The sequence below is a fragment of the Lutjanus erythropterus genome, chromosome 6, assembly GCF_056507025.1.
Source record: "Lutjanus erythropterus isolate fLutEry1 chromosome 6, fLutEry1.hap2, whole genome shotgun sequence".
In the NCBI taxonomy this organism is placed as follows: Eukaryota; Metazoa; Chordata; class Actinopteri; order Lutjaniformes; family Lutjanidae; genus Lutjanus; species Lutjanus erythropterus.
In genome coordinates this window covers 5,653,371-5,901,665 of record NC_139322.1, presented here as the reverse complement: position 1 = coordinate 5,901,665, position 248,295 = coordinate 5,653,371, and the positions used below count along the sequence as shown (strand labels likewise).

At 39.5% G+C, this 248,295-nt stretch overlaps 7 protein-coding genes across 9 annotated transcripts; 2 read left to right on the top strand and 5 right to left on the bottom strand.

Moving 5' to 3' along the window:
- Positions 1 to 9,486: 9,486 nt before the first annotated feature.
- LOC146324726 (PHD and RING finger domain-containing protein 1-like) lies at positions 9,487 to 16,376 on the bottom strand. The gene is made up of 7 exons (XM_084719921.1): positions 15,728 to 16,376; positions 14,905 to 14,988; positions 14,670 to 14,806; positions 14,306 to 14,397; positions 13,183 to 13,391; positions 9,857 to 9,953; positions 9,487 to 9,760 (listed from the first exon to the last, which is right to left on the bottom strand). Exons 1-7 carry the CDS (start codon positions 15,893 to 15,895, stop codon positions 9,723 to 9,725), a joined length of 825 nt encoding a protein of 274 aa, XP_084576047.1. The 5' UTR covers positions 15,896 to 16,376; the 3' UTR covers positions 9,487 to 9,722.
- A 1,114-nt stretch (positions 16,377 to 17,490) lies between these two features.
- LOC146324725 (lysophosphatidic acid receptor 6) lies at positions 17,491 to 20,371 on the top strand. The gene is made up of 2 exons (XM_084720337.1): positions 17,491 to 17,985; positions 19,169 to 20,371. The coding sequence occupies exon 2, from the start codon at positions 19,254 to 19,256 to the stop codon at positions 20,217 to 20,219; it is 966 nt and encodes a 321-aa protein (XP_084576463.1). The 5' UTR covers positions 17,491 to 17,985; positions 19,169 to 19,253; the 3' UTR covers positions 20,220 to 20,371.
- On the bottom strand, positions 20,304 to 36,617 carry ints11 (integrator complex subunit 11). Its single transcript, XM_084720336.1, has 17 exons — positions 36,402 to 36,617; positions 36,034 to 36,131; positions 33,618 to 33,691; positions 33,303 to 33,531; positions 33,088 to 33,186; positions 32,970 to 33,004; positions 32,472 to 32,610; positions 31,164 to 31,228; positions 30,465 to 30,654; positions 30,296 to 30,379; positions 30,126 to 30,215; positions 29,311 to 29,473; positions 29,057 to 29,167; positions 27,865 to 27,926; positions 27,629 to 27,771; positions 26,569 to 26,698; positions 20,304 to 20,908 (listed from the first exon to the last, which is right to left on the bottom strand). The coding sequence occupies exons 1-17, from the start codon at positions 36,427 to 36,429 to the stop codon at positions 20,843 to 20,845; spliced, it is 1,806 nt and encodes a 601-aa protein (XP_084576462.1). The 5' UTR covers positions 36,430 to 36,617; the 3' UTR covers positions 20,304 to 20,842.
- Positions 36,618 to 43,705: 7,088 nt separating this feature from the next.
- On the bottom strand, positions 43,706 to 69,672 carry LOC146324723 (dnaJ homolog subfamily C member 5-like). Its single transcript, XM_084720333.1, has 5 exons — positions 69,500 to 69,672; positions 46,572 to 46,746; positions 45,447 to 45,660; positions 45,151 to 45,322; positions 43,706 to 44,240 (listed from the first exon to the last, which is right to left on the bottom strand). Exons 2-5 carry the CDS (start codon positions 46,676 to 46,678, stop codon positions 44,143 to 44,145), a joined length of 591 nt encoding a protein of 196 aa, XP_084576459.1. The 5' UTR covers positions 46,679 to 46,746; positions 69,500 to 69,672; the 3' UTR covers positions 43,706 to 44,142.
- Positions 69,673 to 69,719: 47 nt separating this feature from the next.
- On the top strand, positions 69,720 to 80,277 carry adrm1 (ADRM1 26S proteasome ubiquitin receptor). Of its 2 annotated transcripts, none has more exons than XM_084720331.1 (10): positions 69,720 to 69,859; positions 71,339 to 71,579; positions 72,878 to 72,994; positions 73,772 to 73,982; positions 75,054 to 75,135; positions 75,283 to 75,419; positions 77,735 to 77,866; positions 78,001 to 78,158; positions 78,670 to 78,772; positions 79,779 to 80,277. In XM_084720331.1, exons 2-10 carry the CDS (start codon positions 71,370 to 71,372, stop codon positions 79,865 to 79,867), a joined length of 1,239 nt encoding a protein of 412 aa, XP_084576457.1. In that variant the 5' UTR covers positions 69,720 to 69,859; positions 71,339 to 71,369; the 3' UTR covers positions 79,868 to 80,277. The 2 variants fall into 2 exon arrangements, with proteins under 2 accessions (XP_084576457.1, XP_084576458.1); XM_084720332.1 differs by having other exon boundaries at positions 69,721 to 69,859; positions 75,057 to 75,135.
- Positions 80,278 to 80,325: 48 nt separating this feature from the next.
- On the bottom strand, positions 80,326 to 194,882 carry lama5 (laminin, alpha 5). Its single transcript, XM_084720334.1, has 80 exons — positions 194,489 to 194,882; positions 186,479 to 186,631; positions 149,164 to 149,281; positions 145,865 to 145,983; positions 144,785 to 144,955; positions 144,317 to 144,414; positions 132,431 to 132,546; positions 128,034 to 128,152; positions 127,791 to 127,881; positions 127,534 to 127,668; positions 127,320 to 127,382; positions 125,851 to 125,991; positions 124,734 to 124,871; positions 123,725 to 123,859; positions 122,622 to 122,756; positions 122,288 to 122,425; positions 121,325 to 121,377; positions 120,880 to 120,979; positions 120,729 to 120,781; positions 120,336 to 120,441; positions 120,111 to 120,210; positions 119,841 to 119,997; positions 118,991 to 119,129; positions 116,868 to 117,010; positions 116,569 to 116,672; positions 116,248 to 116,401; positions 115,950 to 116,113; positions 114,652 to 114,760; positions 114,277 to 114,374; positions 113,974 to 114,190; positions 112,612 to 112,738; positions 112,348 to 112,487; positions 111,499 to 111,614; positions 111,046 to 111,257; positions 110,090 to 110,291; positions 107,399 to 107,543; positions 106,806 to 106,946; positions 106,027 to 106,188; positions 103,122 to 103,229; positions 102,887 to 102,970; positions 100,834 to 101,064; positions 100,472 to 100,585; positions 100,254 to 100,384; positions 100,049 to 100,129; positions 99,681 to 99,895; positions 99,255 to 99,355; positions 98,868 to 99,051; positions 97,986 to 98,126; positions 97,675 to 97,826; positions 97,368 to 97,478; positions 96,466 to 96,577; positions 96,060 to 96,233; positions 95,682 to 95,878; positions 95,474 to 95,590; positions 94,371 to 94,525; positions 94,044 to 94,173; positions 93,818 to 93,920; positions 93,583 to 93,696; positions 93,074 to 93,256; positions 92,088 to 92,230; positions 91,798 to 91,977; positions 91,309 to 91,448; positions 90,399 to 90,558; positions 90,111 to 90,244; positions 89,718 to 89,880; positions 89,132 to 89,269; positions 88,808 to 88,959; positions 88,531 to 88,663; positions 87,404 to 87,547; positions 87,077 to 87,210; positions 86,815 to 86,979; positions 86,234 to 86,366; positions 85,918 to 86,072; positions 85,546 to 85,738; positions 85,204 to 85,341; positions 83,865 to 84,024; positions 83,639 to 83,769; positions 83,097 to 83,190; positions 82,413 to 82,532; positions 80,326 to 81,604 (listed from the first exon to the last, which is right to left on the bottom strand). Exons 1-80 carry the CDS (start codon positions 194,768 to 194,770, stop codon positions 81,456 to 81,458), a joined length of 11,091 nt encoding a protein of 3,696 aa, XP_084576460.1. The 5' UTR covers positions 194,771 to 194,882; the 3' UTR covers positions 80,326 to 81,455.
- A 16,558-nt stretch (positions 194,883 to 211,440) lies between these two features.
- On the bottom strand, positions 211,441 to 219,206 carry rps21 (ribosomal protein S21). Of its 2 annotated transcripts, XM_084720328.1 has the most exons (6): positions 219,132 to 219,206; positions 218,580 to 218,662; positions 216,562 to 216,625; positions 213,653 to 213,724; positions 212,748 to 212,803; positions 211,441 to 211,541 (listed from the first exon to the last, which is right to left on the bottom strand). In XM_084720328.1, the coding sequence occupies exons 2-6, from the start codon at positions 218,627 to 218,629 to the stop codon at positions 211,532 to 211,534; spliced, it is 252 nt and encodes an 83-aa protein (XP_084576454.1). In that variant the 5' UTR covers positions 218,630 to 218,662; positions 219,132 to 219,206; the 3' UTR covers positions 211,441 to 211,531. The 2 variants fall into 2 exon arrangements, with proteins under 2 accessions (XP_084576454.1, XP_084576455.1); XM_084720329.1 differs by lacking the exon at positions 211,441 to 211,541 and having other exon boundaries at positions 212,744 to 212,803.
- Positions 219,207 to 248,295: the final 29,089 nt, after the last annotated feature.

The window sequence follows — 248,295 nt, the reverse complement described above, 5'->3', positions numbered from 1 at the left end:
CAGCTCATGAAAAAAGTTTTATACCTCAAAAACAAGCTGTTTTTTTTTTTTTCAGATGTTTAACATGTCTTCAATCCTTTACAATATTATATATCACTTCACTCCATTTATTTGACATCTGTTGCTCCTTGTTACTTTGATAATTAAGATTTTACATACAAAACAGATATCATAAATGAAAGCAATGTAATGCGATTTTAACAATTAGGCATGTTAACATTTACTCCACTACATTTATTTAACAGTCAGTGGTGGGAAAAGTACTTTAGTGAATCTTTTATGTGAAACATAGAACTACTCTGCTGCAAGTAAAACTATGCATTAAAAAAATGCATAATTTGTATAAAAGCCCAGAATTAAAACATCAAAGTAAACTTGTGAACATTGTGCAGACTGGCCCCTTTTGAATGTATGACTTTGGCTTCTAATGGAGTATTTTTACTGTGTAGTATTGACACTTTTACTTAAAGATAGGATCTCATCTTCGACCACTGGAACCAAGCAGCTGCTGAACCACATACTTTGTTTTCACATTGTCAAACACATTGATTTTAGTTAGTTTTATAAACTTTGTAATACTTTAAATAAGTAACATTTCATCTTGAATGACGTCTGTACAGCCGGTTCAGCTCCGTTTTGATACTACAAATGAACTGAATGTGATGCCACAATATAAAAACATATTTTGAATGTAAAGTCTTAATCATAACTACAGATGTCAAATGTAATGATGTAAAAAGTATGATGTTTCCCTCTGATAGTACTGGTACAGTATAAAGTAGCAGGAAATTAAGGTTTTCAAATAAAGTGCAAGTACCTAAAAATGTACTTAAATACTGTAGTTGAGTAAATATACTTTATTTAATTCCTCCACAGAGCAAAACCAATTGCACGACTGTGCTGATTTGCACACAACTCTAACATTTCCGACGGCGCGTGAAAGCAACACGTGCTCCAGCCGCTCTGCATGAGAACGAGTGGAACGCTGACGTCACGTTCCATCTCATTTGAATGAATACAGCATGATTGTTCTGCGCAATAATCTCAAACAGTCAGTCAGTCAGTCAACTTATGAAAAATATTCAGCCATTTTCATTGTTTTCTGTCAAAACATCAAAACGAATTTCAGTTTCAGTCATTTCAGATAAGATAGAAAATAACTACAGTTGGTTCTTCTTTGCATTTCCAATAACTAGAGAGAAAACTTCATTGCACACATTTATCAGAGAAGTGTGGTGTGTTTTTATTTCCTCTGGTGTGTTAACTCATGCAGTGAATAAGCAAACGCCCACGATGGCTTCAGTTACTGCTCCTGGTTCAGAGATGCTCCCTACAGTCACGTTCTCTCATCTTTTTTCACACCTCTGACGCAGCATGTTATGTTCTCCATGTCAGATCAGCATGTTTTACTGCTCTGTAACCCCTGAAATCTATTTAATGTGAACGCCTGACACTAATTGCTCGATTCTAAGACACTCAAAAGAAAACTTCACACCTTTAACACAGTGTCCCGGGTTGTTATATCTGTCTACTTTCCCATGCAGCTGTTAAATGAGGGAATCTTAAGTGAATCCATTTCCCGGCAAGGCTATTATTAATTCACAGGAAATGGGAAAGCTTGGAGAAAAGAGCGCCTGCCTGGGATTTCACTGCAGGTTTTCATAGAGCGCCATTGTTCCTTCCTATCCCGGCTTTAAAAAGGCTGCAGCTCGGGCCATGAATGGAGATGATCTCATCCAGTCTCCACAGAGGTGTCTTGACTAAATACCACCATCAGTCACTGAATCTCACAGGAACAATGAGACTTTATCAGCTGTTGCACTGTTGTTGTGTTTGAATTGTTTGCTTTTTTTAGCCACTCTTGTGGGGATGGTTGGTTCACCGCTCAGTGTGGTCCAGACCAAAATATCTCAAAATCTATTGAATGAGTTTCCATGAAATGTTCTACGGACATTTATGTCCACTAGTTTGATCCAAACAAAACTAACATTCCCATCAGCTTCAGCTAATTAGCAAATATTAGCATGCTAACATGCTAAACTGAAATGGTGAACATGGTAAACAGTATAACTGCTAATTATCGGGATGCACCGGTGGTTTCTGAGGTGCAGAAGATGTCAGAGTCTCCGCTTATGAAGTTACAAACTGATCCACTGTGTGTGTTTGTATACTTGGGATGAGTTAATCAGCCAATATGTTTAAATAATACGTAGCTAACTGGCTCATCATCAAGGATAGGTGCTGCATAATTTAAATGTAAATGTACTGAAGACCCAAGATGTACACGATTTGCATGTTTTGGGTCTTCTCGAAGAAAACTCAATTCCACCACAACCTAAATATTATAAAACCAGTCCTGTCGCCTGGGGAGGACTGAAGCATTAAAAGCAGGTGCTTCACCACCGTGGCAGCTCAGTTTTCTTCTTGCATAAGTGTCCTTCACTGCTTTGGGGACTAAAACAGCAGTTTCTCAGTCTTTTGACCCCACCCCCTCCTTTGGCTCATCCCCAGTTCGTTTTACTAATCTGACATCAAAGCACCTACTGCTCCTTTATGAACCTGCTGAGTCAGCAGTCGGCTGATCTGAAGGTGCACACTGCCAGAGAAACTAAGAGCAAACTTAGCAGCATGCACATAATCTATATCTTTATCAATTTTATTACAGCAGTAGCAGCATTAGCCTACATAATCATAGGTACAGACTTTTTGGTAATCCTCTAACTTTCTATTTCCATCGTCAGTTGTCAGGTCAAAATATATCAGTAATTGTTGCAGCCAAACACTGTCATTCCCATCATCCTCTGCTGTATTTATTGTTTTATGCTATTGAAGTAATTTTAGCATGTTAAGTCGCTAAACCTGTGGTTCCCCAACTTTTTTTGGAAGAAGCCAAAAAAAGCTACCCCGGCGTCCTCCTCACCTCACACCAGATTTATTAACATTAAGAGGGGAAGCAGATAATAAAAAAGTGGATCCAGGTTGAATTTTAGTGATATAAAGGTCGACATGATATCATCAGCAAACTCGTTTATTTATTTCCCCTGTATAAATCATATTAATTTAACTTTGTGAATTGAGTTGCAGAGTTTTGGAGTTTTGCTCAAAGCATAAAAAATAGACTGGAAAATTCAAATTCAGTGCCTCTTTCCAAAAAACATCACCTGGTTATTTAAAATAATCCACAAACCTTGTGTGAGCAGTTTCACGTAGGAACTACTTTCTTTCTATTAGCAGGAAAGTAGCTCCAGTAGATTAAATTGGTTCTGTTAGATTCTGGTGCAGAAAGAAAGTAATTCATGAAACTGCTCACGACAAGGTCTGTGGATTATTTTGAGCAACCAGGACAGGATTCCCGGAAAGAGACGTTGCTGTTTAGTTTTTCAAATATATTTTCTTTGACCACCACAAGCCGAGTGCCATCAAGTTCCATTATACTGGAGAGAAGGCAGACATGTCTATGATTGATACCTCCAAAACTCAGGAACCCACACCAGAAAAAATAAATGGATAAATAGCTCTACAGACCAGGGGGGAAATTATGTATGTTTGATTTTGGGGGTGAAATGTCCCTTTCAGATTTGTGAGGGCTTTGAAGGCAGATTGTGAGTCACATGCTGGACAGAATGGGGCGCTTCACAGCAAGATAATTCACAGTGGAGACTGTCTAGCTGTCATATCAGTAATGGGACCGTTCACGACCCATCTCCTGCTGCTTTTGTTTCCTGTGTGGCATCCAGCAGGAGCAGGGACGAGGCTGCCTTTGTGCGGGAAGAATGAGTGGAAGGGAGCTGTCGACTCCCATTTCTGCTCCCATCAGAGGCCCTCTCACGGCAGACACAAGCACTGCTGCAGTGTGGAATCACTGGGAGAGATGTGCGGGTCTCAGGGAGGGTGACCTACTTTTGCTCCCCTCTTTGGTCTGCTGGAGAGAGCTGCGAGTTGCGCTGCTGAGCACACAGCTTGTAATGTTATCCCCCGACTGCAGGTGCAAGGCTCTACAAGTCACTACCAATGAGGCGTGTGCAGAGGCTGCGTGAATGTTCTGTATTATGCATGCATATGTCTATTTTAAATTCATTTTAATCTTGGAATAGGACTGCTGAGCTCACTCTACTGGCAATATGTATGTGTGCACAATGTGCTTAAAATGTAGGTTGAAGTATAGATACATACGGGTATGATTATAGTGTATGTTGTGTTTCATTTGTTTAATCTGAACAAAAAGTGCAAAAACAACAATTTCACAATATTAAGGGAGTTATGTGCTAAACTATTTCCTGGCCAGGGAACCATTGAAGACAAGTTAGTTGTCCCAGCCAAGAAATTGTCCAGCATCTTACTCCCTAAAAAACTAAAAAAAAATGTTATCTGTATGGCTCAGTCTTGTATGGATTAGACAAAATAAATGTGTGTTAAATGTGATAAAGGTCCGGTGTGTGAGATTTACAGGGATTTATTGGGAGAATATGGCAGGAATTAAATGTAATGTTATGTTTTCATTAGTGAATAATCACCTGAAAATATGAATTGCTGTCTTTTTCTGGGAATGGACAAACCAAACGCTGACTTTGGACGGTGCCTTTAGTGTTTTTTTGCGAGTTTCATGGCCATCAAAGTTTCTCTTCCATGCTTGGAAGGGCATGGTGAGACGGATGAGAGTGATGAGAGGTCACAGATCAACATCGCTTCATTTTAAATTGTCCTAAGAAAACATTTGGGACCAATGAACTAAAGATACTGCTTGTTTAGTAATAATACTTAATTTAATAAATTATGTTCTGCATTCTGGGTCACATCCAAAAGCCCTTGACACACGACCTCTCTGAGTTTGAAACCTCATCGCCAGAAGCTGTTTGCAGTCATTCTAACATCACGTTGACTTATTTAGCAGCCACAGAAATGCACATTAGCCTGTGTAGCTAAATGTCTCAGTCGAAGTGCCTGTCTGCAGCTCTAAGCATCGCTCCTGGGGGTGATACTCCCCTCAGCATCAGTTCCACTGCATCACTGCTGCTGCAGCAAAATAAACTGAGGTGTGGGGGATTTAGCGATGTGTGTTCATGGTCCTCTATAAGTTGATATAACATAAATGTAGAACCAAGGAAACCCCCTCAAAACTCTAGAACCTGTACGCCTCTAAGAACCCGAGGAACCTGACCCGCACCGACGAAGTCTACACACCTGACTCGATGCATTACATTAACACACATCTCTGTCTTACATATTGTAAATATTCTCTAAATTGAAAAGGATCTTTGCACATTCCCTGCCCGTACTTTTTTGCACAATCCTGCAGAAAGCTGTCCAGCTCCTTCATCTAAATAACAGTTGCAGAGCCAGCGGTTAGCTTAGCTTGGCATAAAGACTGGAAGCAGAGGGAAACAGACGGCCTCGTGAGACTACAGCCATGCTAGTGGTTCTGTTACACTGTAATACTATGAGAAAAAAAGAACAGTTAAATAGATAAATGAAGGAATTTGAAAAATTGAATGTTTTTCACTTTTGGGCAGAACCATAGTTGTTTCCCCATATTTCCAACACGTCCTCCTCGCTCTGGTTTTCTTCAGTATTTAGTGAACAGACATGAGAGTGGTATTAAACTTCACATCTGACTACTGGCGAGACAAGGGCTGGAAGTAACTAACCACAAGTACTCAAATTACTGTAATTAAGTAGTTTTTTGGGGGGGTACTTGGGTACTTTTATGATTAGATTTTTAAGATTTTTAAATACTTAGGTATGCATGTAATCTACTTAGTTACTTTTGAAATCATAATTGAGTACTGAGTACAACCTGAATTAATATCCAAATCTTAATTAAAAATGTAATCATGGCTATTTAATCAGTAGTCACGGCAGTAGTTGCACCTCATTTGACATTTTGTCTGGCAGAGCCATTTGTTGAAGGAAATTTAAGCTTAAAATGAGAAATAAAATGACAAAAATCCCACAAAATTTAAAAAAATAACTTCTAAATTACAAATGATTAATTGATTATCAGCACTTTAAACTACTGGTTGAGGAAAATGTACAAAATTTCCACCATAGTTTGGAGAGGTGACTGATTCTGAGCTTTGGAGAAACAGAAACCCCGACTGATAATTCATGAAACATCAGCGGTTAAAAAGTAACTAATACTCTGAGTAGTTTTTGAGACAAATATTTGTACTTTTAAGGATTTAAGGATATTTCTAACACTCTAACCTGTACTTTTACTTGTAATTGAGTCATGTTTAAACTATGTAACAGTACTTGTACTTGAGTACAGATTTTCAAACTATTCTTTTAAAGTCTCATAAAGTCTCAAATATCCTGAGGTCCTTCACCTGTTCAGGAGAATTAATGCACTACAAATTCTGTATTTCTGAATGGAACACGGTTTAGAGTCACTCATTAGCACCTTATCATCACTCAGCAGGTCACTTGTTAAGAACATACCGTACTAATAAACAGCCTCTCTGTGGAGCAGCGAGTCATTAGAAGTTTTGACCTTGCCTCCATTGTGTGTTAATCGCGTTAGGGTAAGTCTAATTGCTTAAGGAGTCACAGACTTTACAGCCCAGAGCCCCTCGGCGCTGGCCCGGCTCCTTATCCGCTGGAAGGCTCTTCAAACGGCTGCAGCGTGTTGTTCCTGTCAGTGATTCCTGAGAGGGAGAAAGTGACAGGATCCCATGAAGAAAGAGCGGATCGGGGTGAGGACGGGGCCAAAGCTGAAACAGCTGGAACAGAAACAATGGAAAGTACTTTTCAGGAAGTCTGTTTCACTGCGTCAGCTTGACTAGTATCAAATATTCAGATGCCCGAAAGCACTCAGAATCCTTACCACCTGGTGTGAGGATGAGTTCAGTGAGCGGTGAAACCAAGGGTCATGTGGGGTCATAGCGATGATTTACACTTACATCATTATGATAGGAAAACAGCCGACCTCTTTGGGAAAAAAATAAATGAAGAACAATGCGGCCTGTTCATCCAGGTCTAGCCTGAAAGGGACAGTTTGCCTCTTGCTGAGTTTTGGAGAGTTCTCAGATTTAATGGAAGCTCAGTCAGGACGCCATTGATGTTTCGTCCATCAGTAGATGCACACTTCTTACTAACAACTGTATGCTTGATTTCTCAGCAACTCACACCAAAACAATCTAGCAGCATGGAGACATTTTATGTTTTTTTTTCCAATTGCTTTTTCCGTTTGGAAACTCATCACAATTCACTTAGACTGTTTGGGAGATTCTGCAGCGCTGTTTTCCTGTGAAACTCCAGCAGTGTTTTGTGGACTAAAAAACTAAACCCAACCTTCAATCGGTATTAGGGTTAGTAGATAATGGCTGAATTTTCGTTTTTAGGTTAACTATCCCTTTAAGGAAGAGTCAGGGAGCCACCAAAGTCGGTATGATTGATCAACGAATGTACAAAATCTCATGGCATCGAAAAGATGTTGACCAAAAAAGGTGGACAAACCCACATTGCCATACTGCTAACATAGCTTAAAATAAAAAATGACAACATCACTTCATGAATTTTTGAATTACAACATGACTTCTAAAGCTTTATGAAGCCTTGGACACATTCCCGGATCAAAAGTATATATCATATAATCATTACCCTCGAGGCCACAGTGCTTTAGATCAGCCAAAGGGTTCATTCATTCTTAAAATGCCCATTAAAAATGGAGAACTGACAATAAAGAAAAAAGTGCAGACAGTAGGAATTCGAGTGACGGCTCTCCGGTGATCCTAACATGATTGTCTTGGTAAGACCAAACCAACAAACACGGAACTGAGAGCTTTCTTGTGTACACTTGGTTTTACGGCGTCTCGGGCTGAACATTTTGTTCATTTCAACAATTCCGCTCAGCAAACATGTCTGGCCAATGAAGGTGAACATTTATTTTTCTGTCGTGTTGTTTTGGGGGGAAAGTAGGGCAAGATGAGCTGCAGGCTGGTTAAGTGCCCGCCCACTGAATCACAACACACACACACAGACACACACACACTGTTTGACATGGATACAACAGAGCTATAACTCAAGTGTGACGCGAGCAGACATGAGGTCACACGTTATTTTAGTGAAATTCCTTGACCTCATGTTTGTTTTTTGTTTTTTTTCTTGCATCTATCAGAAACTAATTTCAAGGCGTCTGTTCAAACACATGACGCTTTTCAACATCAAAGGATGGTTTTTAATATCAGATGACCAGAAACAACGGATCTGAGTGTGTCTGACTGAGGCAGGCTCCTCTCGGGTACGGCTGGTCTAGATCCTGTGAAACCACTGAGGCTGGCGTTGCTAGGCGATGGGGCTCAGAGAGGCGGGATGAGACGATCCTGCAGACGAGCAGAGGAGCTGCTCCCCATTGAAGTGCCTTTGATTCTCAGACACCCCAGTTGCCTCACATACTTTTTTTTTTGGCCACGGTTCACCTACCTTCACTGTGCACTCACACCAAGTTACCTGTGCCTGTTAACACTGATTTTTCCGAGGTACTCTGGATTAAGATAAAAGGTGCAAGGGCATTTTTTTAATAAGAAAGGAGACATTGCATTGTCTACACTGAAAAAGAGGCAAAATACTAGGAAAACGGAGCTCCTGTATGCCAAGTCTCCAAAGCAGCATTTCTGCTCCAACCCCTCCTTCCCGCTCACAACTGCTCAACACTTGGTCGTCAAGTTGATTTGTGAGGCTTTGGACACTGATATGAAACCGACAGTGGACGACGTCTCCCCTCCTGTCTTTCATTAGACTCATAATTACAACAATAGCAAATGAATGACTGCAAGTTTGAAGATAAAAATATTTGTGAGTAATTCTCACTGAAGCTTTGAGGCGGCAAAAGTTATATTGAGGGTGGCCCTGAACATTTGTGATTTTGAGTCATATATCTTGACTATAGTTGGATGTTTTGCCATGAAATGTGGTAGAGATATTCACATTCCCGTCAGAATGCAGTGCAGTTACTTTACTGGTCCTTACTTCTCGTCAGCGTCAGCTGCACTGCTTAGCACTAATTAATATTATTATGCTAAAATGTTACATTAAGATGGTGAACATGGTAAATATGATTTACCTTTAATTTGACGAAACCGTTTCTCCTCACATGGCAGAGGTGGATTACTTTGAGGGAACTCATCTTACAAAGAAGTTGATTAAGATTCAATTTAATTGTTAAAACTTTTATCTAATAATGAAGATTAATTAGAGTGTCTGTGGCTGAGGAGGAAAAGAGGTTGTTCATTACTTCCCTACTCTCTATAGCACCAAATGAGTTATTAATCCAAAATAAATGCACTATGTCAGTGGTTCCCAAAACTTGCAGTGCACCACTGTTTTTCAAAATGAAACTTGACATTTGAGAGCAGTTTAAAGATCTGTGTCTTCAGTTGGAGCCAGTAGACGCTGAGCTTAATGCTACAGACAATGTAGGAAGTCACACAGTATTGAGAGACGGACTGACGCATTGTTAGTTTTTTAAGTTTAAGGTTTTTTTTTTTGTTTTTGTTTTTTAACAAAGGATGGTGAACAACATCACTGTAAAAAGATTCAAAAAAGCACCAGCAGACAGGCTCTGCTCAGTTACCTCACACAAACTTTATGGCTGGAGCTCAGCACACAACTGCTGCACGATGCTGCCACCATGTGTTCATTTCTGACCGGAGCAGCTTAATCTGCTGTGACTTTTTATCAGTCAGCACCATCTTTGCATGTCTGCTCCTCTTGGTTTCAGGTCCTCAAGTTGCACGCTTCCTTTTTTTTCTTGTCTTTAACTCTGAAAAACAAAAAACACATAATGTTAACATCACAATATAAAATGAACCGACTCTTTAAGTTACAGAGATGTGAACTAACGGTTGAGTCAACTTACTGACTGAAGCACTGCTGGTGTCACTGTGATGAGATGCAGCTGCTTCATCTGTTGTCACAGCAGGCTTTGATGCCCGTAACAGATATTTAGGTACATGCTGAGAAACGAGAACAAAAATATATTTAGAAATTAACTCCATTATTGTAGAAAGTTTTTAATAGATCAAAGGCAAAATGTACAAAGCATCACATGCTGAGGTTGCTGGATGCTTCCTTATTTACTTGTATATTCACATGAATATGTGCGGTTTTGAAAAACAGTCATCAGCTTAACTTTGTCTTAGTGTGTAGTAAAATACACACTACTCAAGTACTTGCTGGACAGACACAGCTTTTCATCATATATGTTTTGTTAAAAGTAAGACAAAAATTATCTCTGGAAAGTTTGAACTCTAATATGCTGATCATGTTTCTTTAGAAACTTAAGTTATGGACTTGATTGAACTCGGTCTTTCCAGGTCTGACAGCTTTTGGTCACTTGGTCGATTGATTCATTGTTAAGCTGTTGTCCAACCAAATTCTCACTGGTCAGACAGTGTTACTTTAATGGAGACATAAGTGCTTCTTTATTGTCCAGGGTGGGACATATGTAGACCTAAAGTATTTTCATTTTGTACAAACTGTTACATCAAACCCCCAGCCTCAGAGGACAGAAGAGCTGACTGGATTAAAAAGTTTATTTCTGTTGACAACGTGTGTGGATTATTAATTCTGTAACTCTTCAAGATCAGTGATGGATAAATACCAACTGCTCATGACCCAATTTCAGAATGGAAAGGTGTAAGTTTTTCCATGTTTTATGTTGGTTTAACGTTTATTTTGCAGGTTATCCTGTTGAATTTAGCGGTAGCATGTTGATAATGTAGCTACTAATATTAAGGGACAGTTAAGAGAACCGTGTTGATGTAAAGCCTCAGTTGAAGCCTCCCATCCTCCAACCTCTGACTCTTTTGTAAAACATGAACAAATACATAGAGGAAATGAATGCCATTAAACCTTACTTCTCCATCCTGGGAAAAAATCCAGTATGAGACACTGCTGGGTCGTCTTTCAGGGTTAACAGATTGGTGCACAGACTTGTATACTTGCTGATACCGATACCAACATTTTAGGCACTATTTGAGGCATTTTCTGATACTGACACTCAAGGTTTCTATCAATCCATGATCCTATATAATTTCTCTCTTCATCCATTAGCATAATTTTTAAGTATGGTAACATGCGGGCAGGGATTGTTGTGGAGTCGGAGGAATACTGTGACTAAACACAGAGTGCTGTCTCTACTACAAGTGTTCACCGATGCCTAGTCGGGTGAAGACTGTTATTCACTGTGAGTCACCTGAAGCCGGTATTCAAACAGATTAGAAACAACACTTCAGAGGTCAGAGGAAGATGATACACATCTCTAAAAAGCAGTAAAAACAGGAAACCAAGGTTTGACACCTAATTCACAACCACATACATCAGAAGTCACGATAAATGTCAGAGTTTCCATGAGCAGCAGCAGCAGCAGCAGCAGAAACCCACCCGGGAGAACCCAAAGAGGGCCAAGACGCTTGTTTCAGACCTTAACCACAAACACCAGCACCTGCCCTAGTATTTGTGCTTCACTTTTAACTGTACACAGTCAGAGGCAGAAAGGTGGTTATACATCACAGCGAAGCGTACAGTGATGGGTTTATCTGGCACACACAACGAATGAAACCACAGTCTCTGATAATGGATTCAAGAATTTTCCTCTGCCCTACTTACTTAAACAAGTTAGCAGCATGCTTGACTTGAGTTTACTTAAATGAATAACATGCATGAGAAAGTTAATGGCACACATTAAATTTTTATGTCGAGCATTTTCTGTATTTTACTTTTTGATGGGATACGCAGGGTTCACATACTTCTCATATTGTCTAATTCTTACATTTCCTACAATTCACAATTGAAATGATGAATTTCACCGTGTATATGACTGATCTTAGTTTATTTACAAAAGTAGTTCTCAGCCTTTTTCCATAAGGGATCCTTTTTCTATCGTTGAGTAAAGTGATGATCCGAGACTAATTGACATTTTATGGATATTTCATATTAAATTTAATGCATAACAATAACAGCACATGACAACAGATAAACTGTACTGTATTAACCAAATTGTGAATGCAATGAATGTAGGAAGTTTGTGTAAAACTAGCAATTTGGATGAATTTTGAACAGATTCTATCCTGTGAATATTGCACCAGAAATTAGTTTTTATAAAATGTCTGCACTATATATTTTTTAACATCATCATTTTTAATTGTCTTCTTTTTGTGACAAACTCAGTGTGTTAATGCATACTTTGTTTTATTTCTTTTATGGAAAAGTCAACAATCTGAACTGAAGAAACCTGAATCCATTGGTTGCTGTTTTAAGTGACAGAGTTAAGCACATGTTCTGATAATCTTGGAAAGGTAAGGGGTAATTAGAAAGAAGTTTAATAGCTCTTACTGTTGTTCTGAAGGGATTTCCAGACTGCTGAAAGATTCTTCACACAATTTGGATGAGAAAATATTCCATGAAATAAGACTTTTTAACCTTTTTCCCCCAGCTGCTTTTTAGAATACTGTATAAACTTCACTGTTGTGAAAGGGACAAAGTGCTTGTGCTGTGAGAGAAAAAAAAAACACAGCACATTGGTTTTGTTTCTATGACAAAATGTTGGCTGTTTCTGTCAATTCACTATTAATTTAACAAGCTTGCTGTGGCCCTGTGTGTTGATGAACAAAGCTTTGAACTATCTGGTACAGGCCTGTTAATTTCTATCATTTTATATAAGAGAATAATATGTTTATATTTTCCTTGTGTCGTGCAAAACAAACCAGCAGATGTCATTTTTGGCAGGAAACAAAGTCACAACCTGTGAAACTTTTTTTTCATGAAGCGAAAATATTTTCTTCTAGGAGTCTAGAAACACCTTCAGAACAACAGGAAGCATCTCCGGGTTTTAAAAAAAACATTATTCGGAAAAAGAGATGCTTACCTCTGTGACCTGAATGTAATGATAATACATGACAGGAACAAACTGGGGTTGGATTCACTTATAGTTTATATTAGAATCATACTGCCAAGTATGTTAAAATGTTGCAGTGTTTTGGTCATATTGCTGAGCCCCCAGACTCTACTTCTTGTCCACATAAACTCCAGTATTGTGTATGTGCACATTTTGTAAAGCCAAAATGAGCATCTCACCTGAAACGCACACATTAATAACAAATTATATATACATACAGAATACTGTTATTTCACCTGCTGCCTGGTAGATAAACAACAGATGATACTCGTTCTGTGTGAACTGACCCAGGAGGTTTGGGGGCGAGGATCGGGATCAGGATCTCCGCTGGCTCTGCTCTGGATCCGCTGGCTGCAGCGTCGTTCGATGGAGCTGCTGGGACGATTCATTGTGGAGGGCCGAAGGCGACTGCTGGTAGATGCAGTTTCGTCTCCTTCAGCTAGAAGGTCCATCAGTTCTCCATCACTGATCTCCTCCTCCACCATCATGGAGGCGTCTGTGCGTGGACACAATTCACAAAAAGAAAAATACAAAGTTTTTTAGCAGGTGATCCAAACTTAGATCGCAGTACAATCTACTAATGACCCGATGCTCTTATTTTCTCTTATGGCACCTATATCCATTACATCCTCTTTATCACTCAGTCAGAAACTTTAAGTGATCCAGAAGTCTGCTGACTTCTAATTACCACAACCTTGTCTAAAACCTTCTGTTCATGCGCACTAAACCTGAGACCAGACCAGATGACATGAGCAATATATTTTACCACTTTACACTGAATAGAAATAGAGGCATAAACTTAGCAGAGCACACTGCTTGAACTGTACATGAACTACTGTGCAACCTCAAATGATATGAGAACATAAATAACTTAATATAACAACAATTTTACCAAAATGTGATATGTACATAACAGTGTTCATACAGATATTACAAAATTAAATTCAAAGACTTTCAAGTACGTTCATAAGTACTATTCTTTCATTTTCAAGGACTTCATTCAAAGCATATAATTCATTTTCAAATATAAATAGTAGAAGGCGAGATTAGCTGTGGACAGATACATGCATGGACACACACACACACACACACACACACACACACACACACACACACACACACACTACACTGACCGATATACTTTATTTACATGAATTAAAACCAGTGGCTATCTGAAAGACCCAAGAGACACATTCACCAGGTGCCACACGATTTGGAAACTTACTGGCAGTACGAAATGTTCATGATTTGTATTAAATGGGATCAGATATGCAAAAATGCCAGTGTGTGTTCCTTAAACAAAGGCTACAAATTCCACAATCTCTTCTTGTGCAAAATAATAACATGACTAAATAGAAACAAATAGAATAATGTGTTACCACGACTACTTATTTAATTAGAAAGCTTTACCTGTATGCTGAGGAACGACCACACACTCAGGACAGATCCAGTCACCTTCAGGAGCTGTGCTCAGTGATGGTGTTAAGCAGTCCATATGATACCTGGAACAATAAGTACAACCACAGTTCTGTAATTAAGTACCTTTAATTTGTTTACAGGTGTTTTTAGTGATATTAAACAAAAGTGATAAATACGTGAAGGTCAGTCGAGTACAACTCACTACTGTACTCGATAAAATGCAACTCTTTTAACTAAAATAAACACTTGTGTGTCTTGACGAGCAGATTAAGAATATCTGAGGGTGGAATCTTATGCTTAAATAAAAACACCAGACAAAAACTTTATAAAGCGCACTTCTTTCTTAATGCCATACCCTGAATCACAGTGCGTGCACACTAGCAGCCGGTGCCTGCGGTCGCTGCGCCCACATTCTTCACAGACAACAGCACTGCTTTCCTCCTCTTCATCATCATCATCATCAACATCCTTCTTCTGCACTTTCACTTTGATCTGCAGCAGCACAAACAGTTCAGCCTCCAACACCGTCCACATACAGTATAAGCAAAAGCTTAGCAGAAAGCTTCTTTCAGCATAGTGCAAATAATCACCTTCTTCTGAATGTCCCCTCCAAGACACCGTCTGTGGTAGATGAAAGCAAAACTGATCCAATCCACGGGGCAAGTGTTCGATGTCTGAAATAATAAGTGCTTTACTATTTTATTCACATTCAGGTCATAGAAAAGAGATTCTGAGCTTGTGAAACACTCCATTTACAATTGCCCTGAGCCCACTTGGATGCTGACATTAGTTACAAGAACATTTGTTATGTCCAATCAGTAGTCTTTAAAACTCAAATATATTCCATTTACAACTATATAAAACATAGAAAAGCAGCAGATCTTCACATTTTAGGGGCAGGAAGCAGGAGATGTTTAGCTGTTTTGCTTTCTAACTGACTTAAGTGTTAATAGGTTGACAAAAATTCACTGAACAATTTTCATCATTCAGTTCTAATCTCAAATGCATTTTGAAAGATATTTTCTTACATTTGTAAGTTTGAATTATTATTGCACTGTTATATTTTCACTTCTGTACTTGCACTGTTTAATCACCTTAATATTCTATCAAAGTGGTATCTCCCTGTAGTGGTTATATATAATTTGACTGATGTGTTTTCATTATTCTTATGTGTATTGGTGTATTTTAATGTCAATATTTTAATGCATCGTAGAGCTACTACTTTCTTTAAATCCATTTCTTAAGACAGTGACTCATTTATGTAGGGGAATTACACCAACTTCTTTCAAGTTATTGATATCTTGCAAATGTCTGACACTGCCCAGGGATTGTTAGTGGCATAATCAGGAGAAATATAATTCTGATACAACTGGTTAATTTGAGTGACATATTCTGAGTGCAGTGTATGTTTACCTGAGACCACTGGAGAATACATTCAAGACAAAAGACATGCTGACAGTTGTCCAGAGAGGCCACAGCTTGTTCTTCAAACGGGTTCAGACAGATATAACATTTATCTGAATCCGGTGTTGAATCTGTACCATCTCCACTTGCTGTTTTCAAAACACTGGACTTTTCCATATTTAGATATTACTGTGTGTATAGAGGATTTTTAGACAGCTTTTGTGACAGAACCATATAGACTGTCAACAATGACGACTATAAAACTACTTTTAACTACGACACGGACGTAAACTAACACACTAACGACACTAACATACACACTCGACCTCAGTTTGGTGTGTCGGAGCTTCCTGTAAAGCTGTACAGTTACATGCTGATATTGACACTAGCTAGCTAGCTTGACGTTATTCCATTACTTCGCAAGCTAACGTTAGCTAAGACTGTCGTACAGCCGAGAGAACGGCCTAAAATTATGTCAATGTAGTCATAATGTAAACCGTTTGTGGACTTTTATCCAGCTAGTGTTACAGCATATATACATACATTAATTATGATTCAGAATATGGCTGAAATACCCAAATAGCGAACTACGATTTTCAATTTCGCTCCATGTTCCGCGCTACACTATCAACTTCCGGTCCTGTTCTTTCAGAATAAAAGCATCAACTCAAATCGCTTAAGGCAAGGCAAGTTAATTTGTATAGAATATTTCAACAACCAGGCAATTTTAACTGCTTTAAATAAAACAACAGACACATCAAGACAAAATGTAAAAGGAACATAAAACAATATAAAAAGACATTTCAACACAATTAAGAGTTAAGCTGAAAAATAGAAAATAAGCTACAAAAGGAAAGTAAAAATTACAGTGCTGTTTAAGATAACACTACCAACCCAAACCACATCCTACATAGGAACTACGGGTTAATGCCTTCAGGTTACCAAACTGAAAGCTGAACAAGTATACATTTTTGTTAGTCCCACTATCAGTCAAACTACTTAACAGTAGGAGATGAAATATGAATATGTATGTGTGGGTATGAGGGGTGAGGGAAGGGACGTGCAATAATTTGGTGTAGGGCATTTGTGAAATAATTGGTTTTGCTGGGAAATAACCATGCATCTGGCATTTGTGCAATTTTTTTTGTATAGGTCTACTTGGATTTAGGGTTTACAATACTCTTGGGTGTATGCTTTTTTGGGGGTGTATGGATCTAGTGGTGATATTCTTTGTTAACTGTAGTTTGTCTGTACATGTGTGTGAACCTGTGTTCTCTCGAATGTCCAAGACAAATGTCTCCTAAGGGAGACCATGAAAGCTTATCTTATCTTATAAAAAATAACAATAAAAATAAAATACTAACAATTTATATATGCATTCATATAGGCAACAGCTTGGCATGTGACATCACTGGATGAATGAAGAACAACAGATTTGCAGCAGGAGAACTCAGCTTTCTTGGTCAATATAGCACACACTTCACCGATGACATTTACCATGGACATCGACAGGACATCCACATGATGCATCCACATGAAACATGATAGGGTCCTGCTTTATTACCTGGTCCAGAGACTCTGTCTTGAGGTGGGTCCTGGACACCTGCATCAAAACAAAAGTTTTAAGACCTGCACTGAATGTGTTTACATGTGCAGTGGTATCCTGGTTTTTCATCATCCATGTGAATGTCATATCCTGCATATAATCAATAACAGGAGGAGGCTCAAAACCAGGATACTGATGCACATGTAAACACATTATTTCAGCTCATACATGATGAATATTCCAAAATATTAAAAAAAATGTTTAAGTTACCACACAGCAGTACTCCAGCTTTTTGTGATTTGCTTGACTGCTTTTATTCTTGCATTTGGGTGGTGTGGGAACATGTTTGTTTCTAGATTTAAAGAACTGATGTATTTCAAAATAAATACTGCAGGTTAAAAAATAAATACACTCATCACATATCTAATTATATACTGCAGTGGGTGGGTGGGTGATAAAATCAAGACTGTGTGCATGGTCTAGTGTAACGCTATGGTTTCCTGCCACTCTTTTGCCGCTACACCTACAGTACACTGAAACAGGAAATTAAGAGGCTTGAGCAAAGAGCAGCATGGTTCAGACTCATTCTATCATGAGAGGAGCTGCACTGCGAGGAGCTGCACAAACAGTGTGACAAAACAGCGTTTATCTCATGAGCTTTCAGCATGCAGTGTAGCCTTCTGCATTCAGAGATCAAGGGAAGGAGTGCCTAAGCAGCCTGGTAAGTGTTTTTCTCCCAAAATACTTGTTTTTTTTAGTTGTTTTACTATATACAGTACTGTCTAGGTTTAATTTGTATTAAGATTTTACAAATATAAATGTAATGTCTCTGAAAACCTGCAATTCTTAGTGGTCATCGATTGTTTGTTTGCCTTTTCTGTTTCACTTCACCCTTTTTTGGTAGATAAATGTTAAGTAGTAATATGTGAGTTCGATAGAGCTGCAACTAATGATTATTTTCATTTGATTCATCTGACAGTTATTTTCATGATGAACTGTTTAGTCCATAAAATGTAAAAAAAAATGTGAAAAATGTGCATAGCACGTCCAGACTGACATCTTCAAATTGCTTCTTTTGTCTAACCAACAATCTAAAACCCAAAACCCCTTCATTTACTGTCATGACGAAGAAAACCAGCAAATCCACACATTCAAGAAGCTGGAAACAGCAAAAGTTTTACTTTTTAGCTCGTTTTCAGAAACCCGAGCAATACAGAAAAGTGTAGTCAGCTTCTGGAACAAAAACACTGTATTGCAAGCAGAAAAAACGACAGTGTTTTTGATCGAGTAAAAGGTTTGTTTACTGGGTTGTGTGAAAGTAGACGTGGAAAAACTCTGAAAGGAAACATGGTTGTGTAGCTACAGTTACAAAAAACCTGATGCCTGCCATGCAGCAGCGTTCATAAGGATTAACCAAATTAATTTATTGTTTAGTCCATAAAATGTAAAAAAAAAATTGGTTCTTTTATCCAACTAACAATCCAAAACCCAAAGACCCTTGATTTACTGCCATAAATGATAAAGAAAAACAGCAAATCTTCACATTTAAGAAGCTGAAACCAGCAAATGTTTGATATTTTTGCTTGAAAAATTACAGAAAAGATTAGAAAGATGATCAGAATAGCCGATAATTCATTTTCTTTTGATCAACTAATTGTTGCAGCTCTAAAGTACACAAGTGTCAAGAGTAAAAATGTCCACCCTTGCTTTTTCTCTGTTTCCAGAAACTTGAGCAATTCAGGAGAGTGTAGTCAGCTTCTGGAACAAAAACAATGTGTTACAAGCAGAATCAAAAAATGACTGAAAGTGTTTGTGACTGTGTGAGAGATTTGTTTCCAGCGTTGTGTGAAAGTAGAAGTGGAAAAATTCTGAATGGAAACATGTTTGTGTTGCTCCCCTCACAGAAAACCCTGACGCCTGCCATACAGCAGCGTTCATGAGGATCAACCTACACCATCTGACTCGCATTTTACTACAAAGTCTGCAACAATGAATGGTGCTAACAGCAACTGCAGTGGTCCCTCAGAAGAGTACCAGTACTACTTCTTCCCAGCTGTCTACATCCTGGCTTTAGTGGTAGGTCTGCCGGGAAATCTGGCTGCGCTCATCGTCTTCACCTTCAGGACTTCTCCCCGCACGGCCTTCAGCGTCTACATCAGCAATCTGGCTCTGGCGGACATCATCATCCTCTGCATTCTCCCCTTCAGGATCCACTACCACCTCAAAAGCAATGACTGGGCGTTCGGGGACATCACCTGCCGGGTCACCGGGATCCTGTTCTACACCAACATCTACATGAGCATCTGTTTCATGACTTGTATCTGCGTGGATCGCTACATAGCCACCGTGCATCCACACATCTATCTGAGGCTGCGGAGCCCCTGGTGCTCTCTGGTCGTCAGCACGGCGCTCTGGTGCGTGGCTGGGGTGGCTATGCTGGTCTTTATCCTCTTGGGACCTCTGGAAACCAGGAAGCAGGAAGCAGGAAGCCGCAATTGCTTTGAGAATTTCAACAAGAAGGAGTGGAACTCGCGTCTGGGGGCCTACAGCTACCTGAGTCTGACCTTTGGCTCCCTGCTGCCGTCCGTCATCATCCTGGTGTGTTACCCGCTGGCTGCAAGGCGCATTTCCACGATCAGGACTAAAACAGCCCAAAAAGCCGTGAGGGTCATTTACACTATCCTGGCTATCACGCTGCTCTGCTTCCTGCCCAACCATGTGGTGTACCTGCTGCACCTCCTCAGTCGCATGGACGTCATCCAGAGCTGCACCGCTGTCAACGCCATCTACCACGCCAGGCGGGTGACCATGGCGCTCGTCGTCCTCAACACGTGCCTGGACCCCATACTTTACTACGTCACCACCAGCCACTGCAAATGGAAGAGCTTAAAGATGTCATGGCTGTGTGGAAGAATCAGGAAGCGCAAGGGTATTTACGTCATCACAGTGACCTAAACGAACCGGTGACACAGCACGTGTGTCGTGTAAATACAGCTCTGTATACGCTTCATTTAATATGTGACTTCAGTATTGCAAAACTTTGACTTTTCTACGAAAGTGTTTATTCAAATTTGCTTTGTACATCAAAATAAAGGGACAAATCAGAATTTGAGTATCGTCTTTTTCTTGTGCTGTTCAGTCCATAAATGAGTCTATGGGAGAGTCTGCAGCATCACTGAGTGTCAGTCAGGGCAGCAGCCTGGATACAGTTAGGAAAATGTTTTCATTTAAGGGACCAGTGTGCAGGATTTAGTGGCATCTCGTGGTAAGCCTGAAAATTGCAAACACCTTGTTTCACTCCAACCAAGCAAGCCGGAGAGCTCACAGTGACTGAAAAACTCACAAAACTGCGTTTAGAGCCGTCGTTTGCTTTGGATACTGTAAAAACACGGCAGCCTTGACTGTAACAAAAATAACAATTCTTATTTTCAAGTGATTATACAAATATTATATTCAATTTCTGACAATATATCCCCATAAATCCAACATCTCTGTACTGGGAAGTTGTTTTCATCCTCCACAAATCCAGGTTCAAAACATGACGGTTTTTTAGTGTGAGGTTTCGTTCAAAAGACATTTCAGCACAGTCCAGATGGAAGCCCTTTTTTCAGCAGAGTTGAAAGGAAGCTCCCGAGGTCCTCGTCCTGAAAAAGAAAACCAGAACATGACGTTCAAACAGAAACACTGTAGAAAGGACCGTATTTTTTCTTTAACATGTTAACATCATCATTTATTTAGTTAAATCTTCAGAGAACACATTGACAGAGAACCCCTGTTTACAATGGGGCAAAGTTACAAGCATACAATGAGAGATGATGCAACTAAAGTCATTAAAAAAAGCTCAGACGTAGCAGTAATGGAAGAATTCATGGCTAAAAACCAGGTAAAATTAACACTGGTAAAAGGTAAAGGTGCATTGATTGACAACAAGACGAATAAATAGATAAATAAACCATAAGAGCAATTAAAAATGAAAGAAATAACAATTATAACCAATTAAATGAGCAATTAAACTCTGAAGTTTTATTTGAATGTGGGGCACAGTAGCGTAAAGCAGATTTTCCTAACTCTGTATAAAATTTTGGCACCTGCAGGGTCAGCCATGTCTGACCGGGTAAAATGACTGCCAGCATAAAAGCAGGACTGAAAACTTCCGTAAAAACATGGATTTACAAATAAATAAATAAATAAATAAATACATGTGCTGATCTCTCCTCGCTGATTGAGAAGGCAAGCCAGTTTTTTGGTCAAGTAGACTATGGTGTGTCCTATAACTGTGTCCAGTAATAAATCTTAGAAACACAGATGCCCTGAAGTGGTACAAAGAAGCATTTCAGAGAACTGAAACCAGTATTAAGAAATGACTGTTTGTTACAGGTTACAGAAGTTCCTCAATTAAATAAAAAAATGAAGCAGCTGCTACTTTCGACCCTTGGTTTTTGTTTATGTGAGAGTGATTATCTCACTTGAATAACTTTCATACGCCCAAAGAGATTAAATTATCTGATATTTCATTAGACGAAAAATGCAAATATAAGTGAAAAGTCAGAAAAAAAAACTGAACGCAATATTGGGTGGAGTTTTAAAGCTGGCAACTGCAGACCCTCAGATTATGTAACTGGTTAAGTATGTGGTCTTTGTTATGTCAGAAAACTGTGAAATCCAAAGGTGGCATCTTCAGACTGCTTGTTTTGTTTGATCAACAGTCCATGCAAAAGTATTACATTTCAGAAACTGACTTAATGGATAATGAATAATTAATGATGATGATAATTAATGATGATTAAATGATTAAAATTTACACTTGTGACAGGCCTACGCCATGTTTCAGTTTGTTTGTTTTTTAATATATGTAGTTTTATCCTAGATACATATTTATTTATTCTATTCCTTGCAGCATTTTGCAATGCATTTCACTGCACCAGGGTTATTATAGCTTTGTATTTTCCATTAGCATTTATTTGTACTTCATTTTTCTTTTACTTTAGTTTCAGTTCCAGGGTGAGTTTGCTCTTTTCAGTTTAGTTATTACTGGTTATAAGGTTTAGTTTTAGCTTAGTTAGTTTCAGTTATAGTTATAGTCTATTTTTTAATTCTAATTTATTAATGTTGTTTTATTTGTCAGGGGTAAGATTTAAAAAGTTCACAATAGGTGTTACAATGCAAATACAACAATTTGTGAAGGGAATGAGCATATATATAGCATTTATGACCGACCTGAAGTGTGTGCTGGTGGCAGTTTTTGCAGAGACCCTGACCTCTGCCTGCATATCCTTATTTTCTCCTCATTTCTGCTGTGCTAGCAGAACGTCACCAACCCAAAACGCTGGCATTTGACGTCTTGAGAAAGAGACTCAACAATCAACTATTGTTCTAGTCCTACTGATTCTACCTTTAACTAAGATGCTTTTTCACACGTAATTTTAGTTTTTAGTTTAAGGGTAGAGTTAGTGAGATTCAGGACATCAAATATTAACATTCTTCGTTGGTACAACGTCCTGAGCGCAGCAAAATAATGAGAAAAATAAAGAAACACTTCTGCATTTCTAGTGGGTCATAAGAGATGATGAAAAGGAATTATGTTTATGAGTCTATATGTTGCAGATTATACCTTTAAAGTAATAGTTCACCCCAAAAATGAAAATTCATCAGTCATCATCTACTCACCATCAGGCCAGTTGAAGGTCAGGTTTAGTTTTTCAGTCCACAAAACACTGGTAGAGTTTCACAGGAAAACAGCGTTGCAAAATCTCCCAAACAGTTTAAGTGAACGGTGACCGGTTTTTGGCTGTTTGTTCCGTTTGAAAACTGGTCACCATTCACTTATATTATTTGGGAGATTCAGCAACAGTGTCATCCTGTGAAAATCCAGCAGTGTTTTGTGCGCTATAAAAACTAAACCCCACCTTCAATTGGCATGAGGGTGAGTAGATAATGACTAAGTTTTCATCTGTGTGAGAACTATCTCTTTAATTTTAACTATAATAACCAATGCACATTATTAATAAACTCACTTTTTGGAGGGAATTTCAGATAGAAACAATGTGACAGGAGGCACAGACAGACATCATATCTGTTGTTTTGTCACCTTTTGTGTTTTGCACGGAACACATGAAGCCACATAAACCACTCACCTTCCATTATGCGTACGTGACTTAGTTCAACAGGCAGGTTTCCCTACCCTCTACTGTCATCTTCCTCTTAATGTCAAAGCCCCTACTTTCACAGTCTGCCCCACAGACTGTTTTCACTTCTGTCTGACCAAACCTCTGCTCAGGACTGTGTAGGAGTGTAAAAACTGTTTAACTGATATCAGATACTGACAGTGGTGCGGTCAGGGAGGATTTCACCGAACAAAAATGTAGTCATGTGCTGTGGTGGAAAGGATCTGGAACAGGAAACAGTGTGGGCCTGTTTAATTGAGTGATGGGGGGTTCATATAAGGTTTTAAGCATTCCACAAGTTGTAAGTTGAACCATTTTTTATTAGTTAACGCTTTATCATATAGTGCAGTTTAGTTATAGTTTAGTTCGTGCACTCATTGTAGCCGAGATGCATCCCTACTTCTCTGCTCCTTGTTTTACTGAATCATGCAGTTTTGATGAAAACTGACTAATTTTTATGTCGACTTTGTGCTGCATGCAGAGGACACAAGCAGTCTCTGCAGAAACTTTGGTCCTCAACACTTTAAACACTTTAAATGCAGTTTTGCATCATGACTGTGTGAGCAGAAACAATTTCTGCAGTAATAAATAAAACTTGATCACTTTCACAGCACCTCATAAAGATAACAGGTCTATGGGTATAAACAATTTAGATTTAAGACTTTTAATACCAAGTTAATTAAATTTAAGACCAAATTTAAAGAGGAAATACTCACCAAAAGTGAAACTATAGCTTACTCTAAGTAAAGACCTTGAGGTCAGTTCAAAATAAACAAGAAGATAAAATGTTTAAAGGTAGAAGAGGAAGAATTTGTCAGTTGCTGCTTGTAAATACACCTGAAAAATCGCTTACTGTCGAGTCTCATTCTCAGGACAGGAAATGTCAATGTTTTGCATTGCTGAGCTGCACTGAGCACAGAACAAAAAGAGAAAATAAGAGGGCACGGGTGGAGGTTGGGTCTCTGTGGATGCGGGCACCACTACACACTTCTAGTGGATTGTGGGTGACGATTGAGAGGTTACATTTTGTTTTGTGAGACCACACATTGTTTTTTGGATAAATCCTGCATACTTTTCCCTGAAGAAAAATGTGTTTATTAATATGAAAAAAAAAAAACTGTTATAAGCTCTTATTGATCCTATCTATTCTTTATTTGTTTCAAATTATAGCAGAGCTGTAATATTTGAAAGCAATAATACATTTAGCAATAATGCAAAAATACATTTTCCTTCACCTGCAGGTGATATGAAGTAAAAGATTTCATGCTCTTCATGAAGAGGTAACCACAGGTTTTTGCTTTGGGTGTAATACTGCTTAACACATGCAGGATGCAGCATGTTTTTATGTATTGGAAAACAATGTCATTGTATGGAGCTCATAGAATCAATTTGACCTTATGTGAATTCTTTAAGCCACTTAAGTACCTTGATGATGCTAAGTTTAACAAAAGTTTAACAATGCTACTACTTTTTTGCCTTTGCAAAAATCTTACATGAATATGAGTCAAGGACTCACCAGGGTCTCCTCGACCCCTTGCAAACTGCTTACTGTGGGGTTGTTGATGCAAACCCTACGTTGCTCAGCTGTCCTAATAAGCACCATGAGGGCACAAAAACAACAGGGTTGTGTCCTGTCCCCGCTACCAGGGCAGGAACTTCACACGGGCAGCCACGCCTCTCAGTCTGGCTTCATCCCCCTACAAAAATTATATGTGCAGCGGGCACAGTGGCCTTAATACCCTACCCGCACTGGCCCAACTGATTTCACCATTTTCTCCTCTGCCTGTTTCCTGTTAATACAGTTTTTAGACACCAGTGTCTTTTGTTGAGAATCTGACTGGGCAACAACAACTTCATGACAATTTTGAGAAAGTTTCTAATTATTTTCAGACACTAAATTACTATTTCGAGATATTAAGTCATCATATGTCGCACACTATTTAGTACGATTTCATTTTTTAGGGTCTCCAAAATAAAGCCCTCAAATGCATAAATAAGTACAATCTCCAGAGGACACAGCGGTTGTCGGCTCAGTGGAAATTAGTCATCAGATGGGCCTGCGGTCGGCGGCTTTACAGAACAGTGTGATGATCACTTTCTGAGCCCGACATGCTTCTGGACCTCAGAAGAACATCAGAAGTGTTAAAGGGGTGAGAAATAGAAACCGTGAAGAGCTGTAAGTAGCTTGGTGTTTGTTTCGATTGAATCTACAATTATCTTACTGCTTGTTCCGGGCTCAGACCACACCATAGTAATAAACCAGCTCTGGTCAGAGTTATCTCCATAAAAATAAACACGAGAAAGTAAAAAGGTTTCCATTATTATGCTTCTAGATCTTCTAGTGCTTCATTCAACACAGTAGACCACACATTTCTTATTCAAAACACTGCCTGCCAGAGTGCTACATTGGTTTAAGTCATACTGCCATTATAGAAGCTACTATTTGTTCATACAAGTTTGTCTCCAAAGTCATCACTTATGGAGTTCCACATGGATCAATTCAAACCCTTCTTTTGTTTTACCTTTATATGTCTAATACCAAAATACTGAAGATGATACCCAACTACAGATTTCTTGTTCATGAATGATCTCAATGATATCAGCATACTTATACAGTATACTGATGACAAAACACCAGCAGATGACTCACATATTTTCACTCCTACACAAAGATATAACAGAAGTGCTAAGCCGCCGCCGTGCAATTTTTTTTCAGTGAAACAGCGTCAAAGAAAAAAAGGTCTGAATCAAGAGCGTGGGATGAAATACTTCCTATATGCGTAAATTATACATTTCTTATCAGAAAGACTATGGCAAAGTGCCACATTGGTTTAAGTCTATTTTCATTATAGTAACTACTGTGTGTGTGTCCATACAACTCATTAAACTTTTGTGGGATGGATTAAGTGTGCAGGTGTTATGTTTTTTTCTTCCCTCTAGTCTGTGACAGAAAACTATGGGACTGTTCAATCGTCTTTGTGTGTGTTAATGTGCTGTGATTCTAAATTAATTTCCTCTTGTGGGTCAAAAAATATCTAAACTGAACTCAAAACCACAGTAATGTGCAGGACATTCGCAAGACCATGTAGACGCCACTGTAAAATTAAATCAGTAAAGCGCAGACAATGAAAATGTTTCACCTGATAACTCCAGGAAAGCAGTAGGACCTTGGTGTTGGTGTCTTCAGCGGAGGAGGAGACTTTGATGACGATAGATTCCACCATGACGGTGCCATCAGGGAGGTGCTGGATGGTATAACCTTTTAACACGCTGACGCACAGAAATGCAAAAGCAAAAGGTCATAACGGATGTTATTTCACTTGTCACAAAATGCAGTATTAATAAAAATGTGTCACAGAAATATGATAAATAAGCTTAGAGCTGCAAGAATTAGTTGAAGTCAGAGTGAAAAGAAAATTGGTTGGCAACCATTTTGACTATCTATTAATCATTCTAGACATTTTTCAACCAAAAATGTCAAACTTTTGCTGGCTCCAGCTTCTGAAAAGGGAGGATTTGCTGCTTTTCCTTTTTTATTTATGACAGTAAATGAAGAGTCTTTGGGTTTTGGACTGCTGGTTGCACAACAGGAGAAATCTGAAGACGTCACTCTTGGCTCTGGGAAACTGTGATGAGCATGTTTCACAATCTTTTGAGACTTATCACGATCTGCAGATTAGTTGATAATGGAAATAATCTCTACATATGATCTACATAAGTTTCAATTCTCACATCATAAGCATCCAGGAATTGATAAGGTCTAAAATCTTAAAGGAACAGTTCACCTCAAAAGCAAAAATACATTTTTCCTCTGGTCCATGGTGCTACATATCTGTCCAGATTTTTTTTGCTGCAAGTTGCTGAGTTGTGAAGATATCGGCCGTAGATAGATAGCACCATGAGCCAGAGTAAAAACGTATTTTTGCTTTTAGGGTGAACTGTCCCCTTAATTCTCAAACAGAAATGACACAGACTGTATCTGCTCAAGTTTTTCACAAATGCACTAAAAGAAATTGAACAAAAATACTTTTTTTCCTGAATAAATGTGTACAAGTAAAAAAGAAGGCAGAAAAACAGTGGTGTGGTTTACAGGTGGAAGGTAGAGGAAGTAGATCGCGTAGGTTAATTGTGGTTAATAATGTAGGTTAAACAGATGCAGGAGGTGCAGTGACCCTCCTCCTCCTGCAGTGTTACTCTCACCTCTTGAGGTGCGTGTAGATTCTGTGAAGTGTGTCGGTGTCACTGTGCGGGTCCTGGAGCTGCACGCGGCAGGTGAAGCGTAACTGATGTTCGTTGAGGCCGAGCTCCTTCAGGGCCTGCTCCGACGACACCAGCTTCAGACTCTGTGTTCAGGGAGAGACGAGGAGGAGGTAAATCATCACACGCTGACCCGTCAATAACCAAGCAAATTCTATTAGTATGTGATAATGACTTACATTTTCTTTCATGATCAGGGTTCCATGCATGGTGCGAGGTTTTTTAGGATCAGGAAGAGGTCCTTCGATGAAAAGAACGGTTTAGAAGACTAATAAATAAACATGAGTACACATCACATAAAGGCACAGATTTGGCTAGTGGTTTTCCAAAGTTAGTAGCTACTATAAATCATGATATTTCTTTCCATACTGATCAATAGATATTTATCAAGATATATAATTTGATTAAACTGCCAGTTTGAAGAATATCTGATGACTAAAGCCTAAACTCTGGAATATAGTATATTATAATGAAAACTAGAATAACATAAACTTTATCTACCTTCACAAAATGATTCAAGTTAGATTGTAACTTATTAAAATACTGCTGTGGTTGCCGAGATTGGAACAGATGATGTAAAAGAACTGTGTGTTTCCTGTTTTGGTTGACACCGACCAACAAAATTAATGTGGGCTTTGTCACATCTGAGAAATCCAAATCACTTCCATATAACTGATGTGTGTGTTTTCCTAAGCTTTCACTTTCAGCACTTTATCATAATGAGCTTTGTGTGGCTAAGTAAAACATTTGGGAGCGGATTAAGTGGCCAAGTTTGCATAGTGCTTGTTCGACCGGCGTTTGATAAATTGATCATACAGTTTCCCTTTTGTTGCACTTATGAATAATGAGAAATGTCTGCACTGACAGCAAAATGTATCCTGAAGCCTGTTTTTTTTTCTCCCACTGTGAGCTGGGCTCTGAAGCAGACTGACTGGCTGTTTGATGGGCTGTTAGATCTATCCACATCAAATTTAAAAAAAAAATCGCTGTCCTGTACCGAGGTTGTTTTAGTGCCCAGCCCTGATGGTACCTGCCAGAGTGGCTAGAAAGAGTCTGACTGTTTTCACACGCCTCTGCCAAATTCTACCAGTATTTGGCGGGTAGGCGGGTGCTAATGTCAAGCACTGGTCATGACATTTAGGTGGCACGGGGGAAGATTGGGAGTTGCGTAAAAGTGCGCAAACAAACTTCAATCAAATCGACTGAAATCAAAATGTCATGCAAAACAAACTGGACAGAAAATGAAAATGTGTAGGCACACCGTACCTAAATTGTCGTTACGAAAAACACTTCTGCCTCCTCATTACTCCTTTGAGTGTGAATTAAACAAAAAAAATCCTAAGGTCGGCAAAACAATGAACTTGAACGCACCTCCGAGTGCCATCTCCCTCTTGAGCAGGTTGAGTGAGATATCTACCGGCACACTGGGGTTTGTCGTAACAGTCGTTGTCTCTCCGTTGGCTGGCATGTAGCAATCTATACCTGCCATTTAAAATCACAAACATTCACAAAACTGATAACGCATTCACCTCCTACTGTGCATATATACATTTAACACTTCCTTACAGTGAGCCTCATATTAATCATGGTAATCTATTTAAATCTGTGGACGGAGATGCACTTACTGAACTCCTGCTCAATCTTGCCCTTGAGGAACTCCATTTTTACGGCCTCCCCGTGTACCAACAGCATGTTTCGAGGCTCTGCCATACGGATGAGCTGCATGATGCCCTTAGCGTCTGCGTGGGCACTAAAGGACATGTACTCCACCTGTAGCTTCACATCCAACTGTAAGAAAAAAATTAAAAAGAAAAAATAGTCAATCACTGTGACAGTGTTGCTTTTCACGTGGACTACACTTCCATGTTTTTTGTTATTTTTAAAGGATTTTTTTTTTTATATATTTGGGGAAACATTCTTATTGGATATTGTTGAGTTATGAACTAAGACCAAGAAATAGTCCCACACATAACCATGTTAGATAGCAAACTTTAGAGCAGGGTCCATATGACTTTTTAACAGTAAAATTTAAGCACTTTTAAGGTACTTAAATTAAAAACTTCCAGACTCTTAACGCCTTCATCATCATCATCACAGCTAAATTGGTACAATTCAAGTAATCATAAATTCATAATTCCTAATAAATTGTAATTTAATCCTAATTGTAAAATTCTGGTCTTTGATTTCATAGAAAATAGCCTGAAATTTTCCAAAATTTCAAGACTTTGTACGAGCTCTTTTAGAGACATTAGTAGGCAGATTTTGATGCCACTGGACAGAGCCAGGTTAGCTGTTTCAGTGGTATTAATTCTGACATTTAACTCCTGCCAAGAAAGTGAATATGCATATTCCCCAAACGCACAAAGAGGAGGATGACACACATGCAGGGTAACATGATGGAGGTCATGAGTTTCTCTAAAGGAATTTAAAATAGTCTTACTGTTGCTCTTCCTTCCATCTCCAGTTTCCTCTGCCCATTTAGGATCTTGTGACCGATTGTTCCTTGTACACAATATCCAGGCATGATCACCTAAAAAAAAAAAGCAGAACTTGTTTTTTATCAAGTATTGCTGTTCTTAAAAATATTTTCCACTTTCTTACAAGACTCACCATGTTCTTCTCATTGCCAGCCCATTTTTTGAAGATCTGCAAAGACTGACCAGCATGCAGCATGCCTGGTGTGGCGAACACCACCTGAAAGTGCACAAGCTGTTGTAGATAACTTGTATTTTCACCTTGAAACTTTTTAAATACACTTTGGAGGAAATATTTTACTCACCATGGGCCCAGGGTTATCAGCGTAGGAGCGATCAAATGCCTTGATGTGCTTAAATTCAAACATGTTTCTCTGAACGAACGTTTTCCGAATCTTCTGATTGGTCCATGTGATGAAGAGCTTGTAATAATGATTTGCTTTCTCTGTCAACCCAGTGGAGAAGTAGATTGGGGCCTTTAGGTTCATTCTCTCCCTGGTTGGGGAAGAGAGGTAATTAGATTTAAAATGATAAAAGTCAATACACCACTATCATTCTATCAAGCTTAATAAAAATGAATACAGATGTTATAGGGAGCTGTTAGTTTTCAGTCCAGATAAATTAAGGCCTTTCTGTATTGTAATCATTTGCAATTAGATCACAATATTATTATTATGATACATTGTTATATTTAATTCAAACACCAACAGTTATGAAACAGAAAAAGACTTTGTGCTTAATTTGTCATTATCTCTTCATTATGCCTAACTACCCCTGCTGAATACTACTGTATGACCCTTTTGTTTTATTTATTTTTGTTTATTTTTTTCACCTTAATTAATTATTTGATTCATATCCTTTTGTTTGGCAGGTGTGGAGAATGTGTTCTATGTCGAGTGAAAGTTGGAAAAGAGTGTATGTACTTCTGCAATGCCCCTTCACCTGTAATTGTTTGGTCCTCGAATATCAATAAATACACAAAAAACAACTGAAGAACAGCCTACCAAAATGTTTCCAACAGGATGCAGAGTTCCTGCGCTCTGCCGAGGGCAAAAACTGGAATGAGAACCTAAAAGGATAATAATAAAACAAAGGTTTTAGGAAAATAACATTTGAATTTTTGTCTCCCTGACATCATAACCACTTTTCCACTGCATGGCTCAACTCCACTCCCTCTTTTTTTATTTTTTCGTTGTGGATAGCACCTGTTCTTTCTTTCTTTTTTTTTTTATATCAGCTCATTCGAGGTTCCAAAGGAGCTGACCCAATACTAAAAGGTGACATGAAAGCAGTGCAGACCTCTGAATGTTCACATGACACGAGACCTCTTGCACAAATCAGCCTTTTCTAAATAGCCAAGCTGCCATCAACAGCGACCTCAATTCTTTTATTCACTTTACGCAGATTTAAGAACTGGCAGCCCACAAAACCATGCCGTGGTGAACTTAGAAAGAGCAGACGTATCAAGAACACCATGCCCTCAAAATTCACTGTTAGAGTAGTGTAGCCCCTTTTTGCAAGCACAGTGAGCGTGTGTTGAGTGGGCGGCAGAGAGCGGTGGTGAATGCGAGCGGTGCAGAGGGAAAGGCGAGCGGTGAAGTCAGTTCAGCAGTGAATGCACAGTGTAGGTTACAGTTTATCAGTGAATAAAGTGCGGCAGCTTCTCAAGACCAAAGTAAACCTCCTGTGTTTTGAGAGTGAATGGGGGGTTGTGCGTTGTTGTGTTGAGGATGTTGGGCAGTGTCATCTGCCTACATTATGGGGTAATATCTGCAGGTGATGATGAAGCAGAAAAAAAATTTCTGGCACCAACATTGGCTGACATAATGGTTCATACCATGCAATGTGTCCCCTGGTGGAGATTTGGTAATACCATTTCCACTGGGGAAGAAATGTGATCTTGCAAATCCATCTTTCTTGCAAGGTAACATGATTAGGACAGCAGAGCCCCTTTTGTTCTCTTTTTTGAGTCTTTTATTTTAAGGTCAAGTGTTGTCTCATGTGAGGCAGTTGTTTTGTTTCTATGCAAGTTCCTAACTAAAGAAGAAAATAATCAAAAGTGATGGAGTACAGTTTGGAATTGTTATTTTAAACCATTAGTTAGTTGAATTTATTCTATTGTGATATAAAATTATATATACTGTAATAGAAGATTTTGGCCATAGAGCACAACCCTTCCTGGTACCAAAAGTGAGTAGAGTAGAATCAAATTGTGTTAAGCTGTACTATGCAGTGGAAACATGGCACATATCGAAACAAAAGAAAACAAAACACCTCCATCACAAAATAAATCGAGTCACTGTAACTCCTACCTTCCCTCCTCTTTCTATGGTTTCGTGCACTTTCTTCAAAAAGTCCCTCTCTCTGCATCTCTTTGAGTCACGGATGGTGGTGGCATATGTAGATTCTGAGATGAGGATGTCCGGACGGCACTTATCGATCCACGCAGCGCTGCAAATATACAACAGAGGGATGAAATAGTGTGGAACTATGCACTATTGAGTAGTTTTTGTCTGTGTGTTTTAAGATCCAGAGTGGGCGCACTGCGTACCACACTGGAACAAAACAAGGTGTTTAGAAAGTTCTCACTTGTCTGTATTTTTATTTTGTAACTGAAAATCTGTATTTTTTTATTTTATTTTAAGCCATAGTTGGACTCTTGTTTATATACATATATTTCTAAAAACAAAACCACATTTCCCCTGTTTATGTACACTTTCTATACTTTCTCACACTTCTGTTTCCCACGCCAACAGTGCTCCCTTGTATTCAGTTGAAGAGACTGTGCACATAATAATTAAACCACTTACCCTAAATGTCTGTCAGGTGTCATGTTGTAGTCTCCCTAAAAATGAAGAGGACATTATTCTGAGACGTTGGTCGTCACATTCACCAACTCTGAAACAGTGCAGACATCGTTACACTCACAGTGTAGACCACAGACTCTGATCCCACTTTGATGTGCACCATGGCAGCTCCCAGGACATGGCCTGCATAGTACGCCTTGATCTCCAGCTCGTCATCCACCTGCCAGCAGCACAACACAAACAGCTTAATTTGTCATCAAAAGGGACGAGCAGCTGGTGTAGAGATGATTAATAGTTGGATATCTGGGCACATTAAAAATGATATGAGCACTGCACCTGGACAGTTTGGTGGAGGTTCAAAGGTACCACTTTCTTCATGCAGTCCTTGATCATCTGCGAGGTGAAGAAGTTGGTTTCTCCCTTTTTGTCGACGGTGATCTTCCGGAAGTCTTCCAGCAAAATGGGACAGATGGCCTTGGTGGGATGGGTCATGTAGATGGGTCCATCATAGCCCACCATCTCACTCATGTAGGGCAGAGCGCCACAGTGGTCTAAGTGGAAATGGCTGAGAAAGGAACAAGTGTAGCCATGTAAATATACATATACATATTGATGAGAGACAAATGTAGTATATACTGTAAACAAACAAACCTGATTATCACACAGTCCAAAAAGTCTGTCAGACGCCCATTCTGGGTTATATAAGAAAAGTCTGGGAAACGTCTCTGCAATGACAACACAAGATTATACTGTAAATAATGTTCTTTACAAGGTCTAAAATATATCTAACTCACAAGCTTAATTTTGAAAACAGGCAGAAAACAGAGTACAATTTTTTTAAAAAGCAGCACAGCACTTGTAACTAATCAGGACATTTGATTCATATAAGCATGAACACTTTAGTGACAGTCTACAGGAGACTTGTTAAAAGTGTTGTAACTCTTCATAGGTGTACATGCGCAAAAACAGACTGCCCAGAATAAAAAGCATGGCCAGTAAAATTATTGGGAAAGAGCACAAACAACTGGGATGTGTATATAAAATGCATGTCAAACATTATCATTATTATTATTATTATTATTATTATTATTAAAGTATTATTATTAGTAATATCATTATTATTAAAGTAACTAATTTAAAATAAAACCCTGGTTTGTAACACAACTATTGCAGGTACTTAGCTAAAGTCACTGGAGATGCAGTCCAAGAGTATGGAGTTAAACTTTCTTATTTTATATTCTGCAACAAATGGCTGCTTTCTTTAATCATAATTTGCCCAACCAATCATCCAAAACTCAGAAATATTCAATTCATAATGACATAAACCTGCAACTAGAGAAGGTTTAGAATAAGCAACTGAATGATCATCTACGTTCTGCATCTGTTATACTTCAGTCTATCTATGTCACAGCTTTCAATTTAAGAGAAAGTTCACCCGAAAATCAAAAATGAAGCACTATTTTCATTTCTCCATCTAGGTCGTTTTGACGTGCAGAAATGTCTCCTTTAAGTCAAACATAATGAGACTAAATGGCACTCGGCCTGTGGTGCTCAAAGCAGCAAAAAATTACATCTTAAAAAATTCATCACCTGTGTCTAGTTCTGGAACTCATGACCCAGTTACTTAAGATAATCCACAGACTTTGCTGTGACCATTTCATGTATGAACTACTTTTTTTTTAGCAGAAATAAAGTAGTTCCAGTAGATTCTACTGTAGAAGAAAAGTACATCCTACATGAAACTCCTCACAACAAGGTCTGGGATTATTTTTAATAACTGGGTCATGATTTTGGGAAAGAGACACTGCTGTTGAGTTTTTCAAGTGTATTTTTTTTTTCCTTGAGCACCACAAGCTGAGTGGTTCCATTAGTTCCATTATATGTGAGAGATGCAGACATGTCCAAAACTCTGCAACTCACATCAAAATAATCTGCATGGATAAACAGCACTACAACCAAGCAGAGAAAATATAATATTTTGATTTGATTTGCTGCTTTTTTTTTCATTTATGGCAGTAAATGAAGAGTCTTTGGGTTTTGGACTGCTGATTGCACAACAGGGGCTATTTGAAGACACTGCTATTGGTTCTCGGAAATTATGACAAGCATGTTTCACAATTTTTTGACATTTTAAAGACTTATTGTGATCTGTAAATTATCTGATAATGAAAACTGTCTCTTACATAAGATCTACATACGTTTCAGTTGTCACATCACAAGCATCCAGGAACTGATAAGCTCCAAAATCTTAAAGGTTAGGTTAGTTAGTTAGTTAGTTCACCCCAAAAGCAAAAATACATTTATTTCTCTGGCCCATGGTGCTAAATATGCATCTAGATTTTTTTGGTGTAAGCTGCCATGTTTTGGAGATACCGAGTGTAAGGATGGCACTACATGGCACAAGGCCTGTGGTGCTCAGAGCACCATAAGGATGCATTTGAAATATTCAAAACCAGTGTCTCTTACCAAAAATCATGTCCCAATTACTCAAGATAATCCACAGACCTTGTGTGAGCAGTTTCATGTAGGAACTTTCTTTCTGCAGTAGAATCTACTACATAGCTTCTATATGAAACTGCACACAACAAGGTCTATGGATTGGAATTAGCCACCGGTACTGATTTTTCTTGCATCTAGTTTGATTATATTTGAGAGAAAGCAGACATCTCTACAACTGATATCTCCAAAACTCTGAAACTCACACCAAAACAATCTAGATGGAAAAAAAATAGCACTACAAGCTAGAGGGAAAATATAGATTTTTGATTTTGGGGTGATCTGTCCCTTTAAGTCTGTAATGTATCTGGGAAATAGCAGTCTTTGTTGATATCATGATTTAGGTCAAGGGGCATGATGAAAATAAGTTACAATTGACTTTTAATTTTCTTATGTCCAGCTCCCATGTTGACCTGGATTTGTAACTTCTGTTTTTTTTTACCCCTCACTTGTATGTGAATATTTTGTGTTATACGTTGATTGTTCATAAAAACCAAACCAAAGAAAAAACTTGTCATACTGTCATCCGCGTGTTATTTTTGTCTTTTTAATAATAAGCTACTTTACTCACATCATCATTGTATCCCATATGCATCCCACAGTCAAGCATTATGTTTTTGCCTCCAATAGAGACGAGAATGCAGCTGCGGCCGACATCCTGTCCAGCACCTTGGAGAGGGAACAGTGAAGTTCAGTGAGAGCTAATTAGCACACAGTGAATGCACCAGAAAGTTAGCTTATCCAGCTAACACCAGCTACTAACAGTAATGTGTGACACTTAGAAGCTATTTTCGCCCATAATATCAGAAAACACACAAGTTATTACCGTTCAAAGAGAGCCAGACATTCAGCAAATGGATAACTTCAAAGTTATATACACATTTATTGTTGACGGAACTAGCATTGCAGGTGCTAACGTTAGCTAGCCACTGTACTCACCTAGCGGTGTTACTTTTATTTCAGGCATGTCTTCTCATCAGGTCGGCCTGTTTTTGAACACAGATAAACGGCACCTCGGTAACTGAGGTGTTCTGACTGCTCCCGATGAATAACCTCGTGTTTACAAAGAAGTGATCATTGTTTAACTTGTATACATGAGGACGGGTTTTAGAGTTTCAAGCAGTCGTGTCCAGAAGGTAACCATTCACTCATGAACTCTCGCGAGAATTGTACACTTCACTAGGAGACGATGGTTGTAATATAATCACTCGCGAGATCCTTCGCGCGTCTGGGGTTCCCTTCTAGTCTTGACCGTATCAAGCTTCCTGCAGGAAAACGCTAGAAAAGCCGGTTAGCGCTTTCAGAATAAAACCATGTTAAACGATTCTGTTGAGTTGATGTCCTTTGTTTTTCTTGTGATTTGTGGTTCAACCTGGGAAAGAAACAAGTAAAAAGAAGGAAGAAATGAGAAAACAACGAATTTTCTCGTTCTCTTGTTTTTGTGGGCAGAAGTTTTTGTGGGTCAGTTGTACGTTAACTTGCAGTTGATTATGCCGCCTTCAAAATAAGAGTTCTCTATTTACTACACTGCCATCAATTTGACAGCCTCATCTAAATGTGAATCAAGATGGCGCTTGCCACTTGAGCTTTAGATCAGCGTAAGATAGGGCCCAGAGAGTTCACTAACAAAGAAGGCTGAAAAATCCATGGATGTATGAGTTTCCTAACAAACCTAATCAATATCTGTCCACTTTTCCACTCTCAAAGCAAGATATGATTGATTTTTTTTTTTTTTTTTTTTTTTTTTTTTTTTTTTTGCAAAGGTGGATTTACTACTCCCCAACAACAAAGCTCCAGGCCCTGACTGATTCAATACAGAACTTTATAAAAGGTTTAACATAATCCTAGTCAATCCTTTACTTGAAATGCTGCAGTCCTCATTTGCGGCTGGAGCTCTTCCTCCATCTCTCATGGAGGCTAATACTTCCCTGGTACTAAAAAGGGGGAAATCATCTGAAGAGTGCTCTTCATATAGGCCAATATCAGTCTTAAACGCAGAGAAAGTGTTCCCAAAAATTTGGCCTGGGAGAGGTTTTTATTAAGTAGATTTGGATCTTGTAGACATCGCCCCTCTCAGCTGTAATGACAGGCTCAGGTCTAATAATTTTAAGATTGAATGGGGTACTAGGCAGGGCTGCGCCTTGAACCCACTGTTATTTGCACTAGCTATGGAGCCTTTAGCTGCCACCATTGGACAAGACACTAGTATTAGAGGAATCTCTTTATGTTGTATGTATGTAATTATGGCTCTTTCTCTGGTTATAAAATGTTTTTTTCTAAAAGTGAACCCATGTCTCTCTGTTGCTCACAAACATTAGATCCAAACATCTCACAACCTTTTCGCTGGTCTCCAGCAGGATTCTTATACCTAGGTATAAATGTCTCACCGTGTTTAAAGGATCTATATAAATTAAATGTCGCCCCTCTGTTACAAACTATAAAAAGGAACCTTGTCTGCCCCTGTCTCTTCCAGGTCATATTAATTTCATCAAAATGAATATCCTCCCACATCTCCTATATTTCTTTCAGATGTTGCCAGTTATATTGTCAAAGAAAGTTTTTACAAAATGAAATAGTGCTATTATATAATTTATCTAGCGTAAAAAGAGACTCAGGTTAAGATACAGTTTTCTCTGTCTACCTGTTAAAAATGGTGGCTTAGCAGCACCTTCATTTTCATTTTACCTGTGGGCTGCACAGTTCAAGTTTCTTTTAGAATGGTTCATAGGTGAACTTTATTCTGTGTAATTTGAAAGATTTCACAGGAGAACTGGCTATTTCTCCTATAGAATCCCTACTGGTAAATAATATACTTAAATCTTTTGCTAAAAAGCTTTATAAGAGTTTCTATAATCTCAATGTAGATAATTCTGCTAAAGTAAAAGGCAGATGGGAATCTGACTTGGGTAAAATAGAGACGGAGGACTGGGATGCTCTGTGCAGCCAGCCCTCCAAGGTCCTGGTGTCTAACTCTTGACAGGGAGAGGCAATTCAGGATTTTGGCATCGGCTTCACTCCTGAAGCCAGACACAGAATGAATCCAACTCTGTCAGAACTTTGTACTAAATGTCAATCTGCTGTCGGATCGTTTATTCATTGTTTATGGAGCTGTCCTCATGTCTAGCAGTTCTGGATTATAATTGTTCAACAGTTTAATGTAATTTTCAAGCGTGATCTACATCTGAGCGCAAGGACTTGTCTGTTGGGACTGGATGATGAATTTCCTGCCATTTTTCACAACAGAGACCTTTTGCACATCCTGCTGCACCGTGCCAGGAAATGTATCACTGATAAAGCTCCCACTCTCAACTAGTGGAAACAAACTGTGACCAGTATTATTCCATTTGAAGCTTACTCTACAATATTGAAGGACAAACACTTTTTTTTTTTTACCAGACCTGGGATCCGTTTCTTGACCACCTGGGCACCACTGCACCTCGTAGGATGAGGGCAGGGCTTATAGACCTGGCCTGGGAAAAGGATCAGACTCTTGTCCTTCGTTTTTATTTTATTTTATTTCATTTCTTTATTTTTCAATTTATTTATCTATTTTATTTTATGTATCTTTGTCAGATTTAAATGCCTGTATTTCTGCACTATTACTAGTGCTATATTTTATACTGTCCCTTTCCACGCATGCTTTGCAAAAAAAGTTTAATAAAAACATGTTTGGAAAAAGAAAACGTATGACACATGTACACACATGTAGACACGACATAAACAGTTGGTTACAATGAAATATAATATTCGCAAGATTGTATTACTGACTCCAGGTGCAGCTCTCTGCATCAAGACGTTATTCAGTGATAAACCTGTATTAATTAAGTACGTCAGCATCCAGGTAACATTTTGTTGTAGCTCATCTAAAACAACTGGTTCTGTGCGATTTATCTTACAAAATGAGCAGAACATGTTAATTGATGGCGTTTTAAGCTCACTTAACAATTTAAATACTTTGCAGTGATGGAGTTTGATTTCAGAACTTTACACGACTTGAGTGCAGCTTGACCCTTTTTTTTAAAAAAAAAACAAACAAACAAACAAACAAAAACACAACATGATTTTTGGGAAGAGACCCTGGTTTTAAAATGTTAATTTTTTGGTAATTTGATGACCACAAGCCAAGTGATAGTTCTGTCATAATAGAGAGAAGGCAGACATCTCTATGGCTGATTTCTCCCAAACTGCGCAACTCACACCAAAATAATATAGATGGACAGACAGCAGTACAGGCAGAGGAGAAAATGATTTAACAGGCTATAATTTGTAGTGTGATTGAATGTGGCTCTTGAAAGTATGATAGTGTTAACCTGAGATCTGTCTAATATTCTTATTATCATGATGTATACATTTTAATCTTCTTAATATCAATGTTTGCATATAAATTGTTTATCAGGTTGTGGATGTACTTTTTTGAGCATGGGATGTGTTTTCTAATGGGATAAATTCACACAGCCTGTAGGTCTGTCTGATGACTCAGCTCAGGACAGGCCTCTGATTGGCTTCTGCCGAGGAGGTGTTGGTTTTATCTACATTGAATGTTTGTTTACCTGCTTTACCTGATGAAGGTCTCACAACCGAAATGTTGGATCTTAAATAAAGTTTATTAAGTAATGGACAGTGTGCAGGAGTTCTCTCTTCTCTTGACCCTGGATTTTCTTCCTGCTTGCATGACTACAAGAAACTGAAGGTGTGCATGAGCTTTTAAGTCTGTTTTTGATACTTTTTTGATGCTTCTTTAGGCCCAAAAGAATATGATGTGGGTCTTACCAAGAGTCCTAATATTACCACATTTTTACATTAATTATACAAAAGTAAGAATGGTATTTGGGGCAAGCCTTGTCACTTTTTAATGAAAGAAGCTTGGTGAGAAAAGAGGCTCTGAAGCAACAGAAACATTTATTTTACAACAGTACATAAGATACTTCATTTACCCACACGTCTGCCTGACAGACGCAAACATCATCAGTCCATGCTAAAAACAGAAAAAACTCTACGTCTCTATGTACTGTGCCACTGCGTGTATATACAGCAGGTCTGCCATTTTGCCACTTCATTGTCAAAATGGTTCACATCTAAAATTCTATACATCCCCTTGACATACCAGCTAGTTGTTAATCAATTATTAAAAACATAAGAAAAATAAAATAAATAAAATAATGCTTCAATGTTATTATCATCTGGTCGCTATATTCACACTTACATCAGTTCTTGTTATTTACGTCATTGTTTTAGATAGAACGATGGAAGCTTGTTGAATCCAGGTTCATGTATCTCAGGCTTCACGCTTCATTCACTCAGACACTGTTGCACGTTTGGTCAATAGAGGAACAATGAGAGAAATAAGGGATTTTGGGCTTAACAATGTGGCATTTCAGTGGTTGCAAAATGTGAAGCACGAAACGTATAAAGTAAAGATAATAATGGTTAAAACAGAAAATCTGCAGGCTTCATTAAAAACCCTTTATAAGGCCCTCAAAACATTTTTAAACATGTTTACTAGACCTGACATGATCTATATTAACTCTGGTTTTTACTGATGTGAGAAACAACTTGTGGGATCTGATGCTGAAGACTTGTATTAAATTGATTTAGCTCTATTTCGCTCTTCTTGTAGCCTCAAACAGCTAATTTTGGACTTTTCATGAACCTGCAGATCCCCTGGAACAACCTTTGAACTTTGCGACTGGAAGTGGAGCCGTGGAAGAGACTTATTTAGCTCGTATTGCACTTTCTCATGATATGTATAAATACATAATGAACAAAGTGTTTGATTGAGGAATCAAAGAAAATATAATGACTAAATTAGCCTGTTTGGTTCAGTGTATGTGTTTTGTACAAAATTTTTTACAAACATCAAATATCTGACACAAACAACCGTAATGTTTTTGTATTTTCTACTAAAGCAGAGCTGGAGTGCTACTCGTGAGCGACAAAATAAAGAAGAACTACAAAAGAAGGGTTATTCTGGAAAGTAACTAATCAGTCTGATTGTTATAAACTGCTCTTCAGTCGCTATGAGGATTGTATAATCTACAAAACTGCCATCACACAAACAAATAAGACTTTGGATATCGATATCCTCCCTTCATTAACAACATGAATAAGAAAAACAAACACAAAGAAAAGCAGTTCTACAGAGACAAACAGAAGAAAGAAAAGAAAAAAAAAAACAAGTGATCAAATTTCTGACCAACTCAAAGAAATACAGTGACGTAAAATCTAAACATACAGTTTACACGACGTGTACAGCATTTTTACTTTCTCACAAAACAAAATGAAAACTAAAAACAAACAAAAAAAGGGGCTCAGTCAGTGTGTATGTCTGTTCTTCTGGAGGTCACTAATGCATGTTAATGTACTTGTAATGTCTCTACTAATAACACTGGACTCTGCAGTGGCTCCCACAGCACACAAAGTTTCAGTCCTTCGTATGTGGATGAGAAAGTGGATTGAGGTCAACATAATAAAATAAAGAAGTGAGGGAGAAGAGGAGGAGGAAGAGGACCACGGCAAATCTACAATACAGTAGTGTTCATAACGAGTAAAGTGACTAATTACTGCTGCTACCGAGGAACTGAAGCTACGTGATTAGGTTTTCAAGACATAATAATAGTGCATTACTACTCAGAGACTTTTTTAGACTTTCCAAGAATGTTCTGTGGTGGAGAAACACACCGATCAACATTTAGCAGTATCGTCTGTCTGCGGTCTGGTGTGGATTTCCACGGATCTGTTCAGTCATGGTCACACGTGCCAAAGCTGATCAAGATTCAGTCCAAGTTTTACAGTGTTGTGACCAACAGTTTAAGCTGAAATCTTGTATGATTAATGGTGACATGCTGACAGCTAAGACACATTAAGGATGGCTGCATGCCACATTTCTCAAAAGTATAAATCTCTCCAGGATGGTAGTTAGACCTTCCTTTCCTTTTTGCCACGAAAGAACTTGCAAAATTTACAATTAACAGGTTAGCTGGGCTAATCCTTAAAAACACTTAAGTCACGAAATAACACGGATAAATTTACTGATCGAGGCAGCAGTAACTCCTGTATTCTGTGTGGTAAAAATTAGTTTTGCCAAAGGAGTCTGGTGGCTTTGGTACCATCAGAAAGGGCAAAGGGGTGAAAATATTTTAAAGATAGTGTACACTTAATTTGATATTGATTTTTTTAGATGGCTGTAAGTACGTCATACAACCCCACTTCAAAAAATCCACACTACCCCTTTAAGTGAGCAAGCAAAATGTTTCAGTCGTTCTGTGAGGGGCAATCGCTGCTCCTGTTGAAGTGAGAGCGGCCCTCTCCACACTAAAAGGGGCTCCCACGGTGATGTTCATGAGGGTGTACTGAGGACAAATAAACACTCGCACCCCCACCCAGTCCTGTCAACTGCTCATTGACAGGATTTTTGACATACTTCTAGCCAGCGTTGGGCTGAGACATAAGATTCGACAAGTGATTCCCAGCAAGCTAAAAGAAGACTGCTTGTGTCTCTTTCTGCAGTAGAAAAAGAAAGAAAATATTTTATATTATATTTCAGCAATGTCTGGGTTTGAGTATTTTCATTTGAAATGTTTGCTTTGAATTTCTTTTTTAATATTTACTCATTTTCCTCAGTGTACCACTAGAGGGAGCTCAAGTACCACTGGCGGTTTTAGTACCAAAGGTATTGGACAATAATGTTAAAAGATTGAAGGTATTCATTTTCTTGTTTAAAAAACAAGTTTTTAATGACGTATCATAAAGACTTGATTGATGGGAAGTTAAAGATCCTTGTATAGTCTCAACAACACTAAAGGGGTCAGATACAGTCCAGAACACATGGATATGAATGTGTTTATATTAAGTGTCAGCATCATGGGTTATTAAACACCAGACACTAAATTTACACCGTGCTGATTGCATGTGTAAAGTATAAACTGGGCTTTACAGCTACAAATACGAAGAGTACAAATTATGGCTTCAAAGTACACTCCTCTTTAGACGACAACAGAACAACTGTCTGTCCAACATTTCAATAGAGGTTTTTATGCTTTTTTTCTTTCATTATTTTTTAAATGGAAATGCATCTTACAGGTGAAACCATCATGAATTTGTTTTAGTTAATGTGTCTCTGTGTTTTTAAAGGGTTGGTGTGTCCCTCTTAAATTACCCTACAGTGCTCCTGACTGTATCTGACTCATGATTGCTATCAAGCATATTTGATATTTTTCTTTGACGGTCTTCGAGAGAGAAAAAGATGACTGTCACTCTGGGTAATAAAACTGGCCTGAACACCATGTCTGTTGTGTATCTATGAAGAAACTTCTCATCTGCATTCTGCAACTTGTGTGAAAAGAATTGCTTTTATTTTTCGAGGACTGTGTTTATTTTCCCTCCATCACTTGTCTTCCTCCTCCTCCTCCTCCCCTCACTCACTGATTTAGAATTTAAAAACTGACAAGAGTTTGGTCTGAGCTGTTGAGCTCATTCTGACTGAGTGATGGTATGTAGTATTTGCTGGTGTATGTGTGTGTGTGTGTGGCATCATTAATTACTGTTGTGAAGGGAAAATAACAGATGAACTGACAGGTTCACTCAGGTGTTTTGAGTGTGTGTGTATTCCTGGTTGACACTGCAGTTATGTACTGTAAGGTGTGACCTGTGTGTGTGTGTGTGTATGTGTGTGTGTGTCGATCTAGTAAGCGTCGGTCCTGTAGCTTTGGTGGGCATCAGAGGTGAGCTGGGTGGTTTCTGTGGCTGAAGACGGCTGCATCACAATGGGCTCACTGCCATCTGTGGAGAACACACACACATTAGAATACATACAAAGACAAGACAAATATATACAAGAGTAAATGTAAGAACATAGAAATGCTAAAAAAAGAAATAGAAACTATAACTATAACATAACTGCAGGGTGTTGTAAAGTCCAAAACTCCAAATTTGTTGAAAAAAGACATGTAATAATTAATTTATGTAATAATTTCCAAAATTCTCATGTTTTTATCCGGCAAAATATTCTGCTCTGTATTTTTTAGCATTCAGACTTTCAAAAAATAAGGTAACACCTGCACACTTTGATGTTCATCATATCAGAATCATTCTGATTAAGTGTCCAGGCGTTACCTTTTTCTTTTAAACTGTCTGATGGCCTTGCACCTACGTGATGGGAGTATAATTCCTCTCCCTCTACCATGTAGAAAAACAAAGTTTTCACGATGGTTTGCTCTGTGCACTTGCTGCACACAAAAGGAGGCACGCACCTGTATTAATAGGGTGGTCTAACAGCAACATAAATTACATTTATGTTAACAAAATTTAAAAGCTATGCTCATTAAAGAAAGCTGATTTATTATTTTTTTTAAGGATGATGACATCAAAAAATTTGACGACAGACATTCGAGGCTTCGTTCAAAAACCTCAACAGACATTTCTTACAATCCTAATTTACAGAAAGTCAGGTTCTACAGTAGCTGTTGTATATTCTTGTAAACTGAAAACTTTCAACAAAGTCGTCATGGTAAAGTTTTGTGTGTTTTTTGATGACAAGTAACGAATGTGCCACAGGCGGGAATCGGACCGGCAGCTGCTACAGAGGACTGATAGCCTCAACACATGGTGCACACGCCCTACCAACTGAGCTATAGTGGCGCCCCAAGTTTTGTGTTTTTAGTACAACAGCAACATGCGTCTCCGCCCTCACCTCTCTCGTCAGCGGTCATCTGGGCCTCCAGGTCCTCGGGGGAGACGTAGAACTCGGGCTCCTGGTCCATGGGCGGCCGAGGTTTACATTTACCACAGCAACAGTTACAGCAGCAACACAGACAACAGCAGAAATAACAGCCTGTGGCCAGGCAGCAGAAGACGAACAAGGCCTGTGAGGCGAAGAGCAGAGAGAGAGAGAGAGAGAGAAATGTTAAAAATTAAACAACCAATCAACTTATGAAGCTAAACATGAATGAGGCAGAGCAAAGGCAACAAGGAAACTGTCCGTCCTACCTTCGCCCACCAGCTGGACAGAACAAAGTAAGTGTTGACATTTTCCTCTCCAAACTGCTCTGCGACGTAAAGCCCCAGTGAGCCGTATTTGTCGTAGATATTCTTTTTTGTGGCGTCGCACAAGATGGAGTGGGCGTTGTTAATTTCTTTAAACTTTTCTGCCGCATCTGGATTGTCCGGGTTCTTGTCTGGGTGAAACTTCAATGCCAATTTTCTGCAATGAAGACACACAGAGGAAACAGAGGATCTTTAAAAATGGCAGTGAAATGAGACCCCATGACACACAAATAATTCCAAGAGGCCTTTACAAGTGTTTGACTTTCTTTTGTCTTCTATGCAAGTGTTCCAGTCAGCCTTAATTATCATTAAACATAGATGGAGCTTAACCAATCAGTATTAGAGTCTTTGGTTCAGTTAAGACTGTCTTCAGTAATTAGGTGACATGAATCACATGCAACTGTTTAACTTTGTTTAACCTCACTAATTTGACCCATTAAAAGAGATGGCCACAGGCCTCTGGCTCCCTCTAGTGGTTTTACAACATACAACATCAACATTACAGGTGCAGTGCCTTTTCAAGTATTTATTGTCTCACAAAACAATCATAAACAGAACAATTTATAGTGAAATTCTTCAATCACTCGCTCCAGAATAAACTGAACAAACAGATAAATAAAAAAAATTAATCTGCTTAAAAAACAGAACACAAAATGAATCTACAAATGGCATGATCAGAATTATGTTAAAAATTAAACAGTGAAACTCTGAGTATGTTTACATGCACAAAATATATTAAAATATGTGCCCTTAGTCTGAAAAATACAATATTCCTAATGTAGCTGTCTGAATTTAACTGATTATCTGTATATAGAGTACAGTATGTTGTATGTGTGTGCAGCATGAACTGCAACGTTCATTTCGTTGTGCAACGCCGTGTTGTGCAATGATTATAAATGACCTCGATACATTGAAATCAGTATGCATGAAAACGTAGTCACTACAACAAGACAACAGAGCCAAAAATAAGTTTCATGAGGATGTATTTAGTTTTTTTTTCAATTGAACATTAAAATGTAATGAGTATTGGGTGAATATGTAATTTTACGTGTGTCTGTGTTAACATACCTGTAACATTTCTTGATGTCCTCTGTCGTGGCGTTCTTGTCGACTCCCAGCACGACGTACAGCGATTCTCCAGATGTGGAGAGAGCTCTCTGTCTCTGCTGCTCCATGGCCTTTCTCTCTCTCGCTCTCTCTCGTTCCTACTCTCACTCACTCCCTCGCTCACTCAGTCTCTCACCTGTCAGGAAGAGAAATGAGAAAAGTGGACAAAGACTGATGAGCTGAAGGTTCAAACCAAAACAAGTCACTTTGTTTTTTTTTTAAAGTTTTCCTTGACTTGGCCCTTTGACTTTGTTTCTTGCACACATTCTTTCATTTACTGACACAATAATTCAGCCTATATGTCACCTTTCAGGTGTAGGATTTCCACTGGATCCATTTAACCTCCTTGTTGCCGACAGAATTACACCAAACAGTGGCTTCTACAGGGGCTTTGGTGGTAGCAAAACCAGGTCTGAGTGTTTTTCACAGGGACAGAGGGGAGAAACTTGGGTTTGATATTACAACCCCAATTCCAAAAAAGTTGGTACGTAGCGCAAAATGTTAATAAAAACACAGTACGATGATTTGCAAATCATTTTGGACTTGTATTCAATTGAGTACAGTACAAAGACAAGATATTCAGTGTTCAAACTGATTAACTCATTGCTCTTTGTAAATTCACTCTATTTGAATCTTCTGCCTGCAACCTGTTTCAGAAAAGTTTGGTTAGGAGCAACAAAAGACTGTGAAAGTTGTGTAATGCTAAAAAACGCATGTTTGTGACAGGTGACAGTATCATAACTTGGTATTAAAGACTAAGTTGTTCAAAGCATTGACAGGGTGGGGTTCACCACTTTGTGAAAAACTGTGTGGACAAAAAATGGCAGGAATTCAGGGATTTCACCACTTACAATACATAACATCATTAAAAGATTCAGAGAATCTGGAGAAGTCTCTGCACGTACGGGGAAAGGCCGAATACCAACACTGAATGCCTGTGACCTTTGGCCCACTGCATTAAAATCCCACATAACTGTATAAAGGTTACTTCATGGGCTTGGGAAAAAGTTGCCAGTAAACACAGTTTGTCGCAGCATCTGCAAATGCAAGTTAAGACTCTACTGTGCAAAGCAAAAGCCATATATGAATGAAATCCAGAAGCACTGTGGGTGTCTCTGGGGTCTGAGCTCATCTGGGATGGACTAATGCAAAGTGGAAAACTGTGCTGTGTTGTGTGAAGTTAATAAGTAAAACAAACCAAATAAAGTCAGATTTTCAGTCTGTTAATTTTGTTTCTGTGGTGGCCCACTTTCTCTCTTGTGTTCTCTCTTTTATCCCTGTAAGTGATGCAATTGTCTTATTTTATCTACAGCATTAAATAAGGAAGTGCTGACTAATACGATGACGATGAACTACTGAAATACACTGAAACACAGCATGGCAACTTTTGTGCTCTGCAACTCTTTTTCAGTCAAAAATGTAATTCTTGTCAAGTTACAACAACTGTTCAGAAACAAATACAACTTAAATCCTTGGCCGTGACATGAAGAATGTTCATAAAGCTTTATTCCTTTGGCAACTCAAGTGGCTCATTGTCTCAAAGTTCAGTGTAGTGAGTAAATTATTACTTCAACCAAAGACAAATATTACAGTCATTTAGTACTTAGATGGTGGTAGTTTCATTTTTGACTGTCAACAGTAATACAGTGTGAAAATCAGGCACTGGTAACCTCTTTATCCACTTCTTTAGCTTCTCTTTTAAAGGGATAGTTCAGATCATGTGAAGTGGGGTTGCATCAGGTACTTATCCATGGTTAGTGTAATACTATGGTATATGGCCGTCGCCACACACCAAGTTAGGAGAAGCAGAGAGGAGCACAGAAAATAAGCAACATACTGCTGTGGATGAGCAGCAAAATGTATTTTAGACACCTAAAAAGGCCCACCTGGAAAAGAATCAGGAACAGTTTGAATCAGGGTTGGGTGACTGGATGAATATATGGCCTATTGGTGATTCCAGTGTTACAGTAGACACCAAGTCAGCCGGAGCAGAGTGCTCTGAGATGGGTGAGGAAAGAGAGTTTAAACACCCTGCAGAGCCATACTCTTTGCACGTCTAACACCGTGAATTAAGGATTTATTTTGACCAAACCAGAGTTGGTGATTGCTAGAAGAGCGGAAAGACTAACAAAGATGGTTTGGGTGAGTTTTACAAGTTAACAACCCAACTAAGCTCATCTTGGTTCTCTGAAAGGGCGAAACTTGAATTTAGAGGGTGTATGGTTGTATTTTTCTGTTTAATAAGGAAAATAGGTGTAAGAATATTTCATTTCTTGAAACTTAGAGAGTTTGCTTTGTTTACTGGATGTAGTGAATGTATGTTGTGTAAGTAACATAGTGAACTTGGTGCTTGCACACGTCTCCCAGCTGAGACCCTGGAGGATGGGAGGACGGTGAATGGGTGACAAATATATTGCCGGCTGCTGGGCCGATGGTGGCTGGTTGGAAAACTTGGCTTTACCCTGCAAACAGGAAACACCATAACATAAGTCAAATATTGCCCTCTCCAAATCAACTAGACTCCCTCGGCAAAAACAGTAATTTTACTGCACAGACCCAGGAGTTGCTGATCTACCGCAGCCTTGATTGAATATTTTGTTTCTGTTATTGTGTGACGTTGGTGAATCAGAACTAACCCCTTAAATACAATGTTTTTGCTTAAGGAGTTTTGGTTTTGGAGAGAGCAATATTTAACAGCCGGGCCTTTTTTAAAGTGGCCAACATATATTTTGCTGCTGACCCTGTCCACAACAGTACAGTGATCAGCTTTGCTAGCTTTGTTAAGTGCCTCATACAAACCCACTTAAAAAAATTACTAAACTATCCCTTTAAAATACTGGTGACTTAAGAGCTGAAGCCTGTGTTATGCAATTTTGCATTATTGCTAAATCATCTGGTCAAAGCCTGATGAAGTACATGTGAGAGTTGTACGAGATCAGGAGAGTCGGCGAGGTTACAGCAGGTCAATCCACCCAGCAGAGGCATCATGAAAAACAACACTAAATCCACCCACTGTGGGGCTGCAGGGCTTATGTACAGCAGGCATCATGGTAAGCTAATTCAACCAGACCACAGTACACTCACAGACAGAACACCCACCGCCAACAATAACAACGGGCTAATGAACCAACTTAAAGCAGGAAGAGAGATGATTAAAGGCCATGTGAATATCCGCATAACAGGAAGAACAAATGCTCACCCACCTCTACTCAATTTTTTGTTATTTAAGTACAAACAGAGTTGTTAAGATTACAGATTTAAGGTTCTTGAAGTCCTGAAGGAAATCCACTCCTTGAGCAGTAACAGAGTTCTGCCCCTGTGGTTGATATAACCCCGTCAGACAGCAGGTGTATGGGGGTTAGCAGGCTTAGAGACCACAGTAAGCCAATTCAGCTACACAGACAGACTGGAGCAGACTGCTGCTAGACTTAAATTAACGACAGGAAAAGAAGCTTCACGCTGTCTTCACGCTAGTCCTGCACCTTTTTTGATGAGCAATTATCACACTGTGATTCATGAGCTGAATATTGTAACAAGAACACGGATCTCATCACAGACTTATTAGTGTGATTTACATCCTTATTAACATGTCCTTTTTGTGTGATATTTATTCTTGGAAATAATATAACCAAAGTAAGTTAATGGACTGAGCAACTCCATTAAGCAGTGTCTAGTAATTACTGCATTCCAGTGTGCGTTTTTAGAAATATGTATATGTTTATTTTCTGCTTAAAGAGATGCCACTTAAAGAGTTATTGCAGTAAACTTGGACTCTATTTTTTAGATATGTTTTAGGGTCCCAAACATACTGCAGCCATGAAACGGGTTGCAGTGGCTGCTATGTAATTCTTGGGGGCGACTGCACCCGCCAAACTATGTCCACTAGAAGTGCTTGTTTTTGTCACTGATGGGCTCAGATTATTCTAAGTGTCTGACAACTGTTGCAACTAATGATTACTTTAACTATTGATTAATCTGGCGATCATTTTCACAATTAACATATTAATAGTTTGGTCAAATAGTAAAAAAAAGTGAAAAAAGCTAATCACCAACAGTCCAAAGCCAAAAGACTCTTCATTTACCATCATAAATGACAAAGAAAAGCTGCAAATCCTAACATTTAACAAGCTAGAACCAGCAAATGTTTGACGTTTTTGCTTGAAACATAACAGAAACGATATATCGACAATCAAAATAGTTGGAAATTAATTTTATTTCGACTGGCTTATTGATTAATCAACTAAACTTCACAACTTTGCTGATAACATTATGGAAAAGACCCATATGGAGATATGGCTTTTTTGTTACAGAGTGAAATCCTTTTTATTCAACCAGAAATAGCCATTATATGTTGCTTGTCAAAGCCACCACATTCAACTGACAAAAACAGTAATTTTATCCTGCAGAACACAGGAGGTGCTGTTTTATCACTGCCTCGCTTGGTTACTTTGTTTGTGTAATTGTGATGTTTTACAGTGACATCTATAGTCACTGTTCCCTGATGGGCAAAGTGCCTAAAATTAGCCAATAAAATCATCTCTACAGACATATTGGATTGGCTCCATCATCCACTATAAAAAAAATAGGTTTTTGTGCGTGTGTTGAACTGGGGCAGTGAGTGAGAGGAGTTTAATTTTAGCAGACTATGATTGACTAGTTACCTAAACATACAAGGATAATCTTAAACACACACAGGGTGGGAAAAATGTGGACCAGGACTGAGTGTTAAAGAAACATACGCCATAAACAAACACAACTGGAAAAGCTACAAGTAAATGAGTCGTCTTCAGTGGAATAAAAAGGTGCCACACAAGAAAATACTTTGATATGATATAAGACAAAAATACTTATTTTAAGACCTCATTTGTGTGTCAGCCATTAGTCTGAGTCTAAAGCCCTATATGGCACCAGATGGCCGCTATTGCCATGACAACCTTGCAACACCTCAACAACGGCACGCCTGACAACACATCGATTTAACAGCTCCTTGAATCCCGCCCACTACTGTGCCTCAGATTAACCAATCACAACACAGTTTCACCACCCGCCTGACTGGGATTAACCAATGAGGGCGATTCATCTGCACCCCAGGGATTATCAACATACTGCGAGTCTGTGCTAGTCTGTCTGTGTGTGCGTGCGTGTGTGTGTGTGTTCAACAATTACATCCAAACACCACAGTGAGCCTAGACCAAACACTCAACCAATGAGATTTTGTCTTGTTGAATGAGCTGCAAGTCAAATTGGCCATTCACAGGAAGAAACAGAGTGGAAAGAATTAACACACAGTGTAATGAGGGTGACAGCATATGGTCTGTGTCTTACAGTCTGGCTCTGTGCGAGTGTGAGACTTAAAATACATGTGCTTCCACACCTGAGTCTCACTTTATTTTCACTGAATTCTTTTTTCTATTACAGGATTTTCACTAGGGCTGAACAAATAATCAAAATATTATCTAAAGTGCAATCTCCAAATCGCAGGAAGTGCAATGTGCAACAACATAAATGAAGCATTGTGGAGCTACAGAGATACCTCAGCCTACAAATCGTAGGTTCCAGTTTGCTTCTCTGGCACAGACCCGAGCAAAACTCACATCATTGATATTTTTTTAATAGTCTTTTCATTGGAAATGAAATGCAAAATTTACAGTTCCTGTTAAAACCTGATAGCCAGTTTGTTTTCCTTTGCTCTGATCTAGAGTGCCAAAATTTACTTTGTTTGCATTATTTGTTTTGTAGCTTTATTGCAACAGCAATTCAAGGCAAAGGCAATTCAACACACTGATGCCAAAATAATATAGAAATTCACCATAACCGTTCAACAGTCGTAGGGATGAGGGAAATAATCGATTTTTAGATTTTATCTGCAAAAAAGTTAATTAGAATTTTAAAAGACAATTCTTGACATCATGATCTTACCTATTCAAATTTTAGAAAACAAGTGGTACGGTCCTTTGGCAGAACAAATTAGATGGTAAAATTTGCATCTGAACAATTCAGGATCTTAACGAATACCTCACGGCAAAATTTCAAAATTTTCCAAACCCTACTGCCATGTGTTCACAACTTCAGCTCACAATAACAACCTTTTCAGCATGTTTTCAGAACGCAGAAAGAGACGGTGGTATATGAGCATCATTCCAGACTTTGTTCTGCTCGGCTTTCCGAGGTTGTGTAACTGGGTTCTTTCAGAAAGATGTTGACATTGTCTCCATAACAAACAAAACATCATCAAACAGCCTGTGAAAACCTGAATAGCTGCCAAAGACAATGCTGTCTGTATATACAACGTGACTTGATGCCTGCTTGATTAACAACACTAAACCTTCTAACATATGAGACAGTCTGTGTGTTTGTAATTCCTGGCTTTGCAGCGGTATACTGTGCGACCATAAATCCTCTCATAATGTCAGGAACTTGAAAGGAGAGGAAAGAACATAATAAAACAAGTAAAATAGAAACATGTGTCAAAAAGCACTTGTACAACATGATGCAATAAATCATGTGCTATTAACCAACTGCAGGCTTTTTGCATTGGGGTCAAGATGACACAGGGGTATGAAGACTTTCAGAAGCTCTGCCCATAAGACTGAACAGACTGCAGGGGACAGATGATGCAACATATCATTTGGTAGCAATCTTTTTGAAGAAAAATGTTGGAATTGCATTGTTTTACCTGGGAAACCAAACTCAAGAAGTTCGGAAAATATGCTCAAGTGCAGGTCACAAAACCTGTACGTAACTCCAGTTCGAGTACATGCAAAAAAGGGCATATATAGGGCAGAGACGTATGAAATAGAGCAGGCGCATTGCCTAAATCAAGTCAGTCAAGTTACAGTTAGGGCTATCTTGATACCAGAAATTTAGTATTGGATACCAACACCAGTTAATTTCCATGATTTTCCATACCCAATTCCATTTCACAGTAAAAAACCCAAACAAAAACAAAACAAGAATATAATTCTGCCGTTATTATTTTTCTTTGCTGCAAAACTCCTCTGAGAACAACGAAAGACTGAGGGTGACATTTATTATGCCTGATACGCATGTTGCCACGTCTGTAAGTAATGCAAAAGTGCATTTATTTCTTCTGCTGAACTTAGCAGCAGTTTAAATTGACGGACGTGGTGTGATGAGAGTAGCTGACGGTAGCCTACAAGCTATGTTTACATTTGGTTAACCATTACAGTTTAACCATTGCAAACAACGTGGAGCATAACTGGAAGCTCAAAAACCTAATGGTAATTTGTATTTCAGGATAACAAGGAGAACACTTTGAACACATTGTTAATGTGACATGAAGTGAAACTCACTCACTCACTCACACCCTCTGGATGTCTGTGGGCTGCTTCACTAAATTACTAAGTTTTCCTCCCTTCAAGTGCAGGTCTTTCCTCCTTTTGTCTGAAAGGTTTTGATGGCACTGTTTTCATTCTGGAGCGGAGCTGTGGCTGCATCTGTAGTTGTTATTGTTCCACTGTGTTTTCTTCTTCCTTTGGCATTTAATGACCAACTACAGCACTTGTAAGCACATATGCTGTATGTCAGGTCAGGAAAAATTGCATATCTGGTACCGTAAAAAGATTTTGGCATAGACTCGGTAGTAGCTTAGCTGAGTTTTAATTTATTTGTTTATTGCAAAACAAAACAAAACAAAAACAAAGCAAAACAAAACATTTGGAGGCTGGGTTGGGTTCTAGTTACCTGTATGAGATTTTTAGGTAATGCCAACAACAGGTCTGCTGCAGTTAAGACACAAAGCAGCTCTATTGGAGAAGTCTGGAGTTTTGAGCCTTGCTTAAGACATGAAGTGAGACTACACAGGAAGATTGGTGTGTGACTGATTCACTTCCCTTCACAGAGATTCAAATCAGCAGTACTCTTGTCATGAGTTCATCTCGGCAGTGAAATGGTTGGAGAATACTGTTGTTTTTACGGTGTGTATGAAGTCAGTCACAATTACACTTTCTAAAATATTTAGAGCTGTTTTCTGATTTACTGTTTTGTGTGTGTGTGTGTGTGTGTGTGTGTGTGTGTGTGTGTGTGTGTGTGTGTGTGTGTGTGTGTGTGAGAAAGGGAGATTGAGGAAAAATAGGCCAGGGTTCTTGTTGTCAGCTTGCATCAAAGGAAGCTGTCACTCCACTCACACAAGAACAGCAAACTGCAACATATAATTTATACAAAAAGGACCAGAAAAGCAAAAGATCTTTTGTCTGTGATGGTGCTATTTCATCTGCAGAAAGTGCTTTCTGTTTATGGCTTCTCTGGCAGTTTGCAGCTGCTGTCTTAAAAAATTAGACAAGTCACTTCCTGTGGGCAAGAAAGTGACACTATCTCAAAAGCTTCAACAGACAATTGTGATATGATAGTGACAAGTGAATATAAGGTGTGGGTTTTGTGTCTCATGCATCTGTGGCAGTCAGTAATAGTCACCCCTTAAAGATTGTCGACAAATATTGATATTGAGGTATTTGGTCAAAAATATCTATATATTGTTGATATCATGGCTGTGACAATAACCGTATGACGTGGTCATGTGGTTCCTACTGCAGGATTGAGCTCATTGCCGTTACAGACGCAGATTTTATTTTGAAGGGTCAACCCCATGTTTTTACCAGGGAATGCATCTAAAAATACATCTATGGATCAGCGCCATCACACACACGTCAGGAATACAAGCCTCTGATTGGTAGACAGACTCAACCAAAGGCATTTTGAGATTGTCAGGGGGTGGCTAACAACACACCACCAACAACAGCAACTGTTTCCAAGACAGAAAAATGGATAAATTTTCACAGAAGATATTCTGTGTTAGATTTATCAATATGGATTTATTTTATCAGGTTTCCAAAAAGATGCTGCAGTTCAAGGCTGGATTACAAAGCTTCTGAGACTGATACAATCGCACCAGAGGCAAAATTGTAAAGGTACAATTCTAGCTCTAGTTTTAGCGTGTTAGCCTTTCCTGCTCAGCTTTCTTCAAGGCTAACCCATCACTTTTCCAGCAGTCGGGACAGACGAGACTTTTCTTCATCTCGTGAAGCTACATTGTTTATTAACTGACACCGTAATCTGTGTCGTAAATTTACTGCCAGATCGACAGTTTACTGCTCTGCTAGTGGCGCTGTCGCTCCCAGCCTTCTGCTCACTCTCCCTCACTTGCATATGCTATACACACTTATGCACTACCCTATTCCTTTAAGGAGCTACGCTGTGCTTAAGACAGTAAACTTCATTAAAGTTAAAAAAAAAAAACTAAATTATTTTGGGAGTTGTGGTACACCACCATCCTGTAGGAGAATCTTGCATGCCACTGCTCTAAAAAAAATTCCATATGCTCTGTATACTGTACAGTCGGGGTGCAAAATTCACTTTTTTGTCCACCAGCCAAACAACTTAAGAATGTTCAACTTTTGGCTGTTGGTGAGTGAAGCAAATTTACAAGCCAGTTGCATATTTTAGCACATTTGGCTGGTGGCTGGTGCTAATTTTGGTCCTTGTGTAAACTGGTACAATATAACCTCAGATAAACAGGCAAAGCGAATCCCATTCCTGATGGGATAAGTGTGTGTGTGTCCTCACTGTCAACTTGGTATTAAAACCTCTGTTTATCAAGGGAAGGTTCACTGAGCGCCACAGCTCATTCTCAGCAACACCCAGATACACTCAGCGACAGAGTCCAGTACAGCATGTCTTTGATTTAGTCATGGAGCTGGGACAGATTCCATCCAATATTGGTATTGAGTGCCAATACTGACATAAGTCCTCAGATGTCTGACTGATTCATATACAGATCCGGGTTACATAGACTGATGTTTTAATAACAGGCATCTGGGGATTTCTGGAGTAAATGGATTTGACTGCTGTTCATATGCACTGTATATGTATGTGAGCATCAGCGAAATAGAGAGTTATCCTGCAGTTATTCTTATGGTACCTGTCTGGCTGTCTTTAAGTCTCAGAGAGAAAGCACAAGGCTCAATGCAAATTTACAAGATGAGTGTAGATATTAGTATAGTATATTAGATAAGTATAGAAATGATGCTGCTGAAATAAAACTCAAAGGCTGACTGAAAAGTGATGTTGATTGTTTTCAGAAATATGACTCATCATGATATACAGTCTCCAGAAGTGTATGATTCAACTTTTTTTCCCATGGTCTAGTGTTACAAAAGCTAACTAAAATTGCAAGTCGAAGTCATAATATCAAATTGCAATACATATTGAACAGGCACCCAAATATTGTGAGAGTATTAAAGTGGGAGATAAGGGTATTTCCCTGGCGCTAATAGATATCCTTATTCAGGTACCGGAATTGGATCAGAACTGATAAAAAGTGGATTGTTCTCTCTGTCTTTACTCAGTCAGTATGTCTTTGTTTTAAGGGTTTTAAGGGACTGTTAAGTAGCATTTTATTCATCTATTGTTTAAAACTGCAGTCACTGTTTTGGGCATCTACCAGCCAGTCTGTGATTCACGGACTAAAAGTTTTGTCTTCTCGTTATCGTTGTCTTGTTTTTTTCTGTGACACCACAATAAATGCTCATTCAAATCCAACATTTTAAATATGTTCACTTCATCCAGTTGTTAATGGTTGCAGCACTTGCCTCTCAAGGTTTGAAACATCGCATCTGTGGCCGCAACTTCTGCTCTATAGTTCTCTAAAAAAACCTACATATCATTTCAGGGTCACAGGGCACTAACAGTCACGGTGTGGGAAGCACGCAAAAGACATGTCAAAGAAATAGAGGTACATAGCACATACAAAAGTGAGAGATCAAGCCCACAATACAACGAGGAGAAAACATGTTGGTCTGTGGCACTCCTTTAAAGATAAACAAAACACCTAAATACTTAATAATTTAATAAACTCGTCTTTAAGACTCTAATAACAAGGAAGCAACTAGAATAAAACAAACGTGCTGTATAATGGCAACATGCAGCTACTGTGAAACAATTTAACAACGAGATGCAGCATTTCCTGCTTTTGTTGACTTTGTGAGCGCTTGTCAACAATTTGTCCAAACAAACCACTACTGTGTGAGCCACGGACCCTGCTGAACCCTTAATTCTCTCAACTCCACTGTTATAAGTGGCAAAATATTAGCTTTTCGGGATACATGAAATTCAGTCTGCTGTCTTAAATGTAGTTATGTTAAATATATAAGCAGTACGTAAATTTCCTGTACCATAAAATGATACCATGAAGGTGCTTCACCAAAAGCTTCAAAACTGTAAAAATGTTTTGGGGTGAAGTTTCCCTGTAAGCCTGTATATAGTGCAATTTCAGACCGCTAAGATAATAAAACCGCAGTTTTTACGACTCATGGCTTACTCTAATTGCCTCTGTTTCCCTCACTGCTGCTCAGTAGGGAAGACATGGATCATTAGTCAGTATTACCGACTACACCAGCCACCAGCTGCTGTCTACACACACACACACACACACACACACACACAGAGAAAGAGCAAATGCAATGTAAATGATGCAGAGAGAACATATTATATTTCTGCAACTTGCCATCTCTTTTGCTAATGCTGAATAATACTGGACAATTAATAAATAATGCAAATAATTGCTAGTTTCAGTCTTATTTCAATCAATTTGGTAGTTATCAGAGACTTTTCATCCTTCTCTCTGTTCCTACCATCACTTATTTTTTTTTTTTATAATGATTAAAATTACCTATTAGTTTTTTTTCCCTCAAATTGAGTTAAACAATTTGTTTGGATTTACACATTAATGTCCAGGCTGCAACAGTGATATTAAACACAACAAAGCAAACATTCAAATATTAATGAAACAACAATAATGAAATATGTCATCATTGGAAATGCATCTCATTTCCTATTTATTTTTCTAGGTGTTACTTGGTGCAACATTTGTTTGAAATCTTGCATGAGACAGTTGGATGAAACTACAGCCTCCATCCTATTTTCTCACACTATCACTGTCAATCTTTCTCTTCTATTGCTTTTCCTTTTTCCTTCGTCTTCTCCACTTAATATCCATCTTACACTTCTCCTCCATCGCTCTTGGTATCATCACACTTTCCTACACCTCTTCCTCTTTCTAATCTACACCTTTGTCATCGCTTCCCCATTAACGTGCCGCCCCATCGCTTCCCCTCTCTTTACTCATTCTCAGATGACTTTTTTCTCCGCGCTCATCTTCTCTTGCAACATCTGTACCCTTCTTCATTTCTCTTTCAACTTCCCTTATTTCTCACCTTTTCCATCTCTCAACACCATCCCGTTTCCCTTTCCAACCCACCATCTTTCCTCCAAGTGTCGTTTACGCTTCTCTCCTGTGTCCTTTTCTCCTCATTTCACTCTGTTTAGCCCTATTAGACAGCATAAGTATTACACTGTGACTATTAATTATTAAATGACTGCATTTCATGAATTTGCATGCTCATTTTACAGAAATTAATAAAAAAGACTTTGTTCTATAAGCCTTTGGCAAATAAAATGAAGTTCAATTTGCTATATTATACAGTATTATCAAAGAAACCTTAACAGTAGGTCGGTACAGCATTTTACTCTGTGGGTTACACACACTTACATCCTCTCCAGCTCCTCTCTCACTGCTCGGATATTAATCTTTAAGTGGTCTTCTGGGAATTTGACCACACCTTCTGTCTGCTGCTATCGATGTGGCTCTTATGACAGACTAAAATGTTTTCACAAAGACCCAAGCAAGTCATGTACTTGCTCACACAGGCCTCGTATCAGCTGCTTAATGATAACACTTCTCATCATTAAAGGGCTGAGAGAGAGAATGTGCAGACAAACACGCTAAAGTGATAATTCACACAAACATTAATTGCCGAATACCAAATATTTTGTGGTTTCAGCTTCAATAATGTGATAATTTTCATTGTTTCAAATGTAAATTAAATATGTTATGATATGTTTTGGCTCTTTGTTTAACATACCTGATGTGTCATTATTTTTGCTGTTTTATAGACTAAACAATGAACTGAAATATGAAGACAAACAATCAAAAATAAAAGTGAAAGTTGCAGCCCTACAGGCATGACACTAGAAACACTGGTAAGGAGACACAAGTTAAGTACATATCATACTAAGATGATTTGACTATTGCTACAACTCACTGATGTCCTGGGGTTATAATTGTTGCAGCTTCTCAAATGTAAGAATAAAGTGCTTTTCTTCTGTGTTACACAAAAGTAAATCAAAACCCCTGGGTTTTAGATTATTGATTGGACATATACACATACAAAGGCTGGGTGAAATGGCCTATAAATAATATCTCAATATTTTAAGGCTGTGCTGCGATATATGATATGTATCTTGACATACATATTTTCTCTAAAGTAACACACCATCAATTCTCAAATAGTGATGATCTTATCAAATATGAAACATTCCTGTAGTTTAAACTACCCAAGAGTACATAAAGTAGGGTTGGGGGCTATGGACAAACCTTTACAAGCAGGAAAAAAACAACACTTATATCACAATATAAATAAATCCAAAATTGAAGATGATATCTAGTTTCATATCATGATATTGATGTAGGCTAATATCTTTATATTGCCAACCCTATACCTCAATACCCTTTTACTGCAGGGGTAATTTTTGGTTCTTTAACAAAATATTAACATACATAACAATGATAAATATAGCTAGAACAGTCTGGTAAGATCAAAAAATTACATCACTTTACTGTAATGCAGCCTATAAAATCAGGAGAAGACAACATATATCGCAATATAACAATATTTTTGTGAAGCAACAGACTGTAGCATTGTGCTGAAGAGAAATTTTCCTGTGAGGATAATAAAGTTTATTCTAACTCTAACTCTTGATATCCAAAACTCTAAGATGATAATTAGTCTCATATCACAATATCAATAAAATACTGTTATACTGTCTAGACCTAACTCTGACTGGAAAAAAATCTAGCTGACATCACTATTACAACAAAAACAAATAACAGACTTTTTTTTTTTTTAGTAAAGTACAGTGCATCCCTATTAACAGGCATTTATTTTCTGACATTTTATAGAAAAATAATAGATCACTCAAGAAAATAAGCATGAGATTGATAGATAATAATTAGATGCAGCCTTAGTTATAAAAGTAAGATGAAAATGAAGCTTCACATACAAAAACAAACATGAAAAAGTGATTCTTGATCGTAAGAGTGTGCAGCTGCCCATTTATTGAGATCAGGTTACAAACACACACGCAGCCCTGCTGCCTTTTCTGCCTGATGATAATGAAACCTCAATGTTATACTGACACAGTAAACACAGCTGCCACACGCAGGGTAGGAAAGTAACCATTGATGTATCTCAGTATTTACTCTCTGAAAACTCTTGTTCCCCCGTTTGTTTGGCTCCTTTGCCCAGGTGGGAACAACAGCATTTTGCATTGGAGCAATGAATCTCCCAGTTTGGTACCAGACATCTGAATCACCCCCAACCTGTTTCTGAACAGGAATGTGCCGGAACCCAAAAATGGCAACGGAAAAACTGTCCGTGAGTGAGACAAATGCAGCTGTAAAGGTTGTCGTTTGTCAACTTGCAAAAATAAAAACTTGTTGTATTTCTTCAATCATTGTAAGCAACGTTAACTGCTCATGGCAGCCTATACTACAGCTTCTGCATTGACTGAAGATTATATCAACAGGACTGAAATGTGACATCTTACCCCAAGAATCTCCAAGGAACTGTGTTGTGGTTTGTTGAGAGTAAAAACATCCCACACGATGACAGGGAACAAGCCCAAAATGCAAAGTTTTATGGGTAATTTGACATTGATTTGTCTGTGAATACTCTCAGTCACTCAGAACTAGGGCTGCACATTTCAAAAAAATTGCAATGTGGTTCTGGTTAGGGCTGCACAATTGGAAATTGTGATTGCAATATGTGATACGATAAGTGGAAATGACCAGTTTTCTATTACAATTTCACAGGGAAAAAATCATGAAAATTGAGATAATGTGATATTTATTGAGGTCTGTACCAAACAAACATGTTTTCTTTTTATCTGGAAAAAGATTTTTAGGCTAAGTCATCTATGCACTACAGTACCTAATTATTATACTGTTATAATTATTGATATGCTGTTGTAATGCTGTTTTTTTTCACACATTTTGCTGCATTTAAAATTTGCAATTTGGTTCTGGTTGTGTGCACTGGATATTGCACATGGCCATATTGTGATTTTATTGCAATTAATTGTGGAGCCCTACTCAGAACATTACTGTACAATGTACAGTACTTTCTTAATGGCCCATCCTGTTTGGTAATCAGCTAATGAAGACTCCTGGTTCATTAGTGAAACATCTTTAAAGCTAAAATAGAAATCAAATTGCCTTTGGTATTTATTAGGGTAATTACGAATCATTTGACAGACAGCACTTGTCAATACTTGGATAGCTGAGCATAAAGAAATAAAACTGAGGGCCAACAACAACTTCTTCAAAGACAGCAGCGACAAAGTCAAGCTGAGCACAAAGTGCAGACAACAGCATTGTTCAGAGTAAAGGTTAGCTATATACAAAACAGCCTGCTTTCTCATCAGTCTCACTTGGCACAGGGATGCAGTGATAAAGGCCAATCCAATTCATTAGCTAATGTCCAATCAGCTGTCTGTCGACATTCATGCATGAGCTTTCTCAATGGTCACACAGACGCTAACAGTGCAGGAGAAAACATTACAGTAATGACCTGGACTCTGCTGAGGTACACTGGGCCATCGGTGTGTGAATATACTGTACTGTGCACTCCACTGGAAAAAGTCACTACTCACTGTAACACCATTTATTTTGTAATGAAACTTGTTATCTGTAAATGTCTGGTATATTTTAGTGCCAAAATAATTAGTCAATTAATTGACTGACTGACAGAAAATTATTCGCCAACAGTTTTGATTGTTTTTCTCTGTTTATATAGGCCCAAATGTAAATGTAATATTTTGAGATTTTGGACTGTTCCTGATCAGATAAAGCAAGCGATTTTAAGATGTCACCTCACGCTTTCAGAAACTGTAATAGCACTTTTCACATTTACTGCAAGACAAAAAACATAGTGATATATCAGCTGATACTGTGTACAGAATATAATATACATAATTTTGACTGAAAGTGCTATTGTGACACAGTTAATGAGAACAAACATTTTTGCTTCAGAATGTTCATTTTCACTAAAATTGTGATGGTTTTGTCACAAATTGTTTTCTTTTACCAAAAAATTGCACATGATTTTTGTTGATTTGAATATTATTATTATTATTATTATTATTATTATTATTATTATTATTATTATTATTATTATTATGCAGCCCAATACATAGTATAGAACATATACCTTAACACATTTTTTGCAATGAGCTCGTAAAAGAGATAAAAACTTGTGACAACGATATGTAATGGAGGCATAATATAATAATTATAAATAACTATAACTTTAGGAACTTTAAGACAAACAAAAAAACCCTGATATAATAGACTGATAAGATGATGCTTAAATTATGTGCACACAACGCGAATATGTCTGCAGTGTGAAGGTTTTTGAAGTGTTGCTATTCATTATGATGAATTTGTAAAGAAGAAACAGAAACCAGCACCAGCAAAAAAGAAAAAAAAAGTTTTTAATTTTTCCCAGTGAACGGGTCCATTTTGAAAAACAATGTATTTTATGTCTGCATCTGCCTTAAGATATTATAAGAGTCAGCATTATAATGTCTTAATTCCATGACAGGATAGACTTGCTGTTCTATGCAGTTAGTTCTATCTGCATATATTGATCAGCAAACAGCCAAAATGAGTGAGAAAATATTGGCAAAAAATCCAATATTGTGCATCCCTCCTAAATAAATAAACAGACAAATCAATAATGACATTAAAGCTCAGCTGCAGCCTCAGTATATTAACTATTATATATAATATGACATTATTTGATGATCACTGAGTTTCCAGTTTTATAGTTTTACTAACCAACTATCTGCTCATCACTTGAGTTTATCATCAGTGTCTGCAGTCCAAGAAAATAAAAGCTAATTTATATTTACACAAAAATCAAGTCTAGTTCAGTGACTCAAGTTGCATTTTAAAAAATGTTTATTTAAAATTCAATTCACAAATACTTCAAAGCTGTCATTTCAACAAGACTGACAGTTAAATACTCAAAACAACTGGGTGGACATAGACAGATAAAACGAATAAAAGAACATCATCCAATGTTTCCATGGCAACTATTGAGATACCCTTGGGCAAGGCATTATGTCTGACTGCTTGGCAGACCTGCTCAGAGCTCAACAAAAGGAAAATCTGTGGCAGTCAGCTCAGGTGTAACTGTGAAACCAGCACTGCTAAAAATAGAGTTCTGTTCCGTTCTAATCTTGATAATGTGGCTTAATTAACAAGTTTGCTGTGAAACTCTCACATCATAACTTCTTTTATCACGCTATTCATTCACTGAAGTACTTTGTACTTCTTAAAGAAGCAGTGCAGAGCACATCAGAGCTTGTGGATCCACCAGAACAAATCCATGTCAAATCACTGTCAAAGATCAGAGAGGGAGGAGAGGAATGACAGAGAAAAACAGGGTGGGGGAGTGTGAGTGATGAAGATGGAAAGACAAAGGTACACATAGGGGAGACAGCTGGGTCAGGGAGAGAGAGAGAGAGAGAGAGATATGGGCTGATAGAAAGAAAGAGGGGACTGGCCCAGGGTGAGTAGGAGAAAGAGAAAGGAAACTGAAGGTGAATAATTTGACAGTCCCATGTGACTTGCGATCACAGGACGGTTACACCATCCTGTCTAGAGGACACCCACATGCAAGACTCATGACCTGAGGCCATCAGCAGCCACAATCTCTCCAATTTCTGGGAAACAGAGTTTTTCCCTCAGGAGGTCTGTGCCTCCTCTAATAAGGAGAGATACACACCTATAGACAGTCAACTATGCAGTCAGTTTCTTTACTGATGACTTAAAGAGACTAATTAACTAATTTTTCTTGTGTCTCTACATATAGCTAGAGGTGTATAATGAGGAGTTTAGCTCAACTGGATGTCAATGGGATTACACAGCAGCTATAAAATAGAGAAAATAACTGCAAAGATGAATTACTGGTCTAACTAAATTAAACTATAGATATTTAGTTTAAGTCATTAACTTCATCATAAAAATAAGATTATAGCAAATTTAAATCAACTTCTTGCTTACATGCACCACCTTTCAGAAATGTCACACTCAACCGTCACTAACTCAACAGTAAAATACACCGTTTCTAACAGTGCACCGCTATCCAGACACCATAATAAACTAAAACTATTTCACACTGACAAGTAAAATTCACCTGACTCTTTGATTTCTTACATCACACAATAGGGAAGTATTAGCACCGTCTGATAATTGTTAATAGCCTGCCAAATATTTTCTCAGTTAATATTAGGGGTGCAAGATATGGCAAAGAAATCATATTGTGATTATTTTGACAGATATTGTGATATGATTCACAATTAGTGGGAATGATCATAATTTTCATTTTCACTGAAAAATATGTAAATGTAATGATGTGACATTTGTTGGTGTTTGTATGAAACAAACATGTTGTTTTACATTTGGAGAACATGATTTGTAGCGTAGGGTGTCTCTTCATGTCCAAAAACAGTGAAAAGTTTCATGCTTCAAATTGATTGTTTAATCCAACCAATAATTCAAAAAACAAAAAAATATTCAATTTACAATGATTTAATGTAGAGAAAAGCAGCAAGCAGCTTTTGCTTGACAAAGTGACAAACTTTTTGCAAAATTCTTTTCAGTTGATTTACTGGTTGATTAATTGATTAAGCTCTAGTTCTAGGAAATGGACTTGCATTTGTATAGTACCAATGACTACTCAAAACACTTAAACAACTAAACACATTCACCCAATCGTTTGATGGAACATCCATTGGGAGTAATTTGGGGTGCAGAATCTTGCCCATGGACACTTTGACATGCAGGCTGAAGGACCCGGGAATCGAACTGTCAATATTTTGATAAGTATACAACCTTCTCACAAGTTCACTTGCAAATGTGATGACAAGCTGATGACAAGTCTACAAGCCACCATCATTATTTATACTATTTGGCTGCTGGTGATTTCCTAACACTTTCTTGAGTCTTCTGTGATCCAGGATCCTAACTTTTAGCCTATGCTCATTGCATCCCTCTTAAAAAAACAGCTAATCCCACCCAAATGCATAACACATTTATTTACACAAAAGGCAAAAAAATGTAACTGCACTGCTCTCTGTGGACTTTCAATTATGTTGCTTGTCTCTCCACACTTCAGTAGGTAATATCAAAGCATTTCATATCTGAACAGCTGACTGAAACACTTCTTGTAATTTCACCGATTTAAGTATGTCCAGAAAAATGCATGTGATGGTCACCCAGCAGAGAAGTGTGCAGCAGCAGTGATTACCCCTCTGTGAATGACTCTCTCTTGAGAAACACTTTGAATTCAATGAAACTTAAAAAAGCACGAGAACTGAATGATAACTGCACATGCATGTGACCGTATAACTTCAATAATATCTATTGGCCAGCCTCTATCTCACTAACTGGGATGCAAAATGAGAACCAATCAATCATGAATCAAGTGGCTCTGTAGCACCCAGTTCCTACAGTCATCAACAGCTCTTTTTTTTTATTCTAATGTCAGAGACTGAACACGAACCCTGTCAGCCTTCTATATGTGGATAGAAATATCAATACCAAATACCAGCGAGCCAAAGTAGGAATCCCAGCTGGGGGATAATTTTAGGTTTTCAAGGGTCACAGCAGAGTCAGTCTGACAGGAAGCTGTTACACAGCACCACAGCTAATTAAAGTTACTGAGTTTAAATTAAACACAGAAAAGAAACAAGTTGCTATATTGTCGGAAATTTCTTGAAAAACAATTAATGGTGAGAAAATGTACAGCTTCTCAAATGCGCTCTTTTCTCTCTTTATATCATAACAAATTAAACAAGATATATGAAGACATTATCCTAGGCTCTGGGAACTGTTTCTGACATTTTATAGGCTAGACTAAGCAGTTAATCAATTGATTAAAGAAATGATAATGAATATGTTAGCTGCAGCTCTAGTTCTTATAATAAATGAGCAGTGAACTGAACAACATTTAGTTCCCATTGTAGCTGCAGTGTGTCAGCCGTGATAATCTCCCTCTCTGACCTACTACTGGTCTGTTATCTAGGTGTAACCTGATTTGATGTGACTGGCTTTTGTATGAGTCACTGATGACTGCTTGTAGCAGAGCTCATACTGATGACATCATGCATTCCCCTCAACCCTTACACACACCAGCTGACTCAGAAAAATAATACAATTTGGTAAAATGTTTCCTGGACATGTGCTGTACAATAAAGCTGACTCAGATATGACATTTTAAAGAAATAACCTGCAAGAAAGAGTCACTCTGTCACTGACGTTGATGCAGTTTATGGTGGTTTTATGAACTAGGGGTGTCCTGATGGTCTAAATCCACAATTTGATTTTGTATTTAAACATTTTTTTTTCTTGCACTGTCGGTCTTGCCATAGTTCAACGATTGAGTCTTAATTTGCAAAGATCAACAGATCATTGGTTTTGTTCCCTGACAACTGTCATTTACATTTCCAAATTTTTCTCTCAAAAGACAGTCTACATGGTATCAAGTGATATAATGTCTTTTAAGTGCTTTTTTCTTCAGATACACATCAGATGCCACAAGTAAGTGGGTGGAGAGTAAAATAAAATACTGGGAGAACTGCTGATATGGCTTTTTTGATTTGATTATTGAAACTGAAAGCTCATTTTGATCAATTTCTGATTTAATATTGAAATTGTGACATCCCTATTAAGCACTTAATTAATGAAAATATCATGAATCTAAACGGATGATAACTAGTCACAGCTTTGAATTCAGTGGGGGTTAAGGCTGAACCACAATGTCTGTTAAAATACTTCCTTGTCTGCCTGTGTGGCTGCAGATGCATATCCCTGATAATGCCATCCTCTAAAAAGGCTTGTGCAGTATCTGGACAAGATGAATCCATTATGAGATTGTGTACTTGCAGGTCATTTGAGTAAAGGTGCACCACTATAGATATATTTTTTTTGTAGTGATATCAACATCTACTATTTTTTGTGAGACTCTTAATACAAATGCAAGGACAAAGAAATTATTGTACATAATTACATTCGCCAGTGCCATTTTTTGAGGACAACCCTGAATAGTAGACCATTCATTAATTAGTTATACATGTCATTTTCAGTAGTAGAAAATATTTTGTGAATGTGTGCAAATGATAAATACATGGATGACTGGATATATCAATTAGGCTACGCTTATGCATACGCAAGTAAGTATTTTTCTTTACTAACTATAAAGATACTATACTTGCTATATCTCTGTATAATCAAACAGGTTTAAAGTATTTAAGTTTCTGTTTATTATACGTGGTCCCTGTTTCTCTAAAATAAATAAATACAGCAGAAAAATTTCTTTGACAGATTTTACACTGAAATCTTAACTTAATCACAGTGCTGTTCATAGTATTTAAAAACAGACAAATAGCTTCATTTCAGCTTCAAAATTACGTTTTTATACTGACTCTACTAATGTTTGTTTTATTTTATTATTCTTCTGTTCTCCTGCTAGTTGTATAACTTTATTCAGGGACATACTCCCAGAAATCTTCACAAAAAAGACAATCCATAATCACTGGATGTCACATTGGACCAATACTATAATGCTTTTTAAAAATGATTATCAAGCAAAAGAAAATACTAATAAAATGTAGATACAGTACGTTCTACTAGCATCACTGCATTGAACTGTTCTACTAAAATATGCAATTAATACACCAAAGCAACTTAAAGGCATAATATGCAACTTTTAAAACAAAACAAGAACAAATAACAATCCATAGAGTCAGAAACATAACCTCTTTCAAACATCACTTATGACCCATTATTTTCAGAAACCCTGCCCTGTCAGAGGTCAAAATGGTATTTCTAGTTCTGATACTGATTTACAATGGAGGACTGGACAGTCCCCTGCAATCTAATTAAAAACATTACAACTGTAGTTAATGATAGACCCAAAGTTGCTGACCAGAGCCAAAACTGCAACTGTATAATAAGGTTTACAAAATGAAATGTTTATAAGAACGTTATAACATCTTCTTCCATTAACATGCATGCACTCTCCCACACCCACACAGTCAGCCAGTTTATAACACAACCTGCCACTCCATGTACACATCACATTAGGAATGAAACAGAAAGCAGCTCAGATTCGCTCGGAAGCAAACCACTAATAGGAACTGTCCCACTGAGAACAATAGCTATAGGTTACATGTTTAAATAGCTTGGCTATTTTGTTGACATGCTATTAATCAACTTGCAAGGGAAGTTGCACCTGTCGCTCCAACATTTCCAAAGACAGGCGAGATCAAAAACACGGTAGCACCTTACTTGGCTACAGACTACAACAAATCCGGATTTATCCTGTGATATTTTCCCACTGTTTTACTCAAGACCATCACGTTAGAACCAGCAAAAATCGATATGACGCTCCGGGATCTGAATCCAGGGTCACTCATACTGCAGGGCTGTCGGTTCGTGACTGGCAACCGAACTAGAAAATACCGGTCGGCTCGACAATCAAACCTCGGTTAAAGCGGATAATCTCCAGGCACCGCATCAAAGGAACACACACAGCATCCATGTTTGTTAGCCAGTCCATAGCCTAGCCTGCACTGAGCAGCGATATTCCTGGTTTGAATAAGCCAGCTAGCATTTAGCTCGCTAACTAATCCAAGGGCAGCAAAGCTGACTAATGTTAGCCCACTGGCTAACTCTATGCATTTCTTACCTTTTGTTTTTCCTTCCCGGGTAGCGTTGCTTCTGTTTTCTTTAAAGTGATGAGTGACTCGGTTTTTATAATACTCGCATCCCAGTTCAGCTTTGTTTTCCGCCGCTAAACCATTCAAACAGCCGGTTGAACAGCCACCGCGCTAACAGCTACAACAGCAGCGGGGAGCAAGCTGTCAATCTGTGCGCCGGAACGGTCGCGCGGAGGGAAACCCTCCCACTCACCCGCTGCTCGTGCCCGGGGACAGCGGGCGCGCTCACGACAGAACAGGAAATCAACACGGAAGTCAGTTTGATTGTACCGAGCAACCTAAGCTAAAGAAGAAAAACTTGTTGGTCAACTCTGACAAAACAACTTCAGGTAAACACGACTCATTTTTAAACTTCAGTTTCGAATAAAACTACTCAGATGGCACTTATACACAGAGTTGCATAATATTGCTGAACTCTAAATGACTTTAGGTAGGTTGATAAAATCTAAAACTTTGGCCTTCGTCGCTCTTTGGGTTTAGCCTAGTCATGGGCTAACGTTAGCATTGACCACCAGCATGACACAGACAGAATCAGCACAGCTAACGATTGCTAGCCTAACTGGCTAACCGCTAGTTTTGTTAGCTTCGCTTTGAAAAGTCTTTATGTTTCAAACCAACGGCTCCATACCCGAAAAAGCTTTTGAGTAATAACATTGATAACATTGTGAAGGTCTAATATCTCGCTTAACGTGTTATATTGTACGAAATGGCTGAGAGTTATAGTGTGATTGAGTAGTCCTTTGCTTTTCAAGTCTAGATACACAACTTGCTTTGCCTGGGAGGAACTTTTGTAAAATTGGGCCAGTAAATTATCAAACATAAATAATAACATTATTTACCAGGTAAAGTGAATAAACATTTCAAGTCAATTTTGTGCTATTTTTGACAGATAGATCAGATATTTTACTGTATTTAAAGACTACAATTGCATTGTAGTTCTAAATGCTTAGATAGCATTTGAAAGAGTTTCCAACATTAATCATGTCTGGAACCTCTTCCATCATGCAATCACTGAAATGGTCGAAAGGTCGAAGGGCAAATTATAGAACAGGCTGGTAAGTTCAGAAAGTGAAATGTGGTGTTTTAAAACCATCAAAAGACAACACCTAGATTCTAATGATATTTTTACTATATCCAGTGTCATATCACTATATTGATTTTAATATTGATTTTAATATATATATATTGAGTGTTTACTCATCTGTTTTCACATCAACTTAATCAACGAGGGAAAACACCTTTTGTATCTGCCACTACAACCCTGGTTGTAGTAACAGTTGGTGAACTAAACGTATCAAAATTAGTAGCCAACATTTAAAGGACCTTTATTTATGGCATAATTTGTACATTGATATGTACAAGAATGGGTCCCGCTGTGAGCTAGGCTTCTATATGACTCTCATCATACCATACAGTGAAGTAAATAGAATAGAGTATAAAAATAATTTATAAAAGTGATGCATTTCTGTCTCTGTCCACAAATTTGAGAAAGCAAAACCACACAAATAGTAGCCTATTTTTTTTTCTAGCTCTATATGATAAGGATTGAACGTAGAGGTATTGTTTGGTTGGAAGAGGTTAGATACAACTTGGTACTGAGTTATTTCGGTGGATACCTTAAAGGTATCGAGTACTGAAACCCAGCCCTATCTTCAGTACAATAGGAATAGAAATTGTCCCATAGCACTAAATATTCTGGAAGATGTTTCCTTCTTTTTGTAGTTGTGTTACTCATACCATTAATAATCATACCACAGTAAAATGCCTGCATGTTCTTGTAAACCTGACACCTTTTTATTTTCCTCCAGTTTTCAGGCGGGTTTACAAAGAGATCTAAAGATGTCATCAGGCGCTCTCTTTCCAAGCTTGGTGAGTGGCTCTAGGGGTAGCTCCAGCAAGTACCTGGTGGAGTTTCGTGCTGGTAAAATGACCTTGAAGGGGAACGTAGTGACACCGGACAAACGTAAGGGCATGGTGTACATCCAGCAGTCTGACGACTCCCTGATTCACTTCTGCTGGAAGGACAGGACAACTGGGAATGTTGATGATGTGAGTAACTTTAAATTAATAACTTATTTTACTTTCATATTGCTTTTTATATGTTGTATTATCAAAGCTATTTGTCATATGTGAGGACATTTTATGATCCCCTACAGATATGAAATTATTGCTCCAGTGTCCACATTTAACAAATTATGAGTTTCAATCTGAGAACAGGCCCTTGTTCTTGGCTCTTGGCCCTTGTTGTTTCTCCAGCAAAGTGACATTTGTGTGGTTTAAAACGTGGATCATGGGGTCACAACATCCAGTTTGAGGCAGATCGGGGACCTTTGTTGAACTTTGCTCTCCATCTCTCTCTTCCCTTGTTTCCTGTCATGTCTCTGATAGTAACATTTGTGAGATTATCACTATAGTACAGCTGCTTCACTCAAGACAAGCACGTCATCACTGAAAGACACACATTTAAGCGGGTAGCACTGCTTTAATGGAGATATAAATTCATGCTGTGTTGGGCCGATGCACCAGGTCAAACAGAGTCAAGCCAAGCCAGCACATTTATGGAAAAGGGGTATAGAGCTATAGGCTAGGGTGCTGATGCATGAGAGGCTGGCCATGTGCATCAAAAGCTCACGTGCAGTGCGTCCTGGTACATGTGGGCACTGCTGGCATGACTCCATGAGCAGGAGATCTCATCTTCCTCGGTCAGTATAGCAGCACTGAAGAATTTAGTGAGCTGACTAAATGTACCATCAACACTGACATATATATAAAAAGTGCAGAATTTTCCCTTTAAAACTAGGATGTCAGCCCCTTTAACCAAGAAAATCCCTCACTGACCAAAAAATCTGTCAACTAGAAGTTGTACTTAATAGTGCAGACTTGCAGCAATCAACTGTTTCATTCCTGACTGTTTGCCTGGAAATAACTAGCAGAGACTTTGGCAGCTGGTCTGACCCCACTTTGTTAAAATTCAGCGTGACAGAATCTGTTGCTATCTCCAGACATGTTGTACATTCCACACATACCAGAAAGACAACATGGGCAGTGGCAGCACCCCTGCAATGAAAAAAACGAGACCCCAGTTTTCCATTTTCCTTTTTTCTATTCCTTCTGTATTTGTACATGTAATCATTTCTCTTACAACAGTGCTGACATGTTGAATCCTGATTTATTTAGCTGGCCTTCCCCAGCACAAGAAAGGTGACTGTGTCTTTATGTCAGAGCTGCGGCGATGTTGCTGCCTTGGTTTTCCCTTTTGGTTGATGATAATGTGTTGTGGCAGAGCAAACTCAGTGTTTTGCCTCTCCCTCTCTTGAATGTCTTACATTGTGCCTTTCCTATTCTAGGATCTGATCATCTTTCCCGATGACTGTGAATTCAAGAGAGTGAACCAGTGCACTACAGGACGTGTCTATGTACTGAAGTTCAAGGCTGGGTCTAAGAGACTGTTCTTTTGGATGCAGGTGAGAGGAAGATGCCCCTCATCTTCTTGAAGGGAGAAGAAATGGAGACCGTCTTTGTGAAAGCATGACATCTGTGTCTATTTGTGTGCAGGCAGATGGATGTTGAATAGAGGGAAGCTGAGTGGGAAATTGAAGTAGGGGGAAATGAAAGTGATGAGCAGAGGAGACGACAGAGTATTACGCTCATCATGACAGGGTTTGTGTGGCTGTAATCAGTGCGTTTGTAAGGGAGCCACACATTTAATATTTATTCTCACCAGTAGGTTTCTCTTTTCATCTGCTCAGTCCAGTGGGATATTTTTTAATCAAATAAACAAGGTTGTATCATCCTGTGGACCTACTTTTGGTTATATATATGTATATATATATATATATATGTATATGTGTGTGTATATATATATATATATATATATATATATATATATATATATATATATATATATATATATATATATATATATATATATATATACACATCTTTTATTAACTTCTTCTTGACCTTCTCCTAGAATTTAAGTTACATGTTCTTCTAAGTTGTCAGAAATATTTTTCATCTGCCAAAACGGCTGATTCAGCGATGTGTTGTATGTAGGATTCAGAAAAACAATTAACAATTATTTTAAATGTACAGTGGGATTTTTTTTCTTTCTTTTTTTTTTTATCTTTTTATGTTATCAGACCTACATATGAATAACTGCTATGCTATGATTTGATTTTTATCTGTGGATAATTTCACTCTGAATTCAAGGAATTCTCACCTTACACTATCTCCATCAGGAACCAAAGACTGACAAGGATGATGAGTACTGTCGTAAGGTGAACGAGTACCTGAACAACCCCCCCATTCCTGGAGCACCAGGCAGTGGAGGTGGCAGTGGCCACGAACTCTCTGCACTCGGAGGAGAGGGAGGCCTGCAAAACCTGCTGGGAAATATGAGCCACAACCAACTGATGCAGCTGATCGGACCAACAGGACTGGGAGGACTGGGTGAGCAGCACTGGATATTTCATTGACGTGTTTAAAAATGGACACTCACTACAGCAGAGTAGTGAAAAAACACATCACCATCTCCACCTGTTTGTAACATCACCAGTCTCCTCTGATGGGGATCTCTGTTGGCTGTGAATTACAGTTAACCTCAAGTTGACATAAAATATGTAAATGCTTCAAAAGTCAAAGCTACATGACCTTCTGTATAAAAAAAATGGGGTAATGTAAATAAGTAGTCCAAATAGCAAGTTGTGTATATTAGGAAGGTTGAAATCCTATTAAATATATTATATATTGTTGAAGCAAGTTGTTTCCCCACGCTCCCTCCTCCCCAGACTTGGGGAAGCTCAGGCAGGCTGCAGGAGCGCAAGATGAGGGAAACATCATAATTTGACAATAGCAAGTTAGGAGGAGTCCTACACTGTAAATTGATTAGCTGTTTAAAACTGTCAGTTGTCTGTCAACGTAAAGCTAAGCCCATTATCCTGAAAACAAAATCCCCCAAAACTACACCGTTCAGTTCCTTCCTGCTTTTTGCCTGTCAGACTCCATTAATGTATTGCTCAGTTTAACTGTTATCGTAAACCATAAACATGTACTCCTTCTAAAAGATTATTGATGAGTTTTTATGACTCTATAACAGACACAAACTCATTTGGTGAGCATTCAGCATTCATTTTTAACTCTAACACAGCTATTTTGGTCTGAAATGGAAATTTCAAATGCAGCATTTCAACTTAGCATGTGTCCTTAATTTCTTGTGATGTGTTGTGGTCATTTTATGATTTCTATTGCAAAATATATGAGCGATTTCTCTTTTAATGAGACATCTCTTTCTAAGAATTACATCATCAGCCTCACTGCTTTTGAGACTGTTCACTAAGATTGTCCATGTTTTTACTTTTTTTTTTTTTTTACTGTTTACTGTTTTTACTCCATGTCTTAGATGATTTTTTTTGTATTTCTTTTAATCAGTATAAAGTTAAGAGAAGCTCATAGTATTTGCCTTAGAGGCCATTATCTAGAGACCAAAGTGGACCATTTTTGATTTGTTTGCATTTGTCTAAGGAGGTCTGGGAGCTCTAGCAGGACCAGGACTTGCCAACTTGCTGGGCAGCGGAGGACCAGCCACCAGCAGCTCCTCATCCAGGTGAGACAGACAAAACACACACATCAGCATTAGCTCACATCACCACTGCTGTTACAGATGTGGAACATAATATATGTTAAAATATGGTATGAATTCATGATATCTCTTCTGTCTTCTTCCCTTATTTTTGCCCCTCCTCCTGCTCAGCTCTCGTAGCCAATCAGCAGCAGCCACTCCATCATCAGGCGGAGCCCCCAGACTGAGCTCCTCTCAGGCCCCCACCACCCCTGTGACTCCTGCTGCATCAGCTGTCTCCCCTACTAGTGTTGCTCCCTCCACACCAGGTACATGATGAACCATCATTATGGGTCATCCACCAGTTAATAATCACGGTTTCTATTCATGGTACTCAGATTCAGCTTCAGCTTCATGTGATGATTTAAAAGTCATATTGGTGTTTTATTTTTTAGAATGATTATTATAAAAATGTTTGGATATGTTTATAGAGTTGCAATGAGAATCATGTTTTCTTGCCAAGTAGGTTTTCACATGCAAGGAATTTTCCTTGGTATATTGGTGCATGACAATAAACTTAGAAGAAAAATATAAAGGTGAAAGCAAATACTGCAGGTCCAGAAGCATAAATAGTAAATATAGAAAACTGACAGTAACATGACAAATATTTTAAAAGCAGTAGAAGAAAATATGGCTGTTAAATGAAAGCTGTACAGTTTGTGCAGGAATATGCAAAATATTGTCTCAGGAATGTGCAAAAGTTCACAGTATGAAGAACTGCAATGTGCAAGATAATGTGTGTTAATGTAACACAGGGTTGCAAATTTCAACATTTTCCTTAACCAATAGTTGAAAATGCTAACAACTGATTACTCCCTTAGTCATTAATAATTAATGAAATACAAAATGCCTGTTTTTTTTTCTTATTTTTTTCTCATTTTAAGTGTCCTTATTCATCAAATCCTTCTGCCAGAAAAAAACAATGTTAAATGAGGCACACTTACTGCCATTTCTAGACTATTGTTTAATTGACGAATACATTTTAATCAGTTAAATCTTTAACAGTGATTAATCAGTTAATTAGTTCTACATACAGTGTGTGCAATGCACATATAGTATCTACAGACAAATTATAAGCATTTTCACATGTGCAGGAGAATTACGTTGGGACATCATCTGAATGTGCCCTGTCACAGATGCAGCAGCTAGGGGTGGGGGAAATTTCCGATTCTTAGATGCATCGCGATTCGGACGTGGACGAATCTGAATCGATTCACAAACGTCCAAATTTCGATTATTTAAATCTGTTAATTAAAGTGATACAGAAGCTTCTAAATAATGTGGAACTAAGAAGCGCGGTACGCGTCATCGCCGGGACACTTTGGGACGCGCACCAGGAGCGACACGCGCACAGCGGAAAACAAACATGGCCGACCGGCAGCCACCTCGCCATGAGGTCCGAACAGCTCCTTCTAATTTAAAAGCAGCCATGTGGAAACACTTCGGCTTCTACAACGTCGACGGCGGAAGCGAACTGGACAAGAGCCACGTTATATGTAAGCTGTGTCGAGCTAAAATAAAATACTTTGGCAACACAACAAACATGAGAAGCCGTAACTCGATTCCACCCGACGGAGGAGTCGGGGAGACGGCAGGCTGCTGTTGCTGCGGCTACTAGTGGCTACTGTTGGTACTTTCCAGTTTGCACATATTTCCAATAGTCTGCGTCATACGTGTTCTCACATGTTGGAAATAATCTGTATGATTTAGGCGAGGGGTGGCCCTTGAAGAGCACAGAGGATGATGATGAGGAGGATTCAACCATAATAAAGACTGTATTTATATTGATATCACAAACTGAGTCTCAAAATTAACAGTGATGGAAGCGGAGATCAGCTGACTTCAGTCTGCCTGCCTGCAGGAAAGAGAGACTTCATGGTGCACTGTGATTTGCAGGACGCACACACTTAACTTTTCTTAATTTCTGATGTTTTCACATCACAGATGATGAAGAAAGGCACTGAAACGTGAGCTCTAAAAATATTAGAGGCTGATACTGCATGGTAGATAGATTGTATGACCCCAAAGGATCAATAGACGAGTGGCTGTACAGGAGAGCAACTGCACACCGTGCTATGTCACCAACATGCTCACTCACACACTCCAGACTGAGCTGCTCTATTCACACAAGTGACTCACTCAGATTTAGGACGAGGGAGCTGGCAGGGTTCAGTCCAGGCCAAAAAATACAGACATCTGTGTACACACACAGTTCCTCTGGGTAGTGTCTGGATAATTGCAGTGTTGCAGTGCATGTGTTAAAGGTATTTTACCGACATGTACAAAGCAGCTCACTGGTTTGGACTCAAAAGAATGACCAGAGAATCCAAAACACGGGGTGAAGTCAAGTTTGACGTGTAAACTCAGGCAGATTCATTGATAGAAAGGGATTAACTCAGTTGAATGGCCATTCTCTCACTAATATCCCATTGGTTTACACTTTAAAATGATCCATCCTTATATCAAAATACTCTTTTAACAACTCTCACATTTTTAAAAGCAAAGATGAGTAGAGTATCGCGTTTCACTTTTAACAAGTTGTTCAGTCTTTACATTGACATCTCCTTGTTTTTGTCATCTGCAGCCTCAGCTCAGACCCCAGTGGTCCCAGCCTCTGTTGGAAGCCCTGCTTCCCACCAGCCCATCCAGCTAAGTGACCTTCAGAGCATCCTTGCCACCATGAACGTCCCAGCTTCTGCAGCTCAGGGATCTACAGGTGAGTGGCAGGTGATTGGATGTGGGGTGAAATCCTTGGTATGACATTGATTTCATAGAATGTGAAGGAGAAAGAATGGAGTAAATCCATGTGTAATTCAATAAATATGATGGTATTCCTCTCCTGCTCTGCAGTGGACCTTGCCAGTGTTTGCACCCCAGAGATGATGGCTCCCATCCTGACTAACTCTGAGGTCCAGCAGAGGCTCCTGCCCTTCCTCCCCAGTGGAGAAAGTCTACCGCAGAGCGCTGAGGAGATCCAGAACACACTCAACTCACCTCAGTTCCAACAGGTAAGAAAAAGCAGCTCTACTGCACTGAGCACCAACGAAACACTTACCATTTAGTCAAAACATAAAGTATGTGTCTGGGAAAATAGTCAAGGAGAAAGAACTTTGATTGAACAGGTTTATGGAAATTCTGCGTGTTTTTTTAATTGACAAACAGCGGCAGTAACAAACAAAGGTGTGAGAGAGAAGCTGCATTTTTATTATCTGCTAATGAGGCGCTTGTACCCACATCTGATGAGCTGAATCAGGTGTGTTCACAAGCTGTTGATTGACTCAGCGCACTTCATTTTAGATAATTAGATGTTGGTATTGCAGGAGAAGATGAAACATATGGAGTTAGCTACCAATCACCTCCATGATGGTAGTTTTTGTCTTTTCCAGTTCACATGACATGTTATTTGGTAACATTATTTTTGACATGACAGTACACGGTTTATTGAATCCTCCTCTTAATATGTTGAATTGCTGCAGTTTGATGTCAGACTGTTGACTGATTCGTTCGTCCCTCCCTCAGGCGATGAGTATGTTCAGCAGTGCCTTGGCCTCCGGGCAGCTTGGCCCTCTCTTGAGTCAGTTTGGTCTGCCAGCAGAAGCTGTGGACGCTGCCAACAGAGGAGGTGAGACACACACAAACAAGTAGTGGTGTTCTTTTAACAGAACTGAGGACCTAAACCAGTCTATTTATCATAATCCTGTTTGTTTTTCCACTGCATCTGAAATACTGTGAATATATGGATAAGCCTGAATATATTCTAGATCAACAAATTCCTTTGAAAAGATCAGGGTGTGGCGGTGGGAGACAGACTAATGCACTGGCAGTTTTGATATTTTCATGGATTTTGTTGACAATAATAAATATATGAAAAAGAACAAGATCTAGCTATATAAACTAGTTCCCTGGAAAAGTTTCTGAAGCCAGTAAGCTCCATGTAGATCAGAAATAATCGTTGAAGCATAGACATCAAAAAGGTACCTTGATGCTGTCTTTTTTTGTCCATACTGACAGCAAAGAACAAAATCCATAGTTCTGGTTTTGTGTAAAAATACATTAATTTCAGATTAAGTTGACGTGAGACTTCAGAAGTCTTGGTTAGACAAATCAAGTCTTTTTAGTGTAAAATTCCGTCTGTGTTTCCAAGGATGTTTTCTTTTGAGCTGCAGCAGAGATGGACAGAAACACAAATGAGTTTCTCCACTGGGGATTAATAAAGTTTTTGGGTTTAGGATTATGCTTGAATTTGAATATACAGCTTTAAATTCTGTTTAAAATCAATCAATTTTTGTGTACACAATCCTCATCTAAACCAGATTTTCTTTTTTGAAACAAAACAATACCATCATCATATTTGTCATCCATAAAGAGACCTCTGTCGATCCCTTGCTCTGGAAATTAGCAAGCACTAAAAATAATCATGCTCAAAATGTACAAAGTTGTAACATCCATTGATTGCTGCAGGTATAATTTAACTATTTAGATGTGATGATAAAGACTTCGAAAAGTTTGTAAAAGGTTTAATACAATCATGTTTACTATTTGTTCTTGTAAAATTATTTTCTCTAGTTGCTCACCTATTTTATGTTTTTTTTTTTTTTAAATATATTTGTATTTTGTCTCCCTGTCAGATGTGGAGGCGTTTGCCAGAGCCATGCAGGGCAGCAAAGGAGACTCAAAGGAGAAGAAAGAGGACGACGAGGACATGAGTCTGGATTAGAGCTCACACTGCCAAACCTCATCTGAGTCTCTGTCAAATCTGTGATTCCTTTTCTCTTCTTTCATTTCAGTTCTTTTTCTTTACTCCCATCCTGTCTTTAATGTTGTCTTGCACCTTTCTGTACCAAAGGCAACACTCTGCTCCTACTCAGGATGAACAGCACAGGTTGGCAGAGCTGTTTTTACTGTGACCACCATGTAAACTGTGTTTATCAGCAGCTCTGTTTTGTTCTATTGACTGTCTTTTAGTCTGAAAGGAGGGTGACAGTTTATGAAACTAAGGGGACTTTAATGGGATTGAGCCTTAAATTTGATTTTGTTTTCTTCCTTTGTTACACCACAGCACAGACTGTCAGTGAGAGCTGATACTTTTACACTTGATAATAAAAAACACATTGGCAAACCACATAACTTAAGGTGAGTCTTTTGCTCATGGGAAATTAACACTGAAGAGGACCATTTTGTATGAAAAACACTCTATTTAGAAACACATTTACAACACATAGGGGCTGGGAGTGAGGGAGGGACAGCTTATTCTTTCTGTGACATTTTTAAAAGTGGTTATATTACATACAAGCTTCACACTCATGTTTGGTACATGTTTACATTTACGACGGAATAGAGACGGAAAACGCTGCCTGCGACAGGGACTGGACTGACCGACGGGAGACGGAAAAATGGAGTTTCATGTTTACAGCTTGTGAGTGCTCACGTCATCTGAAGTGTCAGAACTGTTGAATGCGTGATTTCAAATACTGTCACAGTATAAAACTAAGCACTAAATTTTGGTTTAATAGACTGACATATGGTGTAATTCAAATACATGAGAGATTTCAGAAAATTTGGTGTTTCTCAGTTGATGTTGACGTGAACACTATTCACAGGTTGTAAACTGGAAATTACAATAACTCCATTATGACCTGAAGGCACCATGATTATCACTAAGGTGAATGCAGAAGGGCCAGTAGAGAAAATATAGTCTTAGGCACTTTTTCCACAGTTCACTGAGACTTAATCAGCTCCGATTTTCCCGCAAGTCCAGTCCGTGTCCCTGTTACAGGTAACATTGCCCAGCTGCGCTGCCTGAGGACGTTGCTCATACATTACAGTGTTCACAGTGTACCGACTCAGTAGGTATTAACATTCTCTGCGAGAGATGCACGATAAACAACCGTATACATTAACTGGAATATATTGCAGATTCAGCAAATTTGTTTTGGAACCATAGGTTAAAAATGATTCACGGAATTTATTTTTCACCATTTGTTTGCATAAGCATTAAAAAAAATCAAGCTATGTTGCCCTTATTTACAATATACTACACATTATATCATTGATTTTGATTTTAGAGTTGATATTTGAGTGTATCAGTGCATCTCTGTGTGCAGACAGTTGTCACTGCTGTAGCACAAAAACAAACCAGTAATTCAGCAACGACAAATGGTAAAATATAAAATATACATTTTTCTGAAAATAGAAAATAAATATTAATATATATATTTAAATTAGCTACAGTAACATGAAACCCACCACCAGTAATTTGTAGTTGGGGAATGTGAGGGTAAGACTGTGTGTGTGTGTGTTTGGGTCTACATGTGTGGGCAGCCCTGTGTTCCCACAGCTCCGTACACAGCGAGTGGTTTGGACAACATGGCAGGTCTGTGGTTGATCGTCGCCCTGCGAATGCAGCCGTGGAACGCTGGCAGGCCGGCAGGTAGACCAGGAACTGTGACGCCATCTGGTGGACAGAGACATTGAACAACATGTTTCAGAGAAAAAAGGACAGAGGTAACTGCAGGTAGTCACAAGACAGCTCTGACTGCTGAACCACAGATTAAGAAAATCTGATTAAAAAAAAGACTATTACATTAAATTTATCATTCAGATCATTTATTAAGAGAGATTTGATGATTTGTTGCCTCTTCAGGTTTTGAACAGTCAGCTGGACATAGCAAACAATTTTAGCACATTGCCTATTAACTCTGTTAATATGGTGATTTTTTTTTGCAATTTTCTGCCATTTTATAGACTAAAAGATTAATTCTCATAATTTGGAAAAAAATCATTACACCAGACCAAAGCCAAATGCATAGATTGAAATTTATCTAGTCTTTTCATTTTCTATTTGATAGATAAGTATCACTTCAACATTTTGAAGCTTTGCCTTCCTCTGATCTACCCAAGTGTGACTACTTTAATATCAATCAAATTATATTTGTGTAGCACCTTTCATACAGGTTAATGTAATTAAAAGTGCTTAATAAAACTGACAAACCAGTATGACTAAGCAGGTCTTGAATGTAATAGAGTAAAAAGCTATGACAGTTAAATTAATGAAGGAGTAAGATAAAACCAAGACTAAAAAGTAGATAATAGATTGAAAAGAGTAAACAAAATAAAACAGCATGAAATTATACAACATAAATGCTTTAAAAGTATGTGAACAGTAATATTCAACATGAGAAATAAATACATGGGACTGAAACAGGTTCGGGAGAAAGAACATGATATAGGAACTGTGTGCAGACAGGTGTGCGTGTACTCACCAGGTACCCCTCCAAGGTACACGGTCTCTTTGGTCCCTGCAGAGCGGCTGTGTTTGGGGCCGTCACTGTGCTCACTGGCTGCATCGACATGGAGCTGCAGGATGTTGTTCTTCTTCACCACTGGAGACACACAGATGAGACAATGTCATTATTATCAGAGTTACAGGGCAACAACACAGTCGCCATGTTTCCATCCAAATGTGTCACAAATTTTAACCGAATTTTGGGTAAATCAGCGAAAGAAAATGCTTATTTCCATCCACTACAGTTATGGAATTATTCGTAGTTGGTTGGTCAAGAAAAGTAGTTAGTGGCGCTAGTTCTCCAGGTGGAAAACCATTATACCAGAAGAAGCTGCAACAAGATGACGTAATTAAAAGCAACAGTCAAACATCAAACGGCAAAAAACAATGTAGAAAATACAACATAAATATCAATTTCTGTTATTTTCATGTATTAATGTGAGGAAGGTTTATGTGAGTTCAATGTTTCCTGTGTCAGAACTTATTCAGAAAGTATTTGCATCTCCTTTAAATGCATTAACTCTTATTTTGAAAAAAACAAACAAAAACTTTTTTGGGAAGTTTTTTTTCCTAATGTGCTACTTCAAAAAGCACATAGAAATATGTTGCTGTAAACACGGCTGGTGACTGTCAGAAGAACAATTCGTTGACGTAAACTCACCTGTGATTGTGTGCCAGCGTCCGTTACATAGAGGATCTTCAGGAGTGAAGGAGGTAGAGAAATCACCTTTACCGCTCTTCACTGAAACAGTCACCTGCACACAAAGAAAAAACTCATTTTCAGGTTTTGTTTTTGTTTCATCCATTCACTTTTTTTCTTAACGTTTTTTTTTTTAATTTGATAAAATGTGTCTAGTTGTTAAAGGGAAAATTCCCCACTTTTGAAGTGGATGTGATGGTAAATGTAGCAGAAAAAGAAAGCTGAGTCTCCTGCTTGCTGAGCCGTGCCAGCAGTGGCTACATGCTGCAGTGTGTCACCACCCTAACCTTTAGCTATTACTTTGTTGACCAAAACATGGTGGTAGGTGACAAAATACTCCTCTAGCATGCTGGGACACTAGAAATCTAAGCTGAAATAGGCTGTAGTTCTCCCTTAACGCTGAAGACATAGCTGTGACATCACTGGATGGGGGAAGAACAACAGATTTTGTAGCAGGAGAACTCAGCTTTCAACATCTGTATATTTATTGCTTGTGGCCTCACCTCTCCCTGGCTGAGGATCAAACTCAGGTGTTGGTCAGGTGACGTCCCAGCATGCAACAGCAGCCCAGAGTCCGAGACGGGGCGAACCTCCAGCTGGATTTCCAGATCCCGACCCAGAACTAAGGACTCATCTACAGGGAGAGAAACCCTCCAGTCAGGACAACAAACACAGCACAGCAGGAATAAAACAAAAAAGAAAACGCATAAGAAGAGTGACGGTAACTACCGATCGCAATGTGTCCTCCCTGTCCAGAGAAATACGCTCCAGGCTGTAGAGGATTCTGGAAGCAGGGCACCGTCCCCTGGCTGTGAGCGGGGTTTCCTGCACGGGCTTCGTTCAGCGTCAGGTCCCTGACACACCCGACGAACCCACCAGAGCCTGGGACCTGAGAACACACACACACACACACACACACACACACACACACACACACACACACACACACACACACACACACACACACACACACACACACAGCTTTATTAGTACACATGAAGAAGAACATAATAGACTGGTTGGCACCAGGGTCCATTGTTCCTAGTCTCTATAAACGTTGCCATCTAAAATCTTTGTTGTCTCGCCCTTATTAGCCATAGACTTTTGAGCCGGTCATGACATTTTGTTTTCCAGATTAAAATATACGAACTTCTTGGTAGATTTTCACACCATATTTAAAAAAAAGATTTAACCTGGTGTTCCTTTACTTATTATTCTTTTTTTTGTTGAATATATATTATATTATTGTTGCTACCATATTTTTTTGTCTGTTTTATAAATAGGAACTGAAAATGATTGAAAAAGGGTAAATTTGCTAATTTGGAAACACCCTTTTTTTCCACACTCTTCTTTTCTCCATATTTATCAAGACCTGGGCAAAACTGAATTCCATATGTTTTCATACTGCATAGGAACCCTCTTTACATTTTTTTTTAGTATTTATTACAGATTCATTGCGAATCTCTGGTGCATAAACTTTATCATGACTCATCAGAATGATGGCTGAAATTACGAATATAAGATGTCTGATATCAAAACAGTCTTCATTTACTGTCTGAATAACTGGACTGATGATCGAGTCAGATGTAGTTTTTGGGTGCTGTGATATGGCTTTATAAATTACAGTAGAAATCAAAGTAGAAAAAAAAGCTTAGTATCAGCTCAATTTCTGAGGTTTTATGATAAATGTGCACTTGAATGCACCATGAGGTCCCTGTCCCCATCTGTGTCAAACTGACAGACAGCTGAGGACATTAATGACACCAAAATGTGGCAGAGACTGTCAGTATAATTTTTTAAATTGTATATTTTTTCATATTGGTGCAAACATTAACCCGACAGTGAGCCTCTGAGTTTTCCTCACCAAATGGAAAATGTGCTTAAATTTAGCACATGGCAGGTGTCAATTTTACCCTGCTGCTTCCTCATCTGAGTGGCTCTTCCATTTGGCCTCCAATCAAATTGTTTAGAGGGAATATCGGACGATAACGACTGGTGGCTGATCAGTCAGAGCACCCTCACATGTAACTGACCCTTGTGCGAGTTATCTGGAGTCTGAACGTCTTACCGTCAGCGAGGGCGGGACTCCTCCGATGTACAAAGGCCCTGTGAGACGAGTCCGGTCTCCTCCGGGGATTCTCTTAGACTGAGGGCTGATCCCGTCCACGATCAGACTGATCTTCTCTCCTTCACGCTTTATAAACACCTGAGGTGACACAAACACAGAGGCGGAGCAGATTAGATTTACATCACAAGTTTCTGTGTCTCAGATGATGTTTAAAAGCTTAATTTGGTTCCCCCTCTGTCAGGATTGTATCATCACTCAGACAACCAAAAAAAGAAATCTAAATGTCACACAAGTTCACTTCCTGGTCAGCCCAGTCACGTGACCCCTGGCGTGCGACCTTACCGTGTGCCACTGGTCATCGTTGTACTTCTTGCGGCTGCGCAGGCTGACTTTCCTCTTCCCTCCGTCCAACAGAAGCAGCAGGTGGCCGTCTGACACGCTGAGTGACATCACAGCGCCGCCACTCTGCCCGCCAGCTGCGTAGAGCACCAAACCATCAGAGGAGTTGATCCTCACCATCATGGAGATGTGAGGCCTGCAAACAGAGAATTTCAAAATATCCTTCTTTAAATATGAATTAATGCACTTTTTTTTTTGACCACACAGAAGAACAAGCTGAAACACACACACTTCATTGTGTTTTCTAAGTGTGCATAAATATCTATTTATACTGACACTGATGTCACGTAGATTACAGTTTGTGGTGACACTCACATTGAGCTGAGCGCGCTGGGCAGAGAGTCGTATCTCTGGTAGCTGTGCGTGGAGCCGCTGAAGTGCGTCGCTCCTTTCTCCTGGTCAGACATCTCCCCCTGACACGACTCCCTGGTGTTACGACTGCGAGATCCTGACGGCTTCTTGTGCTTTCCCTGAGAAGAAGAGACAGAAAGAACATTTATTTTGTTTTTCCTGAGCTCAGAGGTTCACTTGATATTAGTTAATGTTGCAGACTTAAATCTATGTTTTTATATGTGGGGAAAATCAGAATTTACTCGTGTGTGTGTGTGTGTCTGTGTGTGTGTGTGTGTACCTTGGGTTTATTGCTGTGTTTGGGCTGGGCAGCGATGATCTGCTGAGGTTTTTTGGCAGCAGGACAGTCCAGAGGAACGTTGACGTTTTCTTTCACTTTCAGCAGATTCAAAACCATCTGAGGTTCTGTATTCCTGAAGACAAGAGACACATTTTAAACATAAAATACAGTCTGCAGCTGATTATAATACATCGGCTCTCTCTGTCTCTTAAATCAAAACTCCTCCTGATTAGACTGTCAGCAGTTTTTGGTTTTTGCATGTGAAATCGCTTCATATCGCTCCTTTAAGAAAAGTAAGACGCAATGTTGGTGTTTAAGTCCAAAATATTTCAACAAAATCTGCAAAGTTTGTTCCTGCTCCGCCTGTGTGTTGATAGAAATCATATCAATCTTCAGTGCAATCAACATGGAGATTTTGCATTTTTCCTTATCTAAATAAGATATCCACATACAGATCCCATGTGAACTCTGGGTGTATTTGCGTTGGTTGCAATCAACAAACGTGTCACCCAGTGTGATGGTGGAACTCTGTGATGATGTCAGAGTTTTTGAGTGTTGCTCCTCCTGCTGTCTCTGCTCACCTCTTTATGAAGACATTGCTGATACATCCGGTGAGATTGGTGAGGCTTTGGTCGGGGGTTCCTCCCAGGAAGGTCCTTCCCGCCGAGCTCCCACTGCGCCCTCTGCTGTCCACACGGATGGTCGCCTTCGCTTTCTCCTTGGCGTCGTCCACGTAAAGAAGCATCCTGAAGCAAGCAGATCGTTTCAGCAAACAGTCTTTAGAGCTAGATCTGCACCAGTGTTTGGTGGCACATCTGAGCTTTACAGAACTCATTGTCCTACCCGGTGTCATTGTTGTTGTAGATGGCGATGGAGTGGCTGTTGTCATCGTTGTACGTCCCCTTCGTCTTAATCTCCTCATTGCCAGCTCTCACTACGACGTGGCCGTCTTTCAAAAACACCTGACATACTTCTTCCTGTAGACACACAACAGCCACAAGTAAGGTGTGTGTGTATTTCACAACAGATGATATTTGACAGTCCAACAGGCCAGAGGACAGAGAAAAACATCATGGAAAGCACTTTTAATACTTATGTTATCTATTATCAGGACGGACAGCTGGTCAAAAGAAACAAAAAGACGGGGAAGAGTGGAGAAGCTCGCCCGACCTGCTTCTGGTGGTAGAACATGAGTCCGTCCGTCTGGTCCGTTCTGAAGCCGAAGCTGGCGTAGAAGTTGTCCCTGAGGCTGGGAATGCTGGTCAGAGCCAAGTCCAGGTAACTCTGACCGGAGAAATGAGCCTCACGAGCCACCTGTGTGAACACACACACACACAGGTTAGCATATGTCTCTATATATCTTAGCAGAATTAGTGTGTATAATTTGTCTGATGTCAGAGAGGGTACTCATAGAACCCATTTCATTCAGATATCAGTCCCTTTTTGGGGTCAGTTCAAGAGAAAGCCACACAGAAATATTTGTATGTGATAATACACATAGCTGCATTAAAACAGATTTCACAGAACTGGATGAATGTCAAATCACCATCTATTATTGCATGGAAATTAGCTGTGGAAGGGATTAAAGAAATGGGAAGAATGACCTGTAGGAGAGACAAAAAGAGAGAAGGAATTCACAAGAAGCTGGAATAAATGGGTGAAGGAAGCAGATGGAGAGGATCAGTAAAATTTGAATCAATATATTAGAATTAAGAGAGTACAGAAGGACCCGCCCCCCTTCGCCTTTTCTTTCTTTCTCTATCTTTATTTTATTTCCCTCATTCTGTCTGTGAAAACAAAAACTGTTAAACTGTGGCAGGATGTAAAGACCTACAATAAAGTAAAATAAATAAAAAATAAATAAATGATATATCAGTCCGTCCAGGATTTTGTGGGCTTTTCAGGATTTTGGCTGTCATGTCGTGGATGTTGCAATGTTTTAGCCATTTTTTGCAATGAAAATTTCAAAAGAAAGATTAGATTTATTTATTTGAAGGCTCAGGATTATAAAATTTCTAATAAAATATGCTTTATATGTCAATGAAAAAGTGCACCTAGGAGATATTTCACACAGAAGCAAAATCCATTTGGAGCTCCAACTCAGTCAAAAGAGCACAAAATTATAAAATAAGAGCACAGTGCATTGTTAAATGAAAACATAAAACATAAAAATCCAAACAAATTCATTGTTGGTTGGCTCACTGAGACGTATGACGTTTGCACAGGGGTGCCATGATTGGTGGAAGTGATGGGACGACAGTGACTAATGCTTGAGCGTGATAGATTTTTTTTCTTACCAGCAGGTCGCTGTCACAGCCGAAGCTGACTCCGGAGGTCTTCATCCTCTTCAGGTCGATGTGAGCGCTCTGTACCTTCACATTCCTGAAGCAGCCCTTCAGAGAGCCCTGCTTAGGAAACATGGACTTCAACCTGGAAAGAGAAAAAGACAGAATGAAACAAACTGACAAACAGAGGGACCTTTAACTCATTTAAATCTCAATTATTTAATGATTTCTTGGCCAATTAGGACAGACGGACTGACTAAAAATACTCTGTGTGTGTGAGTGTACTCACTTCTCAGGCATCTTGTTCTCCGGTACTCCTCCCAGGTAGTAGGTGCCACTGAACTTGGGGATGCTCTTGAAGAGATGGCTGTAGAGTACGACGCGGTTGTTCCTCACCACGACACGGGGAGTCGCGCTTGAACGGAGGATGATAATCTCCAGCTATGCAGTTAAACACAACAATATCAATTTTTGACAAGAATGGGTTCCTCTTTCCTTATTTCTTCAATCAATTTGGCTCTTAAGGATCCCTACTTCTTCAACTGGAATATGGTACATACACAGTTTATGATACTCATAGGAAAGAAAAAGACTTGCAGACTGGCAGACTTACAGGTTTGGGGTCAGCATCGCTGATCTTCAGGGCATTATCTGGCAGATTATTTGCAGGCGTAAGCTCCTCCCGCTGCCCGCTGAAATCATAGAAAACCTTCAGTCTGCCCTGAAGCACCACCAGACACAGGAACTGATCCTGGTGGAGGACAGAGACATGGAGGAACAGTCAATGTAGTGATGTGAGAAATGTGAGAAAACATGACTAGATTATGATACAAGAATACAAAGTAATGGATTTTAGGCTTGATAAATTAAAAATTCTAGTAAATCATTAATAAATGTTACAGTAAGTCTCAATTCTGCCAGTTATACATGTTAATCATCACTCAGCGGTGAGCAATAACTGGGTCTTGCCAAATAGTGAGCCCACATTAATGTGAGTTATGATTGTTAATTAATGGTTTATAAAGTTTCTAATTACTAACCTAATTATAAAACATTTATAAACCATTTACAAGGGTAGTCTTATTGTAAAGTGGCGTGGAAAAACTTCATGTTCATGTTGTAACAGCATGTTGTAAATGTTTTAATAACAAGTAATTACTGAAGAGAATAATAAATAAATGAATGAGTGAAGTTTTTACCCCGTTTTGCAGCAGCAGCAGAACTCCATTGTGCGACAGCAGTTTCACTTCCTGTTCGTAGCGCTGCTGAAGCTGTTCCCCAGTAAAGGTGATTTCAGCGAAGCCGGTGCCGTCAAAATATGCCGCATCGTTCACCCAGGCCTGAGTGAGCACCGGCTTGGACCTGTTTTTATCATTTTTATTCGATTGTGAAGAAGAAAAATAGAAAATATGAGAGTGAGGTTAGTCAGAGGAGAAAAAAGATCAATACCTACTGAAGGAAAGAAAATATATAGAGAAATAAAACATGAAAATTATTGTCATATAAAGAGTTAATCTGAGACAAGTGAGAAAGCCAGGGAATAGCTGAGATTTCAAATAAATAAATTAAACGACCACACTGTGCGCGCTGACCTGCCACATGGTTTTTCCTCTGTGGTGTTGAGTTGGAAGATCTTTTCAAAGTTGTACAGACTGAGCACCTCCTCGTTCAGCGTATCCAACTCGATGCAGCCCTTAAAGTTAGGCAGAGCGAGCGGAGTGGGGGGCTAAAAAAGACAGAGTCGAATTATCTGCTATTGTAATATGTCTCATTTAAAAAAGATCTTTCTTATAATGACCTGTTGAGGTTCTCTGTAAGGTTCTCCTCTGTGACCTGAGCACAACCTCACAACAGGAGCACGTGGCCCTCTGTGAACTTACTTTAAAAGTACTCGGGTACCCTCCCACATAGAAGACAGTGTCGTTGGTCGAGAGGTTGAGCAGCCCCTCGTATCCTTTAGCCTCAGCGTAGGCTTTGGTGACTCTTTGTTCCCCTGCACTGGCTTCTGAAGACATTGACATCTGACCGTACTGGAGGATCCTGCATTCAGCCACACAGAAACAGAGATACAGAATAAGGACAAGATACACAGGAACGTAAGATGAAAAAAATGCATGCAACATCTGAAGGACAGATATACAAACTTGAGCACACAAGCGACAATGAAGGTCACTCCAAAAACTGCTGCTCACTATGCTCTTTGTTGTAACTATCTTTGGCTACCAGCTGCCATAAACTCAGTTAGCCATGCAGAAAAGGCCCTTAGTCGACCCGAGTCTGGGCGGACCTGCAGCTCGGAGAACTGGTAGAGTATTTATGCGGCAATGGAACCAGGCTCCGCAGCCTTTCAGCCAGACTTCAAATGTTCAAAGCCTTTGAAACAAACAGCAGCCACCGTGACCACAGTGGATTATGGATTTATTTCAACCAAACCAGAGCTTGTAGAGCTTGAAAAACATTTTAAGAACAAGCTCGTCTATTTTTTTTTTTTTTTGGTGAAAGAGAAACTTGAATTTAGAAGGTGTGCAGCTTTTTATGGACAATCCATTTATTTTGTTTATTTAAGAGACTATAAAAGCTAAGAGAAACTCTCCACTGCAACTTGGATACAATATCCAGGAAATGGACATCAAGTTGTTACATTTTTTTGCATAAACTCTTATACTCTTTAGAGTTGAAAGAAAAATGTTACCTTATTATGTAAAAATCCTCGGGTGAATAACAAAATGAAACCAAGACAAAAGTTCATAGAAAAGCTATTTTACAAATGTGCATTTTATTGTGTCTTACCTCTCCATCACTACACTGTTGAAGTTCCCGTTAGACTTGACGTCTTCAGACATCAGCACGTTAGCAGTTTCTCCTCCAACGTTAAAGTACCAGCGCAGTCTCCTCCCCTCCAGCACCATGCCCATAAACTCCTTACTGGACTACAAATACCAGAGATACATGAATGAACTACAAAATCGATACTGTCTTCTACCGTCAAAATCCTGCTGAAGATATCCTTCAAAAGCTACTTAAAAAACAAAGAATAAACCCAGGAAAGTTTGGGTAGATGTCATGGTGATGCTGTGGAAATATGCTGCATCATCCAACACCAAACAGATTACAGTGATGTAATGTTCAGAGTAGAACAACTTAAAATATAAAATTTTGAAAAAATTGAAATGATAAAAAGAAAAAAATCATCATTAAATAGTGTAAACATGTCAAAAAAAAGGAGGATAAAAAAACAACACAAAATGAGCTTCGCTTTGTTGCCATGGTGATGCTTACATCCTTGTTGCCGAGGTAGAAGACAAACTGTCGGTTGTTGCTGTCCTGCCGCCTGGCTCGTGCACCTTCCGGCAGAGTGATGTAGAGCTTCAGGGAGGTGTAGGCACCCAGGTCGGCCAGGTTAGCTGGAGTACGGACCTGAACGCTGGATTTCCCGTTAAACTTCACCGGGACGCCCACCTGGATGGAGGAAAGAGGAGGAGGAGGAGGAAGCATAAGAGGCTGCTGGAAGAAAGAGGCTGGCGTACCTTGTTATTTTTATATGTGTGTGTGTGTGTGTGTGTGTGTACCTTGCTGGCAGCGTTGCGTGCCTGCTGTATGAGCTCTCGGATGCGGTTGATGTTCTCAGAGATGTTTGGCATCTGTGCCGAGTGATTCTGCAGTTTGTCCAGTTTCTTCATGAGCATCGGGATGGTTTCACCCAGCGAGTGCACTGCAGAGAAACACAGATTTTATGTTAACAAATAACTTCAAGAGTTTGTTGTTCTTAATGTTTATTATGTTAGATTTTAATTAACTGTTATTGAATATCTGGCTGGAATTAGTTAATATAAAAATAAGAACCATTTCACTTTTATATGTTTTCCATTAGAGCAGCAATTAATGATTATTTGCATTACCAATTAATCTGCCCACCATCACTTAATTATTTAGTCAGAAAATAACAATAAAAAGCTATTTTCGAGTGCCTTACTCTGTTTTATTTTTGTATTAATTTATCACATTTGTGACTTTGTCTTAAAGTGCTGTACATGAGATAATATATAAGATAACACAGTTTAGAACTAAGATAAATTTAGAACTATATAAAACAGTTGATCAACTGATCAATTATTCAGCTAATTGTTTCAGTAATATTTTTCAATGTATCATTTTTATTATAACAGATGAAAAGATAAAAGACTTCAAGTTATTTTAACAGAAAAAAAAGTACTCCCTCGCTAATTAAGAAAGGTAATTAAAAGGGAAGGTGAATCAAATGAATCACAAAACAAAAGAGTTATAAAAAAAACTGTGTTAACTGTTTAAGTAATATTGTTTAACAGTTTGAATATTTTCTTTTAGGGAAGAGGGAATATTAGGGGACAACAGGGTTCAAAAGGCAGATGAAGTAAATATATTACTGGCAATGTAGCAGCAGACGTCATAATTAAAGATTCAATGTGTTAAAATCACACAAAAATGGAACAAATACAGAAAAACTTGACTCAAATGAAAAAAAAGCAGTTACTGATTTTAAGTGGAACGTATCTGTAGGATTTTCACACGTTCTTACCGGTCTTGTTGGCCTCCATCAGGGCCTTGTCGATGTCCTCTTTGGTGGCGTTGGTGTCTCCGTAGGTCTGCTGCCACTGGTCCAGCTGCTCTTTGATGGGACGCAGGACGTCGTTGACCCGTGTGGCCGTGGAGTTCGCCTGATCCGCCGCTCGCTTTGCGTCGTCGATCTCTCGGCTCACATCTGCTCATCGCGGAGAGAGAAGGATGAAAATCTTTTATCAGGTAAGAATAGATGAGAAGAATCCATGTCAGGTGTCTGGTGTTTGTAAATCAGTATTTATTATTCGTCTTTACATAATACGCTGGTGTCTTGAATTTGCTAGTGGTTTTAGTGTTTCTAACACACTTTAAGACTGTTTTTGAAAGAAAAAAACGATATATACATGTTATTTAAACTAAACTGACTTTTACTACTGCATGCATGAATTCTGGCTCTGACAGGAGAGTTTTAAATTAATTTTTTGTAATATATATGCATGAGTGCGCGTGTGTGTTGAATGTGCGTACTTGTGGTGACGTTGAGGTTGTTCTGAACCGTCTCCAGGTCCTTCATCACATCAGCCTGTTTGGTTTTGGCATCGCTTAGTCGCTTCAGAGCGTCTTCAAGCTGCGGCTTCAGGTCTGTGAAGCAGGAAAGGGGGAAAAAAAATCAAAAACACTTCATCCAAACTGAGGATTTAAGTGTCTGCACAATTTCGTGTCATCGCTCACATATATCACTTAAATGCGAAAATGTGTTTACCGTCGTTGAGGTCATCATTTAATTTTTCGACCTCTTCCTTCAGCTCCAAACTGTGGTTCCTCAGAGATTCAGCGATCTTACCGAGGTCCTGGTCCTTTATGTTCTACACACACACACAACAATATCAACAGAAGCCAGACAAAAACAAATAAACAATTTAAAGCCAGTTTTAATTTGTGCATCGGTGTGCTTATACAGGAGGAGGAATGGACTGTGCGTCCTGTACCTCCAGTGTGTCGTTAGCAGCCTTGTCGGCCATCTTGGCGGCCTCCTCTGCCTCCTTGATGCTGTTGATGATCTTGTTGTAGGCCTGTGTCACATCCACAAATCCCTCCTTCTTGGTGTTTTCGACCAAACTGCAGACGAAACGAACAACGCATTGTTTTTATTTGTCAAATAAAAGGAAATCCCAAATCTTTACTATCTTATGATGTGATTTATCTGGTGAGTTTTGCCACCGCAGCGCCCAGCATGAAGCTCACTCGTCTACCCCCTTTACAAGATCAGCAAACTTATTACACACTTGTGGGAAAGTAGTGAGCTCGTCTCTTACCTGGACAGGTTCATGGCTGCGGCGTTCAGCAGCTCAGCGTGTCTCTCTGCTTTCTCCACCAGGGGAATTTTGGAGTCGACCCAACCAAAGTCCTGCACTTTCTTTGCCAAAGGCGTCCTGGCGCCGTCCAGCTGGGCTGCCAACCGCTCGTACTCCTGAGAGAGACGGTGGAAGCGTTACACAGATACATAACATGCGTCACTTCCATCACTGTGTGTTTCTGTACTGGAACCATCAATAAAGGTAAAATGCCTTGTCCAAATTACGCAAGAAAAAAATCTCTCCTGGTCATAATGTAAGTATGAAACACTGAAGCTACACTTGATGTTATTTAATCCCTACTCAAATATAAAGGTACAAATAATGATGTAAGCAAGCAGTTGTTAAAGTTTCCAAGGATATCATTAATCATATATCATTATATCTACAGAATAATCGTAATCTATCTTCTAAACATAAAGATATTCACTTAATTGTCATAGAGGACTGAAGAAACCAGAAAATATTCACATTTGAGAGAATTTAGACATTTGTTATTACAAAATGACGCAAATTGACTAATCAGTCTATTAGGGTTATTATTTTCTTTTTTATTTTATTCTTATTTTTATACAGTTGAAGCCACCATATGGACGTTAGAGAAAAAAATGGGAATATGAAATTTTTTTTTCTTGAAAATGACTGCCTTCCCCAAAAAATAAATTTTTCTCTTATTTTCTGAAATGTTTTGTTTTCGATGAAAACGACCAACATTCAAATGTTGATCAAAAGAAATAAAAGATGCTGGAGTTAAATATTTTTTGCCCATAAAAACAGAATTTCTGATCTATCTTCTGATATAGTCACTATTAATATATTCATAAAACAAACTGTTTTGGGGGTTTTGAAATATAAGTCAATTTGATCAACATTTACAGCAACTTAAAAATAAAATTCTGGCAGGGAAAGAGGGCAACAAGACATCAAAAGACCTTTAAAGTCTGGGCAACAGTAAAACATTCAAGAGCTTCTAAAACTTTGTGAACTGAGTGTTTTTGTTGTGAAGTTTCTCTGTGGATTCAGATGAAAACTGTGTTTGAATCTGTGTTTCAGTTTGTTCCGACCTCTTTGGAGTCGTGCAGCATGGTCAGCAGGTCGTTGACCTGAGCGACATCATCTTCAGCCATCTGTAGCTGCTCGTTCACCTCCTTCTGCTTCGACAGCAGGTCTGTGATCCTCCTCTGAGAGAGAGAGAGAGACAGAGTCAGTATCGCTGCTGATCCGCGTCCTCCACTGTCTTTCCTTACCGTTCTTGGCGATTTCCCGGCTCACCTGGTTGTCCTCCAGGTTCTTCTCGTTGACGTTGTTGAGCTCTGCGGCTCGGGCCGTGTTGTTCACGGCTTCATTCAGGGCGTCGCGGAGGTCCATCATCTCAGAGTGGAGGCGGGCCAGGCGGTCTCTGATAGCTTTGGCCAAGTCTGTGTTTTCTCCCTGACGACCAGCCAGCTCTTTGTTTACACGATCCAACACTGGCAGAGGACACAGACAGAGTTAACTGTCTCACCACTTATTAATCTGATACAGCCACAAACAGATACAGTACTTCACTGCAATATTAACTAAGGAACAATCTCTGTTTAAAGCTATCGGTTACATATCTAACATGAAGTTTTATCTGTGTTTTGTGTTTGCAGGAGTGAATAAACTTACATTTCTCTGCCTCTGTCTTCTCTTTGTCGGCCACTTTCTTCTGTCCCACGCAGCTCCTGTACCTCATCTCCCTCAGCATGGCCTGCACCTCCCTCATCTTCCTCTCCCGCTCGTCGTCATCCTGCTCCGTCTCCGTGTCATTCAGCGTGGAGCGGTTCGCCATCTGTATGATACCTATGGGAAAATGAAGGAAAATCAATCAATCAACTAGTCTGCAGTTTAAACATATCATGAAAAACAGTCCTCTTTTCAGTAAATAGATTGATAAAAGCGGTTGTTTGAGGATTAGATGACAATAAACCGTAATGATAAACGTAATGTCATTTTAATTACGAATTTTACTCATAGTTACACACCGAAATATACCTCATCTCATAAAACTGCAGAAAATGATCCTCTGTCTTACTGTTAATATCCATGGTGATGTTGTTGATGAAGGACAGCAGGTCTTGCGCCCTCTGGTGTGTGTTGGTGGTGCTGTTCCGCAGGTTGCCCGCCCTGTCAGCCATCGCCATCGCCTGAAAACAGCACAGCACATGCAACATGCTCAGCTCTGCATGAAAACAGACACCTTTACAGGACTTTTATTTTGTAGTGGTCACGAAGACATCTGATGGAAGGTGGAGAGAAAACTGGAAACTGGTGCTAATTTTTGCAAAACCAAGGAAAAGAAAAGTTGTCGCTCTTTTGCATTCAGGTTTAATGAACTACAGGAGAAGTAGAAAAAAAAACAGTTTCTTCACAAATATAATAAAAGCATTTATTGAAATCAAATAAAATAAAATGTCACTTTTTGCAGTATGTAATAAGAAATATAATATAAATTGATATATCAGCCAATATTCCGAAAAACTCACTGGGAAATTAATCATTTTAAATGACTATAAATAAAACACACACAAATAAAACAAAAAGAAAAATGCATTATGTTAATATCAGCAGATACATCATTCGGGCTCTAGTGATGTGGGCAAACAGGACAACCAAATAAATGTCAAAGCATTGTCTAATTCCCACTACATCACAATATCTACAGAAATAACACAGTAAAAAGGTATCATGTTTTCTAAAATCCTAAAATTTAAAAAAATGTAACAAATTATTACTGATCAAATATTGAAGATCTCACACACTGACGGATATAAGTCAACCTTATGTAAAGAGCAGAATTTCATTTATAAATACAATAATATCTTGAGGAGAATCTTGTTAAAATGTATTTCAATGTAAAAAATGTAAATCAACAGTAATCTGTAATTATTTATTCAGATCAGGTTAAGAAAGTGTGTGTGTCATCAGTGGCCTCACCTTGTCCTGCAGCTCATTAATGTCATCGTTGATATTCAAGATCTCAGCGTCCAGCATATCGGCCCGATTCCTGCTGTCATCCAGAGTACTGTTGTAGTTCTCTATGGCCCGCTGGAATCATGGGAAAACGAGTTTATTCGAAAAAAACTGCCTGAAACATCCCACCAACAGTAGACAAGTCTTACAGCCCATTGATTGAGCCACATCTCTAGCGTGTATGTGTTTGTGTGTGTGTGTGTGTGTGTGTGTGTGTGTGTGTGTGTGTGTGTGTGTGTGTGTGTGTGTATGTGTGTGTGTGTGCACTCACAGCGACGTCCTCCACAGTCTTGTTGAGGTTGTTCAGCTGAGCCCAGGCCATGGAGCTGGCGTTCAGACTGCTCAGCTGACCGGCTACTGAGCGGAAGTTGTCGTTCATTTTGTCCAGATCCTCCAACAGGACGATGACACAGCTGTCACATGCTGCAGAGCCAGAAATACACACACAAGAAACACATTTAATTTCATATTTTTTTTAATTCTTCTGCTCTCGCTGGACTTTTACTAGATACTTTTCCTCCTCCAAACACGTTGAATTTCCACTCAGTTGCACATGTGTGAATGTGTGTGTGCTTCACTTACGTTCACAGTGCATGCCGTGTTGGTTGTCTACAGGTACGCTGTATTTGTGTAAGCAGGTGTCACACTGTCTTCCTGTCATCCCGTCAGGACAGCGGCACTCTCCTGTGCGGGGGTCACATGGCCTTCCTCTACAGTCGCACTCTGAGGGGGACGGACGTGTTGAACAGAACACATAGGTTGATTTTGTTAGAACCATTCCATTTATGTTATGTTTACGTTTCCTATGTCTGAGCTGTAAGGTTAGGAATTTAAATTTAATAAATGATTATTTTTCCCTCCACTTTATTAGTTTTCACAATTGGAAAAGAAACATTACGCACAAAAGTGAAGGAAAAAAAAAATCACCTTTGTAATCCTAGATTTTTTTTTCCTTCGTTTTAAGTCTAACTTTAAGTTTCCTTATTCAACAAATGGCTCCACCAGATGTCAAAATATAATATAAATAACCATGAATACATTTTTAATTAGTTAAATTCTTCACTGCAATTGATCGATTTAACTTCGAATGTGTGTTGCTGCAGCATTTTGTTTTGTGTGTCACTGTTTTCATTGGTTCGTTTGTGATCAGATCACCTGATTGGCTACTAAAATGCAGATGAAAGGTTTGGGTATTAATTCAAATTGTGCTCTGTACTCAACTATGGGTTTAAAAGTAACTAAGTAGATTACATCTTGTAATGCATACTTAAGTACATGTAAAAGTACAGACTTGAAAATCATGTATTGTCCCTGTTCAATCAAAAACAGAAACTACAACAACAAAGGAACAGTTTGCTAAGTGTTTTTAACACTAAATGAATAGATAATCTTTTAAAATAACAGTAGAAATGAGTGCAGTGTCAGTCAGTGCTTTGCTGTATATCATATGAAGCTTTCACTCACTCCTGCATCCGTTGGGACCGTAGTCCCAGTATCCAGGAGCACACTGTCTGCAGTTTGGTCCGTTGACTCCAGGCTGACAAGTGCACTGACCGCTCTGAGGGTCGCACGGCTGGGTGAGGGCGGCAGAGGCGTCACAGTCGCACTGACGGCAGCCAGAACACGAGTCAAAGCCGAAGGCGCCGTCCTGAGAAAGCAACGCAGCATATTCAGGTAGAAGCATGAGGAGAAACGTTAGTTTGTCCCAGCGAAGAAGACGGACTGTGTTTATCTGAACACCAAGTTTCTGATCTGAACTGTTGTCCTGCCGTTTGTGATTGAACGGTTGTGGATTATAGTTTCAGTTTCATAATCCACAATAAAGAAAAAATACTTTAAAGAAAGTCTTACCAGACAGCGTTCACAGCGAGATCCGGTGACTCCTGCTTTACAGCGACACTGTCCAGTGTGAGGGTCACATGACTCGGTGCCACATGGAGAACAGTCACATTCTGTGTTAAAGAAAACAGAAAAAGAAAAAAAGATTTTTATTTTGCTGATACATCTTTTAAAAACTGAATCCATCATATTGTTTTCTGTTCAATAACTAAACTAATTAAGTGATTTGATTAAGAATCAGTGGGCAGATTGAAAATGAAGAAACGTCTTTGTCTCACATGAATGAGTGTCCTAATTCCTGATGTCATCACTGTCCTTTCTTTTTTTTAACTTAATCAAAACTTTTACTGCAAAACTGAACGTCCTAATTAGATCAAATGAGCACATGAATGACAAATTAATGAACTCTGGTTGAACCGAGGTTGAAGCTGAACTCACTGGTGCAGTTTTTGGCGGTGATGGCGTCTCCGTAGTAACCAGGAGCGCAGATCTCGCAGTGAGGCCCCGCCGTGTCGTGCATGCAGCTGAGACACTCGCCGGTCAGCGGGTGACAGTCAGTGAACAGCATGTTGGGGTCCGTGTTGCCGTGGCAATCACACAGCTGGCACCTGCTGCCCAGCACCATGGGGTTGCCATAGTAACCGGGGGCGCATCTGTGTTGAGAGCCCCATATTTAATGACTCAGCAGCAAATAGTGTTCATGTAGGATTTTGCTTGGGTTATTTGCTTTGTTTTATAGAGAAAATGTGTGCATGCGATTGTGCATCCTAAAATAACAGAGTGTTGTTCACAAAACTGTTGTTTACCTTTCACAGTTTGGTCCAGCATATCCCGGCATACACAGACACTGCATCCTGTCGCTTTTCTGCACACAACCCTCTGCAAAACTAGGAGAAGAGATACAAGGAGCTATTATAAGATACTGTATGGTTCAACCAGAAAAGACAGATCTAGAGAAAAGAAAAAAAAAGAGGAAGACTGGAAAAAGTAGAGAGAGTAAAATGTACTGACTTGTTGGAGAGGACCCTCAGCGGGCAGGGACAGCTGGAGCACGACACCGCCTGTCCGTCAAGAGTGTTGTTGCCGAGGAAACCACCCTGGCATTTCTCGCAGTGGTCACCAGCTGTGTTGTGCTGGCAGCCCTGATGGTCAGAGAGGAAAAAAACAATCAATAAAGCATGAAAGGGCAGAAAGTTTTCTGTGCATCATTGAAAATTACAAATTCTCACCACACAGATTCCAGATCCATCCAGACACTGGTCAGAGTGTCCGTTACAGTTACACGGGACACATTTTCCCAGAAACAGGCCAATAGTGTCTCTGTAGTAACCCGGAGCGCATTTCTATGGAGAGAACAGAAACATCAAAACATGCATGAAAAGATTATTTTCATTCGTGACTTACATTATTGATTAATCATTAATCTGTTTATTACTTTCAGGATTATCGGATTGGTCTTTTTGTCAATAAAATGCCAGAAAATCTATATTTTTTTTCCTGTATGTGAAGTATTTGCACATTATTTAAGGCTAATCACTGACTAATAAATATTGATGACAGTCAGCTGATCAAGCTCGTGGTGGTCCCTCACCTGACACGAGTCTCCCAGGTAGTTGGCGGGACACATGCAGATCTCCACGTTGTTGGCGTGGCGACCGGTGGGCAGGTTCTCAGCGCCCTCCAGCACAGCGCCACGGAGTGACACGGAGTGAGCCGACTGGGAGTGCAGGGCCCGGATCTGCAGAGACTCCAGACCCACCAGAACCATCATCAGCTCCTCCCGAGACACAGAGTTGCCGGTCTGAGCGTGACGGAAGCTTCCCTGAGAGGAGGAAGGAGAGAGGAGGAAGAGGAGGAGGAGGAGGAGGAGGAGGAGGAGGAGGAGGAGGAGGAGGAGGAGGAGGAGGAGGAGGAGGAGGGAGATGAGAGAGGGCTTTCACAATGAGTCCTGAAAGAGGTATGTGGAAACACTTACACATAAAAACAAAAGAAGTAAGGCAAGTTCACACTGCTGTCCAGCAAATGACAAATACAATACAATAAATATTCAGTAGTTACTTAAAAGACATAGACTGACAATTAAAAAACGGATAATTTAAGGAATATCTCCTGCTTTTTTCAAAACTGTATGCTAAATTTTTAACCGATTAATGGAAACAACAACGTTTAAAATTGGTCCAGTATTGAAGGAGAGTGCTGCAGCTGAGACCATGAAACAGGCTCCAGTATAATCCTTAAGGGAAACTGCAAACTGCTAAAGTACGTCAACAATATGGAAAGAAATAGATCTTTTTGTTAAAGCGTAAAATCCTTTTTGCTTTCTCTTGCCAAATCCGCCTCCATTCACAGACGCAGTGACTTTAACACTATAAAACAAACTTAATTCAAACTCAAAACAAAATAAACCTCACCAGAAACGCCTTGGCTCGTCTTTCCATCACTCAAAACAATAACTGACTCTGGTTTGGTTTAAATAAAACCCTTACTGAAAATATTAGGAGAGAAGAAGAAGACGGCGTGTCCAGCCAGAATATTTTCACATCTAATTTACTGAGTACAGGGATTACTTCAACCAAACCAAAGCTGGTGATTGTTGGAAGAGTGGAAAGATAAAAAAAAAGTCAGTTTGGTGAATATTATTTTGTTTCTGTGGAGTTTTAACTTTTGTTTGTTTGTTTTACGATGATAAAATTACTGTTTTTTGTAAATGGAGTCTGGTGATTCTTGGGGTTTCTGCTTAAACAAAATGTGTCTTACATTTTTTAAAAAAAGGTTTACGTCTGGCGCGATCCTTTCCATAATGTTGTCAGACACTTAGGATAACAATCTGCGCCTTTCAGTGGCAAAAACAAGAACTTTCAGTGGATGAACGCTGACGGCTACATCAGTCTCAGACAAATTTTAAAGTCACTTAGCCCCTTGAAAGACAAGTTAAGAAATAAATTACAGGGGGAGAGAGAGGATCAAAAAAGGAGGGTTGTATTTTATTCTTTTATAGAAGGTAGGGAGGTCAAATCTTTTACAGGGAAAATGTTTTATATTTTATGTAGATATAACAGTTTCTACCACATGTATGTCCTGTATGATGAATTATTTGTGACTGAATATTCTTCACTAATGTCTGATCAAGGTAACGCTTTGTTTTGCCCTCCAGGGATGAGACATAAAAATTTGATCCTAAAGAAATATTTTATCCACAAAGCCCGCTACTAGGTGTCAAACCTGTGTGAGGCCAGAAAGAGGAACACAGTATTTGTGAATAGTACTTAAATGACAAGAAACACTTTCAAACAAATCTACAACCGTCAAAACATGACGATAATAATATTACATTTCAGGAGCTCTAGATGGCGATGGGAGATTCAGGTTTTAAACAAGATTTTATAACCTTAGGTCACAAAACTGCTAAATCTTTCCATCTAATAACTTTGGAGCTCTTGTTCCTGTCTCAGATTTTGAATCACGCTTCCCTCGGGTGATCATATATTGAAAATCATGACAAGACGACCTCAGAATAAAGAGCAAATCTGACATGTTGCTGCCAGTCTGCCTGGGTTGGTGCTGTTAAATTCAACGTCTCACATAAATCTCCTGACTTGCGTTATCTTAAACAACAAACCCGTGACCTGAGAGGGTGAATTTACCTCGACCATGTGAACGATTCCCAGATGAGGCTCTTCGGGCGAGGAGTACTCTCTCTCCATGAACACCAGGGTCATCTGGTTACCCTGCAGGAGGACAGGAACAGAGGAAAGACGGTGAAAAGTGTGTGTGTGATGGGTTCTGGCAGGCAGGTTTTGTGTGCACAAGCATGTTCATGTGTCTGTTCATCATTGCATCTGTATGCAAAACTAAATTACACTCATATCTGTTTTGCACCTTGAGAATGATGTCAGGCCTGGAGGCTTCTGCAGGCAGAGACAACACGTCTCCTCTCATAGTCTGAGTGTGGAGACGATACCTCAGATAACCTCCATAGGATGAGACCTGGGGAAACAGGGACAGATGGCAGTTTTTAGGGGATGTTGAGATGAAAAAACAAACATCAAAACAACAGAAAGCGATGGACAGCAGCAAGGCAGAAACCAAAGATTGAAGTAAAGCAATAAAGGAGCAATACGTAACAAACGCACGTCCAAAAATGAGTGCGGCAACAATAGCTCACTGATCTAGACTCTAGAGTTGGAGTTCAGTGACTTCCTGTCTTATCACGTGCCAAACTCCATTAACAAATTGCTCAGTTTAACCGTTATAAACACATCCTCCTTCTAAAAGATTATTAAAGATTTCTTACATCTCATAAACTGACACTAACCCATTTAGTGAGCATTCGGCATTAATTTTACGTCTAATTAACGTGAAATAGCCATACAATAGCACAAGTTATAAGATGGAACAGAGATTTTATAGGAGAACACTGTGGCTGTAGCGCTGTCAGTGAACCGAGTGTTTTGTTTAGCAAGTTTCCTTAAATTTGAATGGCATATCATGGTCATTTTATGATGTATTAAAATAAATACAGGACTCAGCAAGTGATAAAAGAGTTAAACTCTCGATAATCAATTAATCGTTAAAGTAATTTTTCATCCAAAAAGGGAGAAAACGCTCTTTTCAGCCTCTCAAATCTGGAGATTTTTCACTTTTCTTTGATATTATCATATTTAACTGAATATCTTTGGATTCTGGACTGACAAAAAAAGACATGTACAAACTTTGAAAAACTTGGATGGGCATTTTACAATATTTTCTGATTATTTTGTAGAATAAACATGACACTTAACTTTTTTAAATTTTGGCTGTATTTGATAACCGCTACTGAACCCTAGAATACATTACCCAGTTCTCCTTTAGGGAGTGATAGAGACAGACACAGAGCTTTAATCTTGTCCTTTTGCATCTTAAACCAGACAACAATGGATTACATTCAGACCGTACAGTCTAACAGAAACGTGATCCAAGGCCTGTGGAAGATAAAATGCCTTCATTTCTGTGGCGCACGTGCAGGTTTTGGCACAGCTGACGTCTGAAGTTGCTACATGGAGCGTAAACAGGACTTAGTCCTGGATTTAAATCAGACCATCAGTCTGCAGACGGATGCTGGTTGAATCACACATGAAAGTTGTCTAGATGAAGCATTGATCTGTATCGTCTGAGCCTCTGGATCATCATGAGGGACACGTCTGCCTGTCTGCGTCTCTGTCTGTCTGTCTGCGTCTCTGTCTGCCTGTCTGCGTCTCTGTCTGTCTGTCTGCGTAAATTAGGTGTGTTCATGTTGTGCAATTATCTTTGTCAGAGTTTGTGTCCTGTATGTATCATTTATACCTTTGAGTCACAGAGCAGTTTTTTTTTCCCATGACATGTATTTTTTTTTTTTTTTTAATATTCCGGAGGCAAGTTTATCAATAAAGCACCTTTCAACAACAAGGTAATTCAACCTGCTTTAAATAATTTATAAAAGACTTAAAGAAAAGATGTAAAATAAACAGGGCATCATAAAAAGACAATATAAGAGGCATACAATTAGGAATTTTAAAATAGTAAAACAAAATAACCAATAAATATGAGGTAAGATAGAAAAATGCTAATTAAAAATAAAGAGCGGGATAAGATATGACTAAAGAGTCTCAATTTTCATTTAATACAAGGCAGCGGCAAACAGAGGAGTAGAAATCCTGATTTTTATGAGAAATGGTATATTTATTTGGAACATTTGTCTATTTTAATGTTAGACTTTATTCCACTATTTTTATATATGCAGTTTCGTACATAATAACCTTAATAATTAGATGTTGTTGTACAAAGTGAGTATGGATATTTATATATGGTCACAAGCCACATAATTAGGCAAAGCTCTAACACAGCTGCTTGTATTTAGATAAAATTTAACATTTGAGAAGTTTGGATTGCTTTGGTTAAAGGAATAGGTCAACATTTTTGGAAAAACATTCTTATTTGCTTTATTGCTGAGAGCTAAATGAGAAAATCTTCTTTTTCCACTTGTATTTGATGAACAAAAACAGTTCACGAGTGAAAAGATAATTTCTTTAAACAAACAAAAGACACCTGCACTTCTCCAGTTGTTTTAGACAGAGACACTGAAGGCTAAGAAACGCCGAGTTTGCCTGATCATGCTGGACTTGTTATTACTATCACTGACGTTATTGATGTGTAACAGAAATGCCTCATCTGTTTTTTAGCGCCAGTGTTTTTAAAAAACTGTCAATCGTTGACCTCTGAAGCGCAAAAATCCTCCAACGAAGCAAAAAAAACAAAACAAACTCAAACCTATGACACGGTGCTCGTTGTTTAAGACACAGAAACACCGACTTCACTGGTAAAAGGTTGTTTAGCAATAACACAGATGATGTGTGAAAGTTTGGTTTAGGCAAGAAGACTGAAGTTTGGTTGTGATGAGTGACATTTTGTTGAATCAGAAAAGCTCTGATATATTTTCACTTGCCTTCTTTCTACTTCACATTTAGTCTCATTTTGTGTCTTTGCATGTTTCACTGATAGCTGATATTTGTACTCAACTAGTCCACAAATTGTGAATCTTATTTTAATGTTTTCACCAGTTTTCATTCCATTTTGTGTTTACAATCACCTGAAAAAACTATATATTCAGCTTTTGTGGTGTTGGGCCACCTACAGATTGGCCAAATACTTTGATTTTTCTAATATTAAATATCTATTTTCAGACTTTTATTCTGAATTAAGTAATTTGAACTGAATCTATCTACTCTTTCCCACCACCTTCACAGGTTGTCTTCTTGTCCTCTCCTACCTTGTCTCCCAGGTATGTCCTTGGTGCGTGCCAGTGGAGGTCCTGGTACACGTCGGGCACATCGCTGAGGTCGGCCTCTACAAGGTCCTGACCTGGATAGACCACGACTGGCACTTCCTGTCTGTCTGCTCCGAGCAGCACCCAGCCCTCCATGTCCATGATCTGCAGGAGAGGAGAACGGGTTAACGATGAAACGGGAACGAACAGACATGAGAGAGGCGAGATGAGAGACAGAGACTCAAACTCATACCGACCATTAATTTAAAATTGCTGACTTTGTTTTCATTTTAAAACAACTAAACTGGGCTAGAGCTGAAACTTTCAGGAAATGAATCAATTAATTGATCAACAGAAAATAGCCAGCTTTTCCGTTTTGGTATTTTGGACTGTTGGCCAGACAAAAAAGATATTTAATGACTTCACCTTGGACTCTGAGAAACGGACTTTTCTGCCATTTTTTTTTAGACAAAACACCTCATCAGTTTAATTGAAAAATTATCCGCATACCAAGCGTTAGCTGGAGCCCTTCTAACAACAAAGATTAGCATCAAATCAAACTTTGTATGAGACACAATTAATCTCTAACTTGTAAAGACGTCTCTTCAGGATTTGAAATCAAGCCTTTTTTATCGAAGATGGCTACAAAAATGTTCATCATCTAACACCAGAATTCTCAGATTTGGATTTTATCGCACAAAGCTGCGAACAGACACAGAAAAAGGTGAAAACACGATGGTCTGTGGTGACACAGTGAAGTGAAAATGAGCAAACGTGAGCACCTCGGTGCGTCTCTTGTCAGAGCTGCGACAGCGGTCAGTGGCTCCGAAGCAGAAGCAGCTGGTGCAGCCCTTCGGGTTGGTTGGGTCCAAGTGGAACGTACCAACTCTGCACTGATCGCACCGGGAGCCCTGGACATTCTCCTGCGGGGGGGGGGGGGGGCACAGAACAGGTTAGAGCATGCAGTGAGTGCAGGGGAACGTGTGTGTGTGTGTGTGTGTGTGTGTTAGAGATGCACAAAGGCCTCATTCACATTAATGTCACATTAAATCAGATAATTGTATTTTCTAACCTAATGATCAATGGTAGTGCAATTGTTATACCTATTTAACATCAAAATTATTTAATATTTGCATAAAATACTTTCTTCCCCCACCGGATATTCAAGTGAATATCCTTCAGCTGATTAACTTATTTCATTAGAGGGGACCTTTTTTATATGCCAAGCTAATCAGTGAGCTGATTTAATCCAAATAATAATGTGCAACTCCTTTCCATTTAATTATTTGTGCTCTTCTAAATAACATATTGAGATTCAGGTGCATCCCTAACGTGTGTGTGTGTGTGTGTGTGTGTGTGTGTGTGTGCTGCCCACCTTGCAGAGACACTGTCCTGTGAAGGAGTCACAAACTTCCTCTTCAGTTCCCGCCTCATTGCAGTCACACAGCCTGCAGTTGGGGTAACCATAGAAACCAGGAGCGCAGCGGTCGCACCGACGGCCGACGATGTTGTTCTTGCATCTGGAAAAAAAAAGATTCTTTGTTAATTCTTGATAATGAATGCGTCTGTGTGTAAAGAAACTTTGACCTTGAGGTGCTGAAAAATATTTCAGTCTTGCAGGAGATTAAACGTTTACTGCTCACAATCATCCAACACAAATGACTCCATCTAATCATCGTTGTTAAACAGATACACAGGCAGCTGACTGCGGGCTACACGCCACACGCTTTGTGTGTATGTGTGTGTGTTAATGCCAGGTGCTCAGATCTGCAGTGATGACAGCCTTTAGGCAGAGAAATACTTTCACCTTTACATCCTTGTCTTGCCCGGACAAAGCTGACACATTCCTCCATGTGTGAGTGCATGTGTTTGTTTGTATGGTGGATATGATAGTGATTTCTTAAAAGCCTCGATGCTTTCAGTGAGGGAAAAAAAAATCGAAGAGGAAGGGGGGAGGACTGATAGAAAGTGGAAAAATAAAAAAAAAGTTGGCAGATGCTTCAGAAAACAAAAAAAAACAGTAGAGCAAAAGACAGTTTCAGTTATCTCCTTAGACTAAGTGAGAAAAGAATTTTCAATATATTGCAAAGAATGGAGAAGAAAAGTGAAATATTTTGTACAGGTATCAGTTACCACTTCAGTCTATGCTATTGAAAGTTTTTAACAGAAATTTAATGAGTATACAAACTTCTGCAACTTCTTGAAGTCATTAAGAAACTTTTAAATGACTTAAAAAACAGTAGTGTTGTCATGTATTTGTGATATGTTCTGCAACCCGCCACCAGGGGGGACAATTGAGATGTCATATTGTCCATCTCTATGTACAGTGTGTCAGTGAGGGGATTAGCTTAGATTAGCTTAGCACTGCTGTTCCCAAAGGAGGAAAAAATGTTTATCAGCACCTGTAGAGGTCACTAATTAACGTGATGTATCTTTGTTCAATCTGTACGAAAACTGCAAGCAAACAAAATGGAAAGTTATGTGCTGGGACTGTTTCAAGCCATTACAAAGAGACTTCCTGGAGTCTGGTTGTCATTGTGAGGTTGCCAGGTAACCAGCGGAGACTTTATTGAAACGCTGGTAGGTGGACTACTTAGCCAGGTTTGCCGTTTTCCAGTTTCAGTCTTTATGCTAAGCTAAGCTAATCGTCTGCTGGCTCCAGCTCCATGTCTACAGACACGCATGCATAAGAGAGGTACTGATCTGAATGCATGAGCTATTCCTTTAAACCTTGGAACTCTGCAACAGAAATGGACCACCAGTGCCTACGCTGGAGTTTTTTTGCTTTTTGTGATGCCATTTCATTAAAATGTTTCATATCCTTAAAATCTGTACATCTAAGCTAAAAGTGTATGAAAGTCAAATAAATCATAATGAGGGACAAAATTATTAAAACTGGCATATTATTCAGTAAATCTGAATAAATAAACAAAAAAACAAATCCAAATCAATTCTGATAGTAGAAACATGAACAAAATATTTCTCCGCAACAACTAACTAAGCTCAAAAGTACTGACTCAGTCCTTTTTCTCTAAATCTCTCCTTGACCTGAACCATCAACCTGCTTCTCAGCTCTCGGCTCATGCATTGTTGAGCATTTTGCACCGCATGTAACATTATGATGTCATCAACTTGCAACACAAATTACAACGTAACAACGAGGAGAAAAAAAAGCCCTGGTTCTTAGCTGCAACAAGAATGAATCCTCTACCTATTATGGTTATTATTTTAGATCATTTTAAGCAGAATTATGCCAGATTAAGCTTTCAAAGCATCCTAATTCCTCTCATTATTAACTTGGCGAAGTTTCCAGGACTTGTTTTTCCAGTTTAATCACTGGAGGCAATGACCAAAAACAGTCCAATGAACGTTGTTCAGTTCAGTTAAGTGTAGAAGAGTCCATGATGAAGTGAAGGACAGACCTACTGATCCTTCTCAGAACCACGAGGGATAATGTTCTGTGAAGCTAGAAGATAAAAGATGCTGACTGTCAGCTTCCAGAGAGCCACATTCACTGGGGAAGCGTGTAATGTGACAAAACTGCATCAAAAAATGATTATGCTGACATAAAGACAGACAGAAGGATGAGGACAGACTGCTGCTGCTGCTGTTGGTGCTGGCAGTCCTCAGGAGAGCCACGGCTGACTGAGAGCAAGTTTTAAAAACCTGCAGCTTCCACACAACACAGACAAGAGTTGGCAAGTACAGCTGGCCGAACACAGCCCCGGCAATCAACCCAGAGCTGGAGCCAAGATCGTGTCAGGAGACAAAACAGGCGAGAAATAGCTGCCTTTTTAGACATTTCCTAACAGGGGCCTGGCATTTGAGAGCTGAACTTGCTGAAACAGAAATTTTGTTTTCCATCACATGGCGGTGGCAGCAAATGATTTACAGCTTCTGAGGAAAACAAGACCCATTAAACTGAAAGAAATTTGTTTTGACTTTCATTTTTTGAGAGGGGGGCGATGAGATCCGGCTTTGATGCCGAGCCAAAAACAATGCTCCTCAGGCACATCAGTAATAATCATTCTTTTTATTTTTTTTCCTCAGTCTCATCTTGTCGTACCTGCACTGTCCGCTGAGCGTATCGCAGCTCACGTCGGGGGAGACGACGCCAGGCCGGGAGCAGTTGCAGACCTCGCAGCCCACCACTGGGTGGCAGCCAAACGTCTGGGGCTCACACTCGGTGCATTCAGGTCGCAGAGTCCTCGGAGGGCAGATACAGTCACCCGTCACCGGTTCACATAACCTCGTACCACAGTTACAGGCTGGAGGGAGGACGGGGAAACGACACAGTTTGTTACAGAGAAGATAAAATCCATAAAAAGAGAGAGACATTGTCCTGTTCAGAGACACTCAAAAGCAAATCCACTTCAACTGTCCTTGAAAAGAAAAGAAAAGCTACTGTAGTCTCAAGAAATTAGAGATGCATTCACATACTCCTCGAATGGTCCTAGAGTTCTGAAATCATTCTTCTGACTTTACTGTATTCAGGAGCTTTTAAAGGACAAATCTGTAATATATTTAGCGTAATAAATCATGCACTGACTATGATATATCATTAGAAACTTTTGAAACTTTTATTCTGGCCTGTATTTTGTGATATTGTTTGCCTGTTTCATGTTAATTGGAGTACAAATTGGGTTTGTTGTGGGGTTGTTTTACTTGTTGTACCGTATATACACATATGAGAATGCAGTGGTTTTCAGAAGTTCACAGTTTGTTTGTTGATTTCTTGTTGGAAAGATAAAAATCACTCCTGGACGCCTATAAGAGCAGATTTGCACTAATTTGTTGCAGAAAAGCACCTTTAGCCAGTCAGCCTGGTCTGTCAGAGGTTCAAGAGATTCCAATTCCAAACCACATCAGAAAACTAAATACTGAACAGATATTCCAGTAACTAAAGCCTCTTGAGGCAAATATGAATTGTGATAGTCGGCTGTATAGATAATTGACTTGTCTTTACACGTACAACAGCGTGACTACTTCTAATCATTTGACATTGACTCAGCCGACACTCACGTCTGCAGTTGGGGAACCCCCAGTAGCCCGTGGCGCACATGGAGCAGTCTCGGCCGATCACGTTCGGCCTGCAGCGGCACTGACCGCCGAACGCCTCGCAGGTGTCGCTCTCTGCTCCGACCTCGTGGCAGGCGCAGGGCATCGCCCCGTTGTTGAAGAAGGCGGACAGGGACACCGCCGAGCCGAGGCAGAACGGGGAGGCGGCGGAAGGACTGGAGGGAGAGAGAGGAAGAGTCAGTCACTCACATACTGCTGAAGCACACAGATGTGGACAGATGCAAGATTTACTCAACAACATTTTTCTATTTAAATCTTAAGTCACTGAAGATGGAAAGATTCATTTTTTCACAGTCACCACCACAAGTAATTTAACACATTTTTGTTGTTTTTTTTTCATTGCTTAATAAAATGCAGTATAAAAACTTTCTGGCATATCAGTATTGAGACACTGACTTGATGTAGAAGCTGTTTTGGCCGCAGTTGCTGATGAAGTCGTAGGATTTATCCAGAGGTTCCTCATTCAGGTAGCTGGAGCTGTAGCTCCCCTCAGGCACAACCAGCACATAATCCTGTGGAGACACAACACATGAGACGCAGCCAAGGAGGACAGTGGAGTGGGGGGTGGTTAAGTAGGGAGAGAGGAAGAGGGCTCTTCATTGGTTGCATTTCAGATTTTGGGAGAAAAAGACACAACAGAATAAAAGATTCCAACTAGAAAACATCTGCTTACATTTCACATTATGACCACAAACTTGTGTAACTGAGACCCTTCAATTCAGTTAAAAAAAACACAAGCATGAACATATCTGCAGTTCTTTTCTAGCAAGGCTGAAATAATTTAACATAAAACAATATATATTTTTAAAAATCATGTTTTGATTGAAAATTTTCATGCCAATACTTCAGCGTTTTTTATGTTGAAAGTAAAGCAAACAAAGAAGGTGGAAAATATCATTTATAGAGTCTCTGCAGCCTCAAATATAATCATATATTACAACAGAATGTATTTATTTTTATATTTATTTAATAATTTGAATCTGCAAAGTAACTAGTTATAAATATTGTGTGAGTAAAAGTACAATATTGGCTTAAAAAATGCAGTGGAACTGAGCTAGAAAGAAGCTTATAATGGAAATACTCACTTGAGTACCCAACTTTAGTAAATGTACTTTCTTACTTACTTTCAACTATTGGAGCTGAAACATGTTATTGTTAATTAGTGAGAGGGTGGTATAAATACTGGAGAGAGATGAAGAGTAAGGGTGGAAAAGGTGGAAGAATTTAGGGGACAGTAAAACCTACCAGCCACAGCGTCTTGCCAGCAGGTATCTGAACCGTGAGGAAGACCTCGTGGTCCGTCACGTCCAGAATGATCTGATTCTCAGACACGAGAACGTTACGGCAGCCGTAAGCGTGGGGACAGAAGGAGGCGTTGGCATGGCCTGATGAAAATTACACAAAAAAAAAAAAAAAATTAAAACTGGGTTTATCTATTTTTATTTATCGGTGATCTTTGTTTAAATGTATTTATTCATTGATATGACGACACTTAGTATGTGCTCTCACCGTGCCAGATTCGTCCTCCGTTAATGTACACCTGCACGGGATAGGTGGGGTGGAGAGGCTGGTGATAGTGGAGGATGAAGACATAACGTCCCAGGGTGTGAACACGGGTCGAGTACACCGCCGCATTCTGGGGATAAAGGAGCAAGAGACGGACAAAAGACAAAGACAAGGGTTGTGATTTCATTTTCAGCATTTTCTGTCATGCGTCATCCGATAAAGTCAGAGGTTTTGGGGCATAAGAGCAGATCTGTTCCTTATTCCTGTAAGTGGAACTAAAGAGTGGACTTGTCTTATTCCTCTTGTGGTGTCCATACATGATAAAAACACCTCAGGAAATGGTTGAATATGTCCGTCAGTCCACGCTGTAGTTGTCCTACATCTGCTGCCTATCAGAGACATCTGTTTCTTTATACCCAGCATGTTCGGGTCATTTCCTACAGTTGGTTCAGATTTCATCTGTTCTCCTAAAGGATACCTGTTCATGTCTTAGAAAAAGTTCTCCTGATAATTAGAAACATTTTTGTGCATATTTGAGTGTGCTGATGCTTTTTTTCATTAGGTTCGATAAGTCTAGAGCCCCAGAACCTCAGCCAAGCATGATATTTTTTTTTTTTTAATCTACACTCCTGATATAAAGCATGATAATAATTTTAGAGGAGGATGGACACTTTCAGGTTTCTTAGTGCAGCTGGTCCAGGTGAAAATTTAAGAGGATGCTCATCACAGTTTTCCAGAGTGACGTCCGCAAGGGCTGGGTGTCAGTATTCAATATCTTTAAGGTATCAATCGAAATAACCCAGTACCAAGTAGTGTTGCAACTTGTCCAGTCAAACCATACCTGCATTTGATCCTTTTTGTACCCAGATTTAGAAAAAAAAATGTCTGATAAAACTAAATGCATGAAATGTGGAAGGTAAAAGGTATTGAATAAAGTAGTCTATTGTTATCTGTACTTTAAAGGTGCTGGTATCATAATTTTTTTACTGTAGTAATACACTGCCAAAAATTCGACCTGTTCCTTTAAATTAATATACTTATATTCTGTTGGATAGTTTAATCTATGACATAAGCATCATAATGCATGAAATGATCATTTATTTTTCCTGTAATAGCGTAATCTGTAGAATAACTAGTAACCCTAAAAAATTCTTACCCATTTTTTATTTCCAACATAATACAGTATATATTGTAATAGTATATACTGTATAAATATAGTGACATCACACAGACTAAATGGACCAAACAACAGCTGTAAAATCTCAACACAACTACCGTGAACATGCTCTTACAAGAGATTCAAAAGTTAAATAAATTTTTGGTCCAGCCCCGTTAGGTCTCCTCCTCCATCAGCGTCCTGCTTACCTGCTGCGAGTCCAGTCTGACGTGGTCGCTGTTATCTGCCCCGTGCGGCGCTCTGTCTCCTCCCGTCCAGGTCGGTGTGTCGCTCTGGTGGTGGAAGGGCGGAGGGGGAGCCGCTGCAGGGGAGGCCAGCATGGGCTCCTGCATGGAGGAGCTCTGGCCCTCCTTCAGGACCAGCGAGTCTGACGGCGTCTGGAAGCGCGAGGGGACGCAGGAGGAGCTACAGACGGAGAAGGAGGCAAGGTGATTTAGAAGCAAGCAAATATTTTTAAAAGGTCTTTTTTAAGGTTTGTTCAGTTACTTCACCTGTCGGGTGAGAACTGTCCATGAGTGCTGATGCAGTGGACTTTAGGTTCAACATGCTCCATGGTAAACTGGTCTTTGGGCACCAGGTACACTTTGTGCTGAAGAGAAACACACAGTTCGGCTTTTTAACACGAATATGAACAAATCAATCAATGTTTGTTCAGGTGGTTGATAAATCATTTAAGTTATTTATCAAAAATGTCCCAATAAGACATTCAAAATATGAAAAATATGCAATTTTAAGAGACTTTCCTGAAATTTTACATTTTAAAAAGCTAATGAGACACATGAAATCTTCTCAATCAACTAACTAACATGCTCATCATGTGACCACTGCACTCTGGGTCAGTCATGTGACACCGGAGCCGTTCTCACCAGGAAGAAGGTGGCGCGGTCGGAGGTGAGCTGGATCTCTGTGTCAGCGGGGAGAGAGAAGACCGACACTCTGTTCTGGTCGTCGATGGCCACGACTCGACACAGGAAGCTACACAAACACAGGCAGACAGACACACACACACGTTGATTAGGGGCTGTTGACAAACTTCATAAAGCACAGACGGCAACGGTGAACTGTGAACCAGCTGAGTCCACACACGGCAATAAAAATACACAAACCTTTCACTGCAGCCAGACCAAACACAGCCTCCTCTTTTAGACCCTCCGCCGTGCAGAGGACAGCGGGTCTCATCCTCCTGTCAACTCCTCATCATCACATCTATACAACTGATCTCCGATTGTTTGGTATATTTGTTGATTTTCAGCTGTTACTTCACATCATGTCCCTTCATGTCCGACGTGACAATGACAGGGGTGTAGAACAGTGTCAAAAACGGAAAATTTCAATGTCCCAGACAAACAGGAGACACTGCAGTCAAATGTCTGTGTTTAAGAACATAAACAGGCTGTGTAAAGAATGATGAAGGCATGCAGATTTATATTATTTTTACTGAAAAGTAGGCTACTTCTGCTTTTTAATTATATTCAAAATAAACCACGTGTCTTTCCACATTTTTTTTTTCTGGTAAATAGGTGGTCGTTACCAGATCATGGAAACCCAGGTGTAAACTGAAACTGCAAACATCACATTTTAAACAGCTGTATAGTTCTTGATCTTTTAAATGTACAAGAAAAGTTGTTTTTTATTTCCACTCTACTTTGAATTATAAATAGTCAGAGAGTTGTGAGGTACCACAACAAACTTTATACAGTTTTAACATTTTGTAGATTTTTTTATTTTGAATATCATTACCTTAGTTTTATCTCATGAATTACAAATGTCTTTTCTCAGCTGTTAGTTTGTCCCTTGATGTGCTGTTTTTCAATCTAGCATGATATGAGAACCATTTTTATATCATTCTCTAATGTGCAAAATGTTTTTTTTATTAACTCATCTAATTTCATACAATACATCTGTAAATCACACAAAACCTGCAGGTGTAGCATCATTATTAGCAGCGGTAATATTTGTCAGAGGTGTGGAAATGGATATTTTTCCAAAGATCAGAGGCCTGAATTCATTCATTTTAAAAAAATAAGACCACAAACACCTCTTTGTTCTGCCCTCTCCTGATCTGATTATTAACAGATCTCTTGCGTAGATTCAAGGGAAAAGTTACACTAAAAGTGAGAAAGTAAATAAATTAAAGGAATCTCAGGACAGGTTTTCTTTGTACCTGTATTTGCAGTGTAGCAGGGTGACGCGGTGCTGGCGTGTTCGTGCTCCCGGCATGTTTACAGCGACAGACAGAGTTTGTGGTAATTCTTCCTCGCTGGAATATTCAACGACCAGAACGTAGTCACCTGCAGACGGCAGACGGCCTCGCAGCTCGACGCTGATCTGCAGCAGAACAAAAGAAAAAAGAAAAAAAAACAGCATTTAAAACTGTTAACGTTTCAGATTTTCTGGCCAAACGGGAGCTTGGGTGTCTTTGTGGCGACTTTCTCTGAGTCTTTGTGTTTCCCGTCTCTTACATCGTAGCCACTGCAGACGGCCATGTCGGGGTGGCGCGGGGTGACCCGCTCAGTTGGGCAGGGGCGCGGCAGGTGGTTGTCGTTGACGCAGCTGGCATCGTTGCCAGAGACGGAGGGGAAGGAGTCCAGAGACAGATACCTGTACATCAGACAGCTGGACAGACACAGACAGAACAACAGACAGTAAACTTTAAATATGAAAAGTCAAACAAGGATAAAGTTTAAAAACTATTTTCACATGATGGTTAGCTATCAGTTAGTGTATTTTTTCCACAGTAATTGATTACATGATTTAAGTGAAAAATATCGGAGTATATGTACTTCTGGTTGGCGTCAGGTGCAGCGGTGTAGGTGCAGGGTTCAGTAACTTTGATCTGCAGGATGGGAGCTTCGTAGTATGCACTGGGCAGCAGGACCAGGTAATCCTGAAGGCAAAACACAGAAGAATACGGTGAAAACTGTAAACTAAACTCATTTTGTCATTTTGTGCTCACATGTCTATGGGAGTCCTGGCCTTGTGTCACCTGTTAGAGGCTAAAGTGTTTGTATACATGTACAAAAATAGATGTGTTAGAGTGTGTGTGTGTGTGTGTGTGTGTGTGTGTGTGTGTGTGTCTCACCAGCAGGATTCCCTCAGCCTCAATAACCACAGTCCACGTCCCCGGGTTCAGGACAAACGGCTCCACAAAGTTGTTCTGGGGAACGTTGACGAAAGTTGGCTCCGTACTGGGAGCAAAGACGATCTGTTTGGACTGTTCTGAACCTACATACACACGTACACGTACACACACACACGTACACACACACACGCGCACACAGACACACACACCAGAAATGTACAGCGTTAGATATTAAATCTGAAATGAAGTAAGACAGCACAGTCTTAGAAATAAGGGTTCCAAAAGAGTTCTTCCTGAAGGGCTGAGGTTCTACCCAGAACCATTTGCTTCTGAAAAAAAACATTTTTAAAGACAGGATTTGTCAAGGGTTCTTTGTAAGACTAAGGGTTCCATTCCAAACCATACCAGTTTTGGAAGAAAGACTTCTTCAAGGATTGTTGAAATCTTTGAGGAACTCTTTGGTCGAGGGTTTTTTTTTGTAACATAGTATAAAAAGGTTCTCGGCAGAACTTCCTTGATGGGTTCTACATAAAATCCTTGAAACCTCCAGGGTGGGTTCTGGAAAAAACCCTCAGAATATAAAAGGGTTCTCAGCAGAACCACATTTGTGAGCTCTAGATAAGATCCTTGGAACATAAAAGGGTTCTCAGAAAAACTTCCAGGATAGATTCTAGATAAAATCATTGGAATATAAAACACACACACACACACACACACACACACACACACACACACACACACACACACACACACACACACACACACACACACACACACCTCTTCTACTGATGTTCTATTCTAACAGTCAAAAACAGTCACACTGATGCTGCCTCGTGATTGGTGGAAACCTACCTTTGCGGTTGCCCTGATAGGCTGTTATTTTACCGTTGGAGGTGGCGCCCTCAGTGTTTATATATCTGAGGATGAAGCGAGTCAGATAGACGTCTGCCTCGTTCACATAAACCTGAAGCTTCACTGCAGTCTACAGGGACCAAAGGGACGAGTGGAGGAAGGAGAGGAGACAAGGAAGAAGAAGAGGCATGGGGGGGGAGAGAAATGAATCCTTAAGTCTTAAATCCCTGAACTGACCTGTGGCCCTGAAGTTTAGATGAGACAGAGCAGCAGCCACCACAAAACCACCAACCACCACACATGTCCTGTCATCATCCGCCTCATGAGACAGAAAAGATACCTGACAGGACAGAGGAATGAAGGACAGGAGGACAAAAAGGAGGAGGGAGCAGATTTCCACCCAGGAATGACGCTGTGTTCCAACCAAAGTCATGAAAATGTTTGATTTTTAGGATGTAGTTAGTCTAGTTAGGAAGTTTAAATCAGAAAAAAAAACTTTGGAGAAACACTGACGATCGTTTTTGTTCTGTATGTAACAGCTAAGGCAGGAGTCAGCAACCTGTGGCTCCAATTATATGGAAATGAAAAATCTTTTTAACTTTTTAATTTTCATTTAACATCGATACAGGCCCAAAGTGATTCTTACCGTCTTGAATTTTTAAAAAAGTGTAGCTATACAGTGAAGTTTTGATATTTTATCCACTTCCGCATCTGAAGCTCAGCGCCTTTTTTTCTCTAAATTTTGTGGCTAATCTCCCGAGGCTTGCTACAAATATGAATCCAAAAAAGAAACATCTCATTGCAGGTTTTTTTTTTTTAGCTCATTTAGCCCTGTTACCTGATTAGTAATTAACTTATTAGACATTTGGAGGATTGTATTATCTCTGTGGATTGTTATTTGTGTTTTTCGAGTTAATTGAGAGCAACTGAAACATCCACCTCACCTCTGTGCACCCATCAGTACTATTAGTAAATGTGACATCGTTCACAGACCTTGCAAAAAGTTTCTCAGATGGAATTTGACTTCTGAAACTGAATTTATGACTTTAATATCTTTGGAACTCAGCTGAAATCCTGAGCAAAGCCTGGGAATCCAGAGTAAAAAGACAGGAAGTGTAATTTTCAGGACTGTACAGCCTCTGAGGCGAAGGAGGGAGGGAATGAGCCAAGACAGAAGAAGTTTTTGAGAAGACGTTGCTCTTCCATCATCTCATATTCCAACGCTGGAATGAGCGATAAGACGGTCAGAGAGATCCCAGCCCAGCACTTACAGTTACCACAGTAGTAGTTCCAGCCGTCCTCTATGACCGACACCCTGCCCAGAACGTCCGAACCCACCCAGTTGGCGTAGCGGAGCACCACGTGGAAGAGGTCTGGAGAGCTGACCGACACCGACACCAAGACTTTGGACTACAGGGAGCAGCGAGCGAGGCATTCAGGAAAAGGGAGGGAGGATTGGGACACAAGACGGAGAGAGAAAAAGAAGGGGGAAGACGACGAAGAGAGGGAGGAGAACGTATAGAACACAAAAAGAGAAACAAAGCCAAAAGAAAGACCTTAAAATCATCACCTTCACCACTAAAAGCAAACCAGCAACCATTTATAAGATATACTTTAACCCCCAAATACAACCAGACATATTTCTCCTTAGATTTATACTTTTCAGCACAAATATCTTTTCCAAAGATCAATTTAATGCTTTAATTTCATAGTTCGCACCCACATGCGTCCGTTGGAGGTATAAGTGCTGAGAAGTTAGAGAAATATCCCTATTTCATGCAGGAGGAGCAAAAATGACGGGCCACAGTCACAAAAACATGTCAGAAACATGCACAGAATTCATAAAACAAACACAGAATTCATTAAAAAACATTGCTGTAGTTTATGTGTTGTAAAATGACAAGAAATATGATAATCTGGAGTATTTCAAGTGTTTAAATATATTATTAATACTATATTAATAATAAACATTAGTAAACAACAAAAGTAAACTGACTAACTACATGAAAAAAATGCTGTACCATTATTTTGAATCCATCCATGCAAGATATTTTCATATCCATAACTATCTTTGCTAGATGGTAACGGTCAAAGGTGAGGGGTAAATCATAACGTTCCTACCTGGATGGGGGACATCTGAGCGTAACCTCTCCAGCTGAAGTCCCTGAACTCCAGGGGGTTGTAACCGAACCGCACCGGCCGCCCGTCCAGAGTGGTTCCCTCCTCAATCTCAAACTTCAGATGATGGAGGTCTGGGAAGTAATGATCTGGACGAGGCCTGCAGAAACAGTGAGATTCATTAATGTCCGAGATTCTCTGCCAGTGCCACTGGTATGAAAAATTAATCTGAGATGACCAGTCTTATGTCACCACCCCTGCTGTTAAACTCACAGGTTACACTTCGGTCCCTCCACGTTGGGTCTGCAGCGACAGCGGCCGTTCCTCTCTCCACAGGACTGACCCGCCGAGCCTCCGATGTCGCACTGGCAACCTGAATACACAACGCACAAATATGGATGCTACGGCGACAAAAATGAGGTGGCGGCATCGCGGAACTCGAGCTTTTGTTTTAACGGGAAACCAGCAATTAAACACAGGGTCCTGATGGAGACTCACCCTGACAGCCGAAGTAGTTCTGCTCCTGCAGGTTGTAGTAGCCGTCCTTACAGGTGGAGCAGGTTCCACTGCAGGCGTTGGGTTTACAGTGACACTGACCAGTTTCCTGTCAGAAACAAGACACTTATTAATTAATTTGATAACAGGAAACATGAAGTCTCATCACACAGGGATTTTATTGAGAGTTTGTATCAATCATCATATCCCATAACTTCAAAAACGGACCCTTCCCTATGTCATCAACCACAAAGAATTAGTAGATCTAAATTTCTAATCTAATATTTAAGTACTAACTGCATCAAAGCATATTCACTTCTACAGGAGGTAAAAAAAAACTTTTAAAAGTGTAACTTGGTTTATTTCAGAAGAAGAAGTGCAGTTTAATTTGCTCACCTGCGCACATTCTGCAACCCCACTGATAGTACCTGCAATGTTACACTCACAGTCTGCAGGAGAAAGAAAACACACAACACACAGTTCATTCATGAGCTCAGCAAACACGTGTGAGAGACGTGCATATGTGCGTGTTTGTGTTATATCTCACTGGAGCATCCATCAGGAGTGTCAGGGGAGAGGTTCCAGTACAGAGGTTTACATCTGTCGCAGGCTGGACCCTCCACATGGAGACGACACTCACACTGGCCCTGAGAGGTTGAAAATAAACCGATGAATCTGTTTCTACTGCAGGTATGATGGATATTACAACACTACAGTTAACATTCATACATACCACCTGACTTATTGTGTGTACATGCAGCATTTACAGATAAAATATAATGAAACAGGAGATTTAAACAGCAATATGTTAACTGAGACGTAAAATCACAGAAAAACAGTGCACATTAAAGAGAGAAGGGTTTAATAAAAATATACTACGGCTCTTTCAGTCACAAATATTTTGAGTTCACAGTTAGCCCTTAAATATAATTTCATTAAAAAAATATAACAGCAGCAAAAAACAAAAACAAACACTGGCAATAAACACTTACCACTGGCGGTGGCACCACGTACTGGACAGAGCCGGCAGGGTGGCAGGTACCAGCTTTAAAATGACAAAGAAATAAAAATAATACTATTAATATATTGTAATGTGTTGAGTGTCAAAATGCAGCTGTAAACTTAAAGAGAGCTAAACAAACAAACAAACAGCATCAATAATGAACATAATCAATATACAGACATTAATTGTGAATAAATTGCCATAATATTCATTGACTTATTCCTTTGATTAAGGCCAAGTAATCTGTTACTTTGGATGAATGTTAAAGGCTGTGTGTAGTGTTGTGACCTGTCTGACAGGTGCAAAGAGTGAATGTCTAACATAATACACTTTATCCTTTACTTTTCAAGTCAGGTAACTTTGGCTGCACCCACGGATTTTAACTTGTCAGGAATTTAGGACAGCTTCGTTATCTGCCACGTGTGAAAAGTACAAGCGTGTTGCAAAACGTCTGGAAACCAACCTGGCAGTTACATCGAGCATATAACCGAATATTAAGCTCATTTAAAAAGAGCTACTGTACAGACATTTTGTTTCTATCTGGTTTCATTTATTAATTAACTGCTACAACAAAAGAACAAAACAAGAGTAGATAATTTAGGCTTAATTAAATGGTGTGATCAGTTGGGGCAGAACAGTCTGTTTTTCTCATTCAGCTGACATTGTGTGAATGCAGCATTTACAAAGGACATTACTGATGCATCCAATAACAGTTCTGCTTTCTAAACATGTTTGTAGTCCTACTCGTGTGTGTGTGTGTGTGTGTGTGTGTGTGTGTGTGTGTGTGTGTGTGTGTGTGTGTGTGTGATTAGCTGTAGGTCTCATTAACTGCAGCTGTCACACCTCACTTCCATTATGTTAAGCAGACAGAGAACTTGCCTGTGTTTACCCTAGGTATGTGTTGTGTGTGTGTGTGTGTGTGTGTGTGTGTGTGTGTGTGTGTGTTTTTTACCTTGGCAGTTGGGGAAGCCATACGAGCCGTGTGCACAGCTGTCACACCGGAGTCCCACCACGTTGGGCAGACACACACACTGTCCGGTCACATGGTCACAGCTGGTGTAGCGGGAACCTTCTGCAGAACACTGGCAGGCTGCAGCAAACATATTACCAACTCCAGTTATTAATCTGTCTCATATATTAGTGATTCATTCAGCAAAAAGTTTTAGGTGTTTCTATTATTTTGTCCACTTGTAGACCAAAGGGTTTAACAGGTGAAATGACTTCCTGTGAGTGATAAAAGCATCGAAAACTTTTACATGTTGATCGATTAATGTTCAGTGACTTACGTGTGCAGCTTGGGTAGCCGTAGTAACCAGGAGCGCACTGGTCACATGACGCCCCGCCATAATTGGGCCGGCAGTGGCAGTGACCTGATGCAGTGCAGCTGGCGTCCAGCGAGGTGCGAGGATCACAGGTGCACACTGAGAACACAAGAAGCGAGACGTCTCGTCAGACAAATCAGAACGAATAAAATATCATGAAGAGAAGGTAAGACGTATTGAAGGAGAACGCTGATGTTTTATCAAATGAACAAAACTCTCCACAGCAGACTGATGTGCTGATTTGTATTTGGATCCTCACACTGAGATAACTTTGTTAAGATCTGGCACTAAACAAATAAAATAAATACAAAACAATACATTATATTTATTGTTTTTTGGCAACCATACATAAACATTTATAAACGCCGCACTCCCCCGAACCTTAACACCAAATATTCAGGGAAAAGGTGAAAGAGTGAGAAAAAGGAAATAAAAAGACAAAAATACATTTATATATTTAAAAAAATATGTATTAAAATAAAGCAGTGCAGTAGCAGTTTTATTTATTACTCTATTACTAATGTTAGTCTCACTTTCCAGGAATTGCATCTAAATTTATTTAACTTCCCTCTGACCACATCACTAATTTCTCCAGAGTAATGCAGGACGCCATTTCCTGTATCCACATCGCATCCATACTTTTCCACTTCAATGTGGTCACTCTCCTGGCCTGAAGCAGGCACATATTGATCAACGACACTGCCTTGCAATCTGGTACGAAGTGATCAGGACCTAATATACAGATCTTATAGCGCTTTAGTATCCTTTCCTTCTAACTGAAATATATTTTGTCCATTTCTGCAGCTGGATTGATTCTACTTTACACTGAAAAGGTGAAACCTCAATAAAGCATCATAAAATTTAACAAGGCAATATAACACTTCATAAGAAGGTGTGTAAAGTGAAGTGTTTCCATGTGCGTCTCTCCGTGCGAGTCCACATGTGTTCAGTCCAGCAGGAAATCTCTCTTTTTATTATAGTGCATGGAGATCAGCAGTAACAGATACATTCAGACTTTCAGGTGTGTGTGTGTGTGTGTGTGTGTGTGTGTGTGTGTGTGTGTGTACCTTGACAGTTGGGGTAGGAGTGGAATCCAGATCTGCACTGTTCACATCGGGGACCCTGAAACTCTGGTTTACACAGACAGCGTCCGGACGCATCGCAGCCTTCAGGCAGCGAGCCGACAGTACTGCAGCCACACACTGCAGAGAGACAGAGACGTAATCGACCAGTTATAAACTGCTTATAACTGATGTTGTTACATGTATCTGCTCAGAACAGAGCAACTTTTAGTCACTTTTATTTAAGAACGGTCTATTTTTTAAAGTGTTTTTAATCTAAAAGAGAGACTTCATTTCCAAATGGTATTAAACACACAATATGTAAGTTTCTGCCACTAGGGGTCTCTAAAAGAAAACTGTCATTTGTCGACTTCCTCCTTCGCTCTGACATATGCTGCCATGTGCTCATCCAGAAGTTATAGGAACTAGTAACCAACCGAAATGCACCACACTTTGAATAAGTTATGGATTAGGTTTGAACATTGTTAATTTTTAGACAATTTAGTGCAGAAATGTTACGTAGCTTTAATGTCTGTATCTGAATATTTTATCTGGACATTCACACCTGATCACTGGCCTTTGTATTCACACCTTATATTTATAAAAGCGTGTTATTTTGATAAAAGAGGTGGCAGCTAAATATAATAAAAGTTGACTCGGTTGTGATGTTATGCTTTTCTGCTCAATGCTTAACAGCCCACTGCTTCTGTGATGGTAACAGCAATGCAAACATGCAATGGTGCACGTAACAAAAGGCAACAGCTGAAGGTGTCACCTACTGACCATGTCATCCTGCTATTAGTCTGACTCACTAGTCTGAGGTAGACTGTTAGAGGAAACAGCCTCCGAACTAGAAACCTACATGCTGAAAATGGAGAGAGTATGTACAGAGTGGAACTACGACAAGAGAGACAATAGATCAATAAATAATCATCTGGAGATAAAAGACGTTTTTTACAATAAGCCATTGTGAAAGAGAGGAAGAGAAGACGGAGAGCAGCCGCAGATGACTCACGTTGGCACAGAGGGTAGTTGAAGTAGCCCGGGGCACACTGGTCGCATTGGTAACCGTGGAAACCACTCCTACACACGCCGTGGCCGGTCACCAAGTCACATGACCCGTCCAGACAGCCAGGACCTGAGCATTGACAGGCTGCAGGGACGCAGAGAGTCAGATAATAAATTAAAAAAAAAAACACTCCTTAAAGTCAGAGAGACAAAGACAGACGAGAACAGCGTCCAAAATGTCTATACTTTATTTTGTGTTTACCGGCTTCACTGACTGAAGGGAAGGTGTAAAACTATTTACAGTGATTAACACAGCCGAGTGGAATGCCGTTTATTCAGGAGTGTGTGTGTGTGTGAGGTTGCTACTGGGTGGTAAACTAACAGAGAATAAACAAACAAACCGATAAATAAAGCGTCTGGGATTCCTGACTGTGTGTTTGTATTTTTGTCTGAGTGTGAACCGGGCCTCGATCCATTAAACACAACTGCATTGCAATGTAGAAAGTCTGCTCACGATTATACTTTTTAAAGTCATTAAGCCAAATATTGTTGATTTGTTTACTTTTTGTGCTGTAAGATCCTTACCGTAATGACTAAAAAATGTGAATTTTGTGCAGCTAAAAAGTACATACTGCAATGTACAGCAGAGCGCTATTAGGCTTCCCTATTAAATTTTATTAAAACATCTTATCTAATTAAAACCCACTGATATCACAAGTTATAAATGACTGTACAAGGCATGAAATACAAGGTCTGTGATATGGGAGCATTTTGTGATGATGTGTAGTTTAAAAATCCAACATTTTTGTTATCCAACATGATTTGTTATCTGGTGTTGTCTCTATGATAATAACTTTACACGTTTGTCAAGCTAATGACAAATTTCCACTCTTGATTAGTAAGGTGTCATTGCTTTTAAAGTTATGCTCCCAAAATAAAGTATGTAGATGTTTTTTTTTTTGCAAACATCTCTGCAAATAAATAAAATGACTGTACTCTTAAGCAGATTAAAGAGTAGGGCTTTAATTATTTTGAAACTTTATCTTAGATTCAGAATGTAAATTTCCTATAAAATATAACAGATTTCAGATAAATTGATAAAATAATAACAGGCAGTGTCTCACCCTGACAGTTGAGTCCATAGAAACCTGGAGCGCAGGTGTCACAGTGGTCACCAGTGAAACCTTGTTTGCAGACGCAGGTCCGGGTTCGGGGATCCGGCCTGCAGGAGTTATCCACAGTCCCGGCCGCGCTGCACTCACAGTCTGCAGAGAGAGAGATTATCAGCTGGTTAGTTGGCTGTAATGCGTTATTTAACTTTTGATACGGAGAACAGGTGGTTAAAAAACAAAAACAATACGACAGGGACTGGGTCAAAGTTATTCCCTGTGATGGCTGAGAACTATCGGGGACGTTTAGTTGTACCGTTGGACTGAACAGTGTTTTGGTTCAGCTTATCGCACTCCACTCACACAACACTGATTTTCCCAAAACTCCCCCAAACATCTGACTTGCACCGAAAACATCGACAGCTGAACAGGTGACGGGAGAACGTGGGAACATGCAGATACAGACTACAGCCGTGAGTCTTTGTTTCCTATTTCTTATCTTAAAGCTACTGCCAGGAATTTTCAGATTTTGTTGCTTTGAGTTCCCCGTGGATCCTGACTGTTTTCACCACAATAACCATGAAATATAACGTCAAAATAAAATTATCTAAGAGAAAAAATGTCCTCCTGTTTCTTTTTAACTGGCTAATGTATGACTCACTGTAATTATTTCTAGAAAAAGAGGCTCATTTCATCTGATTTCAGGGAGAATCCGATCTGGTGGCAGCCATCAAGAACAGCTATAAAGAAAAAGCCGATCTTCTCGTGGATGGTCTTATGGAGGTCATATGGAGGCAACGACATTACACTGACAATGTTTCATAACCAGTTAATAGGTTTAAATTTATTTGATTTGATCAGATTATATTTTAAATAACGTGAAGGTCATGTCTGTAATGCATTATAAGTAGATTAATAGGCCATTATAATGGATTTATAATGCTCTATGAAAGTCTTTTGAATCATAAATGCCAGCATGACAAGATTTATAAAATATATGGTGGTTATACCTCTCAAGTTAGAACAGTCCTGGCTTACACAGCACATTATACCTGCCATCATTTTAGGTCAGTTATAAAGACATGTATCATAACAGATTATAAATTATGCTTCTGAGATGGAATAATGTCTTACAGACATCAAGAATATGAGCTTTAGTAAAGTGACAGCACTGTATACTATAAGGTTAACAGTAATTGTATGCTAGTATAACACATTTATGAGGACTTATGAGTGTAAGAGTTTTAAAAAGGCTTATAAATGCATTATAATGTCTTCTGACTGTGCTTATGATGCATGACCTTCATTGGAAGTGTTGCCATAAGCGCTCTATACATTTCCACAATGAAAATGTGTAAAGTGTAAATCTTTTCTCTGAACTGAACCCATTCCTTTGTTTACTAATCCAGGATCCAGATGAAACAAGAGGATGGAAACAAATAAAATTAAAAATACAGTAGAAAACAAAGGATTTAAAGACTCACTGATGATCTCTCCTGCTGGTTTGGCCTCACCATTGTTGTTGTTGGTGGGGTAGGTGGGGATGGCTGATGAACACAGAGAGAAAGGAGCTTAGAAACAAAGGAAATTATCTTTTTAAAAAAATCTTATTCTTATTAATTAGGAGGTAGATTTGAACGGTTTGTCCAGTCTTTTTGGGCGTTAAATCCCAAGTGAGGCTGTTAACTGTTAACTCACGGTAACAGTCGGGGAAGTTAATGAAGCCGCTAGCGCAGGAGTCGCAGTTTTCTCCAGTGTAGTTCGGTTTGCAGAAACAGCGGCCGGTCAGATCCTCGCAGGTGCCATCTGTGAACTCCGACTGACAGTCACAGCCTGCAGAGAGCGAGAGGGAGGAAGAAGAGGGAGAAGAGGCAGGAGATTTAAAGACACACATGGATATATTACACGCTACGTGTCCACTTGGTGATGTGATTTGACAGACAGCTGTCACTCACGTGAGCAGGCCAGAGGTGACTCGATGGGGTGGTCAGGTGACCTGTAGTAGGTGGGAATGCAGCGCTCACAGTTGATTCCAGTGGTGTGATGCTGAAAGGGACGAGTGCACATTATGGTTACGTCACCATGACAACAACGCTTAACAAAACTCTAAAATGCAGACTAATTATTTTGAGTTCTTCAGTAGCATTCCTCTAATTTCAATTAGACGCAGTAAAGACACATTATTACTTGTTGTTTACCTGACAGTTGAGGCAGACTCCTCCCCCTCTGTAGTGTCCGTGGATATCCAGACTTTCTCTCCTATGATCAACCTCGGTGTCGTAGTAACAGTCAAACGAGTGACGGTGACAGTTACACGCTGAAACACACAATGAAACATAAAAATGAAACAGACGGCCAATCAGGACACAGTCTGAAATGCCTGAAATATCTTTTAACTGCAGTGTAAACAACATAAAACAAGTAAAATACTGATAAACTAATAATAATAATATTCAAAGTAAATTAGAGTACGTGTGAAAGTTGGACACAACCAAGCAAACTCTAGCTGCTGATGAAGACGGTGAGATGCAGCTGATGAGCTTGTCATATCAATATGAAAAATTTAATTCATGATTAAAGTGCAAAATTATTTACTCACATATTTTTAATTCTTGTATTATTTGTCTACCTGGAGTGATTTAAATAAATTCTCTCAGTTGAAATGCCTTTAATGTTCTGTACCAGACTCCATTAACAAAATGAGCAATTTTACTGCTGGTCCTCTGCTGCCTCGATCTGTTAGTTTGTTTGTGTTATTCTGTGACTTCTGTGTTAAAAAGAGTTGTGTTCTGCAAGATAAAATCACTGTTTTCAGCAATGGATTTTGGTTGGTTAAAAGAGCAAAATTTAGATTCTATAATGGTAGTTTTCTTGTTGGAAAAGGCTGCCTGATGGCACAGAAATGCTGTGAAAATATTCTAAATATAATATAAATCACAGTCAATTTTATGTGACATGATTAATTATACAGTATCCAACCTCGCAGATCTTTGCAATCAACAAATAACAAAAGATGTACAGTTTCACAAACGCTCACAAGCACATAAAACATCCTGAGAGAAGCCATCACCTGGAGGCTAAAAACCTCTGCAAGCCGAGAGAAAAACGAAAAGAGGAAACAGAAAGAAACAAATGAGAGAGAAAAAGACACACAGCGGTTAGTCAGCACACAGTTACTAACAGGTTCATTAACCACCAATCAGAACTGCAGCCACAAAAAATGCTTAATTTCTTCTTACTGACAAGTTTATTGTGAGGCATGCGATACAAGCTCAGACATCAATCTGCGCCGGGTGTATGAAGTCTCCTAAAATATAGTTGTTGTTTTGAAATCTGTTTCCTCTGACACTGACTGTTGGTGGATTTTACACACCCTGCTGAGGATCGTAGTTATGATCATGTTTCCAAACAAATCAAAACAGACAGAATTAAGAGAAGCTGTAATTAAGACGACCGCACGGGGCTTGTAATCATTTTCTGACGGGACATTTGATGAAAGTCGGTCATCAGATACTTTAGTCTGGAGTAGAAACAGGAAGGTTGGGGATATTTCGTGAATCATAAAAGGGTTATTTCATGTCTGATTACAGTCGGCGATCAAAGACCTCTGTGATCGTTTTTTACAGCTGTGACACAAGCTGCAATGTTTGATTTGAACATATATCCCTGTCTGTGTGTATTCCTGTTTGGGCCCAAAAGCCTCCACTAATGAAATTACTCATGCAAACTTGAGAGTGAAACTAATCCGAGCTTAAACATCCTCTTTGGGTCAGTGGGGGGCTGAAGATTATCCCAGCATGCACTGGGCAAAGAGGTGGGGTACATGTCACCAGTTTAACACAGGGTTAAGACACAAAGACAAACATCTTATTTTTTTTATCTTTCTGTCATCTCTAATGACCTAATGATATGAAATGTTAGAATATAATAAATTATAAAAGCGACTAATGCATTCATGATGTCATATTGTCTATTGAAAGTAATTATTTAGAGATAAATGTAATTTCTTTGCTTTTCATGGACATCTGGGCTCTGTGTGTTTGTGATGTGTTTTCTTTGTAAACAGGCCTGAAGGCAGATGTTCAGGAATACAGGAAGGACCAGCTAAACTCTCTTAAGAAGATCGACGCCTCTCTCGTGTCTTTGCGGAAAATATGTAGCCGGTTAGCTTAGCTTTGCACAAAGACTGGAAACGAGGGGAAACAGTTGGCCCGGGTGTGACAAAAACAAAACAAAATCTGCCTACCAGCACCTCTAAAGCTCAATATTTAAAGGTAAAATGTGGAATCTTCAGATTAACTAACTAAAGCTGTGTTGCGGTGGACGCTGGTCATCTGCATACTCCATTTCTCAGCTATTGTTAGCTAGTGTTGCACACTGAAGAGAGACACACATAAGCCTCCCATCCTCAATTGTCTCAAGTCCTTTACATAGAAACCAGTCCACAGTCTGTCACAAACAACTGAAAAAGTCTTTTTTGTTTTGAGATTACATTACAGTCTGTTCACAAATTAGGACTGGGTACGAAACTTTGATACTTTTAGGGAACCAACCGAATTGCTGAAAAACAACTTAATTTTAACCCCACTGTGGTAAATAGATTTAGATTTTTATGTCATGAAACAGCTTTGAGTGTGTAAAAAGTGGCTGAAGAAAAACTAAAGCTCTGTAGCATTTGCAGGAACCGGTATTGAAGCCAAGGTATCACTAATGGAATTGAACATTTTTACCCAGTCCTATCACACGTTGGCAAAAACATAATGATTCATGTGTGTACACTGCTTCACACATTAACTTTATCACATTATATATTGCCTGATAAGTCTATGCAAAAATCAAAAGATAAAAATGACTATTTCTTGGGTGAGTCTTGTCGTCAAGAAAAGGACTTACGTTTGTGAAACTGATTCTGTTGCCTTTGATTTTACGACTAAAGAGGAACTGAAGTCTATCGGCCCGAACTTGACCTCCTCATTGTTCATGTATACACACAGTCAGAGGATTACATACGTCTTTTAAACTTAATCTAAGATAAAGAGCGGGAGCGTTGCATGCTTGAGATGCACACATGCATAAAATCCTGACCAACCGTCACTCTTCATACAGAGTCAGTGAAACCCTGATAGAGCTTTTTTGTTCTTATCTGACCCTCAGCGCCTGAGAGGTGCCGGCTGAATAAACCAGCGCTCCTTTATCCTGCAGCTCCTGATAGCAATGAGTGTTTTTCTCAGACCTGAGGGACGTTTAACTTTCTTTTTTTTTTTCCTTGTCTTGAAACCAACCAAAGAAATCTTAAAAAAAGACCTTTAGGGACTATCCAGTGCAGTGAGTCAGTCAAGTGATAAACTAAGCAGACCAGAATAACTCGACCTGTGGACGGAGTCCTGCCTGCAGAGCTCCACTCTGCTCCACTAGTCTTATCCAGATTATACATTCTCTCAGAAACGGTTACTTTCATCAGCCTTTTAAAGACGCTGGAACGTGATGCTGGAGCAGGTTATGTCGGTAATGGCTGGTAAAAGCTGAGCACCTCCTCAATTTATTAAAAATAAAAGCGCTCAACGACTACAGCTCCCTTGAGGCTTTGCTGCAGTAGTGGTTACACACTGAAAACAACCTGCATCTCCTTCTCTCTGTCGTTTTCTTCATATCGTGTTGCCCTTTGGTGACCTTTTTGTCATTGTGATACCCGTGTTGTTCCTTGTTAAATATAACTGCAGCTTTGATAACGGACGACGGCCCTCACACGTAGAGTTTTGATAACACAAAGACACCCGACGGGCTGCAACAGGCCACAGTCACAGAGACGGTTTTAGGGCACCATCAAAACCTTGAGCTTATAATCTCAATGAAATGCTTCAAAGTGGCTGATGTCTCCATCATGACTTAAAATAAACATCAGCTAAAACATACTGAACTGCTTGAGTCTATTAGCGTATTTTTAAGATATGAAATTCCTGTCACTTTGTATGCATACAGGAATTATGAGCACAAAAAGAACATTGTTCTACATCAAATGACGATTTTCCTTCGAAACATGGAGTGTTCGACAAATTTAAAAACTTGATTTCTAATCTTACGAACAGAAAAGGCATCCTGAAAGTGTAATGAGTGTAATGTTTGTCAAATGCATGCACTGATACCTAACAAGCATCAGTTGGAGGAACATCTCTTAATGGAAGGAGAGTTTCCAGCACAAAATATGGCAGGACAGAATTCAAAACTGGAAGTCCTGAGGCTGTTATTTATCTGTCGCTTTTGTCTTTTTTTATTTTGTAACAAAACTTGAGTGACACAGTTTAGATGCGCACATGTGAAAATTCTCAAGAAAATTACCAGCAGCCCATGCGTCTGTTCAGCCTCATTAAATTAAGGCCAGCTACTTCTGTTGAACCGACACATGAAAGAAAACACATTCCTCTGCAGGGATCACTGATTAAACTCGTGCGTGTGTGTGTGTGTGTGTGTGTGTGTGTGTGTGTGTGTGTGTGTGTGTGTGAGAGAGAGAGAAAGAGACCAAGCGCGAGTCCTTCCATCCATGCTCGAGTGTTTGTGCGTGCGCGTGTGTCAGTGCACTGTATCAGGCTGTACTCACGTTCGCACTCGTTGGCGCTGTAGGTCGTGGCCGGTTTCCACGGCAACTGGTTGTATCCGGGGCAACACTGGTCACAGGAGACGCCACAGGTGTTGTGCTGACAGTCACACTGTAACCTGTGAACAACAAAAAACAACAGCATGAGGACAGAAAACGACATACATGGTTAAAAATGACGCAGCTGCACCACAGAATTAAAGTTTTATTTTTGACTTCACCTCTCAATGTGTTAATCTATTACACACACACACACTGCAAACTGCAAACACACTGCAGACACAAAAGGCTGAACTATGCTGTGGTATGTACCTATCTCAGCCCTTTGTGCTTTGGGTAAAACATCATTTGAACTTTTCTCAAAAGTTCACATTCCTCCTCCTCTTACCCTGCGACTGTGACTTCAAAAAGAAAAAAAAAAGAAAGAGAAAAGGAGAAAAAGAAGAGTGTGACAGGGAGTCAAAAGAAAGGAGAAAAGTGGAAATAGACCCCCCAACAATGAAAGAGTTAATCTTTCTCCTTCATCGACAGCGGCTGACTGCTTCACCCTGGCTTTTAATCGGATTAGTCTGTGAACCTGCGGCCTGCGGAGTGTGGCCAAAACACGGTGGGGAGAGACAAAAAAAAAACAAAAAACCCTTAACGCCATTCTCTCGTCTCTCTGAGTCCTCTTAACTGGTCAAAGAGAGACAAACACAGAGGACCGGAGTCACAGGAGGGAAGGAAACGAATCCAAGAAAATCACCTAATACACGTTGCTCCTGTGGTGTTTAGTTCGAGTCCAATTCTGAAACAAATATCTCAATTTCTGAACCAACATCTCAAGATGACTCAAACTGCAGCTGAAAGCACAGGTGTGCATACAGAAGCACTGCCTTCTCATAGACTGGCATCTGTTCTAAAAGACCATTCTTGGCATATAGTTTGTGTTTTTATTTATGAATTTTGTTTTGCAAAACATGCAGGTATGATCTTTTTATGGAATTAAACAACAATGCCTGACATACATGTTCAGGGACCTGCTCTGTCTCCATGCACGCTTTAAAAAAACATTGTAGCGTTGATCTTGCAGTTAGTGTTTCTAAAGTAATTGATTTTTGATTTGATTTGATTATTTAATTTAGCACATATGAAAAGAAGACATAAACAAAACAATATGTGCAAAAGCCTACAAGGCTTATCATTGGTCTCTCCCAGTTACACTATTACAATTAGTCATGATGATTTCTTGTCTAAAAATTTAGGTTCAGAACCTGAAGTCCCTTTTTTACAGCATAAGTTTCACACAGATACGTGATATGAAAAGAAAAGAAAAAATAAAACCAGTAAAGTAGTAGTAGTAGTGAAAAGAAGAACAAAAAAGAAGGAAAAAAATGCAAAAAAACAAAGAAAAAGAAAATGACAACAAGTAAACACCATACATATATATAAATAAATATATCCACAGAAAATAACGAAATGATGACGAAATACAACAAATATCTCAAAAACTAATGCTGTTCCAGGATTTTCCAAAAAAGAATTATTCAGACATTTTTTAAACACTGCCAAGGACTGACCTCGGAGCTGATTTAAATCATTCCACAGTTTGGGTCCTAAATATTTGACAGAAAACTGGTCGAGACGTATTTTAACACGAGGTTGTGTGTTTGTTTTATCACTTCACCCTCAGTTTTCTTTAAAAAAAAAACAAAACAAACAAACAAAAAAAGGCGCCCCAATTTACACCGCTTATTACAACCAGAAATGATAAAATTAGGAATTATCATCAGATTCTCACATTTCCCGCAGTCCTTGAACGAATCATGTATGACAAACACTTCCACCAGGAAAAATCTAAATGAATTTATTCTGTATATCTTATTTAAATATTTAAAATAATAAATTCTGCACTCCTCAGTGCAGTCCAACTTGGAGGCCAGTAGTCTTGACAAAAATTCAGTGAAATTTTGAACAGGAGGAGGAGGAAAAAAAAACACACCAACCCTTCTGGTACCTGACTGGATGGATGCACCACTCACTGGTCCGACCTTCAGTTTTACTTCAGGTTTTCAAATTATAAAAACATGGCAGCTGCTTTGGAAATCAGTGAGTCCAGAGACAAGACACGCTGCTGCAAAACCATGCCTGACTTTGTCTACAGGCCTTGGAGTTTTGAGCTTGTGTTCATGTCAAGTTACGGTTGATATCACCATGTATTTCAATATAGAGAGGTCAAAAACCTTAATAACACATGGTATATTAAAATAAGTCTCTATCTGAAAGGTATGTTACTGTTGGACATGTCTGAAGATCTTGTTGGAGGCTGTTCAGCTCTGGGAGGTGTGTTAGTGCGCTCTGGTGTGCGCTGATAACGTGTCTGTGTATTGTGTTTCAACAGGCTGATTGTGTTTCCAGCTTTCACCTTTACTATCAGCTCCATTCGTCCAGTCAACCTCTCGCAATTTAATTCACACGCTCGCTCATGCATCCCTCAGCTCCCTCGCTCTCCATCCTCCTTTCCTTTCCTCCCTGGCGAGCAGCTCTGTTCAAGCGTTCTAGGAAATGACTTTCAATGGACGGTTTCCACCCAAATTTCACTACTTCCTGGTTTTGATCGTTAGCTGCGGACCAGCAGCTTCCTGACTGAAGCAGAATAAACTTGCTCATTTCTCAAAGGTCTAAAGCTGAATTTCACCTTTAAATGTATTTAAAATCCAGAACCCTGGGGTAGTTTACTTCTACAAACACATGCTATGTGATATTCAGCTTTGCTAAGTTTACCATTCTGTTATTAATTACGTCCTGAATGGCATATCATTTCAAGATGAATTTTTGAAGTTTTAATAGTGAAATTATTTCTTATTCTCGCTTGATATATGACTTCAGGTGCTCAACAGTTCAGGGTCGTGTCGTCGCATTTCATGCTTCATAATGCATCACACATTTTCAGTGGGAGACAGTTCTGGACTGCAGGCAGGTCAGTCTAGTACCTGAACTCTCTTACCACAAAGCCACGCTGTTGGAACACGTGCAGAATGTGTCTTGACATTGTCTTACTGAAATAAGCAGGGACGTCTCTGAAAAGAAATTGTCTGGATGGCAGCATATAGCACTACATCGGTTTGCATACGAGTGTGAAGGGACTGGGATGAGGATCAGCACCTCGAAGTGTGAGGCCATGGTTCTCAGCAGGAAGTGGGTAGATCGTCTTCTCTGACCAGGGAATGAGTTGTTACCCAGGTGAGGGAGTTCAAGTATTTTGGGGTCTTGTGGACACAACGCCCATAATTTCCAAAAAACAATCTGAAATGTGGACTCGTCAGACCACAGCACCATTGTACACTTTGCGTCAGTCCATCTCAGATGACCTCAGACCCAGAGAAGTCACTGGCAGTTCATGAAATAGTCACAAAATGTAATCCATTAAATTTTTGTACATGGACACAAATTTTAATTTTTTGTGATACTCAGCACAACTGTCAAACCAATGTGTTATCGACCATCATTACGCGGTCAACTTAGCGATAATAAATAAAGTCCAGTTACATTTTTTTAGGTTGTGGTGTTGATGGGATTGTCACATTCCTGTAATGCTATCAAAAAATAAAATAAAATAAAATAGTATTGAGAAGGCACTTAAACTACTTGGTTAGGTTTATGAAGAGATTGTGGTTTGGGTTAAAATGTCACCTGTGACGTGCACAAATCTATAGGCTACATTTCATGACTGTTTCACAAACTGCTGTGATACTTCATGATTATTTATATCAAACAAAGTAAAATTACTGCAACTCTTCATCAGATAAACAACAAAGACCTTGAACAAAAGACCTAAGAAGACTGAACGCCAGAAACAGCTGCTGTTTGTGAAAACCACTTCACAGACCAGCATTGACACTGACTCAGACTCCATCAGATTTACATCAACATTCACATGACTGATCAGCTGTTTCCGCTGTGATGAATACAGCTGACATGAAAGAATAATTACAATGTGCCCGATGGAAAGACATTCCTGAAGACCTCTGTCCGTTTATCTTTCGTAGAAGGCCAAGGCGACTGTTTTTTCTTCTTCTTCCTCTTCTTCAACGTTTATAGGCTTTATTTTCCCAGTTTGGACCCCTTCTTCTTCTTTGTTTATTACAGTCATACTGCCAGACTGACAACTTTCTGCTCCGCTCACTTACAAGCCACACACCCATTATACACTGCCCTGTTCCTTAAAGGAGCCATGCTACACTTATGACAGTCCAATTAAACATAAATGTGCCATTCTGCAGGAATACGGTACTTTGTCACCGCAATAAGAGAAAATCTATAATGTCACAGCCTAGTTTATTTGCTCCGAATCAGCTGATGGGAACACGCTTAACTCACATTTTCTCTTTTGAGACATTTCAAGTTTGCTTCACATTCGTTTGGCAGTTAGATGGAAACACTGCTATAGATTTTTTTTAACGTCTGTGCTTTTTCTTCGACTTAGGTAAACTCACTGCTTCACACTGAGTCAGACACTCTCTCCATCATAACGCAGTCTGTATTTGTGACCTTTAACACAGCAAACTGTTGAGTTTCTCTCAGTCATTATAACATCAGCAGAGCAGCTACAGGTTGAAGTATTTCAGTCACCTGCTGCCTTTCAACACAGACCTCCAGTCAGCAGACCTGCCGTCGTCTGTAACACACCTGCTGGTTATAACAACGTTAAACAAAGTCCAGCATTGATGCAAGTCTTCAGATCTGCATTCCTTCGCTCTGACACAAACCAGACCGAGTATCTCCAAACGCTTGATGAGGTCAGGAGGGATTTATTTGAATTCCTCATCCGTTGTTCCCATCGATCAAACACCTGCCTGCGTGAAACAAGTGCACTTATACAAAACCTGCCAGACTCGAGGGATATATCCGAATGTTTGAGGAACATTTGGAACCTTTTGATAAAAATATAAACCACCACAATGCAAGAAGGTACCAATTACCATCCCTGCTCCTTCTTTCTGACTGTTTAAAACACCAGAATTCTCCCTGGATCACTTATTTTCACTGCAATATCACAACTATAACTGTTTAAATGGCAGTCTCGAAGCAGAGATTATATTTGAAGAGCACTTTAAACAGTTTAAAGAAAGATTCGTGTTTCAGTGATTGCTTTTTCCATTGAGGTTAATCATTCTTTTTGTGTGTGAAATACCCCGGTGAGTCACAATTTAAACACTGTCTAGCTCCTGAAGCGCCGTCTATTCTTCAGTAAAGCCAAACAGCTGTTTCTTAAAGGTGAAACCCATCCAAGTATTTATTCTCTTGTTCATTTTTTTTTTTGCCTGATCAAGCTGCAAGCTGATGTGACCTTCAGATCAGTCTGTCTGGATTGTAGCTGATTGTGATTAGCTCTCAGGAGGGGGGCAGCCTGAAAAGTTGCTGTCTTAACAAAAAACATGTTTCTTACATCTTAGGAATTTTGGGCCTCATGCAGGAACATTTGCGTATCCGATTCAACAAACGCTTGGAACTTCAGATAACTGTGTAAATTATTCACCTGTGCATATTTAAGTGTATGTGCATGAGACTTGTAAATAAGCATAATTAAGGCCCCATGTGCTGTGTTTCCTGCTCCATATGTCAGGAAGTGTTTCATTCATGAAAATGGCATCAAAGAGAAAAAAAAGAACTTAAAGAGTTTAAAGACTGACATTCTGACGTTTAACAGCGTCTCTTCAAACTGATGAAACATACAGTCATTAGTGAAAAGCTTTGGTTTGGATAACAGCAGACTGACTGCAGAAATTGTGTTCATATCTGAAAGAAAATTCACAATACGAGAAAATTGGTGAATGCTCTTAAATCACTCATATGCACCACTTTAGAACAAATCCGCTCATACGAGTGGTTCTCACATGAAGCCCATTATTTGTGGGCAAGCAGCGCCACAGTACTTCATTATAATGCTCTTTTGACACACATTTTTCTTTTATCATAAAATTGCAGCCTCTGCGATTTAGATATCGCACTCGTCATATTGCGACTTCGACAAAATTTCAATTAATTGCACAGCCCTACTATAGGTCATAGTATACCATCATATAAACACAAAATCAGTCAGCTGGTATGCGATCAGTCAGCACCAAATCTGACCAGAGTTTGCAGTCTTGTTTTTTTAAATTGCAGTTGGAGTGTGTGTCACCTGAAATCTCTCTAAACTGAGACTCCTCTCCAGTTTACCTCTCAACACCCTCGACACTTTAATAGAATTATGTTCTAAACTCACAAAGGAATAACAAAAAGCTGAAGAACACAACTTCTCTTTCCTTCCTCTTTACGCTTTCTTATTATCCTGACACTTTGCTGACACCCGAAGGAAAAGTCTGTTTTCATTTCAACTCCACCTACACAATCACCAAACACACACAGGTTCAGACACAATTACACTTACGCTTAAATACACACACATCCAGCTGTGCTGATGATTAACCCAGATGTTGCCTCACCTCTCGGAGCTCTGATCCTGAACTGGAGGTGATGCAGCAAAGTGAAACCAAATGAGGTCGAACAGAACAAACTATGACCAAGCAGCCAGCTGGCAACAACATGATCCGACAGGATGTCTGAAACATATGGCTGATTAGGCAAAAGAGAAAAGTGCTAAAAGAGATTTACTTATTTATTTTGTCTTACTTATTAAGTGAAAACAATGATAAAATTGTACAGCAGTTTAAATTTATTTTCAGTCAAGTTTCCTAACTTTATTATAATTATTTGGGACACAATGGATCATGAACAATTTTCATAAGCTGACATTATTATTACATTACATATATATATATTTTGGGTCAAATTATTACTATTTTTGGTACATAACCATGTAACAAGCAGGATAATGTACAGTGAGCAGGTCACCATTGCTAAATAAAGCCATAAACTCATTTTAAAATTAATATTTTGTGTCACGGGGATTTATTTCACAATAACAACCTGCTCACTGCACATTATCCACTACATAACAGACCACTGGTATAAACAACAAATTGTTGCTTTGGATGCACCTCTGATCATAGATTCTGAGACTCTAGAGGAGCAATAAAATTAAGCAATAAAAAAATAAATAAATAAATAAATAAATTCAGTAATGAGCGAGATAATTTATTTTGCAATAATGACCCAGTCCCTGTAAATTATCCCTTACATATTTGCATGTTTGGGCCTAAATAAGTGCTGCAAATTTTCTGCATTTCCCTCAACAAATAGTTGAGAATACTAACAATCAATTCATTGATTAATTATAAAAAAAAAAAGAGTTTAAGTTCCTTTTTTATCAAATGACTCCACCAGACAATTACTGCCATTTCCAAACTATCTACTGATTAATACTTCAAATTCTTAACAGCTATTAATCAATTAATGATTATTCATCAACATCCCTTGTCCAAATTAATAAAATCATCATAGACAACATCAATGTTGTAACCCAGAATTTGTATAGTTGCCTCAGTGATTAGAAAGTAAATCAAATGGCACCAAATGCACCAAGTCACAAAGTTTGACGCTTTCACACGGTCCTGCAAAACATCATTTAAAACCTCTAGTTACATTTTCAGTTAAAGCTCTAAATCATTAACATGACATCTACAATATAAACACACATTTACCGTAAGGCGAACATACTGTACCAGACCTTTCAAGCATGTGCAGTAAATACAGCTTCAGTGGATTATAATGGTACATCATTTATTCTCAGCAGATGAGTATCGGTGTGTTTTATCACCATAATCTCCTTAAATCCCTCTAATCGAATATGAATGGAGGGAAGCCAGGACTCCAGGAGGTATATGCTGTATATTTAGGTCGACTGCACCGCGAGTTACTCATCATCAGCCTACAGACGCTCTCTGTTAAACTGCCATACATTATCACGGCAGTATAAACACCCTCTGCGGTGGAAATACACACCTTGGCTCAGGCTGTATGAAAGCAGAGCCATTAAAACACCTCTGTGTATTTTACACACAGTTGAATTACACATAATTATGTTTTGGAGGAAATTTTAGACGCGAGTCAAACCAGTTGTGCAACAAATTCTGCTCTTTTCTTACAATTTGTTTTAACTTGTCCGCACCAGTTTGGTGGCATTAACATAAGACGAGTTTAAACGTATGAAGAGCATGTAAAGAAAGGAGGGAAAACACAGGGACAAGTCAGTCTGCCCTCAGCTAAAAAACAGTCTGCACAAGCGTGTGAAGATGTGTGAAAGTATGCACACGTCTACTTACAGTAACTGCTGGGCCCCCCAAGATATTACAAACACCCATCAAACACACAGCCGTCCACATCTGTCTGGACGCAGAGCCGCAAATACTGACAGACACACAGAGGACAGGAGGTTACGCTGAACTTCAACAGATTCCTGCTTTAGTTTAAACACACACCTGACAGAGTGTCTGAGGCTGAACTCAGCTCTGCTCAGCATCCGTAAGATACAGACTCAAACACGGGTATGACGTCCAGAGAACTACCGTCTGCAGTGTAACAGCAGATCTCAAAGTCTCGCCTGAGGGACTCGTCTCTACAGTATTTAAACACCGTGCTAAGAAACTAGCACGACTCATTGTGGGCTGGTAATGTAAATGAATAATGACCCCTAACAGGACAAAACCGTTCAACTACCAGAATGTTCAGCACTTTCAGGACATTTCTGCTGTGACTTTTCAACTTTCTAACTTTTATACTTTTGAGAATTTTTAGCTCTTCAAATCTTCAAACCTAAACCACTTTGAAAGTTTTGTACACTTTCAGATTGAGCTCAAGATCAAGCTCACAAGAAGTGCAATGTCATTTTGACATTTTTAGACCAAACAACTAATCAATTAATAATAATAAAAGAGTCAGATGATTAATCAACAATGAAAATAATGGTTAGTTGTGGCCCTGTTCTTTTCAGGTGGTTGAACAAGTAAGATATGTTGCGTCATGGCACAGACAAGTCTCTCTACTCCCTGCACATAAGTTGTTCTTGTCCTAAATCTGAAGTACTCTCAACCAACAGATGATGATCTGTTTTAAAGGACTATCTCTTGGTCTCCTTCTCCAGATATTTGATTTTGGTTTTGCCTATGTCTATATATGTCTTACTTACTTAAATGCAAGTCCTGTTTGTGCAAGCTTAGCTTCAGTCCAGGCATGTGCTAAGTTGGTCTTGGCATTCTAAGTCCAACCTAAGAGTTGAGCTGGATGCACCATCTAGGCTTAAGCCTTCTTCTTGCTAAGATTGGTTGCAAATCTTACGCCTAGTCACGTGTTAAGTCAAAATCTAGGCTGATTAATGCGGCTTTTCCTCACTCAACAACTCTTAAAATTGCACAATATTTCAAGGGAATCCAGAGATATTGTGTTGACTGGTGCGATGGTGAAATCTATTTTATCTGAAAAACAATTTACGCCTTTCCAATTTTTCAGTTAGGACCAGGCTTAGTAGGTTGTAAGACCAGTTGGTGCTGCCCAATCCAGGAAATTTTGTGCAAGCTGCTGCTGCTGCTGCAGGTCGGCTGGCTGAAGCACTTTATTTGATAGACAGACAAAGACAGAGCGTGCATTTTAAATGTCGCTTTTCCAGTCGCTCATATTAATTAATTGTGGGAAGCCAAAACAGTGATTGAGATTAATATTTGATTAACTGTGCAGCCTTAAACCAGACTTCATCATTACAACTCTTGTTTCATTTCTTTCCATCTTCGTCGTGACCTCGGATTAACAACCGGATTTTTTAGAGCAGAATCACATGATAAAACAGAGCCACCTGTCTCTCTGTATCTACTGTCACTCAAATCGCAGCTTAAATATCTTCTGCAGAATGTCGGGGTCAGAGTGTAAACGTCTCCCAGCAGCAGCATATTATCCTCCACTGTACATCAAACTGACAATCCCACCTCCCCTCCCCCCCGTCTCACTCTCCTCCCTCTAAAATCCTCCCAAATTCCCCCAATCACTCATGCGCAACAACGTGAAAAGAGCAACATCACAGGCTTTACAAGAGACAGATACCTTCAACAAGTCTGCGCAAGTGTGTGTTAATGCATGTGCGATCATCTGCGTGTGTGTGGTGACTTACTGTATAATAGAAGCGTGCATGTGTAAAACAGGACACACAGACAACAAATATTCAAAGGCGGATATGTGATTGTGATCGTGTGTGTGATTCATGGTGGATTCAACAGTAATGACGGCTTATTGTAAAATCCTCCACAGCCTGCAGGTAGCTACACACACACACATGCAAATAAACTGCACACACACCTACTTAGGCTATATTCTCACATATACATCACAGACCTTCAAACGTATTATTAAATTAATCACACGCTGCCCACTTCCACTTCTCAAGAGAGACCTACACTTATCTGGAAATTCACACACACACACACACACACACTCTCCACACTCTCCACTACATCCATATGTGTTCAAACAAGCTCCATCTTGTTCCGCTTCAACAATAAAAACTAAATAAAGGACTTGGAGTTTATTTGGATGGAAGTTGTAATCAGACAACACGTCTTCCTCTCCATCTTCTTCCTCTCCACCTCCAGCTGTTTCACGCTCATAAAACTGCGTGAACACACAAACATCTTTTCTACCACTTCCCATCATCCTTCTTATTGTCACTTAGTAGTGGCTCCTCGTTTCCTCCCCGCCTCCACCTGTACTCACGCCTTTTCTCTTCCTTTGCATTGAAATGGGAAGCTGTCTTATTCCATTTCATTTTCATGATGCAAAACCCCAAACATAGTGCGGAGGAGCGACGGGAGCACCGCGTATTTACACTGCACTAAAAACGGTAGCAGCGCGACGAGGCACTTCACGTTTATTCTGCGCCGAGCGCTTCGCGTTGTCATGTCCCAGCTGTCCAATCATGGTGGAGGAGGGGCTGGACAAATAGTCCTGTCGGGCTTTGTCCAGCTTCAGCTCTTGGACCAAACAAAGCGACAAGAGCTGCAAAGATCAGCCGATTATTCAATTAGCTGTCAACTATCAAATTAAATGCCAACTATTCTGATAATCAATTAATCGTTTTGAGTTGTTTTTTAAAGAAAAATTTCTCTGATTCCAGCTTCTGAAGTGCGAATATTTTGTGTTTTCTCATACCGCTATGACAGTAGACTGATTTTTTGGGAGGTTGTGGACAAAACAAGACAATTGTGGAGGAATTTACATTCTAAAACAAAACCGATACGGGCTTTTACCCCATCGAAGAGCAATAATCCACTGACAAATGAGATGTGTTCAGCCTTGACTTGGTTTTCTGCTTGAGAAACAGCCTTGGTCAAATCTCCAGTAGAAAAAGACATCTGACAGATAATTTATTTATTTATTTGAAGGCAGATTCATGCTTCCTCCTAATTGGAATGTCAGATTTTACTGCCTCCTCTCCTCATGTGTTGTGACAAATCTTGAATCTTATTTGCATACAGGTATGCAGGTATGTCGTCCTGATGGAGACAGACAGCTCTGGCACAGAAAGAAACCACAGTAAAGAATAATTGGAACCCTTGTGCTTCAGATTAGAGCCTCATAGCTCGAGGGTGTGTATTTTGTAATGTGCTTTTCGCAGCGTTGAGTGAGTTTAAATGAGCGTGTGTGTGTGTGAGTGAGTATAGTAGGTGGCTGTTGGTTTGGCTGAAGTTGGGAAGACACATCTGAGTCACTATAATGACATTAATCATTTTTATAACCTGTTGTGTTTACAGAGATTTCCTCTCATCTTTGTTCAGACGAGGACGCAAACCCACACGCGCACAGCTACGCTACAAAACCCAGTCAAAACAATGTTGGTTTGCCGCAGCGTTGGGTTTGTGAGTCATGACACCGCAGTCTGACTCCCATTCATCAACGTTCATTGATCGGTTGAAGGCGTCTTACTTGTAGGGGTCGTTGGGGTCCTGGGCGTTGCAGGCCTCAGCGTGTCCGTTGCACACACAGCGTCCTCCGATACTGATGTCTTTGATACTGTAGTAATACTGCAAAATGAAAACAACACACAACATGTGTTTTTGTCTTTCAGTTCAGGAACAGTTCCACATTTTGGAAATTTTTTAAATTAAATATAATCATGCTAAATAAATAAAATGTCTTTGCTTGGTACAGATCATCACAAGTATCACAGCTTAATAATTTTAATATCTTTTTCAATGAAAATAAGAATAATGATGCAAAAATTATAACTCCCTCCCTCTTATATTAAAAATCAGTCAAAATAATCAAATAGATTTTCTCCTCAAAATCAATGTTCATCTGCAAGTTTGGAGCAAAATAAAAACAGTCAATAAATGTTTTTTTTTCACAAGGAAGTTGTATGGAAGAACATGGTGTCAGCTCAGGCAGTCTCACCCTGCGGGTGACAGTGGGGTCACGCAGCGCTTTGCCCATCAGGTGCCCCAGCAGCGTGTTGGTTCTCAGGAAGCGCAGCCTGATGTTGGTGGCCTTGGTGAACTCGCGCAGCACGGGCGAGTAGGAGAAGTTCATCGCTCCCGGCCGACCGTTCACCAGGGACACCACGATCTGAGAAGAGGACAAAGACGTTATCAGTCATCCACAAACAGGTGTGCAAGTATAAACATTACAAGCTGTACATATATATACATATATATATAAATATATATATAATATAAAATCATGGAAAAGACAAAGTTGTAGTACTATATGATTTAATTAGTACTTGTCGACGCTGTGCGAGCGTTGTCTTGACAATTACACACAGTCTTTATAATGTCTTGTTGTTTATTTCATTGTTCTGCATGCTCCTGTCTTAAGAACAGTTTTATATTAATACACAATTTTAGAAATGTACAATAATATTTAATACTGTAGAAAAAAACAAATGAAACATCTTGAAGACAATAATGCTACAACTAAACATAATTGTCTCTTTTCCTTATAAATGTTTTTATTTTTAAATCCATAAAATGCAGAAAACAGTGATAAATGTTGCTAATAAATGCTCTCTCTTGCGCAACACAAAAGCCACCAGGCTCCACTGGCGAAATCAGTCATTTTACCTCTCAAAACTCAGGAGTCGCTGGTCTACTGATGCTTCGATCAGTTAGTTTGTTGAATTATTGCACCATGTTCTGTGAGGTAGAACCACCGACTTTGCCTAAAGAGTCTGCTTGCTTTGCAGAGAGCAATATTTGGCTTATATAACAACAGTTTCCTGTTGGAAAAGGCTGTCTAACAGCAAGGTACATCTGTAAGATTATCAATAAGTACCTCATACAACCCTACTAATCCGAACGATCCCTTTAAATTTAAGAGGCTGAAAGTTGGAAATGTTTGCTTGAAAAATGACTTACAATCAATCTATTATCAAATCAGTTTTCTGTCGATCACCTAATAGATTATCTGACCAGTTCAGCTTTAGAGCTACTGACATTAAAGTACTTTACACACATAAATATTTTACGCACTCACCTCTCCATTTTCCAGCGGGACTATACGAGAGTATTCGGTGGTGCAGATGACATCATCATCATTGTTGATCCTCTCGATGGTCTGCTGTCCGAAACGCTCGATACAGTCTCTCTTGGAGGCTACACACACACACACACACACACACACACACACACACACACACACACACACACACAGATGATGAGAGAGGCAGAGAAAGGGGGAGAGAAGAGAAAAGCCTTTAATCAAACGTGTGAACGTCTCCTAATGTTAAACCATCTTGTGGCATTTTAAAGATACGTCTGAGTGTGACAGTTAGAGGAAGGTCTCATTTGCTGGAGGTCTGTGTTTGTCCTAACAACCCTCCATAAATATACCTCATCTGCATTTTTGGCTTCACAACATCTGGAAACATCAGCTTCCACTGACTCTCAAAAACTCTCTCTTTAAAGGGCCAGTTTGCAAAATTTAAAGAGATTTCTTGACAGTAAATGAACACAATATTCATAAGTTTGTTTTCATTAGTGTATAATCACTAATTTAGATTTTTGTTACCTTAGAATGAGCCGTTTATATCTACGGAGGGAACAGGTCCTCTTCCATGGAGGCTGCCGTGTTGCAATGCAATGTTTCTACAGTAGCTCAGATCAGACAAACTAAACTGTGCCTCTAGATTTGGGCTTTCGCAGCCACCGTAGGTTTTCCTACATGCTTGGAGGAGCAAATGATGTGTAATCTACAGCCTCACTCTTATCAATGGATGCTTGGCATTTCTTCTTGAAAAATGGCTTAAAAAAAAAAAAACTCATCAAAATTATTGATGATTAATTTATTTTCTGTCCACCAACAAATTGACCATAATTCTAGACTAACCTGTTTTAGTTATAGAAATCATTCAATACTGTGATTGATTCATACTGTGATCAACTGTGTTGTGTTTCAGGTGCTATATAAACAAAGTTCTTATTGGTACCAGTAACTAAACGATACTGTTCACATCAAGTTCACATCAAGACCAAGACAGATCCTCCACATTTAGGACATTTTTGAAGAAAATCATCATTGAAGTTATTTTATTGTATAAACATCGGCTGGTCAATTTATATTTTAGGAATAATTAAACTGTAAAAGTTGTTTGACAGTTTGAGATTTCAGTTTGCTTGATGAAACACCATGGAAAGAAGACACAGAAGAGGAGAGAGGGCTGATTTTATAATGCCAAGATGTCAAATCCAACCTAACTGTAGAGTGTGTGTGTGTGTGTGTGTGTGTGTAACAGCTGCAGCAGTTCAAACTAAAACAGTCAAATAGCTCTGAGATTTACAGCTTTGTGGCCAACGCTAATTTACTCTGAACTATTTACTATACAGACACACACAGACACACACACAGACACACACACAGACACACACAGACACACACACAGACACACACACAGACACACACAGACACACACAGACACACACTCCCCCTGACTGTAAGACACTGTGGATTGACTTCAGTGTTGCACACTGGAGAAGAGTTAAGCTACTTTTGTAAAATACTGCATCAAGTGTATTCAAACTGGTTAAAAGGTGCAGTGTTTGTCGAGATCTGTCTAGTATTTTATCTGGTTTCAGGAGACTTTTCTTATTGAGCTGAATTTTCAGGTTTTAAGGCCCAGTCGGCGGTGAGCTTGTCGGAGAACGATCCAACCTCACAAAAACTGCAAAACTCACAAAAAAATGTTTAAGTCTGTATCTAGAGCCAGTGTTTGGTTTGTCTGCTTTGGGTTACTGTAGAAACATGGTGGTTCAACATGACAGGTTCCATGGAACAATTTTTCCTGTATACGAAAACATGTTTGAATATGATATTCAATCTCATATGCAAACACATCCCCCTGAATCTTCCACCTTTAAAGGTTCTTTAAAGGCTTCGGGAACATTTTGTCAACAGGTGGGAGGTGACAACACGTAGCAGGCGAAATCAAGCTGACTGTCAGGTTGACACTCTGCCTTGTTCTGGTAACAAATAACCTAAACCGCTTTTCCATTCACATGTGCTGGCTTGACTCAACTCGATGTGTCAGCCCACAGCAGGGATTTGCATCTTACAGAGGGGCTTCATGCTTGAAGGTGTGTCTGTAACTGATGACGAGCTTAGCTCGAGTCGAGTGGCTGTAAAAAGTCGAACAAACACTTCATTTCCTGTACACTGTTTACAATAAAAGTCCTGCGTTATTTTGTTATTCAAAAGCTTTGATTATGAAGCAGTAAAATTGGGAAATGTTGGCTTTTCATCAGCAGTAACTTCACATGACTCCCACACACGAGGCATGAGGCAGGAGAGAAACTTCACACCACAGAGATTCAGTTAGGAGCTACAAAGAACTGACATTTGAACACGCAGACACTTTTAAAAACTTCTCTCTCTTGCTAAGCGCATTAAAAGTGGTGATAGAGATGCAAATCAGCACAGCACGGTTTAAAGTGAAGGTGGAAAAGCCCCACAACTGTAAACTGGCTCACAGGAAGCTCATATAGTGGTGCAGACTTGGTTCAGATTTGAGCTGAACTGTCTGGAAATCACATACAGATCATCTAAAAAGCATTCGTAGATCACAAATTTTAAGATTTATGACGACATGCAGGTTCCTTGATCTGGTTTGGACAGCGCTGAACAAACAGACAGTGAGTCCTTGTGAGTTTACTGGTGTGTGGCACATCTGCAGTAATGTATTCACCAGCAATCTGAGATGTGTGAAACTGAGAAGCTGCGGTACTCAAATGTTTAGAGTCAAGAATTCATTTCTCTGCCATCTCTGGCACAGCTTTCAATAATGCTAATTAATGCCAGCTCATTATGTGGAAACACTGTGTCTCTCTCTCACACACACACACACACACACACACACACACACACACACACACACACACACACACAGGTGAGGCCCCTCTTTCTCTTTTATTCAGGTAAAACATCAAGCTGCGACCTGTTGGCAGTCACGCCTGGAATTCCCCCGCAGCCCACCTGGACTGACAGCTGCCACAGCCAATCAGCTGGAAGCTCAGTGATGTAATGACCCCCCCCATCTCCCCGACCTGACCGACAAACCAACCGACCAGTGAGCCGCCTGCCCTCAGGGCCGCTGTTTAACTCTGAGATTAGAGGGAGAATTAAGGCGAACCCTCGGGGAGGTTAGGAAAGCATGAAGTGATGCTGATGGAATCTGACTCACTTTGGTCCTCATAACATCTGGACCCACACATCTGTATGCATGTATGCACTGTATAGGTGAATATGTACATATATGTGCGTGTGCACGTGTTTCTACTCACAGGCGAAGTACTGCCAGGGTTGGTAGTTCTGTCCGTGGTTGATGGATCTCTCCAGAACCCACAGGTCCGGACGGGGAGAGTTTGCAAACTTAATCAGCACATAGGCCACATGGAAGAGCTGCAGAGACACAGAAAGGAAAGAAATGTACATTAAAGAACATATTCAAACATAGTCAACTTTGTCTGGGTTGTTTCTGAACATTTCTGCTCAGCTAGACGTTTTTACAGTTGAGTTAGAGCAAGAAAATGTCGTCTCTCCACTTTGTTGTAATGAAATTACAGAAATACAACAAGAACCAAATTTGTTTCTGATTTGTTATGATGGACGATGCATTTAGGGATTAAAACAAAATAACAGCCAAGGGAAAGGATAAAATAAATTATGGGACAGGATATAAAATGAAATGGCAGGAAAGGAAAGATAAGATAAGATAATCCTTTATTAGTCCTGGGGAAATCTGCAGTGTCACAGGAGCAAAGTGGATAGTAAAACAGAAATGAGGGGAAATTAATAAAAGGAAAGTAATGTAAAGATAGGATAGGAAAGGATAAGATATGAAATGAAAAAAAGTAAAAGATAGGATAGGAAATTACTAGAGAACAAAGGAAAAACAGAAAAGAAAAGGGGGTTAGGGATAAGAAAAGGATGGAAATGAAATGTGTAAAGAGGATGGGGAATAAGAGAACAGGAAAGACAAGAAATTAAATTGTAGGAAAGAAAAGGAAAGCTAAGGGGAAATGAAACTGATATTAAAGAAAAGAAAAGGATATGAAAGGAGAGGATATGAAAAAAGGAAAGTAAGGAAATTACAGGAAATGATAAGACATGAGACAAAAGAAGGAAAGTAAAGCATAGGAAAGTAAAAGAAAAGAAATTAAGGGAAAAGAACAAATGGAAAATATATGGGTGAAAAGAAGAGGGAAAAAACAGAAAATATAGAAAGGAAATGAGGGGAAATTAATGGAAATGAAAGAAGAAAACCATCACCCAAAACAAAACACTTGCCAGCCTCTAAAAACCCTGTTGCACATTGCAGCGACCTGAACATTCGACCTGTGAAACTCCTGAGAGCACGTCTGATCTGTCACGTCGTGTTACACATCAGGTTACGAGTCATCGTCACAAAGCCGACCCCTGTCGCTAACAAGCACCAGATGCTCCTCCATCACACCTCCTCTGTTCCAGCCTCCTCTCTTTCGCTTGTCATCCCTCGTTCATTTCCTGAACGGGCCTGAAGCTGGTTAGACGGCGATGACAAACCGCTCTCATGGGCACAGAGACACAGAGACGAGTTCAGCTGGACTGTTTTGTCTGTCTGACCTTGGAGTCGCTCCCCGGTTGAAACAGAACACACTGAAATAACACAATGACGCGCATAATAACATTATAGCTAATCACAATCATCTCCAGCTTGTACATCTCCTCTGTGTGCGTCCTGAGAGCTCATTTTAGAGTGAAGCAGAGGGGCAGCATCACTAGTTTAACATTTCTGCAGGTCATTAGTTTTTGTAGCATTAAAAACTTTTTTTCTTCTGTCTGGTTTTGAGCAATCAATTTGATAAAATGAGGGTAAAAATGATCACAATCATTTTTCTTACACTGGGAAGGACCATGAATTGCAGCCTCCCTGGTTTGAGTCCGGTCAGCGACTTTTCTTACACGCCTTTACCGTCTAATCTTGAATACTGGCATAAAAATGCAAGATCAGATTTAAACTCTCAGATCATAAAGGTCCTGACGAGTATCGATTTTCAGCACCTCGGCTTTAACCTGCAGTGGGACAAGCCACACAAACACGACATATCTGATGACACCATTTGATCCAGAGTGAGGAGGCGGCGAGACGAGAGACATTTCATATTATTTTTTAAAACAAAGGGATTTTGTTGAAAACACGCTTTGGAAAAAACAGGAAACATGAGGAGAGACATGGGTTGCAAGAAAATAAAGTATTTTGTGGTACGTGCTGAAACCATTAGGCAGCGTTTTTTTAAGGACACTTACTCTTATAAAAGGAACTTTTGTTTGAGATGCAAGATTTTTTTTCCAGGTGATTTTAAGCAGGATGTTAAATTTAAGCTGAGAAAAATTTCTTTTGCCTCAGAAACTCTTACTGTGTTTCTAAATGTTTTTGTGCAGCCTTGAAATTCCTCTTCATATACCGTGCACCAAAGTCCTAGTGCAACACTTTTAAGATGTAACTAAGGCCGAGCCAGACGCTTTCAAAACTGTCATGATCACTGTTCAAATCAGTATTCAAATACTGCGTGGGTTGGGGTTTCAGAAACAGGCGTGTGCACGTGATATGAGCTCACAGACTAGTAGCCACAAGCAGAAAAGCATCCTCACAAGGGGGCTTTTCTATATATATATATATATATATATATCTCGTATATGCACAATTGCGATCCAATGTTCATGAGGATTCAGGACAGTTTCAAATGTAACGTTACACTCTAAAGGGCTGCACATATATCCCAAACACTGCTCCCTTGGCCAGGTCTCTCTGCTCCATTTGGTACCAATAAACTAAAATTAATTAACCATGCAAAACAGACACGGACGCTGCCCTGTTTATTCCACAGACAGATGTGTTCACAAATGAGCAGTCAGTTCGTACGATCCAGACAGTCGTACATTTTGTAGTAAATGTGCAGACCAAAGTTTGGGCACATGACAAATTTGACAGAAAGTATCATTTCAGCTTAAATCCTCAGACGTAAAAACCAACCAACTTGTCTTTCTGTCCCTGTTACAACAAGTTCAACGCTTATCTGGTCTTTGTCTCACCATCAGAGCACAAACACACACACACTCTTTGATCATCCATCACTGGTGTTCAACCTGTGATCTCCAGACTTCCTCCTTCTGACAGGCAGCTCTGTCAGAAGTGGTGACAAAACACACACACACACACACACACACACACCTGCAAAAACTAGTGCTACTCCATCACTGAGGAATGCCTGAAGTGTGTTTCAGGTTGATGAATGAATAGAAGGATGATGGAGGAGGAGAGAGACATGTCATCTTTTTTTTTCTGTTGACAGAAGAGACTCGTGTTCATCCATCATCCATCCATCTCCATCTGTCCAACCAGTCATACTCTGTTACTCCAAAGGCAACTTTGTCAGTATTTTGACATATTTTAACAACTTTCAAACTGCAACTTCCAGTGTGATTTTCATCGTTTCTGACAAAAGTTCTGATGTTATTAAAGAAGAGTCTTAACATGTTTTATCACGACTCTGAACAAAAAGAAAGCAGTTGTAAGAAACTTTTTTGTAACTTTAAACTTTGCCATAGAAGATTGTCCAGTTAAGAAAAATATTTCTACTTTAAAAAAAAGCTTAAGACGTATATGAGCATATGTGAGTGTGAAAGTGTGTTTGTGTGTCTGAAAGAGATCTAATGGACAGGAAACGGAGAACGAGGCCTCTACACGTCCCTCGGGGGCCAAAGATATTGAAAGAAAAATCCAGAAGCATTCCCCTGATTCCAGGGTTAAAGTTTGACCTGCTTGGGAAGCAACCTGAAGTTCAGAGCAGATCCTTTGAACCGAGGAAGTTTCTAACTGAAAACACACGACTGAACACGCAGACAAATCAGGTGATCTGCTCTGAACTGCGGCACCGACTCAGAACCGGATGACTTTGGCATTTTAGCCAAGATGGAAGGGAGACTTGATCACTTTAAGACAAAAAAAGAGAAGAAAAGATTGTGTGACAGCCGCTAGTGAAAGGAGAATAAAGCTGAATGAAACATCCACTCCAACATTATTATTTGCTTCAATAAAAATAAGGCACAGAATAGCAAAAACTAGAAAATAAAATAAGTAAATAATATTAATAATCAAATTATTTATATGCTGAATGTACGTCAAATTGTGAAATAATCCAATATATTTACATATGTTGCAGCTCAGCAATTTTTCTTTTCAAAATGTCTTTTTCCCAGTCTTTGTCAATGGAGACAAACAGGGCAGAGCCAGTTTTGTGGTTGGTTGTTGCTTTGATTTGAATGAGTGACAAAGCATTTACATAACTGAACTGAATTTGGTCATTCTGTAACTATAAAAAAAAGATGATTAAACAATAATAAAAAAAATCTTTTTTTGCAGCCCTAATGGGAAATTGATTTTTTCTTTTTAAATCAGAAGCTACAGGACTCAAAAGTAAGGCTTTCCTGTGATGAGTTAAACACCATGTCGGGCTCATAAATCTGGGAACTCACTTGCCCGACCAGGCAAGTGAAGAAAAACATTCAAATTAAACCCTGAACACAGTGTCACTCCCAACTGGCCAAATATGGCAGATTGTTCAGCGGACCTACGCTTCAAACTATGACGCTGCAGGTACCCCTCTAGTGTCTAGTTTTGCACGAGCAGGACTCAGGCTTTGGAACCCGGGAAACAACAAGTTTGTTCTGACGTTCAAATAATCATTCTGGTGAAACTTATGAAACTCTGAACCGATGACAACTGACCTCACAAACAAAATATAAGAGTAAAAATACAAAATATAAAAAACTGCATTGCTGTGGCTCTCTCAGCTGTCTGTCTCCAGCTCTCGGTGGGAGTCAGTCTGTTGCCTAGTCACACTCATGCACACACACACACACACACACACACACACACACTCAACAAAGGGTTTTGCTGACCCTTTTTTCCCTCCAACACACACACCTCCATGGGATTTATGGATTAGTGGCGGCCTCCCAGGTCAGCCTCTCTGAATTGCCTGTCAATCCCATCAATCAGACGGCCGTTACCACGGCAACGGGCAGCCAGCAACAGGTCAAACAAGGGGGAGATGGTGAGAATAAGCAAGATACTGGAAGAAAACTGTAGAGAAGAGAAGGAAACTCAAGAAGGCTGAAGTTCTTTAAATGTTCTTGATTAAAGTTATGAGTCAGAGTCGAGGCAGCCGCTCGCTGCAACAGCCCCGTCCTTGCAGCTCAGCGCCGAGTCGAGCCATCAAAGGCGTCTCAAAGCCACTTTGTCTCCTACAGACAGGCAGATGCGGTACTATAAAGTGCACTTTGTAAGTCAGTGAAAGACACAAGAGTCACTTCATCATGTAACCTCGCAGGACAGAGCCTCTCACCAACCGTGTGTCTTCAAAAATGACACATGAAGAGGTTAAAACCTGAAACAACTTTTGATGTGTGATGAAAGAAGGAGCACAGGGAGGAGAGGAGGAGGATGAATAGAGGTGGAGATAATCAAAAGGGCTGCAGAGTTTACTGTTTTACTGTACTGCTTACATGTGATTTCCACAGATTGCAGCATTACTGAGGTTTAGTCAGATGACTTAGTTCAGGTGCACTTGTATTGATGTTTAAACGCCCGCACCTCAGTGTGTGTGTGTGGGCGTGTGTGTGTGTGTGTAACACTACAATAGTTTTTTTTGTCTAATTAGGTTGCAAATTTATCAAACTGTGGTCATAAATAGCCTGGTTTTCTAGTGCTTCATAACAGGCTAGTGAGAGAACCTGCAACTGGTCATGTGCACAGCGTCAGTGGTGTTTAAAAAGTGTATTGAGTGAGATCAGCTGAGGCAGTGAGGGCGGGGCAACAAGGCCGCTGTGGCCTCAGGGCAGATCGTTTTTTTGAGGGAAATAAGGTCAAACTGAGGGGGCATGGCGGCCATTGTCTTCATGAAATTCCTGCCCTCATTATAAGCATTAGAAACCTTTGCAATTTTTTTAGCTTAGTGCCTCATCATACTAAAAGTTACAGTGCAACCTTAGACACCTGATATGACTGACCTACTATGACTCCATTCAGCCCGACTGAATGCACAACTAAAACTGACTTTTTGGTCGATTCTGCAGGCAAGAAGTAAAAGAAATGTTAAAAAATATAATAGAAATATTAACTCACACTGAAAATACCGTTTGAATGTACAGTATATGTATGCTACATTTGCCTGAGTGATATGTATCATATGTGTGCATACGTCTGAGGAATGCAGGTGTGTGTGTGTGTGTGTGCATGCATGTCTGGCCCCTGGCTGGTTTAATAATTGTACACATTCCTTGGTGGCACCACATTCCCGGTGCCTCAGGTAACCATGGAGATAAGACGGGAGACACACAACAAAGGGACAGAGGGAAGGATGGAGGGATGAAGGAGGGAGGGAAGGAGACGCTTCGACATGAACAAACCCTGCAGAGAGGAAGACTGAGAGTGATAAGCGATCAACTTAACGTGTCAAAAGTCGAAGCTTTGGTCGTGATTTCACATCAGCGCAGTATACAACTGTTTGTAAGTACATATTAGATACACTTACTCTTTCACAGTAAGCACAGTAAGATTCTCTGATTTACTATCAAACTCAAATGCATAATTTCTTTCTTCAAAATCCAATTGAGTCTGCAGGACTTCAAAAAAATGTCTCTTTTTCTCTGGGTTTCAATGCTGAGAGACGATAAAGATCTAATGGCTGGAATTCCACATCTGGATCAACATCAGGAGCTGGTCTCTGTGAGGTGGCTGAAATCATCGAGATGGAATCAGAAACTATTATGATTGCTGAAATAAATCTGATAAATGTAAATAAACGGTAAGTCCGCGGAGGATAAACACCTGATGGATTGGACGGACGAGAGGAGGAACAGATGGAGGGGAAAGAAGAGAGGTCCAAGAAAGAAAAAGACAGGAAATGACCTCCAGAATGAGACACTCTGGGCAGAGCTGGACGCTGTTATCATGGTGTGTGTGTTGAGAGTGGACAGTATCAGGATGTTTGACAGACAGATAGATGAAGGAAAGAAGGTTGGACAGCTGATAAATGTTCCCGGCAGAAAGCTGTGAACATGACTGAGTGTGTGTTTGAGGAACTACACTTCTGTAAAGGCACAGTTATCCCAGACTGGATCCAAATTCAGGATTCAGCAGACACTCTTCTAGGGGGGAAATCAATGATTTTCATTATCGACTGATCTGCTTTGACTTAAGGATAATTTATTATGTGTATTATTTTTCTGTTAATCACATGTTACTGCTGGAAGTTCCTGGAGTTTAAAGTGATATTTCCAAAATTCAGCCAATCACACCAAAACAATCTAGATGAATAAATAGTAACACGGGTAAGAGGAAACATATGTATTTTGGATTTTGGGGTGAACTGTCCCTTTAAATGACTTGACTGATTATCAGAATTAGCAGATGAATTTTCCGTCAGTCAACCGACTGACTAATTTCAGCAGTAATGCAGATTAAATGGACTCAATCGAGAGTTTAAAGTTTACCTCCCTGGAGAAAAAGGCTCTTTAATCACAGCTCACACACACACACACACACACACACACACACACACATGCTGCTGCAGTGACATCAGCGACATGTTCTGACATCACACAGCGCCGACAGATGTTCTGCTGTGTGTGTGTGTGTGGAGACGCGTGTGAGATATCTCTTTAGAGTAATCCAGGCGGATGGGCAGATTATTCTGGCGTCTTGGGGGCGTCGAGAGAGAATGAGCGTGTGTGTGTGTGTATGTGCATGTGTGTGTGCATGCATGCGTGTGTGTGATGGGGAATGTGTGTAGAGGTGGAGAGAGACAGAGGGTGAGAGAGGTTGACAAGAGGCAGGAGTAAAGGAATAATGGCGGCGTTGTAACGCAGAGATGGAGCTGCAGCTGCATCTGTCAGTGTGTACTGTACAGGAGATTTAAAGGATCATTCCGTGGTTCTAACTGCACCACCACCCCCCACAGGAAGATTATTTTAACAAAGCGTGACCGTATATGTACATAACCAATAGGTCATGTGTACATAATTTCAATGATAAACTTGAGAATGTAGCTCAGTGTCAGCTGGGATCGGCTCCGGCCTCATTGCATCCTGCAAAGGATAAGCAGTTACACAAAACAGATGGAGAGATGGAAAGTGAGAATGACATCTGACTGCACCTGGCAAAGGCTGTGCTCTGAATGGATTAGCTGATTAATTGACAGAAAATGAATTGCTAACAATTTTGATAACTGACTGATCATTTAAGTAATTTTTCAAGCAAAAAAACATTCCCAGTTTCTTAAAAGTGATTTTTTTTTTTTCTGCTTTTTATGTTTTATGTCACTCTACATTGTTTTTGGGAGGCTTTGGACAAAACAAGCAATGTGCAGATGCTTGTTTGGGTTGTGGGAATTGCAGTGGGCATTTGCCCACATTTTAATACATTCTATTACTTAAACAACTGAATTGCAAGATCAAAAACTGATGCTTTTCACTTTTGAATTAACTGTTGACATTTTTTGGGGACAGGGGCTCGCCTTTCCAAATTCTGGGGGGTTTTAAGGTTGGAAATTTTATGATTCTCAAGGGAAAAAAAGTAAAAATTCAGGTTTAGTTAGCAAGTAGGATTTGCAAATTACAACATAATTTAAATGTTATTGAAATCTCAATATGACCAAGTGTAATATTCAAATTTCATCCAACTGCCATGATGAAAAAACATCACTATAATGAAGTACTGTAGTGCTGCAGAGATGCTCTGACCTACAAGTTTTGTTCTTGATCATTCCCTAATCGTGAATCATATCACATTTTATATCACTTTTTTTTTTTCATCTACACTACTTCTGAGTAAAACTACAACAACAAACAAACACTGAAACTGTTTCAATAAGTAAAAGTTTTTCGGTGAACTTTCAGGTGCCTTGACAATCAGACAGGACTGTATTTTAACAAACAGTAAAAAAGTTTTAACCATAACTGTGTGCCTCAGACCTCACTATGTCAGATCATAAAACTTCTATTCCGACTCTGTAAAACGTGATTTCGTCTGATTCTTCGTCACAGCAAACAACGTGAAAATTTGATGACAGCATCCTTATGAAACATTAATCCTTCCATTCATTCTGCTTCTGCTGACTCTTCTTATTATCTGTCAGTCAGTGTGGGATCTGTCTCTCTGTCTCTATCAGACAGGTCCAGTGGTGCCAGTCTGAGGAGCAGCTGCTGTAATCACACACACACACACACACACACACACACACACACACACACACACACACACACACACACACACACACATTACAGCAGAAGAAAGAAGTGAAAATTTGATTCTTGTACAGTGTATCAGTGAATCTCTCTGGAGGGACGGCAACTGCTCTGTGTGTGTGTGTGTGTGTGTGTGTGTGTGTGTGTGTGTGTGTGTGTGTGTGTGTGTGTGTGTGTGTGTGTGTGTGTCAGGCTTGGACAGCTCCCAGAGAACGAGGGTCATTCCTCACATTCCAAGTCAATCTCAGTGTCTCTCTTGTACCTCTTTCCTTTCCTAATCCTCCCTGAACATGTACTCATCTACACCAGCCTTTCCATCTCTTTTTTTTCCGCCCTCTTTCTCCCTTTCGTTCCAACACATTCTCAGGATGACGCTCAAAATGTCTTCGTCAGTTTAAACAGTATTCTTGTGATGCCAACACCCTGACGAATGTGAAACATTAACGGATACTCTCTGTAGGTGCTATTCCATTCGCCTGTTTTTATGCACATTTTCTGTGTTGCACGTAAATACATAATCATGATGTGACATCGACTAAAGTTTCCATTGAAAAGTTTAAAACGTTAGATCTGTGTGGAGCAGTGAGGAGACTGTAACCTCGGGACAGGAATTTCACGAAGGTCACAACAGCCATGGCAGCCATGCCCCTTCGGTTCGGCCTTATGCCCCTCAAAAATGATCTGCCCTGCAGCCACAGTGGCCCTGATGCCCCGCCCACACCGCTCTAGCCGATTTCACCGTTTTCTCCTCTGCCTCTTTCCTGTCATCTGAGGAAAGAGAAACCAGCGTCATCTGTAGAGAACATGGGCAACATCGAGTGAAACTCTGAACACATGAGCAGTTGTGGGTGTGTGTGTGAATACAGACAGAAGTGTTGACATGATATAAACTTTCTTTGATCACGAAGCCTGATGTTACTGTACGATGCTGTGGTTTACACTGCAGACTGGAGTCTCTGTCCACAGTGACAAACAGCTGGATCTGTCTCTTCTATGAAACATCTGCACTTCTGTCCATGCATGTCCCGTCTCTTTCTATTGAAGCCCATTACAGCCAATGTGCTGAAAATAAATGAGACCCTCTAAGTCATTAAAATGAGAAACTTTCTCAATATTATTCAGTTACTATCTTGATAAAGTTGATCAGTTGATCAGTTTAAGGTACTGACTCATTATCTATCACACACTATGCAGAAAGCTAACATTATATAGACCCACCTCTGACTGCCTAATCTAATTTCCATCTTATTCACCATTTAGAAACAAAGCGATGTTGTGAGTGACACATTGTAAGACAAATATTTTATGTAACACATTATTAATGACAGTGAAATATCACATGGGTCCTTGTCAGGTACTGATAACCGTTGGTATTTTTAGGCATTTAAGAAGTGACTGATTGTATCATTTTTCTGCTGAGGACAGTCCTGAAGAAATAACAGATTTTGGCTGCTCCAGTTTAACACATGTAGCAACCATGTACAAGCTGTGGAGTGGTTATCCAGGACCCTTTGCTTGTCCTCATCCAAATTAAAAACAGACAGCCCTGTAGCCAAGGATGGGTAACTGAAAGGTTGCTTTTTTATTTCTTGTGCGGATAAATATCACATTAGATGAGGAAATGAATTTCTGTTGGTACCTCAAGGGTATGTAGTCTACACTGTCCCTTCCTCTCTCTCCAGGGGTTCGGGAATGTCCGTCTACTCCTCCGCCAGAATTCCAAGACAGAATTCCTGAGCAAGATTCCTGACGGAAGACTCTCACAGCTCCTCTTAGATTTCAGGGAGACAGTTATCTGTCAGTTTAAGGTTTCACTGTTTAAAACAAGACGTCTCTTTAAACATGTCTTGTTGAATTATTAGAGCAGAAATCGATACCGTGTCTATCAAAGCAGAGACTCTGACTTTTCCAGCGTCCAGTGATTTATCGTCCAACACTACTGAGATGTGAACTGGGCTTGGCGGCTTGTTCTGAGTCCACTGACGTGACAGAGCAAAGCAAGCATCTTTCTTTATCGTGGGTCGATGCCAATATACCTGCTTCAATGCTACGTACAAGCAGAAATTCGGTCACGTTTTGCATGTATGTACTAGTGGTGTCAAATCGTGTGCATCAGTGTGTTTTGCCTTTCTTATGATTTAACAATCATAAGAGCCTTAATGGAGAGCAGCTGAAAGAAGACAATTTGTCATTATTATTGCTGGATTTCTCATCTTCACACCGAACTTACAGTCCTGACAGAGGTATAAGCTTTTACAGAGAGAGATGAGCCTTATCTGATGTGGGGTTTAGTTAGCCCCAGGCTAAGGGTGGGGACATCTAACATTTAAAACTGCAAATGTCACATTAAGCCCCGGGCTAACTGACCCGTAGGCCTCCTGTAGGTTTCTCAAATTATCTGCTGCTGTGATTTACAGGTGCAGAAGGTGATTCAGGATAAAGATAAGTTGATTTTTCAGTCTCATTCCCATATCTCAGGTCATCAAATCACAGATGATTTGGACTGGTGGCTCAAATCCAAGATGATTGCTTTTTCTGAGATTATTTTTTGGCTTTTGACAGGACAGCTTTAGATCGATGGGAGGAAGACACACAGCAAAAGGCATGTGCGTTGGTTGCACGCTCTACTAACCGAGCAGCTGGAGAACCTGACGGTTGAGTCTCAGTCCCAGTTCATCAAATACTGATGTTTTAGGAATGAGACTTGAAAATACACTGTCTTACCAACCTCTGATTGAGGAAAGTCTCCCGTGACAGAAGTTTGGCTTTCTCTCAGACCGCTCAAACTAGATTATGCTTAAAAGTTACTGCAGAACTTTCGTCCAGTGACGCCAAAAATACACCGCCTACCCCACCTTTAAACTGTGAAAGAAATAAATGGGCCAAAACCTCAAATTTGTTGACTTAAAACACGATCTTGGCTCACTTTTTGCTCTGATTACTAGCCAATGAGTTCAGCAGTCGTCTTTTTTTCCCAGATAAAAAAAGGTGTCATCTGAAACTACACATTATCTGCAGGCCTGTAAATGAAAGGAAGAGAAAACACAACCAACACTCTCAGTGTACCTAATAACAGCCTGCATGTACTCAATAACCACCTCGATATTCAAACTACACGGTCCTCCAGGTGGCATTTCACTGCCCAGAGGCTAAAGATGTACAGAGACACCTTTAACACCTATACATCCCTGCAGCCGGTCCATACACGCTCAGCCAGTGATCTCAGTGTTTCTAAAATACTTCAGAAATGTTAAGATTACAGACTGTCTTCATCTTTCTATCTTCATGCTGGTTTGCACAGGGTTAAAAGCCTCTGCACGTACCCGTATATACCATCTCTGACATGTCAGGGCGAGACAAGGAAAGCTCGCTTAAGACTTGGTGATGTGATGCGTTCCAGAGATGTCACAAAGGCGGAAATACTGACTTCCCTCTGGAAAAAAAAATGGAAGAACATGTCCCCTCAAGATGGAATTTATAATCGCACAATTTTTTAACTCAGATCCAGAAATTTTCCTGTAACTACAACTTCCATATCTCCAAATTATAACTTTTTAGACAGTTTTTCATTCCCTGAATATGTTTTTGTCTTGCAATTATAAGAAAACTATCAACTTTTCTCCATGCATACGCATAATTACAAGAAATGAAAATTTTATTGCTTAAAAAAACAGGCAGTTAATGTGTTGCACATTGCAAAAAAATAAAATATTAACTTTTGGAAGCAAAAGCATTCTTATCGTTGCTAATGCTCTATGTTAATAGCATGTTGTGTTGCACAGAGGACTGAATTTCAGATCGAGTAACAATATCTTATCCATGTTTTTGTCCTTGTTTTTCCAAAATGGACAAGTACTGTAGAATTTCAGTCCTGGGAATTTCAGACTTCCTGGCTTGGTAGAGGTGCAGAGGAGAAGCTAAAAAGGTGACAGAGAGAAGGAGAAGAGGGTGAGAGCTGAAAGGGGAAGACAATGAGGAGAGTGGTCAAGATAGCAAGAAAAGAAAAGCAGACGTGAGGAAGATAGGAGGAGAAGGACGAGACGAGATAAGAGAGACGACTCCCGTCATGGAAAGACTGACTGAGGCTTCTTCTCAGAGAGAACTTATCAGAGCAGACAAGGAAGGAGGGAGGGAGGGAAGGAAAGGAGGCTGAGGGAAGAAGGATCACACCTTTACTGCTACTGTCCTTTAAGTGGCGCGTTTTTGCGATTTTTTTTCATGCATTTTTTATCTGTAGTTGTTGGACAGAGTTGATTGGTGAACTGTTCTCCTGCAAGAGTTTCCTGCAATCTCTTTTGTCTTCAGCGTCCACAAATTTATTTCCTACATGTACATACCTTAAATTTTTTACGTTTGTATTCTTGCAATTATAACACGTTTGTTATAGGAAAAACAAACTAAAGATGAAATGCAAATACAAGCTTATATTTCAGTGTAGTATAATACATTTTGTTGCATATTTTCAAGCAAACTACCTTACATATCAAGGTAATATGACAGTCTATTTGAACTAAATCTAAATTACCAAACAACCCATAAATTATGACTAAACTGAGGATGAAAACTTGCATGTTAAAGCATCCCAGTGAGATCCTATAAGAGCTTTTAATCATATAGAAACACTGGCCAAACCAAAGATGCAAAAGCTTAAATAAATGAACTGCTGAACAAAAGTGAATAAACTGCTTGAAATATGTCTAATGTGAACACAGTCTTAATAATATAATAAATAGAAAGAGACAGAGTAGTAAAAGAGAAAGGTGGTGGAGGAGCAGTGAAGAAAAAATTAGTAGCAGGGTGTAAGAGGAGGGGTGGGAGGTGAAACAGATAGAAGAGGCCCGGAGGAACAGTTTATCCTCGAGGTTCTTCTACAGATTGATGCCTTGTTCCACAACTCTGTCTGACAGTTCAACACCCCCCTCGGGATGTGGAAACCCCTGCACAGTGCGTGTCAGTGTGTGTGTGTGTGCGTCTTGTGCTTCTGTGTGTTTTAGACCTTGACAGCGAGAACATTTTTGAGAAGTGAGGACATTTTGTCCGACCCTTGCCTCAGAGTGAAATTCCTTAAAGTAGTTGGGCAATAAAAGCTGATTCAGAATCTTCAAAGTGTTGTTTAAGGGTTAAAGAGTTTTAGAGTTTATGTTAGAATTAGGCCCAGTGTATTCTAGAAAAGAAGAAGTTTGTACGATATATTGTCCAACCACATCAGAGGGTAAGTTTTTACAGTTGTTCCCGGTCTTGTAAGTGATGCCTGGAGAAGTGGGTATACTCTTACTTTATGTCTCCGATTTTTTTGCAAGCAGCCTCTTAGCAAAGAATAAACCCCCTCTGTTACAAGCAGTGACATGTCAGACTACTCTGTCATATTTGGTTCACCCAAAAATTTACACACTGTCACTTAACCTCCACTGCTTGAATTAAGGGAGTAAAGATCATTCTGAAATTCACATAGGCCACAGAAAAGGTGCAGATGTTGCAATCAGTGCTGGCACAAAGACTGAAGAGTGACAGAAGAGCATCATTTTGCATTTTAAGTTTATTACTCCTTATTCCTTGCTCCACACATGAAAATTGGACAACTATTCTCTCACCTTACATGAAATCTAACAGTTCCAGCAGCGGACCCCAGGCTACATTAACCAGCTCTGATTGAGTGATCCTGAGTCGTTCCCAGGCCAGGGCAGAGATGTAATCCCTCCACCCAGTCCTCGGTCTGCCCCATGGTCTCCTCCCAGCTGGACGTGCCTGGAGCACCTCCCTAAGGAGGCGAGCAGGTGGCATCCTTATGAGCTGCCAGAACCACCTCAACTGGCTCACGGATGACTGAGCTTCTCACCCTTTATCCAAGGGAGATGCCGGCCACCCTCCGGAGAAAACCCATTTCGGCCGCTTGTATCCACAATCTCATTCTTTCGGTCATGACCCACCCTTCATGACCACAGGTGAGTGTAGGAACTGATGGTCATACACAGGCCTTATACGGGAAATATATTAAAATATATTCATGAGGCAAACATGGTGTTAGTTTATTTATCAGGCCATAATTTCTTTTTCCTAGGTTGGTGAAGCTAAGGGACGACCAACCCCGACCAAACTGGCTTGCACACTACTGAATGAAGCACATCAGAGGGGGTCTAGAAGTGGGTATATGAAATGCAGACTGAAAAATAAGTACGCTTCCATATATCTGCATGCACCCTGCACTACACCACTGGTTGTTCCAAACAGTCACACTCAAAAGCAGAGCAAAAACACTGGCCATCACAGACATGCAGAGACACGATATGGTTTAAATCTGGGGATCATGGTGCAAATTTTCAGACCGTCACTCATAAAAGACATTCACAGCGTTGCACTCACTGTTCACATGAAAAAGTGACAGAAACTGTAGTTACAAACACAACAAGAGAGCTAGACCATAAGTCTAAAGGAGGTGAGAAAAAGGATTTAGACATTCCAAGACGAATTACCCTCATCACGTCCTCGACTATTACCATCAACACCACTGTACGCACTGAGCCTTCACCTCCCTAATTAGAAAGTCTGTCTCACAGACTTGTATTCAGACTTTAAATCGTTATTTTTTCTTGACGACTTAAAATCAATCAGCATGTGATCCTCCAGAAAACCTTCATGGGCCAGTGAACGCAACTTTGGAGACAACAGCTGAAGACACTTGAAAAACTCTGGGAAGATGCATCGCTCACATTTCATAAAAACGGCATGGCCAACAGTGAAAAGCAACAGATAAACACAGAGTGACACACTAGCTCCCAATTTGAGCATAAGGGATTTTTAACAATCTGTCAAAGTGATAAGATAAAGCTTCCTAACTCCCTCACAGAAAAAGTCTGCTGACATGTTGCAGCCCTACGAAAAGAAACTGACCGTAAAATTAACCTGGGAAATGATGCTCCAAACTCCAAAGAGGAGAGGGCAGGAACTGTGGGATATATAAAAAAAAAGAATCAGCAAATTGAAAAAACAGGTCCAGAAAGGGAGGACAGAAGGAGAAGGAAGGGAGGTTTCCTCTCCTGTGACCTCGACTCTCTCCACGTTCCCGATCCACTCCTCCTTTCATGTGCTCCCTCCATCCCTTATTATAACAGACAGCCGGGGCAAATTCCATAATTACTGAAGAATCAGAGGAGTGATAAGAGAGAGAGGAGGTGGGAGTACAGGTTATCCCAATGAAGAGAGAGATGGAAGAGCAGAGAGGGCGGGTTTATCGAAACTCTTCAGGGTTAAACACTGATGAATTGCATTCAGGCACTCACGTAAGAAGACTTATGATAGTGATCTGTCTCATATCAAACACAGTTAAGTTTGTGCTGTGCCTCTTCCTGAGATTTCTTGCATTTTTCCCTTGTGAAAATGGTGTGCATCTCACTGACTGAGACTATTCAATAAATATCTCGATGCATGTTCAACGATACGTTCATCTTAGAAATTTCTAAATAGCTAATGATTCTGTAGCCCTGTCATGATACGAGACTATGCAAGGTGTGAATCTACACATTTTGTAGCGAACTGTTTTGTATTTGTCTGTCACATTGGGCCGATGAAGCCAGGATGATGGTTTGCCGCAACTTTCTTAATAATTACATTTCATTCATACCGTCATACGAGTAGCGTGCAAATGAAGGAGAGCGAACAGTTGACTGCCGGTCCTGCTCATAGTGGAGCAGAAACTTAGCAGCAAGTTGGTGCAAAATGAAACAAAAACGTTGTCAGTGAACATTTTACTGATATGTTCGATATCAAGATTTCTGCTGCATGTATAAACATTTGCTCATAATGTTAATATAAAATTTGTTGGCATTAAGTTGCCTTCAAAATGTATTTTCTGTTGCAATTAGCTGTACCTAAACCTAATTCCTAGAACACACACAGGGTTGGAATTAATTAGCTTAGAATTCAAGTTGAGGGCCAAACTGTGTTTGCCTTCCCCCACCTGTAGAGAGGTCAAAGTTCAGGGTCTGTAGCTGGTGAGGCATCACTGTCAAGGTCAACACTGAGGCTGAACTCTGATGGCTGGTGGACTGGGATTTTTTTTTTTTAACAGTTGCAACAAAGCCATGCCATTGAAGCAACATGCACAATGCAGGGTCTGTGGAAATGGCTAAACTAAAATGGTATGCATCCACTATTAATGTTATTAATTACACCTGGACTTTTCCTGCTGCGACATGTTCGGGGAAATATTCTGCAAAACATCCTTCATGTTAAGAGTAACTTCACCTCCAACATATCCTTCCCTAAATGACAGAGACAGAGATTTGCCAATGACTCCCAAAACCACATATATTGTGATTTATGTCATTTTATTTTAATTTAATGGTGTGCACGAGTGACAGCCGCTGCCCATCCAGACTGAAACACAAACCCAGAGTTTTAAAACTAGGCCAGCAGCATTTCCAAACGTCTCGGTCTTATGTATCCTAAAACGCTGAAAACCAGGTGGAAATGCAGCAAAAATTATGCGTTTTAAAATGAAAACCTCTGTACAAGGCCTTGCTGGTGTTTTTTATAATGCTACCGTCATAATTACTATGGCCACTAGAGGCCACTGCCTAACAATTAAGTTTATATGGTTCGTAATAAACTACTTGCACAGACGACAGTCATCTTATAACCAAATCATATTTTTCCTACAAGACATACTTTGCACAAAAACCCACTTGTTTTCAAAGCAACTGACAGACCAGAAATATCTCATCCACTTGTTCATTTTTTGTTATTCTTCTAAGAAAGCACAACTTAAGGACTGACTACATAGCTTATTAGCTAATAGAGGTATTAGCGAGACATTTCCTTTGGGGTGCATATGGTGTCCATCAGGCAGACAGGCTGTCAGACAGAAATGTCCTCCACCATGTCAAATATTTCCAGTATGTGTTACAGTGTAAGACTGAATGTTAATGGTGACTGGGAGTGTTGAGGCTCCCCAGCTGTTGGCTTTAATGGGACCAGTCACAGTTGCTGCAGCTCTCAGCTTGTTTCCCTCGGTCGCTAATAAACACCTCCTCTCCGTCCATCTGTCTGTCTGTCTTTACAAATGTCTTTCTGTATCCGTCTGCTTTGATGGCGGGGTGATCCCGCGGGTGTTCGCAGAGTCACGAGTTCAGTCCCTGCCAACAGCCGATGGACACTCGTTAATGTGTCCAAACCCCAGGTTGGGTGTTTTTCCAGAGAGAGAGAGAGATATGGGACAAGGAACAAGTGCAGAGCCCAGACATGACTACAAACACACACAGACAAACACACACACCCTCTCTTTTCAGGTCGTCACCGCAGTCTCTCAGTGTGATGAGGTTTTAAATGTGGACTTTGCTCTGTGGAGCGCGTCACAGTCAGTCACAGTCTCTGAACTCTGACTAAGCTTCATTAAGACACTGTTAACTACTTGCTGAGCCGGACACACACAAAAACACACATTTATGTAAACACACACACAGGAATGGGATCATGCACGCACCCAAATCACATATCGCTGATGATTCAGTCTGAACTTTCTTTTGTCTGTTTCCTTGAAGACATCCATGGAGTATTTTACAAGGATTTTAGACTTGAGGGACTTTACTCAAAGCAGTATATTATCCAGAGGATCAACGGGAGATTAAAAGTCCTTTCACAGCTAACTCATTCGATCCAGGCTTTTGCACTTTTCAGCTTAATCCGAACCAAAATTACAGGTGTGACACTTCTCCCAGACCAAACCTTGATTTCACAGGAAGAGATGATCGCAGCCCGGATCAACTTTCAGTCCATTTCTAGTGTGAAAACACTTTTTCGGATTACAAAAAAAAAAAACACTTTTCAGTTATTTTTGAAGAGAACAAAAGAGAGAGGAACCGAACTGAGCTGACGACATGCCAACGTCAGACGCAGTTTCAAAAACCAATTCAAAACCAAATCAATTTCAAGCATAGGACAGGTGATAACAACAGGACTGAAGACTGAACCAAAACTAACTGGATAAAATGTATGCAACAAAAACACAAACCAGACATTCAGGTGTGAAAAGGCCCTTAAAGTAATAATTATGAACTTAGCTGATGATGCAAAATTCAGAAGGTTTTGGGGTGAAATATTCTAATTTCACCGCTCATCAAAAAAAAAAAAGAGAAAAGAATCCACAGAATAGAAAGAAACTTTAACTGAAAGGCTAAATGCAGTAAGCAGTGGCACACTTTATTTTTTCTTAAGTCAACATTTTTGCATTTGCTGTAAACTGCAGGGGCGTATTTTTTATTTCCACCCCAGCCGACTTGCAGCAACTGGCACATATCAGAAGAAAAAACACTTAAAGATGACACAGCATATCTTACTGACCACTATATAATATTTCAGCCATCAGCGCCATCACATTGAACTACACTGAATGGAGACACCCCTAGTAAGGTGCATTGAAAACCTCAAAAATTGAACCTGCCAGTGCGATTTTCTTGCCAAACTACGGTATAACATGCATTTATTGGACTGCACATGTGACCTTTTCCCTTTGATTCGAAGAGCACACTATGGTGTCAGAGACCAAATTGGACACAAAGGTCAAAACTAAGAGAGCTGCCTTACAAACAACATCTGGACAAATGTGAGCGTCCGTCTCAGTGCCTGTCTGCCTCTTGACTAAATATACTGCAAATAATAAGCAAGAAAATACTTGCATGAAAGAAAAAATCCCTGAATAAGGAAAATCTCACAGTTCTACATTACAACAACTTCATTTCAAAGAAGTTTTGAACATTTATCTGACTCCGTTTCTGACTTTGATCAATTTGGAGACTTTATTTCTCAATCTTGTAATGTTTTTTAGCTCTAAATTGATTCTACAGTATTCAGTGTCACGTCGATTGCTGGAAGACCTTAAATTTTCAATTCACAATCACTTTAATCTGTTGAAAAGCTTTGTGTGCAACCGATCCATGTGGACGCTCACCCTGCCTGTGTCAACCAGGTCGACCCCCACAACACACACCTCCTCTCCACTCCCATTCACCATTTTATGACTTAACTATGGGAAAACACTCCCTTCTGTTTGCTGTCCTCCCCTCCTTCTCTCTATATCGACTTGCCCCCCCCACCCCCCCTTCCCTCCGCTCCTCTGTTTGTATGAGGGGGAAGACATTCCTGCAGCTACACGACTGTAAGAATGATGACAGCAGCTCATCAAGATTTTTTAGGAATAGTATCAATTCATTTGTTTGATTTCTCTCCAGCACCTTTGCTTTTCCCTGTCCCGTTCTCTCAGCAGAAGTTTGCCACGAAAACTTACTGCAGTGCCTCAATTATCTCTTACCATGTTTCACTTATCAGTGTTTTTCATGAATGGAAGAAGAAAGGCGGGTGATAAAATGTGAAGAAATGGGACAAAAAAGCAACAGAGTGTGAGGAGGAGGAGGAGGACAAAGAGAGAGGTTTGTCCTTGTTAATGTGACAGTAAATATTGGTTTTAACCAGGTCGACTCCAGCAGACTGTTTGAGTTTCTCCTCTTTTCTTCGCTGGTGAGTGAAACGAAGGGGCAGGGGAGGACACAGCGGGGACACGGAGGAAGTCTAGGTCACAAAGTTCATCTCACGTTACATTTCTAATGATGAAGACCAGTGGAGGTCTACTGGGGTTCATGTTAAACGGCGATGGAAGCGGAGAAGAAAGACAAATTCAATTCAGTATTATAAATGCGCAGCTTAAGTTTGGATCAGCGCCTCAAAGATGGACTGAAGTGCAAAAATACCTGCTGTTTTTTTTCTCTTTTGGCACGGGCCCATTAGACCTCTGGGTTTCCGCTTAATTGTCTGCTTTGGCGGGGCAGTTGGGGAAAGGAGGAGAGAGATAAACGTGACCGACTGACAGCTTAACACACTGAGCTGCACATAAGTTAGGTAGCCTCACTCGTACCAGAGTACTTTAAAAAGCCTGGTTTAGAGGCTGCGTTTCTCTTCCAGCTGTTGATTTGTCGAGTCCAAATCAATGAGGCTTAAATGTGAACGTGTAAAAGTAAGTCGGAGGCTTTACAATAACCGCGGTGTCAGAGTTAAATCCGGCCCGTCTGCCTCCAGTTCTTCTATCACACTAAATGAGCTCATTGTGTGATAGTGGACAGACATTAGCATCAGTCTATTCTTAGTCTGGCTTGGCAGAGCAGGAAGAAAACCGCTCAAAAGTCACTGGTGTCCTTCAGGGAGGACGAGCCTGGCACAGAAAGTGTTTTTCTGTCTGGGTTTTGTCTGGGAAGGAAGCTGCGCACACTCCTCACAAACTGCAGCTGGACATCTCTAACACGACCGGTACTGATTTTAGGGTTGACACCGGCATCCGCTGTAAACGTCTTAGTCAATTAATTAATTAATTGATTAATTAATCTGTTGCAGGCAGCTCGCACTCGCAGCCTCGGGTCACACCAGCAGAGCAGCTGTAGAATACTTAGAAAACACTAAATGATTTGCTTTAACAAATTTGGAAGATCTGTTTGTTCCCTGCTCTGATGAAGGCTAGCTGTTCCCCGTTTCCAGTCTTTGTGCTAAGCTAACTGGTTGTGTTTGGCCTAGCTTAGCACACGTCTCTACCGAAAGCATCCGAAACCTCAGAGAATGTTTGATTTCAATCTTCTCGTTTGTTTCACGCAAGAAAAAGGTATTTTTGAAACATGTGCAGCTGATTTTGGAATCTGTTATTTCACTTCACAACAACAATCCAAACTCCTCTGTCTCAACTACTACGTCAACCAGAGTCAAAGTGGGTCAAAAGTTGTGTTTGTGAGAAGGACGCTGGTCTAATATGGTTTTGTCCTCTTGAGAACATGTCAACAGCTCACACAGACCTTGACGGAGCTAAACACGCTTTCGACACCAAACACTGAACCACTGAAAAGTCTGAAAAGTGTGTCGTCTGGATGTGTTTGTGTCTTGTACACGTCCTTGGAAAGCTCATATGTCCTTAAATAGAGAGGAAGACTCCTTTAGGGGGACATTTCTCTGTCAGTGAAGTGAAGTTTTCTGAATAAGGAGGAACTGAGTTTATGTAGATTAAGTGAAGCCTCATTAAACGTGTGCAGCTTGTTTGCATGCTCCTCAAGTGACTGATTAAACAATCTAATCTCCTTTTTTAATTAATTTCCCATTGAATGCCATTTCCTGTCTCCCTGTGATGGATCTAAGACACTTCATCGGCTATTCACAACCAACTGTTTCCCCTATGTTTGTTCTCCGCGGTGTTTATGAATGGGCCAAACACTCTCACTGACACAATGGTGTGATAAAGGGCCCATTGAGAGGTTTTCTGAATGCTAAGTCATTGGGAGGGCTCAGGACCACTGCCGCATCAAAAGGAGGTTGCGAGGGCGAGCAAACACCGCAAGACAATGGGACGGGGCTGAATGGACGCTCAGGGTCGCTCTGCCTGGAGGAGAGAGCCAACATGTCTGAGTAGTTGTTTAAAACCATGTTTCCCGAGTGTTAAAATATGTCTTATGGGATTAAAGTCACAAGCGGACGGCTCAGAAACTGATTTGAATGAACCAAAAAATATACACAAACACAAATGCACCTAGCAACTATTTTTGTTTCTGATTTGACTGCAGATTATTTTTGGGGAATTGGTTAGTAAATTGGTTGACAAAATATCAGAAAATGGTGAGAAATGCACATTATAATTTCCCAGAGCTCAAGGTAACATCTTCAGTTTGCTTGCTTTGTCCAAAACCCCAAAATATCCAACTTAAAATGATATAAAACAGGGCTGCAAATAAGTTCTTCTCATTTTTGACTAATCTGTTGATTATTTTATGGTTAATCAATGAATTGTTTATCTAAAAAAATGTCAAAATATTAAAAATGCCAGTCGCAATCAGGTTCCCGGTCACAAGGTGACACTGTCATGTAGTTTTTTCCGACCAACAGTCCAAAACTAAAACTTTTGAGATTTGTAATAATGAAAAAATAGAAGATTTTAGATCAAAATAGTTGACTTCTTATTGACGAATCAACTCAGGACCCAGGACAGGCTTGTCGACAAAATCATGTTTTATGTTTTTAGAAGTGTTAGCAATACGACAAATGGCCAAAATAAATTTCTCCTTCTCACTTTATTTTTGGTCCTCGTGTTTCTAGAGGCCACGATCTTTTAAAAGTCAGAAACTTTTCTGGGTTTTTTTAAACATCTGCATCATTGAATTTCCACTTCCTTCCATTACTATAGTTCATTGGCTGTTATTCTCTTACGAAGCAGGACAGCAGGAAACTCCAACTGTGTCTTTGTGATAACACATATTTAAAAGGACAAGCGAAGGAGGAAAACAAGCTAACAGGACATACTAAAGCTGCTATGATTAATTGAGTAATCAATTATTACATTATTAAATTAATCACAAACTATTCTGATAATCGATTAATGATTTTGAGTCACTTTTTAATAAAAGACGTCCAAATTTAGTCCTCTATGAGAGGAAAACTGAATATATTTGTGTTGTGGACAAAACACGACATTTGAGGCCATTATCTGATTGACATTTTTCACCATTCTAAATTAATCAATTAATTGAGAAAATAAGCAACAGAAGAATCAATTAGGAAAATAATTGTGAGTTGCAGCCCCAGAAAAAACATGAGGAAATGGATGGAGAGCAGAGAGAAGAAAGGACAAGTGGATGGAAAAGATTAAGTGAGAAAGTAAGTAAGTAGGTTCATTTAAGAGAAAAAGTGTGTGTGTGTGTGTGTGTGTGCGCGCGCACTGGAGGCAGTCACTGAGTTCAAAGCAGCAGGAAGTTAAGAACTGAAAAGCCTGACAATGAACTTTGACCTGTGACAGATCAACAGGTTGGAACAGACATCATGCATGACGAGAGAGTGACACACACACACACACACACACACACACACACACACACACACACACACACACACACAAAAACACAATCACAACCTGGGTCATCATCAAAGCAGCTGTTTTGCAGAGTTATGTGTTGGGATGTAATGAATCAACTCAAACAGAATAGAACCACTGCTGCTGTCGCACTTAGAGAGAGAACATTATGACAAATACACACACACACACACACACACACACACACACACACACACAAAAACCAAACCGGCACTGCAACAAGGGTGGGAGGCGCCCTCTTATAATCACTTCCTCTGCTTTGATAATGACACACAGACAGAGAACATTTGACATGTCTATCAAAGATGGAGCGTGAATGGTTTCTTTTTTCAGTCATTCCCAGCTGGAATCTTTCTCTGCTTCCCTCTCAGGAAGAGTCCTCCTCATCTTCTTCCTCCTACATTTTTTTTCCCCTCATTTGTTCACTCCATCCTCCTTGTTTCACTCTCTCCAGTAATTCTTACAACCTCATCTCCATTTTTTCCCTCTTCTTTTTCTGTTCTGGTTTCTCTTTCGTGGTTTTCATTCTACAACTCCATCCGTTGTGCATTTTCATTTTTCCGTTCTTCTTTGCAGGTGGGCGGAAAGTTGCGTTTGATCTCTCACAATAGGATACTACAGCAGAGACATCACAGTTTTATGCTATTATATTGGATTTCGAGGCCACTGTACTGGGCTTTAGGGAATTTTTTTGTATGATAAATGTTGTGTTTTAGGCTACTATCTGGGGATTTAAAGGTACAAAAGGTTACAGCATCTAAATTTTAGATTACTATGCTGTATACAGGGTTCCCAACAAAGCTGGCTACTATCTTTCGGTCAGTGGCAAGTGTCGGTTTTTGCCGGGGGATTAGTATGGGCCAGCTACAGACTGATGGCAGCATGAAGGCAGAGCCCCATAGTTTCTGTGATAACTGAAACACGGGCAGAATTGCAAAAACTGAGGAAAGCCGTGACACAGATTTCACAGGGACATAAATAAAAAAAAAAACAGGCTCAACTGGTGACAAAGTTGTTGAAGTAATGGCTGAAAGAGGAAGAAGTTCAACAGAAAATTAATAATATAATCTAAGTATATATAAAACCTAAAATAAAAAAGGGGCGAAAATAGTGCATAAATATAGTGTCATATATTTTAGCAAATTGAAGTGGACTGTTATACAGTCTAAAATTTATTCATATTGCTTGGATCTGTCCCAAGCAAAAGAATAAAGAGAAAATCTTCAAGAAACTCTGACGCTGCATTAATCTAAATTTGTCAAAATAACAAAACTGAAGCTAAAAGCGAGGGGGTGTTAACCTGCCAACATCAACACACTCTGATATCAGCTACAACATCATAAAGAAGCAGGCAGCTAAAAAAAAACAACCTCTGAAATATCAGCCAACTATTTTGTGCTACCAGCCCCCTTCCTCTCCTCCCTGCCTCCATTCATCCATCATCCCTCCTTTATTCTGGTTTCTGACATCAACTTTATCCCTTTTGCCTCTTTCTCTCTCTTCACTCAAAGCTGAATAACTCCTATTAAGGTCAGATTTGTCTCTCTCTCTCTCTCTCTCCACCTCTTTTTCTCCCCCTCTTTGCTCATTTTCCTGCCCAGTACACATAATGAATGACTGAAAAATGTGCACTGTGTGTCAGCGTTTGTGTGTTTGCGCAAGGGGACACAGTTTCAGAGGCAACGTTTAACCCTGAACGAGGGGGGACGGACTGGAAAACAGGAAGATGAAGGCCGATGGGTGGACGGCGGCAGAAACGAGAGTCACCGAAGGGGACGGAGGGGACGGAGGAGCGGAGGGAGGAATGAATGACTGCGACTGTCGACCCTCAAAGTGACGGCCAAGGAGCTAAAGAGGACAAAAGCGTTTAAATTAAGAAATAGAAAGAGGGCCACTATTAAAAGATGTGACTAAAAAGTGTGGTTAACTGAGTCATTGTGGGAAAAGCGGTGATGGGGGAAGAAAGAAAGAGGAAAATTGTCCACAGACACAAATCACTTTTAGTTTACGACTTAATGATGATGACGACTAATAAATCCTCTATAATGCTGACAATGTAGCACATTCACTCTCGCAAAATTACAAAATGAGACAAGGGGGAACTCCAAAGCATAAAAACGTACTGAAGTTAAATAAAGCAAAGTAATTTTATATTTTAATTAAGTCTAACGCCTTGTGGTTATGCAAAATAGTTGCTAGCGCCGCTGATTCCACTGTGAATCAACACCGACGCTTTTGGATCTTTGCAGCTTATGACTTTAAATCGCTGGACTGACAAAACCAGCACAAAGCTGCTTTATATAAGACTGTAGGCACCCAAGATAAAACAAGCTAACTGTAACAGGCTAATTATTTTAAGTAACGATTTTAAGCAATCAGCAGAGCAAACAGGGCTTAAAAGACAAATTAATATCAGGTTTTTAAGTGGGTGTATTTCATTGGTAGCTAACTAGTAGCTAACGATGTGTTTTAGGCACACAGACTCTAAACTAGAAGAGACTGATGAAGAATTTAGCAAGGAGGAAGGGTGACTCAGAGGAATGGGAGAGAGATGTTTGATGTCCATCATATCTATCTTTATCCCCCTTTATTTCCATCATTACAGAGGAGTCTTTGTGGCTGTACAGAGTCAGATAGAGGCGGACGGAGAGCGAACGAGAGACAGAGAGAGCGGAAAGATGGGGGTGACGATAACGACGCGAGGGTGTGAGGGAAATACAGTACAGTGAAGAAGAGATGGTATCTTCAAAAGTCTCACACACTTTCGAAGAACGGTCTACTTCACTACACACTGTACAGCAGGCCACACACACACACACACACACACACACACACACACACCTGAAGAGTGTGTTCAAACAACGACACTGGAATTGTCTGCACGGAGCCAAACCACAGACAAAGACACACACACACATACATACACACACACACAGGCAGTGTGTGGTTCCCATGCTCATCACGTCGCTCGTAAAGCAGAATTGGCAGAGAACACACTGATCATAATCAGCAAGCCACACACACACACACGGACACAAAGACACACACATCCGTGCTGATCCAAAACACTTCCACAGAAGTGATCTCAGACAGCTTTGCTCACCTTGGGGGGGGGTACCACATAAAGCCCCAGTCTGTCATGTTGTAATCCATGAATTTGTTTTTTGGTTCCACTCAGCCTCCAGAGTGGAGCTACTGCTATTTATCAGATGGTAAAAATCCATCTCCTAATACCCATAAGCCCCTTGCGTTGCTCAGATTATGCTGTATCACGTCACAGTTTATTTGTTGCAGGACTGAAATTTTAATGACTGTCGCTGCTTCACTGTGGTTGGTACTGGAGTCACTCAATGAAACATCGGCCATGTTGGACTTCTGACTGTTAGAGTATTATACTGTCCATATTATACAGATATTGGACTTTTGTTTACTTGAAATTGCTGCTTTTTCCCAACTCGTCCCTTTTTAACCCATGCACTGCAAATTTGAACTTATCTAGACGTTACCCTGCAGAGGAAAGCAAATCAGTCGGACTGGGCGTTTTAACTTGAATTTACCCTGGCAGGTCCCCGCAGAGTGTGACGTCCGACTGAGCCAACGTCTGAATAAAGCAGGTCACTGTCCAAGAATTCACAGTGAATGAGCAGGAGTGTTGACGATGCTTCTATCATCCTACAACCACAAAGCCGGAATAACGCAAACATCTGAGCGTGAAGAAGAAAGGTCACGTGCATGAAGATGCATCATGTCTTGCCTCCTGCACGCTCTATCCAGGCACCACCCTTTGCCTCAAACAAATGCAAGTGGGTGAGAATGCGTCCGACACTCCGACAATCACCTGCTGAGCACCACGTGTGAAAGGGACCTGATTCTCCAGATATTATTTGGACTTCATATAAGAAAACAGCTCTATCTCCTATGTCACCCTCGCTGTCCAAGCAAGGCGATTGCTCTTTGAAAATTTCATCCATGCGAAACTGTTTGGGATTTTCCAAATATGAGCCCCCATCCAGCAGCTCAGAGCTCGCTGGCACTTTAAGGGTAACTCTGACGTTCAAACCACATCAATAGCAGGAAGCGTTCAATCGGGAGCAGTTGGCACTGCGCTCGCTCTTACGCACAGCGAACAATGGAGCTACCTCAACGCTGTGTGTGAGTGTGTCTATCTGTGTATGCATCTTTCCTTGTGTTTGTCCTGTAGGGAAACCTGCCAACGCACCAGCAAATTAAGGGCACATGACGGTGAGAAACATTTTAATTTGTTTGTAGTAAGAAAAGGACAACCAGCTCCAGTCAAAAGTGCATCTTTAGCATACTTGAAGAGCTTTTCATGTTGCCAGGTCGGATCCACTTTGAATTCATCCAAATTTAATAAAAGAAAAACATATTTTCTCACTTACCTCTAGTGATATTCTGCCTTGCAGATAGTTTTGATTTTATTTCTCCAGGTTTTAAGATTTCTGAAGGTGAAAATAATTCAGCTATTCGGCTGCAGTGTGTTTGACACTATTCTTTAGTAGAAAGTCATTCAAATAAACTTTGAATGACACATGGAGCTGCAACGATTAGTCTAATCATCGATTGGTTGATCAACAGAAAATAAAAAGGCAACTTTTTTGACAATCCAGTAATCATTTCAGCCATTTTTCAAGAATCACTGAATCTAGAAAATTATATGTAGATTAATCAATCGTGAGTTTGTTGCAGCCCTAAAGACAAGTTGCTGCTGACTTTATTTTTAAGACTTTACACACTGCATGGATATCTTTAGCCCTGGGCTAAGATTTCACAACTTAACTTTTCACACACACCTTGTTAACTCAGGTTTATCCAGTTCACACTGCACAGCACTGGGTTATACATCCCTTGGAACGGTAACGAATATTTCCTTTCCAGAATGATGTGTGACTACTCTTTAACAGCCTTAAGCCTCGTTTCATGTCAACATTTATATCCACAGTAAATATTTGCATATAAAATACTAATTCAAGAAAAATGCACACCTATTCTATCAGGGAGATGTCAAGAGAAGGAGAGGAAAGCTGCTCAGATTCGTTCTGGCGTATACTGCGTATCTTTTAGCATATGTTTTATCCTGAGAAGGACAAATGTGTGTTGAAATGTTGATTAATAAAAAAGTACTGAATGGCTCCGTCTCAGTCATGGCTGTGTTGCTTTCTGCTCCTTCATTTTGGTGGATTGACCCTTTAAGAATGTTCTTCAATTAACTGAAAGGTCAAAGCAGCTCTGCAGGGCTGAAGACTTTGACAAGTGCGATGACAGGAAGACATTTTTTTTAGTGAAGGGAGGAGGAGTATGGAAAAGAGGGGACCTCACCTGAAGAACATGCATGTACACACACACACACACACACACACACACACACACACATCAAGACACATTCCCAACTGAAGCCTATATTGTGCTCTAATAATAGGCTGCTGAAACAGACAAACATCCCCTGTTCTCTTCCTCTGTCACCTCCTCCTCCTCCTCCTCTTTCCATGCCCTCACTCTCCTTCACCCCTGCTTTCTTCTCCACTTAAGACCTTCTTCCTCTTTTCCATGTTCTTGCCTTCCTGTCCTCCTCCTCCTCCTCCTCCTCCTCCTCTCTTCCTGGGAGTTTTGTTTCACCTTGACTTCATACTGGATTTCTCCCCCCTTTCCTTCATGTAATCCTCTACGGGCCTTGTTTTTTCCATCTCCAACGCCCCTTCTCCTCCTCCTCATCTCCTCCATCTCCTCCCTCCCCCTTACCTGTCAGAATCCTTCCACTATCACACACCTGAGGAATGAAACTGTACACAAGCACACATCTGCGCATGGAGTGAAAACACACCAACATTACATTAGGCTTAGATCACATAGCCTATGTACAAGACAACAGTGAATTGTGTTGAACTGAGTATGACCTCATCAGATGATTCATATTCTTCCTACGGTTCATCAGGTAGCTGTCATTCCTCTTCCATCCCTTCCCTCCTCCTTCTCTACCTTCCCCAGTGTTCAGAAGAAAAAATAAAACAGGAATAGACAAGGAGCCAGGCAGATACAAAGACAGATATATCTATGAGATATGGAAAATTATGAGGTGAGATGGTTTCAACATGTTTCACTGCATTTCAAACTGAGATTAATGAAATGAGACAAGATTTCTGCTGCCACGCCAGTACAATGGGAGAGAAAGGACAATTGTTTTTGCTGCATTAAAAAACTTAATAAAAGACAACAACTCAAACAGTGAAAAGTATTTCCAGAAACAGTGAGTTTCTTATTCTAAACCTCTTTTTACTTTTCTGAGAATGAGGATGAGTGGGGAAAATAGGGAGTATTTATAATGAAGACCAGTCCCAAGGGCCCAATGCGTCAGGAGGCCCCTCAGCCAAACACCCTGTACGAAGGGGCAATTAATATTTCTAGTTGGAAAGTCACTTAAATGACAACAAAGAGAGCTAAAATTACCACAAAGAGAGGCTAAATGGCTACAGAGACACTCAAAACAAATACAGAGTCTCAAAATGACTTAAAATGATTAAAACAACTTCAGAGATACTCAAAAAGTCCATAAAGCAACTAAAAATATGACAAAGAGACTCAAAACGTCTTCAAATAGACTCAAATCAACTTTAGAGAGATTCAGAAAGTCTACAAAGCAACTACAAAGATTACATACAGACTCAGAATGTCTACACCGACAGTCAAAGAACTACAAAGAGACACAAAACGACTACAAAGAGACACAAAACGACTACAAAGACTCTCAAAACAACTTCAGAGGCTCAAAACAACTACAAACTGATTACACTGCTAGAATAATAAACAATTGCAAAAAGATAAAAACAACAACAAAATGGCACAAAACAACTACAAACAGAAAAGAAGCAAAAACAGGTAGAAAACAACTACAGACAGACTCAAAACATTTGCAAATTGATTCAAAATGATTGAACTCCAAGAATTATAAACAAAGCAAACTGTAGCTGTGGGGGGGCTTTTAACATGTCTGTGCCTATGGTCCCATTATCTCATAATCTGTCCAAGTGATGAAGAGGGATGAGAGCAGGAGGTAGCAGAAGAAGGAAGACAGGACGGCTGAGGAAGCAGAAAGGGTCTATATTGGGCTGCGTGTTATCTGTAAAAGCAGAATGGGTGGTACAGATATAGAAAGACTGAAGGAGGAGGAGGAGGAGGAGGAGGAGGAGGAGGAGGAGGAGGAGGAGGAGGAGGAGGAAGAGGCCGATGTGAGGTGATGCTCCTTATTTAAAAGTCTGACACACATTTGATCCAAACATATGGTTGAAAGAAAAGGAAGGAGAAGAAGTATGAATATCGCATACCGTAAAGAGACTCTCCTTGTTGAGATTCCAGTCAGATGTGTTTCATAAACTGAGCGTTGGGTGGAGAAGTCAGTGCTTGGTACACCTGCTGCAGTAACACTGATGTACTGATACGGACAGACACTGTACAGTCTATTTACTGCCAGCTGAATTCCACACCATGAGAATTCAATCTGTTCTTTTTAAAACATAGATGAGAGCATGCACATTTTTTTATTAAGCTGCTTCACCCTCTGAACTCACATGCCCTTGAGCCAGGCCCTTAATCATTCTGTACATGAGTCTAACTTAAACTGCTGTTGCCTCGCGCGCGGAAATTGGAGCACCTGGTACAAGTCAAAAAGATTTACAGCCTGATTTTTAACATTTAAGTACAGAGAAATTACACAGGTTGGAGTGGTTTCCAAACTGGGATGGCAGGCCACCCTCGAGCGGGAGAGACTTTTCAATCCTCTTATCATCAGTTCCATCCTCAATTATTGTTAATGGGTTTTTCAGCTTCTGCAAGGGGGGGGCGTGCCAGAAAAAGTCTGGGAACCACTGGGTTACAAGATAAACGACATGGCCGAAAGTATACAGACACCCAAACACAGTGTTTTTCATGCATAGACAAATTCTTGGTGGATGGATGGATGGATGTATGTATGGATGGATGGATGGATGGATGGATGGATAAGAATAAAATCAAATTTCTCTCCAAATGCATTTAATGGTAGGGATAAGTTAGCGCAAATGGGATCTTTCACTGTCCAGAGTCAGGCCATACCAGACTCCACCGGTGGTTTAATGGTGGCATTTAATCTCATCTTAACCATCCTGAGTCAGGCTGTCCAGCAATGTGCGTAAAATTTCATTAAACTGCGTCTAGAACAACCTTCTCTCTTCTGGTTTCAGATTTTCCCTCCGGTGTTGGAACCTGTGCTACACTGATGTTGGTTGATAAGATGAGACTCGGTTCACACGCCGTGTTCCAGTTCATCATAAAAGTGTTGGATAATGGGAGGTCGAGTCAGGGCTCTGTGCAGGCCAGTCAGGTTCCTCTACACCAGGGGTAAAGAGGAACCCTACTAAGTTTACTTGCTTAGTTTCACTCAGTTCCTGGATATCTATGAGATCATGATTATTTGATCCCAGAGACACTCCACTGTTGAGCCAAATATGGCTGTTTTATATAAAAAAGGTCAGTCCAAAGGTATTTATTAGTGTCTGACTGGGTAAAACAGTAAAAGTCTCTGTTTCTTTGAACTATCTCTTTAACCACATCACAAACTTTTTGGCTATTCTGTCTCTTTTTGCTGACTAATGTAATAACTAACATATTTTTTCACTTCCATTCACTGAACCTCCCCTGGATCTGTTTGAAGTCCCCCGTGGGGGAGGCCCGCCTCCACTTTGAAAAGCTCTACACCAAAGTGGGAAAACTATTTCTTTATAGATAAGCATGCACTGATCAGATATGGCATCAGCCTGAAACTGATCTTATAAGCCGTATTAATTTCTGTTTCTGTGAACATCTTTCTAAAACTCTAAATTTACACTCATCTACACATCCATATTTATGAACCCAGCTTCGGCAACCGGAACATTTTCATGTTGAAACAGGAAAAGGCCTTTCCCAAAGTGTTACCACAAAGCTGCAAGCACACAATGCCCGTCTAAAATCTCACTATATGATGTAGCATTAAGATTTTTATCAATTGCAACTAAGGGGCCGGGCCCAAAGCATGAAGAGAAACAGCCCCAGATAAGAAAATAATGAGGACAGAAGTGAGAACTCGTGTGTGTGTGTGTGTGTGTGTGTGTGTGTGTGTGTGTGTGTGTGTGTGCGTGCGCGCTACAAAAGAGGCTACCACTAACAGCTGATTAGCTTAGCTAAGCACAATGACTGGAAACAGGTGGAAACAGCTAGCCTAGATCTGTCCAATGTAACAAAATCCACCTATTAACATCTCCAAAGCTCATTCTTAGCTTTACAAAAAACTAAGGGTAACAAATCTAACACAGTCTTTATGCTAAGCTAAGTTAGCTGTAGCTTCATGCTTAGCGTACAGACATGAGAGCTGTATGTAAGAGAGTTTATTCCATAGATGCTGAGAGAAAGAAAGAGAAGAGTTAGGGGTAATTTAACGAGCCCTCTGCGGGTTGAGACAGGTTAACTGACATTCCAGTCTCTCCCTCCTCTCTTTCTCTTTCATTTAGGCAGAGGTGGGTGGGGGGCATTAGGTGTGTGTGTGTGTGGTGGGGTCCTCAACACACACTCGTAAACTCAGGGCCTGAGCCCACCTACATTCCTTCAAGACAAAACTGCAACCTGGTAACTGGAGACCCTCCCCCTCCTCTCGCTGCCCCTCCCCTCTCTCTCGTACTCTCCCTCCCTCCTCCCTCCCGTCTTCTGAGCGTTGATGCCACCAAGAAAACATTTTGATCCAACGAAGTGTCTTCAACACTTAGATGTTCAAAGTTCAAAGAAAATCTATGTTCATTAGGTGCAGGAGAAAAAAAAAACATTTCTCTTATGTATCATGATTTGATTGATTTCTAATGACATCATCTGGGTTATTTTCTCAAGCTTTGAAAAACTTCCTCTGTAGTGAGATATAAAACTGAACTTAATGTGTAAAATTGCTGGAGAGAGCCTTTAATAACTAACTTTAAAGGGATACTTCACCCAAAAATGAAACTTTGTTTCACAGGAAAACAGCGTTGCAGAATCTCCCAAACAAAGTAGGTGAATGGTGACCAGTTTTCAAACATTAAAAACAACAGAAAAAAAAAAAAGTCCCGACATGCCGTTTGCACACCGTCACACCACACACCCAGTTCAGACACTGTGCATGTGCACATGAGCGTGGCTCCAAGATCTACAGTGAAGATTCAGGCTAAAAACATGGTATAAATAACATTTTAGTCAGCTTGGCATGTCGAGGCTTTAGGGAACTTGGATTACACCAAACAAGCAGCACGGAGGATTTTGTGTTTTTATTTTCTGGAAACTCCAGCAGTTCAGCTGTTTTGTGGACTGAAAAACTAAACCCGACCTTCAATCTGCATTTCTTGGGTGAACTATCCCTTTAAAGATTACTTGATTGCTTAAACTGCAAATTAATTTTCTATCAATCAATCAATTAAAGCTACTACAAGGAGTTTTAACTGGCTAGGAAACAGTAGCGATTTAATACTGACCCTGTATAAGTAAAAAAAAGACCACCTGTGAGAAGATTTCTGTGTAGCTTTTCTCTTTATTTAGATAACTTTACTTTTGATGTTATATTTTTTGATTATTAAAGTGGAAACACTACTGCTTTTGTCCGCAGGGGCCTCAAAAATCAAAACATGAACATTCCAATTGCATCTATTTTCTGTAAAAGGTCAAAGCTAAAAAAAGAACACCTTTTTTGAATATATCATAGAATATTTAAAGATTTTTTTAAGACATGTACACAAAACTGTATGTTTTCAGAGGATAAACTTCAGTTTGTGTTGCAACAAGCCGCCAAAGTGCATATAAGATGCGGCTGCCGAGCCACAATCCTGGTTTTGTTTACTGGAAAATAAATGCCTCTGTTCTTGAGTTAAAAGCCGAGTGGTGTGTTTGCCTCTTTTGCTGAAGATGTGTCTTTATTTCGAAGGTTGTATGAGCATTTCCACTGATATACATTTAAGGCATACGTCCTTTGCACTGGCTGGTTTTGCATGTGTGTGACTAGAAAGGTTTTGTCAGGTTGTTACCTGGCTGGCAGCCCAAAAACAAACTAGAATGCAAGTAATAAAATAAAAATAATAGTTGCACACCAAAGCCGTCACACTGTAAAGCTGACATTAGAAACGGGTGTCTGTATAGTCTAAATTTTCACTAAACAGGCGGTTTGACGTGTAAAATAATGGCAGAGTGAAAACAGAGTTTTAGCTGCAGGCTGCCTGCATGGTTCAACATCCATTAAACAACAATATGACTGTGAGAACAAACCCTTTTGATTGTATTCATTTTGCTCTTCAAAAACGTTTAATTCATCCTTTTATTACTGCCACAAGGTAAACAAGCTTATAAAGGCTTTTACAAGCTAATCACAGAGAGAGAGAGAGAGAGAGAGAGAGAGAGAGTCACAGCTCCCTGCTTCTCTATTGAGACCTTCAACCCTGATGGAGAGTCAGAGAGAAAGAGGGGAGGGGAGGAAAGTAAAGAGTGGAGGAGAAAAGGGACGATAGAAGAAGAGGAGGAAGAGGGAAGGGGAAACTGAAGGCCATGACAGAAAACACACTTGTTAAGGACACAACTACACACACACACAGTGAATGTCTCAGCGCTGATGAATGAGCAGGGCACTCGAGCAGGAGAGCCTGGCACAAAGGAGTTGCATTCAGAAACATAAAAGGTTGTTGAAGAGCGACGTTCAAAAACACAAAAAGGTTAACTCGGAGCGCAGGGAGACAGACCGAAGCCTTTCTCTACTCTGAGTGTGTCCCTGTGTTTGTGCTGTACGTCTATACGTGAGTGTGTGTCAGCAGCAGACAGAACAAACCGCGCCTCCTGCCAACAACAACATCTCTGAATATACTCTGAGGACTGCAGAGTTAACCGTGCGATTCTTCATTTGTGTCTCTGAGCTTTGGGAGGCTGAGCCACTAAACCAGTTAATGGGCTCAGATTTACTTTACATTCATTATCAGAGAGGCTGAGGCTCAACAGTTTATCACAGAGGGATGAGAGTTCACCAGCGGTTGGGGGGGGGGGGGGGACTTTACTCAGGTGCTTTGGCTGAAAACTAATCGGCTTCATTTGTACTTAAATAAAATCAGAGTTGATTAGTGATAATGGCTGGCAAGGTTTTAAATTTCCAGCACAAGTGGCCGGTCATTGATCCAGAGGCTGATATTTCGGATCCCGCATCATTTCGTCAAGCTGAAATCCTAGAAAACTGTCAAGAGAAGCCTCCAGGAAGGTGCGATAGCAACATGCAAATTCAACCAATCCCAAAAAAATTAATTCTGCGCAACCTCGCAATTCTGTCCAAACTCTGATCATCGTTGCTTCCTGTGAGTTCCCCCAATCACAGCAGTCCCCTGTGAAAATATCATACATGTACATCTCTCTTTGTTTGATCATTTTCTATTTTTTTTGCATTTGTATTTTTTGTCTTCACAGAAATCTTTGGAAAATTTTTGGTAAGGTTACATAGAACACTAAGAACAGACTGTTGTTTCATTCTTTATGGAACATGCTGCCTTTGATTTAAATGAATTGTACGACTTTCTTTTGCAATTTTCACTTACTCCCACAATTTCATTGCAAAAAATACCTAATAACATTGCAACATATATGGTTATTTGTTTTTTTTAGAAAAGCAGATATGAAATCCCAACAATCCCAAAAACAGCCTGTGAAATCCTGGAGGGAGTGACTTTGCATGTGTCCTGACAATTTGGAGAACATCCTGCGGAACATTTTCCTTGAGAGCACAACACTTCCAGTCCTTGAACACAACACTTTCAAGAATTCAAGAAAAGAAGCAGGAAACACTTCCAGACAATCCTACAGGGCAAAAATTGTGACACTTTTCAATGATTTTCCAAGAGGATGAGAGAGATGAATTGAATTGAATTAACAAAACGCTGACATCAGACACACACCCAACTACAAACCAATCAATTTTCAGTACAGAGAGACCGAGGACAGACGCTGATACTTTTAAGCACTTGTCCCACAGGCCACTAAACACCTATATTTGGTGGTCAAATTCTATTTTTGGTGGCTCGAATGTAAACTTAGATAAAAACAACACAGAAAAGGCAATTAAATGCAACTTAACACTGCTTTCTTTAACAATGACACTTCAGAAAGCAACCAGAAAATTTACGAAAATTCAAAATCAAGTGTGATTATTCCACAAATCTCAAACCATCCTGATACAAAACAAACTTTCTGATGTTCTACAAACTTACAGACAACAGTGATGTTCGACAGTAATCGGGAATCTCTGAAAACATTCTGACACCGCTCAACAAACTGTAGAAGAAGAGTAAAAGCACCACATCACACAGAACATGTTTGCGTGTGTTTCAGCACATGTACATGTTAATGATTCCTACCTGTCCGAGGTCCAGGGTGACGTTCACCTCGTTGTACTCGGTGCTGCGGGACAGAGGCGGGCTCTGCCACCATCGCTCCGTCCCGTCGATGGCGTTGGTGATGGGATGGGCACGATCGCTGTCGCCTTGGCTGCAGATGTCACAGTACTGGCCCTGCAAACGCAGAAACAGACACGTACCCAAGTTTTAATCTTCAGTTACGCATTATGAGGGACCTCTTGATGAAAAAATACATCTTTTTCATCCTTATTCATAGATCTACTGTGGAGACTGACTGTCATGATGTCGCTTGGAGACATTTGTGAAGGCTGCTGGTGAGTAACACACACGATTATTGTGGGAATTGAGCCTCCAGTCTTTAAGTTTCGGTCCAGCCTCTCTAACTCACCCAAAAACAGCAGCACAATGTTTCAGAGTCACAGTAAACGTCTTTGAAAAGGAGAGATTTGTTTCACAACTGTCTGTCCCTGAAGCTACTTGGGTCAAGTTTCTTATATTCCAGCAGAGACGTGACTCCGCTCGGGTTACTGTGACAGCGAGGCTCTAGCTTGTATTGTATTTCTGCTAGAAGGTTTTATTGTGTTTGGTCAATTTAGTTTTAGGCTCTTTTGTGCTAAATTCACACAGTTTACAGTCTGATTTGACAGCATGGTGTACTGTATGCTGTTAATATGTTAGTTTTTTGTGTTACTGTGTGACTTCTGTGCTTTAAACGGTTAGTTTGGGCTCAACAATGCTTCATATATTTGTGTGCGGTTCTCAGCAAAAACAGACAGTGAAAATATATCGTCATATCAACACCATAACTATGTCACAGGCATGAAAAAGCAGGTGCACCCTCTTTTCCCCCTCTTTTCTCTTTCTCTCTCTCTGAATGAGGGGGGAAAAAAACACTTATTTTTTCACTTCACAACTCTTCTGCAGACTCGATATATAACGTTAGGGCAGCAATGCTGTCTGTGTCATCTTTGCATTAAAAAGAAGAGACTTTTTTGGCCTGGTGGCGGTGCCTCTTGGGTTGGCAGCATGCCAGGCCTGTGCAAGTAAAGGGGAAAAGCTGAATACACTGACTATGAATAAGTACCTCATACACGTCAAAAAAACCCAAACTATTCCTTTAACTAGGGCTGCAAGATTATTTTCATTGTTGATTAATCTTGCAATTGTTTTCTAGTTGTTTTGTCTATAAAATTGTGATATCAGATCTACAAAATGTTTACCAAAGCCAAAGGTGACGTCCTCAAATGTCTTGTTTTGAGCCAAACCCAAAGATATTCAGTTTACTGTCACAGAGGAGTAACGAAACCAGAAAAATTTCACATTTAAGAAGCTGGAATCAGAGAAATGTGCCTTTTTTTTCCTTAAAAAATTACTCAGACCAATTAATCAATTATCAAAATAGCTGCTGATTAATTTAGTAACTTATTAATAATCCATTAATCATTGCAGCTCTGACTTTGACAGAATAATAAAACCAGCTATGATCTACACCAGGACACTGATATGTAGGTAAAAACATTCCAAAATCCCAAACGCTGTGGCATCCTTTAATAATTTGTACTTAAGCAGAGGTGGACATGTCCACTTAAAATGGCCCCTCCACCTCTTTGGTTCTTAAAGCTTCTTCATTCTTACCTAATCCAGGTCGGCTGCGTGAGCGTTTAACCCAATCACTGCCGGCTATGTAAGCGTTAGCATAAACTAAACAAGTGCGGGCCTGAACAAAAGCCCGGGTTAGGAGATGCTATCACTGCAGGTCAGTGAGGTCAAAAGGTCCCCCACCCCCTCTACCCCACCACCCCCTCCTCCTCCTGTCCCCTGTCTTCCTCTCTGTACTTCCCAGATATCACCTGTCAATCAACCCCTCAGGTTCTCTCTGGATCTTCTAAAGCCTCAAATGATATTATCTGTGCACTTAAAATTACAAATCAGTCCCTAAAAATCAGTCGTTCACATTTTATTTTCAGTCTTAACTGAGATATGTGGATATACTTCAAATTATGTTGTGACATGCATTGTTGCCCTGAACAAGAGATTACTAAAGGAGCAAATTAAAGGGAGGATCTATAATTTTTTTTTGAGGTTTTATATCATTATGTAGCTTCTCAGTAGTGTTCCTGATGTGTCCAAATCCGATCATCCAAATTATGGTCTAAGTATGTATGTTTTAGCATAAATATTTCACTTTCCGTAGCTCCTCTAAAAGGATTTCCCACGTGACCCATTTCTGCATGATGACGTTGCTACGTGTAAACTCCCCGAATTTTAGAGTATGAATTACTAATATGAGGCAATAATTTATGAAATATTCCCCTCAGTGTCCCCTACTGAACTCTGCTGCTGTGTTTTGGTGATAAAACTGACAATTGTTTCAGTTAAACTGCTGTTTTTTTATTGTGTTATTGTGTGTCATCTCTCTATAGTAGGGTAGCAAATTTTGTGCATTTTCCTCAATCAACAGTTGAAAACGCTACCAATTGATTAAGTGGCCATTAATGATTAATGAGATAGAAAAATGCACATTTATTCCCTATTTTTTTCCCTCATTTTGACTTTTTAAATTTAACAAGTTTCCTTATTCAACAACTGCCTCCACCAGACAACACAATGTCAAATGAGGCACAGCAACTGTCACTGATTAATTCTTAACAGTTATGAAATTATTCTTAAACGTCCCTACACTTCTTCTTTTCCTCTTTATCTCTGTATTTGTAATGAACTATCTTCTTCAATATTTATTTTTTCCTCTCATTTCATCTGTCAAATCTGGCGCCACAGAACAGTTAACAGAACCTTGAAAACACTCAAATCGATAGAAGTAACCTCCAATCTGCTGCTGAATGCTGGGAAATGAAGGTAACCAACCATCATCTGAAGGCACTCCTTTGTTCACCACAGTTTAAGTTGACTGCAAGGTTAAAAAGAACTTTTAAAAAGCTCATTTCCTACCCAGGTATGTGACATCTCTGAAGAACAAAGCAGGCGTTTAGCGTATTGAGACGTCAGGGAGCCTGAAACTCTCCTCAAACTCTCTTTCACACTTTTTCCTTTCTCTTTTTCCATCCTCTCCTGTCACCGCTTTTAAAACCATGTCAACCAAAAAGACCACCTGGAAATGAACATGTCGAGTACATTCACCTCTCTCTGTGTGTTACACGCGCTTTCATTCAATCCTTTTACATCTCTTTTCCTGTTTCTTTCTTGAACTCAACCTTTAGGCGAATAAAAAAAAATCTCCCTGAGTGAGGAATCCATGTCCTCAGGCCACAGCTTAACTGTTACTCAGTCAACATCTACCACTTTATGCAATCTATATTTTTTCTCTCTTAACATAAGGCACAGCTCTTCTCATGCTTCCTCTAACTCTTTGTCTTTCTTCTCCCTTGCTTCCAAAAGCAAAGCTGCATGCATTGAGTCAGATCTTGAGGTGAAAACGTATTTGTCCTTGCAGCCTCAAATCCCAACGAAACAAGCGTGATATATCCAGGAACAGTGGATTCATGCCGATTATATTTCAGTAACTGGTACAATCAAAGGTGACCAATTTCAAGAACTGTCTCCTGAACAGTAGCGTCCAACTCTTCATCCAAAATAAAGCTGAACTCACTTGTTTCAGCTTGTCTCCTCACCACATTCGGAGGAAATCTAGTCTATTTATATCTTCTTAGATCAATTCTTTCTTGGGCATTAATTCCAATTAACATTCAACAAATATTTCACAGCTTTCTCTCGTAGTTCTCCAAATGAGCCAGAACACACCCTCCCATTTATGATTTCAATTCTGTTTTTATAAATGTTTTCGGTATCTAGTGTGCTGGTCCCGAGTTAGTGTAGTTTATCCGTGTCAGAGACTTCTGGGTAATGAAGTCCTGGGGCCACAAATGTGCAAAATCATTCTTAGGCTGCATCAGCATGGTTACATGCTCATAATGACAATGCAGCAAGAATGTTTAATATGTTCATCATCTCAATTTAGCATGTTAGTCAGCAGTAAACACAAAGTAGAGCTGGTCACTGCACAATGTTACGTCTCCAACCTGCCAAATTACCCAGGATGCTCAGTTACATTGGTGGCAGCAGTGTTTCTGCTCTGTAACCACTGTTACTGTGTTTCTTTCAATTATTGTTTTCTTAGCTTAGCTTCAAAATAGCTAGCTGGTTAATTTTGTTTCAAGCTACAGAGTCTGAACACAACTAAATTTTGGAGATATGATGCAAAAACAAAGATCCTTTTAAACCCAGCACAGGGTTAAGCCCGCCATAGAATCAACTATTAAATTATCACCAACTATTTTAAATTGCTTGAGTAATTCTTTTAGGAAAAAAGTCAAAATTGTCCGATTATAGCTTCTTAAATGTGATTTTTTTCCTGGTTTCTTTACTCCTCTATGACAGTAAACTTAATATTTTGGGATTGTGGGAACACAAAACATTTGAGAATGTCATTTTGGGCTTTGGGAAACACTGATCAACAGTTTTCACCATTTTCTAACATTTTATAGATCAAACAACTGATCGATTAAGAAAATAATCAACAGTGTAGTAGACACACACTCTCACACACACACACACACACACACACACACACACACACACACACACACACACACACACATTCCAGTCCTCCTCCTGCTGTTTTTAATTAATAAAAACACTCTCATGTCTTGCTGTCAAATCAAAACAGGATTAACCTCAGCACAGCAAAGTGTGTGTGTTTCTGCCTGTGTGTGTGTGTGTGTGTGCGCGCGTGTGTGTGTGTGTTGCTGAGGGGGTGCAGCAACCCAACGAGTGGGCCGAGCCACAATGGCCCAGCAAAGTGGGCTAAACCTCTTAGCCTGAACACATAATGCACCATTCCTTGAGCTAATGACCAGATTTCTTGGGTTCATTTTGGAGATTTCCTGAACTAATTATGCGGCAGCGTCGCCACTTCAACAAACCGCTGCGAGCACTGAACAGATCGGATAGAAAGACTGCATGAAAACTCTGATGAGAGAATATCAGGCCTAATCCTGAGTGTGGAGGAACCGAAGTGGGTCAAATGTGCCTGCAAGAATGAATCTCACTGCACAAATACTGAAGAGAATTTAACACCAGACGGTCAGCTGAAGTTAATTACTCAGCTAATCATCATTTCTTTCTTTCTCCCATTTAAGGTGGAACTTGTGTTCTCCTGGGTGGTTCTAAAGTTAAATATTTAACAAACAACTTCAAAGCTTGAAAGAATTCTGAAAGCCCTTTCTTTCTCAAGCATCTAAACAGCCCTCAGGGCGCAGGTTTTTGTGTTTTCTTGGCTTCATTCTCAGTCTTTAAGCAATCAAACAGCACTTCAGACTGCCTGCTGCTCATGGTCTACCTCTACTGATCAGCCTGTTTTTATCTCACTGACTTTACAGCTTCAACTTTATGTCTGAGCTCTTTAAATTTCAGTTGGACGACACTAAACGTGAGCGAAGACAGAAACGAAACGATTCCTCAGATCCTTCGCCGCCAGAGGAAGCAGCACCCGGGTCACGATAATCTCGCGGTAACAGAGCGGATAAACTCGGTCTGATTGGACGGCACGGGTCAGTCACCGTGAGGAATGTGAGGAACAGGTGGGAGAGAGGGTGAGAAGGCAATAAGCCTGCCATGTTATCGCCCAGAGGGTTGCTTTAATGGTTAACCCATGAAACTGCAATAATCCTTTGTGTTAACTAGTGATACCTGGAGGCTCAATTGTCAAACACACAATGGGCCTGTTGTTGGCTTTTACAAACCCATCATCACATTAAAAGCTCATCTACAAAACACACACGTAGAGCACGGTGTGGAAACCTCATCGGTAGCTGAATTTCTATGTCCACTCTAAGAGAAATGTTGCCTGTCCTTATATAAGTGGCCCGTGTCGATTGTTGCCAAGTCCTACAAAGGAAGCGGTGCATGAAATAATGACTTGGCAGAGCAGCTGAAGATTCATGCACACTGCTGACCCCCTCTGTCCGACTCTCTGCTCTGAATGCACTGGAGTGTGCAGGTCGGCATCCGCGAAAGATCTAACGCAACACAACTGGAGTGAAACGTGCAGAAAACTTAAACAAAGTGCTGCAAAACACCAGTAAAAAGAGCAACAGTGACTGTGCAGCACATTTAAAAATCAAATGAGAAGATCATAGTGATACAGACCATAGACAAATGTTACTGCATACCCTAAATCCAATACAATTTGGTCCTAGATGTAGACTGATTTTGCAATAAAAGAGGATAAAATCTGAGTGTTTAAAGGGGCAGTTCACTCCAAAATCAAACATTCCTACATGAAATTGTTCACAACAAGGTCTGTGTATTATTTTAAGTAACTGGGTCAAAATTTATGGAAAGAGACAATGCTTTTTTTGCCGCTTTGAACACCACCAGCAGAGTGCCATCTAGTCCCACTACATTCAAGAGAAGGCTGATATCTCCAAAACTCTGCAGCTCAAACTAAAACTACTAAGCTGGATGAACATCACTACAGGAAAAAGGAAAGATATGACATTTTCTTATCTTTTGGAAGTGAACTGTCACTTTAATGCTACCTTATAGACATACTATAGGAAGTCTGTCATTGTAAGCAAACTAATGAGCACCACAGACACACTTGGAGGCTATAGGAATAACACAGGAATATTTAAACTAACTCACAATTGATCATTCACCACAAACATGCCCCTAAAATACTAAAGGAGTACTGCAGTTCAAGCTGCTACAGGGAGTTTTTAGCTGATGCCTCGATATGCCCTACATAAGCAAATGAGACAATCTGCAAGAAGATTGGCTAGTTCTATAAAGTTATCCTTAATGTCCGCCACCAATCAGACTCTCCTTGAGATCAGTTGAAATGAGTCTGTATTAACATTTTCCCAGGCTAAGTTACAGTAACAGGTACGCTGGCATTAAGATATTTTAATTTAGGTCATTTCTGATGTTATACTTTGTGGGGTTTCCAGTGCTCGTGTCCACAGAGGCCTCCAAAATAAACTGAATATGAAACTACCTTTTAGTAGCTTTAAGCAAGGCTGCAATTAATTATTATTTTCAATACTGATTAATAATAATACTAAAATGTCAGCAAAATGTGACAAATTATAATTTCCCAAGCCCAAAGTGAAATCTTCAAAAAGCATCTTTTGTTGAACCAACACCCAAAAACTGCAGACCCCCAGTCTGAGAGGGTTTGTCTTAAGGAATCCCCCCTGGGGGATTTTTTTTTATTTCATAACTTGACTTTAAAGTCTTCATAGTCAACCAATGATCAAACTAGGATCCCTATTTCTTCTCTTGTTGTTCTAACTTGCAAAAAGTTTCCAAAACGTGCTAAAAGTTTAAATATTCTACCCCTCATTGTGCTTGGAGACCCTCAACAAACCACTCAAGGACCCCCTGTTGGTCCCTGGACCCCAGTAACAGCTTGAGAACCACCAGTTTAGTCCAGAAGATGCCAGAACCCAAAATGATGTTTTCAAGTTGCTTCTTTTTGTCGAAACCAAAAGTCCAAAACCCAGAAACTCTTCATTTATTGTCAGCAATAACAAAGAAAAGCATCAAATTCTCACATTTAAGAACCTGCAAACTTATTGGAAGAATGATTAATCGATTATCAAAATAGTTGGCAATAAATTTTCGATTAATACATTTGTTGCTAAAGATAAGAGGGTCAAAATCTCAGCAAACTTATGCATCACAAATGCATTGCAAGTCCATACTGTAATATCAGAAATACTGTAGTTGTGTTTTAACCTATAGAGGATAAAAATGTAATTAATCACATTAAAGTCACTTTAAACTCAATGCTGAACACCATGTAAGCTCTAACTCTGTAGAAAATCCAATATAATAGCCTCTTACAGAGTATTATGGGCAATAAAACTCCCAACAAACCTTTATCGTGATACGGAATATTTTATCAAATAAAAACTCCAATAGGTGCAGTCAAATTTCCAAGTCCCTATTGAGCGTCATAAACCTTTTAGAAAATCTGGTCCTGCTCACCTGGATGGTCTGGCTCGGGTCTCCGGACACCGGGCCTCCGACCAGCTTGCAGTACAGGTCGTGCACGGTCCTCCCGCTCTCTTCCTCCCCGCAGGTCGCCGTGGCGGTGATCTTGGTGCCCTCGGCCAGGTTGAAGTAGGGCGGGTGCAGGCTGTATCCGTTCACCCCGTTGGTCGGCAGCTCCTGCGCCGACACGGACCGGCAACAGGTCACCAGCAGCGGCCACAGCAGCAGCGCGACCCGCGGCCGGGAGCGCCGAGCCGGAGCTCCGCTCGCCATCATCTCCACCTGTTCGCTGCGATCCGGCCCGAGGATAAAAAGTTTGAGAAGCGAATTCAATCTGACTGCGAGGAGAGTTAACTTCCGCGGGAGAGGCGCATCTGGAGGGAAAAGTGAGCAGATTGTTGCAAACTGCAGAAGAAAGAGAGAGGAAGGGGGAGTTGTAGTTTAAAATCCCGGAGAGAGCGCAGCGTCGAGGTTTCTGTCCTCTGTGCCTCTCTGTCGCTCCAGCAGGCAGCAGCACCTTCTCCAACTCAGCCTGAACTCCCCCCTCCCTCACCCTCTCTGTTGGCCCGTCCCCAGTGGAGGAGGGCACAGCTTCTATCAATGCTCAGTGTTTGAATGGTTAAGTTACATCACTGTCCTCTAATCAATTGTGCTGTCTATCAGGGGTGGAAGTACTGTCGTAGGCTGCAAATTACAACTACTACAATTACTGTGATTAAGTATTTATTTCTCAGTTATTTTACTTAAAGGAGAAATCTGTAACGTGAACTGATCATATGACATCAGAAATTAAAGAGACATACCAAGTTGAAATACTTACAGTTGCAGTATCCTTTGAAATTTCTCTTCTGGCCTGTAACTTGTGTTACTGTTTGCCTGTTTCACGTTAATCAGAGTTCAAATTAATGCCGAATGTTTGCAGAATGAGTCAGTTTCTGTTTATGAGTTGTAACAAATCACTGATAATCTTTTAGAAGGTGTAGATGTTTATAACAGTTAAATTGAGCAATTTAAATAAATAAAGTCTCGCTTCAACCATAGACTATATCAACCTATTGAATATACAATCTATGGTCTACATCAAGGGTATAGAATTGGGTAGATATGGTAGGGACATGTCCCCATCGATATCCAGGGGTTACCCAATTGTCCCTGGCAGTACTTTTGATCATAATTTCCCTCACAGTGGTTTGGTGTACAGCTAAACTATAGCCACAGGTCTCATTTTATTACCAAAATATTTAATACATGAATTAAGTAAAAAGAGACAAATCTAGCAAGCCATTCAGACCATCAGGAAGAAAGTGAGAAATATACACAAATCTAATATACTGTAATTCCCATGCATGGTGTTATCTTAGTCAGCACTCCTCTGACAGCAGCACAGTTCCTCTCTCCCCTTGCACTGTCCATCTTAGGCAGGAAACAGACTGACTCTTGCAACAACAGGCAATATAAGAACAGGCAAACAACACAGAATGAAAAAAGGCAGGGTGTTAAGAACTGCATCAGACTTTGTTACCCAGTTGGAAGATGTTTACTGTCCCCACCAACCATGACACAGAATATCTGCCTTTGATCTAGATGGATAAACAGGCCAGAGGGAAATTATGTATTTTTGATTTCATGTAGGCCTTGTCGTTTTTGGCTGAGTTTATTGCACCTATTCTTCTTCTCCTTCCTTCCTCACCCACTTCCTTTCTTTTAACTTTTATTTCCCATGTCTGTCTTTTTCTTCCCCCCTCTTGTCTCATTCCTCCCCTCTTTTCCTTCCAGCTTCCATTCCCTTCTTTCCTCTTCTTTTCCTTTCTTTCTTGTCTTTCCTTTATTGTCATTTCCTTTCTTCTACCTCCTGTTTTCTCCTCCACATCACTCCATCTTATGACTGTAAAATAACTGTTGTTTTTTTTTTCCCCCTTTACTCTCATTAATTTGACATTCCTGCACCGCACCACCTGGTGGCAAAACAACAAATGGGGAATCAAACCACACAGACACACACAGATCCGGACTGCCCCTCAAACACACACACACACACACACACACACACACACACACACACACACACACACACACACACACACACACACACACAAACACACAGACAGGTGCTCTCCACAAACATGCAAACACACACAGACGGCCACACACACTCAGACCATTCTCAAGCCCAGTAGCACACAAAGAAAGAGCATCTATTAGGGTTTGGATTAGAAATATGAAGTCAACTGTAGAATTAGAATCTTGTGTTTCCTGTTTTAGTTTTAATTTTAATTTAACTAACTTGCCAGTAGAGAGCATTTTAATGATTCTTGCTTGGATAACAATAAAAGTTAAGCATTTAAATTCACTCTTGAACCTGTAATTTGACAAAAGTGGTCTTACTACCTTTTGCACGAGCTTTCAAACACATCTCATGATAACAAGATAATCAACCCGTTATCACAAGAGAACAAAAGGTCACTTCCTCTTGGTACTTATCAGACATCAGGAGTGTAAACTGTAGCAGCTGATTTAAGCTGACAGATCAAGGTGTGCCCATTATTGATCAGCCCAATCTGTACTTCATCAAGGTCTAACACTGTTGGAAATAACATTCCCCAACAGTCATAATCCTGAAAGCTAAAGTCAGGTGTGATCAATTGAAGCAGACACTCGCAGTCCATGGTGTGAGCTGCCGAGCTTTGGAGATCAGCCGTAGAGATGTCTCTCCTCTCTCGAATATAATGGAACCACAAACCCCAATTCCAACAACTTGTACAACTTCAATAAAAGCAAATACTTTTTAACCTAGATTCAAAAAGATAAACTTCAAAAAGGTTGGGTCGGGGGCATGTTTACCACTGTGATACATCACCTTTTCTTTTACAAACACTCTGTAAGCTTTCAGGAAATGAGGAAACTAATTATTGAAGTTTTGAAAGTAAAATTCTTTCCCATTCTTGCTTGATATACTTCAGGTGCTCCGATTTTCGACTGGAGACCAGTTTGGACTGCAGGCAGGCCGAAACGTATGCAGATTGTGTCTTGGTATAGTCTTGCTGAAACAAAAAAGGGTGTCCCTGAAAAAGACGTCATGTGGATGGCAGCATATGTTACTCCAAAACCTGCATATCACTGACAGTTACCCATGATGCAACAGGCTCTTATTTAGACAGCCCCATACCATCACAGACGCTGTCTTTTGAAGATGGCGCTGGTCACAGTCTGGGCCTTTTCCTCTTCAGCCTGGAGTTCACAACATCCATGATTTCCGAGAAGAATTTTAAATGTGCACTCGTCGGGCCAAAGCACACTTTTTCACCTTGCGTCCAAAGTCTCAGATGAGCTTGGGCCTCCAGATAAGTCAGCTTTTTTTTCTGCACGGCTTTCGCTTCGCAGTTTGGGTCTTAACTTGCATTTTTCACAGGTCAAAAAAGATTTTCAAATCATTGCATTCTGTTTTAAATTAGTGTCCCAACTTCTTTGGAATTGGAGGTTGGTGCTTTTATTTGTATCTGACACGCTTATTGTTGCCATGGTGAGTAACTAACAAAGTTATTGAATTCTATACTAGAAAATTAGCTAAAAATCTAAGTTTTTCAAGTGTTTTTTTTGAGACAACCAGCATGTCAATCACTTTTTAGCGTCTCCTGGAAAATGTTTCTGTTGTCTTCTGTGCCGCTTGCAGTGTTTCTGTATTTGGTTGCATTTTCTCACTTCGATTTTGCAGATGTACTTCTTTGGAGTAATGGCAGAGGAGCGTATAAACGTTGAGGAAGGCCTGCATGTGCCCAAGTCACTGCTGGTTATGCTAACAGTTTGAGATTGTTAGCACCAGAGCCACACAGTAAGAGTTTGTTTAGGTGATTCTGTGTATACGAATGTGTGTGACAGTGTGTGTTTGTCGGCTTAAACTCCAGGAGACAGTAGGCGGCCTGTCATTCTTCTTCTATGCTTACAATCCATCCTCCTCTCTCTCTCTCTGTCACCCTGTAATCTCGTCCCTCTCCCTGGGAGCTGTCAGTCCGTCCCATATAGACTTTTGTCCTCGTCCTGTGTGTCCACTCAGTATTCCATCTTGACGCACACTTTCTTAAACTCTAAATGGTTCATGTCACAGAAGAAAAGGCTCCATCGTTCTGCTGAGACACAGACACTGGAGTAAGCCTCTTTCACTCAACAGTCTTCAACTCAAATCCGCCGGGAGCTGCTGTCATCCTTCTGAATGAGTTGTTCTCTCTCAACTTCTTTCTCAATTTTTACAATATGTAGAAAAATTTGCATGATTTGTTACAGGATTTTTTTTTTTTTTAAATGGTCACTTCTATGTCCATGTCTGCTTCTTCCTCCAACAGAGAACTGGCTGAACATCAAAGATGGATTAAAAGGCTCCTGGTCACAGTGTCTTCAGAGGCACGGCGACTGTTTGGCGCTCATATGAGCAAAAAACTTAATCACAAGCATGTTTCTCCACCTTAGTAGCTCAAATTTGTGACTTTTATTTAGATAATGTTTATTTTTTTATTGGGTATTGCGGTGGAAACGCTACCGTTTTTTCCTCAGGTGCCGCAAAAATCAACAAAATAAAGTTGCTTGTAGCAGCTTTTACTGGTGTATGCTATTAAAGGTTTATAGGAATTGTGTAATTACATTAAGTGGAGATAATTTCAAAACTTCAGCAACAGAAATCACTTCAGATTTAATTAAAAAAAATCAAATCCTGCATACACAAACTCCAGTATTTAGGCTTAAATATATACACCTTTGGGGAACACCTGAGCAGCTGTGTGTTTGTGTGTGTGTGTGTGTGTGTGTGTGTTCCCATGGACTCACCATCTAATCAAGCTGCAGGAACTACTTTAGAAGATGAAAGCATTTCTCCACCCCACATACACACAGACAACAGCTGCTCAGGTGAGTCAAAGTAATATTTACAGGTCTTTTGTTTGAAAGGAAGTTTATATCAGAGACAAATCTTTGATTTGCGGACCTGCATGGAAACAGAGGAAAAAAGGAAGAAGACTGAAAGTTAAGATTTGTTAGTCGGGCTGGTGAAATTGTTGCCATGTTTGTGCATTGTCTTACACCGTCCAGAGTCCAGAAATCTCACACGTCCACTTCCTCCATCGTCTGTCTAACACATGCTGAACCCTGACCTGTCGACCGCTGCCTGCCTCTCTCTCTCTCTCTCTCTCTCTCTCTCTCACACACACACACACACAGACGAGGGTCAGTGACCTCCTGTTTAAAGGAGTCTCGAGGCAGTGTGTTAATGCTGCAGAGCTTCATTCACTGACACACTAGAACATTCCACAGGCTGTTTGTAGACTCACAGGTCACAACGGAGACACTTCTGTGGTTAGCATTCGCTAGTTTAGGGCTGACACTTAACACCAATTTCGCTGACCAATCAATCATTGTTTTCTCTTCCTTTGGTCTGCAAAATAGGGGTGGAAGGTATAAGTTTGCTTTACGGTATTAGTATGAATTTTGACTATACTGTGATACTGTGGGAGAGCCCTCATTTTGCTTGACCAAAAAGCAACATGAAGTTACACCAAAACACTAAAAGAACAATTAAAAGACCAAATAACATCAGAGCTTTGCCAAATTTGAAGATATGTGGCAAACTAAGCTAACAAAAACAACATATAGGCAACTTTTATTTTAGCTTGTTTGTAAGACTTTGTTACAGTGCATATACCAAAGAGGAGGAGCTGTGAACAATACAGATGCAACTGCCATTATTTGGTCATATGGTTAAAAAGTCAACAGGGTCAAGAAAGCTCTCACCAGGAACTGAGGTAAGGTAACACCACCAATGAAAAACCGATGGCCAAGAATTGTGGGAGAAATCTTTTTAATGGAAATACTGACACACAAGCTGAGACTGCACGAAGCACAAATGGACTGAAAATGGAGAAAATGTCTCTGTACAAGAATCAAAAAGAAGACACCGGACTAGATAGACACATTATCACACCTTCAAGGCTGTAAAAATATGAAGGCACTTTCCGAGCAGTTTTTGTTTTGTTTGTTAGGTTTTTATATCGTTGTTACAGCTGGCATGTCAATGATGCAAATATAGTGTCAATAAAGATTGAAATGGGAAAAAAGTCAACAAGGAAATAACAAGCAGAAAACAATAATCTGCAAATCATATCAGATATCAATGGTTATAAGTGGTGGTAGTCCTTAAAATATGGGACAAAAGGTTTTGTGTTTTTTCCTATTTATTAGACAGAGATATCAACAAATGCAGAGGGGAAAAAAGAAGAACAGATAGAAGAACAGGCAGAGCTTTGAAATGGAGTCCTGTCGCCTCCCGGCAGAGAAAACAAAAAAGGAGCATAGAGGGGACAGAGACAAATAAGGAGAGAGAGGAAGAGAGAGGGCTTGTCATTTCACCTCACTAATCCTCTCGTTCTCTCTCTGTCTTTCTTGCAGAACTCTATAACTAATCTACTTCCTGGTTACCAAGGAGACCAAATGAGAAGTGAGGGATAGGCCACTTGTTGTCCTGGCAACTGCTAACTGCTCCATTAATTAAACCCACTTACCCCCTGCTGGTCCATACACACACACACACACACACACACACACACACACACACACACACAAAAAAAAAAAAAAAAAAAAAGAAAAAAAAGAATGGATCTTCTTGTTTTGGTCACTCTGAAGTTGAAAAGCATTTTCAGTGGTGTATAAAAAGTTTCTAAGCTTGGCTCAATTGCCTTTTACACCAACATGGAACCCACCCCATTCCAGTCTGCATGCCTAATTTTTCACCATTTTTAGTGGAGCATCTCCAGTAAAAAAACAAAAAATTGATTCTGAACCAAAAAAAAATCAGTCATGAGCTGGAACAAAAATTGCAAATTTTCCTTGGAAACCAAAGTGAATATGTCTTGTGACATTCATCAAATTAACACGTGAAACAAACAGAAATGACCTCAGAAATCTCCATCATGTTTTTCACCACTTAAGGTTTGACGCTCATTTAATTACATCATCCTGGTCCTTTTTTACACCAAATTAGTTATGGTCCTTGAACCATTTCCATTCAAGATTTTTGAAAACTTGATGCTATCTAGTGAATCACCCTGTGTTTTCACTAGTTTTGAACAGAACCATTGTTATTAAGGATATAAATCATAAGAGATCTACGATCTGTAGAATATGACATGCCTGCTTTGGTTCACAAAGAAAGTCTGCTATTTTGTGGTTCGAACCAACTTTTTCTGGTTCAAAACTAGGTTATTTTTGGTGAAAATGCTCAAAATGGTTAAAAATTAGGTACAGGAACAGGTGCGGGACTGGTTTCCATGTTGGTGGAAAAGGCCGATTGTTTTCTTTTGCCCTCTTCCTACGCAAAGACATAATTGCACCCAACTGAAGAATTGGCGCAGATTTCCAGATTAAAATCTTACATTATATTTTGATGGAAACACAGCTAGTAAAGCATTTAAATCCAATCTAGGAAGTCCAGTTGCAGTAACAGATGTTTAAGTATCCAATGCCAAAATATTTACAATACTACCAGATAGGATTTCACGACACTGGAAAGGTATCAAAGTGACAAATATTTCACAGCATTCACCTTACAAAATAATCTACCTTGCTGAAGTGGCTTCATTCAAAAGAATGATGGCTAATGTTGGTCATACTGTGGAAGGAAGGCCAGAGAGGAAAAGATGAGATTAATTTGCGTTATGTGAGCAGCTCTGCAGCTCCAACCTTAATGTCTTCACCCACCCACTTCTATCTAAACTCATCTGTCCGTATCTGTCTTCAGTCAAAACTTTGCTTAATGCTCTTATCATCACATTCTGCACACAAACATACATACGTGCACACAACTCATGTGTCCCTCTTTCAGATGATAACAATATTTGGTAAATACTGTTTGCCTTTTCCAGCATTCCTCAGATGCTCCGCCTCCCATTCTGGATCAGATACGACTCACACACACACACACAAATGTGACACACAGTGCTGTGGGCGGATGTATGTTTGAAGTGCTGTGGGCCGGGGAGGGGATGTTTGGGGTTGACAGCGGACTAAAATGTGTGTGTGTGTGTGTGTGTGTGTGTGTGTGTGTGTGTGAGGCAGGTACCTACATGCCCTTCTCTTTGTCTCTTTCAACAAGATACTTCAAACCACACACACTCCTGGTGGGCCCTCTCCTTCTCGCTCTCTGCCTCTCTTTTGTTCCTCAGATGAGTTCTGCTTTTACCGTCCCAAAGAAAGGATCAGAGCCTGATGGTATTGATGCCTGCGGGTCAGTCGGTCCAACTGTCCATCCAACACTTCAGACCGCCGACTGAAGATTGCTATGAGCTTTAAAGCGCACCCTCAGTGTAGTGTATTTATAAGCTTTAATATTTTTGGATTTCTAGGATTCAAATTTTGGTTTTATTTAAAGGTCAACTGTGCAAGATTTATGCAAAAATAAAAAAAATATTCACAAGTATGTTTTCATCAGTGTGTAATCACGAAAGAGTGTTTTATATCTACAGAGGGCGCAGGTCCTTTTCCACAGAAGCCGCCGTGTTGCACCACCATGTTTCTACAGTAGCCCAGAACAGACAAACCAAACCTGCCTTAAACTTTTTGCGAGTTTTGCAGCCGCGGTAGGCTCTCTGACAGACTCTGAAAGGGAAAGTAAGGCTCAATGTTGGATACCTCTAAATCCTGCACACTAGTCCTGTAAAGCTCAGTAATAATAATTAAAAAACAACAAAATTTTCATTTTGAGAAATACGCTCATTTGTTTTCTTTCCAAGAGAGGATCAGTACCACTCTCACATCTGTTCGTTGAGTCTGCAGCTACAGTCAGCTGCGGTTAACTTGGGTATTGGTTACCCAATATTACCTTACTATGTTTGTAAGTTTTCGTGAAGTTACAGGTACAAGTCAGGATCCGTTTTACTTTAAACTGCAGCCTCCTCCCTCTTTTTGACCCATCCACTCCTTCCCTCCATCTCTCTCCTTCTCTTTCTCTCTCCCCAGTGTCTCTTTCACCTCCTTTCCCTTCACGGATCTCGCCTACTTTGAAGTCTGCTGGCGTCTGAGAGAGGACAAAGAGACATAAAGAGACAAGCCGGGCCACTCCTGAAGACAGACAAAAGGATGAGCGAGAGAGATGGAAAGATAGAGAGGTGGAGAGACAGAGAGAGGCACAACAAAAGACAGGAAGAGAGGAGCAGGCGGAGGAGAGGAAAAACATGAAAAGTGAGGGACAGACATCAGACATAATTGTACATTTAAAAAGAGGAAAGTGAAGAGAAACTAACCTAAAATCAAAGCTAAGATCAAATACTACTCTATGAAGTTATTCAGAGACATTAACTGTCAGAATTTTTTTTTTAATTAATTAGTAATTCTTCTGTTGGCTGAAATGTATGAGTTTTGTTCTACCTGACACCTAGTGGCCTTTCAAGGACCTGTGGGTTGAACTGGTGGTTCCAGCTTTGATTGCTGCCTCTGCTTCCTATTATACTGCCTGTGCAGCCAATAAGGGCTACAAGACAGCCAGCGCTCAGTCTGAGAACCAATTGACAATCACAACAACGATGATTTAGTCTGTGAGGGTAACGGCCAATATATCAGGGCTTCCAGAGTAGCCAGCGGATATATGGATAATGAATCTCAAGATACCAAGACTTCCTCTTGCGCTAAATCATCGTGATGGGTTCCAGGAATGTGTTTTAGCCAACACGCACCGCTTCTTTTGCTCTCTACATGGACTGCTTACCTGCATGCAACCAAAGTCTGCTCAAACGTGATTGGTCAATATCACTCAGACTAATAAGACAGACTAAGACAAATGAAAACCAGAACACCTCCAATTAGGGCTGAAATTATTACTTGAGGAACTCGATCACTAAGAATCTTCAATTCAAATTACTTGCATCAAGGCTATGTAAATCCATATACAGAACTGTACTGATGCAACAGAATGGTCTATGATCCGTTTAGCACTGCAGACTAAATGTAACCATCATAGTGTGAAATATAGTTTTACTGCAGTTGTTATTTGTTTTTAAGTAGTCAATCACTAAATCTTGATGCAGAGTTGCAGTGAAAAGTCAGGACAGATGTCGTCAGAGTCTACTACAAGGAGTTTGTAACTGGTTATAAAACAGTCTCAATTTAATACTGATGATATGATCTATATAAACAAACAAGACCATTACTGAGAGGATTGTTGATTTCTATAAAATTATTCTTAATGCCTGCCGCCGGGTTGGAGTAGCGCTGGAAATGCTACCACTTTTGTCCACAGGGGCCACAAGAGTCAACACAATATGAAAGGTCCTGGCACCAGCTTTAAAAACCGCCACTTTCACCTCCGTCGAGTGAATTCCTGTAGACCTCAAATTTGGGCATTTCCAGTTGTGTAACTGGGAAACTGCTTGTCGTCAAAGAAACAGATCATAAGACTGTGACGTTCATTGTAACTTTAGCAAATATCTGCTGCTTTCACGTACACACACAGCTCTGCTCAGCTCATCAGAGCAGCCTTCAGAGTTGATTGGCTGTGACTCATTAAGTGTAACCAATGAGATAGTGCTGTGGGCGGGACATTGAGCAAGACTACAGAGTGTAATATTGTCATAGCGTGTAGTGTTTCTTATCCAATTACTTGATTAATTGGTGGAATGATCAGTAGAATACTCAATTACTAAAATAATCGTTGGCTGTGGTCCTACTTCCAATAGCAAAATTTTGTCCTTTGCCAACAGATACTGCATTCATATGCAGATATCTGTTCATAAAGATTAGCCAGTGCTAACAACAAAAAAACCTGGATCAGGGCGGTGATGAATTAGTGACATAAACTCCTATTTAGATGAAAATTAGGTTGAGCATCAGTCAGTAACCAAAGCTTCTTCACTCACTACCTGCTGATTGAACACAAAGCATAGGTCTATAGGTATGTTAGGACAAATGCAATCAAAGTCTTGAGATAAGGATGTATTTTTATATGGATGTTTTGTTATGGGATAATACCAACTCCCTGTCCCTTCAGTCTACAGGCTGAAACAGTGTTCTTTGTCTGTGTGTGTCTGAAAGGTATGCAGGGGGCCAGGTGAGGGGCTTCCATCCCTTCATGTTAAGATCATTGTTTGGCGAGCTGCAACTCGCCGGGCGCTCTCTGCCACAGGCTGAGAAACACCGCGCATGTTTTGGCATTTAATTCAGACTAAGAGTTTGGCTCCAGAAGAAGATGCACTTTGTGTGTTTTTGTTATACAATACGCAAATAGACCAATAGGGAGGAAAAAAACCTTGTCAAATAATCTTCTGTCATCACATAACAAAGCAGCTACTAAAAACAGCCCTGTTGAGGATGGGATCTGCTTTCCTGCTCCACGCTACTACCTGTGTCTACATGTCTACAAAGGTGGCTCTAGTGATAGCAATGCCATTCAGTCCATTGGTTGGTCCAACACTGTGGTACAACACAACACATGCAACAGACTAATGATGCATTCAGGTCGGAGATTGGAATTAAATCCCCTATTTCTGACCTGAAGCATCCCAGGTGCACACTGCCAAAAGTAAGCTAAAAAACATTGCGTTGATAAGTTTCTTTGGCAGGTGTACACTCAATTGAACCCTCAGCAGTACAGCCACCTTGCATAAACCAAAAACGAGAAAAAAACAACACATTATGTAACAGGTTTCACAAGTAGAAACTCCGACTTTGAGTGCCATTCCATTGTACTTTTTTGAGTAGGAGGTCCTAAATTTTGGAGTCCTGAGTTGTCTGGAACGCAGCATAAAACTCAATCAGGAATGCTAACATGTTAACATGCTGACACTAACCTTAGACTGTAGCATTGCTTACATGTGCTGCATTCACATACCACCTGGACAGGTCCCATTTCCTGGGGTGAGAAGTTGTTCTTCTGACTTTGGTGGGTTTATAAGCGGTAATGGGGTGGCTGAAACTACTCCCCAGGGAAAATTTGAGTATGCTGAAACAGTCTGAAGCCCTACATTACGAAAGGATTTTGTCAGAATCAGAACATTCCCTAAAACCCCTAAAATATTGGCAGTAAGAACGATTTAACTGATCCGGGGGGACTCTACATGCAACTGACATGTAAATTATGAATTAATAAAAAAAAAAAATGTATCAGTGATTATCAACATTTACATTTTCTGCCATGTTTTGTGTTGTTATGACTTGAGGGGGCGTTCACATTCATTTTCAGTGCCTGGAACTAATTTTTGTTATCATTCCAACACCACAAGAATACAGGAGCGATAATGGTTAATGTAACTTCACCATCCTGGGAAAAAAACAACATTGCCCAAGGCTCATGCCTTCAGTAGCCTTTGGGTTTGATGCTAACATAGCATCCTTAGCTAATAATAGTTGTTTAGTTGTGTTATGGTGTAATGAGCATTAGGGTCTCACAAGGTCACGTGTGGCTGCTGATATTTAGTCTTGTAACATATCATTCTTGCATACGTCAACTTCAATATAGCCTTTAAACTTTGGTTTTATTTATTTATTTATTTATTTATTTTTTATCCAAGCCTCTTTCTTTTTTTAAGTCTCCACAAACATCAGTTTTTCTCACACAGGTTTGTTGGCAGCTAATGGTTAGTAATTTGTCCGTAAACGGGAAGTGATTCAATTAGAAGACTGGACAGCAGAGCACACTCACTGGAGTCTGTCATTTCACTTGAGAAACATGGGGGAGGGAAGAGAGTCTGCTGAGAAGGTGACAGCTAGTTACCTATTACCTAGCATAGACAGAGAGTTTCTATTGGCTGGATGTGCAGATTTACAGGTCACATGTTAGTATATGAGAACTGGACGGTGTAAGAGCATTTTGCAACACTTGCCCTTTGAGTGGTTTTCTACGGACGCAAAAATGTGAAGTGAAGCAAACAGTCACATACCTCGGTGCACAGTCCAACTGGGCCTTCTGAGAAAAAGCAAAAGAACGAGGGAAGAGGGGAGGTGATGAAGACGATGATGACATACATCTGCTCGGCTACTCACCTGTAGAGAAAAAAAAAGAGGGAGAATGTGTGGGAACGAAGCAGTAAAGCAGCAGCTGATGACAGCCATCATTCAGGCTGTGTGAGGTTAAAGATGCCCTGAAACCGCTCTCACACACCACTGGACCATCATTTCCACACTGTGTTTAGCCTAAATGACCACTGTAACCTCCCCATGCCTTCACCTTGCCCTGTTATTCCCACTTTGACCTCGGTCCTCTATTTTATCTGCTCGCTCATTCTTTGAAAGCCAGATGGTGCAGACGGTAGGATGCAACACGCCTCGACTCAAAGATTTGTAATTACAAAATCCACTTGCAACAGTAGTCCAACATCAGTATGTCTGTAATAAAATTTCCTGCTAGGATACAAAATAAGCATCAGCCAGATGCTCATAAAATTTCCAAGTGGCAGGTAGATTTGCTTTACTTTCCAGCCCAAAAAAATCTATCGAGTGCCTGGTGGCAGGGTAGGAAATTAACTGCTGCAAATGTGAACTTCAACCAGCCACTGACAGATAAATCATTAAATTCAAGTCTGAAACCAGCCACTTCCATATTTTACCTGCTAATTTTCCTCCCTGGCTGGTGGACAAAAAAAGTTAATTTTGCAGCTGGATTCCAGCACATCAGTTGCATATCTGAGATCAGTGGTTCTGAGAAGGAATAAATACATTTTGCACCCTCCTCTGTTTTCCTAAGGCTGCATTCACTTTAATAGAAATCACAGTGCTCAAACCGGTAAATCAATTATCAAGTAGCTGGCAACTGATTTAATAATCAGTTGATTGATTAATTGTTGCAGCTCTAATCAAAATGGTTAGCAACCAGTTTTGTTTCATTTGAATAATAAATCATTGTAGCTCCATTGTCAGTGTTGTAGTCTAGTGTTGGTCAGTCTGCTGTTAAACTGCCATCATATGGAAATTAATAGAAACAATTAGCCACCTGGAACAATAGAAAAAACATTTAAAAAAGACCCTAACACATAATTTACAAAAAGATTTGGTAAAAATATTAAGTGTGTGCAGTTAACAGGTTAAAAAAATCAAAAGCACTAATTTTTCTGTTTGTTGTGGAGGTCTCAATTTTTGACCTGCTAACATTAGCCTATCTAACTAACTTCTCAACGAGGTAACTCTACCGGATGTTTATTTTGAAACATGTGACACTGCACAGTTGTCCTGTGGCATAATGTCGATGTGATAGTGGCCATTTTTAATTAACATAAGTTAAACTTCACCAGGTTTCCCTTCAGCTGGCTCGATGGGACTCTCTCGGCCCGGCGTACCTGTGTGTAGCAATACCACCTTTCACCACACAAACTGACATTAAGCACACGTTGTCCTGAAAGGGAGGCGCTGTTTCGCACATTTGAGAACACAAACTTGTGAAATAAATGTGTAAACCTCTTTCATGTTGCAGTTGGGAAAGACTGAGCTTATTTCAGCCACTTTATATACTATTGGGTAGATTAATCTATGTGTTATTAATTGATTTATATTTTGTATTAATAATCCTGATGTGCAAAGTAATTAGGGACTAAAGTTATTGAATAAAAGTAAATTAGTGGAGTAAATTCCAAAATATATTCCGATTTATTAGATTAAACCCTTTGAGATGTACCAAATGGAAAAAGTAGTTGAGTAGAAGTTCAAAGTACCATTGGATGGAAATACTCAAGTTAAGTACTGTAATCTAAGAAAATGTACTTTCCTTTTATGGTTTTCTATTCTTAAACTAAAGTACAAAAAAAACAAAAAAACAAAACACAACTCCATTGTCATGACTGGGATTTCTTTTCTGGCTGCAGTCCCTACAGGTATGAGACAAGTTTTTCTGGTTTTGAAGGAAGCTTAATTTCTTGTCACATGCTGCCCTCTGCTGGAATAACGAGGTATTACCGAGTCCTGTCGGAGTCCTGTGGTGATAACTGCATATGCTTCATAGTGGTGCAACGGTTTACACTAACCTGAGAGGAAACATCACCTCAGATCTCAACAGCTATTTTAAATTATTTAGAAGTCAAGTCGTCAAAAGTAAAAAAAAAAAAAAAAAAAGCCAAATTTCATGCTTTCAAAAGAACAGTGGAATTCCTGTAATCAGATATTTAAGGCACAACCTTATGACAATAAAAGCCAACTGTAACTTCAGCCTGTATCGTGGTTGAAAGTGTGTATTTTCAGTTGAGAATTTAGTTTTCATGTTGTGTATAAATGCTACGAAAATCACTCAAATCTAGTCTTTTCATTCACAAGTAAAAAAAAAATTGGCCTCATATCTGACTAGATTTATCAATTTCTCTCTGTTATTACAACATTAATCTGCTTTGTGAACTTTTTCTGTAAAGAAAAACAATAAACCTCAGTCGAAACACACCAGATGGTTTCTCTTCAGGACACATCTGGATCTTCTCTCATGTGGACCGAGACACATCTGATGTATTAAAATCAACTTATTCTTGTATCAAATACATTTATTTTTCCACCATGTTGTGTTGTCTTGTACTACCAAGTACTATCAAAACTTCTCCAGTCAATCAATACCTTCATTCATTCCTTTTGGTACCAAGATCTGTCAATAGTTTTGCTTGTAGCCACAATCGTTCTTCTTGATAGGTCATTTTTTTAAAAATGATGCCCCGGCCTATTCCCAACCTTTTTTCTTTGCTTGTAGTCCCCTGACGACTTTAAGAAAAGATGAGTTTCTGAGCTTCTATACGCTTGACGACCCAACAGAGTGGGAACATACACACTCATGAATATCAGAATATGACTCATTATGACAGATTCAGAGGTCAGAGAGGTCACAGAGGTGTGGTTGACCAAGTAACCTCCAACATGTATGCATCATGGTTTTGGTTTATGTGCTAATCAGATTTTGACAAACTCAAGAGCAGACAGACTCCCCTGTGAGTTGTATTACCCCTGCAAGGAGGGCTTGGAGCAAAGGTTGACAAGCAATGGCCAGTGCTTCTAAGCTTCTTCTCAACTTGATATTTTAACTTTTTTTTTTTCTTACAACAAAAGTTTACCAATTTATAGCAATTGTTTCAATGGCTGAACAAGCGATGAAGGACTTGCTCCCCAAGTCAGAGTTCACCTTATGACTCAGTGTTCGGGCGCGCCTGTAGCTCGGTTGGTTGACCACGCAGCTGATGTCCCGAAGATATCATCCCTCTGCATCTGCCACGGCCTGTGGCTGCTGCTGCATTTCGTAAGTAGTTCCACTTCCCCTCTTTCTTTCGCCCCCTGCCCTCCCTTGGTGAGACATAACAGCTTACATCACAGAGACCACTTGGAGAGCAGTGGGCGGGGCATTCTTCTGCTCACACAAACTATAATGGATCGACAGTTTGATTTGGAAATGTCTGTTATCTATTATGCTTAGCATAACCTATTGTTACAGGTTTATATCTTGCCAAACAATTTTCCATGCATGAAATGTTGATTAATATGCACTGTCACTTCACTGGTAAATGAACATACTGATGATCCAAATGCATGACAGCAATGCATTTTGGGTGATCTGTGTCTGACTACAGTTGACTTGCTCCCCTAGCCCCCTGAGTGTCTTAGGAATTTCACTTCAGTTTTTCAGACAAATGGGACGACACCGATAAAGGCAGCAGGGAATCCCCTGACGGAAAGTGAAGAAGGGCATATTGAATGACTGACGTACCCTCACTCTCACCGATCCTCCCTTCCAGCCATAATAAAGGCACATAAGCCCGAAAAAAAAAAATGCTTGACCAAGTTGGCACATCAGCACGCCAAGATCACCAAAACACACCTGTGGCGTCTCATAAAAATAAATTATAATATGCTTCCGTTCTTAAGATGAGCATTGAATGAAGCAGAAAAGTTATCAAATGAAGTGGTATCAGCCTTTTTAAATACCCCATCCAAGTGGTGACTAACAATTCCTGCAACTGAGCATGTTTCACGTTACATTAGTTGTGAAATAACAATGACAAAGATTTTTTTTTCCATTTTATTTTACAAAGTTTTGTCACAGATCCAGCGTCACGCTCAGAAGTTCCTGTGAAGGACAAAAGAGGAAATCAGATGTTAATTTCCAAAATATCTTAATTCTTATTAACACCCTGACCACAAAAATACACAATTCTTGCAATAACTACCATCACTGTTTTTGTAGACTGTTCCTAAGTCTTACATTAATTAAGGGCAGTTGCATTTTTCCCCCTCTACAGACACACAGTCTAATCGTGATTTATTTCTCATGTGAAACCCAGTTTATGTTTTTTCTAAAAACTTGGGACAAATTAAAGCACTTCATTAAAAGGTGAATCTTAAATGCCTTAAAGCACAGGCGTAAGAAAAAAATACAAATAAATTAATTAACAATTGTTAAATCGCACATAGAAGCCGCAGTTTCCGGCTGCTGATATGGTGCGTGCTAGCTCACATTCACGGCCTGCTGAGCATTCAGGATGTCTTATTCTGAGTCATCGGTGACACCAGAGCTTTTCAAACTATGAGTCAACATAACTGGTGTGACAAAGACAAATACATTCCAATTTTTATCAACAGTTACTGAAGAGCACAACTGACTTCCTCTCCTTCTCTGACAAAGAGGAACAAATTCTGGATTTCATCACAACTTAGTTTTATTCAGCATAAATCATCAAATAAATAAAAGTTATTCACATATCTAGAGACCAACTTAGTCACATCGAGGTAACAGTCACTCCTGGGTAGGATACCGACAGCTGAATTGAATTGTGCAGATATGTAAACTAGGCAAACTTGTTTATTACTGCTGTCATTTTCAACTATAACATTTAAAGATAAAGTTAAATACGGTGATCCAACCTGACGCTTCTGCTGTAATTATTTTATCTAATTTACTGTTTTACTAGCATCTTTGATAAACCACTGAGAACTGCAGGTCAGAAATTGGGACTTGTTTTCTGACTGTTTCACAGCAGTTATGGTCGAAGCAGATATAAACAATCCCTAAACCAACACAACGCAGCAAAACCCTGTGCTAATCACTGCACAGCCTGATTTGGTCTGAATACAGTCTAGCTGTATCTAGTTTTGAATATACTCAAGCTGTCTATGCCAGTAGGTGAATTAAATAAATGAGATGTATACACTTTGAAATAACGCAAGAAAAGAAAACACTACACATGCTGCCATTAGATGATGAAAATGATGAAGGGATTTGTTCTGTACTACATAAGCTCAGCTGTAGTGATGGATTTTGATATCAGGTTCTTACTTTGCAACAACGCTGTCATTCTTTGCCAGCCTCAGGATGGAGTCGTCAGACTCTCCCTGTAGGGGGGAAAGAAAATCTGTTCAGACAAAAGCTTTCAGCGTGTAGAAGACAGGCACAGGCAGGTTTCATGTAGATACTACAGGGTGTTAAAGCTACCCACAAACTCAGGTCAGGGCTGTTTCCACTGCAGAAAAGGTCACGTTACCTTTAGATTTTGCCAAGTAGAAACTAAAATCTGCCCAAACACATTCAAAACATCCCCCTGCTGTTTATGTTAATGGATGGATGACAGATGCTGTAAATCTACAGAAATCATTATGTACAAAGAATTAAAAAAAAAAAAATCTTTATTTGCACAATAAAACTGGTCAGCAGAAATACTCCACCGGAAGAAGATAAAGTGAATTGTGCAGGTGAGATTTAAAAAAAAAAAAGAAGGAAATCTTAGCTAAATAAGCATTGTACATAAGCAAATACAAAAGATATGTAATCCACAAAAGCAATCCAACAAGCAACCATAGGATCAAAGAGCAAACAATTAATGATGAACTTATCCACTTTAGAGTGCCAGAAAAATAAATCTGTGCTACAAAAGTGTCTGCTGACAAAAACGCATGGGTTGATGCACACTTGTCACTTTGATCTTTCAACTGAACAAATGACAACTTATCTTACTTAGTGATTCAAACTTGCCTTGATATCTCAGTTCTCCCCGTTCATTTTACAGTCATGGAAGACTGATGCAGAATCTAAATCACCACCTCACTTTGTAATGTCTACACTTCATTAGGAGCCTCCAGATAAGAAAAACCCTCTGCTACATGACTTACCAACGACAAGCAAGGTTCTGTTTTCGTGTGACAGCAGGTAAATTACAATGCAACAGACATTCAACGGAGACTTACCATTCTGCGGATGGCGCCACAGATAGCGTAGGTCTTGAACTGACCATTGAAGCGACCAGTCAGCTTGTCAACCTGTGAGGACAGAACACACCGGGTAAGAACAGCAAGAACATTTAAAATCAAACACAAGTGGTGCAACCACCTTTTTGCAAATTTAATTTGTTTTTTTCAATACTCAAGTCCTTCAAATTAAGATTTTCAAAAATCTTTATTCTCTGTCAATTATTCATCTTGAATAATTAATACATTTCAAATATGAAAAAGTGCCATTACATGTGTTTTAGCAAGCTAATAATTTAAAACTTGTGAATGCATTTCCTACTGTGTCAGCCATGTGCTGTTTTCTATTCACTGCCTAGTTATTTCAAAACAATTAATAGGGATGCAACAATCCACCAGCCAGAGACCAGCTTGACAGATGTCTGGCTGGTCAGCGGCACATACCAGATTCTGTACCGGTCAAATTCACAATCACGCTCTGCACGATGCTCATGTCATGCATGCAGCGACATAGACAGTAATGTCACAGTCACAGACACATGCTTGCATGAAGTCGGCATTAGGGATAGACTCCAAGAACAGGATATAAAGTCTACAAAGAGATGGAGCAGCGGAGGGTGTGATGGAACAACAGTAAACTTTCTAGCTCTTCAAGCTAATGGTAGCTAGCTTCATTCTGCTTCTTACAAAGAGACAGTTGACCCACAGTTCTGGCTGAAAAATGAGCAACCTGTGCTGATGAGTATCCTCAAACATTTTATCATTCAGACTTGTTTAACCTCTTCTGTTTTCTCGCTGTCAGTGTTTTACATCCAATTTAATTTTACACTAAAGGAAAGTTAGAAAAATATTTGTATTATATGAATTATAGTTCTCAGATAGCCCGGAAATCAGAATCGGTGGGTCAGACCCAAAAAAAAAAAAAATAAAAAAATTCAAAACTATTCCAGTCAATTCTGTTTCCATGGTATGGAGACTTGATGACTTAATGTCCAGCTTCACCTGACGTGTCAGTGTCCATTTGTCCTATGACTATTCACTCTCATGGTGTGCTGTGGTTTACTCTTGTGGCCAACTCCATGCAAATTTTACAACCAACACTGAGCCTACTGTTTATTTTATAATTATACACAAATATATTCAGACATTGTGGAGCATGTGTCACCAAGTTGGTGGACTGCCTTATAAAAGTTGCAAGCTCATAAAAACTGACGAAATGAAACGTTTATTTTTAAGTGCTAAGCATCTTTGGGGTCAAGCCAACTGTTTTTTGACAGTAAAAATACGTAATCAACTCTCATTTTCCAGAACCAAAAATGCGGGATTTGACCTCAAAACTCGGAGGCCGCATGATAATAATTTCTGGTTTCAAATCACACTCTTTCATCTCTGAGAATTCAGGTCAGCCGAGATGTTAATTAGCTGAGTGTAGGTTGAGTATTTCATGTTTTGGCATTCTTTAGAGCTCAGATAACAGTTTACAAAACACCTTTTGCAAAGGGTAATATCCAAATCAAAAAATTTCAGGCCAATAGTTAATTGTGATGGTTTCTTAAGCCAAAACATTGCATTACATGACAAAAATACTCAGAGGAGATTAGAAATCCAAGCTGAAATAACCTGTGGTTCTTCTATACATCAATACAACCAACTCAGTTTTCTTGATCAATAGAGCAGACACCATTCAACTGCATTATTCTACACATTATAACATTCAGTGTTTCCTCTAGGATTTTTTTCAGCAGTGGGGGCGGGCGTTCCGTTTCTCTTCTTAGAGAAATATTTCAATAAACTCATCTGAAAAATGCAGTCAGTTGTTACATAATGGTGTGTAGATATTAACGTTAGCCTAATACTATCAATTAGTTTACTCACGTTAGCAACACTGAGTTGGCACCGGGCCAAATTAACTTAAACTACCGATAAGTTACGTAACGTTAGCTGGTCATCAACATATTGTGAACATCTGTTTAACTTGTAAAATCTATGTCGAGTTATCTCAAGCTAATAACTTACGTCTACCTCTTCTCCGGCCGGTAATTCACTGCTTTGTTTATTTATAATTCGGGAATTCGCTCGTCTGACTCTGCCCTGTCGCCTAGGTGCTTGACGTGCTTGACGACCACGCCCCCCAAACAATGCTAGCATCATGCAAATGAGCACGCACAAGTATATTTCCATACTGAGCAAGATAGTTATCTGCAGTGCTCGGAAGTACCCGACAGGGGTCTGTTTTGAAGGTGGAGAGATGCGGTGGTGGTGTATTTGTGTCAACAATAAAAAAACAAAACAAAATGAAATTTGAAGGAGTGGTGGCTAGGATTTAGGAGTGGCGGGCCGCCACTCCTAAATGAATGTAGAGGAAACACTGACATTACATATATTTAACACTAGTCAATAATGGTTTTAGATTAGATTTAATGTCATTTAGGTTAACAGGAGAAACATGTCATCACTTAGAAAAGACAATGGTGACTTAGGACATTCAAGCAAACTTTCACAGCAGGGTTTATGATAATTACAGTCCGGGCCACAAAACCAACTTTTTCCACCACCTTCTCAAAACTCACAAGAAGCTCTAACATTGTTCCACAGCAGCCACACTGATAAGGCTGCCTACAAATGTGTCTGCAGACATTTCTTTATGCAATCAGCCTTGTGAGCTCAAGCATTGACCGGTGCCAATTATCTTACAATTACAATACAATTACAATAATTTGCTCAATTAATCACTGTATCACTAGTCTTCATCCTTAGTTTCCAGAATTTAATTAGCATTATGATAACTCATTGACTGTCAAGACAGCAAGCCCACTAGAGACTCAATCTAGACATATCGGTCGAGTTTCATATCTGATGCACATTAGCTGAAAAAAACTGAAAGCCGACACTGAAAAACTTCATTTTACCTCAGCGATGTTGATCTGAATGGAGGCATGATCCTTTGCTCCGATGATTCTGTTGCTAGCAGAGCTGCAATACAAATAAAATATTTTAAATCAAAACTTGTCGGAAATAACACCATGATTTTCACTAATCTCCATATTTAGGTGGTCTGAATAACAAAGCTTTCAACTGAACCTCAGGGCAAACCTAAAACATTTTCCTTTTACTAGTGTAAGGCCTGTGGAATAAATTGATATTAAATAGGTATCCTGATAAGAGACTAGATATCATCTTAGATTTTGATGTTATATCATGATATGGTATTAGCGTTGTCTTCTCCTAGTTTTAAAGGCTGCACCACAGTTAAGCAATGTTGATTTCTGTTCAAGCTAAAGGAACCAGATTTATGAAATGAAAACCAGGGACATTCCCAGTCCTGTGGTCAATATGTCATTAAAATATCCACTGTTATTATCTACAAAATAAAAAGGGGGGCAATTTCAGTTTCATATATTTTGACCATGGTAACTGCATTACTGTAATTAACTATGGGACAGGCAGACTGATAAAATCAGGTAATCAGTAAATCTGTAAACTGTCAGAAACACAGTTTACAGTACCATAGTCTTCTCTTTCCTCTCCAAAAAATACTACAAAGATATAATACTTTGGTTAACAGATTCCCATTAAATGCCTCATTTTTGTATTTTAGGCCACAGCAAAAACAGTGTCTGGAATAACAAACACGTTTCTTTCTATCCTGCCTTCTTTAACAGTTAAAAACAGGTACAGGCCACAAAAAACTGGGACTGTCCCAGGAAAATGGGCAAGTATGCTCACCTTAGCTCTAGCTGTCGTATAGTTTGCTTTAATACACCAAGTCATTATATCCATATTACTGTGAAAGCACTGATATGCTCCTACAATATTGTTGGAACATCAATATTGAGGTACCTGATTACATCAAAATCAGCAGTACAAAAAGGTGACTATCAAGTGTACACCAGGGTATTACCTAAACACAAAGATATTTATAAGACATTCTGCCACCCCTAAGTCACACTGATATCCATATTTTTGTGGTCTGAATAACAGTATCAATCGAATTTAATTAAGCCTCAAGGAAAAAACAAAAAACTTACTGGTGTTACCAACAAAGTGTACATTTTATTGTGACAATTGGGGCTGCAACCAACGATTGGTAGTGCTTCAATTTCCAGGTACCACAATGTCATTGTAAATACGTAGTAACAACCAAGTACATAATATTTAAATATTTCTTAAACGTTACCCCCAGATTTTATGGTTTCCTATGTGATATTTAGTAAGTACAGTTTTCATGTAGTGGGGTGGTAATTACCAAACAAAATCACCCCCAAATTTCATTGCAATTATGTAATAATTTGCAAGTGTCCTTTTCACACAAGTGGTAGTAATATTTCCTAATCATCTCATAGTTACTGTGAAATTTGCAGTTATTTTCAAAGAAAGCTCAAATATGTAAAAAGGCAAATACCACCTGCATGAAGATGACACTTGTGAACTATCACACGTTTAATCATGAAATATGCAGGTAATTTAATATATATATATATATATATATATATATATATATGTATATGTATATTAAATTACTTGGAAATAACCACCTACTTACCATGAGATTATGGGACCTAGAAATTGGGGCATTATTATGATTATTTTAATAGTTGATTAAATGGTCAAATATTTTCTTAATAGCCATTTGTTTTGAAAGATTGTGAGTCTATGTCAGTCTATGACATTTCATTGTTTTACTCACAACCCAAAGATATGCAGTTTACTGTCAGAGGAGTAAAGAAACCAAAAATATATTTAAGAAGCTGGAATCAGAATTTTGACTCTTCTTGAAAAACTACTCAGTTAATCGATTATCACAATTGTTGGCGATTGATTTAATAATCAATCACTCATTGCAGTTCTAAAGACGATCACAGGATGCTCCTCAAAAGTCTTAACTCATTTATTCTCCAGTTATCCCAGTGTATAAAAAGTTACTCACCATTTACGTGGGACGTAAAGGTCCACAAATTCACCAGCGTCGTTCTGCATGTTTACAGGTTGTACAGGCGGTCGCGTACAAATCTAAAATTAGATATTAACCAAAAACACATCAGAACTGTATATTTTTAGAGTGCTAACTAGCTAACTTAGCTAACGTAATTCTACTATCACTCTAGCAAAAACATTTTAAACACTTTAATGTTATAGTAGCTGCGTGACTTAAAAAAACCCCGTAAATATCACCATAAATGTTAAAAACGGTAACATCTGTTTTATTGTAAGTCCACACAGAGAACAGCAGTTAGAGGAGAGTTAGCATGTTAGCTCATCAGTTAGCATGCGGAGCGCACATCACGGCCGCATGTGGCTGCTCGCACACACTCGACAAATGTCTGATAATTACACACAATTTCAGCGAGAAACACCACCAAAACATTATCTGCAACCACACAGTCGCATTAACTTTGATTAATCTAACAAAAATCGTGGCTATGTGGGGTTAGAAGACGAATTTTAAACATTTTAGGAGGAGAGCGCGACAGAAACCTACCGTATACGACTAATGGCCGACAGGAAAGGAGGAGCTGAAGACCCGGAAGTTAAAATATCTCTGACTGAATCAATGTTTTTTGTCGCCACCCGCTGGATTTTCTTACAACTACAACCACAATGAAATGAAAGTTAGAGTGATACCCGGTCCACATGCTGGTGTAAGTCATGGGATGATTTTTAGTCTGCCCCTTTAGCTCCAGTTAAGGTAAATCTTAAATTCAAAAGAGGCTTTATTGTCATGGGAAATAGATTCATACATTGCTAAAATAGCAGCAAAACTAAACAAAATGAAAGAAAAATGTACATAAACAGAAGAATTGTGATTTTGTGTAGACCTGTATATACAGATAGATAACCAGGGGTGGAATCAATTTATTATAAATACCCAAGTTACTGTAATTAAGTAGTTTTTGGGGTACTTGCTTGTACTAAAGTATTATTCAAGTGTAATCACTTAAATGCTTTATAAATAATGTTATCAGATTGTAGACAGACCAATGAAAACCAGGACATATGAACAAAAAAACACTGCAGCAGCACAGGTTTGGAGTAAGGATGTTAATGATTAGTCATTTAGCGATTAATAGGAATTGAGAGTTTAACCAGTTAAAACTTTATCCATAAATATTTAATCGATAGTCTAGAAATGGCAGTAATTGCACCTCTTTCGACACTATTTTGACTGGTTTAGCCCTTTGTTGATAAAGAAACTAAAACTTAAAATGAGGGGAAAAAATGATAATGCAAAATAAAAAAATTAAATGAGAGAAGAAAAGCAATATCTGGAGAAAGAGAAACCTCTTTGATTGAATGTCTACTATTGATAATGTATTAAATATCAACGGTTAAAAAGTAACTAACACAGTAGTTTTTAAGATGAGGACTTTGTACTTTTACTTGTATTTGAGTAATATTTTAGTAATGTAACTGTACTTGTACTTGAGTACAGATTTTTGTAATCTTTCTACCACTTTAGATAACTAATAAAAATAAAAAATGATAAAAATGTAGACTTGCAGTTTTAAAAAATACACTGAGAACTATACAAACTCTACAACTTTTTTATGGCGGGGATACCTCAAGATCTCAAGAACGTCTTGAGGGAATTTATTCAAACTTGGCACAAATGACCACCTGGACTCAAGGATTAACTGATTAAATTTTGTTGGTCAAGGGTCAAAGGTCACTGTTCCTTCATGTCGTCATAGACACATATACTTAGATGCTGCATTGGCCTTTGGATCATCCATTGCCATTGCTAGAATACATGTAAACGGGGGAGCTGCGTTTTTCTGAATAGAGTACCCTATAACATTTATTTCTCAACCAATCTCAATGAATGGTCTTATACTCAAGGGTTTATGATCTATGTAGAATGACGGAGAAAAAGTTTACATTTTTTTCTGACTTATTCAACGTAACACAGCCACAAGCTGAAGCAGTCAATATGACATCGATCGTCTCTCAGGTTGTGGCATGCTGCTACATACTATGCAGCAAGACATGCCCTGTCTGCTTCTCCTAGGAGTATATTTGATTCTGATTGGTGATTTGGTGCTTTGAAATTTGGGGTTAAAGCCTTGAAATTGTTGGAACAAATATCCCTTCTTTCACTGAGTGCTTTACATTTTAGGAGGGAGTACATTTCTGTCTCAACTGTGACCTCATTCTGTTTTCTCTCGGTTGTCACGATCTTTTGTGAGTTCCTTTTTGGATTGCTAATTTGCGGTCGCTTTGTCACGCTCCTTGACTTCTCAAACAAATGCACAAGGTAATATTTAGTGTCTCTATGAGACACACCGGGCTTTCAAGTAACTTCCATGGAAACCTATCCATGTCAGGTGATGTTAGTGTGAAGAGTGAGAAGGTGGCCTGGTGGCTGGGTTGGTGTTGCTCCAAAACCTGCATGTACCTGTCAGCATCATCGGGGCCTTCACACATGTGACAGTTAGCCATGTCAAGGGCACTAAGTCACCCCTATACTGTCACAGATGCCCTAAGTTTCTGCAGTATAATTGGCTGATGCAAAATTTATATATATATATATATATATATATATATATATATATGTATATATATATATATATATATATGTATATATATATATGACCCCAGAAAAGCTTACTAAATACAGCAGAGCAGTACCTCGTATAAATGTGAAATGGATAAAGATACACTTTTCCACTGTTTTTGGCAAATAAAAAGTATTCTGGGAAGCGGAGAGTGCATCCAGCATATATTAACAATACAAATACCTCCAGACCCAAAGCATTTCAGGCTGGGGTTATATGTACTTAATCATAACTTTAGAAGGAGACTACAGTTTTCTTTAGAAATACATTTGTAGTTCACCAAAAGAGTTATTACCCTATCATGGAAAAAAGTCAGGAGGGTGAGTATAGGTAAGTGGATTTTGAACTTAGCTACAACTCTGGCCTTTTTTACGTATCCTATCAGGGGTAATCAGTCACTCTTCTGTAGTCCCTTTATAGGTTAACTAGAGAGGACAGACTTGGTGAAGGAAGCACATGGGGAGACATAAGTAGACATCTGCAAAGTCCAAATCGGTCCATGTCTTTTTTTTTTTAAAGTTATGTCAACATTTGTATTTAAACATATGACATACTTAGACTGAAGTGTGTTACTCTAATACAATCCTCAACCTAACATTTTATTTAATTCTCCTTTTTTGAGGTGGGGCAGGGGGTGGATCATTGTGTGTTAAAATTTCTGATGCTGTATGGTGTCCTGTATTTGGTCTTTTGTGTATAGCTGTTTACCGGTACATGTATATTTAGTATCTGTTAAGTGGAAATCAATAAAGACATTGTTGGACATTCTATTAAATGCAAGAACATTTATTAAAGGTACCCTTACCATAGGAAGTTTTGCACATGCAAAACAAATAGTTTCCACATTTGTAAAGAACACAATATTGTTTTCATTGCAGATTACATGATACATGTAACATATGTGTGACATACTGCACATCACATCTTAGAAAAAAAACATGCACCCCCCCCCCTCCCACAAAATCAGATTGGATCTGTGACACTGCCAAAAATTTGGCAAATTATGAAATCACATGTAAAAAAACATGTTATATAGTTAATTCATGTCACTGACACAGCAGACTATTGACTGTTTCTATGATGAAATCATATTTATCCCATCATAAAAGATAAGAGTTATCATACACAGTATAAATTTAAATATCAATGTATATATGTATATATACTGTATTTAATAGGAACCCATAAATATATAAATAAATAATATAAACACCTCATACAAAGCAGCAGATATGTCTTCAATAAATATTAAGGTACTTCCAAGAGTTTGAGTGGACTAATGTGAAAAACAGAAAAAAAAAAAAAAAAATCGAAATCCGCATTATTGGGAAAGTTGAGTTTCCAAAGGCACCACTGAACCTAGTTCACATAACAGTTGAACTATCTTCTTTTACTACCACAGCTACTGCGACTGTTTCCTGACACATGTGCATCCAACAGCCAGCTCGAAGGGACACTTGCACCGGACATTGCCATAGCTCTCGATGACTGGGATCTGGATGGTGATGGGCTCTACGTCCAGGTCTGGCACACTGCATGGCTCGCACTGAGCAACCAGGATGGACTGTGGCAGCCTGTTTGCGTTATGATTGTATCTGAAAAAATAAAGACACAAAATAACCGTGAATAAATGGAAGGACATGTGGATTCCTGTTTTGATGACTCTTGAACTAGGAGCCTGTTTGCTACCAAAATGTGAACTAACAGGGGAGCAACCTGGACTCTCAATTAAGTTATTTAAATATTTAAAACCGGTTATTTTAAAAATGTGTTCTTATACTGTTGTATTGTTAAAAACATAGCTGGTGACCTAATCCAAGTATCACAATATTCAAATAATGTACTTTATATACTTTATGTTACGTTTAGATTACCTTAACACCAAATTTGGAGAAATTGTTTAGCCTAATAGTTTGTTTAAATATTCACACTTCACACTTAAACTTCAAGTCAGCTGCTATAAGTTTATATGATGTGTTTCATTCGTCTCCTCCGACAGACAGAAAACTTACTCCAGTTTCCAGCGTGCAAGTGAAGTGTCATTGAGGTTCGAAGTAGAGTGTTGGAAGTCCAGCTGTTGATATTTCGTGGTACTTTCACATCTGGAAGGACAATGGTCCTTGGTCTCAGTGGTCACAGGGTTGCTGCACACGGTCCCCATCAATGCCAGTGCAACCTGGTATTACAAATATAGAAATATACATCAAGAGTCACATCATCTACTCAATTTAGCCAGAATGGCCAAATCACTAGCTGATAACCTTATGAGATCATGGTCTACCTATGTGACCTTCACTGTTTGTATTGATGATTGTCAACTGGTGTAAAGTCAAATACCAAAAAAAAGCTAAAATGCAAATAAACCTGATGAATGGAATACCCTTTGAAGCTTTGTGTGTTAATAAGGGGTGTTGCAATACATCTATATTGATGATAACTGTTATACTTTAAAAATGCAATATTGATATCATGTCAGTAATTCACACATGAACACACCGTTGCTCTTAAATTATTTCTGTTTCTTTCCGCTATCGCTGTGTAATTACACTTTTTGTTCACTTTGGAGCAGCTATAGTCACAGACTATCTGTCTGCCTCCCTACACTTGTACTTCGAGTGTAATTACTACCCCCCCAACCCCCCACCCCAAAAAAAGAGACAAACTGCACAACAAACAATGTCAAAGATGAGTTTGATAGGTGCAGTTAGAATGACTCTTGGAAGCTTTTTTTCAGGCCTTGTGCACTATTATTTTTCAGGTGTCCTGTTTGTTCAAATCTCTGCTACTGCTGCCTCTGTCCTCCTTTCTTTGGAAGCAGAAGGTATAACTTATTTCTTATTCTGTATGTATTAAAGAATAAGACAGAAATGTGTCTGTGGTGGCTGTATCTGCAGAGACCCTGCCCTCTGTCTGTATTTCATATTATTTTGCTGTGCTCTGGATGCTTTACCTATCCAAAAATAAATGTATTTGATGTATGAACAGAAATAAATACACTTAAGTGTCAACATTGAGATTTAGGTATTTTTGACTTGATCTTGAAAACCTTTGAGGTCTATAATCTAACCTTTTTTTTTTAAATAATTACTAAGGATGTACAGATCTGACACTCAGTATCAGTCTGATAGGCAACAGGCCAAAATCACTGGATTAGTCAGCGGGAAAAAAGTCCAGCGCAATCTGACGTTATCTATTAGCCATCAGGTAAATGGTCACAGGTAGAAGCAGATGGTTTTGTCTGAGCTGTTCACAAATTCATCAGAAAGATGATTGATTATTGAGTCGCACTTCCCTGATGTCAAATACTGACGATTTGGGTTGGTGAAACAGCAAAATAATGAGGAAAAAAAATGGGAAACAGAGGCAGAGACAGATAGAGTCACCACCACCACCACCACAAACTCCTGGTGGGTCATAAAAGTGATGATCGTGATTGATAGGTTTATGTGAATTTACACAGACGAGCAGCATGTGTCATGCAAATAACAACTAGAGTATGAGTAAGACCTGTCAGCAGCGCTGTCATCATGTCAAATGTGTGGAGCCATTTTAAGCTCAGGGAAGAAAGGAAAGCAAAACAGCTATTAATTATTCTTTTGATGAGAGCGAACTTGACTTCAGGCACAATGGCACAGAGTTTCAGTGCTCAAGGCCTTTAGATGCTGTATTTTTATGTCAAGATATAGCTATTGACATTGCAACTTGTATTCTGGAATATCACTGAAGTATGCTACAGTAAGTATACATTTATACAATAGAATGATAATTTCTTTGTTATTCTACATACTCAGATTGTGCTCCTAAAGCTGTTTCTTTGCATTCTCACCATATAATTGCAATTTTAAAACTTTATTTAAAATCTATATTCATGTAATCAATTATAGTTCTCTGTGTTAAAAATTTTAAATAAAAGTAAGCAGCAGCATTTCATAAATGCAACATATTTTACATTATTAACATCTTAGTTGATTTTCAATATCAGTATCAGACAGAAAAGTAGAATCAAGCCACCCTTATCAGTCACTCACCAGAATAGTAGTAGTGAAGGCCATGCTTGGTTGAAAAGGAGAGGTAAATGCCTTGAAAGCAGAATGAAACAGGAACTGTCCTTCTTCTTATCTTGTCTGAACTCAGCGTGTCTCTGTCAGTGCACCTATTCTCTTTTTATACTCTGTCATAGCAGTTATGAAAGAGCAACATTTGCATTTGAAGGGGAAACAACGGAGGCGGGCATCATGGGCAGGAGCCAAAAAAATATTTGGTCATCCCAAATTGATATGCACTCGTGAGTGAGTCCTCTTGTGTGTATTTGTGTTTTGTCTGACGCATTCCTCTGTTTTGGCTTCATTTAGCTTGAATCCCCCTGGGGTGTTTTTACAGGTTGTTAAAAAAAGAGAGTTGTAAATTCATAGTCCATAGAAGTTATTTCTATCTCTCACTTTCAACATATATATATATTTTTTTAATTATTTATTGGGATCAGCGGACTTTCATAGTTTTACTTAAAGGGACACCCCAAATTCCCCTGGCCTGGCTTGTAGTGCTATTTTATCCATTTAGATTTTTTTTTTTCATGTAGGTTGCAGAGTTGTGAGGATATTGGCTGTAGAGATGTCTGCCTTCTCTCCAATATAATGGGACTAAACCCCCCCCCCCCCCACCCCTCAATCAAACAAACAAAATAAACAAAAACAAAACAAAACAAGACACAAAACTCATGTCTGCTACTCAAGATAATCCACAGACCTTGAACAGTTTCATGCAGGAACTACTTGGGATAAATAGCACAACAGGCTCATTATTATTATTATTATTATTATTATTATTATTATTACTATTAGTATTACTATAGTAGTAGTAGTAGCAACACAACACACAAAGAGACACACATATGTATATAATCTGAATAATTTATATATGCCTTATTATGTGAAATACAGCTAGACAGACAACTAAACAACCAGACTAAAAAGACTAAACAAAAGGCGCATTCAGTACAAAATCCTTATGTCATTGTTCTGTTTCCTGATTCCATTCTCACCGCAGGGAAACTGAGGGATTTCTCCTGAAGGCGTGACCAGAGATCGCTACCATGATGAGCCACAGCTTCCTCTGAATTTGACTGAGGGAAGCCTACACACACACCTACGCGCACAAGGCCTACACACACTTGTACAATAAACAGACGTGTGATAACCAGTCTGACACCCACGCCGTGTCGCGTTCAGGGCCTGTTTAGTCTTCAGTCAGCACACTCCCCTGCTGCGAGAGAGGAGCGATATGGACAAAACATGTTAATATGTGTAAAATTAATTAGTGGTAAAGCATTCAGTGGCAGTGTTTGTGAAGTTTTGACTTGTGTCCCCTTAACTGAGAAAACACGTGGGCTACAAGTGTTATGTTGTTTTTTTTCATGCATTTCTTGAGGGAATTTCTTCAAACTTGGTACAAAAGGTCACTTAGACTCTAATATCACACTTTAGTGTTCAAAAGCAAATATCATGGTGATCTCACTAAACACATTTTTGACTGTAATTCTTGATTTCATGTGCTAATTATGACAGAATTACACACAAATATCTAATAAAAATGATGACATTCTGAGGTCAGTTTCACTGTGACATAATGTTCAGCTCGCTGCCAGTGTACTTCTCATTAAAAATAGTCTGTAAGTGAAGACAAATGGCGATAACTTCCATTTTGCAAAAAAAATACACTTAATAATGGGCCCTATCTTACACCTGGCACAAAGCTGCTGTGCTGGTGGTGCAGATCAATTTGCTTTCTCAGTGCAGTTGCCATTTTTGCCACATCTGCAAGATAGCAAATTAACCTGTGCATGGTCTGTGTGATTATGAGTGGGAGGTCGAAAAATTAAAGAAAAATAGAGGCAGGGCCAGGTGCATTTGCTATAGACTGAAAAAAAACCATGATCAAAACGCAAAGTATGTGGCGCAATTGGTTTTCGTGCTCAAGATAGCGTGGCGCGTTTGGCCGAGGCACGAACACGTGTCTCCACAATCACAAAACACCCACAATTATGTTAAGTACTTTCCCCACACAGGAGTTTCGATAAGTCAGGTGTTATTTTAACATATTTTCGATCAGCAATGTGTTGTGGTCAAAAGCATGTAGGGGAGTGTGGCTGAGGCATGCACACACAATCTAAAAACACCTTTCATTAATGTTAAATGGCATATGTGTGTGTGTGTGTGTGTGTGTGTGTGTGTGTGTGTCCCACAGCTGTTAGATCATCTTTAACAGATCGGTGACATGACTGCAGTGTTTACAGGGATCCAGAAAAACATGGAATCATGTCCACCGGATTCTTCTTCGGGATAACGCTGATGATAATAATGAATTATAAAATATGATTTGAATCAAGGTATTTGGGCACAGCTGATGGGTGTATCCTGATGTGTGCTGCTGACGCACGGGCAGGACAGGACAGGATACCTCTCTGTTTTATACCACCGTTGACAGCTGACTTCTCACTCTTCCTATCCAGCCACTAGGGGCCGCAAGTGATCAACAGCTGCGTCAGTTTGAAATCTTGTTTCTGCTCGGGACAACATATGTAGGAGTTGTGTTGACAGAACTTTGCAAATTTCTGCTGTTTGCATCTGGCAGTTGTGGTGGCATTGCAGTAGGTGCTTCACCATCTGTTGTCGCTTCTCTTCTTTAACACTTTATATTAAGGTGCTTGTGATAACCATTATTTAATAGGTAATAAGGCTGGTATAGATGCGTATAAATATTAATATGTGTTAATAAGACTATATGAGTGTTAATAATATAATAAACATGTTTATTTTAAGATTATAAGACATTTATAAGTTAACTATGCACTTATTAACACCTAACTATGCATTTTGGACAGTGAACAGTGCTTATTAAGGTTAATTAACCCTTTATTATGTACTTATTAACAATTAACAACATGTGAATAAGCATCTTGTTGCATATTGTGAAGTGTTACCTATAATTATAATGATAAATTGGACATCTATTTTATTTATTTTACTTACTGATTGCAGGTTATGGAAAATTTACTAATTAGCACTGAATTTTTGCTGTTAAACAGAACTATAGAGTAAAACAAAGTTTAGTGAATACGATTTATGTAGGAGAAATAAACAAAGAAAAGCTTGTTGATGCTATCATGTTGGCCCTTTATTTCATTATAATTAGGGCCCGAACACCGACCTCGGTGCGAGGACCCTGTTGTAATCGCAGGAATTATTATTATTTTTAGGGCACCGCCAATAGCGAGGTTTGCTGACGTGCACAAAAATTGGTACTCATATGTATCACACAGAGACGAACAAAAAAGTCTCTTGAACCCATAGGCTAAAGTAAACAGGAAGTCAGCCATTTTGAATTTTGTGCTCAATTCTGGCGTTTTCCACATGACCTATTTTAACTATTTTAATTCCTCCTACAGAAATGTTTCAATTGACTTCAAAACTTCTGTGGACCATCTAGACAAGTGTGTGATTAAAACATATTAAAAGATTTGGTCAGCATTAAACTGTGGCTGTAGCGCGGTGGCAAATTTTGATGTCTCGCCATGAAACATGAAATTGCTATAACTTTAGTGTAAATGGGCCAATCTGCATTAAACTTAACATGTATGATAATAGTCATGCCCTGAACACATCTATGTAATACTGGGAGCGGGAAAAGACATTGAATTCCTTAAAAAAGTACTTCACCCAAAAATGAAATTGCACTCAATATCTACTCATTCCTGTGCTGATGTGAGGAAGGATGAAGATCTCCAGTACAGAAAACACTCAGCAGAAAACAGAACTGTAGTCAAATCCAGTATAATTGCAGTTAACAGTGACCAGTTTTAAAATAAAAAAAAGAACACAAAAAGCTTCCATATTGCTCCAGTGGTGTAATCCTGGAAGCAACTCAGACAATAAACAGTTTTTCTCAGAAATAGTGACCTGTTATGCATAGAGTTTACTTAGCAAACTTTCACCAAAGAAGAAAATGTCAGAGGACTTTGACATAGAAGAGGAGCATCATTTCTTTGCTGCAGCTGTGCTGCTTGGGATAGAACTTGTATACCTGCTTCAGCCGTGTGCACACGTTTCCATTCTCAGAGGCTACAGTTTCCATTTAGGCTAAAAACATGGTGTAAATGGCGTCTTTTTTTAGGTACATCTTAATGTCCCGTCTTACAGACACTTCAATTACACCACACGAGCACTATGGAAACATTTTGAGTTTTTTTTGTGTTCTTCATTTACATTTCAAAATGGGTCACCGTTCACTTCAAATGCACTTGATTTGGCTGCACAGCTGTTTTCCACTGAAACTTGGGGAGTTTTTTGTGAACTACAGATCTACACCCATCCTCACATCAGCACAGGGATGAGTAGATATTGAGTGACATTTCATTTTGGGGTGAACGATTGCTTTAGGGCGACGTCTGACAGTTGTGATGACACAGAGCCTCTGCCCAGGACGAATCCAGCCACTGGGCCGCGGTGGCCGGTCCCCCGAGTGGTGCGGGGGTGCGAGGGCCCGTTCACAGCTGCTTGCAGTTTTAATTCAACTTGAATCCTTTTTTATTAGTTGCTTAAATAGTGGTGTGGAGCACACATATGTATGTCCATGTGCATGTTTGAGCCTATTTTTCAATTCTTTCCTATAATGATTATTTTAATTATAAATAAATGTTTAGATCAGCTGTTTGCTCCACAAAAGAAAATGGTCAAAAACTGTTAATCAGTGTTTCTCAAAGCCCAAAGTGACGTCCTCAAATGTCTTGTTTTGTCCACAATCCAAAGATATTAAGTTTACTCTCAGAAAGGAGTAACAAAGACTGAAATCAGAGAATTAAGACATAAAAAAAAAATGGATTAATTAATTGATTATTAAAATAGCTGATGATTAATGTAATAGTCGATTGTTTGATTATATATTGCATTGTGACCTTTTGCCAAGGCTGAGGCTGGCCAGCTGCTGGTTGCATTGAGGTACTGCAGGACACATACTACTAAAAGCTGGCGGGTTTGTAGATGCAAAAACATGCATTGCACCTTCAGTTGAATATTTTGGACCCTTAGTTGAAATGTGAATAATAAATGCAAAGCACAAGGTAAGGTGCGTGGATTGTGCTTCTCATCACAGGCCGCGACACAGCATGATGTTCACCCAAACAGCAGCCCAGCCTTAATCAATAAATACTATTTATTTGTTTATTTATTTAGTTTAGCAATCCACATAAACTTTTTCTTTGAAGGCCTCTGTTTTCAGCTCTGGAATTATTTTTTCAACATAACAATATAACAGTCACTTTTCCATTTCAGAAAGAAAAAGACAGATACAATGTCCATTTGTGTTTGTTATGATGAAAAGACAAAAAACAAACAAACAAAAAAGCATTAGTCACTTTTCTGTTTACTGGTTCAAGAAAGAAAAACAACACATCATCAACAACAACAACAAATGCCGCAACTCGCATCTGTCCATTTTTGCTTTGTCACCGAGTATTGCATCAAATGTCCGATTAACAAAACAGTCTAAAAACCTGTTTGCACTGTCACTGCGCCTTGTGCGTAGACTGTTATGAAAAAAAGGAATTGAATCTATTTTAAGACGAGGCTGGAACGAACAAAATGTGGAAAAGTTTGAGAGGGTTTGAAAACTTTCCGTAACACCGTATGTTCTATGATGGTTAAATGAGTCATTATAAATGTGACAAGTGGGATAAACTGAATCAGGTGAAGATAGGTGAAGATATGAAAGTGATCAGAGCCACTGATCTTTTTTTCTTTGCTTAAATTGGGCGTTCATGGTGTGGTCAAACACTCTATTGGTATTTTATCAATAATCAAAAAATGCTGCTGAGTTTAAATTATTTTGTGATTATGATTAACACTGAAAGTGACTCAGTTTTCACAGACACTTGGTGATTTGCCCGTGTGGATCACATTATTAGCTACTGCTGTCAGATTCCTCTGAAGGTCTTGCATCACAGGGTCTGTTTGGTGAGACTTTGAGTACCATGGGGTTTCTGTGAAACAAGCTTCTGTGTGGCTGAGACCTGAGATTGAGTCATTTTGAAGAGGTGGTTTGTTTAATCATTTATTGCATAACATTTTATTAGAAGAAGCAGAAGTGGAACTTGAACTGTCAAAGCTGTCTTTTCATGATTTATATATTGCTTGAATACCCTGCAGCAGTGGTTCCCAAAGTGTGGGCCGTGGCTCACTAGAGAGCCATGAAGGCCCTGCAGGTGGTCCTTGAGAGGTTGTGAAAAATAAATGTAAAAAAACATTTTAAATGTTACATTTTTTAAGTTTGAAATTATCATAAAATGTTACTGATTAATTTCTAAAATGTAATCAGAACTAATAAAACAAAGACATGGGATTTAAATTGCATGTTATTCTTAATTTATCTGACCTAGTTGAACGCATCACACTGAATATGTCTATATATTGTATGATTAGTCTTGTGTGTGTTTGGGTGGGCTGCAGAGATTTCAGATTAAGTTTGGGATTCATATAGAGTATCTAACCCGTGATTAAATGCTGCCGTTGAGTTATAATTTGCATTCTTTTGCTGTAAGTGGTTCTGGACAAGGTTGATCCAAAGCATCTGTATTTGATGACCTGGGAATGAGACTCCATCAGCTTTCTTTCTCCAGAATTCCTGACTGCACGGGTGTGGGTCAGTTTCATCATCAGTCAATGACACCCCGGAGTGTCGCTCAGAGTGACCAGCAGTCACTTCATCATGTGAACGGAGTGACTGAAGGTGCTGCTGGGTCATCTAAATTTTCCATTCGAAAATAATTTTTTTAGCCGTTACCTTGCTGTTTCTCAGAAACACTGGAATCTCCACAGATAAATATGGTGATGTTAATGAAACAATAAGTTTGAGCTGTGTCATCAGCACCAGTGGGTCCAGTTGCACACTGATATGCACGCGCCTGACGCACATCCCATATCGGCTCGGTTTTGTTCAACCTCGGTCAGCTTTCTCCCTTCCTGTTTTCTGTACTTACATGCTATGTTGAAAAGAAATCTAAATTTTGAGCATGATTAAAAGATGTTACTGGGCTACACAAACAAAACCCCCAGTAACTTTAAAAGTAATTAATTCCAACACTTAAATTCCATTTTTTGGTGAATATTTATTATTGACATATAAGAAATATATATGTATTTTATGAAATGCCTTCAAAATGTAAAAATAACAATACCTACTGATAACATAGATAGAAAATGCACTATTATAATCATCTTTTTGTTTTGAAATCAACATGTCATAAAAGTGTTGGCCTTTTAAAGTTGTGTCCCAGATTTGGACATTCAGCCCTGTCAGATTTTTTACAAAAACACAATTTAATCAGGCATTAAAAAGGTTTAGCAATACTCCTATACCCTAAGGATCCCCGTCTCACTTCCTATTTTTTTTGAGTGACATGACATGAGTCATGTCCTACATGTATTGGTGCCTTGGTTGCTCGCTGACACTTGCACTGAGTGACTGATGTAAGCTTGAGACATTTATTTTTGCATTTTTATTTAAATTATTTTATTTTTGTCAGTGAAGTTCAGATCCATGTGTAGCCTATGACTCACAGATCAAACAATAATAAAATGTGGAACTGCTTTCCATCTGTGTGTATGTGTGTGTGTGTGTGTGTGTGTGGGTGTGTGTGTGGGTGTATGTGGGTGTGTGTAGAGGGATTCCCTTTTTGCATACATTAAAATGAAAAATACTGCCCAGTGTAGGCACAAAGAGCCTGATAGCAACATCAGCACCATGGAATACAGTTTCAGATGTAACTAGCAGGCTAACGATTGATGTAGATTAGCTAGCTAGTTAGCATTTGCTAACATTAGCTAATTTAAGAACTGACTAAACATATGTGACTTTTACAGGTTCCCCAGCAACATCTTAACCATCTTTCAAATTTGGTTTCTTTTCAGCATAGACAAGTTTAGCATATAGCACAGGCTATCTAAGTACAGGAAATAGGAAAGGAGAATGTTAACTGACGTTTAGGGGTGGGATTCTGCTAAACCACTGATTATGTTCAATACCTCAAGTCTTTAAACATTTACTAGTTGAAGCTACCTACCTCTATGGTCACATCTTAACTTAGCTAATGTCAGCAAAAAGTAAACTATCTAGCTAACGATTCATGTAAATTAGCTGACTAGTTAGCTAGTATTTTATTAGCATAAGCTATCAGATGAGACTTGCAGCTACCAATTGATGATTAGTTGGCTGGTTAGCATTTTGATAATATAAGCTAACTTAAAATGTGAATATATAGGCCAATATGCCACTTTTACAGCCCCCCAGCACCATTTTAACGGGCAAATAAGCATATTGCCCAAAAGGCTGAAGAGAGCCTAAGCCATGCTGCTTCCATTCGGAAAAAATATCACTTGTAGTCTATAGTGGGAGACAATTTATTTTTTAATTTAATTTGAACTGTGCCACAAATTAAACATATCTAGGTACCAAAAGGACTGAATGCGGGTATCATTTAACTGGAGAAGTTTCAATTCCACTTGGTACTGGGTTATTTCAATCCATACCCTAAAGGTATTGAGTATCGACACCCAGCCCATGTTTTTGGTCAGTATAGGGAAAAATCGTGGTTATCTTGTTAATAAAAACACCATTGTTAATCGAGTGTCTGTGACAGGACATGAAAGCATGAAAGCAAAACAATTTTTGCATTAAGGACACTAGTTCTCCTGTGTTGGTGCTGAACATTTGCATCGGATGTAAATTATGAGGTGCAGAACTGTCTGATACGGACTTAATTCCTGGACTGGTCCCCCACTAACTGTGTGCATTTTGACCACCAGTTCAACCGACAGCGTCAAATCAGCAACATATTCACTTTTTAAAAGGAATTTTAATAAATGAATAAACAAGACTCTAGGGGATGAAACCCAGATCGTCACAAGACATGCGGAGGAGGTGGAGGTGGATGCATTTACGTACTTGTACATTGCGGGGGACGTGAACCTGTCTGCCTGAAATAAAAGAATCAAATTGATAAGTTACTCCCTCAAGCAGTGAATCAGTCTGTCGGTCCTTTCTTCTGCTTCTTTCACCTTCCGCCGGGCTTCACTCCAACAACAAGCCTTGGCAGTTAGCTCAGAGGATGTTTTCTTTGGAAGCTGTAAGTACATGAACACAACACCATGCAAGATAATATAAAAGAGTTAAACAGAAAGAGAATAAATGGACCCAGGTGTGGGTAGTGAGGGTTTGTTGCAATCAAACCACGCTTTGGCATTTCACTGGGGTGATATGGTGATATTTTTGTGGTGTTGTAATCATGTTTACAAACTCAAGTCATTTATATTTGGGAATTCCTGGGGAAGACCTTAGTTAGTCTGTTGCTTCTGCATAGTCGAAAAACAAACGTGTTAGTAAATAGAGGAAGTATGACGCGGCAGGACACTGGGAAACAAAAGATGGTCACGCTCACACGCTCACGCGCAGCATGGAAAGTATATTCCACAAGTGCCGTTATTTCTGTGTTGCCGGGCTCATTGTGCACACACTGGGCAGTATTTCTCATTTTAATGTTAGCAGACAGAGAATCCCAGCACACACTCCCACACATGGATGGAAAGCAGTTCCACGCTTTATTACTGTTTGATCTGTGAGTCACAGGCTACACAATCATCTGAACTTTACCAACAACAACAACAACAACAACAACAACAACAACAAAATTAAAATAAATCCATGTTTCCAGCTGAAATCAGTCACTCAGTGTAAGTGTTAGCTACCAACCTAGGCAACAATACATGACTCATGTTATAGACATTCTTGAGAACTGGGACAAAACCATATTTTGTTAGGTGGTTTAAATAAACCGTTTACATTTTTTACATAAAATGTTATAGTTTTATTTTTTTTTTTAAAGTTGCTAGTTGATATAGGAATGATAGGAACTATCAATTAAGGTATGAGGAATTAACTGTGACACACAAGCAGGGGTGGAAGTAACTAATTACAAATACTCAAGTTACTGTAATTAAGTAGTTTTTTGGGGGTATTTGTACTTTAATGAGATGTTCAAGTCTGTAATTTTACTTGTACTAAAGTATTCATTACAAGCAATAATCTACTTAGTTACTTTTAAAGTCATAGTTGAGTACTGGGTACAATTTGAATTAATATTCAAACCTTTCATCTGCATTTTAGTAGCCAATCAGGTGATCTGAGAATAAAGACATACAAAGGAAACATGCTAGTGATTAATTGTGAATTGATTAATTGCCATTAAGAATTTAGCAAATTAAAAATGTATTCATGGATATTTAATGTGATCAGTAGTCTATAAATGGCAGTAATTTACTTTGTTTTACTTTGCACTGTTGAAAATATTCTTAAGACTAAGTGTAAGTATAAATATAAGATTTTTCTTTTTTTTTTTTTAAATAAGTGAGCCCCAGTTTTTGAAGTTTGAAACTTTTATGTTTGAAAACTGGTCACCATTCACTTACAGTGTCTGGGAGATTCTGTAACGCTGTTTTCCTGTGAAAATCCAGCAATGTTTTAGGGGACTAAAAAAAACAAAACCCGACCTACAATCGGCTCGAGGGTGAGCAGATAATGATTGAATTTTCATTTTTGGGTAAACTATCCCTTTAAGAGGCTCGAGGACAGGGATGCTCAACTTGCTTTTCCCTGGGGCCACTTTTGCAGAGGCGATGGGTCAGTTAATAAACTACTACTTTGTTTGGTCAAGTCAGGGCCTCTAGAAATAGCTGACTACAATACTTTTTACATGAAAAAATTAAAAAGATTAAAAGGCCAAGAACTCATCCTCCTTTGACATGATTTGTTTTCAAATTATCAATTTAACTTATTGACTAAATTAACTTGGGACAAGGATTAACACCAGGCCAATATGAATGACAGATAAATTATATATTTTACTACATTTAATAGCTGCAGCTGCCTTTTAGCTTGTGAATGTTAGGTTACATTTGAAAGAGTAATATGACAGATTTCTGGGGCCAATGTTAGGCAGTCTGATAGATAGAATATTGGTCTTTATGCTTGATGGTATAAAATCCAAATTGACATCAGATCACTGAAACAGCAAGCTTTCACTGGGGATTTTAATAAGTATAAATAACTATAAATTAGAAAATATATAAAATATAAACAGAGCTTGAATAAAGACAACGGATCAAATGCTGCCTATTTTTTTTTTTTTAAAAAAACAAAAAAACCAACACACCAGACAAACAGATATATCAGCCGATCAATACATCTGAGGGCTGTACTACGAAGCAAGCTCAACACAGCCAGGCTTTCTTTGCATGATCTGGAACAAACAGGAAAAATGACTCTGCATCACCAAACGGAGGTTAGTGGGGGCGCCCAAATAAGTGCCCTTGCAAACCATGGAGGTTAACAAGGCACATGGTACACAAAGACAGCTGAGAGAGCTAGCAAAGCACCTGTCACACAAACCACCATGAGTAGTCTAGCCTGCCACTGCAGGACTAGACTACAGACTTGCAGACCCCAGTCTGCCAAATGGCCCTCTGGCCCTGACTGGCTGCGCTCTCCGGGCTTTTAACACCCCAGGTTCTGACTGCAGAGTGACTGCACCTGCTGTCAATCACTGCAACCTGCAAGGTGGAGGAGGGGCAGAACCTGGGCACAGGAGAGTATGGCAACACACAGACACTGTGGCAAAGACAAAAAGTTAACATGAGAAATGTGAAATATGTGAGGTTTGTGCTTTATATTGACACCCACCAGGTCAGGGGTGGCAACATAAACCACCTTGAATAGCGCTGTTGTTGTAACATGCCATACAAATGAACTTGCCCTGCCCTGTTATTTTAGGTTTAATGTGTCCTTCATGTACTTTGGAAAGCTATGAATGAGCCAATTCCACTTTCTTGCTCCCGGCACAATGAGGTCATTATATTTGCAGATTTAAATGACTCAACACATAAACCTCCTTATCTCTAGTTTTTATATAGTCCTGACATGCAGACTGCCACTTTGATACCTGTCATATTATGAAACCTGAGATTAGAGAGTAAATGATGCAACCGAGGAGTTTCCACATTACTGAATAACACGATGCTACTATACTGTAGTGTAACATCTGAGTTTGGTTAGAGCCCACTCTGAAGAGCCACTGGGTTGAAACCTCAAGAGATGTGACTTCTGCAACCAGAGACGGCACTGGAGACATCCCACCGCTGCTACCAATGTAGTGTCCAAGTTGTATGGGCTTGAAATAGTCTCTTTATGCACAAATCTCAGGAACTTGTGCTTTTGAGCACCGAGAACAACACCTTTGTTTATTTCTTCACACACACGTATCAGAAAGACAACTCGATGTGCACCATGATGTCATCAAACTGCGCCTGCTCTCTCCAGGAATTCTCCTACAAACAACATTTTTAATTAAGAAATTATATTTGTCTATAGTAAATGAATAGATAAGATATAAAAATGAATCAAATTTTTATGGCAGCCTGAAGAAGGAAGCTGTTCTGTAGTCTGGTGGTACAGCAGCAGATACTAAAGTTTTGCACCAGGTTGGATACCCAGGTGACAAAGTGCAAAAATACTGTATAATGAGTAAAAATATATTTATAAAAAATATATATTTATATAAATCCAAGCTGATAGCTACAACTGATGATATAAAGGCAAAAATAGCCAGTGGAGAATACAAAATTGTGGATAATACATCATTGAAGGCCAAGGTGGACGTTCAGGAGGAATTTGGTGTGTTCAGAAACGGTTAGAATAATGCTATCAGTGTCTTTGGTGCTTGTAAAAAGTTTAACAAAGTATTAGATTTTCATACCTGCAAGCAAGGCTTGCTGTCGCAATGGAAAAAACATCAACAGCTAGTTTAGAACAAAATGAGTGACTGTCCATCGTGTGTTTATTTACGCAGGTTGCGGGGCTTATACTAATGGATCTGGGTGGGTGCGGATTTGACTTGGAAATAATTGTGGGTAACAGGTAGGTATTGGTTCTGAGGTTTGCGGGTGCAGGCAGCGGTAGGTCTGCAGAACTGGACCTGTGCAGGACTCTGTCAGATACTTCTGTATCTCCTGGCAGATGGCAGCAGGGTGAACGGACTGTGGCTGAGGTGGGTGTTGTCTTTTGGTATCCTTCAGGCTCTGCTCAGGCGCCTTCCCTCCTTGATATCACTGATGCTCGGTAGATGGGCGCCGGTGATGTTCTGATGTTTTAATCACCCACTGTAGAGTCCTCCGGCTTGTGATGTTTCCAGTCAGGAAGGTTCCTTAAGAAACACAGCCGTTTCTGAGCCTTCTTTACCAGGATGGAGATCCGTGATGTTGATTCCCAGAAACCTTAAACTTTTCACCTGCTTCACTTCAGCTCCACTGATGTAGGCTGCAGTGTGTGCTTTTGCCTCCTTTTTTCCCCCCTAAAAATCAATAATCAGCTACTTGGATTTACTGATGTTGAGCAGCAGGTTGTTTTCAGTGAACCGCTCTGCAAGACTGTCGATTTCCTCTGGATATGAAGTCTCATTGTTGTTTGAAATTCAGCTGATGATGGAGGTGCCACCTGTGAGCTCTACATATCGGGGGTTGCAGTCATGGGTGTGAACAGGAGAAAGCCGAGTGCACGGCCCGGGATGCTCCAGTGTTGAACGCTAGAGTGGAAAAGGTGTGGCCGTATCAGTGCACATTTCATCATCTTTATTGTTTGGTCAAGTCAGGGCCTCTAGAACTAGCAGATTACAATAATTAACACCATTTTAACCATCCGAGCCTTATTTCAACCCTGTCCCCCAAAAATGAAACAATACTTTCATATAACACACTGGATCTGCAGCATGATCCAAAAGCATTGAAAAGGATAATCGACCCAAAAATGAACATTTGGTCATTATTTATTCACTCTTGTACTGATTGAAGGTCGGTTTTAGTTTTTTAGTCCACAGAGTGCTGGTGGAGATTCACAGGAAAACAATGTTGCAGAATCTCCCAAACGATTTAAATGAATGGTGGCCAGTTTTCAAACATAAAAAAAACATTTTTTTACAGATTATACATTTTCCTCACTATGTATGCTCATTTACTGGCCTCATTTTAAAAAATATGACATATTTTGAAGTGATTAATTCTCATTCAATGAAGTTCTAGGTTGTGAAGAGAGGTGAGGCGCCCTCTATTGGCCAACCGCCACTGTAGTCAAATGGAACTGAAATCATGCATTTTAATTTGACATTTTTCAGTGAATCCTTGAGCACATCTAGATATAAAAAGTACTAGCTACTAGTACATATTACTACTAGTATGTATCATCACAGTTTGTTTTGTAGCTGTGAGTCATGACACTCATGCCATTTTCTTGCTTTTGGCATGATGCAGTCATCAGTGATTGGAAAGATGATCGAATAGTTTCGATACATGATACATCGCTCCTATCTCTTCTTTGATCATGTGTGATATTTCAGTTCCTCAAGTAGTGTACGTGTAAACTGACATGATGAAATACTAAGTGTAATCCAAGTTACCTAAAGCCCTGACATGTCAAGTTGACTTGAAAGACGTTATTTGGTTGGATTTTATCCCCAGTCTTCACCGTAGATCCTTGTCTTGGTGCCACGTTCACATGCCCGTGTGCACCATCTGAACTGGGCTTGTGTGTTGTGAGGCTGTATGCATGAGTGCAAAGTGAACCCTTGGATTACACCAGACGAGCAGGAGGTATTTTATGTTTTGTTTTTTTGTTTTTTCTGTTGTGCTTTTTGGCATCTGAAAACTGGTAACTCCAGCAGTGTTTTTGTGGACTACAAAACTAAACCTGACCTTCAATCACCATGAGGCTGAGTAGACTGCAAATGAATTTTAATTCCCTTTCCCTCAACTGCATGGTTAGCAGTGAGAGAAACACACACCCAGCCTCCAGTTTACTTTACAGGTCCACTTATGCAGTAGTATGATATTGTACGTGCAGCTGATCGGTGTTGATGTGATTCAGAATCACTTTGGTTTTGCTCATTTTTAATAGATTCTGTTATTAAGCCTCCATCACACGCAACTCTCCTGATGCTGTCTCATTGTTATACAAAGAACTGCTGGTAAATATATCTGTGGAAAAAACCCAAGGTGCGAGTTGTATTTGTGAGCAACTATACAAACTGTCCTGCTGTCATCACATCAGGCTCAGACAGGGAGGGAGAAAAGGCGGTGAAAGCACAAGTATGTGGGTGTGAGGAAGTGAGGTAAGTGTGACCATAAGGTGGAGGATTAATTAGAATTAAAGTGGTGAAATTAAGAAAAACAACAACAACAACAGTAACAACAACAAAAACAACCAAAAAAACCCCCACATTTCATCTGAATGGCATATTTGACATTTTGCTGAAAAGTGACCAGTTTGCAGTGCAGTACAGTCATGCTGCTAGCATGGCTAAAATCGTTAGCACAATCATGCTCTCCCGCATTATCATCTTAAGCAGGGGGTTCTCAACTTTTTGTAACTTAAGACCCACTTCTAATTGTTAAAAAAAAAAAAAATCCAAGCTCCACGTTGCCAAATAAATTAGATAAACAACTGTCATGAGATGAGGAAAAAGTGACTACAAATATTTATGCTTATTCTCATACATCACTTTTTTGTTTCAAAACCAGACCAATCTGACTGCATCCGAGTGAGTGCTAACTAGTTAACAGTGGTAAAACATGTGTTGTGGTTGCCGTGGTGATATTCAAACAGAGGCAGCCGCTGACTCATTAAAAAAAAAAATTAAAAAAAAAAACGCACCAATACATCTCACCAGTGTATTTAATAATAATATTAATTTGGTGAGCTGAATGAATATTCTTACAATGAAACATGCTTTGTTGATTTAAGTTAAGATAGACAGATAGATAATTATCTTTTATGATACAATTTGTCATAAATTTAAGACTTAGTAAAAAGTATGTCAATGAGTGTCACAGAAGTATGACAACATACACCCAGAGACAATGACAGAGAGTTATGAACGTATTAAAAATTAAGATAATAAGAAAACTTCAGATAAAAATATTGTATTACATTTAATATACCCAGCTGATTGAACTGGGTTAGAGACATATGGTTTTGCACCCTGAGGCTTAAAATGAACTTTTTGAAAGATGCAAATTTCTCAATGACTCAGTGATTAAATGTATTTGACAAGTTTATTTATAGGACTGACACCAACACTACACACTCAGTTACATTTCCCCTGCTGGAGGTGAGATAAAAGCTAAGTACATACTTGTACTTTTGTTTTATTCTACGTTATACTCCTACTCCAATCAGAGGCAAATACTTTTTACTCCATTACATTTTTCTGGCAGCTTTAGTTACTAATTTGTCCCTGACAGGAAGCATTTTACTGTACAATGAATACTTTTACTTTTCATACTGTTAAATACATTTAGTTGGTAATACGTACATAATTTTACTCAAGTAAGGTTTTGACAGCAGGACCTTTACTTGTAGTGGAGTATTTTCACAGTGTGGTATTAGTACTTTTACTGCAGTAAAGGATCTGAATACTTCTTCCACTACTGCTCACCTCTGTAGCTGCTCTCTTAAGTTAAACTGACCCAGCTGCTGCTCTGCTCTCCAACGAGAGTATATTATCTTCCTCTGATTGTCTGATTTATTGATTAAATGATGACGTCAGGCCGATCACTCTTTCACTCTTAGCTTCACTTGTTCTCCTCTAAAAATATTTTTAGTAACTTGACTGAATTTTCTCTAACTGCTTTCTCTATTGCTAACTTTGAACAATGTAGAACATTTTACATTTACATTTTACTGCAAATAATACATTTTAGTCATCAGGTCTGTTTATTTACCAGGCTAATTAAAAAAAATATGGTACATATTTTGAAGTAATTACTTCTTTTTCAGGGAAGTTCCTCGCGAGAGGCGAGGCGTCCTCTATTTGCCAAATGTAACTGGTCATAGAAATTATGCATTTTAATTTGACATTTTCAGTGAATTCTTGAGCACATTAAATATAAAAGAACTAGCTTTGCAAGGACCCCCCATTTTTAAAAAATTATACGTTAATCTAACCACTTAGCCACCAGTTGGCAGTTTCAGTTGTTTTGGGCCACAAAAAACACAAAAAATCAAAGACATAATGTGACATCATCCATGAAGATAACTGTTCTTGGTAAGTTAATGATCCAATAATAACAGAACTTTGTAAACAGAAATGGTTCCCAAATACATTAGCAGCCCTGCAGTACACTGTACACTTAGGGCGGAGATATACTTGCTTTAAACTACGCGTTCGCATACGCACCCCTACGCACCCCTACGCACCCCTACGCACCCCTACGCATCCCTACGCATCCCTACGCATCCCTACGCTTCATGGCTGCCTCGCGTATCCTGCGTCCATTTGGAGCGATGGTTGTGCGCGTCCTCAGAAATTAACGCGACGCATACGCGAACGCAAACGCATGGTTAAACAGCAAGTATATCTCCGGCCTTAGGAAACTCACGATGTTCGGTTCAGGTGTTGCAACAACTCTGTAGCTTGAATTTCTGAGGCCTTCAGTTCTGTTGTGTTAAAAGCAGATTATCTATCAGATCCCATCCCTTGTGTTTTTAAGAAAGTACTATGTCAATCTCAGTAATTTTCCTAACTGTGAATCATCCAAAGCTGCTGTCTTGCTGTTGCCGCGGTGCAGTCATGTGTGACTGAAGTGATGATTGTTGATGCAATCATACATGGCTTGTATCTCCTCCTCTATCATGAGCAATATTTCAGTCCCTACAGCAGCCTACATGTAAGCTGACAGGATGAAACACTGGGTGAAAGGTGAAAGAGCCTTCTACAGAATCATTGTTATTAGACAGCGACAATTACAATGCAATATTTGTTTAAAAAAAAAAAAATTCCAGTATGATCAGGCCTGTCTCACTCCTGTTTAGAATGTCACTCAGATTGCTTTGGAAATTAAATTTGTTGAAATGAGATAATGGGAAAACACAGCAAGCCAACACATAAAATATCAGCACTAAAAAAAAATAAAAAAAAATGAAATAGCCATGGTTCAACTTATGCATCACATACAACGTCCTCCCAACAGTATGGTAACAGCAAAATATTTGGTTTTGAGATGAAAAATCAGATCAACCTGATTTTTAAAAAAAATATATATTTACATGCATATATGTTGTACAATGTGTGCCAGTGTGCTGCATCTTTAAACACAATTTCTACACATGGGCTACATGAGCAAACTGTCTTTCTAAATATTATTTACCCCCCCCCCCCCCCCCCCAATTTTTTTGTAAAACTATGCACTGTAAAGAAAAAAAAAAAAAAAGTAGAGAAAACTCAGAATTTCAAGGCAACCACCATCACAATTTTGAGTTTTAAATCACACTGAAACTGTTATGTTTCGAATTAACTTTTTATGTTTTTTATTTTGTGGAATAATTTGCTTTTCCTCTTTAATTAAGATTATTAATTAAAGAGGAAAAGCTTATTAATAATTGTTCACAGTGAGTTCTGGGTTCTTGAAATTTAAATAATTGCTCTTGAAAATGTTAACTTATTAACCTTTATTTACTTTTATGTTAATGAGTTTACTCTCTAAAACTAAAGATTTAAGTTTATCTAAAGAAGAAAAGTGAATCATCTCAACAAAACATTAGTTGGTAAAACTTTTTTCAAAACTACAGAGTTTGAGTTGGGCTCAAAACTCAAAATCTATTGAAATACAGTGCGCCAAAGTTTTGCATCGTCTCAACTGTTTTGTTTTTACAGTGCGGTGGAGGGATTCCAGACTCTTCAAGATGCATCAATCAGATGCACAGAACTGTTCAAATCACACATCTCAAGTTGACTCCAGCAAATTAAACCTACAGAAAATGATAATACATTGGAAACACTGGGGCTCCTGTACATCAAGAAACAGAATCTGCATTATAACATCTGTCAGATGCACAGAAATGAAACAGATACTGCATTATTTTTTAATAAATATACCAAATACAACTCTTGGTATGACGCACCATGCAGGAACCCGCATGGAGAGCGGATAGCAGGGGAGTTGTGTGTGTGTGTGTGTGTGTGTGTGTGTGTGTGTGTGTGGGGGTGTGTGTTGGTGGGTGGGTGGGTGGGTGGGGGGGGTTGATCACCACCAGTTGTAGCTTAGTGTTACACTTTTTCTAACAAATCATCATAAATACCTGCTGACTCATCTCTATACGCACAAGTATCTCCTGCACTTGGTAATGAACTGCAGCAGTTTCTGTTTCTGTACGTGAAACTGCATGTGCTGCCATCTTGACCAGAATTCCCTGGAAGAAGAGATCTAGTTTCTCACTGGGACCTTCCTGGCTAAACAGTGGATGAATAAAAATATAAATAAATAAATAAATAAATTAAGGTAATTATCATAATTAATATTGCTGCGGATTTATGCTATCTTGCAAAACATCAAACTTCTTGCATGCGTGAATTGTTAATTAATATGTTTTGTCACTGCTGAATAAATAAATACATTTTTGCACAAAATACATGACTGCAATGCATGGAGAGTGACGTCAGAGTGACCATCGTTTTTGACTCACTCACTCATCAATTTCACTTCACTTTTTCAGTGCACTGCTCTGAACAGCTCAGTAAAGTCACTACACTTTGACAGATGTGTGCGTGTGGGTTGTCAGATACCAACTATATGAAAAACATCCACCAAAAGAATAACTTAGTAAACATAGTAAAAATAAAAGAGAACAGTAAAACAAGCAAACATGTTAGTAAGAATAATAGAAATATAAACATGTCAGTAAGAATACATAAAATAAATAGATAACAATGCAGGGACACCATTACATTATGTTATCTAGTCACTATAAATAAAGATAAATATGGAATAGATAATAAGATGACATCTTGTAATGTCAATATAAATAAACACAAATAAAAGGAGTGAAAGATTAAAGAAAATGGTTTAAACAATGACATCACATAGCAGCAAGTTTATAAAAATTGTTTTTCAGAAGTGATTTAAAAGATGTCGCTGATTCTGCAAGCCTTATTTCCTCGGGCAGATCGCTCCAGAGTCGAGGAGCCATGATGGAAAAGGCCTTTAGATTTAAGACTCGACTTTCAAAAAGCCAAAGCCGACAGGAGTAACCGGGATGTAAGCCAGTCCCTGTCGAACTTGGGTAGACCGCAATGTTGTCGTTGTTGCCTGCTGCTCTTGTCCTCGTCCTGTGTGTTGACTTGGTCACTGACATGTTGATATTAAAGTTTGAACACTGCTGCTAGTCAGTTTTCCTTTTGTCTGTATTTTATTTTCATTTATGTGAACCGGGTAGATTGTGAAACTGAACTGCCATTCAGGGGAAAAAAAAAGTTGTCTGATCTGAATCTTAGTCAACACCACAAGTACAAAGAGTCACCCTTTAATAATCATTATTGCCAACACTACACCTACAACTGTCATCATCATCAACACTACAAAGTACAACATGTACTTTTACTGTCAACCTATAATTGTCATCATCATCATCACTACAAGTACAAAATGTACTTTTACTGTCAACCTATTATTGTCATCATCATCAACACTACAAAGTACAAAATGTACTTTTACTGTCAACCTATAATTGTCATCATCATCATCACTACAAGTACAAAATGTACTTTTACTGTCAACCTATTATTGTCATCATCATCAACACTACAAAGTACAAAATGTACTTTTACTGTCAACCTATTATTGTCATCATCATCATCACTACAAAGTACAAAATGTTCTGTTACTGTCAACCTATAATTGTCATCATCATCATCACTACAAGTACAAAGTGTAATTTAAGGCCGTAGATATATTTGCTGACTAACCATGCATTTGCGTTTGCATATTTGTAGCATTAATTTTAGACGTGCACAACCATCGCTCCAAACAGAGGCAGGATACGTGAGCAGCCATGATGTGTAGGGATGCATAGGGCTGCGTACGCTAATGCTAAGTTTAAAGCAAGTATCTCGCTGGCGTTACTGTCACCCTATCATCATCATCATCATCATTTCACATCATTTTGTTTTTCGTCGCGTTGGCCAGACAATAACAGCTTGTACTCAGTTGACTTTTTTGAGCACCTGCTTATTAAATAAGTCATTTAAACTACTGAACTCTTCCCTCACTATCTTTGCCTCTTTCAGAATCTCAGCAAGGGCATTCTTCTTGTTTATAAAAAAAAAGGTTGCCACACCAACAGCGGATGGAAAATGAGATGACAGACTTAAACAGAAAAGACGTTGCTGGCTGTTCTCGCATGACATGTCACTATTTGAGTCACATTTTAGGCAGTTGTCAATCATGGTGCCCAAATATTTGTAATTGGTAACTATTTCCACTGACTGACTCTTGACTACGTTGCTCTGGGGAGCTTGGGGGGAGTCGCCTGATATTTATACACCTAGGCTGTACTGCAGAGATTTGGAGATTTCAGAGCCCTAAAGATGTCTCAGATATAAAGGGACTAAATGGCACTTGACTTGAAGTGCTCAAAGCACCAGAAAAAAAAAAAAAAAACCAGATCTGAAACATTCCCAAAATCATCAAGATAATCCACAGACCTTCTCGTTTCTGGTAACGTTGTGGTTTTCTACATCAAATAGCTTTTCAGTAGTTAAGCTACTTTAGTGATCAAATAATGTGGTAGCGTCCACAGAAGTTACATTTCCCATCTCCCATGCATCTCTTCCATGTGATGTCACGTACCTGCCCTGCTGCTGTTGCCCGCCATAGACTGGATATATAAAAATGCCCGCAAATTGTCTGATGCAGCGGGGCGGGATTGAAAGCGCACAGCAGCAGATAATGGCAGAGGAGGGGGTAGAGACGTGTACATCTCGTGAATCTCCATGGCCAAACCTTAACAAGTTCATGTTACTTATCGAGTCCTCACAGAACAGTTACACGTTCTGGTGTTTACTGTGGAACCCTAAAAGAAAAGCTCCTGTCAACATCCAAGACGTCCAACACAAATTTAAGGACTCACATTCAGGCATTTCCCGATGTTGACACAACAATCGCTAGCTAAGCTAATCATCACAACTCAGTCAGCAAACACCAACAGCTAACATGGCGCTAGCTAGCAACATGTCCTTTGGCAGCAAAAAGAATAAAACTCTGTGTGTGTGTGTGTGTGTGTGTGTGTGTGTGTGTGTGTGTGTGTGTGTGTGCGTCTGTGTGAAGGGAATTTAGGCAGGAAGAAGAAAGAAAAATGAGAAGACAGGAGAAGCTGAAAAGTATAATTTTAGGTTATGTTACTCAGAAATATTACTTGAGCAAAACCAAATTGTTGTGGTCAATTTAAATAAATAATTTGATATTTGTTTAGATGGCTCCTAGTACAGAAGGGGGCTAATATACTACTAAACACAGACAGACAGACAGATAGATCCATAGATACTTTGTTTTTACTTTAAAAAAATAGCTTGATGTAGTTAAGCTACTTTTGTCATTTTATTGTAGCTTAGCTTGCTACATTTCTCTAGCTTCAGTGTAGTGAAGCTTCATTTAATGTAGAATAAGTTGTAGCTGAGCTCACTACATTTTCCAAGTAGCTTGCCCAACACTGCTCACAGCAAGGTCTGTGAATTATCTTTAATGTCTCTTTCCAAAAATCATGACATGGTCACTCGTTTTAAATATTTGCTGGTGCTTTGAGCACCACAAGTAGCCTTCTAGTTCCACAATACTGGAGAGAAGGGAAGAAGAGAAGACAACCCACAGACCGTGTTGTGAGCAGTTGCATGCAGGGACTACTTTCTTGCAGCAGCAGAATATACCCAAACTACTTTCTTTTCAACTAGAAAGGAAATAGTTCCTACATGAAGCTGCTCACAACCAGGTCTATTGATTATCTTGAGTAACCAGGTCATGTTTGTTGATTGGTTCCCATCACTGAACTGCGTTGGTGACATCAACATCAGCTGTTAAGATAGACCTCCTTGACATATAAAATGACGTAACAGTTTCTGAGATTGACAAACTTGAACTGAGGTAATTCTCACTGTCTTGTAGATGCTTTGTG

Bases quoted from the DNA above. Each gene is read 5' to 3' on its own strand.
- LOC146324726 (XM_084719921.1), bottom strand. From the start codon at position 15,895: ATGGAAAAGTCCAGTGTTTTGAAAACAGCAAGTGGAGATGGTACAGAT. The intron at 14,807-14,904 runs GTGATTATTTGC...GTGCTGCTGCAG, and splicing joins GAGGGGACATTCAGAAGAAG to ATCAAAGTGAAAGTGCAGAA. The intron at 9,761-9,856 runs GTAAGTTGACTC...TTTGTTTTTCAG, and splicing joins CACCAGCAGTGCTTCAGTCA to AGTTAAAGACAAGAAAAAAA.
- LOC146324725 (XM_084720337.1), top strand. From the start codon at position 19,254: ATGAATGGTGCTAACAGCAACTGCAGTGGTCCCTCAGAAGAGTACCAG.
- ints11 (XM_084720336.1), bottom strand. From the start codon at position 36,429: ATGCCTGAAATAAAAGTAACACCGCTAG. The intron at 36,132-36,401 runs GTGAGTACAGTG...TCCCTCTCCAAG, and splicing joins AATAAAAGTAACACCGCTAG to GTGCTGGACAGGATGTCGGC. The intron at 31,229-32,471 runs GTAGGAGTTACA...TTATCCTTTTAG, and splicing joins CCATAGAAAGAGGAGGGAAG to GTTCTCATTCCAGTTTTTGC.
- LOC146324723 (XM_084720333.1), bottom strand. From the start codon at position 46,678: ATGGAGCAGCAGAGACAGAGAGCTCTCTCCACATCTGGAGAATCGCTG. The intron at 45,323-45,446 runs GTAGGACGGACA...TTCGCCTCACAG, and splicing joins TGTCCAGCTGGTGGGCGAAG to GCCTTGTTCGTCTTCTGCTG. The intron at 44,241-45,150 runs GTGAGGGCGGAG...TGTTCTCCACAG, and splicing joins GATGACCGCTGACGAGAGAG to ATGGCAGTGAGCCCATTGTG.
- adrm1 (XM_084720331.1), top strand. From the start codon at position 71,370: ATGTCATCAGGCGCTCTCTTTCCAAGCTTGGTGAGTGGCTCTAGGGGT. The intron at 71,580-72,877 runs GTGAGTAACTTT...TTCCTATTCTAG, and splicing joins CAACTGGGAATGTTGATGAT to GATCTGATCATCTTTCCCGA. The intron at 73,983-75,053 runs GTGAGCAGCACT...CATTTGTCTAAG, and splicing joins AACAGGACTGGGAGGACTGG to GAGGTCTGGGAGCTCTAGCA.
- lama5 (XM_084720334.1), bottom strand. From the start codon at position 194,770: ATGATGGCGAGCGGAGCTCCGGCTCGGCGCTCCCGGCCGCGGGTCGCG. The intron at 144,956-145,864 runs GTGAGTGCGTAA...TCCTCTTCTCAG, and splicing joins TCCCGCTGGAAAATGGAGAG to ATCGTGGTGTCCCTGGTGAA. The intron at 127,882-128,033 runs GTAAACAACAAG...CGTCCCTTTCAG, and splicing joins GAGTCTGCCTCAACTGTCAG to CATCACACCACTGGAATCAA.
- rps21 (XM_084720328.1), bottom strand. From the start codon at position 218,629: ATGCAGAACGACGCTGGTGAATTTGTGGACCTTTACGTCCCACGTAAA. The intron at 216,626-218,579 runs GTGAGTAACTTT...TTTGTATTGCAG, and splicing joins CTTTACGTCCCACGTAAATG to CTCTGCTAGCAACAGAATCA. The intron at 212,804-213,652 runs GTAAGTCTCCGT...TCCCCCCTACAG, and splicing joins GTGGCGCCATCCGCAGAATG to GGAGAGTCTGACGACTCCAT.